Below are 230,000 nucleotides of genomic sequence, written 5' to 3'. Positions count from 1 at the left end.
ATTCACACACACATTCACACTAAGGCTGAAACGACGCGTCGACGTCATCGACGTCATCGGTTACGTAAATACGTCGACGCCGTTTTTGTGCGTCGACGCGTCGCATATTTACGTCACACTACCGTCATGGCGAAGCGCAAAGCAGACGATCAAAGCAGACGATGCAAGCGGTGCGAGCGAGGGGGAAAAAGCACGCCAAAAGTCGTCAAAAGTGTGGGAGTATTTCAATAAACGGCCTAATAATGTTGTTGTATGCACGCTGTGTCGAGCGGAAATGGCCTATCATAGCAGCACAACGGATATGAACGAACATTTGAAAAGAAAACCATCAACTAGTCAATCGTCCGCGTGAGTATACGTTGTCATCATTACACAAAAACATGAATGTGTCATTTGTATCTGCTAGGGGAGTAACGGTATGTGTTTTGTATTGAACCGTTTCGGTACGGGGCTTTCGGTTCGGTACAGTGGTGTACCGAATGAGTTTCTAAGCTAAAGCTAAAGTCTTAACAAGCTGCTTTGCTCCTTCTGCTTCTGTCTCAGCACGCAGCATTGTCCCACCCACACAACCATCTGATTGGTACACACAAAGCATTATCAGCCAATCAGCAGTGCGTATTCAGAGCGTTAGCAGCCAATCAGCAGTGCGTATTCAGAGCGCATGTAGTCAGCACTTCAGCGTCGAGCAGATAGGTGTTTAGCAGGTGAGCATCAGGCAGCGGACTCTCCCCAAATGATAATAAACACCTCCCAGTCAACTACTAGTAACATCACTATGAGCCCGTTGACCTTCTAGAAACTTCAACTGCAGCTCAGCTCACTCGCAGTCCTGGCTTGAGGTGAAGGCTAATTACCTCTCAGTTCCAGCCACATCGACCCCTTCTGAGCGCCTATTTTCAGCTGCTGGGAATATTGTAAACAAGAAAAGAAGCAGAGCATGTAGACATGCTAATCTTTCTTCATTACAACTGTTAGTCACTCACTGGAATGAGTAGAATTGGTTATTGTGTACTGTGTTGGACTGGATGTTTATTTTGCACATTTTAAAATCAATACTTAATGTTTACAGTGCTCCAGAATATTTAGATTGGCACTTTTTTGTATTGGATGTTTATCTTTATTGTTGCACATTTTAGCAAATAAGCAATACTTTCACTTTTGTTTAAATGTTTACACTGTTGTTACAGAATATTTAGTTTTGCACTTTTTTGTATTGGATGTTTATCTTTATTTTTGCACATTTTAAAGCAAAATAAGCAATACTTTTACTTTTGAAATGCTTATACTATTGCAGAATATTAAGATTTGCACTGGATGTTTACTTTTATATTTGCACATTAAAAAGCAAATAAACTACTTTTAATTTTGTTAAATGTTAAAAGTTTTAAATGTTTACATTGTTACAGAATATTTTGTCATGTTGTTGTCAATGTTGACTGAGTGGCCATACTTCTTTTTTTTGTAAATAAAAGCCATGCCTTTTGAAAAAAACTGGCCTACATTTATTTTTTCATCTTCATTTTGAATAAAAAAATAATCGGTAAAAGGAAAAATAATCTATAGATTAATCGAAAAAAATAATCTATAGATTAACCGATTAATCGAAAAAAATACTCTATAGATTAATCGATAGAACAATAATCGTTAGCTGCAGCCTTAATTCACACACTGATGGCGGGAGCTGCCATGCAAGGCGCTAACCAGCAGCCATCAGGAGCAAGGGTGAAGTGTCTTGCCCAAGGACACAACGGACGTGACTAGGATGGTAGAAGGTGGGGTTCGAACCCCAGTAACCAGCAACCCTCCGATTGCTGACACGGCCACTATACCAACTTCGCCACGCCGTCCTTAAATAAGCTTGTTTGTTTAAACAACTAGTTAAACTACGGAAGTGTAAATGCAGATGTAAATGGTGTACTATGTAAAGTTGTTTATGGCTGTCTTTATTACATTATCTTTTAATATACTGTACATCTGTACCTTGTTTGCTATATTATTGCAAATACTTTCAAAATGTGCACTCTATTCTTACTATACTGTCATGTTTTGAACAAATCAATTACTTGCAGTTTAGTAAAACATTTACAAAACATTCCTGTACGACATTCTGAATACAAAGTCGCATTTGTATTCAAATATTGGGGTATTTTCTTAGGCAAATTTTATCTATGAAAGCAACTAATAACATGTGATTAATCATGATTAAAGGGGCTGTTTGCAACTTGTTCACAGTAACATTTTTCAAAGCAAAAACTATAACACCATTGACGAGCTTGTGTTACAGTTTTTTATCGAGTACAACTGCGAGATAAGTTTGATAAGGAAGGTGAGAAATCCTGTTGAATACAAGAAAAAACTAAGTGCAAAATCTGAAGGTGGTGATTCCCCTTCCCTCTCTGCAACCATCACCACTTTTGCCAACAATAGTCTCCAATGAAGGTAAAAGTCACATTAAATGATCAATTTCATTCATCATGTCTACGTATTTTGCTGTAGATTGTTTTTTAGATGTAAAACTATAATTATTCTCTACAAAATGTGTTTTGTGTGCGTATTTTGAAGTGTTTGGATTGAGTAATTGGATTTAGATTTCTTAAGGGAAGAACTGCTTCGGTTTTCATACAATTCAGTTGTTTTTTTCCAAGACGGCGCCACTATAGTGGCTGCTGGTGGCAAGAGCTCTGTGCTCGTGTGTCATCCTTTTGTGTTCCTGGTGCTTCTCTCTTGTTTTCATGTGGGTTTTTTTGCATTTTGGTTCTGGACCCTTTGGGACTGTGTGACAGTCTGCGGCGCTTTTTTGTGAACTTCTGGATCTGCCTCCCGGGAGCCTTTTGGCCATGGAGACCAGCTGCTGGGTCTCTGCCACACCAGAGTCCGTTTGGAGAGACTGGAGGAGAGGAAATGCAGATGAAGAGAGAGGGCTGCGGAGCTGGCGCCGAGCGCCGGGACGGACAAGCTTCACAGTGTCTTGGCTGAATGAGCGTGTGTCGGACACCTCGGTCTCCTTGGACGCATCCTTGCTCATCCATGCAGACTGGACACTGGCCGAGAGTTAGTGGGCGGCCGAGGGTGGAGTCGGCTCTCTTGGTTGCTTTGTTGGGTCTGCTCCTGTCTCTGGCCATGCTTCCCCCACCCCAGCAGACGATGGCGTGGAACACCGCAGAGGCCAACACAGTGTATATGGGTGTTGAAATGATGGTTTTGTTTGGTTGCTTGTCTATGCATGGTGCAATCGTGTGCGCGCAATGTATATTATTGGTTAATTATTTTTTTGTTTTTTTACTTTTGTAGCAGTATGGTTGCATCAGCTCTGCTCTTTTAATATCTTTAATGTCCTTTGTGTTCTTTGATGTTTGATGCTACAGGGTTTTTTTTTCCTCGGCCTCAGTCTGGACCCCCTCTCCAGGGGACCAGGCTTAGACTGAATTTTTTTTTTTCTTCTTACCTGTTTCTCACCTTTTTTGTAAGGGGCGCCGGAAGTTGGCAGACCCGTCAGCGATCCTGTTCTGTCTCCCTGTAATGTTTGTCTGCTCTTGAATGGGATTGTGCTGAAAATATTAATTTCCCCTCGGGGATTATTAAAGTATTTCTGATTCTAATTCCAATTTTTGTCTGACCTTTTGAGACGGGTTACGAATGAAAACCGAGGTGCCACTGTATACAGTCTTTTAGTCTTTTTACAAAGTTTAGTTAATACATAAAAGTATCTATGTGCTACCTCGCACTTTTGGATTTTACAGTGTGTGGCTGTCTGTGTCAAAGGTTTGAACATCTGTTTTGAAGAGTTTTTGAACTAGTAGTAGTTTTCGACAAAAAACTAATTGCAGCAATTGCGAAGGATCACGTTTTCTTTTGAAAAATGGCCATCAAAGTTGGTACATTTTGAAAACAAATGCTCTTCACAATTGGGTTAAAATCATTTGAGTTCAAATTTATCTTTTTGCATTTTAGTGAAAATGAAAATGGGACGCACAGTGGAAATGTGTCCAAGGTTTACAAAGTATTTTGCTAGAAGCCAGCTGGGATAAGCCGCAGCTCACGGACTATTCTAATGGATGGAAGGAAGGATGTGTGTTGGTTAGTTTTAACCTCCATGTTAGGTCAACAGGGGACCTTAAATTCCCCAAATGAATGAATGTTTGCCCATATGTGCCCTGGAAAACAAATCACTGCTCTGCAATAAATATGAACACATACTGGGAAGAAGGAAAGCCAGCATCATCGGATGGATGAGGTGTGGCCTTGCCGCCCACCCCTAATGACAGAGCAGCCAGTGGTCGGATGTGCTATAATACAATACAACACACATGAAGACAGTAGAGTCTTTCACACAAGTCTGAAACACAATCTCCTTTCTTCAGTCAACGAGTGGAGAGTGGCGGCTCGCTGGGCCTCAGGGGCAAGGGTTTGGGCAGAGGTGAGGAGAGAGATGTTTTCGAGAGGGGAGAAGTAGGACGCATGGAGGGTGGGTGGATAGTTGGGTAATGAGTCACTGGAGCCTCCTTCAAAGCCTGCTCTGCAACCTCAACAACCCTTTCCTTAACACCCGAGCAGGGAGGTCCGCATGCAGGAATCTGGGCCTGGTTGGATGCATGGAAGCACTGATTGAGCAGTACACACACACACACACACACACACACACACACACACACACACACACACACACACACACACACACACACATACACACTGGAGCTAGGGGTCAAGTTCTTGCTGCAAAGGGTGAGGGAATATGGAGGACGCATGTACAGTAGCACTTGCCTGTGCTTTGTGTGCAATGCAATTTATTATCTTTACACACAGAGCTGGACTTTATGCTAGAACACTGGAATTGGAATTGGATCTGAAGAAATGTGCATGAAAAGTGACTTTGTATGATAATTGTACTAATGCTGGCATATAAACAATATTTATAATAAATACATTCACTGCAACGTTAAAAATAACAAGAACTTATCAAAGAGATTCCTATGTGCGAGCACTAAATAACTGTTATCTCAGCTAGGTACTGTAATGCTTGACTGTTTTATCAATACACACACACACACACACACACACACACACACTTTATGATAGTTTATTCTAAGATTAGGAGTTTCAATTCAGAGATTTTATTACAAGCTTTGCAATCTAGCGTCACATAACCCCTGTTAGGTATAGAGATAAATGTGTATCTTTTTATGCAACCAAACACAAATGGATTAGCAAAAATAATACAATTAAAAAATAAATACAATTAAAAAATACTTTAAACAAAAATAAAGTTTTGGTTGCAAATCATTTTGTTTCTGTAACCCAAAAAAAAGATTTACAATTACAAAAAAAAATTTGCAATCAAAATAAAGATAGAAAAAAATAATAAGTTTAAAAATGAAAAAGATGCATTTGCAACCCAAAAAAGATTTACAAACAAAAATAATGGATTTGCAACTTCCCAAAATTTTTTGCAACCAAAACGTTTTTTGATTGAAAACACTTTTTTTTTTGTTTCAAATCAATTTTTATTTCCAATTATTATTGTTTTAGTAATAATTTTATAATAATCATGGCGCTGATCAGAATGCTTATGACGATTTGTATGTGTGTGTTATTATAAAACAACAAAGACACAGCATTGGGGAGCTGCTAGTTGGTGAACCTTAGACCGATTGCTCAGGTTGACAAATGCATTAACAATTTAGTACAACACGGAAATGGGTGAAATTTTCTTACGGAGTTCCAGAACTAGCAGCTGCGGGAAAAGGGATGAAAGTACGGCTACTACGAAATAGAAAGGGATCGTAAGTCCTACCGAAGTTAAGAGGCAGTTCTTCATGACATAACCACATATTGTCACGTGGGGGTCGCATCAATTATATTATGTTTATAAACTCAGGAAATATGTCCCTGGACACATGAGGACTTTGAATATGACCAATGTATGATCCGGTAACGACTTGATATTGGATTGATACCCAAATTTGTGGTATCATCCAAAACTAACTGAAAGCATCCAAACAACAGAAAAATAAATGAGTATTACATTTTAACAGAAGTGTAGATAGAACATGTTAACAGAGAAAGTAAGCAGACTTTTACAGTAAATGAACAAGTAGATTAATAAATCATTTTCTACCATTTGTCCTTAATAATTTTGACAAAATAATAGAATGGAAAATGACACAATATGTTACTGCATACGTCAATAGTTAAATTAGGAGCTTTTGTTTGCTTAATTACTAATAAAAGACAAGTTGTCTTGTACGTTCACTATTTTATTTAAGGACAAACTTGCAATAAGACACATATGTTTAATGTACCCTAAGATTTGTTTTTTCAATAAAGCCAATACTGCCATTTTTTGTGGTCCCCTTAATTTAGAAACGTATCGAAAAGTACCGAAAAGTATGGAAATAATTTTGGTATCAGTACCGGTACCAAAATATTGGTATCGGGACACCACTAGTATGAATATTTGCAAAGTGTTGGCTTAAAAAAAACAAGATTCTGGCAGCAAACATGTCACATCTTTGCGTTGATGTCAGTAATGATCCTGTGTGTGTGTGTGTGTGTGTGTGCTATGGCTCTGTCGGATCATCGGCAGCTGTTTCCCGCCATTTGCGAGAAGAAAGAAGAAGAACGGCGCTAACACGACAAGACCGGATGCTGAGGGAACAGGAAGTGGATGATACCGTGTCGCATGTAAACAGGACGGCGACGAGATCAAACGTGTAACACTTGCGCAGATGTCTCATCTATCTTTAGTTAGCAATAAAAGCACATACATGCTCTACAGGTCAAAAGTCATCCAGGCCACCACCCAGTCCATAAACGTTTAGAGGGTGTGATAAAAATGATTGAAAACTCCCTCTTCTCTGTGTTTAAGTAGACTCACTTCCTTTTCAGTGATTAATTAGAGCTATTAATGGCGACATGAAGGAGTGATGAATGCGCCCGAGGCCAATGTTTTGTCTTGTTACATTTTCGGGACAACTCCATCAAACAAGTGGAAGGACTCCGCTGCCTTGACAACAAATAGAGATAATAGCTGTTGCTTGAATGCCAGCTGCATGGTAGTGATTTAGCAACAATCGGACTTGAAAACATGGGATCACGCCTCGCACTTTTAAGGTTAAGTGGCTCTTCCTGCCGTCTGCGTGAGTGCACCTGTCTGCTCAGGAGCCACACACAGTATCAGCGCTTCCCCTCCCACGAGTTGGGCGGCCACTGACAGGAAAAAGCACCGCTCTATTCCCGACAAACGAGTGCACACACCTCACAGATAAAGCAAATGCCAATGATTCATCGTTCCGATCACACCAGACCAATTCTCGCGAGTCGACTTTGACATAAAGTAGGAAGTTAATTTGGCATTGCTGTCTGTAATTAAAATAACTACAATTGCATAATATTAAAACAACTAGAAAATTCCCGCGGAAATGTTGATGGGCCTGCCATCTGTGCCCTGGCCAGGGGTCGCCGTGCTTTGAAAATGGTGCAGAGTGTCTGAATCTGTGAGTTTTAGGTGTAACTTTACAAAATGAGCTACCAAGCTAGCCTAAAACGTTAGCATGCTTACATAAAATTGCTAACATTTAGCATGTGTGCTAACATTCGTATGATAACAGTTAGCATGTTTCATATACCAAGTTATAGGCCTACTGAAACCCACTACTACCGACCACGCAGTCTGATAGTTTATATATCAATGATGAAATCTTAGCATTGCAACACATGCCAATACGGCCGGGTTAACTTATAAAGTGCAATTTCAAATTTCCCGCGAAACTTCCGGTTGAAAACGTCTATGTATGATGACGTTTGCGTCAGATAAATTGCTCCCAATTTTATAAGAAAGAAGTTGACACATTGTGAGAAAAAGACTGCTTATAGTAAAACTTTTTTTTTTGTTTGTTTGTAATTGGTTTTTAATCTTCATTATTTACTTCAAGTTATTACTGTATGTCTCATATATATATATATATATATATATATATATATATATATATATATATATATATATATATATATATATATATATATATATATATATTTATTTTATTTTTATTTTTTTTAAATTTATTTTTTTATTTGCTTTATTAATTTTGGCCAAAGGGGACGCATTTCAATTTCTTACACATACTTGTTATTACATATGTTGGCCAGAGGGGGAGCACTTTTAAAACTGACACAGTCAAATTGAAAAATTCCTCCTTTTTTGGACCACCCTAATTTAGATAGATTTCACCACCAGGGGTGCAAATGAGACATTCTCTTTTAGATGCAATGGTTTTCTGTATTGGGACCATGATTTATGTCCTAACTTGTTCACCGGTCCTCATATGGAAGGTACTTTTCCTTGTTGATGTCTCAAGAAGGGTAGAAATACAAGAACACACACACACACACACACACACACACACACTAAGCCTGAAGGAGCAGCACAGCCTCACTCCCCTCCCCTTGTCGTTTTTTGTGGAAGACAAGTCCCAACAAGTCCTTCGTCTCTCCGTGATTCAAAACAAGGTCTGGCGTTTTCGGGACGGGCCTGGGCTGGAACAGAGTAAACAAACCGCCTGACTCCAAAACAAACAAAGCACGCCTTGGTGCACACAGCCTCCCACTTAACCTGTGGGAGAGATCCAGCTGGTCAAGGGGAATAGTCCAGTGACCTTAGTCTAAAATGAAGCTGACAACAAAGACATTACATGAATCCTTTCGAGCAAAATGACTCAAATAACTAAAGGAAATAACAATGTTGAATTAGTTAACTCTAAGGAGTATTGGACCATTTTCTTCAAAAAGTAGGTGCTCGCCATTGCCGGGTATTGCCCTTTTACTTCGCCTCTGGCTGACACTGTAATTATTTTTTAGTCCCCTGCCTGACAAGCATCTAGCAGCTAATTGTGTGTCTATTGTGTGTCTCCATACAGTGTGGAGACACTCCCCTAAGGTAGAGTTGTACGGTATACCGGTACTGGTATAGTATCGCGATACTAATGAATCAAAAACTGTACTATACTCTTTTTGAAAAGTACCGGTTCCCAGGCATGACACGGTGTGTAGACAGAAATAGGACGCATTTTGGCCAAAAAAAACAAAGATAAAGGTGAAGTTATAACACTGAAACGCCCTCAGGAAGAGGTGCTTTAAGACATGGCTAGTCAGCTAGCGGCTAACGTCCATCCCCAGTTGGCAGTGTTTTAGCTACTTCTAAATCACTAATCCTCGCCTCCATAGCAACAAATAAAGTAAGTTTCTTACAAGTATCATCCCTGCAGGACGAGGAATAGCTAAACATGCGTCACTACACACCGTAGCTCACCGGCATCACAATGTAAACAAATGGAATGGGTGGATCTACACCTAACATCCATTGTAATGATACCAAGTACAGGAGCGTATGTAGTCGATACTTCTATAATTACATCAATATTTTTTATTGTCACACAATCTTTTTTCCTTTTTTTAAAATTCCTGTTATGTTCATAAACTCAGGAAATATGTCCCTGGACACATGAAGACTTTGAATATGACCAATGTATGATCCTGTAACTACTTGGTATCGGATCAATACTTAAATGTATGGTATCATCCAAAACTTATGTAAAGTATCCAAACAACAGAAGAATAAGGGATTATTACATTTTAACAGAAGTGTAGATAGAACATGTTGAAACAGAAAATAAGCAGATATTGACAGTAAATGAACAAGTGGATTAATAATACATTTTTACAGCTTGTCCCTCATAATTTTGACAAAATAGAATGAGAAATGACACAATATGTTACTGCATATGTCAGCAGACAAATTAGGAGCCTTTGTTTGCTTACTTACTACTAAAAGACAAGTTGTTTAGTATGTTCACTATTTTATTGAAGGACAAAATAGTTTTTCGATTGCTATAAGAAACATATGTTTAATTTACCGTAAGATTTTTTGTTAAAATAAAGCCAATAATGCAATTTTTTTGTGGTCCCTCTTATCTAGAAAAGTACCGAAAAGTATCAAAATAAATGTTGGTGCCGGTACCGGTACTAACATATTGGTATCGGGACAACCCTACCCTAAGGTAATAATAATCCCGTCCATTACAGCAAATAAACTGAATTTCTTAATAACTTAAGTATCATTAACAAGTGGAGGACGAAAGTTAAACATGTTACACACCGAGAGCAAACCCAGAGCAGCCATTCTACTGCATTAGTTAAGCTAACCGCTAAGTTAGCTTGAAAAGAAGTAAGTGCTTTGTAGACTTTAAGAAGTGTAGATGGTAACATGTTAAAGCTGAAAGTAAGCAGATGTTAACAGGAAATTAACAAGTATTTTACTGGAAGTAATAGAGTAACAGCTGTTGATGTATCAGCATTGCCAATCCATAAATTGTCAATAACAAGAGTAGTATTAGTATATGTTATTTAAGCGACATTTAAACAAGTGTGGGTGGCACTGGGAGCAGGTGGGTAAAGTGTCTCACCCCAGGACACAACGGCAGTGACTAGGAAGGCGGAAGTGAGGATCGAACCCAGAACCCACAAGTTACTGGCACGGCCGCTCTACCAACCGAGCCACGCCACCCGCTAATGTTAGTGGCCAAAATGAGGGGTTTGGGGCTTCCTTACCGTAATATTGATGTTTTTAGTTAATGTAGCAATGTGTATGCTTAATTTATGACAGAAATATGTCAATTATGAAATATAAAAAATACACAAGAGTGAGGCTGCAAAATTTAAAACGCGATGTGGGGAGGGAAGACTGTAAACCCAACCATGGACTTACTAGTGTTAAAGATGGAAACATTATATATTGTGGGGTTTTTTTTCTCCTTAAAGGACACCCCCTACTGATGAGAAATATAATTACACATTCAAGCCACTGTGAAAAATACAAAATGACAGCAGTAAATATGTACTCTTGGCAAGCTGACCAAGTGATGATAAGGTAGTTTTTAATTTAATTTAATTTTATTTATTTTTTAAATAAATGTATTTTTTATTTTATTGAACAATGTACATATTCTCAATGTACATAAAAACCAAGGCACTTTCAACTAGGGATGTCCGATAATGGCTTTTTTGCCGATATCCGATATTCCGCTATTGTCCAACTCTTAATTACCGATACCGATATCAACCGATGCTGATATATACAGTCGTGGAATTAACACATTATTATGCCTAATTTGGACAACCAGGTATGGTGAAGATAAGGTCCTTTTTAAAAAAAAAAAAAAATTAAAAAAATAAGATAAATAAATAAATAAAAAATTCTTGAATAAAAAAAGAAAGTAAAACAATATAAAAACAGTTACATAGAAACTAGTAATTAATGAAAATGAGTAAAATTAACTATTAAAGGTTAGTACTATTAGTGGACCAGCAGCACGCACAATCATGTGTGCTTACGGACTGTATCCCTTGCAGACTGTATTGATATATATTGATATGTAATGTAGGAACCAGAATATTAATAACAGAAGGAAACAACCCTTTTGTGTGAATGAGTGTAAATGGGGGAGGGAGGTGTTTTGGGTTGGTGCACTAATTGTAAGTGTATCTTGTGTGTTTTATGTTGATTTAATTAAAAAAAAAAAATTTAAAAAAATTTTAAAAAACGATACCGATAATAAAAAAAAAACTAGACCGATAATTTCCGATATTACATTTTAAAGCATTTATCGTCCGATAATATCGGCAGGCCAATATTATCGGACATCTCTACTTTCAACAAATCTCAACAATTTCAAACGTCCATCAGGTTGAGCAAATACTGTCTTTCGCAACACATGTAACGGAACTAAAGCAACGGCAAATATAATATACAAATAATAACAATAAATAATAATAAACATATAGGATAAGATTCAAAATTCAAACAGACAAAAAAAGGCTAATCCAAATCACTTTAAATTTCTGCAATAAAAAAATCAATTTAAAGGCTTTTGAAATTTGTAATCATTTTCCAAGATTTAATTAATCATTTGAAATTATTAAGCCCGTTAGAAAATGTAACTTTTACTTTCATAAATAGACATTTATGTAGACATTTAAAAAATATATTTTTATTAAATAATAATGTTGACAAACATTTCTATATTACCATCATTTTATAAATATGCCAAATAGTGATGCTAAGGTAGTTAAGCTAGCTAACTTTATTTGAAAATACAACTAGCTAGCTAACAAATACTTTAAAGTGTACAATTTAAGATAACTTACATTCCCAGTCGGCATTTCTTTTTTAAGCTTTCAGCCATGATGAAGGCCCAAAACACACACACACACACACACACACACACACACACACACACACACACACACACACACACACACACACACACACACACACACACACACACACACACACACACACACACACACACACACACACACACACACACACACACACACACACACACACACCAAGTATTTTGTTTTGGAGCATTACACTAAAAAAGTGTAATTTACTTCTTCAGTTGTCTGACAGTTGGCAACAGTTTGATAGGTGCATTACTGCCCCCTACAGGACGTGAGCGGAAAAGAACCAAACATAAATATACAGTGTGACTGTATGAGTTCTTCCATTGTTACTTAATTACACGGTTAAGTTGGAATCTCAAAACAATAGTTTTTTGGGTTTTTTAACTTGTACTGTTTACACTCAGCTTTAGTACATTATTGGACACTATTGGATCAAATATTTGGTTTCAATAATACGTTTAGGCCTGCTGAAGATCCAATTTCAATCATCAAGCGACTGGAGGTGATGATGATGATGACGCAATTGTGAGAAGGTTATTTATATATGCGGACTATTCACTTAATCACACTTCAAAGTGTCTCTAAGTAGATGAGGCCACATTTTTAAAACTGATAATTTGGGCACAATAAACTAATTGAGTGGGTTGACGTATACTCTACAAAGATGGTAATCAAACATGTAGTATTATTGTGTATCATAGTAGAACTGAATACCACATATTTACATGGAATGTCATTGTGGTATCTTCTTTACCTCCCTAAACATCAGCAGACAGGAAACACCCACACAATCTGATGGATTTCACATGCATGTAAGTTTTGATGGTTTACCAGAAAAGCAGATGTTGCATGCAGACGATAATCAAAGATGCAGATGTCTGTTATCGTCCATGCATATTTGGAGGGACATGTGTGTCTTTTTATGCAACCAAACAAAAAATGGAATTGCAACCTAAAAAAGGATTAACAAACAAAAAAAGATTTGCAAACAAAAAAAAGTTATGGTTGCAAATCATTTTTTAGTTACATTTTTTTGGGGTAATGACTTAACTTTAAGCTTGTGGGTGATGAACAATAATATGTTAGAGGCATGTTTATTGGTCAGTATCACCCACCCCTATTCTTTTGCCTGTTGTAACTTAAAAAAAAATGCAAACAAAAATATTTGCAACCTAAAAAAAACATTTGTAACCCAAAAAATATTTTAACCAAAAACATTTTTTACCAAAAAAAATGTATTTGCAACTGAAAATATATGTTTTAAACCCAAAAAAGATTTGCAACCAAAACTTCTTTTTTTTAAAACTAAATATTTAAAGTTTTTTTTTGTCTTTTATTCCTTAATTTTTGATTGTAAATCCTTTCTTTTTTTGTGTGTTGCAAATCCATTATTTTTGTGTTGCAATTTTTTTTTCTTTTGCAAACTCATTACTTTTGTTAGCAAAACTTGGAATGGGGTTGCAAATATGTTTTTTGTTTGAATATCCATAATGTTTTCTAAATAGTTGTCTTTTTTATTGTAAATCTATTAGTTTTGTTTCCAAACATTCTTTGGTTGCAACTCAGTAGTTTTGTTTGCAAATATATTATTTGGGTTGCAAAACCATTTTGTGTTTGGTTGCATAAAAAAAACAATTTCTCTCCATATATCTATATTAATAAAGTTTACAATAATACAACATTAATATATGTTAATTCAGAGACAGTGTGTCAGCACTGCAGTAGTACTGCAAAATCAAAGGATGCATATTTTTTCATTTGTAAAAATAGATAAAAACAATCCAATATGCTAAGAAGTAATTCATATGTCAAGCAAAACAGCCTGCATGTCAGTTTTTGGTTATTTTTACCCACTTAATCTTAAGTTAATTGTTTTTTTGTAAACATGCCTCTGGCCAATCATTAAAAAAAAGCTTTAGGCAGCAAATTGTCCTTAATTTAATATATATATATATATATATATATATATATATATATATATATATATATATATATATATATATATATATATATATATATATATATATATATATATATATATATATATATATATATATATATATATATATATATATACTTTTGTTGTTGTTTATCTATCATTTACAAAATAAATTCAGGTCAACTTTTTTGTATCTGTTTTGAAATATAATTGTAATCCAAAGCAAGCATGTAATGTTTGGACAGACAACAACACTCACATGAGCTCGAAGGGATTTCCACCTGCTAGACTTCCACTCAGAGGCCACAAGAAGGGAGGCTGCACTTAACACCTTAACACACTCATTTCACTTATGTGCTACACGTGCCTGAGCTGCTCAAAATATATTTGTTTACATCAACTTACCTAGTAAAGTCCTATTATACACGGCAATGGAACATTACGTCAGTGGTCCCCAACCACCGGGCCGCGGACCGGTACCGGGCCGCGGACTGATTGGTACCAGGCCGCACAAGAAATAAAAAAATAAAAAATAAAATAAATAAATATTTTTTTTATTAAATCAACATAAAAAACACAATATATCTCATTTATTTATCATTTATATACATTATATATCAATATAGAGCAATACAGTCTGCAGGGATACAGTCCGTAACCACACATGATTGTATTTCTTTATGGAAAAAAAAATAAATTAAAATAAAAATCCCCCCCCGGTCCGTGGGACAAATTTTCAAGCGTTGACCGGTCCGCAGCTACAAAAAGGTTGGGGACCACTGCATTACGTGACACACAAAACATCTTAAATAAGTATGTATGAATGCTGACAAGAGGTTGCCAAGATGCACACTAATAGGCAGAAATGACAATACTATGGCTGGGGGGGCGGGACTTCCGGGGAGAGATAGGGAAGTGATGTTGATTATAGAAAGTAAAGCGTTCGAGTATTGCCGGGAAAAGAGTAGAGACGCACATAGGGGTTTTTTGATTGATTGATTGAAACTTTTATTAGTAGATTGCACAGTGAAGTACATATTCCGAACAATTGACCTCTAAATAGTAACACCCGAATAAGTTTTTCAAGTTTAAGTCGGGGTCCACTTAAATTGATTCATGATACAGATATATACTATTTTCATAATACAGTCATCACACAAGATAATCGTCAGAGTATATACATTGAATTATTTACATTATTTACAATCCGGGGTGTGGGATATGGAGGGGGGGTAGGTTTGGTTGGTATCAACACTTCAGTCATCAACAATTGCATCATCAGAGAAATGGACATTGGAACAGTGTAGGTCTGACTTGGTAGGATATGTACAGCAAGTAGTGGACATAGAGAGAGAGATCAGAAAGCATAAGAAAAAGTGTCTCCATTTGATTATTTACAATCCAAAGAGGTATGATGAGGAAGGGAGGGTGTTAGTTTAGGGTTGAAGTTGCCTGGAGGTGTTCTTTTAGTGTGGTTTTGAAGGAGGATAGAGATGCCCTTTCTTTTACACCTGTTGGGAGTGCATTCCATATTGATGTGGCATAGAAAGAGAATGAGTTAAGACCTTTGTTAGATCGGAATCTGGGTTTAACGTGGTTAGTGGAGCTCCCCCTGGTGTTGTGGTTATGGCGGTCATTTACGTTAAGGAAGTAGTTTGACATGTACTTCGGTATCAGGGAGGTGTAGCGGATTTTATAGACTAGGCTCAGTGCAAGTTGTTTTACTCTGTCCTCCACCCTGAGCCAGCCCACTTTGGAGAAGTGGGTAGAAGTGAGGTGTGATCTGGGGTGGAGGTCTAGAAGTAACCTGACTAGCTTGTTCTGGGATGTTTGGAGTTTAGATTTGAGGGTTTTGGAGGTGCTAGGGTACCAGGAGGTGCATGCGTAATCGAAAAAGGGTTGAACGAGAGTTCCCGCCAGAATCTTCATGGTGCTTTTGTTGACCAGAGAGGAGATTCTATAGAGAAATCTTGTTCGTTCGTTGACCTTTTTGATTACCTTGGTTGCCATTTTATCACAGGAAAAATTAGCCTCTAGAATGGAACCTAGGTAGGTGACCTCATCTTTCCTGGTGATAACAATGTCACCCACTTTTATAGTGAAGTCATTGACTTTCTTAAGGTTGATTTGGGACCCAAATAGGATGGATGGTTGTTGTGTGGTTGTATCGCATTTTGTGCAATAAAGACAAGACAAACAAAGAAGTTGTATGAGCCTACATTCCTGGAATATTACAATACTATGGCAGGTTTTTACTACATGTTCTCAGAACATCACAACAATATAAATATACTGCATATTGCATTAATATAAGAGCCACTGTAATACAAAATGAGTAAGCAGTGTCAGCCACTTCCAACATGTTACTATAGTTACCGTCACACTGTAACAATCACACATGATCTAGTTATTAATAGATCCATCCTTTTTCATGCAATTAAATATTAACGTGTGTAGCTTTAGAGATTTCAGTTCCCAGATCCGTTTGAGCATGCGCTGAATATCATTAGCTCGCGTACCCTTGTTGACGGCATTTTTAAATCGCTGGTTTCCGAAAGTTATGATTTGAGTTTATTTCGAACATGCATACAATGACAACATGATACATCGATTTCCAGTTTATATCTACTGCTAACCTCAAATAACATGCATCCGTCTAAGGCGCTCGTTATTCACATTGGAAGCTGCCATTTTCATCCGAGCTTTGACTCCGGGTGGTTACAATGCCGTAACTATATAAGTGCAGCGTCCAGAAGAAGTGCACACAAAGTCCGACGCTCTTTTTAAACTTTTATTGAGCAACCTATGCTAACACAAAGGGCTGTGAATCTTTGGGTGTCCCACGATTCGATTCTATATCGATTCTTGGGTCACGATTCGATTCAAAATAATAAAAAAAATTCAATTCAACACGATTCTCGATTCATAAACGATTTTTTTCCCGATTCAAAACAATTCTCTATTCATTCAATACATAGGATTTCAGCAGGATCTACCCCAGTCTGCTGACATGCAAGCAGAGTAGTAGATTTTTGTAAAAAGTTTTTATAATTGTAAAGGACAATGTTTTATCAACTTATTGCAATAATGTAAATTTGTTTTAACTATTAAATGAACCAAAAATATGACTTATTTTATCTTTGTGAAAATATTGGACACAGTGTGTTGTCAAGCTTATGAGATGCGATGCAAGTGTAAGCCACTGTGACACTATTGTTCTTTTTATTTTTATAAATGTCTAATGATAATATCAATGAGGGATTTTTAATCAATGCTATGTTGAAATTGTAACTAATATTGATACTTTTGTTGATAATATTCATTTTTGTTTCACTACTTTTGGTTGTTCTGTGTCGTGTTTGTGTCTCCTCTCAATTGCTCTGTTTATTGCAGTTCTGAGTGTTGCTGGGTCGGGTTTGGTTTTGGATTTGGATTGCATTGTTATGGTATTGCTGTGTATTGTTTTGTTGGATTGATTAATTAAAGAAAAAAAAAAACATTTTTAAATAAATTAAAAAATAGATTTTTTGAAAACTGAGAATCGATTCTGAATCGCACAACGTGAGAATCGCGATTCTAATTCGAATCGATTTTTTTCCCACAACCCTACTAACACAGCTCAACTTATCTCGTTCCTTCCACATGCACGTCCATCCTCGCTCCTCAGTTCCGCAACAACGAAGGCTTCCTCCCTCTTCGCCAATCACCTTACAGGCGTGGTACGTTCACAAGAATGGGAATTCTGAATATCACTCACTCGGGAACACAACATCAACACCAGAAGGTCGTTACATAAGCTTGCATTTCGCGCTAATAATGTAAATGTTCTATTTTTTTGTAAATTACTTTCTCTATCCAAATAATTTGAATGCACATGTTTTATCTTTTTCCAATCGTATTTAAATCTAGAGTACGAATTGATTAACGTTGAAAAACTTATTCGGGTGTTACCATGTAGTGGTCAATTGTACGGAATATGTACTTTACTGTGCAATCTACTAATAAAAGTCTGGAAGTTGTCGTGTTTTGAGAAAGTGTGTCGCAAATAAGGCGCATGCGCAAACGGATCGGGCAGCTCAGTAAATCGAGCAGTGACATCCTCAACTCCAATCATTCGCTGCTCGAATGATTGATGTCCGTTTTATCCACAGAGGAACCGAGAGCCAACCAATAGGAGCGCAGGAAGGCGGGGCCTAAGCCAGAGCACATTTCCAATTCGCGCACTTCCGTATTTAAATTTAGCACTTTGTGCGCATAAGTGAGTTCCGTATTATGGAAGTTGATTGTTCCCGATACTGCATATTTTGACTAAGTCAGTGTACAGGATGCTCCAAATTTGCAAATTGAAACATGACAGCAAGAGGATTAGCACAACCTGGAATAGTTGTAAGACACAGAAAAACAATGTATTTTAATATTTTTGTTAAAAAAAAAGAAAGTATTATACAATTGGAATCAAATTTAAAATGCCTTCTTAATGGACAAGTGAGTGTTAGTGGACAAGACCAAGGAGCTGGTCATCGACTTCAAGAAGAGAATGACCCCTGTGGAGCCCATCAAAATCCAGGGCCGGGAGGTGGCAGTACAAGTACCTGTGAGTCCACTTGAACAGCAGACTGGACTGGAAGGACAACAGCAAAGCTGTATACAAGAAAGGCATGAGCAGACTCTTTTTCCTGAGTAAGTTTAGGTCCTCTAATGTGTGCAGCAAGCTGTTGGAGATCTTTTATCAGTCTGTTGTGGCCAGTGCCCTGTACTTTGCAGTGGTTTGTTGGGGGAGCAGCACCAGCAGAAGGGACTTAAACCGGATTGACAAACTGATCTGGAAAGCCGGCCAAACGATTGGCACGCAGTTGGAGGCATTTTGTGTCAGTGAAGGACAGGAGGACACTGGACAAACTGCTGGCCATCATGGACAATCCTGCCCACCCACTCCACCAGACAATTGAGGGACAGCGGAGCTCATACTCACAGGCCCCTTCAGCTTCATTCCCACAGTGTTCCATTCAAGAACCCATTCATTCCACACTCCATCCAGCTGTATAATCACTCACCATACAGCAATAGATGATATCTATTACTTGACACCTTCTATGTTAGCTACCTCTCTTATGTATATTTTCTGCTGGATCTACTCTCTATTTTATGCTGCCCTTTTTTTGCTGCAGCTGTTACATATACTGTAGTACTGTACATGGTAATTGTTATATATTGTATATATTATATAAAAATATATATATTATATACTGTATATATATGTAAATATTACATGTTATATTTTATATAGCTACTATGGTACATTTTTAGTCTACTTTATACCTGCATTATCCTTTCCATCCTTTGTAACTGAGCTACTGTGTGGAACAATTTCAAAAGTTAAAGTACTAATGATTGTCACACACACACTAGGTGTGGTGAGATTATCCTCTGCATTTGACCCATCACCCTCACCCCCTGGGAGGTGAGGGGAGCAGTGAGCAGCAGCGGTGGCCTCGCTTGGGAATCATTTTGGTGATTTAACCCAATTCCAGCCCTTGATGCTGAGTGCCAAGCGGGGAGGTAATGGGTCCCATTTTTATAGTCTTTGGTATGACTTGACTCTAACCACTAGGCCACTGAGCAGGTGTTCCACAATTTCCCTAGTGGATCAATAAAGTTTGTGTAAGTCCAAGTCTAAAATAGTAACCTGAAGGCTTTTAATTCAATACTGGACTGTCACTTTCCGCTCTCGATTTAGCATTTTTTACGCAACATTCAACATATTTTTTTAATGGAAAATAAGAGACAGAAGCAGTGTCCGGGTTAAAATGTTTTACTGTAGTGCTACAGTGTTTAACATGTGTGAATGAACAGTGGGCGTCATTGTGTTATTAGTTTTTGTTCAATATAACAAAAGCATGTGGCATATACAATCCCACACTATGGCATTTGAGTAGAAAAAACAACAACTTAATGAAAAGTACATAAATTCATTCAGAGTCGACGTTCATCTCTAAAATTTGCTCCCGTCGGGTAGATCAGTACTGGCACGGACTGAAATGTTATAAAAAATCGGGATAAACAAAATCAAAGTCATAGACATGGCTTTGTTTTTAGCACAACTCAAATGGCTTTCTGGCGCACAAACGTTACAAGGGAGTACGATTGTCGTCCCTCATGCTCTCTCTAGGCTCCCGAGATTAAGTTAGTCATCAAGAGGGTAAATCACACAATAAATACATTCTGAAATCTTAAAAAGAACATGGAACTGAAGACTAATATGTACATACGTCTTAAAGAAGCACAAATAAAATAGTTTACACATGTTTACATCTTTAAAGTCACTTGAACATGGCGTGGACAACAAACGGACGTTTACCAAACCTCATTCTCCATAATAGCCAGGAAAACGGCAAATGAAAATACCGGTACAAAAAACATCCATATTCATGACTTAAATTTCCCTAGAAAACTCTCCTTTTACTTCGATTGGCCGGTTTAAGGTATTTACATTTGTGAGTGGACATCTTGCTAGTGAACAAATCAAATCAGTGTTTTTACTTACACTTGACATATTCGGAGGTGGGGGGTGATTGGTAACTGTGACACTGATCCATCTGGATTGTAGCCATTTTAAACAGAATGAAGGCCACTTCTGGCAGAAATGACTTCCTGGACAAAAGTAATGTTTCAACATGCTACACTTCTGCCCCGTCCATTTGGCCACAGCAGGCACAGAAATAACAAGACACTCCGTATGGCTCTTTCTTGACCCCTCACCCCCCCTTAAGTCTTCCTTCCTACAGTATGTGTCACTAGAAACACACAGTGCTCTTTGTAAACAAAAACACATTGTTCTTTCGTATTATAAATACTGTTTTGGTCAAATGATTCTCATTGAAAAGACCAAACTGAAGTGGACATGAGAATACAGCAAATACAAAACACATAATTGCACTGTTGGAAGATGTTCCTTCTTGTGTTTGACATGATTTTTTTTTTTTCACTTATTTTTTTTTTTTGGCATCAGCATTAAGGCCCAACATGTGGAGTGGAGGTGTGGGAGACATTGTAGGGGTGATAGGGGCCTACTGTGGGTACGGACAACACACACACAGAGAAACAGTATTGCAGGGCAAGTGGATAAAAGACACTAAACGATGGTAAAATATCCTCTGTTGATTATTTTACAAATTCATTCTTCATTGTACAATTAATCCTCTTTTTGTCTTCCTCTTCCTCCCGTCCAAAGTGCATTGGTGCCGGTGCTCTTTCAGTCAGGCTACACTAGGGGGTGCCACTTATCTGACAGGCGTTGGCTGTGTTTATTGCTAAGATAGTTCATGCTAAGCCTCATATATGAAAAAAAATAATAAATTGGTTTTCACTCAACAACGCATCTGAGTTCTGAGCCCCCCTGCTGATTAGTTTGTGCTTGTGGGGGGGACCTGATGCCAGATCAGTGCTGGACAGAGACCTCGGGAGGTTCTCAGGTGAACACGTAATTAAGGACGAACTGTGAGAAGAGCACAATGAAGACAATCACGCAATGACGGCCGATCCACGACACGCCGTCGTCTGCTGCCCACTGCTGAGTGAGCTGACGACTCAGAGCCGACAGGTTCCTACAAAGACAAGGCAAAGTGTGCTTTGTGTTGACAGCAATGACCAATATCATTTAAAAACTAATAGTGAGGCTTTTATGTTACCTCTGAATGTCTTGCTGCGTCTTTTGTATGGAGGAGATGGAGGTCTGGAGGAGAGTCATGTCCTTGCTGCATCGTGCGCAATGTGTGGAGAACCCTAAGACCATGGCAGTTTGTGAAGTTAAACACCAAGTACAGTATCTTTCCTCACATAACTTTAATTATATGTAGATACATTTAAGCTGAGTGATCAATATGTCATTTTAAACATACACCACAATCTAGACAATTATTGTTACAATTGTCAAGTAATACCTCGATTTTCATACGCCCCAGTTTTAGGCGAACATTTTCACCAAAAATACACTATATTGCCAAAAGTATTTGGCCACCTGCCTTGACTCACATATGAACTTGAAGTGCCATCCCATTCCTAACCCATAGGGTTCAATGTGATGTCGGTCCACCTTTTGCAGCTATTACAGCTTCAACTCTTCTGGGAAGGCTGTCCACAAGGTTGCGAAGTGTGTTCATAGGAATATCCGACCATTCTTCCAAAAGTGCATTGGTGAGGTCACACACTTATGTTGGTCGAGAAGGCCTGGCTCTCAGTCTCCGTTCTAATTCATCCCAAAGGTGTTCTATCGGGTTCAGGTCAGGACTCTGTGCAGGCCAATCAAGTTAATCCACACCAGACTGTCATCCATGTCTTTATGGACCTTGCTTTGTGCACTGGTGCACAGTCATGTTGGAAGAGGAAGGGGCCCGCTCCAAACTGTTGCCACAAGGTTGGGAGCATGGAATTGTCCAAAATGTTTTGGTATCCTGAAGCATTCAAAGTTCCTTTCACTGGAACTAAGAGGCCAAGCCCAACTCCTGAAAAACAACCCCACACCATAATTCCTCCTCCACCAAATTTCACACTCGGCACAATGCAGTCCGAAATGTACCGTTCTCCTGGCAGACTCCAAACCCAGATTCGTCCATCAGAAATTTCACGACTGGATTTGTTGCACAGGTGGCATCCTATGACAGTTCCACGCTGGAAATCCCTGAGCTCCTGAGAGCGGCCCATTCTTTCACAAATGTTTGTAGAAACAGTCTCCATGCCTAAGTGCTTGATTTTATACACCTGTGGCCGGGCCAAGTGATTAGGACACCTGATTTTCATCATTTGGAGGGGTGGCCAAAGACTTTTGGCAATATAGTGCATGTCTCGCTATTCATATACTGCCTCGGTTTTAGTGACTCAGTCTCTGTCCTTTTTTATACTAAGTACGGCTGCAAAATAAGCCACAACAGAGCCAAATAAAGTTGTAGAATACAGTAATAATCCCATCAAAATAAACATGAGCCATAGATTACTGTTCCTGGAGTCCAACTAAAAGCACCACACTGCTACGGTAAATCTAGCAGCTTGCCAAAGAATCAAGGGTAGTAAGGCGCATACTGGCTGTCCACTGTAGTTTTGAAGCGAGCAAAGCAGTCTTGCGCATGCGTGTGGATGCCTCAGTTAAAGTAAACAGAGTTGTGTGAGCAAGCAGTTGTCTGTGCATTCTTGGATATAACCTCAGTGTCAACATTTTGATAAAGAAGTTGAGAAACACCATTGAATTTGAGAAATAAGTCACAGTGATGTTGGAATTTGTGGGTCTCTCGCAAAAATATTGCCCGGGTTTTCCTACACCGTCTTGGTTATCGTTCCGCTAAACATTGCGCTTAATAAACTAGCCCACATATTACGCATAACCGAGTGTCGCAACAAAGAATCCCATGTATTAGTGACGCTCTCTGCTTGCAAAATTAGTCGCAATAGGACCAAATAAAGCACTTTGATAAAGTGGAAAACACTATTCAAGTGAAGAAAGAGCTCTATGAACTATATGGTTCTTATCGGTCAATCCATCCATCCATTTTCTACCGCTTGTCCCGTGCGGGGGTGCACATGGGCGGAAGGCGGGGTACACCCTGGACAATTCGCCACCTCATCGCAGTCTTATCTGTCAACATTTGCAATTTAAAAATATGGGAAATACCCCGGAAAAATGTAGTAAAAAAAAAGGAGATTTTCATTTTTATCCCAAATTTCTGTTAATTTAATGAACAAAAACTAAATAATTAAGGCAAAGCCTGGAATCGAACCCATGTCTGTTACATCACAAGAGATGCCACTAAGCACTATGATATACTACCTTGGTAGTTTATGGAGTGAATACAGTAGTAGCTTTCCTTCTGAGAACCCCAAAACATTGTGAAACTGTAAATAAAAACAATTCTGGCCCTTCTTCACGGAGCTTGGAGTTGAGACATTTTTCAAGCTGGCTCAAATCATTTCTCCCTCGATGTTAACAGAACATATGAGGAAATGCTGCTACCTGCTCTTCTTCAGGTAAAGATAATAAGTCGACTGTTAGTCGAGATAGTTACACAAAGTTTGGCATTTTAGGCAAGGATGTTTTTTGTTTTTTCTGTCGTCTTCATATCCATCCAACTCTGTCGTGTTGTTGATTTGATTGAAAAACATAACATGAAACGCACCGTGCTCCTATTATGAGCCAACGCCCCGAACGTTGTTTAGCAGACGCAATCGCTGCAGTACCAGCGAACTGGTGCCATTTTTTTTTTTAAGGAGAACAAAATTCAGGCAAAAAACGAGAGAGAGAAGATGCTGAAAAAGAAGGAGGAAAAAAACGTGATTTCCAGGCAAAAATGGGAAGGTTGACAGGTATGCTTTATATGTACCGGTATTTTGCATTGTAGTCTGCATGCAAAAATGTAATTATTCTTTATAAAAAGAGTTAATGGTGTCTGTAACAGACTATTTGGATTTACATATGTTTTTATGGGGAAAATTGCTTCAGTTTATGTATGGTTGGTTCTTTGTTTGACCCTTTGGAGTGGATTACAAACAAAAACTGAGATGTGAACACGATGCCAAACACACCAAAGTATACTTTGATTTGTATTTTTTTGGTCAGGACCAAAGTACCAAACTACAATTGTGAACAGTCATGTGAAACATTTTGTTTGGGACTGATGTCCCAGACAACAATACTTGTATATCTACAGGAGGTTTTTACTGACAATCACATACACCAAAGCCTATCTCTCTCAAACTTTCACCTTACCGTTGTTTTGCACCGATGAATCCAACAGAATACGAACATATATTATTATTAGTTTGCTCCTTACCCTCGTTATCAGAAGACTCGTGTGTTGGTTCTGGAGTGGTGCTGCTGCTGCTTTCCGTGTTCTGGCTGCAGCTCGATGGCTGGCTGCTGGCCTTCCTATACAATCTATTGCCCTCAGTCTGGGAAGAGGAAGAAAACAGTTTGTGGTCACTTTTAATAAATGTTGCAAATAAATATATCATTTTAAGTACACTCACAAGCCATTTCATTACATTTAGGGCCTGATTAACTAAGATCCAAACACCACGCGCTTAGCAGCATGTGCAAGCTCTTCAATGGTGTGTGTAATTAGTGGGCGTGTTGTGGTTGATCTACTAAGACTGCGTGTGCAATTGTTAAGTGGTGAAGACTGCCTTATTTAAATGAGGATTTTGCATGTACTAATCGAGGCATCACCACGAAGACACACTCATTTACTGCACATTCAGGTAATCATGCTGTGTTTTCAAACAAACAGCAGACATCTACCACTTTTTATGGGCATTTTAGAAGTGCATCTACAATGAAACCACTTTTTATCTTTTCCTGCCGAAGGTGCACTCATTGGAAAGAGGCTGCACTTACTCTACTCAAGACGCAAAAAAATGTGTTATAATTATATAACAAATATTTTAATCATGTATATTCTGTCATTAAAAAATACTAATGACACCAAAATGCATCATTTGAATTTGTTTTAATAACCCCCTTTAGTATAGCAGCTATTAAATTATGCAATGATATTGCTGAATAGACACCAAGTCTAATAATTTTTAATTCTGACTGTACAACATTTTGACACACACACATAGGACGGAGGATTCTCATCTGTACAGCACAGGCACTGATCCTGCAGCCGTGTGTGGAATTGTCAATATGCACGCCCTTCTGACATGTGCTGAATCAAACGCAAAATAGTGCTAGCAAAACGGTGATGACTGTTGATAAATTACATTGCGCGTGCTAAATAATTATATTTGCATCTTTTCCTAGTATTGTAGGTGTTTTGATGATCTGCATATATTTTGCATATTAATGAAGACAGACGCAAAAAGAATTGTACGCCTTATTCTGATCACTTAACAGACACAATCCACTTGGTACACCTTTAGTAGATCAGCTTTGCGTGTGCTATCAGGTTTGCACGTGTTTTAGTAAACACAAGCCTTGAGTACATCAGGGCCTTACTACAGTTAGATCAACATTCAGCCTTCGCAAAGAAAACAATCCTCCACTTTACCATTGTATGAGAGTTGTTAATTAAAAGGAGACCTATGATGAATTTTGTCTTTTCTGACTTATAAATGTTGTTACAATGTTGGATACTCGTGTTATAACAATGCCATAGCATTAAATCATAAAGTTCATGCGTTTTGGCATGAGCTTGCACACAGTTTTGGATGCCTATGTTCACAGATTTGCAGTCTGGCTATGTCATGATGTCACAGCGAGGTGGACGTACTTATTGGGACATAAGATTCAGGCCATTAGGTACAGTATTTTCATCTAATCGAGGCATACGAATAATAAAAGAGACATGCAACATCCAGTGACATAAATGCTGGTAAAAGCAGCTTTTCAAAATCGGGTCTGAATCCATCTGAGTGTGTGCAGGTGTACCTAATGTTGTTACAGGGTAAATCGATATGTTTATTAAGTTTATTTTGACCGAATCTGGAAAAAAAAATAGCGACGACAACTTCGAGATATATATTTAAACAGTGTACATTTTCAAAAGATAAATGATGATACTTTAGAAGAGGGTGGGGCGTGGTTTCAATTGGGAAAGCATCCACAAACAAATATTTGTGCCGAAAGACTCAAAAGACAGTTTATAGATGTGACACCAAAAGCATATCCAATACATATTATCTAAACCAAAAAGAACTGTTTCAAATGTACAATCATCATAGGTCCTCTTTAACATGTTTGCCATTGTGATTGCAGTTTATAGTGATGTACAATTGCACCACTGAAATTATAGTTACCTATTGAACAAGAAAGCTTGGTAGTTATAATTAAGATGTTCATGTGGGTAACTGGCCTGTGTGACTAACCTTGTGTCGACTTGCCCAACTCTTCCTATAAGAAAGTCCATTGTGATGCCGTCTTTGTGTTTTTTCCTGCGTTTGGATCACACCGTTCCTCTCAAATTGAACCAGACAATGCTCAGGGTCCCACATCTGAGTGCTACACCAAACATGATGAGACTGGTCAGACAATAGCTCAGCCCTAGCCACGCATATGAACTCTAAAAAAGGTTTTATGAGATTTATAGTGTGTGGTCGTACTCTATGTACTTGTATGTCCACTCAGTGGTCTCTGGGTCCTGGTGGAAAAGCTGAGGGGTCCATGGTTTGTCTCCCCTTTCCTTGGCCTCTGTGCGCTGAGCTTCCTCCAACACAAACTTCTCCTGTGTGGCCCGCACCTGATCCCGGTCCACGATGGCACTGGTCACATGCTGCCACAGTCTGGCAAGAACACAACACCAGAAAAATTAATGATTAACCACTTTCTTTTGAACTAAATTGCCAAGTTCTACATCAATAGAATGAAAAAATAAATCATGTTATTTCTTTTTTTTTGGTCCCATTACAGACATGTGTATTACCTTTCAGACTCAAACTCTCCCTGCTGGTCAGAGTGGACCACTTTTCTCTTGAGGCGACGGATGCGGACATCGGGGCTGGGGTTCCACAATGTTGCCTGCTGTCCGGACCGCTTCTCATGAATGAACACCTCATTGTCCTGATTATAAAGGACAAATTAATTTTACCGACACAATAACCACATTTGATCAGATTTACTTAAATATATACATAGGGATGGGTACCGAAATTTGGCTCTGGTACTGATTTGGCACTACTATTAGTTAAAATATAAACAATACCCATCCCTAACCTCTACAAAACAAAGGCCAGAATCGGAGTATCTTTTGAAGTAAATATGTATTTATACTAGGGTTGTACATCTCTTTGTGATGGACGATTCAAATATGCATCTAGATAAGTGGGTTATGTTATGATTCAAAAACAGTATATTTTAAAAACAGAACGATTAAATAAGCTTTGATATAGTGCATGACCCATTCGATACGGTGTCTGAACAATTCGATTTTATGGCTAACATTAGTTGGACATTATTTTTTACAGCACAATAAAAAAAACATTCCTTCCTGTGCATACGCTCCACTTCAAGCTAAACGATTAAAAAAACGACAAAAAAAACCGAACATTTCGTAATAACAAAATATCGATGTAGTTACTGTCAACCATATACTGATACAAATCTGTCCACCCCCGTTTACATTGAAGCACTCCATGCATTTTTTTATCCTCCTGCGTTGTGGAGTGTAGCATGTTTAGCCATTTCTTGTCCTCTAGTCCTCCAGAGATAAAGCTACTTGTAAGAAACTTAGTTAATTTGCCGCCATGGAAGCAAAGATTAGTGATTTAGAAGCTGCACTGTGGAAGGACATTAGCTGCTTCTATTGCGGTTAGGATGTTTTTTTGTTTGTTTGTCGCTGTCAAACTTGAGGGGAGACAATGTGTCATCAACATGCATTACCACAATATGACGATTGCATTAAAATCTTTATCGTCAGCTAAATTCATATATAATTTATATCCTGCAACCCTGCTGGAGCGTACAATTATTATTAAGGCAAATGACGGATATTCAAAAGTAAAAGTCCTTACCCAATGTCCATCAAGTGTGGCAGCAAGCTCATCCGCCACAAAGATCTTGCCACTGATCTGATTCACAGAGCATGAGCCTCCCAGGAAAGGCTGCAGTAAACAACATCAAAATGTCAAACTGACTGTAAAAAAGGAACAGTGCATTTTGCTAATGTACCTTAAGTTTGAACTCCAGCTCTGTGTTACACTTTGTTTTCTCACACTCTATGGTAACCTTCCCACCCAGCTCTAGCGTCATAGTGCCATAAACGATTCCTATAGAAGACACACACGCAGCATAAGAACATCATTATTTTGCAGGAATTCTAGTTTATTATATTCCCGTACTGTAAGTGGCTGTGGTTACCTTTGCAGTGAGCATAGGGCATGGTGATGACATATTCCTCCTCTCTGCTCAGAAAAAGCAGTCTAGCTCTGCCATCCAGAATGGCAGAGAGAGAGTTGCCTACACCAGAGAGTAGAACATGACCATGAATGAAACGTGTACTATGACTATTTGCAGCAAAGACTAGATTTCAGTGTTCACATGGGTACCCAATCTTCCTCTTATGACAATAAAACTAAAACTAGTCAAACACAAAAGTTGTGTGTCTTGCATACAGTATTTCTATGATTCATCAATCTCTCTCATGCATCAAGACAAAACTGACTACCAAGTGTAGTATTCTGCTTACCGTAGAATTTGGACTTTGCCAGGATGCTTCCACTGATTGAAAAACCATCCTTCCTATTGCAGACATAAAAGGCAGAGATAGGTGGATGGTGGGACACCTGGAAGAAGAAAAGGAGAAACGTCAGACGAAAACTGAAACCAGGGTTTTGAGAATCCACCCGACACATTTTTACAGTTTGTTTCCCTAAATATTTGAGTCTTGCTCTCGAGATGTATGTGTTGCAGTCATGACTAAGGTTTTACCTGTTCAGCTATGTAGAAAGTACAGCTGCCATTTTCGGGATGAGGCCAGCAGCAGCGGAAAGTTTCTCCCAATATTGGGTTGTAAGGCTTCTTTAGACCCTGGACATTAAAAAAAAAAAAGCAGTGTGTCACACAAGCAAGTATATATATATATATATATATATATATATATATATATATATATATATATATATATATATATATATATATATATATATATATATATATATATATATATATATATATATATATATATATATATACACATATATATATATATATATATATACACATATATATATATATACATATATACATATATATATACATATATATATATATACATATACATATATATACATATACATATATATATACATATATATATATATACATATACATATATATATACATATATATATATATATATATATATACATATATATATATATATATATACATATATATTTTAAAGGTATATAATACTTAATTTCTTAAAATCAATTATGATAAATATTATCATGTTTTGAATAATTATTAGCATAAGCAGAAAGAAAGCCTTTAAATGTGTGTTCCACTATTTACATTTTTACAGAAGCAGGCATAATATACATAATATTGTAAATTCCGGACTATGAGCCGCTACTTTTTTCTTACACTTTGAACCCTGCGGCTTATAAGACCGGATCATTTATGGAATTTTCTTTGCTAACAGCCATAATAAAAATAGTCTAGTATAATGTGTTTTATTGTTTGTGCTATGGCGTCATCTTTTGGGCATGTTGGCTCACTGCAGGTGCTGCAGTGTCCTTCATTTAGTACTGTCAAATCGGAAGTAGAATGACATTCCGTCTTCTAGCCACCCAAAGCATTCCTCTCGTATCGATTTTTCATTCATTACTCCAAGCAACGTTTGTAAGTTTACAGTAAAACTAGAACTGTTTATACTTACTAAACTGTCCCATGTGTGATGTCTTTAGGAGTGTTTTCATGCATATTTGTATGTGCTATCGTAATGTAATGACACCCGCGTCATTAGCAAGAGCTAATATGCCAACGTTTACGAGTGTCAGTGTTAGTATTATTAACTTACAATGGCATTCTTTTTGTATTGTTTCAGTTCCACAAATTCCTCAGTAAACTCACCAATACATCACTGTGGAGTTATTGAGTCTGTTTAACTGATTGGAGAGCTAGATTCCGCAGCTAGTGGGTCCATGACGATTACTTCTGTTTAGTTTGATCAGACGTTTTACTGCCGTGTTACAGGCCCCGTTTGGAAATAATTGAGGTATGTATATAAACATTTACAGAATCTTTTTGTATAAATAATTTTACAACGGCTTGTAGTCTGTTGCGGCTAATATATTGAAACATTTTTTCCCCTAAACTTTAGTGAGTGCGGCTGATATCCCGGTGCGTTCTATAGTCCAGAAAATATGGTACATTAGAAGTAGACAAAACTACAGTGCTAATACATCATTTACTATTTGTTTCTTATTTCATTCAATTTAAAACGCCCATAACTGTGATCTAAGGTTGTGATGTTTTCCTAAGCCAGTGCACACGTCCATCCATTCATCCATCCATTCTCTACCGCTTTCAGGGTAACGGGGGGCTGGAGCCTATCCCAGCTGCACTCGGGCGAAAGGCAGGGTACAACCTGGACAAGTTGCCACCTCATCGCAGGGCCAACACAGACAGACAGACAATCCATTCACACATTAGGGTCAATTTAGTATCATTAATAATGCCTTTTGGAAGAAACATAATGTTTCTTACCTTGGGCTTTTTGTAAAAACCAGACAAATACCATCTGAGCACCTGCTTCATTCGACCATATGCACTGTCCTCCAGTGTAGCTCTGTGGAATGTAGTAAAAAGACATGTGGTGACGAAGAAATACATAACACCAAAAATCAGTGCAAAGTAATAGTAGAGTTGCTGACTGTGAAAGCAGATCAGCGTGATAGTAGTAGTCAGAGAGCTTATCCAGAAAGGAGCGAGGTTCCAGAATAAAGGTGGGCAGCACCACTTTTGAGAGGTCCATGCCTGGTCGTAGTTGCTTTAAAATACCCCAGATCAGACCCTTGTTCTCTTCTGAAACAGTCTCAACTTGTGATGCTTCCCCAGCCTAATGTGACACATGAAAACATACAGTCAGCTGCCAAGAGATGCGTCATAAGTCACAGCTGCAAGACGTTTTTTGCACTCATTGTAGAAGCACAACTGTAATTCAGACAACACACGATGGGGGCTCTACTCGTACAAAGGATCTCACCTCAGCCATCTCTTCCGTACCCTGTTCCACATAAACTGTCCCTTGTGGCATGGGAGGCATTGCCTCCTCTGATTGGTCCAAATCACTCTCCTCTGTTAACCTTCCTCCATTATCGTTTGCGGAGGCGTCCCAGTCATCATGACCGTCGCGCTCCGATTTATCTGAAAATCTGTCATGGTCCATATGGTTGTCCAGCAGCACTGACTCATTCAACCTTTAACAGAAGAGAAATCCACAAGAAGATGTAAGCTATATAAGCAGTAGCCGTTCTGTAATTCTGGGCGCCAAAGCAGGATTTAGCCTGGGTTAACAAATCAATGAATTACACAAATGTTTAAACCTCGGCCAAAGAATCCTAATATTGTTTATTTTTTTAGTAGTGTCACTGTAGCACTTTAATTCCCTTTCCTCCTAATGTTGTACTTAAATAATTAAGGTACTGCACAGAAGTAGATGGCATATATATTAAAATGCTATGTTACAACACAATACAATGAAGGTTGACGCAATGGTAATACACTCTTAAAGAAGGGCAGGGTTGTCAGTGGATATAAATGTACTCACTGTGTCGACACCCACTGTCAACCCAAGTCAGCTTTCAATACAGGGACACAAATGCAAATACGTCAAAGAAAAACAGTCTTCCACTATAGCACACTTTACTCTAGTTAAACAGGAAGAAACATTAAGCAATGATGTAATCACCATATTAAAGTGTGACATCAGGGTTCAAACAAAAAGGGAATTTGATTTTCAAAATACCCCAAAAAGACAGACCAGAGTAATCACATTTCAGAAGACCGTAAAATCACGAGATAATCAAATATTTAACTTTCTAGCAGCAGGCGCAATGTCTCTTACCTTTAAACCAAAATCGAAACATTGACAATCTCTTTCTATCCAAAGGAAACTAACTTGTTACCTCAGTAAATCCATACAAAGAGGGTCAAGTCTCCACCTAATTTGTAAATCAATAAGGGAAAAACTGTTTTCTTAACTGCCACACACTTAAACGTACTGTGTGCTGTTTGGAAACAACTGAATATTCTCCAATGTGGATAGTTCACATTCTTCCACTCTCTTCCTGCTTCTGTCAATCATGTGATCCTATTTTTAGTTGTGATTGGCTACAACAGGTAGAACTGATTTTATGCAGCTGCAGAGAAAGGCGTGGAGAAACTGGCTGCGGTGTTTACCGTACACAGGTGCTTTCCCAATAAAATATGAAAAAGCACAATTAAATAATTCAAAGTGCTATGTACACCTCCACAACATAATGTAATATCTCATAGCAGGGAAGTCTTTTAGCAACACCTGCTTTTTAGATCTAAAACAAGTCAACTACATTTGCTAATGCAGTTGTTATGTCATCATCTTGTAAAGAGAGCACACAGATCAATCACTGTTTCTATTAATTACAATTACACTCAGCTGGAAATATAATTTATGCATGCATGTACAGAGCACAGACCTTTTAAATGATATATCATATCAAATATATCATACAAATCAATACAATCAATTGGCATGTTAGTTAGGTGTGCAATTTGTAACAATAGAAATAGTTTTGTGTTTATGTTACACATGGAGGAATTTGAGTGACGGACCGGATGTTGACAGCTGCCGACCTATGTATGTGTCTGTGGTGTGTGAACAATAAAAAAAAAAAATTCAGTGATCAAGTGTAATGCTCAATCGTCCAGTTGTAGAGTTAAGAAACAGAACTAACTGAAACACATTTAAGGAAAGTGTCTATTAATGCCATGTCGCAAAAGCGCCACGATGAAGCGATGTCAGACGGCAGCTACGGACCTGTCAGCCGATTTTATCTTGCGTGAAAGCAACTTTATAAATTATTGTATTACTTCAAATGTTCACTTATATGAGTGGATTATCATTGGCCTTTGGATTAATGGATCACTATGAGGGAGGTTGATGAAGCGCGGTAGCGGCGGTCATGAGTTATGTGGCGTTCACTTGAAGCTGTATAACTTATTTGCATGCGTGACTTTGATGGACTCTTGAGGATGAATTGATGTGTTACAAACATTTGTGTGGTGTTGCTTTCTATTCGTAATTATTACAATCTGATTTGTTATGTTTATGCAGCAGCAGCTGAACCAAATGTGACAGCGTGTCATAATTACCAAGGTCAGTTGGATAAAAAAATATCAATAGCAGTACCGTTAGTCCAGAATCTTCATGGTCCAGGAAGACCAAACCAATTAGGAACCGGTACTAAAAAATACCGGTACTCAGTATTAGAGATGTCCGATAATGGCTTTTTTGCCGATATCCGATATTGTCCAACTCTTAATTACCGATTCCGATATCAACCGATATCGATATATACAGTTGTGGAATTAACACATTATTATGCCTAATTTTGTTGTGATGCCCTGCTGGATGCATTAAACAATGTAACTTTACCATTAATTGATTAACGTGGACCCCGACTTAAACAAGTTGAAAAACTTATTCGGGTGTTACCATTTAGAGGTCAATTGTACGGAATATGTACTGTACTGTGCAATCTACTAATACAAGTTTCGGGGGTGTATATTGTAGCGTCCCGGAAGAGTTAGTGCTGCAAGGGGTTCTGGGTATTTGTTCTGTTGTGTTTATGTTGTTTTACGGTGCGGATGTTCTCCCGAAATGTGTTTGTCATTCTTGTTTGGTGTGGGTTCACAGTGTGGCGCATATTTGTAACAGTGTCAGTGTGACCTGTATGGCTGTTGACCAAGTATGCCTTGCATTCACTTGTGTGTGTGAAAAGCCGTAGATATTATGTGACTGGGCCGGCACGCAGAGGCAGCGCCTTTAAGGTTTAGTGGTGCTCTGTACTTCTCCCTACGTCCGTGTACACAGCGGCGTTTTAAAAAGTCATACATTTTACTTTTTGAAACCGATACAGATTATTTCCGATATTACATTTTAAAGCATTTATCGGCCGATAATATCGGCAGTCCGATATTATCGGACATCCCTACTCAGTATACATCTATAGTGTTGACTCACTAAACATGCGTCTCGGCTCATATTACCAGCACGCCAGCATGCGCATGAAAGAAAATAAAGTACCGGTATTTTTCAAAGGCAGTATAGTACTTTTTTAAATTCATTAGTACCATGGTCCTTTGCTAGTACCTGTATAACATACAAACCTAATGGGTACTTAAATCTCAATGTACTCAATGGTACTTTAAAATCTGCGATGCACTGACACTGTAGTAAGTAAAACACGAAGTGGCAAGGGATCACTAACAATAAACTGAGATGGTATGTAGAGTATGCAGCTGTATGAGTGAGTGCAGTACTTACTGCAAAAGCTCGGACTCTGTGAGCGTGGTAGATTGCAAAAGATGTAAAAAGTGGGAAGACTCTGAAGTTGTGCTGAAATCTCCATCCTTTCCTGATTTGGCTGTTAGCTTGTAGAGACTGGAGCAACTGAGAGAAATCTCCAGGGCATCCATCCAACATCGACCTACAGAGGCAACCAGATTAAAGGAAGAGTTTGTACAATAAACTGTATATACAAAAAAACTAACAACTGTACTACATTGAGATAAAACTCTTACCATCAGACTCAGAAGTAGCTCTGATAATCAGGTAGTTGCTTGGTAAAGGCTGTGTGATGGATCCAACATTCTCTCCTTTAGGGCCCTAATCATATGAACAATAATAATGTAAAATGACAAACATCATCTACACGGATATTGTAAAAAGCAAATACAATAATGACGGAGAGCTAACACTAACATTCTTAATATTCATGGTATAGCATGGTTATGCTCCACCATTTTACACATATACTTAAGTAGTCCAGGAAGTCTTGTTTGTATTTTACAGTGATTCATACATACAGTACCTTAAGCTTTACATGGACTCATAAACAGAAACAAAGGGCATCGATCCAGCTTTCTAGCACAAACATTATACACAGCAATTAAGACGCCAAGACTACAAATATGTCTGACCTTAACAGCCCAAATGGACTTGTCCAGGGGATGGTAAAGCTTAAAGCAGAAGCCGTCCTTCTTAGAGGGCCTCTCGATGAGCTTGCAGGCACTCAGCAGGACGGTACCAACCCAGTGGTCTACTTTTGGGGTCTTATATATCAAGAGAACTCCAGGCTTCAAGACACACCAAAGTTTGGTCCAACTTTTTAAAGAGCCACGGATCTTAAGAGCAAAGAATTGGAAAGAGCAATTTCAATATCACTTAAAAATACAAATGTTGAACAGAGGTATTGTGGCCAACTCCTGGCATAGCAAAATCCAATGGATGTATGAATGCATTAATATAGTGAAACAGAACACATTTTTATCTAGTAAAGAACCAATGTTATCAAATTCAGATATAACTGCGAGTAGAGCACCATTTTTAGAAGGGTTGTTTTACTTTATATGTACTGTATTCCTAAATCACACCTGCAGCTGATTATTTATTGAATGGCTGTAGGTTAGATTGAAGCTTAGTAAGCCGGTTTTGCTAAACAAATATACTGTATTATATTTTTGTGCATCACTTTCGCCAACTTACCTTTAGCCAGTTGGACATAATGACAACGCTAGGGTCCTTCAGGGCGCTAAACAATTCTTTGGCTGCGCGTTTCTTTTCTTGCCGGTAATTTTGCTTTTGGACCTGAGAAGCAGGAAAATAATACATTACTTAATAAATGTACTGCGCAACAACAATTCACAAGTACAAACACTAGGTGGAAGCAGAGTACATTAAAAAGAAATAACTCATGCAGAGTGAGAAATACCAATGGATGTGTGTATGCACGAAATTGGTAGTCACTTAAGTACTCGAGGTGGATTTTGTATTACTCAAGACAGTGATACTTTTGACTAAGCTGACAGTTTTTATTGATGAATGGGTGATAAAACCTATGATGCAACACTTCCTTAATCCATACTAATCAAGAGTGTATAGGGAAAATAAGCTATATACCTTAAGAGACTCCTTTCGAGCAAGTTTTTCTGTCGGGGAGGGACAATCCTTCTCAAAACCATTAAACATCCTTGATTCAGACTGGAGCAGGGACACAAGAGATTAGCGTCAGGAGCAGAAACAAGAAAAGTTTATTTGCAACAGAAATATGTATTAATCACTCATGGTTCATTGAATTCGTTAATTCATTCATTTCAATTGAATTGAGACAGGTATGACACATTCTAATACATAGAGACAGGACAAATAGACATACGCAGGGGGGGCAAACACCAGGTAAATTCCAGGCTATAAAACCACCATTTTCCTATGCTTTAAACTCTGCAGTTCATAAAAAGATCCAGCTAATTTATGGATTTTTCTTCGCTAACGGCCATTATGTTTTGTATTCAACAAATAGTTTTCATAAAACACAATCAGAGACATTGAAAATGTGTGTTATTGTTTGTGCTCTGGCGCCATCTTTTGGACAAGTTTGCTCACTGCAGATGCTGCAGGGTGAACGTCTACAGCAGGGGTCCCCAAACTTTTTGACTCGGTTTTTTATTGGGTTGAAATAATTTGGCCGGGGTCCGGGCTGTGTGTGTGTGTTTGTGTGTGTATATATATATATATATATATATATATATATATATATATATATATATATATATATATATATATATATATATATATATATATATATATATATATATATATATATATATATATATATATATATATGTAAGAGTGAAACTCATGTGAATAATCACTGAATGGAGAACTGGGGGTGGGATTAAATAAATTATCTTCTTCCCACTCCCTTTCAGGCAAAACTGGGCAATCATGCATGACATACTATACATTACCTTTTGCACTATATTAATTTATATTATGTGTTGTCAACTTTGTACTTTTTTATGTCATTGCCTGAAATAAATAAATGAAAAAAAAAAAAAGAAAAATATATATATTTGATATATATATTAGATGTATATATATATATATATATATATTAGCACACTTTCCGCATGCGTGATGATGTCACGTTATCGATGAGAAAATGCATTTTTAGACAATATAATTTGCCTGAGCGGCTAGGAGACACTGTGAGTAGCAAGCGGTACAAAGTGGATGAGAAAAGACAGAAAAAAATATATATATTTTTTTTATACTTGGGACTTCCCGCGGGCCTGATTTTGGACGCTGGCCGTAGTTTGGGGACCCGTGGTCTACAGTATTTCCTTCTGTTTAGTGCTTTAAACCGGAGGTACAGGTGCCGTTCGGTCTTCTAGTCGTCCCTAACGTTTCTACTCGTATGGATTTTTAATTTATCACTATAAGCAACACTTGTAAGTTTTACGATATGACTAAAACTATTCATAACTATTAAACCGTCCCATGTGTGATGTCTGTCGGACTGTTTTCATGCATATTTGTACGCGCTATCGTAATGTAATCAAGCTAGTGTTGTTGGCATTAACCAACATGTTTACGAGTGTCTGTGTTAGTATTAACTTACAATGGCATTCTTTTTGTACTATTTCAGTTTCACAAATTCCCCAGTAAATTTGTGAAGTTATTGAGTCTGTTAAGCTGATTGGAGAGCTAAGTTCCGCAGCTAGTGGGTCCATGACCACTTGTTTGAAACAATTAAGGTATGTAAATAAACATTTACAAAATATTTCTGTGTAAAGACCTCATTTAACAATATATATATATATATACATATATATATATACACACACACACATATACAGTATATGTATATATATATATATATATATATTTGCGGCTTATAGTCTGGTGTGGCTAATATATGGGAAAAATATTGTTTTCTTCAAAAATGTTGTGGGTGCGGCTTATATACCACTGCGCTCTTTAGTCTGGAAAAAAACGGTAATTGCAATTGTTTCGCCTGAAGTGACCACATGACACTGATAAAAACAATTCCACAGCTTTTAGGGGACTCCACCACATTTGTGCTACATTTTTACACTCAAACAAATGGCCAGTTTGACACGTTAAAAAAAACATAATTCACTGAGAGAATTGCCCAATCAGGAATTGTGTTCTTACCTTGCTGCTTGGTGACTGGACAGGACTAAGTTCATTGGTCATCATGGAGAGATCCTGTCTGTCTGTCTCACTGCCTGGTGGAAACCCGCAACACACAGTCACACATAAACACATGACTTTAGGCAGCTGATGTACAATAAAAGAAAAAGGTCAAAAGTGACTAATGATCAGCAGCTTATTTCTGCTTATTATCATTTATCATTATTATCATTTGCCAAAATAAAGGCATGTCTGGTCTTGAATACTTTTTTCCAGCTGTGGTTTAATAAATGTTACTGTGAATGGACAATAAAGAATGTTTAAAAATAAATCTATAAAAAAACATATATATTCTAGTAAATAAACCCTTCATTTACACATGGCCACCTACCTGGACTGAGGTTGTAGAGGTTGTGGTCTCCAACAGATAAGTTCCTGGTGAGGGTACGAGGGTCAATTTTGGGTGGGGAAGTGGCATTTGGACACAGAGAATACCTCCGTTGGAATAAACTCTCCTCCTTCATCGTAACATTCAGCACACGCCCTCTGACAGACCACAGTGGAAAAGAGAAAGACAAAATCAGACATTCGATACAAGTAATAATAATTTTAATAATGGATTAGATTTGTATAGTGCTTTTCTAGAAACCCTGATGAATTTCCTGTTTTCACAGCAGTGACTTGGATGGCAGAAGCTGGATTCTGAGCCACGCTGCTATTTCGTAAGTAACCGCCGACTCATGTCGTTCCTCCCCTATTTTGAGTCTGTCTGGTCTCTTTGGTGCACTAATGAAGACATACTGGACAGTACAATAACTTGTCAAGGTCCCCGCGTGACATAGCAAATGGTAGCGACAAGCACTTCAGACTCCAATGAAGCACTCAGACTCCACATTTTCATTGACTCCATCTCAGAGATCACATCAAGTTCAACCCCATTAGCACTCTCCATATCCAGTGCCAAACAAATAGCATGTTATTCCACCATGGCTCCCCAATCTGCCTACGTCAACAGACTTGAGACCTTAGCATCACTACACATTGAGCAAAGGGATGCTGCTTTAAAGTGCCTCCACATCCACATGGATCCCATTAACTAATGGCCTGTGTATTCATGAGGGAAAATGTAACCAATTGGTGATTTTTGATTAAGGCAGACACAATGGAACCTCCATTTAACTCACTCAGACTCCTTCCTCTCAGCACGTTTAATCTCCCTTCTCCCCCCCCTGGTATTTTCCGACAATCATCTGAGAAAGCACAGACAAAATGGTACCCATTTATAGCATGTTTTAATAACTGCTGAAAGTCATGGCTTTTAGTATAAAGATCATTACACATTTTTAAAATTAAGGCTTTTTGTAAAACTGAGGAACACAAATGTAAATGGAGCATAACTGTTGCCAGCTGGGAATGTCGAGATAGTAGACCCCATACTAGGATCAATAATTTGAATTAATTTATGGCTCAGATCGGCTGTTCCGCCGTGTCCTTTTTTATGCTTTGCGGCTACACCTGACTGAATGTGACAGCGCTCGCGTGTCATAATTACGACGGTCAGCTGAATTAAAAAAAATAAAAAAGGTACCGAAAGCAGTATTATTAGTCCAGAATTTTACCAATTAGGAACCGGTACCTGAATATGCCAGTCCTCAATACACATCCCTACTTCATGTGCCCCAGTTTTTTGGGATACGAGTTGTCTCTTGGCTAATTGTTATGCTTTAGGTTGCGAGCAAATGTTCGGGTTACGAGCATCCCCACTGATAGTGCATGTAGCGAATGTCACAGTAAACCCTGAAAGATCTGACCAAACCATCAAGTGTCTTATATACTAGCATTAACTTATACCTAGATTATTAGGTATGTAACAGTATTGTAAATACCACGGTATTGCGGTTTGAAAATCCTCAGAATAAATCCGTGACGTGTAACGGTATCAAACGGAAAGTTGGTGAGTGTATTTTTTTTCTGGCACTTTTGTCGGTCTGAAAATAAACTGAATTTCCCCAAATCCTCTACGCAGTGTGGGTTCAACAAGGTGGGGAAGAAAAAGAGGAAGCATTTGGGAGAAGTGTGTTCGTAGGAGATAAGAGGAAATGTTTTTTTTGGACATTTCATCAAAATCGGTCCATAACTTTTTGAGTTATGTTGCAAAGAAACAATGGCAAAAACATAACCTCTCTGGCGTGCCGTGCCACCTCTGTCTGGAGCATTTCCAAACCGACATAGAGCTGGTCACCATGCACCACAGCGAAGGGAAAGTGCTCGGTGGGCTGCGGAAACTGCACACTGCGGCAAATACTAGTAATATGAGAAGCTACTTGATAAACCATCACCCGGAAAATATATTTGAACATAAGTTTGTGGGGGATTTACATTATGAAAAGTTAAATTGTTAGTTAACTTTTCGGACAATCAGCATTTTTCAAAGTAATAAAACATGTCTACTGCTTCTCAGAAAGTAAAACTTAAAAGACACTAAACTGTACATTATTGTTTTACACTTGTTGCTTTGGATGTTTACATTGTCATTGAAGACACTCAACTGTATGTTTTTTTGCTCGTAAGTCATTTGCTTGAAACAGTGTACGTTCCAGCACTATTATTTGCACTTAAAAATACATGTTAGTGTAGTAAAAATATGATTAGTATGTTTGAGCATTATGTTTGTTCAATTACAGTAACTGTGTTTATCCTGAACATTCCTGACACTTCATTTGACACATTATGGCATTTTTCCCAGCCTTTTTTTGGACAATACCCCAATAATATTGTACCGTGCCTTTAATACCGTAACAATTTCGTACCGTGAGATTTTGATATCAATACATCCCTACGAGATAAACGCAACTGTGTTTCTCCAATCACGGAATCCAAGAAAGTAAGTGTGAAGAACAGTGATTAAAAAAGCAGATAATGAATTAATTATTAAAAGAACTTAAAAACAAGGCTACGAGCATCACACGTTGCAATCTGCATCAGTCTGAAGCTGAATGAGTTGATAAAGACAGCCAAGGGCGGCAAAATATTTATTTTTAATGAAGGACATTTATCCATGAGAGTATGAAGAAGCTGTTGATGGTGTTTGACCGAGAAGCAACTCACAGGAGGTACCGTAGAGTCCACTATTTTATACTGTACATTGTTAATTGATTTCTTAAAAATACTGCAGTACATTCTATAGTTTTGTTTTTGATACAATATTAGGTATTTATAGATTATTTTTTTCATATTAAAAATCCTGCAACATGTTAAACATGGTGGTGTTTTTTGCGGGCTCAGCACATAATTGTATTTCAATTCATTGATTTGAGATACGAGTATTTTGGGTTACAGCTCAGTTTCAGAACCAATTAAACTCGTAAGCCGAGGTACTACATTTTGTGTAATTTCAATCAGAAGAGCATTTATGAAGTGACGTAGGACGGGAGAGCCTGACTCACACTTACCATTCTTATGGGGCTCAATGTCAAGGCTCTGTGTGGGACTGTCAGGTTTTTGCACACCAATTTAATTTAAGATGGACTTAAACTACAAATATTTGAGCATATAAAGAGACCTGGTGGTAAATCTTCATAAAAGGCATACAGACTGCTATTTGTACTGGCACTCACCATCTCCTTCCAACATGTACTACTCTACTCTTTCCTAGACTCATGCTTTAACTCTACCTTTAATTTTTTATCAAATGCAGTGAGGGAAATGGGATACCAAAAAGGTAGACTACTTCTTCAAACACTTAGGCTGTCTTTCTCCTTTTTAAGGAGGGCTATAAATAGCAATACTTTGCTGCAGTGCATGTGTAGCTGAGATCAGCTAACAATGAAAGCTGTTGTTGAAGATTTTAAACACAACAGCACACAGAACTGTCTTAGCTACACAGAAATTTGAACACACACAAATAGTGCAAGTCCTGAGGTGGGTCAATATATCGAGGTCAGGGGTCAGACATCACAGCTGCAGTGCACAATTTTTGTTCAAGGAAAAAACTCAACAGGCAGGCTAGACTAAGCATGAGTATCTTTGCATGCATTAATTTTGTGTTGTGGATGAAAGTCAGTTGTGCCTATATTGAGGACATGCTGGTGCTTTCCGCACGCGTTTGGAAACATTGTAAATATTTTTTGGAGGCCCATGTCCACACGGATGCCAACATTTTAAAATTGCATGTACAGTATACTTTTCTTCTTGTCCACACACAAACATATACTTTTGTACTTAAAAACACAAGCTTTTGAAACTCTCAAAAGGGAACTGTATTTTTGGGGGAATTTTGTTTTAACATTCACAATCCTTATGAGAGACAAGAACATGTGTGTGTTCTTGTCTCTCATAAACTTTTTTAATGCATTCCACAGTAACTTGTAAATAATGTCAGCTAACAATGCAGCTAATTGGAGCCATGATGTCATTAGTGTCTATTGTGCAGATAAACCCACTAAAAACATTTAAAAAGTGCCAACCATACCCCATTTACATTTTGGGACCTCAATATTAAAACCATGTATTAGCGATATTGTTATTTTAAGCGTTAACGTTCATTTTAGAGCCTGTGAGCTGGGGAAAGTTAAATCTAGATTATAAATCATGCCTCTCAACTGGATAGTAGATGGTTGTGGACATAAACCAAAACGTTGAACTACTTGGACAGCCAACTTAGACCCTGAGACAACAAAAAACACGAAAAGACGCTCGTATGCGCCCACCTTTTTTTGGAAACCCTTCGCAAGGATTATGATATCTTCTTCTAAATGGCAATATGCAGTATGAACATCATCAGTAGGCATCCCAGTGAAAGCAGACATTGTACAGTAAGTGTTTGTTTTATTATGTTTGTTGTCTCTCATGAAGTCAGCTATGACATTAGTAGTAGTTGTTGTTGAAGGAAAAAGCAAAGGTTGTGATCCATCCATCCATTTTCTACCGCTTGTCCCGTTCGGGGTTGTGGGGGGGGGGGGGGGGGGGGGGGGGGGGGGTGCTGCTGATGTGTTTGTGAAATTAATGCTGCGGCGTATGCTTAAAATGAGCAAAATACTTAAATATTACATGTTATTATGAATGTTCCTGTTACCAAATTACATATATACTTAAAGCGTGTATATAAAAAAAAACCTGATGAATGTGTTTGGATGTTTTTCCCTATAGGTGGAATCGAACGACTTCCCTCGGGTCCATTGTTCGCTGACTTTTGCCAGTGTTTATTTACGAGTTAAAATGCATAAAAAAAGAAAAATGTGTGTACCGTATTTTTCGGACTATAAGTCGCAGTTTTTTTCATAGTTGCGACTTATACTCAGGAGCGACTTATGTGTGAAATTATTAACACATTACCGTAAAATATAAAATAATATTATTTAGCTCATTCACGTAAGAGACTAGACGTATAAGATTTCATCGGATTTAGAGATTAGGAGTGACAGATTGTTTGGTAAACGTATAGCATAACATGTTCTATATGTTATAGTTATTTGAATGACTCTTACCATAATATGTCACGTTAACATACCAGGCATGTTCTCAGTTGGTTATTTATGCGTCATATAACGTACACTTATTCAGCCAGTTGTTCACTATTCTTTATTTATTTTAATTTGCCTTTCAAATGTCTATTCTTGGTGTTTTATCAAATAAATTTCCCCCAAAAATGTGACTTATACTCCAGTGCGACTTATATATGTTTTTTTTCCTTCTTTATTATGCATTTTCGGCCTGTGCGACTTATACTCCGGAGCGACTTATACTCCGAAAAATACGGTATGTATTGATTTTGAATGATAGTATTCCAAAATAAAATGCAGTTCCTTTTTATTTGTTTGTGTGTGGAAGAGTAAAACGAAACTTTTAGGTTGGTGTAATTAATAGGGAATTAACGATATGAAAATTCTATATCACATTTAGTGTAACCAAAATTATCATGGTTATCATTACTGCTGCAGTATTGTTGAAGATTTCCCTTCTTGAATTACTTATATTTAGATGATCATAGTCAAACAATAGACAGACTAAAATAGTCACATTTAAATGAAAAGTAATTGTTTCTTTGTATCACTTCAAATTTGTATTTGTTGAAATCTTGCTTTTCTAAATAAATGTTTACGTAAAGTGATACAAGTTTAGGTAATTTAATTTAAAAAACTTTGATCTACAGTCCGTAAGAAAATGATTTTTCATGCCATGTTTATTTAAAAGACAAAGAAGAGAGTGTGTGTAAGTTGATACTTATTTCTGCTCCTTTCCATTGATGAGTTAAAATGTTATGTTGTTTGTTTTGACATTGAATAAAATAAAATAAAAATGGAAAAAAAACGAAAATGGAAATGAGCGAAAGACAAAAGCTAATCATTCAAATAAAATCTCAAACTGCCCTTCTCAATACTGAAATAAAACATTTGCACGCAACTGTGCTTAACCTACTGCATGTAAACATGACCTCAAGTTCACAAGGAAAGGCTAACATCCACCTCCACTAGCAATGCCTGCTAAACTACAGCTCTGCTAATATTTACCAAATGATATGAGCACCTTGTGGAAAAGATAACAGCAAAAACAGCAGCGCCTGCCCAGTCAATACTACGCATTCCTGTGTCAAACATTAACCTTCAACTATGAATAGGACGGCAGGTAAAACAACCACAGGCAAAATGTCTGACCCAAAGTTACTCCACCAGGGTACATATAGTAGGAACAGATGTGTGTCTGTGTAAAGTTAATCAAAGTCGGTACCCTGTTGACATGTTCTAATGTGCATACGGTTTATATGTTTAATGACTTTTTTCATAAACTCTCTTTCAAGGCTGTTCTGCCTCTGTGCTTCAATGATAGAAACACATGTTTACATTTCTATCAATGCCATGAAATCCTGCATTTAAGTGGGTCTTTTCCAGGGCTGCAACAACTAATCGATTAAATCGATTACTAAAATAGTTGGCGATTAATTTAGTCATCGATTCGTTGGATCTATGCTATGCGCATGCGCAGAGGCTACCTTTTTATTTTTTTTATAAACGTTTATTTATAAACTGCAACATTTACAAACAGCTGAGAAACAATAATCTAAATAAGTATGGTGCCAGTATGCTGTTTTTTTTCAATAAAATACTGGAAAGGATAGAAATTTAGTTTGTCTCTTTTATCCGATTATTAATCGATTAATCAAAGTAATAATCAACAGATTAATCGATTATCAAATTAGTAGTTAGTTGCAGCCCTTGACTCTTTTCTAGCACATTTAACCAGAAAACACTGTTTTCCGATTGATACACAAAACAAAAACAAATACCATATTGGAGCAGAAGGGAACATGGTACCATGCTGGCTGCTGGCAGGACTGCTACAACTATTTCTAACATCAACACTATTTTCCTGTCCATTTCCACAGATTATGTCTGATAGCACAAGGTGTTGGGCACATCACGTCCGGTTAATGTGATGTCATGCAAATTCACTTTGTGATGACATATTCCTTCGATTATTGATTGCTTGCTCTGTGCTAAGACAGCACAGCATGTAGGTTCAATGTGCAAAATTGTATATCTTAGTTGTTTAGACAGCAATGTGTTGATACAAGTTACAATTTTGGAATGTATTTTTTTCATGAGAAAAGAGGTTAATGTCACTTGTATTCATGTTAGCAGTTGAGCTAGCAATAAATGAGCGGGTGTCACCCGTCCTTGAGTTTATCAAAGTGTTATCAATCACGGTTTTACGATGATTTTAATTCATAGCAGTAATACTAACTGTGGGGCTTTCTATTGTGGTTTATCAAGACGCTGTTTATCGTTACATCCCTACTAGGTTGTATTCCGTCACGTGACTTTAAAACGGAAATAACTCAAGTGGTGAGCCACCAAACCAATATGGCTACTATGCAGCAAACAAATTGTGAACTATCTGAGTAAGCAAGGGGCCTATATCTTATTAAAAGCAGACTTGAGTAAAAAAAAAATCAAACTAAGCAATGGAATCTATCACTGTATGTTATCAAAAAAAGATTTGTTGAGTGAGGATTATCCTTCGGTCGCATACCCAGACATGTCGATCTATCTGGTGCTCCAGACATCATTCTATACAAAAAAAAAACTTGGAAAAGCATGAAGGTCTACAGCTTCTCTTTTTGTGGCTAGGCCAAGGAAATGGATATCAAGATTCTCCCGGATAAATCATGCATTGTTTTTTCTCATGACTTGACTTAACGTCTACTGTCATGTTTGTTGCACGCACCGTTTACGAGTATGCATGTTTTGCCCCCGTCTTTATCGATATATATTTATATAACAGATGTCAAATTTTTTTTATTTTTTTTCATTCATTCAATGTCAAACAAAAACCAACAGATGTCAACATTGTGTGTGTGCTGAAAGCTTAATTTATGATCGCTACCTTTGGTAAAAGTTTCACTCTTATGTTTTGCTCACATTTGCTTTTTTTATTGAGACACGCAGAGTTGGTGCTTTACAAAACTACAAACTACAATAAGATACTAATAATATCAAGATAATACTTAAATGGGAAACACTAAATGTTAAAAGCATATCAAGCGAACCTTTAACAAAGTGATCATTGCAAACTTGTGTGTTCTTTCACTCGATCTGCTCCCTTTGACTGGAGTGTGTGCCACTTTTCTCGTCGTTTTTTGTAAAATCTTGCACTCTCAACTTTCTTGATTACTGTTGTTGACTCTCGAGGAACTCTGAAAAAACGTTAATCTTTTTCGCATTTTGAATGGTTCCAACAGCATAAAACAACGCAAGCATAGAGCATTTTTCCTTTGAGAGAGGCAAAATGCCGCCCAGAACGATATGACAACAGACACTCGCTGGCCCACCACTTCGATTCTCACATATTTATATGAGCCGGACGTGACGTCAGGTGAATACAACCATTTGGATATAATATAATTGGTAATGGATTTGCTTTGGTGTAAATTTAGCTCCACAATCACGTTGATAACCTACTTTCTGCGTATGTCTGCAAGCCTTTCGTTTGGAGAGGAGTTCTCTTTAGAATGCAATTGAAATTCTCCATGTGTCGTATTGTCAAAAATAATTTATCTTTTGAATATATACACTGTTAAAAACATGTTTTGAAGCAAAACATGATATCACTATAAAAATTTTTTTTAGACACAATCCAAAATAAACTTAACAGTATAAAGATTAACTGGTCACTTTAGGTACCAAGACCATTGTTACAACATTATAAGTCAGAAACGCTGCAAATAATCATGTGTGCCCTTTAATTATCATGACAAATATTTGTTGAAGATACATCTCATCACGTGAACAAGTCATAGTGACTGCCCGTCCAGCAACTCAAGCCGCAAGCTCTAAAGGTAGCAAGATGCAGAGATTTTATGAGTATTTCTATGTTATACTTTGTGAACCCCTCTGTTTATCTTTGTCAACACTCAACACAATGGAAATTAAAGATGCAAGGTGAGTGTTATTAGAACAGGAAATAATGTATTTGTAAAAGTTACTCTTATTGTAAATCTGAATAGAAGGCATTTACAAAGGTGGGCGGTACAACCTCTGAACGAGTCATACACACAGGAAGTAATGTAAAAAAGCCGACCAATCACATCTTTTACAGTCTGCATCCCGAAAGCACAAGATTATTTTGGAGGTACATGTCAAGTTACAAGTTAAGTTAAGCACTTGTATTTGTTTGTGTAGGTGAAATGTTCAAAAACAAGGCGCATAGCAGGGATGGCGGCCTGTGGCCATCCATAATCACCTTTGCACACCATGGCCCACAGTTGTGGACCCTCCGCCGACTTGCGGTGACGCTCAGCAGAGTTGGATTGCATTCCACTTTCGTCTGACTAAATCTCACTCCCATGCCAAATGCCTCACCTTTGGGTCCACTTTGAGGCAGTCTACTTTCTGTCAATCACTTAAAAGTGTAGTGTGGGAAATCAGCATGCAGCGATGCCCAACAGAACAGTATCGTCCATAGAGTTAAGTCCAACACGAATGCATGTGCTGCATTTTTAAGGACTTCCTAAAACGTTTTGCTCTCAGCCGCAATGTCTTTTTTGGATTTAAAGGGGACCTATATTGCGAAACCAACTTTTCTTACTCGATGGTACCTGCTTTTGTGTATCAAGGATCCCCGAAGGTCTCGAAAATTTGAAATTAAGCGGTGGAAGCATGGCTGAGATATTTGTAAAATAATCTTGCCTTCCTTCATACTACCTCCAAGCGAGCTGTTTGGAATTTGCTCCGTCCTATGACGTTTTCTGACCTGTAATGTCAGCGGATATCTCCACATATGGTACAAATGTACCCAAAGATCTTTGCACGAATCCGCCAATGTAGTCAAAGACTGTAGTCAATAAGCTCCTTTTTCTTCATCCTCCTGTTGTGGGGCAGACTGACTCGTACATGCACATGCATCCTCCGCTGTTGCCATTTCCAATACAAAGTAGCGTATAGTTCAAACTTACATCTCTTTATACTACATTTTATTTAGATAAGTATTTTATTCAAGACATAAGTTTTAAGTTTTCACTTTATTAATTTTAATGTTGGGGATTATTATTTATTTGCATGTAATGTGCAGTGTTACAATGTTTTGTTTACAGAACTATTTTGTTAAAGACAAAAGTATTGCTTACCAAAGATAGCTCTTAATTTAGTTATTTGAAAATTATTCCATAAAAAGCACAATTTATATCTGGTCCAAAAAAACCATTATGCAAATTAGAATTTTGCTAAGAGTAAGATGCAGTGTATGCAGTGTCATTTCAAGCTACTACTTTTTGATCAAATAAAATAAAACCTTTTTTTGAATTATCTCTGTCATTTGTATTCAATGGTTTCTTTAAAAAGTAGGGGGAATGACATTTTTTCTGAAAAAAATCAGCGATTTTATTTTTAGGCCATATGGCCCAGACCTAGAACTACCATTACATGTGTAGACACAAGGTAGTGTTTAAATTGTAGTAAAAAAAAAAAATCGAAAAAATCATAATATGACCTCTTTAATTGAAAGCCACACAACTGATAATCCTAGATACAGTCGCTGCTGGATAACATTTCTGGAGCGGAGTCTGGAATGGACTGTTTAAATCGGAGGCTAATATCGGACATTTTTTATCCATCCATCCATCCATCCATTTTCTACCGCTTGTCCCGTTTAATCCAAACCGATACATTTGATACAATGTTTTGGTTGATATCGGACCAATATCTGATATCAGATCAGGACACCACTAGTTAAAATTATATGAATAATGCTCATCGTTACTCCAAGTTCAAATATGTTTTCCCCACCCCAAGTAAGGATCACACCGGAGAAAATAACTTGAATGTGTCCAGACAGACTTTCCTTCAGATTGATATCAGTGGGTCTGTGGGCAAGCATTGTCTCAGCCAGAGTTGCTTTGCGGTCAGATCTAATCTTAAAACAGGGGTCTCCAAAACGGCGTTCAATAGCTACCTGTAGCTCACCAGAGGGTTCTAAACATGTGATGTGTTAAGCACAGCAAACTGATCATTTATGCTGGTCAAATGACCTAATATTTTGAATGACTCTTTTACCTGAAAAATGTGTACTTAGGGTTTCTACTCAGGTATCAGAAAATCTAATGTCTTAGAATTAAGCCCTCTAAATAAACATCCAATTCTGAATTGGTTTATCAATAGAAAATAAGCAGAACACATATTTCAAATTCTATCTCTTTAAAACATGCTGTAAAAATGCGTATCCTCTGAAAATATGCCTTATAATAAATAGCCACAAACTGGGGGATTATTATTTTTAATCAGGATACTGTTGAAAAATAGTTAAACGTTTTATTGAATAATTAATGAACATCATTCTAGGAATACAAATGATGCATGTGTTCTGAAATGGAAGACTGATTTAAACATTTTAGAAAGAGACATGTCATTTAATAATATTTTGAAAAATGCCAATAAGCCCTTTAGATGCATTAAAAATAGGCTGAGTCAATTAAACATCTTGAATAGATTGTATTTTACACCGTCACAGTTGTTTAAAATGGGTACAGTCGATAGTAAGTTATGTATAAAGTGTCAGGCAGCAGAAGGAACTCTTATTCATTTAATGTGGAAATGCCAGAAAATAAGAGTTGTGGTCTAAAGCGAGAATTGCCTAGTTTGTCCATCCTAGGCCACCATAGGTCACATGAGGTGTCTGCGTCACGAGTGTTGCTAATGTTAGCCAACACGTGTGTCGAACTGGAGACGACTGAAAAATAAAGGAGTTAAGCAAGCTGAGCTTCCTCATTAACATGACATGGTGTCAGAGTAAAGGACTACATTGCTACAGTGACAAAAGAATGGCAGAGCTGTTTGATTTAGCCGTCCAGCAGAGTGGAGGCAGCGCTTTTCACATGTTTTGGACCTTACAAGACCTCTTGTATCCAGTTGGAAAGCCAGAGCTGAGGAAAATAAACACACGGTCGTAGCAATGTATCACCAAAGCTTTCCAATTGGCCCGCTGTTCATCACCCAAATAGGCTTGATGAAACCATTGAAACTAGGGTTGATCATGTATGCAGTACTCCTGCCACCCCACACGGGGCAACAGCGAGACCTATGTGTCACAATGAAGCAGCAGTGGGGTGAGTAGAAGAAGACTACCCATTCAACCCTGGAAATAAAAATCTAAATAAATTGCAAAAATCTGACTTTTAACAACTGGACAAGAAAGTATGAATGTTCTGTCCTGAGGAAGCGCTCGAGTCATTGTTTTCTGGCGGACCTTTTAAGCGAAGGACACACTGATCGAGACAAGCAGCAGCAGAAATCCCAGCGTGTAAGATTCATCACAAAACTTTGTCAAACATTTGTAAGTAGATATTGTGCATGGAAATATTTAGTTTGTTTTGTATTGAAATTGCTGACTTCGTGATGTCTTTTGTATTTGTGTTTTTTTTTGTCTGGAAGTAACTCTGTGGAGCAAACCAACGCTAATTGTGATAAGTCACATACAGTGTGTGCAATGTTTGGTGTGTGAATGTCGTGTAATTTCTATATGTGTAAATATTTGTAGTTTATTGTGGCAATATATTGACACTAAACTTATTTTATTCACGTAAAATACACAGTGAACATTATTTATGTAAAATACACAATGGACATTTTACTTTTGTTATGTTTATTTAATGTTTGTTTTCAGTCTTACAAACCTAAATGAAGGAAGAAATGTAAAGAAATAAAAAGAAGGAAAATAGTTCAAAAGAAGGTACATTTATCCTCGACAAAAACTAGAGCTTTTTTTCTCCATACGGTTAACTAGCTGCACACGGTGGAAACGAGTAGCTAAGGCAGAATAATGGATTTATTGACAGGGCAGTGTGAAAGCCCTTGTGTTTACTTTGCAATTATGTAAACACAGTCTCAAAGAAACATAACCTGCAGAGGCACTTTCTGACGAAATATACACATTTCAATGTCCGGCCCCCGAGCACTTGGGCTCTTGAAACTGCAGCCCTTTTCATTATCTAGTTGAATAGCCCTGACGTATTGACTATCTCCCAGTCCTACAATAGTATGACAGTTTTTAATGTCTCTGGACATGGTATTTAAAGGGGAAAGGCACTTTTTGGGGAATTGTGTCTATCACTCACAATCCTTAACAGGACAAGAACACATAGGTTCTTTTTTTAATGCATTCTAAATTGTAAATAAATGTGATCAAAAGTCCACTTACTATGGAGCCTATGGGAATCACTCTATTCTGCCAACAAAGCCCTTACAAACATGTAAGTATATATGTAATGTAGTAGCGGTCACATTTATAATAACATTTAATAATCATGTACTTTGCACGCGGCGTGTTGATTTAAAAAATATATCACAACGTTCGATTTTTTTTCAGCAACATCATTGATTACCACTCACCGCAGACTTCATGAGATCCAACAAACATAATAAAACATCACTTACTGTGCAACGTCTGCTGTCATTAGGATGCCGACTGACAAAATCTTGTTATATTGCCGTTTAAATGAAGAATGACTCATAACCCGCGCAAAGGAAAGGGTGGTGGGAACAAGCGTCGTTTTGTGTCGTTCTCGCCATTTCTGGGTCTAAATTGGCTGTCAAAGTGTACCAACATGTCTCATTACATCCTTATCCTTCTACTATCCAGTTAAGAGGCATGATTTATGATCTACAATAAATTTCTACGAGCAGGGAAGCATGTTACCACTTGATGATGTAAACATAGGCACACACGCTAGTGATCACGATGCCGCTATAACTAGTTTGTCTGGGTTAGCGTTTATAACAACAATAATACTAATACCTGGTTAATATTTAAGTCACAAAATGTAAATGGAGTATTGTTGGCACTTTTTGGATGTTTTTTTTTTTTTTTTAATGGGTTTTATGGGCAGAATAGAGTAACTCCCATTGGCTCTGCTGTAAGTGGACTTATATTCAAATTTTTTTATGAGTTAGAATGCATTAACAAAAATACATCCGTCGTCATGTCTTTCATGCCGATTGTGAACGATAGGCAAAATTCCAAAAAAAGTGCAATTCCCCTTTAATGCTTTTTAATGCCATTTGATCCATTTATTTTTGCTAAAACCATTTAATGATTTTCAAAGCCCTGCAGAAACCCTGGTACTAATTTGCACATTAGTGTAAAATAGTAACTGGGAAATGGTTCTCAAAGTTCACCTAAAGCTGTTCAAAAAGTTACATCGTTCAACAACACACTTAAGATAACAATGGTTAGTGTTACTTCAACGTCATTGATGTAAAAGAACATACATGTGAAGTGTGCATTATGTTAGCATAAGCTATGAAAATAAATGTTACCAAAATGCGTGGCTCTCACACATTTTTATTTTGAAAAAGTAGATTTTACAAGAAAAAAGGTTAAATAATCCTCTCCTAAAACCTCCCACTGGTTACTTCGCATGTGTCAAAATCGAATAATACATTATTCTTAGAATCACACAAACACACGTGTAGGACAGGCTTCAAATGCCAGCATTGTGGTTGGCACAATACAAGGATTTGCTCAATCATCTCTGACAACAACTTGTCTCATTGGTCAACAGCAGCAGAGCAAAAAAGCATTGAGCAAGCAGAAACTCTGCGTACCAACCTTTAATCTTGTTGCTTACACAGTAACACAGGCAGCTTTTGCCATGCCGATCCATGAAATCTTCTAAAGAATCTGATGTATGGCCAAAATGTTTTTTGATTGATTGATTGAGACTTTTATTAGTAGGTTGCACAGTGAAGTACATATTCCGTACAATTGACCACTAAATGGTAACACCCGAATAAGTTTTTCAACTTGTTTAAGTCGGGGTCCACTTAAATTGATTCATGATACAGATATATACTATCATATATACTATCATCATAATACAGTCATCACACAAGATAATCACATTGAATTATTTACATTATTTACAATCAGGGGTGTGGAGGGAGGGGGGGGGTGGATATGGACATCAAGTAGTGGACATAGAGAGAGAGAGAGAGAGAGAGAGAGAGAGAGAGAGAGAGAGAGAGAGATCAGAAGGCATAAGAAAAAGAAAAAGTATCTGCATTTGATTGTTTACATTTGATTATTAGCAATCCGGGGAGGGTGTTAGTTTAGGGTTGTAGCTGCCTGGAGGTGAACTTTTATTGCGGTTTTGAAGGAGGATAGAGATGCCCTTTCTTTTATACCTGTTGGGAGCGCATTCCACATTGATGTGGCAGAGAAAGAGAATGAGTTAAGACCTTTGTTAGTTCGGAATCTGGGTTTAACGTGGTTAGTGGAGCACCCCCTGGTGTTGTGGTTATGGCGGTCATTTACGTTAAGGAAGTAGTTTGACATGTACTTCGGTATCAGGGAGGTGTAGCGGATTTTATAGACTAGGCTCAGTGCAAGTTGTTTAACTCTGTCCTCCACCTTGAGCCAGCCCACTTTAGAGAAGTGGGTAGGAGTGAGGTGGGAACTGGGGTGGAGGTCTAGAAGTAACCTGACTAGCTTGTTCTGAGATGTTTGGAGTTTAGATTTGAGGGTTTTGGAGGTGCTAGGGTACCAGGAGGTGCATGCGTAATCGAAAAAGGGTTGAACGAGAGTTCCCGCCAGAATCCTCAAGGTGCTTTTGTTGACCAGAGAGGAAATTCTGTAGAGAAATCTCGTTCGTTGGTTAACCTTTTTGATTACCTTGGTTGCCATTTTATCACAATGTAAGAAGCATCCGTCTGAAAGTCAATTTCTCTTTGCTAAGGATGCACCCTTGAGCCTAATTTGAGCTGGCATTGGCTCTGGCTACACAGGTCCTTGCAAAGAGTAAGCAGTATAAAAAACAATGGATGATAGCTGGGATGATACTTTGGTTAGTTTTGCTATAGGAAAACCCTGGAAGGCAAATCAATTGATGGTGACTGAAATATTTGATCCTACAAAGAGGACTATGATAATATTACAAAGGCAGATCATTTTGGTCACCATGTTAATTATATGAAATACTGTTTAGTTTCTAATGGCTAATGGGTTAGTTGGGTGGGCGGCCTTGCAAATATATGATAAAAGTCTACGCAACAGATAATTACAATTTACAAGGTAGAAAATGGCATTATGCAACATTCTCTGTGGGTGGGTTAAGGGGCTCCAGCAACTTCAGATTCCTCTGTCCCAAGGACTGTGTTTAATTGATGGCTGGGGTAAAATATACATAATACCACATATACCAAAATTACAATATTCAGGGTTTTTCTCAAGTTTACCATTGTGGGCCTACCTCCAAGGAGCCAAACAGCTTCATCATCAATCTGGTTGTAAACAACCTTAGATGAACTGCTCCTCTGGTTGTCAAAATTTAAATATTCAATATATGCTGTTAGTATCTTAGTAGTAATGGCCATAGTTCAAAATGAGCAGTGTGATGTAACAGAAGCCAGACATATGTGGCCCAAAAACGTGGTGTTAAGGGGGCTAAAGTCAGCTGTATGTCAGTCTACATTATTGCACTGGAGTAGGTTAATCTCATAAGAAAGTGTGAGAGCACAGCAACACTGAAAGCCAGCTGTTCTTAATAGGATGGCACAGATAAGTCCCTACATCCACCCACCACTCAATGCTTCTTAAGGCACCATGTTAACCCCAGTTGCCAATGACGACAACGTCAATGGATGGCCACATGACCTACATATAACCCAATAGGCTGCTGCAAAGAACAGTATGTGCATCAAAAATTCTACATCAATGTTTAATGGTAGAGTAGGCATGTAGGGTAGACATGCACAGGTATGTGTTTGTCCATTTTTTTTAAGGCCAGTGCATTTCAAACAGTTGTACAGCAAAATGTTCACATACATTGTTTCCATTTGGAAATGCAAATGATATATGATTAATGTTCTAGCTTAATCCTGTTTCCCCGCAGAGCATTAACATATCACTAGGGCTGTCTTCGACAAATAATTGTAATAGTTGAATCTAATTTGTTAGAATTTGCTAAGGATATAAACATTTCATATCATGGTTATTGTGACCAAACGTATTAATGTTATTATTATCACGGTGTTGTTGAATGTGCTCAAAAAGTACTTAAAAACACACTAGAATCTTAACCAAGTTTTAAATGTTTGAAATACCTAAAAAAATAGACACAATATACAGTGGGACCTTGATTAACAAACATAACTGGTTATTGAACAGGATAAATCGGAAAGTTCGTATAAGGAAGCACATTTCTCCATAAGAATCAATGTAAATATGAATAATGGGCTTTGAACACTTTGAACACAATACAAATGTGATTCAGTACTGTATATCACACAACCATATCAAGTAGGTAATGGATCTACTATCTCTTTATTTACCAACTTAAACATGTCCTGTATGCGGTGCTCTGCCAAGACGTGCACACACACACACACAGAAGTCCCTATGGTGCCATCACTAACGATCAGAAATAACAAAAATCCTTAACTTTAACAAAGGAAAATCCACTTTACATTAATTACCTTCACTATGACTAATGCCACCATGCATTAGATCTTCACCACAACACATACTGCCTTGAGAGAGCAGATTTGGCATCTGCAAAACTTGTAGGACAATTTAATTAGATAGAAAAGGGCTTTTGTATGTATCACAGCATTCCAGTTCAAAAGCTGATCAACACTGACTAACATTAGGGTTGAAAAATTAACAAAAAAGACAACGGTCCATCAAAATGATGAGCCCCTCCAGCGTGCCTCGCTAAAAATGAAGTACAAAAGTAATGTAGAAATTGGCGAGAAAGCAATTAAAGTGGATGTACTTTATTTACTGCGAGACAAGAGTAGTGTCTGGAAAAAATACATACAAAAAGAAAGCAAATTGTATTATTTGTGAGTGATAGAGCTTGTAATGCAATCTAGCAATTACCTGTGTGTCATATCCAGGGATGTGAGCACCCCCTGATTAAAAAAGAGGAAATTGAAATAAAAAGGAACATTTTTATCAGCACGAAGTACTGCCACGTAAACCCTATAAGAACGTTTTGAAAGTCAAGACAACATTACCCACAATTGGGTGCATTTCTACAATATATTTTACCTTTAGATTTATTCTCATCTACCAACCGCTTTTGGCTGTGTTTTTGACACGTATATATCCCATGTAATGTACCACAGAATTTTTAGTTTTTTTGAAGATAATTTACCAACATTATTATCGTTGAAAATGTAATGTCAAATTCTATAACATGCATGCAAAGAACTCAGAAAATGAGTACCTATGAATGAAAACAGTGAGTACCTACGGCTGAGGTTAGCGTTCAACAAATTTTGTTCGGATTGTGTTTTTATTAATATTTCATTTTAAAAAAAGCGGAAGTGATATTTTGACTCGAAAATTAATGTTTAAAAATGGCGATTTCTGCGTTTTTGCGGGAATTTCACATGCCTGCATATCATACTGTTCAGGATTATACAGTATTAGTATAGTTTTTTACATAATACAATCAATCCATCCATTTTCTATACGGCTTATCCTTACTAAGGTTGTGTGTTAGCTGGAGCCTCTTTCAATCGCAGGGAACATATAGACAAAACCATTCACACACGTTTATATCTATTGACAATTTAGAGTCTTTTCAACCATAACATGCATATTTTTGGAATGTGGGAAGAAGCCGGAGTACACGGAGAAAACCCAGGCGTGCACAGGGAGAACATGCAAACTCTACACAGAGATGTCCAAATTTCATCAAACTACAATGTGAGTGTGAATGTTGTCTATCTGTGTTGAAAATGGCTGGATGGATGAGTAGAATGTTTGGCCATCTGTACAGCATGTTTGAAATAAATTTAAACCATAACCAAATAAACAAGTGATTGATGCGGAAGTGTCACTGACCACTCTGTGTGCGCTGAAAGCTGCGTGTCCCTAGCTCACACACTAAGTCTTCCAACACAAAAGAAACAAGGTTTTAGTTGGAGGAACTGGTCAGTAAAATACAATGTTTTTTTCACCACCTTAAAACTTGACACAAACTGCACTGCGCGCTAGTAACTACGAGGGTCAGATAAATACTGAACAACTAATCAATTATTAAAGTGACAAACTTGCCATCCAAACAATACCCAGTTTCTTGGCAAGATCATTCAGCCATGGAAGCACATTCAATCAATTTATTAAGCAGAGATAACACAAACCAGTAAAAGATTTAAAAAAGCTGCTGTCAGAGCCGACAAACTCCCGCTGCTAGCCTGCTAAGCTAACAAAAACAGCTCAAGCTAACATGCCATTGACACTCAGACTGAGCGTGGACTCGACACAAAAAGTTGGTTCTCACCAGTTCCAGGTCCTGAATGGCTGTCAAAGTGTTATATCTTCAGGTGCGATGCTTGATTTGTGATCTCAATAAACTTACAGGGAGCAGGGAAATGAGGAAGCAGCTGATCAGTCGATGATGTAAACATCGGCACACAGGAAGTGATCACAGCGCCGCTATAAATAGTTTGTCTGCGTTAGCGTTTATAATAACATTATCACTAATACTTGGTTAATATTCAATTCACAAAATGTAAATGGAGTATTGTTGGCGCTTTTTGAATGGTTATTTATTTAATTTTATGGGCGGAACAGTGGAGCTCCCATTGGCTACGCTCTCAGCTGATTTTTATTTACGTTTATTTTATATTTAGAATGCATTAAAAAAATCCATCCGTCATCATGTCTTTCATAATGATTGTGAACGATAGGCAACATTTAAGACAAAAATAAGTGCAGTTCCCCTTTAACCCAGGGTACTATATTTCACATTTTGTTATTTTGTGTTTTTGTTAGCTGAAGAATTAAGCACAGCTAAATGTTTTTAAGAAGATTGGAGATTGTATTTGACTTTTATTATTTTCAAGGCTTTTTTGTTTTTCTTATCTCAAAGCAACTAAGTTGGGGTCCTTTTTTTTGCAAAACCTACTTTTCTTACTTGTTGGTACTTTTTTGTGTACTTGGGTTCCCAATCAGTCCCAAAAACTTAAAATCAAGGCATGGTCATTATATTATGTTACGTCAACAGATATATTTTCATATATGGTATAAGTTTACTCCAAGTGCTTTGCGCGAGCCTGCCATTGTAGTCTGACTATGTATTTAATAAGCTCCTTCTTTTTCTCCATCCTCTTGTTGAGGGGCAGACTGACTCGTACATGCATACGCATCCTTCACAGTTGCCATTTTTAATACAATCTGTCAGTAGACTCCATATGGAATCGCTAAAAACTACAACATGGATGAGAGGGAGAATACACAGTCGTATAATGTGGTCATCCATGTGGAACAAGGCACTTTGCTTTCCCTGCACAACAACAACTAAGCTGTTAGTTTCTGCTATGAATCAACAATAAAATGACGGTGGATTGAACCAAAAATCATATTTATTAAAACAATTTAACATCCATATATCCATCCATTTTCTGTTAGTTTATGTCCACAACCAGGTCTTCGTATTTATATTTAGGCATAGCTACTAAAACATAACACAAACAAACAAACTAATGCGATCTCTTGTCCTTTCTTTACGTTTAGTTCTGCTTTCAAACACTAACTATATAGACACTAATAAACTTAATTGTATTACAAACCCCAAAACCAGTGAATAAAAACAGAATACTATCTCTTGTCCTTCCTTTACGTTTAGTTCTACTTTCAAACACTAACTATATAGACACTAATAAACTTGTATTACAAAAATTGTATTACAAACCCCAAAACCAGTGAATAAAAACAGAATACAATGATTTGCAAATCCTTTTCAACCTACTGTATATTCAATTGAATAGACTTCAAAGACAAGATACTTAACGTTTGAACTAGAAAACTGTTATTTTTCGCAAATATTAGCTCATTTGGAATTTGATGCCTGCAACACCAGCAGGTGACCAATCTCTGAAGTTCTAAGAGCACACAATGGTCCATATGTCTCTAAAATGCCATGCAATACTTGTACACAAGCAGAACTGTTTTAAAGTACTGTATAATCTGTGCTCCAGGAAGTCAGTACAGTGACCTAAGCACTGGACTAATACGGTCATTTTTCTGGTTCTAGTCAGGACTCGAGCAGCAGCATTATGGGTGCACTGCAGTTGCTTTACAGCTCGTTTAGAGATCCCAGTGAGAAGGCTACTGCAGTAGTCTAACCTGCTGGAGTCAAAGTCATGGAATAAACTTCCTAAATCCGTTTTGGACAATATTCCTTTAATTTTGGCAATGTTTTTTTAAGGTGGTAGAAAGCTGCTGATATTATAGACTAAAGGTGGCTGTCAAAAGTTCAAGTCTGAGTCCATTATTACCCTTAGTTTCTAACCTGATCACTGGGAGAGGGTTTCAAGGTGACTAATAATAGTTTATCTTTTGTGGGCCACAGACAAAGATCTCAGTTGTGGCTGAGTTTAGCTGAAGAAAATGATTTTGCATTAACACACTGATCTGTTTGATGCATTGACAAAGTATATCAACAGGCTGACTGACGTTCACCTGCCGCCAGTGACACATAGATCTGAGCGTCATCTGCATAGTTGTAGTAGGACAGACTGAAACTGCGTATTAGCTGGTCTAGTGGCATCATGTACAAATTTGGATGAATTTAATTTATATTAGTATTAGCCAATAGAGAAGGCTCCAATATCAGTATGGTATAGGGCAGGGGTCACCAACGCGGTGCCCGCGGGCACCAGGTCGCCCGTAAGGACCAGATGAGTCGCCCGCGGGCCTGTTCTAAAAAAAAAAAAAAAAAAAAAAAAAAAATTGTTTTTTTTTTTTTTTTTTTAAATTAAATCTACATATAAAAAACACAAGATACACTTTCAATCAGTGCATCAACCCAAACAACCTCCCCCATGCACACTCATCCACACCCACTCACACAAAAGGGGTTATTTCTTTCTGCTACCAATATTCTGGTTCCCACAACATAGACAACACATCTGCAAGGGACACAGTCCCTGAAGCACATATGATTGTATAGGCTGCTGGTCCACTAACATTTTCATTAATTACTATTTTTTATGTAATTATTTTTATATTGTTTTACTTTCTTTTTTATCCAAGAAAATGTTTTTTATTTATTTATCTTATTTTATTTTATTTTTTTTAAAAAGGGCCTTATCTTCAACAGACCAGGTTGTCAATGAAATTAGATTTGTTTAAAGGTTTTTTTAAACCAGGCCCAAGTCCAGATAATGTCCAAGTTGGACTCAGCAACACACACCTTCATTCATGTACACAGAAAAAAATTAGGGAACACAACAGATTGCATATAATTTATAAACAAAATTACATTTTCAAAATAAGCATTTATGTACAGTCCAGATTATGTCCAGGTCACTCAAATTAGGGAACACAACAACAGATATCATATAATCTATAAACATAAATATACTTTCAAAATAAGCCTTTGAGGACTTCTCATATTTTTTTTAATGTTTTTTGGCATCATTATCGTTTTCAACCATGTAACTTTCTAAAGTTAGAAAATACTGAATAAATGTTTTAAAGAAAGTAATACTAAGTGAATATCTGTTTTTGTCCTTAAAAATAAACATTTTACCGAGTACTATAATTAAATTGACTAAATCATGATTGTCAATGAACTCTCCTAAAATAACAGAAACCACATTAAGCTTCATAAACAAACCAATCCTTAAACACATTTTTTCAACTTCCACCCAAAACAAAGACACAATATGACAATACCAAAACAAATGCAGGGTGGATTCAGGCTCCTGACAACAAAATCGGCAATCATCTGACTCTGTCATATTCCATAATTTTAACATTTTCCCTGTGGGTAAGAAGTTATAAATAATTTTAATTTGAAAATAATGATTTTGCACATCGATAGTGGTTTTATAGATTAGTTTGAATATGGCATCCCATGGCAACGGGCAGTCAAAAAAGTCCTCCCATTTTCCATTTGTGTTGTATGAGGCAGCCTTCAAAGATTTCTTTATTAAATAAAAATTATATATTTTTCTATTTATTTTAGTTCCTTTTTGCCAACTAGAATTTCTTATTAGAGGTTTACAAACTAATAATTTAGTAGTTCCATAATTAATTATTTGTTTCCATCTTTTCCCATATACTCCAGTTAGTTGATAAAATGAAAAGCTTGAGCAAGCATCACCATACATAGCTCTAAATTCATCATACTTCATAATTTTACCATTCTCATTGATAATATCATTGACAAAAATGATTCCTCTTTCAAACATATTTTTCCAAAAGAAAGGCTTTCCATCTATTACAATATTAGAGTTCATCCATATTAACTGCTGCAAAATATCGTCTCTTTTTTCTGGCACATAAAATTGAAAACACCACTATGAGTGGATTGTTTCCTTTATGAACCCCGCCATGTTTCCCAGCAGACTCTCTGGGAGGGGATCACTTGTAAAAAAGGATACAATTTCTTTTGATACAGTACATGTTTTTTGTCCAACAGGACATTTGTGTACCACTCAATGTTTAAATACATCTTTGGAACAATTGATGCTTTTAAAGACAGACACATAGCTTCAAGGTTGAGAAGTTTCAGGCCCCCATATTCATACTCTTTGTACAAAACCTTTCTTTTAATCTTTTCTGGTTTGCCGTTCCAGACAAAATCGAAGACCCTCCGCTCATAAATCTTAAAAAAGTTTTGTGATGAAGCTGGTAAGGACAAAAACAAATAAATAAATTGAGGAATAATTAACGAGTTGGCAATAGACATTTTACCATACAAGGTTAGGGATTTCCCTTTCCATAATTGCATAATTTTGTCCAGCTTTCTTAGTCGATTATCATAATTTACTGAGCCTAGATCTTCCAGATTTTCTGGGACAACAACACCAAGTATGTTAACTGGTCCATTTGTCCACAAAACAGGCACTTTGCATTCCATTCGAAAGGACGTTCCCTTTAGATTTCCGATCCTTAACATTTTACATTTATCATAATTAAGCTTAAGGCCAGATTGCTGTGAAAATATGTCCAAAAGATTAAGAAGGTTCCGCAAACAATGAGGAAAAATCTTATCTTTGTGAATCAGCCTTTTCTGACATGAACTTCATCAAGAACAAACACAGAACACGCCTCACTGATGCACATCTGCAAGACTCACTCAGAGTTGCAGTGTCAAGTTACACACCAGAGTACAACACACTAGTTAACAGCATGCAATGCCAGGCTTCCCACTAATTGACAAAGAAACAGATAACAGATTTGGTGTCCAGTTCAAAGTGTGACATGATTTAAAAATTTGAGAGTTTACTTTTGTATTTTACATGAGTTATTATTTGTACAAACATGGTGCAAAGTAATTCATGATTTGTTAAAAAATGTTAGTGGCTAGCTAGTTAAAATGGGATATTGTGATTTCACAAGACTGTCTTAGAAGTGATCATTTGAAAATGTTCAATTTGAAAAATGTGCACTTAGAGAAAATATAAAAATAAAGTGTTGCATATTGATATTTATCTGTTTCTATATATATTTATTGTGAGAAATTATTAAGATGATCAGTGTTTCCACAAACATAAATATCATTAATTATTAATAATAACAGAGTTAAAGGTAAATTGAGCAAATTGGCTACTTCTGGCAATTTATTTAAGTGTGTATCTAACTGGTAGCCCTTCGCATTAATCAGTACCCAAGAAGTAGCCCTTGGTTTCAAAAAGGTTGGTGACCCCTGGTATAGGGAGTGCATTTGTTGTATGCTGTACACTATTATTACATTATTTTATAAAATTATTGTAGTCAATTCTATTGATTTTCAAACAGTATTTCTTACCTAAAAGTTCATTTTTCTTTTTAAAAAGCATGTTACATGTTATAATTGTGACATTTTGGTGGGGCCAATCACAGATTAAATTGATTTAAATTAATTTCACTAGGTGGGGCTGATTTGAGCTACGAGTGTTTTGACTTACAAGCTCCATCCAAGCACCAATTTAGCTCATAAATTGAGGTACTAATGTACAATGGGGCGGTATAGCTCGGTTGGTAGAGTGGCCGTGCCAGCAACTTGAGGGTTCCAGGTTCGATCCCCGCTTCCGCCATCCTAGTCACTGCCGTTGTGTCCTTGGGCAAGACACTTTACCCACCTGCTCCCAGTGCCACCCACACTGGTTTGAATGTAACTTAGATATTGGATTTCACTATGTAAAAGCGCTTTGAGTCACTAGAGAAAAGCGCTATATAAATATATTTCACTTCACTACTACTTAATAATACAGTATTTTATGAAGTTGCTAGCTTTAAATAGCCTCATTAGTGTCACTATTTTGCCAAGAAACACTTGAAAAAGCTAGTTCTACTGTTGGAGGGAAGAAAACTCACTGGATAATTCTGTGGTATTCTGTGGGAGGGTATGTGGTATGATTCTATTCTGGGTCTTGCCAATAGTGAAGGTATATTTAGAGGATTTAAATGCAAACACTGCCATCCAGTCAAAACTTTATTTCGGATCATCCTTAAAATACTGTCGGACGGTCTTTGTTCTTTGAAACTGTGGCAATCCGTAATCATGGTAAACCTTTACCACTTTATACCCTGACCGAGCTGGCATGCCCTTTTATGAAGTCACCTTCTTCAGAGGGTCGAATGCCAGCATTGAAGCCAAAGTTCCAGTTTAGACTAGCAGGTGACATGACCACCTTTTTGAGAAGAACACACTTTTTGTCATGGACAAAGGAGGTAGCCTTTTAAACAAAATTGATCTATCATAAACATACCTAGCAATGGGTATTGAATTTGATACTTTTATAGGTACTGCCTGAATTGTGTCGATACTACCTAGTACTAAAACGTAAAATTAAAACTGTACCAATTTTCAATTAATTGGTTGCATGCGACGGCACGTCCGTGGCAGACTTGACACGGACTGAAGCACTTGGCGAACAAACGGGCGTAGTCATAGCAAGACTGCTTCTTGGTAATGTTGCAATTTTCTATTCCAACAAAGTAAGTGGACCCCGACTTAAAGGCCTACTGAAACCCACTACTACCGACCACGCAGTCTGATAGTTTATATATCAATGATGAAATCTTAACATTATAACACATGCCAATACGGCCGGGTTAACTTATAAAGTGACATTTTAAATTTGCCGCTAAACTTCCGGTTCGAAACGCCTCTGAGGATGACGTATGCGTGTGACGTAGCCCGGCGAACACGGGTATGCCTTCCACATTGAAGCCGATACGAAAAAGCTCTGTTTTCATTTCATAATTCCACAGTATTCTGGACATCTGTGTTCGTGAATCTGTTTCAATCATGTTCATTGCATTATGGAGAAGGAAGCCGAGCAAGCAAAGAAGAAAGTTGTCGGTGCGAAATGGACGTATTTTTCGAACGTAGTCAGCCACAACAGTACACAGCCGGCGCTTCTTTGTTTACATTCCCGAAAGATGCAGTCAAGATGGAAGAACTCGGATAACAGAGACTCTAACCAGGAGGACTTTTGATTTGGATACACAGACGCCTGTAGAGAACTGGGACAACACAGACTCTTACCAGGATTACTTTGATTTGGATGACAAAGACGCAGACGTGCTACTGTGAGTATGCAGCTTTGGCTTTTTTTTGCGTATGTACGTAACTTTTTTAAAATATATAAGCTTTATGAACCTTGGGTTAGGTGAACGGTCTTTTGGGCTGAGTGATTGTGTGTGTTGATCATGTGTTTGAATTGTATTGGCGTGTTCTATGGAGCTAGGAGCTAGCAGAGGAGCTAGGAGCTAGCATAACACGTACCGTACCGTACGTGCGCGTCACGTATGTAACTTTTTAAAAATATATAAGCTTTATGAACCTTGGGTTAGGTGAACGGTCTTTTGGGCTGAGTGATTGTGTGTGTTGATCGGGTGTTTGAATTGTATTGGCGTGTTCTATGGAGCTAGGAGCTAGCAGAGCAGCTAGGAGCTAGCATAACAAACACGCAGGTGTTATTATGCAGGATTAATTTGTGGCATATTAAATATAAGCCTGGTTGTGTTGTGGCTAATAGAGTATATATATGTCTTGTGTTTATTTACTGTTGTAGTCATTCCCAGCTGAATATCAGGTACCGTGAGTATGCAGCCTTGGCTGCTAAACATTCGATAACTTGACCGTATGTGCGCGTCACGTACGTAACTTTTTAAAAATATATAAGCTTTATGAACCTTGGGTTAGGTAAACGGTCTTTTGGGCTGAGTAATTGTGTGTGTTGATCAGGTGTTTGAATTGTATTGGCGTGTTCTATGGAGCTAGGAGCTAGCAGAGGAGCTAGGAGCTAGCATAACAAACACGCAGGTGTTTTTATGCAGGATTAATTTGTGGCATATTAAATATAAGCCTGGTTGTGTTGTGGCTAATAGAGTATATATATGTCTTGTGTTTATTTACTGTTGTAGTCATTCACAGCTGAATATCAGGTCACCCCCGGCTCTCACAGCATCTTCCCTATCTGAATAGCTTCAACTCCCCACTAGTCCTTCACTTGCACTTTACTCATCCACAAATCTTTCATCCTCGCTCAAATTAATGGGGAAATTGTCGCTTTCTCGGTCCGAATCTCTCTCACTTCATGCGGCCATCATTGTAAACAATAGGGAACTTTGCGTATATGTTCAACTGACTACGTCACGCTACTTCCGGTAGGTGCAAGCCTTTTTTTTATCAGATACCAAAAGTTGCAATCTTTATCGTCGTTGTTCTATACTAAATCCTTTCAGCAAAAATATGGCAATATCGCGAAATGATCAAGTATGACACATAGAATAGATCTGCTATCCCCGTTTAAATAAAAAAAATTCATTTCAGTAGGCCTTTAAACAAGTTGAAAAACTTATTCGGGTGTTATCATTTAGTGGTCAATTGTACGGAATATGTACTGTACTGTACAATCTACTAATAAAAGCTTCAATCAATCAATCAAGTGTGCTTGATAGAAAGCACTCAAAAGTGAGGGTCCACATGACATGCTAACTTGATGCTGATTTACTACATTGGATATGCCATATACATGTTACTGATTAGCATTAGCAATTTAAATACCTAATAAGTACAATCCCTACAGGCACATTTTATGGGGCTCAACAAAAGACAAGAGTGGCACATTCAACTTAATGCCAAAAAAACTACTTCCTGGCTATGACAATACACTTTGGACAAACTGAAATGAATGCATACTTGCAAATGAGACACAAAGTATTAACAAAATAAGATATTACAACTGGAGAGAACAGTTATAAGCTCGGTGTTAAATAAAATAAATTATATTTTATGATGAATCACACAAAAGCACATGAACACACAAAAGCACCAAATTCTCTGGTAAAATATAGGTTCAAACGTAAAAGGTACCCATTTCTGAATATAACAGGTTGTTATATTACTACCTGTCATTTCTTCAAACAAATCTAGAAAACATTATGTGAAAAAGTTGAGGTGGTGCATTTGATTAAAGTATTTGTACTGAAGCATTTTTTTCACTGTTACCAAGATGAGCATCTTTATTTAAAGCAGAAAAACAGCCATCTTACAGTTTTACTTGTTGGATGTGTGTCACTATTGTTGTGTGGAAAAACTAAGAACCAATCCTAAGCAGCAATAGCCAGGCTGACCTAATGCAAAGAGACTGGGGTGTAACTAAATTTGTAGATACCGCAGTGTTTTGATTTCAAAGCCTTCACAATAATACCGTGACGCCTGATGGTATCAAACAAAAACTTGGTGTGTCGTTTTTTTGGCGTCTTAGCGTTGGGCGGGTCTGAAAGTAAACTACATCTCCCAGACTCCTCTGTCCAGTGCGGGGCGCCAAGGTGGGGGCGTGGAACGCCGTTAGCAGGAAGTGAAGAGTGTTCTTCGTCGATAAAGGATTTTTATTTTTTTTTCCTGAAAATGTCATCAAAATCTATCCATAACTATATGAGTTATGATGCTAACAAACAGACAGACAGTGGCGAAAACATAACTTTCTTTCGCGGAGGTACGTTCTGCCAAGCAATACTTTCGTCTCGAGCATTTCCAACACAGAGCCAGCCAGTCACATCACACCGCACAGAGGTAATCATCGGAAAAAAAATGTCCAACCTGGGAAATATGAGGAAATCCATCTTTTTCCAACCGCTTGTTTCTCTCGGGTGGGCTGGAGCCTATCCAGCTACACTCGGGCAGAAGGCGGCATACAACCTGGAAAAGTCGTCTCCTCATAAACTGTATTATCTTGATATTAAGCCAGCAAAGCCAAACATCAATTTGTGAGGTATTTAAATTATTAAAAGTTAAATTGTTAGTTAACTTTTCTGAGAAAGAGCCTTTTGCAGACGAATATAAACATGTTCACTTTGGAAGATACTGCTTTTCAGAAAGTAAACATTGAAAGACACATAAGTAAACATTATTGTTTTACAAAGGATGTTTACATTTCACTTTAAAGTTTTTTAATATTTGCTTAAAACAGTCGACGTCCCTTCGCACTTGAAAATGTTTGTAGTATCAAATATGATTACAACATTTTAGCATTATGTTTGTGTTCAATTACAGTAAGTGTGGTTATCCTAAACATTCCTGCCACTTCATTTTACACACCATAACATTGTTAAGCCTTTTTTTATACATACTACAATAACTTCGTACTGTGGCATTAATACAGTGATAATATCGTACCGTGAGATTTGATAATGTTACATCCCTAAAACAGACTGTAAAGTGATGCCAGCCAAAATAAGCCCTTTACTTATTACTTATACACTAAAAAATACTGTGTTATTTTGATAATTTGATTTGATTTTGATCATTTATGAGTTGCTTTTGTGTTCGGTTAAATTTTGGAGTTATTTTTTATGAAGAGCAATCATTTTTTGGGTTATAAGGGTATTATTTTAACTAAATTTCTGGGTTTTTAAAATTATGAACCATTTCTGGGTTGTTTTTCAACAACTAATGCATTTTTGGTTAAATAACTACACGCAAAAGTTGGGTTGAAAAAAATGTACCCAAAATGTTGAGTTAAATAACTCAAATAAGGGGTTCTTCCTTTTCTGAACCAGCAGTTGGGTTAAAATTGGGTTATGTTTTAGCCCAACATTTTTTTAGTATGTACACTATATTTAGAGTAAAAAAACCCTCAGTAACACTTTACAATCCTGTGTGAAATGATTAGCGACACTGCTCTGGTTATGGGTGCATGTTATCACAATGATTTACACACCCAATCCTTGCCAATCAGTTGGGATGGTGCAACAGGGGCATGGGAAAATCCACATGCTCAACCATCGTTAGCCCAGGCAAACAGAAAAACCACCTATCATACTTTTTCACAAATATAAATGTCAGTGTATCATGTGCTTTGTTTCAATCTGTCAATGACTGCACAGTTGTGCTATTGTAATACTTATTGTTACTGAAGACAACATGTGAAAATTGGGATGCAGTGGAAGAAATCACACTTAAAGTGGTAAAGTAAAATTACCGTCCAATTATTAACAGTCTGTTAAAAAGCAAGTTTCAAGGAATTAGCGGTATATTTTTCTATAATACGCTTTCTGGTCTAATGGTCAATGGTAGGGCTGCACAATTAATGCAAATTTCATCGTGATCACGATTTTGGCCGCTACGATTAAATGAGAGTGACCGTCGGCGATGCTAACATTTAAAAAAAAAAGCTCCACTGCAAATCCATTCTAACACTTTTACAACCAACAGTCAGTCAACCGCCAGGGGACGACTGAAAGACGGTGGACTCGTGAGAGTGAGTAAGAGTGAATAAGAACAAAGGGTGACTGACAGTTGATTAGCTGGTTTTCCTTCCTACAGCTCCCGAAAATATTGGGAACAAATATAAATGCATTAATACATTGGTGCCCACCCCTCTCGTACGGTGACCTACAGGATGCCAAGAGATACAAATTTTAACCCCGGAACATTGCAGCACGTCTTCTTTCTCGAAGAAAAATAGTTTAAATAATTTTTGTTTCATCTGACCAAAATATGATGTCAGATGAAAACAAAATTGAGCTGTTTGGCCACAATGCTCAGCAATATTCCGTCAGTCTACCCCAGGGCAGCTGTGGCTATGAAAGTAGCTTACCACCACCAGGTGTGAATGAATGATGGGTTTTTAACATGTAAAGCGACTTTGGGTACTTAGAAAAGCGCTATATAAATCCAAGGTATTATTATTATTATAATATGTTTGGAGGAGAAAAGGTAAGGCCTTTAATCCCAGGAACACCATGCCTACCTTCAAGCATGGTGGTGGTAGTATTATGCTCTGGGCCTGTTTTGCTGCCAATGGAACTGGTGCTTTACAGAGAGTAAATGGGACAATGAAAAAGGACGATTACCTCCAAATTCTTCAGGACAACCTAAAATCATCAGCCCGTAGGTTGGGTCTTGGGCGCAGTTGGGTGTTCCAACAAGACAATGACCCCAAACACACGTCAAAATGGGTAATGGAATGGCTAAATCAGGCTAGAATTAAGGTTTTAGAATGCCCTTCCCAAAGTCCTGACTTAAACACCATTGATAACATATGGACAATGCTGAAGAAACAAGTCCATGTCAGAAAACCAACAAATTTAGCTGAACTGCACCAATTTTGTCAAGAGGAGTGGTCAAGAAATTCAACCAGAAGCTTGCCAGAAGCTTGTGGATGGCTACCAAAAGCGCCTTATTGCAGTGAAACTTGCCAAGGGACATGTAACCAAATATTAACATTGCTGTATGTATACTTTTGACCCAGCAGATTTGGTCACATTTTCAGTAGACCAATAATAAATTCATAAAAGAACCAAACTTCATGAATGTTTTTTGTGACCAACAAGTATGTGCTCCAATCACTCTATGACAAAAAAATAACAGTTGTAGAAATTATTGGAAACTCAAGACAGCCATGACATTATATTCTATACAAGTGTTTGTAAACTTTTGACCACAACTGTATATGTGCATGCTTTGGAGCCCCTGCCTCAAAAGAAAATAATGTTTGCCTTAGTGCCCTTCCAACTTGCCTCGGTGCCCTAAAATATGAGCCCTCCTTTAAGGCAACACTTGCCTTGACCTTAAAAAGTTCAAATTCGAGGCCTGGAAGTCAAGTGTCGGATTACAAGCAATAAACCAACAAACCTCACAACAGGTTGCAAGGCAAAGCTGCGTTGGTGTGCACATTTAAACAAATGATCAGGTTTGGCGACACGTTAAGCAATAAAACCACTTCCCTTATTTCCTCAAACGCCATTGTTTGCCCGCAACGTGAAGCAAATAATCCACCACCGGCACAAAGCCCCGACCAACAGCTACAAAAGCGAGGGTGCCCAAAGTACAGACTACCGTAACATCAACCGTGCACCGAAGGGTCCCCATATCCATCCACCTCTAAAAGACACGCATAAATAGGGGATGTAATAACGTTTTATTTGGCAAAGACATGTCCTATATACTGTGAGCAGTATACTGTTCCTTGTAAAATGTGCCTTTTGTGCATAATCTAATTTTTTCACTTGTTTGCACTTTATTACCACACTCTGCAATGACATATTTATTTTTAGTTAGTCCTTTGTCTTTCGTAAATGTTATATTAGAACGGATTAATTCTTTTTAATTTTGAAATGAAAGTTCAAATACTGTTTCTTTAAAATACAAAGTGCAATACAAATATGTTTTACATAGCATAGTAAATAATCATGATCAATAATCTTAATTGTAATATTGATAAATATAATCGTGATTATTATTTTAGCCATAATCGTGCAGCAGTAGTCAACAGCTACTGCATAATTTATACTACCAACATAAATACAGAGCCTGAGCAGTGCAATTATGCTGTCAAAAGATACTAAAATACAGTGTTCTAAAGATAGGTGGCTTAAAAGAAATGATACCTAGTCATTACAAGTTCTAGCCATATGTAAGACGAATAAGTCCTCCCTGCAAACCTAATCATCATATGACAACGTTGCAACTCTCTGTCAAATGCCTTTTTATAGCCAGTCATCCTTGTGCAAACCCAAATGTTTCCTGGTGGCAGAACACACAAAAATACCGTTAAGTCTTAGTTCTGTAAAAAATGTTCCACCAGCTTGCATTGCAACATTTACACAGTAAAAGCAGAGAGGATTGAAACAGCCCAAATGTACACTCTTAAACAACAAGATCAGAACAAACAAATGTGTTAGTAACTGATATGAATTGGAAGAGGTGTAGAATGAAATAATCTTTGTTTCTTCCTACTCCTTTTCGAACATGTTGTAAAGAGAAATTAACATATTTAACTATTATATGATGTGTCATATTGTATCTGTTTACAAGTTCAAAATAAATTCAACCATAACCATTAAACCATAGTGCTCAATTCTATCTAGTCAAAAGTAATCATGACCAAGTTACACATGAAAATACATCAGCAGAAATTTTACTAAATAATATCGCAACTTAATTCAACTGAGCGTATACATTATTGAGATATCAAATAATGCACCAGAATGGGAGAGATCAGCTTACCTTTCACCTGAATAGGAGCACACAACACATCTGAAAGCCTTTGTCGAAGCCGCCTGTCTCACCTGCAAAGATGCACAAATACAAAAAAGGCTTCGCTTAGACTCAAAAGTACTAGCAGCATTGACTTCAGTTCCTCTATTCCATACTCCTCCTGGTCACACCACCTCGCTAAGGAGGGTGGAGCCTCACCCCACCCACCTCGGACTAAGTCCTAAGGGAGGGTCTCTAGGTGTCTGTTTACCACACACGCATGCACGCACACACACACACACACACACACACACACACACACACACACACACACACACACACACACACACACACACACACACACACACACACACACACACACACACACACACACACACACACACACACACACACACACACACACACACACACACACACACACACACACACACACACACACACACACACACTAGTACTAAACTAATTATGTAAAGCTACAGATAAAATACAACTAAAAACAATTGCTGACTTATCCCATTCAAGACGGGTCACGGAGGGTAACGCTTCAACTTGAGACACCGACACCACTCTGTGCAACTTTAATTAACAGGAAGAGTATACAAATATGTTTTATATTTGTTTCTGCTTACCACAATAACTAGTAAGAACTCAATCAGGCAGCGGTAGAATGACCACTTTTCCCATTTAATCACACAAAGCGGCGGTGTAATTATAGAAAGGATGCCGCGTTCTGCAATCTTTTGACAAATATGCTGATATTGCTGCCTCCTTAGCAGCAGAACATTCTGTGCCACACGTTTTATTGCATCTCGTTCACAATGGCAAGCCCTACTAACATGCTGGCCTTGTACAGACTGTAAACGGAGCTGGAAATACAATTTTCGAAATTATGCATTTAAAGGTTACTTTTATTATCTATTCAATATTGTATTTTATCTTTTTTAATTAACAAATTTGAAGCGCAAAACAAATACCACATTATTATTGTTGTATGCATAGATTCCTATGCACAGGAAATCCCGTGAAGTGCATAAACGTAGTTTAACCTCTTTTAGCAGAAACATTCTGATTGTGTAATAAAAGGGTTGATCGAGTTTAAAAATGTTCCCTGAATAGACAAAATACACATTTGCAATGTACTCATATATTCAGTCTTAATTTAACAAAAACTGGTCTTGAGATTTGAAGCAACAAATATTTCTGCACTGATTTTGTATACACTGAATTTTAACAAACTGAATTTTTAAACACACAAATGTTTATTAAATGAAATTGAGGTAAACAAAGTTCAGACACATAATTGCTGTGTCAAAAATAAAGCTTTTGCAATAAAGACACAAATTAACCTCACTAAGAGAGATTCCAACAAAAGCTTGGGAAAAAAGCTTTTGGGACAAAGATAAAAGAGAATTGAGGGATAAAATAGAACAACATTAAAACAGTGTGCATGTGAAAAGCATTATGACAAAGCACACTGCTATATTTGCAACTTTGCATAACTATTGTCTTGTCCTATCCTCTCTTTTTTCACCAATGTATATTAAACAAAAGACAGGCGCAAAATCTATTTCAAAGCACAATTCTTGAATATTTGTTGAATAATTGTTGTCTCCTGATTATCCAAAATAATCAGTGAGAAAACTTGACAGCTTGGTTTCATTTTTGTAAATGCCTTTAGTGATCATTCACTTTGATCCCTACATGACATCAGAGTAAATAAATGTATTTGTACACTGTTTTTCAAATGAAATAAACACTGTTATTTCCAACATTTGAAATTTGATGTAGTACTGTATTAACATTACTATTTTCTACAGCTGTGATTACAAACAATGATCAGTAAAGCTCCAGTGTTGGTCATAACTCTGGTAACGAGCTCATCTAAGATGGACTGATGCAAAGTGGAAAAGTGTTCTGTGGTCTGACGAGTCCACATTTCAAATTGTTTTTGGAAACTGTGGACGTCCTGTCCTCCTGACCAAAGCGGAAAAAAACTATCCGGACTGTTATACGCGCAAAGTTCAAAAGCCAGCATCTGTGATGGTATGTAAGGGGGTGTATTAGTGCCCGAGGCATGGGTAACTTACACATCTGTGAAGGCACCATTAATGCTGAAAGGTACATACAGGTTTTGGAGCAACATATGTCGCCATCCAAGCAATGTCTTTTTCATGGACGCCCCTGCTTATTTTCAGCAAGACAATGCCAAGCCACATTCTGCACGTGTTATAACAGCATGGCTTTGTAGTAAAACAGTGCGGGTACTAGACTTGCCTGCCTCTAGTCCAGACTTGTCTCTCATTGAAAAAGTGTGGCGCATTATGAAGCCTAAAATACCACAACGGAGACCCCGGACTATTACCCCTAGTGCTATTACCTGACATGCAGCCCTGTATCATCAAATTTGCATGTTTTCTTCAGACAGTCGTCTTTATAAATTTCATTGGAATAGCACCAAACAAAAAGTTGCAGCAACATCACCGTGCCCAATGCAGAATCACAATTCATCACTGAATATGACTTTCATACAGCCAGTCATAGTCCACGATTGCTTTTCTTTAGCCCATTGGAACCTTGTTTTTTCTGTACAGATGTCCAGCCAAAAAAATAATAATTTTTTTTATTATTCCGCCGCAAAAGTTAGGCACGCCCTACATCCCAAAGTTTTCATCTGATCGGAACCGTTTTAGTATAAAAACGTTCGGCTCGACCAGGACTCGTGAGCTCCCTAAAAAAATGTAAAAATACACTACCGTTCAAAAGTTTGGGGTCACCCAAACAATTTTGTGGAATAGCCTTCATTTCTAAGAACAAGAATAGACTGTCGAGTTTCAGATGAAAGTTCTCTTTTTCTGGCCATTTTGAGCGTTTAATTGACCCCACAAATGTGATGCTCCAGAAACTCAATCTGCTCAAAGGAAGGTCAGTTTTGTAGCTTCTGTAACGAGCTAAACTGTTTTCAGATGTGTGAACATGATTGCACAAGGGTTTTCTAATCATCAATTAGCCTTCTGAGCCAATGAGCAAACACATTGTACCATTAGAACACTGGAGTGATAGTTGCTGGAAATGGGCCTCTATACACCTATGTAGATATTGCACCAAAAACCAGACATTTGCAGCTAGAATAGTCATTTACCACAATAGCAATGTATAGAGTGTGTTTCTTTAAAGTTAAGACTAGTTTAAAGTTATCTTCATTGAAAAGTACAGTGCTTTTCCTTCAAAAATAAGGACATTTCAATGTGACCCCAAACTTTTGAACGGTAGTGTATACATCCCAGATAATCCAGGACATTTTTCCATTTAAAATGAATGGATAATTTTTCAAACTTGCACAATTCCCACATTTCTCAACCGATTCGAACCGTTCCACCATCCACACACTCCACTCACCTTGGACAATCATACTACCATTTTCTAAGCTCAAAAGAATTCCAGGAATTCCCGGTTTTCCAAAGCCCTATTTTCACCTCTTCCTGAAAAGTTTTTACAGTCCACGTTTTTCAACCGTTTTTGACCATACCACCAAAAGATTCCTCTTAGTTGGGACAACAAAAGTCATATTTTTTCCTACAAAATGCTGGTTTTCCAAAAATTCCATAATACCAATTCAAATTCAAACTGTTACTACGTCAACATTTTTCAACCGTTTCGAAAGATTCTAACACCAACCCATTCAAATAATCTAGTATTATGGTATTATATATATTTCTAAAATGTCCAGTTTTCCCAAAATTCCCATTCAAATGGATGGACATATTCATAGTTCTACAATGCCCAAAATTCTCAGAATTTTGTGCCATTCTTTAGCCGAAATTTCAAATTGTAGTTTGTTTTGCTGTGCATAAACTGTTTAAGACATAATGCTTTAAGCTTTCCGCCTTGACCCTTTGATGTTTTCATTGGTCAGTATACTTGACTTTTACAAATGTTTCATTGTGTTTGTACTTCGGCCAGATTTTAGACATAGCTGACCATGAACAATCAATATATTTTGCAACATTGTGTGATGATCTACATTCTTAAAGAAGTTTGATAATCCTCTCCTTTGTTTTAATTGCATCTCTCGTGTTGGAGTCATGATTTATGTCAATCCACTTGATGAAAAAGCTCTCCAAGGTGTGAACACTCCTTTTTAACTGCAGACTAATGAACAGATTTAATCTGATGCAGGTGTAATCTTTAGAAATGAAGATTTTAGTCCACAACTTCTTTCTTCGGAATTGAGTGGTAACATAATGTTTTACTCTGCTTCATCTAAAAATTCAACTGTTACTAACTACCACAATGTATATTCTTGATTTAATTTATTGTGTCTAAAAGCCAAAAAGTTTCCATTTGAAATGACTATAGTTTTGTGTCATGTATGTTATCTACTTTTATTCAACACAATTTAAGAACTGCATGAACATCATCCAAGTCTGGTGATTCCATATGTTTTTTCCAGGGGTTATATAGTAGTGAAATTGTCTGTGCACAGTATGCCCAGAAAGCAGCAGCCAGCTGCCAAAGCGCAGCAATGACCCTCCAAACCGGGCTTAACAGACTGATGTCAAGCCATGACGTAATTGAGCCTCTCAGGAACATCGCTTTCATAATACAACAGTCTGTTAAAAAGTATGTCAAGAAAGTACAACAAATTAAGCCTGGCTAATATTTTTTAATGAGAGCAGATTCATTAAAATCAACAACTCATTATCAGTCATTGCCACATATTGCCATATATATGTAGGCTGTATCAGTCCTTAACCATAATAATCCATCAACTGGCTGTCCTATCAGTGTCTACTTACAACTGAGTAAATAAATAAATACAAATAAATGCAATTTATATACTGGTACTAAATCTATTTCCTAAGTCACGCGATTTTAATAAATCAACTTTTTCTTGCTACTTAAAGGCCTACTGAAATGAATTTTTTTTATTTAAACGGGGATAGCAGATCTATTCTATGTGTCATACTTGATCATTTCGCGATATTGCCATATTTTTGCTGAAAGGATTTAGTATAGAACAACGACGATAACGATTGCAACTTTTGGTATCTGATAAAAAAAAGGCTTGCACCTACCGGAAGTAGCGTGACGTAGTCAGTTGAACATATACGCAAAGTTCCCTATTGTTTACAATGATGGCCGCATGAAGTGAGAGAGATTCGGACCGAGAAAGCGACAATTTCCCCATTAATTTGAGCGAGGATGAAAGATTTGTGGATGAGTAAAGTGCAAGTGAAGGACTAGTGGGGAGTTGAAGCTATTCAGATAGGGAAGATGCTGTGAGAGCCGGGGGTGACCTGATATTCAGCTGGGAATGACTACAACAGTAAATAAACACAAGACATATATATACTCTATTAGCCACAACACAACCAGGCTTATATTTAATATGCCACAAATTAATCCTGCATAAAAACACCTGCGTGTTTGTTATGCTAGCTCCTAGCTCCTCTGCTAGCTCCTAGCTCCATAGAACACGCCAATACAATTCAAACACCTGATCAACACACACAATCACTCAGCCCAAAAGACCGTTTACCTAACCCAAGGTTCATAAAGCTTATATATTTTTAAAAAGTTACGTACGTGACGCGCACATACGGTCAAGTTATCGAATGTTTAGCAGCCAAGGCTGCATACTCACGGTACCTGATATTCAGCTGGGAATGACTACAACAGTAAATAAACACAAGACATATATATACTCTATTAGCCACAACACAACCAGGCTTATATTTAATATGCCACAAATTAATCCTGCATAATAACACCTGCGTGTTTGTTATGCTAGCTCCTAGCTCCTCTGCTAGCTCCTAGCTCCATAGAACACGCCAATACAATTCAAACACCTGATCAACACACAATCACTCAGCCCAAAAGACCGTTCACCTAACCCAAGGTTCATAAAGCTTATATATTTTTAAAAAGTTACGTACGTGACGCGCACGTACGGTACGGTACGTGTTATGCTAGCTCCTAGCTCCTCTGCTAGCTCCTAGCTCCATAGAACACGCCAATACAATTCAAACACATGATCAACACACACAATCACTCAGCCCAAAAGACCGTTCACCTAACCCAAGGTTCATAAAGCTTATATATTTTAAAAAAGTTACGTACATACGCAAAAAAAAGCCAAAGCTGCATACTCACAGTAGCACATCTGCGTCTTTGTCATCCAAATCAAAGTAATCCTGGTAAGAGTCTGTGTTGTCCCAGTTCTCTACAGGCGTCTGTGTATCCAAATCAAAAGTCCTCCTGGTTAGAGTCTCTGTTATCCGAGTTCTTCCATCTTGACTGCATCTTTCGGGAATGTAAACAAAGAAGCGCCGGCTGTGTACTGTTGTGGCTGACTACGTTCGAAAAATACGTCCATTTCGCACCGACAACTTTCTTCTTTGCTTGCTCGGCTTCCTTCTCTATAATGCAATGAACATGATTGAAACAGATTCACGAACACAGATGTCCAGAATACTGTGGAATTATGAAATGAAAACAGAGCTTTTTCGTATCGGCTTCAATGTGGAAGGCATACCCGTGTTCGCCGGGCTACGTCACACGCATACGTCATCCTCAGAGGCGTTTCGAACCGGAAGTTTAGCGGCAAATTTAAAATGTCACTTTATAAGTTAACCCGGCCGTATTGGCATGTGTTATAATGTTAAGATTTCATCATTGATATATAAACTATCAGACTGCGTGGTCGGTAGTAGTGGGTTTCAGTAGGCCTTTAAAATACATTGGACATATATTTTACTTCCCAAAATATTCAAACAATATGATTATTGTATGACGATGCTTTCCAACCCCCCAAAACCCAGAGAGGCACAAGCGGTAGAAAATGGATGAATGGATAGATTGATGGATGGATGGACAATAATGTGAGTAGACCTGGGCCGATATTCAATAAGTCTTTTAATCGAACGATAAATTAAAATGAACTCCATATTTTGGCCAGCCTCCATAAATCGCCATGTGCATACATTGTTATGGCTGAAAGAGAAGCCACTCTTTGCATCGGTTACAACAGCTGTGGCCGTTTTTACTAAATGCACATTAAAGGCCTACTGAAACCCACTACTACCGACCACGCAGTCTGATAGTTTATATATCAATGATGAAATCTTAACATTGCAACACATGCCAATACGGCCAGGTTAACTTATAAAGTGCATTTTTAAATCTCCCGCGAAACTTCCGAATGAAAACGTCTATGTATGATGACGTATGCGCGTGACGTCAATGGTTGAAACGGAAGTAGTTGGACACCATTGTATCCAATACAAAAAGCTCTGTTTTCATCGCAAAATTCCACAGTATTCTGGACATCTGTGTTGGTGAATATTTTGCAATTTGTTTAATGAACAATGAAGACTGCAAAGAAGAAAGCTGTAGGTGGGATCGGTGTATTAGCGGCTGGCTGCAGCAACACAACCAGGAGGACTTTGAGATGGATAGCAGACGCGCTATCCGACGCTAGCCGCTGACCGCATCAATGATCGGGTGAAGTCCTTCGTCGCTCCGTCGATCGCTAGAACGCAGGTGAGCACGGGTGTTGATGAGCAGATGAGGGCTGGCTGGCGTAGGTGGATAGCTAATGTTTTTAGCATAGCTCTGTGAGGTCCCGCAGCTAAGTTAGCTTCAATGGCGTCGTTAACAACAGCATTGTTAAGCTTCGCCAGGCTGGAAAGCATTAACCGTGTAGTTACAGGTCCATGGTTTAATAGTATTGTTGATTTTCTGTCTATCCTTCCAGTCAGGGGTTTATTTCTTTTGTTTCTATCTGCAGTTAAGCCCGATGCTATCACGTTAGCTCCGTAGCTAAAGTGCTTCGCCGATGTATTGTCGTGGAGATAAAAGTCACTGTGAATGTCCATTTCGCGTTCTCGACTCTCATTTTCAAGAGGATATAGTATCCGAGGTGGTTTAAAATACAAATCCGTGATCCACAATAGAAAAAGGAGAGAGTGTGGAATCCAGTGAACCCTTGTACCTAAGTTACGGTCATAGCGAAAAAAGATACGTCCTGCACTGCACTCTAGTCCTTCACTCTCACGTTCCTCATCCACGAATCTTTCATCCTCGCTCAAATTAATGGGGTAATCGTCGCTTTCTCGGTCCGAATCGCTCTCGCTGCTGGTGTAAACAATGGGGAAATGTGAGGAGCCCTTCAACCTGTGACGTCACGCTACTTCCGGTACAGGCAAGGCTTTTTTATCAGCGACCAAAACTTTATCGTCGATGTTCTCTACTAAATCCTTTCAGCAAAAATATGGCAATATCGCGAAATGATCAAGTATGACACATAGAATGGATCTGCTATCCCTGTTTAAATAAAAAAAATTCATTTCAGTAGGCCTTTAACAGTAATAATAATAACTTATGTAAAAACTCACAACGGTTAGTATTACAGTATTAAATCAAAATGATCAAAAACCGTGATTGATAACCATAGCGTTAGCTATCTAGCTAGCTTAAATGCTAACATGAAAACACAAGACATTAACGTCATACTCCCTTGAGAAAAGTCATACCCCAATGTAAACATATACACCGGTAATCACATTATTGTATAAACCACCAAGACACAGTATTCACATTGAACATAATAGATACTGTATATACTCCACAGTGTCCAGTTGAGACAGGTGGAGGTGTGTTAAACAGGAAGTGAACTCCCGTGACGTCACAAACCGGAAGTGAAACGAAGTGATCACCCAATTTGTATGTATTAAAAAAAACATTCTAAAACACAATGTGTTGGTTTCTTGTTTTTAATAGGATTAAATTGTGGCTATTGATGGTAAGAGTGGTCAGTTGCTCTTTCAAGGCACCAGTACCCGTGTAAGAAGTTTCATGTTGGAACTGGTCTAAAAAATACACCCAAGGCACCCTGCTGTCTAGAAACAAACCTTAAGGGTTATAAGGTTATTTGCACAGCCTAAGAACATTGTAAGAACATGTAACAATGTTACATGAGTAACACTAACAATTAGGTACTTTTTTTCAAATGTTCCCATTTGAAAAAAAACAATATCAAAATTCTAACAGTTTCTAACCAGAGTGAACACAACTTTAGAAGTAGCATTGTACATATTTTGAAGTTTAAAAATGCTGAATGACATCTTTATCATTTCAGTCCAACTGGTTTCTCATTAAAATGAGTAATTAGTAACTAACATCTCACAAGATATTTGGTTCACTGCGGTTAGTGAAATGTATAATTGTAACTAATTTTCGACAGAAGTGTCTGTCAAATGCTAATGTCACGGAATATCTCTGAAAAGATGACAAATTTGGTGAACAAAGATGATAAAAATCCCTAACTTATACTGTATGTTTACACAATCCAAAGCCTAAGTAGAGTAGAACGTCAACTCACAAGCTCAATTGGTTCTCTCACCAAAACACACCAAAATAAATGTCACCCATTGAATTTATCCAAATCAATTTAATTAGTAGCTCCCCCAAATTACCAAAATTTTAACATTCAACATGCATTTTTAAAAAGAAAATAAAACTTTTAGATAAGATACAGTATTCAGGGTTTTCCCCAGATTGCCAATATAGTTTTGGCAGTGGGGGTCTGACTATGCTAAAAAAAAATGTATAGATACATTTAAAAACAAATCTTTGTCCCTATTATAGTATTATTATAGGTGTATAGTCAATATATTGCTAGAGAGTAAGACCTGATGTTGTGGGATGGATTTTACAGGGTTAATTCTAAAGAAGTGAGGAGGCTTGTAACTCAAATTGTTGCTTGCAACTTAAAGCTTAAAAAAGTAGAGACAGCTTGTATCTCAAAATACTCGTTGCTGGAGTACTTCTAAGTTGAGGTACTTGTAGTAAAGTGCATGGCGTAGTTGCTGTGTTTTTCTTTGTGCAGACAGCACAGTCAACCCTAGACTAACACCCTCCCACCACCACATCCCACCTCCCCGGATTGTAAATAATCAAATGTAAATAATTAAATGTATATACTTGTTCTTATGCTTTCTGAGCTCTCTATGTTCACTGCTCGCTGTACATATCCTACGAAGTCAGACCGACACTGTTACAATGTCCATTTCTCAGATGATATAATTGTTGATGACTGAAGTGCTGATAGCAACCAAACCTAACCCCCCCCCCCCCCGCCCCAACCCCCTCCACATCCAACCCCCCAGATTGTAAATAATGTAAATAATTCAATGTATATACTCTGATGATTAACTTGTGTGATGACTGTATTATGCTGATAGTATATATTTGTACCATGAATTGATTAACGTGTACCCTGATTTAAACAAGTTGAAAAACTTATTCAGGTGTACTATTTAGTGGTCAATTGTACGGAATATGTACTGTACTGTGCAATCTACTAATAAAAGTTTCAATCAATCAGTCTACCAAGTCAAATTCCTTGTGTGTTACATTTACTTAGTCAATACACTTGATTCTGATACAGTATATCAGATGTGTTCCCTTGTATTTTTCATTATGCTCCTTTGAAAGTAAAGCACTGTTGAGTATATTCACACAATACACTATGTTAAATAATATATTGACTTCTCTGTGGAAAATGTGACATTTTGAAGGAGTGTTTCATGTTTTGGATGGACAGCTTACAGCTGTTAAATGGCTTTAAGCAAATACTTCACTAGCTAAGGGAGCAAAGGGAATCTTAGCACAATAGAGTTCGCTAAAAGTGTGTGACTCTGGGGACAGAGAGACACAAGGGGACAGAGAGCCACAAGATGGAATAGTATTAAGCTGTATATAGAGGATGGGGGGGGGGGGGCAGTTTAAGTCCTTAGGGAAGACCTCTGAGCACATAAACAACTTTTTAGGGGAACAGCTGCAGAGCAAAATGACTATTGAAAGTTACATTTTCAAGAGCGGGTGGTTTTATGGAGCTTTTTTCGGAGGGTGCACTAAAGTGTAATGTTCATATTTTGTAAAAGGTTCCAAGTTTTCTGGAAAAAAATAGTTTGTGCCAAAGGACTGTGTTCAGGCACTAATCCAGGTGTGACCATACACGTCTCACAAGACGAAACGATACGAGATACTGGGTTCAGGAGATTGACACAGGGGATTGTCAGTGAGATCATCCGGGCACTCATCACAACGGCAGTCATACTGGATAGGTGTCGTTTTCGCATGGCTAATAAGTCTTTATTACGCTATCGGCTAGGAATAGATTCTATTTTGGGAAAGTGGTAACGATTGACAATATAGATTCCTATGTCATGGAAAAAAGAAATCGAGGAACAAAATCCAACTCTGGGCATCAGCCACCTACAGATATTGCCAACTTCTGTACACTGCTGTTGGAATTTGAATTTTCCTGAAGGAATCAATAAAGTACTATCTATCTATCTTCTAGATCTTCCTGGCATAAATGATAATTAATTACACATTAGTGACCGCATGTACCGTAATTTTCGGAGTATAAGTCGCCCCGGAGAATAAGTCGCACCGGCCAAAAATGCACAATAAAGAAGGGAAAAACCATATATAAGTCGCACTGGAGTATAAGTCGCAAGAATTTGAAAGGCAACTTAAAATAAATAAAGAATAGTGAACAACAGGCTGAATAAGTGTATGTTATATGACGCATAAATAACCAACTGAGAACGTGCCTGGTATGTTAACGTAACATATTATGGTAAGAGTCATTCAAATAACTATAACATATAGAACATGCTATACATTTACCAAACAATCTGTCACTCCTAATCGCTAAATCCGATGAAATCTTATACGTCTAGTTTCTTACGTGAATGAGCTAAATAATATTATTTGATATTTTACGGTAATGTGTTAATAATTTCACACATAAATGGCTCCTGAGTATAAGTCACACCCCCGGCCAAACTATGAAAAAAACTGCAACGTATAGTCCAAAAAATACGGTACTGGTAGCTTGTAATAGAAATAGAAATATTAAAATAAATTCTGGTCCATTTTATACTATCAAGCATTGTATGCTGATACCTGCACAAACATCATAAATGCTGCAGTTGTGAGGTATGTACAGGAAGTGAAAGGAACAGTAACCCAGAAGCAGTGGTGCAGCATAAGGATACAATTGACAATAAAAGGAAAAAACACACAGGTTCTCTTAATTGGACAACAGTTATGGCGACGAGGATGCGACCAAAGTAACGAAGTTTGAAGAAGATACGAAAAAAGAAAAATTCTTGAAAATAATAAAAGAAAAGTCAAATATAATATCCAATTTCTTTAAAAAATAACTTTTGCTATGCTCAAATCATTCTTTAGCTATCAAAAACAAAAGAGAACAAAATGTGGAATAAAGTTCCCTGGTTTTAGAGGACATGTTTAAACATCAGCAACAACAACAAAATAATTGACCTTTAACAATGGTGTTTTTATAGGTAAACATTGTTGTAGGACATACAGCATATGGCCCCATTCCTGGGTGAATCTTGTGCGAGAGGAAGAGGGGGGTTAATAATTTTGCAGTGCAGTCTGCTGAAAATTATGAAAAGCGCCACTCTGCATTGCAACTGACGCTGTGGTCAAAGTTTGAATTGCCATATAACACATTTGAAGATATTTAACACTCTACTGGCATTTGGTGGCTAAAGTGGACAGTGCAGCCCCCCAATTCGTCACGTTTCATGTGTCAGGTGAACCTTGACGAATGGGGCCATTTGAATTCCCTTCCTACTGTACACACAAAGACTTTAGCCAGGAACACCAACCTGCCAACTGCTTCTGAAAATTACTTTAAAAAAGTAATTCATTCTAGTTACTCGTTACTTTACCAAAAAAAGTAATCTAATTACTAATGGAATTACTCTTTAATAAATGTGATTAATTACAAGGTAAAGTAAATAATGTATTCCCTAAAAAAACCCCGTCTAATATCTGGCATAATGCAGTTGAGATAAGTTTTATATATACGAGAGCAGTGTGTGCGTCTGTGTGTACCTTTAAAATACAGTGCCTGTTGCCCGGTGACGTGTGATGTCAGCGAGTTGACGCTCAGTCTGAGTCTCACGGGCATTTAATTAGCTTGAGCTGTTTTTGTTAGCTCAGCAGGCTAGCAGCGGCAGTTTATCGGCTCTGACGGCAGATCTTTTGAATCTTTCACTGGTTTGTGTCACCGCTGCTTGAGAAATAGATTGAATGTGCTTCCATTGCTGTACGGTCTTGCAAAAAAAACGGGGTATTGTTTGGATGGCACGTTAGTCCCTTTAATAATTGATTTGTTGTTCAATATTCCCTCCAACCTTTGTAGTTACTAGCGCACAGCACAGTTTGTGTCAAAATTTAAGGTAGTGAAAAAAACAGTCTTTTACGGCCAGTTCCTCCACCTAAGACTTTGTTTGTTCTGTGTTGGAAAACTGAGTTAGCAGAACTGCAGCCCCACTCTTCTCTGTGCATGGCGTCGGAAGGAGGGACACACAGAGTTTTCAGTGCGCACAGATTGATCAGTGACACTTACGTGTCAATTACTTGTCCATTTGGTTATGGTTATCGTTAAAGCGTATTTCAAACATGCTATACAGAAGTTAGTCGCGTCATCTTAGAAGCCGCACGGTTCAAAATATAGGAAAAAGGAGCGACTTATAGTCTGAAATCTACGGTAATCAATTCCGCTGGTAATAAAAGCATGCTAGTTTCGAAAAAGTCACCACTTCGAAGCTGGCTTCATGTAACAATTGCACACTATACATAGAGGTTGTTCCTGCTAGAGGAACATGTCTACATTAGAGGTGGGAATCTTTGGGCACCTCATGATTGAATTTCGATTAAGATTCAATTAAAAAACGATTACTGATGCATCTTTGATTTATGTTTATTGATGCAGTTTTACATTTCATTTCGTTTCACTAAATAAGCATTTATCACTTGCAACTTAAAAAAATGTTTTCATTTAGAACAAAAAACAGTTAAATTACTTACCAAATGTATTAAATTAATGAAAGTGTGTGCAAAACTTAACCATAAGTGCCCAATAATAAAGGAGCTGGTTGGATCTCTTGGCTTGCTGAAGTCAGCCAAATTTTAGAACCACCTGCATTACTTTGTTTACAATAAATAAATAGATTATCGATATTTGAAGTTTACCAATCTATTCTATAATTGTCCATGTCCGAATTGCTATGCATCTAAAAATCGATTATTTCTCCTACCTCCAGTTCACATGTTGGAAAATAATAACAAAATGCATTTAGACAGTGTGGACACCCCAGTTTGCGTAGGCTGTACTTGGCGGAATGCGTGGTTAGCATAGCTTGCTTTGACTCTGAGCGGCCAGCGAGCCACGGTACACCGGAGAGCATGAACAAGTCAGTTAATGTAGGCTGTACTCGGTCGTGCACCAGAGAGCGGCCCAGTTAGCGATTTTATAGGGAAATCTGAAAAAAATACCACTTTGGGTAGAAAAATAGAGGAAATCCGCTAAATAGCAGACATCTGGGATGCCTGTTAATGATGGCTGGGAAGTCAAAAGAACTATACCAAACACCGCCAACTTTCGTTGGAGCATTTAGCAGTGAACCCCTATCTGCCAGCTGTTTTAAACCTAAATGCCGATTTGTTTCGTGCGGTTAATTTGCATTACCACATCCAATCTAACGACCGTCTTCAAATTTGTTGTATGGTGTCACACGAAAAATGACTGGACAAGTAAACATTGTCACAATCAATGCAGGTGCACTTTCAAGTCCCTTATAACTTTGCATACATGAGCTTTTAACTGTCACGTTTTCCACAAATAAAAACTCAACTGAAAAATTATAAAATTTAAAATTAAGCAAGCATAATTGAATATTACTCTTTTGAGGAGCTTGCTGCGTCTTCTACATCGCTGATATTGCAGCTATCCAGTGTATATAAATAAGGATGTAACAGTATTATTAATACCATAGTATTTTGGTTTTAAAGTATTCTCAATAATACGGTGACATATGACAGTATCAAACGAAAACTTGGCGAGTGTAGTTTTTTGGGGTGTTTTATCGTTGGCCGGGTCTGTAAATAAACGATATCTCCCACAATCCTATGCGCAGCGTAGGAACGGAAAGGTAGAGGCGTGGAACGCCGTAAGCAGAGAGTGAAGTGTGTTTGTACTCGTCGTGGATAAAAGGAATTGGTATTTTTTGGGCATTAAATCTGTCCATAAATGGTTGAGTTGTGTTGCTAACAAACAGACAAACAAGCCCAAGCCAAAACGTAGAGGTAGGAAAGTCCCGCCACTTTTGTTTCGAGTGTTTCCAAGGCGACACAGAGCAAGTGGGTATTGTGGCACCGCACAGCGGGAAATCACGCAAAATAAATGTTTAACATGGGAAATACAAGTAACCTAAAAAGCTACTTAACACATCCTCCATCCATCTGTTTTTCTACCACTTGACTCTCTTGACTGTACTTTTTAAAAAGACGCTTAAACACGTAAACAATACAGGGGGCACCAACTAAAACCATCACCTATAAAGATATTTGAAGCCAGCGAAGCCAAACAACAGTTTGTCAAATTTTTACATTATTAAAAGTTAAATTGTTAGTTTACTCTTCTGAGTTTACGCTTCAGATTGTTATAAAAAATGACCACTGTAGAAGACACTGCTTCCCATAATGTAAAAGTTGAAAGACAACAAACATTATTGTTTTACACTTGTTATACTGGATGTTTATGTTGTTTCTTTAAAGACATTAACCAAGTTTTTCTTATATATATTTGCTTGAAACAGTAGATGTTCCTGCACAATTATTTGCACTTAAAAATATTTGTTTGTAGGAATAAATGTGATTAGAACATTTGAGCATTATGTTTGCCTTCAATTACAGTAAGTGTGTTTATCCTAAACATTCCCGCTACTTCATTTTACACACTAGGACATTTTTACCAAGCTTTTTTTATGACATTCACCACAATAATATTGTACCGAGGCCTTAATACTGTGAGAATATCGTACTGTGAGATTTCGTTACATCCCTCGTGTATATGTTATTAAAAAACATCCTAACTTACAAGTAGATGGAAATGAAAGTGCATTCTCTGAACCTATTGTCAAATTAATGTACTAAAAGCATATTGTGTGTTTTATGGTTGGAAAGCTCATGTCCATCGTCAACCTTTGTTTGTGTTTCAACAAATTGCAAGTAGTATGTGATGATATATTATTTGATAACGCCCCCTTCATGTCCCCAGCCACACCCCCATCGCCACATATACAGTATAGTGTCAATCTGGGGGAAACCCTGCTAATAGATATAAATCAAGACATAGGCTTTCACTGATACTGTATATTAGTGTTGTCTTAATACCAATATTTTGGTACCGGTACCAACATTTTTTCGATACTTTTCTAAATAAAGGGGACCACCATTTGTTTTATTATTGGCTGTATTTTAACAAAAACTCTTACGGTACATTAAACATATGTTTCTTATTGCAAGTTTGTCCTTAAATAAAATAGTGAGCATACAAGACAACTTGTCTTTTAGTGGTAAGTAAGCAAACAAAGGCTCCTAATTTAGCTGCTGACATATGCAGTGACATTGTGTTATTTTCCATTTGATTATTTTGTCAAAATTATTAAGGACAAGTGATAGAAAATTAATTATTAATCTACTTGTTAATTTACTGTTAATATCGGCTTACTATCTCTTTTAACATGTTCTATCTACATTTCTGTTAAAATGTAATAATCACTTATTCTTCTGTTGTTTGATACTTCACATTAGTTTTGGATGATACCACAAATTTGGTCGGACCGGTACTTTTCAGAGGTTAGGGTTAGATACGATTCATTAGTATTACGGTACTATACTAATACCGGTATACCGTACAACCTACTGTATATAGAAGTGGCTTTAGCTTTACCATAGTAGTTATGTCATATTTGGTTAGGACAAATCTACAGGTACAATTTGTCAAATCCACCTTTGTTTGATTCTGTCTTTCCCCCAGGTAATAATAAATATTTATGAGTAAGTTATCCGTTATCAGTATCGGTCCTGAAAACCAGGGAGTTATCGGTTTCGGCTAAAAAAAAAATGGCATGCATCCCTTAAAAAATACGATTTGATTTGAGTTCAAACGCAGCTCGGGGAGTAATTTGATGAGCGAAATTTACTTTTATTGGCCAAAATGTGTAGGGAGGTTGCTGCACAAAGTTGTGTGAATTGGCAGAATCGCAACATTGCAAATAGCTGGAGGATCTGATTGTCAATACAGTTAATCAAATGGTGTTTCGATGGCATCAGTAATTTGCTGTACTAACATAACTGTACGGTTCCAATGTATTTCTATGGTGTATGGAAATTGAGAAGGGCTAGGAGAGTGCGAACGACACAAGTACCAGCTGGTTTTGAAAAAGGGACAAGGGTCAGCTCAACAATGTCTGCTTCAACATGACATCTTCTATGTATTTCCCACTGCACAGCATGGGAGCCAGGACATCTGTTGTGTCTTGCTGCTCGGAGAAGCAGTGATTAAAACACAGCACAAATCACCCACGGAATGTGACTCAAAGTGCTCTTCGTATTCTCACCAGCCATCTTCCTCAACAGCATCACACTCTCTCCTCTTTTGCCATTCAAAGGCCAAGCAAAGCCAGAGCAGTAGTTGATAGGCTTAGGGAGCAACACCATTAAATATCACCGGCTGAGTAAGGTAGACCGGCACATGTCATGAGCAGACTTTGGTGTTAACAGATCAACACAGAGAAACGTCAATCATTATTAAAGCTATATTGGAGATCATTTAATGGACCATTTGTTTTGGTTATAGAGGATTATGTTTTCATGAAAAAATACATTAGATGTTCAGCATTTAAAGTGAGACAGACGCGAGCAGGGTGGATTTTATTGATCGGTTGACCTACTTTCTTTGGCCTGTCAGTATTACTAACATTCAAAATGACACACTAGTTTGCGGTGTGTCACAACGCGGTCATTCAATAACAGATCATTACACTGCTACATCTGGTCATTAAACCTTTATGGCTTTGATAACAAGCATGATAGGGTGAAGTAATCATTAAGTAGAGGTGGGTATTTTACGAAATGTCCTTGCTCAAATACAGGGAAAAGTAAGGGCCAATTCATCATTATTTGAAAAAGAATAAAAAATTCCGGTGATCTCCTGATTACCGCATAATGGTTAAGTACATTTCTGCAAAGTGGGAACAATATCTTATGATTTATATGAATATTGTGTGCATTAGGGTTGTACGGTATAACGGTATTAGTATAGTACCGCAATACTAATGAATCATATTCGGTACTATACCGCCTCTGAAAAGTACCGGTCCACCATCCCCCCGCACCCTCGTCGCCGTCACGTCGAGTCATTGCTGGTTTACGAGCAGACGAGCATGTTTGTCAGCGCACAATCACAGAGTACTTACAAGCAGACACAGTGTGTAGACATAAAAGGGAGAATGGACGCATTTTGGCTTAAAAACTAAAGATAAAGGTGAAACGCACTCAATAAGAGGTGCTTTAAGACATGGCTAGCTAGTTAGCGGCTAAAGTCCAGCCCCAGTCGGCAGTGTTTTAGCTACTTGTAAATCACTAATGGTGACAAATAAAGTATGTTTCTTACAAGTATCATCCCTGCAGGACGAGGAATAGCTAAATATGCTTCACTACACACCGTAGCTCACCGGCGTCAAAATGTAAACAAATGCCATTGGTGGATCTACACCTAACATCCACTGTAATGATAGCAAAGTACAGTAGCGTATCTAGTCGATACTAATATGATTACGTCGATATTTTTTGGCATCACAACATCCATCCATTTTCTACCGCTTGTCCCATTCGGGGTAGCGGGGGGGTGCTGGAGCCTATCTCAGCTGCATTCGGGCAGAAGGCGGGGTACACCCTGGACAAGTCGCCACCTCATCGCAGGGCATCACAACATCTTCTTTCGTTTTTTTAAAATGTATATTATGTTTGTAAACTCAGGAAATATGTCCCTGGACACATGAGGACTTTGAATATGACCAATGTATGATCCTGTAACTACTTGGTATCGGATTGATACCCAGATTTGTGGTATAATCCAAAACTAATGTAAAGCATCCAGAATAAGTGATTATTACATTTTAACAGAAGTATAGATAGAACATATTAAAAGCGAAAGTAAGCAAATATTAACAATAAATTAACAAGTAGATTAATAATTTATTTCTACCAATTGTCCTTAATAATTTTGACAAAATAATAGAATGGAAAATGACACAATATGTTACTGCATACGTCAGCAGACTGTTTAGGAGTCTTTGTTTGTTTACTTGATACTAAAAGACAAGTTGTCTAGTATGTTCACTATTTTATTTAAGGACAAACTTGCAATAAGAAACATATGTTTAATGTACCCTAAGATTTTTTGTTAAAATAAAGCCATAATGCAATTTTTTGTGGTCCCCTTTATTTAGAAAAGTATCGAAAATTACCGAAAAGTATCGAAATCATTTTGGTACCAGTACCAAAATATTGGTATCGGGACAACACTAGTATGCATTTAACGTCTTTATAAGCCTTCCACACAAAATGATAACCTCTTTGTACACTTTAAAACCTTGCCTCAACTGCTTCAAGGCATAATCAACAACCAGTTATATGTAAAGCTTTCGCATTTGTCTTAATACCGTATTTTCCGGATCATAGTCGCACCGGATTATAGGGTTGGGCGATATGGCAACATTTTTTTACCACGACTAATTTTTTCATATTATTTGATCTCAATTAAAATCAAAATGTATTTTCATTAAAGTCGGATTGTTATGTGCAGGATTATACAGAGTACTGTTGCATCCCTACTGTATATTACTGCAGTATCATGTAACAAACATTTCCGTCATGTTTGATCAAGGTAATACATGCTAACAGCTGACAACTGTTATTTTGTTCAAACATGACTGTGTTTACCAGAGGTTCAACAGTATTCTTTAATTATGTGTATACATCAGTGCTTCTCACCAGTACTTTGGCAAACAACAAGCGGTAAACCAGATTGTGCAGTTTTTTAAATCACCAATTATGTATCTTTTATTTCACTAAATAAGCGTTTATCACTTGCAAATTACACTTTTAACAGTGCATTTGTAACAAGAAACAGTTAAACTAATCCCCATCACATTTATTAAATTGATGGAAATGTGTGCAAAACTGGAACATAAGTGCCCTAAAATAAAGGAGCTGGTCGGACCTCTCAGTGTGGTGGCTCGCTGCAGTCAGCCAAATTGTACAACTGTCTGCATTACATTAGTTAGAATAAATAAATTGATTATCGATTATTGATGTTTACTAATCAATTTTATAATTGTCCATGTCCGAATTGCGATGCATCTAAAAGTGGATTATTTCCCCCACCTCTAGTTATAAGGTGCATTAAAGGTGGTCCACATAATATGTAAAGGTGATTCTTTGGTCAAAATGTTGCATAGATTATGTTTTACAGACCATTTTCAAGCCATTTTCAGACACTCTCTTCTTTTGTGGGTGGTCTTATTTACATGGCTCCACTTCGACAGCATCTTCTCCCCGTCATGTTTGTTGTACCGGTAGTTTTTAGCGCTTCCATAGCGAGTCTACTGGCAGATCTAAGTTAAAACTTTACGCTACTTTATATTAGAAATGGAAACAGCTGAGGATAAACGTCCCACAATAAGAGGATAGAGGAAAAGAAGGAGTTTATTGATTACAGTGTCGTCACAGACTACAATGGCAAACGAGCGCAAATTTTTGGGACTTATGCAGATCCCAAATGCAGAACAGCAGCAATCAATAGGTAAGAAACGTGGGTTTTGCATAATAGGTTGAAACAAAACACCAGATATTGTCTCCTAATAGGTGCCATTTTGGGTCCTTACACACACCTTACCCGTATTTACAGGTATGCACAGTACGTCTGACTACGGTAGCCGTAACGAGCCGACGTGCTTGTGTCATTTATTGAACAGGCGTCAGCATGCAATCCACACCTATGTATTTTTTATGTGTGGATGCCATCTACTAGTCACACTTATCATTACACGATGTACCAGATACAATTGTCAGTAAGCACAAACAGAATTAATCCATAATTTAGGCATACCTGGTTATAAGGCGCACTATTTTTAGTGCGCCTTGTAGTCAGAAAAATATGGTAATCAATTTTACCATTACTTTAGCCATAGGTTTTAGAACTAATGAAGCTAAATTAAGACTGTTGTTTGATCTACCGTAAATTCTGGACCATAAGCCGCTACTTATTTCCTACTACTTGAACTCTGTGGCTTATAAAACGGTGCAGCTAATTTATGGATGTTTCTTTGCTAACGGCCATGTTTTGAATTCAACAAATAGTTTTCAACAAACACTGAAAATGTGTGTAACTGTTTTTGCTATGGTGTCATCTTTTGGGAGCGTTCACTCACTGCAGGTGTTGCAGGGTGAACGTCAAAAGTATTTAGGCTTAGACAAACTTTATTGATCCACAAGGGAAATTGTTACACACAGTAGCTCAGTTACAAAGGATGGAAAGAAATGTCCTTCTGTTTAGAGCTATAAACCAGAAGTAGAAGTTATGTTCCATCTTCTAGTCATCCCTAGCGTTTCTACTCGTATGGATTCTTCATGAATCACTCCAAGCAACGTTTGTAAGTTTTACAATATTACTAAAACTATACATACTTACTAAACAGTCCCATGTGTAATGCCTGTAGGAGTGTTTTCACGCATATTTGTACGTGCTATTGTAATGTAATCAAGCAAGCGTCACTAGCATTAGCTAATATGCTAACATGTTTACGAGTGTCTGGGTTAGTATTATTAACTTACAATGGAATTCTGTATGTACTGTTTCAGTTTTGTAAATTCACCCAAACGTCATCGTGGAGTTTTTGAGTCTGTTTAGCTGATTGGAGAGCTAGTTTCCGCAGCTGGTGGTTTCATGACGATGACTTCTGTTTTGTTTGATCAGCCGTTTTACTGCCGTGTTACAGGCACCGTTTGGAAACAATTCCATCCATCTATTTTCTACCGCGTGTCCCTTTCGCGGTCACAGGATGGCTGGAGCAAATCCCAGCTGCTCTTGGGCGGAAGGCAGGGTACACCCTGGACAAGTCGCCACTTCATCGCAGGGCCAACACAGATAGACATTCACACTCATAATCACACATTAGGGCCAATTTAGGTATTTAAATTAACATTTACAAAATGGTTCTGTGTAACTAACTTATTTCCAAACGTATCTGTCTGCGGCTTTTAGTCTGGTGCGGCTAATATATGGAAAAACGTTTTTCTTCTAAAATTTAGTGGGAGCAACTTATATACCAGTGTGTCCTATAGTCCGGAAAATACGGTACTGTCTGTGTCCCTAAATCTGTTACATGCAACAACATTACACACAGTAGGAAGCGTGAACTCTTGAATGTAAACAAGGTGGGCAAATTGACACATATACCGACAGTAGTGTAGCATCAGGTCAATGTCACAGAGGTTAGATCAATATTGTTTACCTAAAAACGGTTGTAGTTCTTGTGATTGTTATTAACCAACACAGGAAATAAATCCCTGGCTAAAGGAGGGCTTTGACGGTAAAACACAAACAAACGATTTAAATCAGAGCCAATAGTACAGACTGGGCAAATTAAGGACATTGAGCTTTTAAATCTGGCCCGCCGGACATTCCCAAATATATTTTTTTTAGATCTTTAAGATCGAAACTATAGCTGCCATTATGATGTGCAGTGATGTTTTCATATTACCGTAAGTCTGAACTATACAAAGTAGTTCAATGGTTGGTATCTGCGCTTTTGCATTATATACTAGTTACCATGGTAATCTAAGTCACAGCAGCTCAGACAGGCACCAAGCAGTGTGGGTGGGGAGCATTTCCACAGATTGATCCCAGAGCGGCAAGCCTGAAATGCGGGATTCAGGGACAGACGCGGTAGGAGATTTTTACAGCAAAATTCTAAAGCTTAGTGCAGGGGTGGCCAACCAGTCAGAGACTAAGAGACACTTTTTTTTTTACTGCGTTACTGCAAAGAGCCACATCCTACACATGAACATCACCCCATCCCTTACACACACACACACACACACACACACACACACGCACACACGCACACACACGCACACACACAGAGACCTATGCTCAGCCAGATTTATTGTAAATGTCACACACCAACATGACTCCTACAGTACTAAGACCACAGGCCAGTTATTTTCAACAATTAACATGGTCTGCACTGTCTCACACACACAAACTCTCAGTTCAACCAAGTCTACATACAAAAACATAATATTATTTCTGTTACTATGCATGTTGCTTAGTGGGACTTCTGGCATTCCTTGTGACACTGAAGATTTGAAGCTTTGAAATGCGCTAATGACGCCTGACATATAAGGCAGAATGGCTTGCCATTACGTTCAATAAAAAAATATAAACTCTCCCACTCTGTTAAAAATGTCCTGTGTTCTTCTTCATATTTTCATTTTGCTGTGCTTTTTTCCCTGCCATTTTGAGAGCGAACTTGTCACAAATTGTTTACAACTGTGATCTCACGCACATGCACGTTTGACGTCACTCAAACCAACTTCGGCTTCTTCTTCTTATGTTAGACTGTCCATACGTCCTCTCTTCCCCGGACATGTCCTCTTTTGCGGGGCTGTCCGGGCGGGGTTTCTTAAATGCCTCAAATGTCCGGCATTTTGAGTTAGGGTTGCGTGTATTTTCAATGTACGTCCAGGGATAAGAACGGGTTAAAAACAAAACAAATTGTGGAGGCGAGCGCATGCAGCTGCATTCGTGAGGGAGGGGCAGAGACAGAGAGCGAGAGAGTCGAGAGACAGACAGGACACAAGAGAGAGATGTCGAGAGACAGACAGGACACAAGAGAGAGATGTCGAAACGTAAATGCAATTTCACGGATGATTTGCGGAAAAGGTATCCGTGTTTTCGTCCTGGCCGTGACACATGGGAAGCAGAATGCACTGTGTGCAGAGCAGGAAGGTATATATCTGTGGCAAATAAAGATCTACAAGCCCATATCGACACTACAAAGCACAAAACAACTGTGCAGGGCGACAGCTCGTCTGCTGTGTTTTGTTGAAATATAATTAACTTGTTTTGAGGCATTATTTACGTATACATTGTATACAAGAGGTTAAACTGTGAATGTTACAGAATATACTGTATTTTTCGGACTATAAGTCGCTCCGGAGTATAAGTCGAACCGGCGGAAAATGCATAATAAAGGGAAAAAACATATATAAGTCACACTGGTATAAGTCGCATTTTTGGGGGAAATGTATTTAATAAAACCCAACACCAAGAATAGACATTTGAAAGGCAATTTAAAATAAATAAAGAATAGTGAACAACAGGCTGAATAAGTGTACGTTATATGACGCATAAATAACCAACTGAGAATGTGCCTGGTATGTTAACGTAACATATTATGGTAAGAGTCATTCAAATAACTATAACATATAGAACATGCTATACGTTTACCAAACAATCTGTCACTCCTAATCGCTAAATCCGATGAAATCTTATACGTCTAGTCTCTTACTTGAATGAGCTAAATAATATTATTTGATATTTTACGGTAATGTGTTAATAATTTCACACATAAGTCGCTCCTGAGTATAAGTCGAACTATGAAAAAAACTGCGACTTATAGTCCGAAAAATACGGTAAGTGTGACTTATTTTGTTATACTGTCAAGCAGTGTTGGCGTTACCGCACTATGTGTGTCTTTTTACGCATTGAAATCAGAAAGGACGCGCAATTTCCAGATTTTCGGTTTGCTTGTTTTTTTAATTGTATCGATTATCGCTTTCCGCCAGTGTTTTCTTTTGTTTATATTTGGCCGGGTCAAATTTCCGTGCCTGTTTATTGCGTTTTTATTGGTCATAAATTTTGATTCGCCGAAAGTTTTATCAATGACAAGTACTGCCTCAGTTTGTACTCAGACAAGTTTACCACGAGGGGCTGTCAAAATAAAGACTTCATGGTAAACACTAAGGCACTAATAGAGTTGTTACACCTTTCCTGCTTCCGGCTCCCAGACCGTAGTCGAGGAGCGCAGGGGAGACGTTCCTCCAGGGCCGATGTACTTCGGGGGTAACACCCTTCACTTTACCCGGCAGGGGGTCTTTACAGCTACGGACTCGAGGGTGAATCACGAGGCCGGCGGTTTGTTGCAACTTTGTGACTTTATTGGTGTCTTGCACGCAGTCATCCACCAAGCTACTAGCACCTGCACCACTCACTGTTGCCGCTCCCTCACCTCTCTTGCCCACCCACTCACTGACGTCACTCACCTCACATGCTGTCATATCTTAAAGGGCCACACACACACATACGCTACTCTCATAACAGAGTTAAGAGCCGCATGAAACCAGCCAAAGAGCCGCATGAGGCTCGCGAGCCGCGGGTTGGCCAGGTCTGGCTTAGTGATGTATCAGATATATCAGATTGTAGGTGTTTGGTTTTTTTTACCCTTCGCGTTCATATTTTGCTGTGTTTGTTGCATTTTGCTTGATTGTAAAATATGTCGATGGAGAGGGGGTGATGACGTTCATATGTTGTCAATATTCAGTGTTTTATCTGTCATAGTTAATATTGTAAATCCCACATTCTTTATTTTCATGTACATTCTGGGTGTCTCATTCAGTAAAAAAAACGTTAAATTCCATTCCGTTTTTTAAGGCGGTCTGTCATAACGTTTTTAGCATTCAATCAGACATTATTGTGAGGTTTTGTATTAGTGTTCCTAAAAATCAGATATATCGCCAGACACATTTTTTTCTCTAAATTTGTAAAGTTGTTTGATACTTTACATTAGTTTTGGATGATACCACACATTTGGGTATCAATCCGATACCAAGTAGTTACAGGATCATACATTGGTCATATTCAAAGTCCTAATGTGTCCAGGGACGTATTTCCTGAGTTTATAAACATATCAATTTTTTAAAAACTAAAGAAGATTTTGTGATGCTAAAAAATATCGATGTAATCATAGTAGTATCGACTAGATACGTTTCTGTACTTGGTATCATCAAAGTGGATGTTAGGTGTAGATCTTTTCTGTCTACACACTGTGTCTGCTCGTAAGTACTCTGTGTGCGCGCTGCCGAAAACGCTCGTCTGCATGACATGACGTGACGATGGGTGGGGGACCGGTACTTTTCAGAGGCGGTATAGTACCGAATATGATCCATTAGTATCGCGGTACTTTACTAATACCGGTATACCGTACAACTCTAGTGTAAACATGAATGTTTTTTATCTATATGTGCCCTACGACTGACGGGTGACCAGTCCAGGGTGTGCGCCGCCATAATCGCTGGGAAAGGCTGTAGCTCACCCAGCCGTGATGCAAGCGAATTACAAAATATTGCCACATATTGCAGACAATATGTTGATGTCAATATGTCACAGTCAAGATTCTATACAGCCAACATCCCCTAAACCAGTGTTTTTCAACCTTTTTTGAGCCAAGTCACATTTTTTGCGTTGAAAAAATCCGGAGGCACACCACCAGCAGAAATCATTAAAAAAACGAAACTCATTTGACAGTAAAAAGTAGTTGTCGCAATTGTTGGATATGAATTTAAACCTTAACCAACCATGCATCACTATAGATCTTGTCTCAAAGTAGGTGTACTGTCACGAACTGTCACATCACGCCGTGACTTATTGAGTTTTTTGCTGTTTTCCTGTGTGTAGTGTTTTTAGTTCTCGTCTTGTGCTCCTATTTTGGTGGCTTTTTCTCTTTTTTTGGTATTTTCCTGTAGGAGTTTCATGTCTTCCTTTGAGCGATATTTCCCGCAGCTACTTTGTTTTCCCGCATCTACTTTGTTTCAGCCATCAAGAGTCGGGTTGATATCAGCACTTCAGTCATCAACAATTATATCAGCGGTTCTTAACCTTGTTGGAGGTACCGAACCCCACCAGTTTCATATGCGCATTGACAAAAAATTTTTTTTTTCAAATTCAAGACAAAGTTGTATGTTTTTTTACTGGTGCACAAAATGAACTGTGCATGAACATCACCTTGTTCAAAGAACAAATCCAACACAGTGCATGAACTCACAACAAATTACACACCCGCAAACCAGATGGAACATTGTTTGGGGGTATCCATAATACGCCGATAGGGAGAAGTTTTTATTTACACGATGAGTCGGGTGTGTCTTGACCTCCGCGGCGGAGGCTCCGCCGAACCCCTGAGGCCGACTCACCGAACCCCCAGTGTTGGATCGAACCCAGGTTAAGAACCACTGAATTATATCGTCTGAGAAATGGACATTGAAACAGTGTAGGTCTGACTTTGCAGGATATGTACAGCGAGCAGTGAACATAGTGAGCTCAGAAAGCATAAGAACAAGTATATACATTTGATTATTTACAATCCGGGGTGGTGGGATATGGTGGGGGGAGGGGGTTAGTCTAGGGTTGTAGCTGCCTGGAGGTGTTCTTTTAGTGCAGTTTTGAAGGAGGATAGAGATGCACTTTCTTTTACACCTGTTGGGAGTGCATTCCATATTCATGTGGCAATAGAAGGAGAATGAGTTAAGACCTTTGTTACCATTTAGTGGTCAATTCTACGGAATATGTACTGTGACTGTGTAAACCAGGGGTGCCCATTACGTCGATCGCGAGCTACCGGTCGATCATAGTGGGTGTGTCAGTCGATCGCCAGCCAAGCATTAAAAAAACACACCTAAAAATGAGCGATCATCAATCTTCACTATGACGTCACTTTCGTCACTTGATTGACATTCACGGCACCTGAGGGTCTTGTGAGATGACACTGATTGCAGCGAGATCATTATTAAGAAAAAATGACAGAGAAGAGGGTGAGAAACACTTTTTATTTCAATAGACTTTTGCGCCGTACCTGCTGTCAAAACCCTAAAGGCCGACTGCACAGTTCCTGTCTTCACAATAAAAGTGCTGCTTCAAGGATGAAGCAGCAGGAGCCTGCGCTAACAAAATAAGAGTCTCAGGAAGCCAGAGCGCACAAGAACTAGCAAGCTACGGAGTTTGCCATCAACGTATTTCTTGTAAACTGTATAAAAACGAGTATGGAAGCTGGACAAATAAGATGCCAAAAACCAACCACTGTCATGTGGTATTGGACAGAAAGGAGGACTTTATTTCTCCTCCATTTGAAAATGTGGACGTTATCAGCACGACTGTCTGATTCCAATCGATGCAAGTCATCAGAATCAGGTAATACACCAACTTATATTCTTGTCTTCATGAAAGAAAGGAATCTATATGTGTTAAACATGCTTGTATTATCATTAAACACCTTTAACTTGTTAACAAAAACGTCTCTTTTATGATTAAATCAATATAAATTATATATAAATTATATATATGTATGTATATATATATATATATATATATATATATATATATATATATATATATATATATATATATATATATATACATATGTCTTAATTAGATTATCCAAAAAAATAGTGCTCAATACCGTGGTAGAGCGCAATATATGTATGTGTGGAAAAAAAAAATCACAAGACTACTTCATCTCTACAGGCCTGTTTTATGAGGGGTTCCCTCAATCATCAGGAGATTTAAATAGAAGCATTCACATACCATGGTATATGTAGGACACAGAACGGGTGGGTACAGGCAGGCGTAGGGGCGTGGTGATTGGCTCATGTGTTACCTAGGAGGTGGTTTCTTCTGTGACGGCATGCTGATACAATTTCGCTGCGTTTGTTGAGGGATGACAGGTCTGGGCGGTATATAATAAACAGATTCTCTTTTAAGCATAGGTTGCATCTTTTATTACCACCTTACAACAGTGGTAATAAAAGATGCAACCTGTCCACCTTTTACCGTCCGAGTCGCGTCCGTTGTGTCCTTGGGCAAGACACTTCACCCTTGCTCCTGATGGGTGCTGGTTAGCGCCCTGCATGGCAGCTTCCGCCACCAGTGTGTGAATGGGTGAATGTGGAAATACTGTCAAAGCGCTTTGAGTACCTTGAAGGTAGAAAAGCGCTATACAAGTATAACTCATTTATCATTTATATATGAATGTGGTAGATCCCCTTGACTTGGTCAATTGAAAAGTAGTGTGGGCACCCCTGGTGTAAACTGTATAGTTTCATATAATGTATTCTCATCCTTTGCAATCTACTAATACAAGTTTCAATTAATTAATCAATCTCACGGTAGTGTGCCGCCGCACAGTGGTTGAAAAACACTGCCCTAAACAGAAAGGGCTTGACAACGCCTACACGTTACACTATTTTAATGTCTACCACCCACTCCTTGGTCTTTGGAATCCCTCGCCATGCCACGGCACTTTGAACAGTGGTGACGTCACGCTGCAGCCTGCAACACGGTGATGTGCATCATGTGAAAGGATGATGGTAAATACGTGCTATCTGGAGGAACTGCTACGTCACGTGTGCCCTTATATGGGTTAACGGTGCCCCTTCCTATCCACGTTGAGCCATCAAATAAATACGTGTTTTTAATAGCAGAGCGAACATAAATGGTGTTAAATGTTTAGGATAAAAGAAGGAGTGGGGGGCTAAGGTGGCGACAGTGTGTTTGGTGCGGCTAAGCTAGCTGCACATTAGCCCCCCACCCCTGCCCTGCCTCGCACAACGGACAAGAGTGGGCGAATTCCTTTGAAGGTTTTTACCGTTAAGTAGTTCAATGTAACGTAAATCAGGCGTAAAAAGAAGAAAAAAATAACAAAGCGCGCGGCTGCCACGCAACACTGTGACATTCACGTTTTATTGCAACAAATACAAGTAACGTTAGCTAAAAATAGCAAGTTGGCCAAAACAACTCACCGTGTGTGGGTCGGGTTCACGCGGTCGTGTCCAAGCTCCGTGCCGAGTTCGGCGTCATAGCCACAAGTATTGCTGGTTTGCGAGGAGTGTTGTTGGAGAAGTTGTTCCGTCTCAATATGGAGTAGCGGGGACGACTGTGCTGCTGCTGCTGCTGCTGCTGCTGCTGCTGCTGCTGCACTGACAGCCCTGGCGCCCCCTGCGGCCATAGGGAGAATGACAACAGTGGACAGCGTCGTCCCTCCCTCACATCCGGGTAATTATTCCGTTTATTTTGTTGTTTACAACCTTAAAAGATTAATTAAATGATTTTCTAAAATGTACATGAGTATTCAAAGCCTTTAGGTTTACATAGGAAAATGGGGATTAAAAAAAAAAAATTCAACCGCAAGTTTGTGGAATTTAAAAGTGTTTACATAATCAGAATCAGAAATACTTTATTAATCCCCGAGGGGAAATCCCATTCAAGATCAGACAAACATTACAGGGAGACAGAACAGGATCGCTGACGGGTCTGCCAACTATAACGTAAATGACCGCCAGTGGCCTAGTGGTTAGTGTCCGCCCTGAGATCGGTAGGTTGTGAGTTCAAACCCCGGCCGAGTCATACCAAAGACTATAAAAATGGGACCCATTTCCTCCCTGCTTGGCACTTAGCATCAAGGGTTGGAATTGGGGGTTAAATCACCAAAAATGATTCCCGGGCGCGGCACCGCTGCTGCCCACTGCTCCCCTCACCTCCCAGGGGGTGATCAAGGGGATGGGTCAAATGCAGAGGACAAATTTCACCACACCACCTAGTGTGTGTGTGACAATCATTGGTACTTTAACTTTAACTTAACCACAACACCAGGGGGAGCTCCACTAACCACGTTAAACCCAGATTCCGATCTAACAAGGGTCTTAAAGGCCTACTGAAATGAAATTGTTTTATCTAAACGGGCAATGTTCCCTCTAATTGTTCATGTGTGTGAGCAAACACAAAAACTCCCTGAGCATTCAGTGGAGCACATGTGAGCAACATCACACGTGGCAATACCAGCAGCACGCCTGTCTCAAACCAATCTTTTATTATAACACTCAAATGACAGGAGTCATTTTCATGAGATTGTTTAGTAATATTAGTGATTTGGCCCACTTGTAATGAAAATAAAAGAAATCTTGTTTTTCATAAGCTATGGATTAGTATTGTACAGTATGTCTGGGTGGGGGTCCTGCTTTGGAAATCATTTGTACCCCTTCAGAGATCACATTTAGTTGCCCTAAAACATCCTCATGTTGCACAATGAAATGTAAGCATAGGATGAAGTGTGCATTCCTGTAACTTTCTCTAGTAACAGCATTCCATGATTAATATCAATAAATTAACATTAATAATAAATGACAGTAGAATAAGCACACGTATGACTGAGGAGTCATAGTGTAACTTTGTGTGGTGTTTGAGTTGTCCGACTTTTTGTGTGGCCATAAACGCACCAGTGGCTTAGTGCTATGCGTGTTGGTGACAGATGACAAGTTGGTTTTGGCCTGGTTTGTACGGCAGAAAATGACTAGTTTTTCGAGATACAAGTGTTTTACTCATGTTTTGGTGTGGTTATGTCCGAATATAAACAGTTTTGCTCAATAAAGTGATTGATATAATTCCTGTCCCCGAAGCATCTCGATAGACGTTACAATAATCGAACGGTGTTGACGATCACCGTTAGGGCCGCTTGTTGTCACTGTCACTCAGAGTTGCATTGCAAAATTATACAGAATAAATGATGTGTTTATTTTGTTTAGAATTCAGATGGGATTTGATTTGGTGCGTGGCACATATTTGCTGTGCGCAGAGGACGCTTGAGCAGTGCGCAATTGCGCAGGCGCGCACCTTAGAGGGAACGTTGCTGACGGGTCTGCCAACTTCCGGCGCCCCTTAGAAAAAAGGTGAGATACAGGTAAACAATGGAGGGGTTGAGGAAAAAAAATCGGGAAAAAAATCGGTCTAAGCCTGGGTCCATGGAGAGGGGGTCCAGACTGAGGCCAAGGGAAAAAACAACTCATAGCCATAGCACACATCCCTCTTACATGTATGTGTGTAAGAGGGAAACATAAAAGAACACAAAGTACAATAAATACATTAAAAGAGCAGAGCTGATGCAACCAGCCATTTCTACATACAGCTATGAATAAAAAGTAAAAGAAACATATACACTGTGGTGGCCTCTGCGGTGTTCCACGCCATCGTCTGCTGGGGTGGAGGGAGCATGGCCAGAGACAGGAGCACCTTTTACGCTACTTATTAATACAGAATATCTCGATATCTCTTTTTTTTCCTTCTATTATCACGTCCGTTGTGTCCTTGAGCAAGACACTTCACCCTTGCTCCTGATGGGTCGTGGTAAGTGCCTTGCATGGCAGCTCCCTCCATCAGTGTGTGAAAGAGTGTGTGAATGGGTGAATGTGGAAATAGTGTCAAAGCGCTTTGAGTACCTTGAAGGTAGAAAAGCGCTATACAAGTATAACCCGAACCCTTTTATTATTTATCTCTACACATGGTTCTTACTATTTTACAACTTTTATTATGTTTATTTTCCAACGTTCTTCAGATGAGCCATCTGCCTCAGGGGTTATCGGTCGCGCTTGTGGGGGCGCGTTTGTGTCAGCGTCCTGGTGGCCATAGGCGCCGATCCTGTGGGTGCTTCGGGGCCCCACGTACAGAGATACCAAACACAAACACACACACAACATGCACGCATATGCAACTACATGGACCAATGATTGCATGGCTGAGTACAGAGGAGACATGTGAGTAAACACTATCACAGGAGCCATCTGCACCTGGAGGTCATCAGACCTTAACCACCAGCATAGGTGCCGATTTTACATGTGGACAACACCCACGTGGGATTGATGGCAACTTTCAATCTTTAAAATAATTTTTGAAAAATCAATCTTGTTGTAGTTAATTTTGTGGTGAGTTTGGTCCGTTTAAATAATAAAGCCACAAATCATATGGGATATTAACTTCGCTGAACGTCTATTTTTTAATACATACACACCGCGCAACCACTGGCTGACATAGATCGGCACCTATGCTGGTGGTTATAGTCTGATGACCTCCTGGTGCAGATGGCTCCTGTGATAGTGTTTACTCACATGTCTCCTCTGTACTCAGCCATGTAATCATTGGTCCATATAGTTGCATTTGTGTGTATGTTGTGTGTGTGTGTGTGTGTATGTGTGTTTGTGATTGGTATCTGTGTCTGTGCGTACCCATATGATAATAGGGGATATGGGTCACCGGGGTATTGTTTTTAACTTTGTAAAGCACTTTGCGTTGCATTTCTTTTATGTATGAAAAGTGCTCTATAAATAAAGCTTGATTTGATTTGATAAACAACCAGATCAGGAGTGTCTAAGCTTTTTTCCACCAAGGGCCACATACGATGTTTTGTATGCGAGGGCTATGTATATACATATGTATATGTATGTGTGTATATATAGTACAGGCCAAAAATTTGGACACACCTTCTCATTCAATGGGTTTTCTTTATTTTCATGACAATTTACATTGTAGATTGTCACTGAAGGCATCACAACTATGAATGAACACATGTGGAGTTATGTACTTAACAAAAAAAAGTGAAATAACTGAAATATGTTGTATATTCTAGTTTCTTCAAAATAGCCACCATTTGCCCATATTACTGCTTTACACACTCTTGGCATTCTCTCGATGAGCTTTAAGGGGTAGTCACCTGAAATGGTTTTCACTTCACAGGTGTGCTGGAAGCTCATCGAGAGAATACCAAGAGTGCGCAAAGCAGTAATCATGTATATATATATATATATATATATATATATATATATATATATATATATATATATATATATATATATATATATATATATATATATATATATATATGGCAAAGTTGTGTATGCATAATTTATTTTGTTTTTTATTTATTTATCTTGTGTTTGCAACTTGCTAGAACACAGCGCAAATGATTTTGCGCCCTCTACTGGCGAAGCTGTGCTAAAACACATTCAAAGAAAACAGCAAATACACATGAGACATAAACGAGTTCTACTGAATCCTATTTTGTTTCATTACCACATAAATAAAAAATGGGTGCCATACATATGGCAAACAAAGTTGTGTATGAATAAATAATTGTGTTTTTTATTTATTTATCTTATGTGTTTGCAACATGCTGGAAAACAGCATCAATGATGTTTCGCCCTCTAGCGGCGAAGCGTTGCTAAAACACATTGAAAGAAAACCGCAAATACACAGGAGACATAAACAAGCAAAAGTTCCACTGAATACTATTCTGTTTCATTACCACACAAATAAAAAATGGGTGCCATTTACAGGTTTGCATTGCACCAGTAAGCATCTTATTATTACACAGAGTACAAAAAATAAAACATAATAATTAAGACATTGTACACATGCTTGTGACTGTTTTCTGTATTTTCCTAAAAATGTAAGTGCTTCCAAACATCTTGAATTATTACAGCAAAATCACACTGGAATAATGTTTCAAAAGAATGTACCGGTCCCATGAAAAAAGATTTTGTTTAGCAAATAAAAACAATGGTAATCTCATATGTGAACAGGGATATTGGAAGATATACAGCAGGAAGTATCATTATTGTGCATAGAATTGTTAAATACATAAAAAAAATAGTATGACATTATACACAAATGATGAAAACAAATAATTGTACTTTTAAATGAATGCATCCAGTGCATTATTCACATTAGTGCATACCAATACAAACACATCTATTGCACAGCTCGAAGTAAATTTAGGAGCAAAGCCATTGAAAATAATTTATGGTTGTCACTTGGCTGCCATCTGCTGGTTCATTAAAGAGGTACAGGACCACCAGTTCAAATGATGACACTTTCCTTTTTAAACTTTTAAGTGTCAGTCATAATAATACCCATACAGTGTCCAATATACCTGAGAAATCATATACAGTATTAAGCCAGTAATAGTTACAGTGAACAGCTACATATTTCAAATATTTACTATTTGGTTAACAATCTAAAATGATTTAAGGTCTTTGGTATTTATTCTATCTCCAAATACAACTATGAAGAATGTGACGAATGGTGGGGTTTTTTTCTCCAGTATTTTCATATTTGAAGTAGAATACCTGAGTGCTGCTTCTGGCCTTTTTATGCATTGATGTATCATGTTTTATAAAAAACTTTTTTGGGTTCCACATTCTCATAGATGGAGAGCGCAGCTGTGTTTTGGTAGATTAGATCCACATTAGTTCCAGTTCTTGATCGAATTAGGTCCATTGCACACTGGTTTAAGAACACGTACTGATCCTGCACAGACATACAACACACACACGTTAGCCACACAACAAATACAAAACCCAAAACCAGTGAAGTTGGTATGTTGTGTAATTTGTAAATAACAACAGAATACAATGATTTGCAAATCCTTTTCAATTTATATTCAATTGAATAGACTGCAAAGATGAGATATTTAATGTTCAAACTGAGAAACTTAATTTTTTTTGGCAAATAATCATTAACTTAGAATTTAATGGCAGCAACACATTGCAAAAAAGTTGGCACAGGGGCATTTTTACCTCTGTGTTACATGGCCTTTCCTTTTAACAACACTCAGTAAACGTTTGGGAACTGAGGAGACCAATTTTTGAAGCTATTCAGGTGGAATTCTTTCCCATTCTTGCTTGATGTACAGCTTAAGTTGGTTAACAGTCCGGGGTCTACGTTGTGGTATTTTAGGCTTCATATTGCGCCACACATTTTCAATGGGAGACAGGTCTGGACTACAGGCAGGCCAGTCTAGTACCGGCACTTTTTTACTATGAAGCCACACTGTTGTAACACGTGGCTTGGCATTGTCTTGCTGAAATAAGCAGGGGCGTCCATAATAACGTTGCCTGGATGGCAACATATGTTGCTCCAAAACCTGTATGTACCTTTCAGCATTAATGGCGCCTTCACAGATGTATAAGTTACCCATGCCTTAGGCACTAATACACCCCCATACCATGAGATGCTGGCTTTTCAACTTTGCGCCTATAACAATCCGGATGGTTCTTTTCCTCTTTGTTCCGGAGGACACAACGTCCACAGTTTCCAAAAACAATTTGAAATGTGGACTCGTCAGTCCACAGAACACTTTGCATCAGTCCATCTTAGATGAGCTCGGGCCCAGCGAAGCCGGCGGCGTTTCTGGGTGTTGTTGATAAATGGCGTTCGCTTTGCATAGTAGAGTTTTAACTTACACTTACAGATGTAGCGACCAACTGTAGTTACTGACAGTGGTTTTCTGAAGTGTTCCTGAGCCCATGTGGTGATATCCTTTACACACTGATGTCGCTTTTTGATGCAGTACCGCCTGAGGGATTGAAGGTCCGTAATATCATCGCTTACGTGCAGTGATTTCTCCAGATTCTCTGAACCTTTTGATGATATTACGGACTGTAGATGGTGAAATCCCTAAATTCCTTGCAATAGCTCGTAGAGAAATGTTGTTCTTAAACTGTTGGACAATTTGCTCACGCATTTGTTCACAAAGTGGTGACCCTTGCCCCATCGTTGTTTGTGAATGACTGAGCATTTCATGGAAGCTGCTTTTATACCCAATCATGGCACCCACCTGTTCCCAATTAGCCTGTTCACCTGTGAGATGTTCCAAGTAAGTGTTTGATGAACATTCCTCAACTTTCTCAATCTTTTTTGCCACTTGTGCCAGCTTTTTTGAAACATGTTGCAGGCATCAAATTCCAAATGAGGTAATATTTGCAAAAATAAAGTTTTCCAGTTCGAACGTTAAATATCTTGTCTTTGCAGTCTATTTAATTGAATATAGGTTGAAAAGGATTTGCAAATCATTGTATTCTGTTTTTATTTCTGATTTACACAACATGCCAACTTCACTGGCTTTGTAGTTCTGCATAAGTGGAGCTGTGTTTGTACCTCCGTCTGCACCATGAGGGGGCGGTGCATGCGTAGATCATGGACATTGCCGTACACATCCACAACATTGTCGATTTCAATCTGGAAGATCAGACGATCGATGGCTATGAAGGTGCCTGTGCGGCCCACCCCAGCACTGAACAGAGAGAGACAAAGATACTGTAAATTCAACTTTTGGTAACCCCACTCAATCACAGAAGAAAAGTGGATGTAAGAATTGAGACACAGACAGACTTTTCTGTTGGTTCTGACAGACCTGCAGTGGACCACAGTGGGAGAGTTGGTGGAGTACTGGTCCATGTGCTCTCTGACCAGGTGTCTGAAGCTGATAAGGAGCTCAGTGGTTTCTGGTACTCCGTGATCAGGCCAAGCTGTGAAGTGAAACTGACGAACTGAACGAGTCTCTGCTGTTTTCACCTAAAGGACAGAAATACCCACTCAGGGACTACACAAGGACTTTGTTGACTTATAATTCCTCTGAGTCATAAGTGTCTAACATTCTGATTATTTATTTTGTGTTATAAAGTAAAAAAGTATTTCCTTTGTAATTTGTGTTTCTTTTGTTACAAGTTACTATAGTAACTTTTTGGAAATGACTTAAAATAGGACTGGAGCCTGCAGTGCCTCAGACTGGAAGTCTCTGCAGAGTGGTGAGGACGGCGGAAAAGATCATCAGGACTCCTCTTCCTCGTTTCCAGGAGATCGCAAAAAGTCGCTGCCTGACCAGGGCTCAGAAAATCTGTAGAGACTCCTCCCACCCCCACCAAGGACTGTTTTAACTACTGGACTCTAGAAAGAGGTTCCGCAGGCTCCGTAGCAGAACCTCCAAGTTCTGTAACAGCTTCTTCCCTCAGGCCATAAGACTCTTGAACGCATCAAAATAATTCCCTCAATTCCCACCAAAAACGGATTAACTCGCTGGAATATAAAGACATTATAACATACATCCATAAACGTTGATGCATATGCAAAAGTGTAATATATTTATCTGTACAGTAATTTATTTATTTATATCTGCACCTTATTACTCTTTTATCCTGCACTACAACAAGCTAATGCAACAACATTTTGTTCTTATCTGTACTGTAAAGTTCAAATTTGAATCACAATAAAAGGGAAGTCTAAATCAAAGTCTAAAATCAAGTTGTGGACTCAAACGTGTAAAGCAGATCACGTAGACAATAATCGTTTGATTAGTCACCAGATTGAAAAACTAATCACCGACTATTCATTAGTTGCAGCTCTAGCGCATTTGTTAAAACTTGGCTTTAGGGTTTTACAAAACTCCTTTAGTTGTGTGAAGGCTCTTACATTTTTTATGTCAAAGTCCCGAATGGTCCAGTCATCAAGTGGTATTTCAGAGGTTGTTGTAACTGAAATGTATTCAAAGTGTTTGCTTCCTGGATGCCAGTACTGCTCACATTTGATCTGGAGAGAGAAAACAATGTTGTAAAATACTTAATCAATCAACAACACATGAAGTTACTCAAGTTACATTATATTTCATATATATATATATATATATATATATATATATATATATATATATATATATATATATATATATATATATATATATATATATATATATATATGTATATATATATATATATATATATATATATATATATATATACTGTATATATAAGTCTGAAGTGTTTTAACTTGGTGAGTCGGCCTCAGGGTTTCGGCGGAGTCTCTGCCGCGGAGGTCAAGCACACCCGACTCATCGTGTAAATAAAAACTTATTATGGATACCCCCAAACATTGTTCCCTCTAATTTTCCATCTGATTCGCAGGTGTGTAATTTGTTGTGAGTTCATGCACTGAGTTGGTTTTGTTCTTTGAACAAGATGATGTTCATGCACGGTTCAATAACCTATATATATATATATATTTATATATATATATATATATATATATATATATATATATATATAGGTTATTAGCATAAGATTGGCAAAACAAGTTAAAACACTTGTTAAAACACCTATATATATATATATATATATATATAGGTTATTAGCGTAAGATTGGCAAAACAAGTTAAAACACTTCAGACTTTTGAATTCTTCTGGAGGCTACAATATATAATATTACTCAAGGTGTAGCGGCTATGATTGCGTCGTGGCGGTGAGCCATCGTCAGATACATTAAGGAGAAACCCTGGCGTGGACTAAATTGGCGGAGTTGTACTTAGCACTTTGGGTAAATTTATATCACATACAGATAATCCGCTGACGCCACCGGTGTGAAAAACGTCACAGGACAGAGCAATATCCAAACGGCTCGTATAGAGGAAGTAGGCCCTATAAAGGGGTCCTTGTATCCGTACTCACTCTTCCCTGTTCGTTACAGCGTGTCAGCATGACCAGGGTGTGCACATTCTTCTCCCAGATCATTCTCCAAAAATCTTTGACAGTGCTGGCCAAAGGCCCCTGAGCCGCGATAAACTCCTTCCTGGAGTTGTAACCCTGCCAAAGGAAACAACAGTCCAAGCACTAAACATCCACTCTGGTCAGACTTTCAACAGATTCTCAGGTAGTGTCCATATGAGTGAAATCAGAAGGACTTTCCGCAAAAAGTGTGGAATGATGAAGCCATGACTGAGGCGGAGAGAGTCAGTACGCACCGGCATGTAGTTAGCATTGATGTAGTCGTCATATGGACTGCCATGAATGATAGAGAGTTTCACACGAGAGGAATCATCTAGTGAGGAAATTATCAATGAGTTGTTTCATAACAGCAATACATGTCAAAAATGTTTTAGGATTCAGTATTGTAGCTGTGTTTACAAAAATAATGCTCAGTTTTGATGGAAACTCAATAAAAATACAAATATTGATATTATATTAATTTACTAACATATTGCCTTACATTCTTCTTTTCCATTGGCCCGTTTCACCTACAACGCAAAGTTAAGATGCAGGGTGGAGGACAGAGTAAAACAACTTGCACTGAGCCTAGTCTATAAAATCCGCTACACCTCCCTGATACCCCCACCCCCCCCCCCCACCCCCCGGATTGTAAATAATGTAAATCATTCAATGTGATTATCTTGTGTGATAACTGCATTATGATGATAGTATATATCTGATAGTATATATCTGTATCATGAATCAATTTAAGTGGACCCCGACTTAAACAAGTTGAAAAACTTATTCGGGTGTTACCATTTAGTGGTCAATTGTACGGAATATGTACCTCACTGTGCAACCTACTAATAAAAGTCTCAATCAATCAATCAATGTTTTGTTCAAATAGCTTAGCATATATTGATCTACTATTTAATTAGTTTCGGTATATTTAATGCAAAAAATGTATCAAAGTGGCCCCTGAATTCCTTACATATTTCTGTATGTGGCCCTACGTGAAAAAGATTATCAAATATTTTTTATGCTAAAAGTAGATGCTCTGCGCCCCTGTTAACTGGTGACCCTAAATGCACAGCAACTTGTGATACACTACCAATGCCATCATGTAGTTAATTGGTAATCCACCATAAGTACATTGATTACTGATCAAAACTGAGCAATATTTGTAAACACAGACATTTATTATCTTTGTGTTGGAGCTCAGTACATTTCACAGGTCTGCCTAATGTTATGGCTGGTGAGTGTACTTCTATTTATTGCAGTTTAAGTCCATGTATGCACAAGCAATGATGGTAGAACTGATTGTATTGGATGTATGGCAGAGTATAGAAAGAACAGTTGTTTTTGTTAGGAAGTAGCAGTTTATCTGGGTGACTCACAGGGAAGCACATTGTTGTAGCGATTCTTGGCCTTGTTCTCCTGTGTCTCAGCATTTGCTTTTGACTGGCACGTACCCACAAACCTTAGGTCCTTCAAAGTAAGCATAAACATACAATCTTATAATAGTGTTTCCAATACCTTCATTTATTTGTGTCGACCCAGCACATGTATTTATTTTTTAAATTTGGCGTTTTCACCCTCATGCATAAACATGTTATAATGGGAACTGTCGGTGTAGCTTGTCATTCCAACTATACATATTAGAAGACATTGTAAGTCTACTTCTTAACACACTTCATAAACACATACCACAGCTGACCTCATTGCGCAATATAACTCATCTTTAAGTGATGATCCCACAATTATTCTGAAACATTAATATATATTTATTTTTCCTATGTTTCTATTGTTAACATATTATTGGTGACATATTTAATTCCATATGCATTGACAATCAGATTTATTTTTCTAAAAAAACTTTGTGGATCAAAATTACACAGGAATATACAAACCTTAAATAAAATATATGTCTGTATATGTATGAAAATATAAACAAAACTAGTATAAACATTAGGACGAGGTAAAAATGTGAATGCAAAATTGCACTACCCTACCTGGTGTTTACATCTGAACTACTTTACAAATCCATAGCCGAACAATGAACCAGAAAAGTAAATCTAAATGTAGCTTTCCTTTGACTACGACTAATTTTCTAGTCCAGTTGGGTGGCGCGCACATGTCTTGGCATTAATATGTCTCTTATATCCTAATTGCTTCACTTAAAAGAGCCATTCAAAAGACTTGACTTGTTTGCGAATGTCACATCTCTTTAAAACAGTGGTTCTTAACCTGGGTTCGATCGAACCTCAGGGGTTCGGCGGATCCTTTGCCGCGGAGGTCAAGACACACCCGACTCATCGTGTAAATAAAAACTTATTATGGATACTCCCAAACATAGTTCCCTCTAATTTTCCATCTGATTCGCAGGTGTGTAATTTGTTGTGAGTTCATGCATTGTGTTGGTTTTGTTCTTTGAACAAGATGATGTTCATGCACGGTTCATTTTGAGGGCCAGTAAAAAAAATATATAACTTTGTCTTGAATTTGAGAAAAAAAAACATTTTATTTTTCACTAAAGAAGGTTTCGGTGAATGCGCGTATGAAACTGGTGGGGTTCGGTACCTCCGACAAGGTTAAGAACCACTGCTTTAAAATCATCGCACATTTACAGTACATGGAGCTAAGGAAACATCATTAATGTTTTTTTTTAAGTCGCACACACAAGTATCTTTTGCTGGACAAAATGAAACTGGTCGGGGAATATTTTCCACCTTAAAGCGGAGTGGAATGCATAGAGGGTCTCACTCTTTATTCACTTAGTTTCGTTTAAGAACAAAACACAATGAGTACACCCTGTGTTTTTATCTTTGCAAACAGTATATTATTTGGTTTCGATGGTGGAAAGAGGTGCCAGGATCGACCCGAAGCGAGAGTGGACAATTATGTGAGTATGTTCAAAATACACGGTTAGGTTAACATTTGGTTTCATCGGTCAACGCTCAAACAACTCCACCAGGGAGGGGCAGCAAGGAGGATAAAAGCATGTGAGCAATCGACAATCGAGAGAGAACACGCCAGACATTGTATGTCACGGTCTTCTCTCCAATGCTCGTACTGCTACTGTTTATACTTACTCCATTTGTAGAATAAATTGTTCATCTTCAATTCTGGTTATGCTTTATTCAGAACAGCCATTTGAACAAAAAAACCTGGGAGAACTTAGCCCTTCAAAAGGGGAGAGCTGAACAACACCTAAGTTTTGTTATTACATAAGGTTTAAAAAACACAAGATATTGCTGCATGTTTCTTATGACACAGCTCCGTTTTTTCCATCCATACACACTTGAGTTGTGCGTCATGAACTATTATGCAAATTCGACGATGACATCACTTACAACAGCATCCGCAAAACACTAGATTTGGTATGTATTTTATTGTCATTGTTTCCCGATATGAAACTGAAATGTGAATTTCAGCTCTAATTAAGGAATGCTTTACCTCAAACTCTTCAGCAAAGCCGCAGTTGGAGTCTGCTTTCTGCTTCCTGTAGTAAGCCTCGTAATCCTCTACGCTCACTGCTGCACTCCTGCTTATAAGGACAAGAGAATGAGTTACCTTGCAAATGAGCGTCTTCTTTTCCTAAACTTTGAAATACAAGGTTTATACTCACACTTTAGCTCTAAAAAAGAAGAAGAAAGCAATATTGACCTACACTTATATGCAAGACAAATATTTTTAAAATGTAAAAATTTTTACCTCATGGAATGAATCTGGATGTCTGATGTTTCTTTACTTGATAACCTACAGCATACAGACAATGAAATTAAACACATAAACTTGAGTCATCTTTAAAAATTCATGATGGTGACAAACCTTCTCCAGTATACAATGAAGCCAATTAGAACGATGAAGAGAACACAGAAAATTCCCAATGTTGCTCCGACAGCTATGCTGATGACGACTGTAACATTGAACAGAAAGGATTAGGGCAGAAAAAGCGATTGAATAAGAAGATTTCATATTGAACCTCCACGATACCTGGGTCCTGTGGGAGATTTATTTCAGAATAGAAATTAGTGATGGAAGCCTTTGACCCGGATGACCCTGCCTTCACTAGGTTGTCCTGGAGACTCAATCTAGTGAACAGTACAATGGCATACCTGCAAGATCATAGAGGCTGCTGTCATTTAGAGCATACACAAAATAACTTGCGTAATAATGCAACAAAATAATGACTGCACGTGTCAAGAGCTTGTTTTCTTTTGCAGTGTTTTCAGTCCCTCAGGATTTTGCTGGCTTTTTGGTGATTGTCTGAAATGCCTGATTTTGCGGCAGCTTCATCATAAAGTTGCGGCAAACGTTGCAAAGTTTAGAGGTTTATTTTTTGGAATAACATTGAATTAGTTTGATTTTATGAATTTATTATCAATGTTGTGAGTTTTCATTGTACTTTAACTTCAAAAACCACAAGATTTTCAACAAAAATTGGAAAACAACTACAGTATTAGACCTTTTTCCACCACAGAAACTTTTACGGGAACTTTAAAGTGGGTTATACTTGTGTAGCGCTTTTCTACCTTCAAAGTACTCAAAGCGCTTTGACACTATTTCCACATTCACCCATTCACACACTGATGACGGGAGCTGCCATGCAAGGCCATAACTATGACCCATGAGGAGCAAGGGTGAAGTGTCTTGCTCAAGGACACCACCGACGTGACTAGGATTGCAGAAGTTGGGGATCGAACCAAGAAGAACCCTCAAGTTGCTGGCACGGCTGCTCTACCAACCGAGCCACGCCGTCCCAATTACCGCTGGGAACACAAAAGATGTTCAAGGCAAACTTAGCTTAGCATAATAACAAAACTGTCGCGAGTAGCGAACAAGACTGCCAGGCCCCAAGGTGTGTCTAAGTCAGTGTTTACCCATCTTTACTGAGCCAAGGGACATATTTTACAATTGAAAAATATCACAGCTCAAAGAAAAGCAACAAGATGGAAAAAGAGCAAAGAGCCCAAAGAAGGTGAGAGAAGTTTTGCGATCATTTCAAACTGAAAAAGACAGACATTGTGATTATATGTTTGCACTGTCAAACAGAGCTTTCGTTACACAATCAATGGTGCCGCATTACCAGAAAGCACTTTTCATATTTAAGAAAAGTAAACAAGCAGAAACAAGCTAAAAGTATATTTTGGTAGCCAACGCCTATAGGTTTGTCTTGCATAACAAATGTTTTATTCAACCATATTAGTATCTACAGTTTGTATGTTTATATCATCTAGGCCACATTTGGCCACAAATCAAACATCACTCCTTAAAATAATACATTTTCAAATGTGTCTGTGTTATATATGTTGTTATTCAATTTACAGTATTATGCTGAATTAGTATTTTTATTTAATTTGGTTCTTTATGAGTTATATATAACATGGTTTTAGGCTAAACCTAGTTTTTAACATATATTATTTTTAAATATAAGTAATATCTAGCGATACCCATGAAGTAAAAGTGAAATTTCATTGCTATGTGCATTAATAAGAAAGGTAATTTGAAAAATATTTGTTTATTTAAATTATTTTCCCTAAAAGACACATTGAGTTTAGAAAGTGTCTTTTATTTGACTAATTGAACAAATGAATCGGTACCTAACTGGATTACTAAAATAGTGGATAGCTGCAGCCCTGGATGAATATCAAACAATCTCCTTTGCTCACAGGAGCGTTCGTAATCTGGCAGGTGCTTTCCGCTGCTGTCTTTACGCAGAGAGGCACAGCTACGGTGCTCCATCCATCCATCCATTTTCTACCGCTTATTCCCTTCGAGGTCGCGGGGGGCGCTGGAGCCTATCTCAGCTACAATCGGGCGGAAGGCGGGGTACACCCTGGACAAGTCGCCACCTCATCGCAGGGCCAACACAGATAGACAGACAACATTCACACACTAGGGCCAATTTAGTGTTGCCAATCAACCTATCCCCAGGTGCATGTCTTTGGAGGTGGGAGAAAGCCGGAGTACCCGGAGGGAATCCACGCAGTCACGGGGAGGACATGCAAACTCCACACAGAAAGATCCCGAGCCCGGGATCGAACTCACGACTACTCAGGACCTTCGTATTGTGAGGCAGACGCACTAACCCCTCTCCCACCGTGCTGCCCCTACGGTGCTCAGGAAGTGCAAATCAATATCACAAAGTGGCTGAGAGACTTGTAAAACTATTGGAAAATAAGAATGACTTTTACAAACATAATAACAGAGCTTCCTAGGGAAGGTTGGGCACATGGACTTTGTATACAAATAAAGGTAAAACCACATTGTTTTCAGTTTTATAAAAATAATGAAATAAAATATATCAAAAAATATTTGAGAAAAAAACATTTTCACCTTAAGTAAATTATTCTCTTATTTAATAATTCTTATTTAATTGTATTTAATGTTAATGAGCAACTTTGTATATAAATGGATTAGATCACAATAAAATAAAGAAAAAAAAATGGCAGTGCCCCTCCAGTTACTGCATTATTTGTAGTAAATATTCATTTTTGGCCAAATTTCGGCACAAATTATGATCTCTTACGGTACATTAAGTGCCACGGCACAGTGGTTGCGAGACACTGGTCTAAGGCAGTGATTAACCTGCACTGTGACATGTGTGTGCAAATGTCCACATGCCACATGTTTAGGTTAACCAATAAGTGCAGGTAATACTAATTACAGGTCCCTAGTGCCACAAACTGTTTGAGGAGAAGGAGGTGTGGGGGTGCTGAAAGTAGATGACACACCCGATAATGAATTGATACGCAGCATCTATTAGAATAGTACTAAGGGAGGGATTTTCTTACTGGTATCTTCCATTGCCATGAAGTGCACCATTGGTGTAGCCCTCCCATTCTGAACCATCTCCTATGTCTACAACAACATTGGTCTCTTGACTGCGTGACTGAACATTTCTCTCTTTTACTGTTGCAAGGTATGTTGAGGTATCTTTGTCTTCCCATTGTTGATATGTTTTCTCCAAGTACTGGGTCATATTAGATGTGTCAGCAGCTGAAATTACAGGGATAGGAAAGTAACAACACAAGTCGTTGTAGCTCATTAAGTGATAATGATATGCGCCTAAAATCTGACAATAAGAAGAAGATTTAACCAACCGTTTCCTATCTTGTCCGTTATTAGCACACCAAAATGAGTAATTGGTCCATGGGTGTCAAGCAGGAGGCTGGGGTTGATCTGAATGGTGAACCTGTTGTATACTTTGTCGGTCACATTCACTAGTGACTCGTAGTTTACTGGAATTGGTGGGTCTATCAAAACATGAGGAACTATATTATTTAGTTTTCCTTACATTTTGTTTTGAAAACTGATGCAGTCACTATACCTGTGATGCCAGTCTTGCAGTGGAGAAACACTGGAGTGGCCGGTTGTCCACAGCTCAGTGTCTCCATCATGAGCTGGTATGTTGTGTAGTGGCTGAGGTTGGAGATGGTCTGGCTACAGCTTTCATTACAGGTTCTGAAGTCAACTGTGTCGCTATTATTTACAGTGATGCGAAATCCATGAAACTGGCCCCTCGGCTTAGTCCAGGACAAGACAATTTCTGCATCTGTTTTATCTGGACCTTCACATGTTACATTTCTCAATGGACTTGCATCTAGAGCAGAAAGATAAACATACCATTGGTTAAGTACTAACAGTCAAGGTTATATAGAATTTAAAACCATGGAGTACAAAGGCAGACAGCAGCCATAAATCCAGCAGAGGGCACTGTCTTACAAGTCAGTTCACTCAATATTTTCTAGCACCATATGCTTTGACAATATGTGGTACCTCAAGTTTGTATGATTTGTTTTTTTCAGTTCAGTTCAGTTCAGTTTCAGTTTATTTCGAACATGCATACGATACAATGTAATGCATCACACAATTCCAGTTGTTTCATTACAGCACGTCCAAAAAGGAGTAGGAAGAAGCAGAGCTTATTTAATCCTAGCCCTTTTCATACCATAGCCATTTTATCCAATTTCCTTGTTCTCTTTAACAGAACAGTGAGCAAATAGATAATAAATAAATAAATAATAAACCATAGTAAGCATATAAATATTAAATACATAAATAATCTTTGGGTTCAAGATGTTCATCATAATTCTTGTTCTGTGTACTTTGTGAACACCTGTAGTTTGAACCGTCTCTTAAACTGAATCATATTGGTGCCTTGTTTGATTTCTTTAGTTAATCTGTTCCATAATTTAATTCCACATACTGATATACTAAAAGTTGTAAATGTTGTACCAGCATACAAATGTTTTAAATTAGATTTTCCTCTAGGGTTATATTTCTCCTCTTTTGTTGAGAAGAATTGTTGTACATTCTCGGGTAGCAGGTTATAGTTTGCTTTGTACATAATTTTAGCTGTTTGCAAATGCACTAAATCGTTGAATTTCAATAATTGTGATTTAATACATAAAGGGTTTGTATGTTCTACAAATGTATGTTTTAGTTTCACCAAAAATATGTCAGGGTTTTTATACACTCTGTTTTATTACAATTTAACACGTTAGTGACTCAGTCACTGCTTTATTTATTGAATACGACTACAAAATAAGCTACCATTAAGCCAAATAAAGTAAAGTATCATTCAGTAACAATCAAAGTCAACAAGAGCCTTACTAGCCTTTCCAGAGTGTCACTGACTATACCCACCACACGATAATTACGATATTTGGAGCGAAAGAATCAAGGGTAATACGGTGCTTACTGGCTGTCCAGAGTAGTTTGTTGAGAGTAAGCTGTCTCGTGCATGGAAGAGGTCCCACTGTATATGCATTGTAACTGTACCTGTGCAACTGGAAATCGATCTGGCGGCACCCTGAGTTCCATCCGAAGTCTCTGAGACAACTGTAAAGTTATAGCTGCTGCCAGGCTCCAGCTTTTCGATGGTATGCACCGTTTGGCCAGTTAAAACATTGCCACTGATAGGCTGATCTGAGCTTTTCCATGTCAAATAATAAAGATAGTCTTCCTTGTAATCATCAGGTTGAGTCCACTTGACGGTGATGTTTTCTTCCTCCTCGGATGTGTTGAGATACTTCACACTTAGAGGTTCTGTTGGCATTTGAGAGTTGGGGTTAAAGAGAGTGAAGTAACCCAGACACGTGCATTAATTAAAAACAATCTGCTTACTTGTGGTTACCAAATAGGCATGGACCTTTTCACTCCTAAAACCCAAGACACCCACTGTTGCTATGGAAATGTTGTAGGGTGTCCCAGAAAGCAGAGGCTCAAAAGTATGACTGGTGTTAGTCGTATTCATGTATTCATATTCCTCAGAAGGCGTGCTTGTCAGCTGGTAGTAGAACGATCCTTCAGTCATCAGGGCCGCTTCTGACCACCTTACTTCGATTGAGTGTGTTGTCTTTCTGAGGATCTCAATAGGCCCGGGTGGGTTTGGAACTTTGGGTTGATTGGGAATGCAGTGTGTCAGTTTAAAAAAGCAGAGTAACATATTTTCAAAATTGAGGAAGGCAAAGGTCACATCATTTATGGACATTGACTCAAGATAAAATATTACTACATGAGATTTGCTATTGTCTGGAATTAAAATGTTAAAAGTTCGCCTTTTCTTGATGCTTGGTTGACCAAGTGATGAAGTAAGAAAACTGAGGTGAGGTTGAATTTAAATTTTCAGAAGTTCCTGGAGGACCCTTTTTATTGCATCATGTCTTTGAATATGTATTAAGTATGTATTAAAAATGTATTGCAGTCCTCTCTCATCACATCGCACTTTCAATATTGCGGCTTTACTACATCGCAGATTTAAATATTTGGCCTAAATTAAGTGTTAAATTAAGTCAGTGCAGTATTTGTCTTATTTTATATTGTTATGTTGTGATGATCGATAAAGATATTCACCAAGCCGTTTTCGGGTTAACACTGCTAAGAACAACGCGGTAACTAATCTTGGCGCTACTGTACCTTCACCACGACAATCAAGGTGACCAACTTTTGGAAGAACAACTTTTTGATGCACTTCAGAGCACTTGCCTATTTTGAGCTATTGGCGTGCTCGATGTGGAAGTACAATCTTTAGCCATGTAAACACTAGGACAAAGTTGCCGTAAAGATTGGTAATTAATCTCCGATCAGCTAAAAAAGGCAAATTTCAGCCATAATTAGGATCGGCACGCCTCTAAATACAGTTATAATAAAATATTGGACACAAATCTTGTGTCTTAGGAGATATTTTTAGACAATATTACATTTTGCATGTTAGTTTATCGCTGTAAATTGGTTCAGGGCCTGACCAAAGTAGGAATTAGGGGTGGGCGATATGGCAAAAAAATTATTATGATTAATTTTTTTGTATCTTACGATCTCGATGAATATCACAAAAAGTTGGATTGTCCCGTGCAGGATTATAGCGAGTACTGTTGAATCCCTACTTTTTACTACTGCAGGATCTTGTAACAGACATTTCCACCATGTTTGCTCAAGGTCATATATGCTAACAGCTGACAACTGTCATTTTGTTCATATCTATATTTGAGGTACGCTACGATCCGTACCTCGGTTTTAAGGCCACAGTTTAACTTATTTTTCAGTACATTTTGTGTGAGTGAAGACAAGTTTTTTTCCTCTCAAAGTTGTTTTGTTATTTTGCTAGTCATCACAAACTTAATTCTGCACTAAACAAGGTGTCATTGGTGTATTGAATAATATAAAACTTTTATTTCAAGTTAACATTTACCAAACAACACTTTCAATTGGTAAATTATCATTTGTATTCTTGTATTACTTGTATACATCAGTGCTTCTCACCAGTGCTTTGGCAAACAAAAAGTGGTAACCCACATTGTGTAGTTTTTACAACTCAAATACTGTAGCATACAATGAATACAATTATAATAAAGTGCAGTTTGAATTTGAAGTACTGTAAATTCATGTATACCAACACATAAAACAAGCTTAATGATTATTTCAGGAAGAAAATGTTTTTTAACCACAAACTCAAAAATGATTTGAACAAAAGGTGTCTGCAGTGTTTTTCAGGGGGGGGTGGATTTATTTTTTTATTAATAAAGCAAGTGTTTTTCGGGAGGGAGCGTTGTGATTTATTGTGTTTTTATTTTTAGTTTCATTTATATTTGCTGTAAATGTGTCTTGTCGGCGGTTGTGTAGTTGATTGATAGAGTAATGGTATAGGGTATTGTTGTTGTTTGTGGTGGTGTAGAAATGGGGTGGTGGGGAATTGGGTAGGGATAGGCGGGGACTCGGGCAGCGGACGGTACCGGGCCGCGGCCGGTGGTTGGGGACCACTGCTCTAGACCAGGGGTCCCTAAACTAGTTGACCCGGCGGGCCGCATTGGGTTAAAAAACTTGGGGCCGGGGGGTCAAGCTGTATATATATATACATTCCGAGCGCGATTATGTCACGTTTTCGATAGGAAAATGCATTTTTAGACAATATGATTTGCCTGAGCGGCTTGGAGACACCGAGAGTAACGAGCAGTAAAAAATGGATTAGAAAAGAAAGATTTAAAAAAAACAAAAAAAAAAACATTTTTTACTTGTGTCCAGTGTCCAAAATCCGGCCCGCAGGCCGCAGTTTGGGAACCCCTGCTCTAGCCAGTCACCTATAGTATACACTCTTTCAATCCAATATAGTAGACATAATAATAATATTGTGGAAAAGAAGACATATACCATATTGACTTTAGGAGCTCCGGTCTCATTTAGTGGCCAATACCACCAGAGCATTAATATTTTTTAAATTTATTTTTATGCTTGTTTAGGCCTAAAATTTATTTAAAAAGTTGGGGAGAAAAAAATCTTCCATAGTGAAACCACAAACTTGAAGCGTGAGTTGGCAAGGGACGAATGTATACCAATATGTGTTACTGAATAAATTACATTGCAGTGTACTTACAAGTAGCATTGGTAACAAATTCTGATGTTGCATTGAATGGTCCACTATATGACATCACCATGGCACTGTACAGGCTCCCAGCAGACAGACCCTCAAACAGCAATGAGTTGTTGGTAGTTTGCACCAGCTGCGGTTGAGAAGCCATGGAGGAAGTGTTGAGGTAAACAGAGTAATTCTCTACATTACCAGGCGGGCTCATCCAGGACACCAAAACTGAAATATTGGAGCCAAGACTGGAGATACTGGGTTGTACCCTCTCAGGTTCTGTTACCACAAAGAGAAGAAAAAATACACTGAGTCCCAACATTCTGAAAAAGGAAAAGAAAATGTTAAGTCTTACTTGTGTACTGAGAGATGCGCTTTGCTCTCCCCTCTATGCCATCCCCTGCTTGGACAAAAACAGAGAAACTGCACTGTGTCCCCGGAGGGAGTTCTGAGATCAGTGCAAAATCCTCTTCCACCGTTTTGTTTTGGGAGCTACAGTCAGTAGTTTCAATCCGATATGTATACTCAGGCTTGTGCTCCTGCGGCTTCATCCATGTCAAACGTATGGCAGTTGAGTTTATGGTGTGAGCCTTCAATTCATTAATCTCAAAAGGTCCTGGAAACCAGACAGATATTTTCAATTAATATGTGCATTGTGGTCAGATAAACAACATTTGCTGACGTTTTTGGGTAATGAGACAGTTGGGGAGCTTATGAAAAGGGATCATTGGTAGTGTAGTGGTTCACAAAGCAGATGAATACCCTGCTTACAACTGCCACCCGTGCGTGCTGTGGCCCTTATATCATCAAACAGCTTCAGCTATGACTCTGAACTGGATTAGCGGTTTTAAAAAAATATATTTAAAAAGTTACGTATGACATTAAGTAAAGCATTTTCCACTACTTTAATCATTACTGTGCCGACCCAAAGGGTGGGAATTATAAATCAATTGAATGATTTCTGGTCAGTAATTATTTTGGCACTGATATGGTGTCTAACATTAATAAGACTAAGGGTGTTTCGATACATAGCTTTCACTTCTGTTACGATACCAATATTGTAGCCTTCAGTATTGGCCTGACATAATATCAGTACAAATCATACATACTTTTGTTATTTTGTAATGAGACTTTAGATGTAACGATTCACTGAAGGAACAGACAAAAAAGATGTATTCTATTCTATTTTATGATTTTGTAATGCTTCTAATTGCTTGATCAAGTGAAATTACTCAAACAGAAAACAATGTAAGGTATAAAAACTAACCTTATTACATATGGAAGTATTTTTGTAGCACAACTATTTGCAAATGTGTATCTCAATCTGTGCATCTGTAATCCGATTCACATGTTTGTGTACTAAATTGTGTGTCTGTATCTCAATATGCGCGTGTATGATCAGATCCATGCGTGCCTGTTTTAATTTGTGTGTCTGTATTTCCGTATATACTCCGGGCTCGGACCAGCAACAGATTGAAATACACGTTTGCAAATAATTTTGCTACAATCGTACTTCAATAACAAATCCTTACTGATTGAGAGTTGAGCCAAAAAGCCCTAGGCCAGGTCTATTGAACTAAAACATTTTGGGGGCTGTATTTCCTGAAAGCAAGTTTACACAACATACTATCGCACAGCCATACTAGTTGGCATCCATTACGTCAATCAATCAAAGATTACTTATATAGTCCTTAATCACAAATGTCTCAAAGGGCTGCACAAGCCACAACAACATCCTTAGCTCAAATCCACACACATGCCTTCTTCAGTTCAAACAAGGCATTCAGTGTTTATTAAAAACAAAATATGTCCTGCCATTTCAACTATTACTCTGCAATTGGTAAAGGTTGTTACCGAATAAGACCAGGCTACAGTACGTACGTGTGAACACAGACTTGATCCGTGGAGCAGCCAGGGTACCATCTGCTGTTTGTGCAGAGACAGCAAAAGTGTAGTTGTTGCCAGAGAGAAGGTCAGAGATATTCACAAATGTTCTGGAGACCACTTTAGACTGTGGATTGGACGATTCGTTGGAGTAATGCACCACATACGAGTAGTCCGACTTGTTTTCTGGCTGCTCCCACACCAGCACCACTGAGTCTGTGCTAATTTCTACTGCTCTCAGCGTGGTCACTGAATACGGTCCTGAGCAAATGTAAACAATGGAAAAAAGGAGAGTACTGAGTTTTACACAAAACATTTACAGTGAATCCTGACCGCCTCATTTCACTTACTTGTATAATTATTTGCTGTAACGGCTATGCTTTTATAGCCCAGGATTGCAATAGTTTCAACAGAAAGAGAGTACCGGGTTCCAGATTGAAGATTGGTCAGCAAAAACCAGTTGTTTGTGGTAGTTGAAAAGCCACTGACACTTGACACGCTGAAGTTGTGCTGATTTTGATCCATTTTATGTGGCAACATCCAGGTGAAGTTAATGGAATCGACAGTCTGCGACTGAACACTGATGGATCCAGGAGGGTTTGGAACTGATCCCAAAAAAAAACATTATTAGTTGCTATTGGACAGTAGCTAAGTGAGGTACGAACTATCTTCAACGAATGAGTAACTCACAAGTTGCATTGCAGACACTGGAACTGTTGCTCTCGAAAGGTCCACTTTTGCTTATCACCACCACACAGTAAAGCACTCCTGGCTTCAGGTCTGTAAATGTCGTGTTTAAAGTGGCGTTGCTCACAGATTTTGAGTGTCTGTTCAACTGGACAGTGTAGGAATCCACCTGCCCAACTGGAGCACTCCAGTACACAGACATATTTGTCGTTGTCCCTATCAAGAGGATGTCAGAAACTGGCGAAGGCCCTAGGAAAAGGAAGCATTAGTTGTTTTAATACTTAACAAGCAAAATATCATATTTTCTTATTGCAGCCAAGGTTGTCTTTTGTTACTGAACAGCAGAGAGTACAAATTATAGGAAATATGATAATTCTGGGGAGAACTTTATTTTTGCTTTTTTGATAACACATCCCCCGCCAAAATAATGATAAACAATAAAATATTTTCAGTTAGAATTAGCACTGTCAAACAATTAACATTTTCAAATAAAATTAATCACAGCGTTTCTGTGGAATCCATCCATTCATTTTCTACCGCTTGTCCCGTTCAGGGTCGATTCATTTCAATTAAATATAATTCATTTTTAATCTATATTAGTATAATATATATACACATAATTTGTTTACTAAACACTTTTAACATCATGTTCTGAACAAAAATTCCATCCACATTAATGTGGTCCAGCTACTTTAATACATGCTTGCCAACCCTCCCGTTTTTAGCGGGAGACTCCCGGTATTCAGCGCCTTTCCCGATAACCTCCCGGCAGAAATTTTCTCCCGACAAACTCCCGGTATTCAGCCGGAGCTGGAGGCCACGCCCCCTCCAGCTCAATGCGCACCTGAGTGGGGACAGCCTGTTCTCACGTCCGCTTTCCCACAATATAAACAGCTTGCCTGCCCAAAGACGTCATAACTGTAGAATGATCGAGGGCGAGTTCTTGGTTTCTTATGTGGGTTTATTGTTAGGCAGTTTCATTAACGTCTTCCCAATGCGGTAACAACACACAACAACAGCAGTCACGTTTAGTCTACCATAAAGCAGTTCGTCTGCCGTAAACAGCAATGTTGTGACACTCTTAAACAGGACAATACTGTCATCTACTGGATAGCCTCCAGAACACTGAAATTCAAGTATTTATTTTATTTATATGTATAATAAAATAAATATATATATATATATATATATATATATATATATATATATATATATATATATATATATATATATATATAGCTAGAATTCACTGAAAGTCAAGTATTTCATACATATATATATATATATACAATATATATATGAAATACTTGAGTTGGTGAATTCTAGCTTAAATATATTCCCCTCTTAGCCACGCCCCCGCCCCACCCCCGACCACGCCCCCCATCCCCCACCTCCCGGTATCGGAGGTCTCAAGGTTGGCAAGTATGCTTTAATATGGAAGTACTTTAGTAAAAAAAGAGAGGTCCTTCTTGCAGAGTGTGCATAATACTTTATGGGCCTGATCTACGACGATCCAAATAGCAAGTGCTAAACAGCGTGTACAAACTATGATCATTTTGTGTACTTTTAGTGGGCGTATTTTAAGTTGATCTACTAAGACTGTACAAACACAAACCTTTAGTAGATCAGGCCCAATGTCAATTGACTGTTTCGTTGTGTTTTTTGTGCTCAAATTTCCCATGGAGCTGGCCAATGTGCTGTTTGGCATTTTCCATATTGACTTGTTTGCTTTTGCAGCCTTTCACTATACTATAACTCACAAGGAAAAAACTGCGTTGCCAGTCAAAAATTTTGGGTCATTCAAACTACAAATGGGTAATTGTTCAAACATATTCTTTAAAATCAGATTAATAATGATGATGGATAAATCTGCATTTACTGGTTAATTTTAACAGCCCTCATTACAATATAATATATTGAACAAAAATATAAATGCAATACTTTTGTTTTTGCTCCCATTTTTTACGAGTCCAACTCAAAGATCTAAAACTTTTACTTCATACACAAAATACCTATTCCTCTCAAATATTGTTCACAAATCTGTCTGAATCTGTATTAGTGAGCATGTCTTGTTTGCCAAGATAATCCATCCCATCTCACAGGAGTGGCATGTCAAGATGCTGATTATACAGCATGATTATTGCACAGGTGTGCATTAGGCTGCCCACTATAAAAGGCCACTCTGATATGTCCAATTTTGCTTTATTGGGAGTCTGTGGGGGGGGGGGGGGGGGGGGGGGAGAAAAACAGTAAGTATCTGGTGTGACCGCCATTTACGCATTGCAACACATCTCCTTTGCATAGAATTGATCAGGTTGTTGATTGTGGCCTATGGAATGTTGTTTCACTCCTCTTCAATGGCTGTGCGTAGTTGCTGCTAGCAGGAACTGAAAGAGGCTGTCGTATACGCCGACCCACAGCATCCCAAACATGCTCAATGGGTGACATGTCTGGTGAAAATGCTGGCCATGCAAGAACTGGGATGTTTTCAGCTTCCAGGAATTGTGTACAGATCCTTGCAACATGGGGCCTGCATTGTCATACTGCAACATGAGGTGATGACAACATCGAATGTGAGCATTTTCCCACTCAAGTTGGTTACGACAACGATCTGCAGTCAGGTCGAGACCCCGATAAGGACAACAAGGATGCAGATGAGCTTTCCTGAGACGGTTTCTCACAACTTAAGCAGAAATTATTTGGGTTATGCAAACCAATTGTTGCAGCAGCTGTCCGGGTGGCTGGACTCAGACGATCATGGAGGTGCACCTGCTATGTGTGGAGGGTCTGGGCTGGTCTGGTTACACGTGGTCCGCGGTTGTGAGGCCGGTTGGATGTACTGACAAATTCTCCAAAAAAGCCTTTGGAGATGGCTTATGGTAGAGAAATGAACATTCACTTAATGGGCAACAGCTCTAGTGGACATTCTTGCAGTCAGCATGCCAACTGCACGCCCCCTCAAACTTGCGACATCCGTGGCATTGTGCTGTGTGATAAAACTGCACATTTGAGAGTGGCCTTTTATTGTGGGTAGCCTAAGGCACAGCTGTTCAATAATCATGCTGTTTAACTAGCATCTTGATATGCCATACCTGTGAGGTGGGATGGATTATCTTGGCAAAGAAGAAATGCTCACTAACACAGATTTAGACAGATTTGTGAACAACATTTGAGAGGAATAGGTATTTTGTGTATATAGTAAAAGTTTTTGATCTTTGACTTTACCTCATGAAAAATGGGAGCAAAAACAAAAGTGTTGTGTTTATATTTTTGTCCAGTGTATGTACACAAAGTATACAGTATTATTTTTCTATTGGATTACGGCCTCCGTCATTCAGTGGAGGGTATATTAATTATATTTATCGTCTGGCACCACCTGTTTTTTCTGACAGGTAAAAAGGAAATGTGGCATTTATTCAGTCAACTGACATTTGATTTTTAAAAAACATTTTTTTAGGAAAAAGGTTGTAGGATAAAAGTGCATGAATGAGTGAGGTCATACTTGTGTAGCTTGATATATATTCCCCTTGAGACTTCACCCCTTCAACAACGGTAAACACTTCAAAACTGTACGATGCTCCAGGGGTCAGGCCAGAAAAGGTATAGATTTCTGTTTTAGTTGAAACATTGTGAAGCACTTTGCCATCCTGTGACATTGTCACCAGGTAGGCGTAGGAGTCCTTATGGTCACTTTGCCTGAGCCACGTCAAGGTGATGGCTGTTGTGTTTACGTCCTTCACCCTTAGTGCAGTCACTGCTTTGGGAACTACAACAAACAACAATGAGGTAATCAATGATATCACAAATTGAAGATAATAAAAAAAATATTCATGCATCAGCACTTGTTTTTACTTGTGTAAGTGAACGTCTGCTCTGCTGTGGATTCACTTCCTGGTGGTGCTAATGTTGTGACACTGACGTTGTATCTCGTTCCTGGTTCCAGATCACTCACTATAGTGCTGTTAATATCATGGACTTGTAGTTTTTTCACAAGGGTTCCTGTAGCGTTGTAGATTTTAACAATGTACGTGTAATTTAATTCCTGCGAGTGTGACCATGCCACTTGTATTGCGGTTATGTTGAAAGGGCTGGCCACAAGGTTCAACACAGGGTAGGGCACTAGAAAAAAAGATGATACAATATTTAAATATTATATATATATTTTTTTAAATGTACATGATTACTAGTATTACACATTGGTCAAGTTGCTCACAGTGCAGGAATGTACACTCATTTATTCTTTCGGTACGAGACGAGGTACCCCTTTGTCACCCGTCAATCGCAGAGCACATATCAACAAACAAACATTCACACTCACATTCCCATCTATAGAGGGGTTTCGATTTTTTTACATTTCCCATAGTACATTGCCAATATCCATATTGAAGGGTGGAAGTTAGTGAAACACTAATTGTCTGCAACAATTTATCCCATAATATTTATAATGTCGACGACGTGTGCCATTTTCAACTGCCACAATCGAGGTGGAAGGAATAAAACTCGCTTGTATCGCATTCCTAAGCTTTTTCCTGGCAAAATGGCAGCGGCTGGAAAAAAAAGTTACTGGTGAAGACGAGCATAGATTGCTCAACCGAGATGTGGCGGGATGACGACGTTGTGCTTGTTTGGATCATTTCAGGTAAAACATTTTGTAAGTGAAGTGAAGGGAATTATATTTATGTAGCGCTTTTCTCTAGTGACTCTAAGTGCTTTATTTGAAACCCATTATCTAAGTGACATTTAAACCATTGTGTGTGGGAGGTGCAGGTGGGTAAAGTATCTTGACCCAAGGACACAACGGCAGTGACTCAGTAAAGTACAGTAAAAAATTAATCTAAAATAAATGCGAGCCCCACTTTACATTAACGTGATATGCTTGGTCGAATGACTTTGATAGTAGTTGTATTGATAAAAAATAGTACTCACTTCTCTGATCTGGACTGTAGCCTCTACATAAAACAAAAGTGGAGCTACATGAGAACAACAATCTCTCAATCTTGCCTTACAGTCACAGTGTGCTGAGATGACGATTGGTTATCCATGATTATCCAGCGTGACGAACTTAGGTGGGATCATTTCTGAGAGTCCATTTCTCTCGGCTGGCTTGAGGACACAATGTTGTCTGGGTTTAGACAGATAAACATAAACGCCACAAACCCATCTACAAACAACGTAGCTATTTTTACTCCTATAATTTTGAAAGTCTTTTAAAGTGTAAAATGGGCTAGGTTGAACAATTAGGTAGTTCACAAAGTCCGGGTATGAGACATCGGGGAAGATGTCGCGCATGGTCTCTGCTCCACTCAGACTTGTCGATCTTGTACGGATCCTTTCATCCAATTACGGCTGTTTGCTCTTTATAACGACAAAGTGACTTCTTATCTAATGTATTTCTCCATCGTATCACAGTCGGTGCAATGTTATTTTCCACTGAATGGTTCGGAAATATTACGTGTAGCTCTATCGTGAACGATGGCGCGCGACTTTCAAAATGGCTGACGCGATGCACTTTCGGGGTTAATTGAAATCCCTCTATTGGCAATTTAATCTAACATGCATATGTTTTGGGGAATGGAGGAAACACATAGGTAGAACATGCAAACTTCACACAGAAACGCTCAAACCCTCGATCTCCTGACTGAGAGGCCAACATGCTAACCGCTAGGCTAACATGCGGTCCAATATAACAGACAATCCAAGATTAAAAACTGTCAAGGGTAAGGAGTATGTCATCACTGCATCATAATCTATTATAGCAGCAGTATCATGACAGCAGTACTATTCACACACTATTCCATTGATAAAAAAAACACATTTACAAACTGTATATTCAATTATTATAACTCTTGATTTGATGCCAAATTTGTGACATACACTGTACAGCGATTATAGGGAACAACTAATACAAAATTTGATATTTGGAAATTGAAATTGAAAAATACAAACGTTGGATAATGTTGGATTTGACAATTAAAAATTGTGTACACGTTTTCTTTAAATGCTCAGATTTGTTACAAAAATTAGTACAGTATGGTAGAAACAAAATATTCTCAGAGAGAGAGCGAGGTGAATGGAATGCTGTCATTGTTAGAGGCTGCCATTTTTAGGACAATATTTGTGACAATAAAGTAAATATGCAGTGAATGGACAATTTAAAAATGATTTGCACTAAACTTACAGGTAGCAAACGAGCTCTGGTTGGATGGGTTGTTTTGGTTTCCAGCAACAGCAGTGACTGTGACGAGAAAAAGTCTTCCGGGATACAAACCACTAAATTGAGCTGTTTTGGACTGTGTTTCATTGCTAGAGAAATATGACAATTCTTCATTGGAGATGTTCACCACATATTTATCTGCTCTTCCATGTTGAGGCAAGGTCCACACAATGATAAGGTTGTCAGTTCCTGATGTAGATGTTATATGTCCAGGTTTCTCAGGCCCTAAACAATAAGACAGCCAAATGAGTATGATTTAAACAGTAGGCCATTCAGAGTATAGGACAGGACCAGTTGGTGAAACGACATGTATGAGTCATAATGCAAAACCATAAGTCAGTATAGTCAACATACACACAAAGCACAAAGGAGCATTTGGGCCACATCAAAAGAAAACACATAATGGTAGTACCATACCAAAGTTGAAAACATACTATTACAAGAATACATGTTTAATTTAATAAAAATGCATGCGAAAAAGTCATAGCTGTACATGAAAGTTAGAATATTACAATAAAAAGACCTGATTTTAATAAATAAATAGTACAGTATGAGCATTAATGTATACTGTAATTTCCGGACTATAAGCCACTACTTTTTTTCCATGCTTTGAACCATGTGCTTTATACAAGACTGCGGCTAATTTATGGATTTTTCCAGGTTCACAAGCTTCACATGCCGCAAATAAATTTAGCTCTATGATCAGACCAATGAAATTGCCCAATGGGTCATGGTGGACCAATGAAATTGTTCATATTAAATCAAACCGACAAATTTAGTGAGCTATTAAGCAAATTATGGAAACACCCCCATGATGGAGAACACACGACGAAAAGCACAGGATGCAGCCCTAAAGCCGAAAACGATCGACCCGACCATCGAAAAAGGAAACGGCAGCCATACTGGTCAGAAATCTACCACCACTAACGGGCTCCAAAAGGACGGACTGCCGCGCGAAAACCGTTGTATGTCGCGTTACACGCATTGTTTTGTTAAATTTGTAAATAAACACAAGTGCATGTTTAAATAGTTCATGTTTCAATGTGTAAAACTGCGGCCACAATATGTACTCAATAAAATGTGTCCAATTATTACGTCGGTTCGGCCTATATTCAGGTGTGCTCAATAGTCCGGAGATTACAGTACTTTAAAGTGCAGTTTTAAGGGATTGTACAAACAAATGTTTTTGTCTGTTTCTGTGAAAAAAAACTATGTGGACTAAATTGCCTGTTTTGTTGGGTTTGTTTAATCGTCTAACCAGAAGTGTTTTTCACAACTATTTATTGGGTTTATGGAAACCACTAGAGACAGTGGCCGCTTGTTCCAAACTATTGCGTTTAGGTACATGGGGGAATTTTAACTTTTACTCTGTAAAGGTACTTTTAGGGTTAGTGGTTAATGGCAAGAAAGACATAACTACAATACGTATGTACATAACACACGCACGTGATTTAGCTAATTAATGATAATAGCAATTTGGATAGTTAGTGTTAGCTGTCATTGAATGTATATTCTATCATAACAACAACACCACTGCAAATTGTTGCACACCCTCTATATGCGTACGTGTTGACAAGACAAGGTGAGTGACCCCAGTAGACACCAATCATTTTATTCGGGCCGGTAAAATTTTTTACTACACAAACTTAGTAATTGGGAAAATATAGACCATTTTAACAAATGTGTTCTGTTAAACCACTAATGGTAACATAAGCTATTTAATGGTGTTCTTCTTATATGTTTGGCTATGAAAAATGTAACTGTGAGCAAGTTGCAAACAGCCCCTTTAACTACACTTTATCCTCACATTTTATTGTACCATGTTGCCATACTTCCTAATTAAAACTCTTATAGGGACAACATGTTTTGAACTAGAAATCAGATGTTGATTGTGAGTGGGTGCTTAGAAATGCTTTATTTTTATCAGCAAAATTCTGCTATAGTAATGGCATTAAACCTCAGGGGACAAAAGCTGACTTTTTTTGTCTTCTCAGTAAATTCTTGCTGTATTTTGGCCATATTTTTTGTTGTTACTCCATTATAAATGATTTTTCCTATGAGAAATGTTTTTGTTAAATAAATAAATTATAACAATTTCAATATCCAATTATTTCACAGGTGTACAATACACTGGCAGTTATTCGGTGATACCCCAAAGGCAAACAGGACACACAAGTCAAAGGGCAAACATTAGTTTTCCTCATAACCTCTCAATTAACTTCAGCCCTAAACAAAAATACCAAACTTGTAATGTTTTAAAAAATATATATATTCTTAGGCCTTTTGATAAAAAAGGTTATCAGAAATTTGCTTAACAATTATTTCACCAATTTAAACCTGCAGATTTTCTGATCAAAGGCCTTTAAAGTGTCCAAATAAACACACAAACAAACAAAAAAACATTACATGTTTGCTATTTGTACTGAAGTTTATGAAAAATATAAGCAAAAATGTAAAAATGAATAAAAAATTCCAAAATGTGTTTATACCTTTCAAAAGCTTAAGGTATTTTATGTCTTGTTCAGCTTAGAAGAGTTTTAAAATATTTAATATTTCAAACTCATCTTTTTTTCCTCTTATTGTTTCTCTAAAAGTATGGCCATACTTACTTGTAAAGGTGCTAATTAAGGTCTCTTGTCCTGTGTTTGAATCGTTTCCTGCAACAGCACTGACTGTAATATTATAGTTGTTTCCAGGGATTAAATTGTTGATGGTAAAAGTGGTATTAAAGCTGTCTGCCTTTCCTTCTGATGTCCAATGCAGTTTATACCCGGAAGCGTTGCCCTCTGGTTTAGTCCACTTCAGAGATATGGATGATGTTGTGACATTAGTGATTTGGAGATCCCTAATTACAGCAGGCTCTACCAATGTTAATGCAGGAAGAGAATGATCAAAAAGTTGAGCACAACACTCAATAAAGCAGTCTTTGTCTTATTGTCTGTTCTGGCGTTTCTTACTTGTGACTGCAGTGAATCGGTAAGGATCTCCCTCTGTTTTATTGTCTCCAGCAATAGAAAATATTGTAATTGTGTATGCCTTGCCAGACACCAAGTCTGATAGCACGGCAAAGGTGTTCCTTGTCTCTCTCAAGGGCTGCTCTCCTCCATTGTGCCACTGCACCCTGTATGTCAACACTTCACCATCAGGTTGTTTCCAGGTTAGAGATATTGAAGAAGTGTTTGTGTCAACAGAGAGTTCACGAACACTGCCTGGTCCTACACAGGAAGACATAGATTTTAAACAATGAGAGGTACAGTGATCAAGAAAATTTTCTCAAACTTTTCTAAGGTGTATTCTGCAGAATTTTAACACATTTGACACATTTCAATTAGGCTTTTCTCAGAAACACCTGTTAGAGTACAGGTATGTGTCGCCATAATGATGTCCTCTGATAGAGGAAAGTGCTGGTCCTACTCCATCTATTGATATTATTGATCATCGAAACCTGTTTTATCGACTAAATGACTGGGTGGGAAACCCAGGGAAAGTTAAAGTTTAAAGTCCCAACAATAGTCACACACACACTAGGTGTGGTGAAATTATCCTCTGCATTTGACCCATCCCCATGTTCACCCCCTGCAAGGTGAGGGGAGCAGTGAGCAGCAGCGGTGGCTGCGCTCGGGAATTATTTTGGGGATTTAACCCCCAATTCCAACCCTTGATGCTGAGTGGGAGGCAATGAGTCCCATTTTTAAAGTCTTTGGTATGACTCAGCTGGGGTTTGAACTCACAACCTTCCAGTCTCAGGGCGTACAATCTACCCTTGATTGGTTATCATCGTATCTTGCAGGTAGGAGTTTTTTGGGAGTAAATGGTAAATGGGTTATAGTTGTACGCTAACCACTACCCATCAGGAGCAAGGGTGAAGTGTCTTGCTCAAGGACACAACGGACGTGACTAGGTTGGTAGAAGCTGGGGATCGAACCAGAAACCCTCAGGTTGCTGGCACGGCCACTCTCCCAACCGCGGCACGCCGTCAATGTTGAGGATGTGCATTAATTCGAAAAAAGAATGTAGGTGATGGCAAGCAGAAAATGTTTTGTTTATTTAAACTATTGGAATCATTAGTTGACAGTCTTGATTGCCAAGCAAGTACAACAAAACACAAACTTCACACAGGTTTGAGTTAGCTAAGATGCTAAACCAAGTGACGTTATCTGTTATTCTTTAAACTGTACTTACTTGTGTACTGAGACAGAGTTGCACCGACTCCTTTGGTCACTTCATCATCTGCCACTGCAGTTACAACTATATTGTACATAGTCCCAGCAGTTAGGTCAGTGATGTTTTTTGATGTTTTTTCTTCGTAGCCATCCTTGCCATGGCTCCAATGTACCATGAAGAAAGAGAAATTCCCTTCTGGTTTGGTCCAGCTCACATTTATAGATGATGTTGTCACATCGTTGACAGTGAGATTGGTGACTTCACGAGGCTCTGACCAAGTTGTGAGGAAGGTTAGAACTTTAATACTTATGGTTTACACAGAATTATTTGTGGTTGCAAATTTGAACCAGTCCAGTCCTCACAGCAATTTAGTAGGATTTTGTCCCAAAAAATATACTGTATACAGTGGTACCTAAGATTTGAAACACCCACATTCTGTATGATTCTTTTTTTGACAAAAGTTTTCCCCCCAATTTTGCCCCTGTTTTTGCATACTGTCTAAGTTATTGTGTAGCCAAACATTCTGCGCAAATGTGTCTGTTGGCCTTTCATTCCTAAGGGCTATTCACACATCGCCGGTTTAGGTGGTGTTTCACGAACCACCGTGAACCGTGTCCCAAGAGTGGCGTAAAGCCTTTCTCAACATGTTTTGAACCATGGCGCCAACACAAATTGGCTCGGGAGTACCCCGGATCTTCCTGTAACGTGGAGGAGTCCTCCATTCTCTACTACACATCAATCACAGTGCTACCGCATGAAAACGTTATGCCTTCGTCTTTAATTGTGCCGCGGCTGTGTTCAGATTGTGAATATCCGGGAGGTAAGGGTGACTGGCGGATTATGTTGGTGTTAAAAGGGAACTGCACTTTTAAAAAAAAATTGTATATCGTTCACAATCCCTATCTCAGACAAGAACACATATGCCTTTATTTTTTTCTGCATTCTAACTTGTAATATACGACAAGTACGAGGTGGCTAACAATGATGCTGATGGGAGTCATCTATTGCACCCATAAAGCCCTCTAAAAAACATCCAAAAAGCACCAACAATACTTCATTTACATGTTGTGACCTGAGTATTAATCAAGTATTAGCGATATTGTTATTATAAGCATTGACAAGGAACTACTTTTAGCGGCGCTGTGATCACAGGGAGGTAACTAGCTTATGCAGCTACAGACATACTGAGCCGGTGAGCTGCTGCATCGCCTCAGAGTAGGTAAAAGTTTATTCTAGATCAGTGGTTCTTAACCTGGGTTCGATCGAACCCTAGGGGTTTGGTGAGTCGGGCTTAGGGTTTCGGCGGAGGTCAAGACACACCCGACTCATCGTGTAAATAAAAACTTCTCCCTATCGGCGTATTACGGATACGGCAACAGCAGAAGTCACACTGATTTGCAGGTGTGTAATTTGTTGTGAGTTTATGCACTGTGTTGGTTTTGTTGTTTGAACAAGGTGATGTTCATGCACGGTTCATTTTGTGCACCAGTAAAAAACATGGTAACATTTTAATATGGGGAACATATTCACCATTAATTAGTTGCTTATTAACATGCAAATTAGTAACATATTTTCTCTTAACTAGTCATTATTAAGTACTTATTAATGCCTTATTCGGCATGGCCTTATTATAACCCTAACCCTCTATCCCTGGCCCTAACCCTATAACCCTAACCCTAACCAAATAACTCTAAATTAAGTCTTTGTTACTTAGAATATGTTCCCCTAGTTTCCAAAAAACTCTAAATTAAGTCTTTGTTACTTAGAATATGTTCCCCATACTAAAGTGTTACCAAAAACATATAACTTTGTCTTGAATTTGAAAAAAAACAACATTTTATTTTTCACTAAAGAAGGGTTCGGTGAATGCGCATCTGACACTGGTGGGGTTTGGTACCTCCAACAAGGTTAAGAACCACTGCTCTAGATTATAAATCATGCCTCTCACTTGTATACGTTTGTAGTAGAAAGTTGTGGCCATAAACCGAGGTTTATGACCACATATTAGGACCTGGTCAATTTTGACTTTCAAATTAGACCCATCAATTGCGAGCAAGACACGAAAAAGCGCACATTTGCGCTCACTTTTTTTTTATACCTGCGGGAATGTTAATAATTTTTCATCTAAACGGGAGTACATTAACATCCCATCAGTTACCATCCCAGTGAGAGTGGACATTGTACAGTAAGTGATTGTTTTATTATTGTTGTAGTTTGTATTGGAATGGAAGGCCAGCAGGGAAGCCAGAGGGAAAACTAAATGACACAATATGGCAACTTAACAGCATGTCATGTTTGTGAAGAACTTTTTGGAATGGGCTAATTTTACTGGAAATTGTTCAAATGTTTTAGGTATTCCTATATTACAGTGTTTATTTTTTATACAATTTCCTACTAAATACTTGTGAAATCATGTGTTGTGTGGTTTCCTCATTTCTGGTTTCCACACAAGCAGATTGACTCACTCATGGTGACTTGTTGACAGCAGTTGAAGCAGCCGATGAAGATTTGATAAACGGCTCCAGAAGTCAAGTTATAAACTGAACCATTTCCAGAGATGTTCCTATCGGTTCCCAGGGATGAATTGCAGCTTGGCTGTGAAGCATATGTGACTGTTGTTGTTGTTGTATATAAAGGTTGCTTCTCGTTGCTGTCACATGACCTATCTGCAAAATATAAGAGCAACAATTACACGGAAAAACAAACTCAGCAACAAAGTCATCATAATTTATTCAACTTTTTTTCATTTCATATAAACTTGTAATTATTTCTATATTACAAGTTGTGACTTTAATTACTACATTTACTTAATTTAGCATATCTTAAAAAATCTAAATCACGTTAATGTTGTGCAGGTCTTCTTTATCATATATATTGATTGTGGAGGAGTTGAGCTTTTTTTAGATGATGATAACCAAATGTGTGTACTCACTGTTACAGTATGCATGGGAGCCCTGCAAGGAGATGGGGTGGCAGTTAGTTTTAATGCAACAGCAGGTGTCAGCATTGAACCATCACCCAGAAGCCATATACTGTCACAGTGTCAGCAGAGTTAAACCTTTTTTGAAGGTGATCCTCCAGGTAACCATGGCGAAGGCCACAAGTGGGCTAAAGACAACATTGGTCACACATGAGACTAACAAGACTTGGATAGCCTATGCATTTCATATCTGTTTATTCAACTTCCTTTTATTTTAATATGTAGCCATGTATCTGGTTGAAATACTGATCGAACAGTATGCAGACCATTAAGAGTTGTTAGGTACCGCATATTCATTGCTTTGTTTATCTAATGTGCAACCTTTAAAAGGATGTTGTTAAATATCAACCTGGATGTTTTATTTCCTAGCATGTTCAAATCCATTTTGGCACCAATCCACACATTTTGCATGTTAAGAACAATCAGTATTACCATTCAGTCCATTGAGCATAATGGGTGTTTTTCATTACAGCCCTTAAGTTAACAATTATGTGATAAAGTCACTGATTGGATAACACAAACAAGGAAGTAGATGCTGCTGATGACCTTCGGTGATTTTTATGCTGAGGGATCAGCATAAAAAAATAGCATCAAATATATGGGTGTTTTTACAACTAGAGGCCAATCGCTAAATCACTGATTAGCCGAAGGCGGTGAGATTTTTCCCTTTCAGTTTGTTTACCGCAAGACCAAACATTCAAACACATGTCGTCAATGGTCAAAACTTCCCCAAAGTCCCAGTTGGTAACCAATTATTAACTCAGCTGAACAGTGGAAAACAGAGCGTCATAGTAGGTTCTAACCAGCATGAACCAGCAAATGTTCAGCATTACTGATTAGTGTGCAGGATGAACATATATGGAATATAATATAAGTTGGTGCACATGAGGTCACTGGCATATGCTCCAAGTTACAGATTGCATTCATTATTTGTAATCAGTCAAGTCAATGAGTACAATGTTTCTATTTAGTTTAGTTTAATATCACAAACTTTCAAAAAGAAAACATATTTTTGATGAAATTCTTATTCTATCCACAAATGAGAATAACAAGAGGTGATCCTCTTTTTTTTTTTGGCAGCATACCTAAAAAATATATGTGGAGTCCTTTTTGTGCCAAGTACTGTAACAGTCATTTATCTATCCTTAATACTGATTATACCTATAACAGACATGACTATGAGTAATTTACACTATGGATTTTACTGTAGGATAGTCCTCAGACTTAAAGATGATTGGTTCAAATGATGATGACAATGTTTTAGAATTTATATCCAATAAGAGATGTTATCTATTACAAACATCCTTTGAGCAAATACAACCTAGTATAGCACAATATCTTAGAATATTGCTGGCAAAGTGCCTACAATTTAAGGTGTGGTGGAATTATTATTATCAATCTGTTTGTCCATTATGTAAGCTATAAAATATCATAAAGTTCTATTCGCCTTTTGTTTTCTGTATCTGTTCATGACATTACATTTCAAAATAACTTTAATGCTCAGTACTGTGTAACTTATACTCACCCTTTCATTTATCACTGTCTACGATTTTAACCTCAAAATGTGTATTAGTTTATTTTGTTTCACTTACATAGTTGCTTGCAAATGTTGAGTTGCTTTAAAAAATTGACTTACTTTACATTTATATTAATGAAAGCCACAGATTTGTTTCACTTACATTAAAAAAAGACTTATTTGAATAATGTAACACAACCACCTCCCTCTCCCAAGGGAGCAGACTTTGCATTATTTTCTATTTTTATTCACAATATGTGACCTTGCCCTTCCTCCCAACCACGTGGGCCTCTATTATTTCTAAATATGACAGTGCCACCTGAGGGGGTCAAGGCTTTACAGTTTGTCAAGGCTCTGCTGACAGTTGTTTAATTTCTAACTTGTTAGATCCACTATGGACTGGACTCTCACAATATTATGCTCGATCCACTCGACGTCCATTGCACCGGTCGCCCAGGGGGTTTCTCATTGTCCCATTGGGTTGAGTTTTTCCTTGCCCTGATGTGGGATCTGAGCCGAGGATGTCGTTGTGGCTTGTGCAGCCCTTTGAGACACTCGTGATTTAGGGCTATATAAGTAAACATTGATTGATTGATTGATTGATTAATTTCTGTAAGACAAAATACAATGGACACCCTTGACACAATGTTTCAAATGACTATCCATTGAAAATAGTAGAAATAATGTTTCACAGTCTGCAACAAAAAATCTCTGTGGGGAGGCGTGGCCGGCAGACCGACAGCGAGGCAGGGCACGCTGGGGCCGACCCCGAGATGGCGGCGAGGAGGCGTGGCCGGCGGGCCAGGGGCGAGGCGGGCGCGCCGGGATCGACGCCGAGATAAATGTCAGGTGCGTGGATCGCCCACCTGGGCACAATTATATAATCTCCTCTCAGTGTATAAAAGGGCGGCAGCCATGAACAACGAGGCAGAGGGAGAAGAAGGACAGCAGCGCATGAGGAGCGGAATCGACCAAGCGGGAGACGCAGACGAGGGAGGCTGAAAAGCGAACCAAAGAGCGAGCAGAGAAGAGGAGCTGAAAAGCGACCTGCACTAAAGTTTATATGAAAAAAAAAAAAAAAGTGTCAACCCTGCTCGAAGTCATGTCAATCCTTGGTGGTCCATGGAACCCCGACAGTGAGGATCTGTCCCATTAGGCGCCCAAACTGGCTGGACCACCGGAGGAGGCGAGGACGATCCCCTGTGGGCTCTCGTGGGCGCGCCAGCGGCTCGAGGAGTCTCGCCAACAATTGCGGCTCCTGCAGGTGTTGGCGGACCAGGTGGGGGGGAGGCGGCGAAGTTGTTGAAGAAGAAGAAAAAGACAAAGAAGAAGAAAAAGACAAAGAAGAAGAAGACAGACAAGAAGAAGAAGACAGACAAGAAGAAGAACAAGAAGAAGACAGACAAGAAGAAGAAGACAGACAAGAAGAAGAAGGACAAGAAGAAGAAGGAAAAGACAAAGGAAAAGACGAAGAAAAAGACAAAGAAGAAGACAAAGACAAAGAAGAAGAAGATGAAGAGGAAGAAAAAGAGCAGGTGGAAAAGGAGAAGACCGGGGGCACAGGTGAACGTGGCCGTCTGCACTTCCCGCTCCCTCAAAAAGGGGGGGAGGGAGTAGGCTCAGCCGGTCGGAGTCCCGGCTTGCGTCTGGTGGTGGAGGACTGTGGGGAGGCGTGGCCGGCAGACCGACAGCGAGGCAGGGTACGCCGGGGGCCGACCCCGAGATGGCGGCGAGGAGGCATGGCCGGCGGGGAGGCGGGGCGCGCCGCGATCGACGCCGAGATAAATGTCAGGTGCGTGGATCGCCCACCTGGGCACAATTATATAATTTCCTCTCAGTGTATAAAAGGGCGGCAGCCGTGAACGACGAGGCAGATGGAGTTGGAGAGCCAGCGGTGAATGCAGCGCGGAAGAGAGCGAGAGGCAGACGAAGGCGACGCAGGAAGAGGAGCTGAAAAGCGATCCGACCTGCACTAAGGTTTATTTTTAAAAAATAAACAAAGTCACAACCCTGCTCGAAGTAATGTCTGTGCTTGGTGGTCCATGGAACCCGGTCGACAGTGGAAGTCTGTCACAATCTCTATTAACTGTACAAGCTGTATGTTAAGTAAAAGAGCGTAGAAGAAGTTACCAACTACAGTAGAAGACGTAAATGTCAACAGCCCTTGGACTGGCTGACCAGTGTCTGCAAAAGCCATTGCTTACACATTTACTTCTAACTTTGTTCATAAACATTAGAAGAATTGATGATAATATATTTTTTTGACAATTTGTTGCGGATTTCATTTAATAATGTGGAATGTGTTACTTTATCATTTTATTTATTTTCATGTTTTCTATTTTTTCAGCAAAGTGTACGCATATTTATTAAAATGTAAACAACACCCATCACTATTGAAAATACAACACAAGTCAACATAAACTGGGCGTTAAAAAAAATACTCCTTTGGATCTCAATTTTTGTATCGAGAAAAGTGACACTTTTTAGTAATAAGAAGAAAATGATCATGAGTAGGTCGACATACTATTGATGGGTCTTAAACTTAAGTGAGACGGACTTTAAAGGTACCTATTTAGATTTGTATTTTCTACATTTAAAACACTTCCTTGTGGTCTACATAACAAGTATGTTTTAAAGACCATCTTTAAGCCGCTTACTAACCGTCTCTTGGCATTGCGCCGTAGCAGAACAACAGGACAGGTGTAACAACAACATCATTATCTGTCACTCTTTAAACTCCTGTTGCAAATCTGAATGCTTATTATTTAAATGTTTACCTAAGTTTGAAACAAAGGCAGTAATCCTAATCGCCACATTTGGCGAGGCATGTTTTAAAGCAACACTTGAAGCACAGTGCTTCCTTGTTTAAATCGTCGCCTCTATAGATAGTTTTAAACCCCCAATATCTCCATATTGCGCTTCACGCACTCTCTTTATTAACCAGTAGAATTGTCGTTTTTTGCCATTCCTCCTCTCCAAGATGTTATTGCTTGTAAGCACAACATCATGCGCCTCGGCTCTGTAGTCACCGCCACACAGCGGACATTTAGATGAAAGAACGGTACCGGTACTTTTCAAAGGCAGTATAGTACCGATTTCAATCAATTAGTATTGCGGCACTTTATTTGTACCGGTATACCGAACAACCCTACCACCAACAATACTCTATTTACATTTCGTGACTTGAATATTAACCAAGTATTTGTGATATTGTTATTACAAGCGCTAATGCAGACAAACTATTTATAGCTGTGCCGTGATCAATTCCGGGTCTCTGTATGTTTACATCATCGAGTGGTCTGCTTCCTTCTTGCTTCCTACCTCCCTGTAATTTTATTCCAAATCATAAATCACGCATCTCACCTGGACATGAGACGTCTGAGTAGGTATCCCGACAAGTTGGTACACTTTGACAGCCATTTAGGATCTGAAACTGGCGAGGGTGACACGAAAAGGTGCTTGTTACCCCCGACCCTATTTCTTTGTGAGGATTATTAGGCATATTCTTCACCTAAATGGGAATATATAAACATCCCAGCAGTCAGCATCCTAACGACAGCAGACCTTGCACACAGTGAGTGATGTTTTATTATGTTTGTTGGCTCTCATAAAGTCTGCAGTGAGCAATATTCAGTGATGAAGAAAAAAAAAGCAATCGTTGTGATGCGTTATTTTAATTAATGTGCCGCGTATGCTTAAAATTATTAACATACGTAAATATTAAATGTTTTTATAAATGTTCCCGTGACTACATTACATATATACTTACATATTCTATATAAAACCTCAATGGAGGTCTTTGTATGTTTTTTTAAGGGCTTTATAGGTGGAATAGCACAGCTCCCATAGGCTCCATTATAAGCAAACTTTTGATCACATTTATTTAATATTTAGAATGCAAAAAAACATCCATTGTCATGTCTTTCATAATGATTGTGAACGATAGGCGAAATTCCCCCAAAAAGTGCAGTTCCCCTTTAAGTCATCCAGATTCTGTAAAAGTGAATAGACCATATGTCTATGTTTATTTTTCTGACGGTTCATATACTGTATGTCATATACGTTGACAAGCATACATAGTACGGAAGATTCTCTGACCAGCTTCTGTCTTTGAAGCATGAGCACCTCCTTTCTCACAGCCGTCTGCACAACTGGCAGTTTGCGCGTACTTTTCAGACATACTAAACAAAGACGCAAAATAGCGCCCGCAGAACAGTGATCAGTCTTCATAGATTACAATGCACGTGCTGAATGATTATATTTCATGACGACAAACATACTAAATGGATTGCACTCCTTATTCTGCACAGCTAAGAGGTGCAATCCTTTGCGCACACATTTAGTAGATCAGCGTTGTGTGCTATCAAGTTTGCACATGTTTAGTACCGTACATGCAAACCTTTAGTAGATCAGGCCGAAATAATCTTGTATTTCCGTGTATCTATTTTTGACACACTGATCTCAGGGGATAACTATGAACATGTCTTGATTCTGTGCCAAAGTTTTACTTATTTTCTTCTGCCAAAATAAACAAAACATTTTTCAAGCCATTAGACTAGAAAAATGACTCAGAGAGAATATATAAACCATACTCTAAGTCCCACGAGGGAAATAACATATTAGAAAGGGACATCTTTAAAATGTGGGACTTTTTTGATTGTACTAGATCTTAACTGGGATTCGGCCCGTGACCTTAAGGTCCCATGTACTCAGTCTGTGCCCTTTGACTGAGTCTGAGGAAGAGGAGGAGGAGGAAGTGGCTGCACTGACGGCTACATAAACATTACATCAACCCGCAAAGCAACTGGGTTCGCCTGCCACTCTGAAACTCACTCAGCCCATCTTTGCTGTGTGCCTCCTGATAACAACCAAGTTCCTTCCTCCGTAACAACACTGAGACCGCAACACAATCAAGGAATCACCTTCAACGTTGTCGCCCAGGGGCGGGCCTATGTTGACCTTACAGTAGTTACTTACAGTTTGATAACTTGGAACAAAGGCATCAAGAACAAAAATAGTGCTACACCCTTAAGGGAACCTATTATGCAAAGTCAACTTGTGTTACCTATTGGTACCTGTTTTTGCATTGTGGGGATCTGCTTAAATCCCCAAAATGTTAAATCAGACAATGCAAGCATTGTGGAAATATTTATAAAACAATCTTGCCTTCCTTCATACTTCTTCCAAACGAGCATTTTTATTTTTTTTTTTTAAGAATTTGCTCAATTTGTAATGTTTCTGTAATTGTGACATCAGCGGATATCGCCATACATGGTAAACTTTTACCCAAAGAGCTTTGCGTGTGTCCGAAATTTTAGTCACTGAGTTCCCTATTTTTCTCTATCCTCTTGGTGTGGGGCTCGTTCGTGCATCCTCCGCTGTTGCCATTTCTAATAACAAGTAAAATACAGTTGTAACTTATATCAGTGAGTAGACTCGATATGGAAGCGCTAGAAACTACAACATGGCTGACGAGGAGAAGACGCAGTCAAAGGAGAGCAGTCCCATTCAACTGGCAACCGGGCCACATCCGACCCGCCAAAGCTTTTCATTTGGCACTCCGAACATCATCCAAATAGGCTGGATGAAACCATTCAAACGAGGGTTGTTAATATATGCACAATTCCCGCCCCCCGCGGGGAAGACAGTGAAGCATATGTGTCACAATGAAGCAGCAGTGGGGTGAGTAGAAGAAGATTTTAAAAATGGCACTATCGACTCTGAAAAAAATCTAATACAATTGCGAAAATCTGACTGTTAACAGCAACTGAACAAAGTATGATTTTTTTTGCCCCGAGTCAGTGTTCGATTCATTGTTTTCTGTCGGACATTTTAAGCGGTGGACAAACTGTTCCAGACCAGCAGCAACAGTAGATATCCACACGTGTAAGCTTCATCACGAAACTTGGTCAGATCTTTGTAACTAGATATTGTGCAAAAAGATATTTAGTTTGTTTTGCACTGAAATTGCTGAATTTGTGATGTCTTTAGTATTCGTGGTCGTATCGTTATTTATCTGAGTAACTCTGGCGATCAAAGCTCGTTTAATACATTTAGCGCTAATTTTGACCATCAGAGGTCGGTAACGCTACACCTTAAGTTTAATTGTGTTGAGCCACAATCATGTATGCTGTGGATGTTTTTTTAATTTCTATGTGCGTAAACATCCGTAGTTTACTGTGTGAATGTATTAACACTAAACCTTCTATTTTATTTATGTCACATACACAATGGAAATTATTTATGTAAAATACACAATGGGCGTTACTATTTTATAATGTTTATTTTATGTTTATATCTTCAGTCTTCCAAACCTAAATAAAGGAAGAAGTGTATAGAAATAAAACTGAGGAAGGAAATTAATTCAAAAGAAGGAACATCAATCCTCAACGAAACTTCTGGAGCTTCTGTTTCTTTATGCTGTTAATCATCTGTCTATCTGCAAACGCTGGAAACGAGTAGCGAGGAAAGAAAAATTAATTTACTGACAGTGCAGTGTGAAAGCCGATGTGTTTTCTTTGCAATTAAGTGAACACCTTGTCAAAGGAATATAACCTGCGTAGGCACTTTCTGACAAAACTAACAAACTTTTTGGGCTTTTGAAATTGCGTCTCTTTTCATTATGTAGTTGAATAGACCCTGAAGTAGAGGCACGTAAATAAGACCGCCCACAAAAAGGCGCATCCTGAAGAGACGGTCAGAAAGGCTTGAAGGTGGTCTTGAAAACATAATCCATACAACATTTTGACCCAATACCAATCAGTATACATGTAATGTAGACCACAATGAAGTGTCTTAAATGTAGAATAAATATCATAATATAAATGAACACCTGCATACTAAACATGCAGGTGTTTTAACGTTGTACGTACTGAAAGACTGATTGACAGTCCTACTTCTTTCCTTTGTCCCAGTGTGGGACAATGAGCGCATTTATCACTGCAGCTGGCTGACAACTTGACTAAATGTCACATTTCACGAATTCGCTTTTAAAGGTCAGAGTCAATCTTGGCAAATAAAGTTTCTTTTGAGAAACACCCTCATTGTTTCTGTGCTAACACGACTTCCTGTATCCACCCAAGATAACAATCAGCATATAGAACTTTTAAGGTAAATATTTTGAAGTACTTCAAACCTCAGGCTCATTAAGGTCACATTAAAAAAAGAAAAGATCAAGAAACTGAATAACAAAGTAAAATGTGTTTCTCTTGAACATTCCAGGGCTGGTCATTTCTGTCACAATTGAATGAGTTCTACAATAATTATTATTGTCATACCATCCATCCATCCATTTTCTACCACTTGTCCCTCTCCTTGTTGTAAAATTGTATGACTGAATTAAATGAGCATATAAAGGATTAACTCCACAAGTGTGTTCTGCCTATTTTGGCGGGGGCTTTTTGTGTTTTTGGGGACACTAGCAAGGGAGTGTAATGGTGATGACAATGGCTAAATGCATTTAAATGTAAAGGAGAAAGTAGAAATTAACACTCCCTTCAGATGTTCTTCACCATGTCACGTGTCTGCACCCATCACCAGATTTCATGGTGAGAATACAATTTACAGTTACAGTACTTTCTTTTCTTACTTTTATGAGAGTTCGTGGTGTTAACATGTTACTCAAAAGATTGTATGAACTGGTAATAAAGGTTTTATTACTGTGACATTTTCCCCAAGGCAAACCAATCTCAAACTTCATCTAAGTTTGTGGAGCACCAGGTAAGACTCTATTACTATTTAAATATGGAAATAAAATGAGGACATGTGCATTTTTTGCACTTTTTACAACTTTTTGCAGCTGTGTAATTCAAAATCATACAAACGTGTTGCTAGTCTTTCATTACCTATTAATTATAAGAGCAACCTGCTGTTATAATTACACAAGCCTGCTCAGTAGCCTTGTGGTTAGTGTCCGCCCTGAGATTGGTAGGTCCTGAGTTCAAACCCTGGCCGAGTCATACCAAAAACTATAAAAATGGGACCCATTACCGCTCTGCTCTGCACTCAGCATCAAGGGTTGGAATCGGGGGTTAAATCACCAAAACGATTCCGGCTACCGCTGCTGCTCACTGCTCCCCTCACCTCCCAGGGGGTGGAACAAGGGGACTGGTCAAATGCAGAGGGTAATTTCACCACACCTACTGCGTGTGTGACTATCAGTGGTACTATAACTGCAGTGTTTCCCATAAACTGCCAAGATACCTGTGGCGGTGGGGGGCGTGGCTATGGGCATGGCTATGGGCGTGGTCACCATGACATCATCGAGTAATTTGCATAATTTACTACAATGATTTGATTTTCTCTAAAAAGGCTCAAAAAATGTATACTTACTAATTAATATAACAGTTTTGTTTTAAACGTCCATCCATCCATTTTACAATATAATTACAACACTTTATGTACATATTTATATACAGATTTGAACAATAAGTTATTCAATGAAATATATTTATTAATTGTGGTTCTTACAAAAAATATATCTTATAAAATATAAAAGCTAAAATGTCTCAAAGCTCTGCCCCTTTAATTAGTGCATACTAAATAATTTAACTTTAGCCTACTACTACAACCATATTATTTACCAGCAACATAAAGTGAAACAGAGGCAGAGGTGTCCTGCCACAGTCAGTAACAAATAAACAGAAAACAGTAGTGGTGGTGGATAGACACAGAGCTTCATCAAACATCTGATCCACTGAACAAAGAGCTCCAAAAATCTTGAACTTTAGACTGCCATCAGTTTTACTCCCTACACTTAACCATGTGTTTCCTACTGTCTGCAGACTTTGCACCCTTTGTTATATACACATGTTGTGTTTCTAATATAAATACATTTAATAAAGTCAAATACAAATAAGGCAACAAGAGAAGTATCCTACACTTCTCTTTTGTAAAGTAAATCTGAACAGCCGATATGGGCATCTACATCAACTATATGATTTGCCTGAGAAGCTGGAGAGGGCAAAAAAAAAAAAGTTTTTAAATTATTTTTTATTTTATTTGTGGCGGACGTAATTCTTTCGTGGCGGGCCACCACAAATAAATGAATGTGTGGGAAACCCTGAACTGTCATGATCCGTTACCCGGGTCATGGCATGATTTATGTTTGGTAGTTTTTCTGTTTTAGTCTGTTCCCTAGGTGCACCCTTTCCTTGTTTTCTGTTGGTTTCCATGGGCACTGATTCTCCTCACCTGTCTTAGTTTTGCAATTAGTGTTCCCACCAGGTGTTTTGGTTAATCACTCCCCTTTATAGTTTCCTGTCACCCAGCAGTAGTTGCTGGGTGACAGGAAACTATAAAGGGGAGTGATTAACCAAATGTTTGCGATAGGCAACATTTACGTTCCCCTGGTTTTTCTCCTCGCTGATTTTGTACACGCTAGCATTCCTCGTTTTTCACCCTTGGTGACATTTTGTGTTTTGTTTAGCTCCACGCTTGCTAGCGTCCTCAGTCTTGTATTTTTGTCCTGCCTTTTATTAATTAAAAATACTTTAATCTTACCTGCACGCTCCTCCTGCTTGTCTTCTGCCTTGGAAGGAATGCTACCAGCGCAGCCATACGACCACGACGTAACAATAACTTTAACTTTAACCTTACATTATGTAAATAAGCAGACCAATGCAAAATAATCACTGCAATTATCACATAACTCTAATAAATCAGCACAACAGATCTAAACAATTCAAAATGTCAGGAAAGTTAATCATGATTTGAAATGATTACAAAATTACACTCTTAGATAGCACCAAAGCGGCTCTGGGTAATATTTCATCATTAAACAGATTTCAGTATTAGACGTGGAACAAATATAATTGTCAAACTGTTCTTTGCCAGGTATAATTGTATCAATACACACCACAAGCTTTCCACCTTGTACCACGCCTAGGGTTGGGCACCTTTCATATTTGAACCAATGCGGTACCGATTCCGACTACCTGCATATTGATACTGTTAACAATTTTCAGTACTTTTGTGTATAGATAATTGCTAATTGTTTAACAACGAAATGTCATTTTTAGTATAACATTTCAAATGAGCTGCGGGACAAGCGATTGAAAATGGATGGATGGATGATGACTGTGCTGTTGAGTTGTTATATCTTGTTTTCCTATTACATTTATGAGTCTCATTTGCAAGTATTATACAGTAAACTTTGCATGCAGATGCAATTCTAAGATGTTAGATGGCAGTAATGTATAGGCTACAGTGTGTTGCCCAGCTTGGAAGTAGTCTTTGCCATGAAGCTGAATGTGCCAGTCTAGTATTATATTGAGCCTTATAAAGAGTTACACTGTAATTACTGTACTTATTACACACCTGCTGTTTGATTGTACCTTACATCTTAGTTGTAGTTTTCATCACCAAATATGGAGGCGTTGAAATAGCCATGTAAAATCGTCAATGCTAATAAGTAGCATATATATGGCAAAACCAATGTAAATTATCATCAAGCTAGCACATGTTGTAAAAGTGGTGCCTTACTTTATGTTTGAGTGTTTTTTATCAGGCATATTTGCTTTGTTGGCATAGAATATTTACACCCTGAGAGAGGCAGAGGCAGTTTCCCCGCCAAGTGTTTGAGCCCTGTTTAGTCTGCAACCGTATGTGACGTCACAGGCAACAAAGTATCACAATATGACACAGTTTGATCTTATGTGAATAAATTCACAAATTCCCATCCCTAAACACGCTTGCATCTGCCTCCTTCACACTGCTTAAGGATGGAACCAGGATCCACAGATTGTGAGACAAAAGCGCTAAAAAAACAAGCCAAGACCCTGAGCTGTCAGCTAGTTGTCTAGCATGACTGTTCTTGTGGCAAAGAGTGAGGTTTACACACTTACAGACACACAAGCTTGCATCCGTTGCAACTCTCTAGTTTTTTGGTTTGCTTTGACTTTTTTTCATTAGGAACAATTACATTAAGATGGTATAAATCATTTAGGATCTTTGTTACATTGTAACTTTAAAAGTTAACTGGATATGCCCACCTACACAGTATCTCCTTAGGTTAATCGAAAAATGTGTTGTTCTTTTGTTTTGGCAATGCAGTGTATAATGTCTGAAAGATTGTTACTAAACCATTAACTTGTACAACATGTAATTGTTACTAATAAATGAGATTTTAAAATATTTTCAACCTGACTGCCTCATTTGGCCGTGACCTGCTCAAAGGTCACGTGATAAAATGATCTGCTATCTGCTGACAATAAGGCCTTTGAGGTGCAGGGAGGAGCCTGAGTCTCATTTACATGGACTGGGGAACTGTGACTCTTTGTAATTCATCGTGTACTTACATGCACAGCCTTGAGTTGCAGCTCTGCTTATAAGCAACTATGTTAATTTAAAACTGGACTGTCCTCATCCTGTCTAAGGGGGTTTGTGAGTGGGTGGAGGCTGCAGCATTCCACACAGAAGGACTCGATTTGTGACTTTTGTACTCAAGACCCTTATGTGACGCAGTCTTTTAATTTAGATGCAGCTTGACAAACATTCTTTTATTAGAGTAGTGTGTTCTCTACGTCATCCTGTCATCATCTGTAAGCTAGGTGAATAGCATGGACAACATGAACAAAATATAGCTACGTACAGACCAATTCTATAGAAATTTACAAAACGTCCCATTTCCTTGTTCTAAGATGTTCCCCACTGATAGCAGCGTCACCACCTTTCATTTCTCGTGCAGTGAGTGTGGCCAACTAAGGGAGACGTACATTATCGTACAAATGGCTATGTACCATGAAGGCTCTGGAACATGATAAACTTATGCAAAGTGGTTTACTTGTCACTAGTGGCTGATGATGTTTGCACGCACTCTGTCTGAACAGAACCTTTTAAACTATGCTTTGATATTCTTTTTTCTTTTAATCTAACTGAATATGGCATATTAATTTTTCATGTTTGGCAAGATAGAGAAAAGATTAAAAGTAGAACATGTATTGTCAGTATGTAGGTGTCGGCCTACCCATCCAAAACAAATGAATCATAACATATTATGGTACATTTTTATATTGATGAACAAAGGCGCCTTCAAAGACTATGCTGCTTCAACACTCTCTAATCTAACAAATTACGACGCGACCGCCAATGTCGGCGGTTTTGCACAAAAAATGGTCTGACCTCTAGCAAGTAGAAGAACTTTGGCATGCAAGTCATTATTTCGGAAAAATGGCGTGAGCATGTCAAGGATGTCGTTATTGTGTTTGACTGAGCTGCTTTGCCCTCACATTGAAGGACAGATAACCCTGATGAGATTGCCTGTCAGTGATATTATTGTAGTAGCATTATTAGCCATGACGTATGTATTTTTTAAGGCTAAAAAATGTTATACAGACATTTAAAGACAAATCTGTGTTATTAGTCTTTAGTATGAACGAGGGCTGTCAAAGTTAACGCGATAATAACGTGTTAACTATACTCTCTAAATAAGCTCTTTAAAAGGTGAATACATTTTTTGTTTATATTTAAAAATATCAGACAAAATTACCTATATACACTCCTCCTTTCAAGATGCTTAAAAAATGTCTCAAAGTGTATAAGTATATTAAATATATGACGTTTATGGTTTAAGTTTATTTCGAACATGCATACAGTTACAACACGATAGATCAAAATTTCCAGTTTCTTTTCACATCATGTCCAAAAAAAAATAAGAAGAAGCAGAATTTATTTCAACATACCCCTTTTCCATTTTATAGCAGTTACTAACACATTTTATTCACTTCCTGTCCTCATTTTGTACACAATTTAACTCCATAAATAATAAAGTTCTCAAAAAATAAAAAAGTTAAAAAAGTTATGACTAAGATTATCTTGCTTTCAATAAGGTTTCAAAATATTTCTCTGAATTATTTTTCTTTGTACAATAATCCAGTTTTTTTAAAACTGGATTATATCAGTATTTTGTTTGACTTAAATACTTATACAAAATAGAAATAATCAGTTTCAGGGTGAAGCTGTCAAGATTATAAAAAGAATGTACAGGTAATTTACAATAGTGTGTAAAATTGTAAAACAAAAAGTGTAAAATTAGGTTTACCCCTGTGTAAGGAAGCTAAAAGAATATTACACTATTTAAGGTGCAAAAAGCAGTAATTGCAGTATAGACTACAGTGTTTTGCTTAGTCAGGAAGTAGTCTTTGCCCTATACTGTATTATAAATATTGTACTCACTCACTTGCTGTTTGATTGTAATGTGCATCTTACTTGTAGTTTTCATTAGAAAATGTTGAGGATTTTTTGATTGTTGAAATCACCATGTAAAATCACTAATGCTAATCAGGAACATATTAAGATTAAAGATTAAAGTACCAATGATTGTCACACACACACTAGATGTGGTGAAATTTGTCCTCTGCATTTGTCCCATCCCCTTGGGGAGCAGTGGGCAGCAGCGGCGCCGCGCCCGGGAATCATTTTGGTGATTTAACCCCCAACTCCAACCCTTTGTTGCTGAGTGCCAAGCAGGGAGGTTATGGGTCCCATTTTTATAGTCTTTGGTATGACTCGGTCTATAGTAAATCCAAATAAGCATTGAGCTAGCGCATTTTGAAAAGGAGTCTTACTGTACGTTGGAGTATTTTCTGTCTGGCAAATTTGCTTTGTTGGCATGGAAACCTAGAAAGAAACTAGAGACAATCTGACTGAGTCCACTCTTTGTACTACTTGAGTGCTTGTTTCCCTGCCAAGGGTTTCAGCTGGCTGAGTACACCCGGATGTACACGCCACGTGCAACAAAGGCATCGAAATATGGCACCCTTTGATTTTACGGTATCAAAATCTCACGGTACAATATCATCATGGTATTGGGGCCACGGTACGACATTATTAGACTTAGACTTAGACAAACTTTATTGATCCACAAGGAAAATTGTTCCACACAGTAGCTCAGTTTCAAAGGATGGAAAGGGTAAGGATGGAAAGGATAATGCAGGTATTAAGTAGACTAAAATGTACCATAGTAGCAATATAACATATATGTAATATTTACATATTATATATACAGTATATAATATATACTGATTTATTATTATCCATCCATCCATCCATTTTCTACCGCTTATTCCCTTTGGGGTCGCGGGGGGTGCTGGAGCCTATCTCAACTACAATCGGGCGGAAGGCGGGGTACACCCTGGACAAGTCGCCACCTCATCACAGGGCCAACACAGATAGACAGACAACATTCACACTCACATTCACACACTAGGGCCATTTTTTAGTGTTGCCAATCAACCTATTCCCAGGTGCATGTCTTTGGAAGTGGGAGGAAGCCGGAGTACCCGGAGGGAACCCACGCAGTCACGGGGAGAACATGCAAACTCCACACAGAAAGATCTTGAGCCTAGGATTGAACCCAAGACTACTCAGGACCTTCGTATTGTGAGGCAGACGCACTAACCCCTCTTCCACCGTGCTGCCCGATATATTATTTTATTATATTATATTTTTATAATTGGGATTTGTTATATATTGTATATATTATAAAAATATAAAATATGATATATTATTATATTATATTATATTTTTATAATATATATTTTATATAACAAATCCCAATTACCATGTACTCGCCTGAATGCAGCTGAGATAGGCTCCAGAAAGGGACAAGCGGTAGAAAATGAATGGATGGAATATTACAGTATATGTAACAGCTGCAGCAAAAAAGAAAAATAAAGAAAAAAGGGCAGCATAAAATAGAGAGCAGATCCAGCAGAAAATAGATATTATAAACAAAGAGAGGTAGCTAACAGAAGCGGTCAGGTAATAGACAGATATCATCTATTGCTGTATGTCGAGTGATTTTATAGCTGGATGGAGTGCGGAATGAAGGAGTTCTTGAATCGATTGTGGCATATGTAAAAAAAATATAAAAAAGACCTAAAAAGGCCATAGTTTGTAAAGGGAAGTGGCAGGAATATTTAGGACAAACACACTTACTGTAATTGAACACAAACATAATGATAAAATGTTATAATCATATCTAATAATACAAACATGTATTTTTAAGTGCAAATAATTGCGCAGGAGAATCCACTGTTTAAATCAAATATAAAAACAAAACTTAGTTGAGTGTCTTTAAAGTGACAATGTAAACATCCAGTGTAAAACAATATTGTTCACTTTAGTGTCTTTCAACTTTTACTTTCTGACAAGCAGTGTCCTCCACAGTAGACATGTTTATATCAGTCTGGAAAATGTTGTCTCTAAGAAAAGGTAACTAATACTTTAACTTCTACTAATGTATATACCTCACAAACGGATGTTTGGCTTTGCTGGCTTCAAATATCTTTTTGGGATGACGGTTTATGAGAGGGCGACTTGTCCAGGGTGTATCCTGCCTTCTGCCCGAGCACAGCTTGATAGGCTCTAGTCCCCGCCCCCATTTCGCGTTTTCGACTCTAATTTTCAAGAGGATATAGTATCCGAGGTGGTTTAAAATACAAATCCGTGATCCACAATAGAAAAAGGAGAGTGTGTGGAATCCAATGAGCCAGCTTGTACCTAAGTTACGGTCAGAGCGAAAAAAGATACACCCTGCACTGCCTCTCTAGTCCTTCACTCTAACGTTCCTCATCCACGACTCTTTCATCCTCGCTCAAATTAATGGGGTAATCTGATAATATATAGTTATGTAAAGTTAAGACAGAACACAACATGCAGTAAAGTGTGATGTTATTTTCTGACTGTGACAGAAGAAACACTACATGGGTAATATTACTATGCAAAGTAAACTACTGTTTGAGGAAGTAAAAAATTTCCCGTATTTCAGGCAGGACTTCCTCAATTGCACATGTGTTTCTGACTAAATGTGTCACTCTGTGGTTGTTAAAATGTTTCAGTATTAACTACTAATAACCAAGCTTTGAGGTTTCTGGTATTTCACTTTGGATAACTGTTATTTTTAGTGGAGTACGATATCAAGTGTCATAATCTTCATACCACACAGTATACTCTAATGTTTAAAGTGCTCCGAAAATACCATATTAAATTACCAATGATTAACCACATATTCAATTTTCTAACTACTCATCTTATTTAAAATATTGTAAACGGTTTCTGTGTTTTTTTGCAAAATAAAATTAACTTTTTTTGTGTTATACAAAGTTGAACAAAAGTGTACATCTTGCAAGTGTCCTGTGAACGTTCAATACAACTTCCTCATTTGCGAGTAAAAATATGTCACTACTTCTGCATTTGATGATTGCACAGAGTGTTGATTTATTTCAATCCATTTCTCAGGTAAAAACGGAATTTTTCACTCCGAACATGTATAAAACAGCCCCATTTGTGGTGCGTGCTTGTTTTTATTGGCCTACAGCACATTATAGAAATAAAATCAAACAATAAAACAACAGTGAAAATGGGAGAAAAAGAGCAAAAGGATGTAGTGAGATAAAGTGGATTCGTCCATAGGTTTTGTCTTTAAATATATATGAAAATACACGTATAAGGATGGTTATGTAGACATTCTTTGAACATTCAGTGTGTATCCTTTGGTGGAAAAAGTTGAACACCCCTGAACTATAGTCAGGCATGTGATTTGACCACAATGAAAAAGACTGAAAAAATTTCCAGGGGTCTGGGGGACGAAGGTCAGGTCCAGAGCGGTGCCCTGGTGGGGGGACAAGGGGGGCAACGCCCCCCGAAGCTCCTGGTTTTTCACCAATTTAAAATGCTAAAATTAACAAAGACAGCACCATTTGAAGAAAATATTTTAGTGTTTAAAGACATGAAAACATCATTAATAGAACATACATAACCCAATTATCCTAATGAATCACTGTATATGGTTCAGTCCCAACAGTATTTAGTCACAAATATTTACATCTTGTGTTCATTTCACATCCACAGGTGTCACATTGATCAGTGTTATTATCTACAGTTTATTTACAGTATTACCACATTACTTCAGTTCATGTAATGTAATGTAATGTAAACATTTCATTCTTTTCGCCAAAATAGGATATAAATTTATGAAAATAATTAAACATGTTTAGTATTGTTTACTCATATTTGAAAATAGGAAATAATAATAATGTGAGGACACTGACATATTGCATGAAACAAGTGTGAAAATATTTACCTTCAAGATTGTTACACCACTGACAATAGTTTCAAAAGACTACATAAGAACTTAATATTACAAAATAGTATTATATGCAAATTTATTTCAAATAAATTGTTAACTGGAATCAATAATGCGACTCTTGGAATTTCTGTAATTTCATAATATATTTTCACGTGGCTTTTTATTTATAGAAAAAACCATTTTTATTTCGCTAAGCAATAATTGGTTAATATTTAAAACAAACATGCGTATTTCGCAAGCAAATATTTTTTAGCTTACCTCATTATTAACAACCCTGTCTGCAACTGAAGTGGGTGGATCTTTCCTCTCGATGTCTACGGCAGTTGTCGATGTAAACAAAAGATGAAGTCCGTAAGGTTTGCTCACTTTCGGTTGACATCCAAAAGTACCAGCTAGTGAAAAGTTGGTTTTCCTTGCTTCAAGTTGTTTCATATGTTTTTGGCGTTTCGCATGTACTTCCAAAGCCTTGAAACCTCGTGATCCATAGTCAATATTATCATGACACCACATGCACAAAACCTTTCCGGGACGATCGATTTTCCGAATAAAATCACCGAACAAAGTCGTAACTTTCTTCTTCCCAACAGTATCAGTGATTTTCCTTTCCATCCAGTCCCATCGAAACTTATTTTTGACATGTTTATCAATTTCTTTTACTCGTAAAGCGTCCTTTCTCTCGAGAACCGACATCGTTTACATATGGAAAATGGCCGTAATAACCATTATGAATGATGACGTTATTAACGTCATCATTCATAACAGATGTCCTGATTGGTCACAAGGAACATATCGACCAATCAACTATGGCGTAATATAAACTACGTCTCGAATCTTGATTTAAGGTCGGAAAAAAAACGGAAAAACGGGAGATAAATATATTTTTTTTCCCGAGATTAAAAAAGACGGAATTCCGACTTTAGACGGAAAAATCACATGCCTGTATAGTTTATCAGCCACATTGTTGGAGTGCAGTGTTTTATGTACAGCAAGACTACATGTGTGGTGTCTAATGTGACACACTGGACACCACACTAATAGAACCATTGCAAAACAGGTTACAAATTATCTTAATTTGGCTGCTGATTTATATGGTAACATTTTGCGTCATTATTTTGTCAAAACTATCATTAGTCGACTTGCTAACTTACTGTTAAAAGCTGTTTACTTTACTTTGTAACATTGTTTTAGCAACAATTCTGTTAAAATGTAATAAGCACTTATTCTACTGTAGTTTGAATACTTTACATTAGTTTTGGGCGTTATTACAAATTTGAGTACTGATCCAATACCAAGTAGTTACAGGGACATACCAATGCTGAAACTTCAAAGTTTCAAGATCATTCAATGATTCGATTTTTGATCACAATTATAATCAGATATAACACAGAACGGTAATGTAACAATATCAATTAAACGTTTAAATATTTTCCTACAATTGGCTTTGATTGAAATCATTTCATTTTGCCCTTAAAGCCCTCCTGTGTCCAATGATTCATTTCCTGAGTTTGTAAACAATAACAGAAGCGACACCTTTTTTTGATAATACAAAATATTGATTTTATCACTGTAGTATCAACCTATACTAATACTATAGTTGGTATCGTTACTAAGGCTGAAACGACGCGTCGACGTAGTCGACGTCATCGGTTATGTAAATACGTCGACGCCGTTTTTGTGCGTCGACGCGTCGCATAATTACGTCACACTACCGTCATGGCGGAGCGCAAAGCAGACTGTGCGAGCGAGGGGAAAAACGCACGCCAAAAGTCGTCAAAAGTGTTGGAGTATTTCAATACACAGCCTAATAATGTTGTTGTATGCACACTGTGTCGAGCGGAAATGGCCTATCATAGCAGCACAACGGCTATGAACGAACATTTGAAAAGAAAACCATCAACCATCAACTAGTCAATCGTCCGCGTTAGCATACGTTGTCATCATTACACAAAAACATGAATGTGTCATTTGTATCTGCTAGGGGTGTAACGGTATGTGTTTTGTATTGAACCGTTTCGGTACGGGGCTTTCGGTTCGGTACGGGGGTGTACCGAACGAGTTTCTAAGCTAAAGCTAACTTTAGCTGCTAAAGTCTTAACAAGTTGCTTTGCTCCTCTGCCTCTGTCTCAGCACGCAGCATTGTCCCACCCATACAACCATCTGATTGGTACACACGCAGCATTGTCCCACCCACACAATCATCTGATTGGTACACACGAAGCATTATCAGCCAATCAGCAGTGCGTATTCATAGCGCATGTCGTCAGCGCTTCAGCGTCGAGCAGATAGGTGTTTAGCAGGTGAGCATCAGGTAGCGGACTCTCCCCAAATGATAATAAACACCTCCCAGTCAACTACTAGTAACATCACTATGAGCCCGTTGACCTACTAGAAACTTAAACTGCAGCTCAGCTCGCTCGCAGTCCTGGTTTGAGGTGAAAGCTAATTACCTCTCAGTTCCAGCCACATCGACCCCTTCTGAGCGCCTATTTTCAGCTGCTGGGAATATTGTAAACAAGAAAAGAAGCAAAGCAAGTAGACATGCTAACCTTTCTTCATTACAACTGTTAGTCACTCACTGGAATGAGTAGAATTGGTTATTGTGTACTGTGTTGGACTGGATGTTTATTTTGCACATTTTAAAAGCAATACTTAATGTTTACAGTGCTCCAGAATATTTAGATTGGCACTTTTTTGTATTGGATGTTTATCTTTATTTTTGCACATTGTAGCAAATAAGCAATACTTTCACTTTTGTTGAAATGTTTACACTGTTGTTACAGAATATTTCGTTTTGCACTTTTTTGTATTGGATGTTTATCTTTATTTTTGCACATTTTAAAGCAAAATAAGCAATACTTTTACTTTTGAAATGCTTATACTATTGCAGAATATCAAGATTTGCACTGGATGTTTACTTTTATATTTGCACATTAACAAGCAAATAAGCTACTTTTAATTTTGTTAAATGTTAAAAGTTTTAAATGTTTACATTGTTACAGAATATTTTGTCATGTTGTTGTCAATGTTGACTGAGTGGCCATACTTTTTTTTTTTGTAAATAAAAGCCATGCCTTTTGAAAAAACTGGCCTACTTTTATTTTTTCATCTTCATTTTAAATAAAATAAAATAAAAAATAATCGGTAAAAGGAAAAATAATCTATAGATGAATCGAAAAAAATAATCTATAGATTAACCGATTATCCGAAAAAATAATCTATAGATTAATCGATAGAAAAATAATCGTTAGCTGCAGCCTTAATCGTTACTGTCGATATTTGTATAGATCCGCCTACCTTTGTTTACATTCAAGAGCGTCTAGCTTGTTCGTAGTTAGCATGTCATCCTTAGGTGTGTCATGTAACATGTTTAGCTATTCCACGTCCTCCAGCGCTAATAAAACTTGAAACTTTTTTTATGGAGGTGAGGATAGCTGACTTAAAAGAGGCTTTGTACTGTGGAGAGATATTAGTTTGATTGATTGATTGAAACTTTTATTAGTAGATTGCAAAGGAAGAAAATACATTATATGAAACAGTACAGTTTACACAGTACAGTATATATTCCGTACAATTGACCACTAAATGGTAACACCCGAATACGTGAATACGTTTTTCAACTTGTTTAAGTCGGGGTCCACGTTAATCAATTCATGGTAGTGCATTGAGGATGCGTTTGTTTGCCAGTCATCAACATGCATTAACACGATATGACAATAGTATTAAAAGCTCTAACGTTGGTCAATATGATATATAATTTTTATCATCTATATTGCGCAACCCTATTTACAAAGACCGTTTCTATATTATAATACTGACTGTGGATGGGAACATTGAGAATTATTACATCACTGAGGTGATTAAAGGCTGTACGTCAAAAAGTGGCACACGTGTGTGAGCGCGAGTTGTGGCGTCATCACTAGGCTGAATGGGACACTGAGCACCATCTCAATCCATCTGGGACCTCTCTGTGTTGGTCACACACATGCCATTCTCAACCCCTATCACCTTTTCTCTCTCCAGAAAGACCAGTGTGGTAAGGACAGGTGGGCCTCTGCTCAGTCCACACACACACACACACACACACACACACACACACACACACACACACACACACACACACACACACGCACACACACGCACACACACACACACACACACACACACACACACGCACACACACACACACACACACACACACGCACACACGCACACACACACACAAGTACAGACAGCTGTTATGTAATAGTACATTCCTAAACACTGTCCACAGTAACTCGTACCACTGGTCTGAGCTCTCCCTAATTGAAAATCCACAAACCAGTATAGTTACTGTAACCCTCACCAGTCTCTTCATTTAGTACACCTGCTTAATTAACAATCGAAAAAGATGGTCACGCTCCTTCTGTCAAGATATGTAATATTATGGTCAAGGCTCACAGTAGTGTATAACTGTATGGCATTGACGTACAGTCAGGGAAGAACGATGAGACAGAAATTAATAATGACATAAAATAAATAATATTTGGCCATTGAACTGGGTTGTACATTTATTTTTATTTGTGTTTATGTTTCTGAAGTAGAAATCACTGAATTTGCACATTTCCTGAACAAATACAAGGCAGAGACAATCACAACCTGTGATTGTTCAGTACTTCATTAACTGTGTTGGATGGTGCACGCTAGGGTAGAACGCAGTGATGATATACCATATAAATGATACACATTTAACCAACAATAGAGCTTGTAATACTATCGTTGTATCATGTTAATGCATGTTGATGACGCATTCTAGCGGTGTCCCGCTTATTTGACAGCGATAAATGCATCTTAAACGCAATGTAGCCTTCTAGCTAGCAGTTAATGTCCCTCTAAAACGCAAAGCCACTTCAAAGTCAGCATTCCTCACATCCTTGGAGGCAAATAAACTGCTGTTCCTACAAGTATCATTACTGGAGGACGAGAGATAGCTAAACAGGCTACACAACACACTGTAAGAAGACATGCCAACCGCAAACTAGATCTCTTGAATATAAACAAAGGTGGCCAGATTGATACAAATATACACAGTGACGATACCAAGTATAGTATCAGTGTTTGGTCGATACTACAGTGGTTGGATCGATATTTTTTACTATCATAAAATCTTTTGTCATTTTTGTTATTGTTTACAAATTTAGAAAATAAGACCTACAGGAGTGCTTTAAGGGGAAAAACTAAAGGATTGAAATCAGATCCAATAATACGATAAAATTAAATATGTAATTGATATTGTTACACCGCCATCCTGTGTTTTTGTCTGATTATAATTGTCAACAGAAATTGAATCATTCAATAATTTTTAGAATTTGAAGTATCAGTCCCAGCATTGGTTGGACCAATAGTGTAACTACTACTTAGTATTGTATATATTTAGTTTTATATATTGTTATCGCAGGAGGCTGCAATATATATTGCGATATATATTTTAAGGCAAATCGCCAATCCGTGGCGCATGCATGGCCGTTTCTCTTTGTCAACGTGTCGCCAATATATTTTTTATACACCTGACATCATTAGTCTTCCGAATCGGACAATAAACTGTAGAGAATTGTCATACGGCAAGGCACACAGTACTAATTCCTCATCGTGAATGTGGAGTACGTGAGCTGGAAAGACATTTTTTCTATGTCTTTCTACAATGAGGAAACGCGCAGCAAAACAAATAAGAAGGACTTTTACAACAAAGTAACAGAGCTTTTCCTGGAGATGGACAGTCGTGCGTTGTTAATACGCTGCCTAAGTGTAACTGTGTTTTCTACTGTAACATCTTTATTTATGTGCTAGCCTCTTCTGACTCGCCACACGTAAATTAGAGAGCATAATAATTTGAAGTTTAAAAAAATAAGTCTGTGCTGTACAGCCTCATGAAATACAGTATGTTTTTAATATACTGTAATCCTTTCAGCTACATTGCATGATACAGCACAGTTCAATACCACTACAACCTCAATAATATATATATATATACTGTATATATATATATATATATATATATATATATATATATATATATATATATATATATATATATATATATATATATATATTTGTTGCCAATCAGCCTATCCCCAGGCGACTTGTCCAGGGTGTACCCCGCCTTCCGCCCAGATGCAGCTGAGTTAGGCTACAGCGCCCCCCGCGATCCCGAAGGGAATAAGCGGTAGAAGATGGATGGATGGATGGATGGATGGATGGATATATATTTGTTCTAAATTACTTGGCTCAATCAAAGCTCAGCATTAATGTATAATATAGTATAGCAATAGGCAATATGTCCTGAAATCTATAATGTGATATTTATTGCAGTCTCTTGCGAAAACACTAAATATCACAATATATTCCATTCAATTCAATTCAAACAACTTTATTAATCCCTCAAGGGGCAAGTCATTTTAAGCAGCAGGTTGCCATGGTTCATATAGCCTACATAACCCACAAGATAATTATCATAAATATTATTTTATATGTTGACGATAATTTAACCATTTCAAAGCAGTAACATATTGCGTCATTTCCTGTTGTATTATTTTCTCAAAACTATAATTAATCTACTGGCTAATTTACTTAGTAGTAGTAGTACCTAGTTGTTTTAGTTGTTTACTCTCAGTTGTAACATGGTTCTACCTACACTTCTGTTAAAATGTAATAAGCTCTTATTCTTCTGTTGTTTAGATACTTTACATCAGTTTATTTGGGTATCAATACTAAGTAGTTACAGGGGCAGTATTGGTCAAACCAATGCTGATATTGGTACTTACATTTTTAAAGATCATTAAATCATAAACACATTTCTTTACCACAACTATAATCAGACAAAAACACAGGAAAGCGGTGTAACAGTATTAACAAAATATACAAATTATTTTATTATTCTCTTTTTTTACATAAAATATTTAAAGTAAAATAAAATCAATAGTGCAAAATAACTGAACACAAGCAGAAACTACTATTGGCTCTATTTTGGTTTTTGCATTTAAAGCCCTCTTGTGACCGACAACACATTTTCTGTGTTTGTAAACAATAACAAAAACCATTGAGATTTTGTGATAATAAAAACATTGATCTAATCACTGTAGCAATAACCATACACTGATACTATACTTGGTATCGTTAATGTCCATATTAGCTAAGCAGTTAGCATGGCTTCTTGTATCTTCCTACAGTGTGTGGTGTAGCATCCAGCAGCAATACAATTATAAAAGGAAATTGCTGAACAGACGATATCTCTAATATTTTTTTATTTCTGGCCGTCCAAAATGTTTACACACACACGTAAGACGGGGGTTTCTCGTCTGTCCGTCGTCTGTCTTTGCAGCGCAAGCACTGATCCTGGAACTGTCAGTTTGCACGTCCTTCTGACACGTGCTAAATAAAACGCTAACTAGTGCTCGCAAAACGGTGATGAGTGTTGAAAAATCACATTGCGCGTGCCAAATAATTATATTTGCATCTTCTCCAAGTACTGTGGTCGTTTTGATGATCAGTAAATATTTTGCATATTAATAATAAATAATCAAAGACGTGTCTCGTCCATCTGCTCATTCAAATTTATGGATATTATTGTCTCTCCTGATTTACTAATCAACTTGCTAATATCCTCTTCTTAGCTGGTTACTCTCTGTTGGAACGTGGTTCCTATTATCCTTCTATTGAAGTGTACAAAGTATTTATACTTTACTTGTTTTAAATACTTTACATTCAAGCTAGCTTAGCGCCAGGGCTAGCATAGTTTGCTCCCTCTTCCTCCTTGTGTGTCCATGCCAACCCAGCTAACGCATAATGTTTAAAAAATGTTAGCGAATAGTTTTCCTATAGAACCAAACCTCGAACTAACATTTAGCGAACAATAGCATCAATGCCACATTTGAGAAGCGTCTGAATTACTTTTTTCAACATACGTAAATAAGTGCTATTTGGACATTCGTCCATCGATTCATGACTAGCCAATGTTTTAATCGTGATGCATCGGAGAGTCGATAAGTTTTTTCCACCTCTGATACTTATATAAACATAGTTTGTTTACCTGTTTTGTAAACGAGGATTAGTGATTTGCACTTTGGTGGGATGTTAGCCGCTAGCTTGCTAGCGAGGACGCTAAATTACGTTGACGTCATTCGCTTGTCGTCAAATTTGCGGGACACAGCTAGAATGTGTTATCACCATGCATCATCACAATATAACAATAGTATTAAAAGCTCTATTGTCGGCCAAATGTAGGTCATTTATATCATATGGATATCCATCCATCCATCCATCCATTTTCTACCGCTTGTCCCTTTCGGGGTCGCGGAGGGTGCTGGAGCCTATCTCAGCTGCATTCGGGCGGAAGGCGGGGTACACCCGGGACAAGTCGCCATCTCATCACAGGGCCAACACAGATAGACAGACAACATTCACACTCACATTCACACACTAGGGCCAATTTTACTGTTGCCAATCAACCTATCCCCAGGTGCATGTTTTTGGAGGTGGAAGGAAGCCGCAGTACCTGGAGGGAACCCACGCAGTCACAGAGAGAACATGCAAACTCCACACAGAAAGATCCCGAGCCCGGTATTGAACTCAGGACTACTCAGGACCTTCGTATTGTCAGGCACATGCACTAACCCCTGTTCCACCGTACTACCCTCGTATGATATATATATATATATATATATATATATATATATATATATATATATATATATATATATATATATATATATATATATATATATATATATATTACACAACCCTAGTATAATTTCTACAACCACAGTAGAAAACTTTAAAGGCCTACTGAAACCCACTACTACCGACCACGCAGTCTGATAGTTTATATATCAATGATGAAATCTTAACATTGCAACACATGCCAATACGGCCGGGTTAACTTATAAAGTGCAATTTTAAATTTCCCGCTAAACTTCCGGTTGGAAACGTCTATGTATGATAACGTATGCGTGTCACGACGGCAACGGAAGTATTCGTACCCAATGTGTCACCATACAAACTGCTCTGTTTTCATCGAACAATTCCACAGTATTCTGGACATCTGTGTTGGTGAATCTTTTGCAATTTGTTTAATGAACAATGGAGATTGCAAAGAAGGAAGTTGTAGGTGAGATCGGTGTATTAGCGGCTGGCTGTAGCAACACAACAAAGAGGACTTACTTGGATAGCAGACATCTGTGATCGGGTGAAGTCCTTCGTCGCGCCGTCGATCGCTGGAACGCAGGTGAGCACGGGTGTTTATGAGCAGATGAGGGCTGGCTGGCATAGGTGGAGCGCTAATGTTTTTATCATAGCTCTGTGAGGTCCGGTTGCTAAGCTAGCTTCAGCGTCGTTAGCAACAGCATTGTTAAGCTTTGCCAGGCTGAGAATTATTAACCGTGTAGTTACATGTCCATGGTTTAATAGTATTGTTGATCTTCTGTCTATCCTTCCAGTCAGGGATTTATTTATTTTGTTTCTATCTGCATTTGAGCCAGATGCTATCACGTTAGCTCAGTAGCTAAAGAGCTTCGCTGATGTATTGTCGTGGAGATAAAAGTCACTGTGAATGTCCATTTCGCGTTATCGAATCTCATTTTCAAGAGGATATAGTATCCGAGGTGGTTTAAAATACAAATCCGTGATCCACAATAGAAAAAGGAGAGTGTGTGGAATCCAATGAGACGGTGTACCTAAGTTACGGTCAGAGCGAAATACGATACACCCTGCACTGCCTCTCTAGTTCTTCACTCTAACGTTCCTCATCCACGAATCTTTCATCCTCGCTCAAATTAATGGGGTAATCGTCGCTTTCTCGGTCCGAATCTCTCTCGCTCCATTGTAAACAACGGGAAATTGTGAGGAATTCTTCCTCCTGTGACGTCACGCTACTTCCGGTATAGGCAAGGCTTTTTTTTATCAGCGACCAAAAGTTGCGAACTTTATCGTCGTTGTTCTATACTAAATCCTTTCAGCAAAAATATGTCAATATCGCGAAATGATCAAGTATGACACATAGAATGGATCTGCTATCCCCGTTTAAATAAAAAAAAATTCATTTCAGTAGGCCTTTAATCTTATTGTTCATTTTAAGTTAAATGTATCAAAACTGACCATAAATAGAACAGTTTTGCAGTTGTCCTATTTTAATTAGAGCTACTACTACCACCGTATCACAAATATACTAGCACAGAGGTGTGAAAGTCAAGGCCCGCGGGCCAGATCCGGCCCACGAATTAATTATCTATGGCCCTCGGGATGATATTTGATTAGTATTAGAACCGGCCCGCAGGCCACAGCCGCCTGCTGCTGTTTTGCACACACCAATACTCCATCAGTGTTGGCGCTAGGAATTTTCAAAATGGGGTTTCAGGTACCCCATCAAGTCATAAAAATGGGGTCCCACAGTACATTTTTGGGGTCCCACTTTTTTGTAACCGTTTTGAAAACAAATGATAAATGTGTGCATCATCTTGTTACGTCTCACATTCTATATTGTGTTTTGGAAAAAAATTGTTATTAACGCTACGTAATTCATTAAAAAAAACATTAAAAAACAAAAACAAATGTTTATGCATATGTACATTTATTCAGTTATACACATTCATTCACTTCTTTCCTTCATCAATCAATCAATCAATCAATCAATGTTTATTTATATAGCCCTAAATCACAAGTGTCTCAAAGGGCTGTACAAGCCACAACGACATCCTCGGTACAGAGCCCACATACGGGCAAGGAAAACTCACCCCAGTGGGACGTCAATGTGAATGACTATGAGAAACCTTGGAGAGAACCGCATATGTGGGTAAACCCCCCCCCCCCCCGGATCTAAACTTAACTGCTGCTGGTATTTTTTTTCTATATTTTTATTGTAATATTTTCAGAATGTGTTTGTTCTATTTTTGGCCAAAGTAAGACAAAGAAAACAATCTGAAGTTGTCTTTATTTTTTTTAGTTTTAACGCCAAGATGTTAATAAACCGGCCCGCGTGCGCACAGATTTTCCTCCATGTGGCCCCTGAGCTAAAATGACTTTTACACCCCTGTGCTAGCGTAAACTAGATGAAAATGCCTGGCGGTATACACGGTGCTCGTCTTCTTGTTAAATGCTGAATGACATCTTATAAAATTCCACAGGTGTACTTAAGAACAGTGTTATTATAATATCATTAACGTGATTTATTAAGCTCATCTTGTCATCTTTCAAACAGCCAAACATTGTTAGTGTAATAGATAGATAGATAGTACTTTATTGATAGTGCTGTTATTAAAAGGGGCCATTCATGTTATAACCACAAACATTAGCCACATATATATTATGTGTGTATATACATATGTGTAAATATATATTATCTATATATTTTATGTTATCATGTTTTTATACACATGAAATACACCGAGTGGATATAATACCTGAATACATTTAAGCACCACTGAGATGCTAATCTATGAGCACCTGCATGCAGCAACAGGTGCGCTCCCTGCTCCCTTTCCTCACTCCAAAGTGGTTTATTAAAAATGTTTATAGTGTGACACTGTGCGAGCAATGACATACAGAAATGAAAAAAAGGTTACCTTGGCGACAGCAGTGAAGTAAAGAAGAAAAGCGACGAAGCGGAGCAGCGACGACTTCTTCATGACGATGGCCGCGGTAACGAGTTAGCCTTTTGCTAGCGTGTCATGCTAAATGTTTGCTACTAAAGAAGAAGAAAAAACACTTCTTTATGTTCGGCGAATAAAGGAGGGCAAAGTGCGACGGGGGAAGCCTTGGTTCTCTTTGGAAACAAGAAGGAGCGCGTCATTCGGGGAAAGTTTGGTCAAGTTTTTTTTTTTTTTTTTTTTTTTTTTTACACTCCTCCTCCTCCTCCTCCTCCTCCTCCTACTCCTCCTCATCATCATCACCAAGTTGGTGAGTGAGGACTGAAAGTCATCCCGCATTCCTCCCATAACTTGACCACAAAGGGTGAAGGAATGCATCGTCCCATCACAGGGCACAAAGCTGAGCGGCCAAGGCAAATATTTGCAAGAAAATAATTATTTTTAGTTAGTGATGCAGTTTACAGTGCACACAAGTCATGCGTGGTGTGTTGTGACGCACATTACTTCTTCTTGTTACTTCTTTTTTTTAATAATATGTATTTATTCATTTGATAGGGGAATCATAATACAGGTATTGAAAAAACAGGCACCCCCCCAAAAAAAATACATGAAAAATAATAATAACAAAATTACAAAAAATAATAATAAAAGTAAAATAATAGACTGAAACTATAACTAAGTAACTAAATGCAGTTTCATTGCATCACATAATAGAATTACCAGCAACTCTATAGTTCAGGGATGTCCAAAGTTTTTCCACTGAGGGCCACACACGGAAAAAATAAAGCATGCGGTGGCCATTTTGATATTTTTCATTTTCAAACCATAACAAAATAAATTGATATTTGTATTTTTTTTTTTACTTTTAGGGCGGCAATAAAGGGTCTAAGTCATTAAAATGTTAAAAACAAGTCAAATTATTATTATTTTTTTTAATTTAACGCTTATAGTAAATCTCTACAGTATATCAACTTCAGGTTGATATAAAGTTAAAAAAAACAAAAAGGTTTTATGCCTTTTCTGTCAAAGACAACTTTGTTTTTTTATTATAAAACTGAATTATGCAGTATTTCCCCCACTGCCCAAAACATTCAGAAACCAATGTTTGATGTGAAGTAATTAGAGCCTTAAAAAGATCAATAATGCAGGACACCATTGATTGTAATTTCCTTAATATTTTTGAGTAATCGCAGTGAAAAGATAAATAAAATCCCATTAAATATTTTTGGGATCCAAAGGTGCCCCACTCATAAAGTGATACATTTGTATTCTTTTTTTTTTTTACTTTCAACACTTAAGCTACGAGATCAACTTCAGATAAATCTGTCGATTTTAGGTTTGAACTATTATTTTGTTTGTTTTATGCTCTTTTGTCAAAGAAAACATTGATGTTTTTGTATGGCAACCACACAAAATATGCAATATTTTCCACATAAAACATTTTAAAGTGAAATATTAGAAATAATTGGAGCCTTGAATAGGTCAATAATTCATTACAACATTGATTTTTTTTTTTTTTTTGAGCAATGGCAAAAAAAGAAAAATAAAGATAGACAAAAGAAAAAAAACAGCCTGCATGGCAGCTTTGCAACTTTTTCTAGTTTGAATTCACCTCATTCCACTTTTTTAAATGTTTTTTTTTAATTTTTGAAATAGCATTTCCAGAATGTGTGGCGGGCCGGTAAACAATTAGCTGCGGGCCGCAAATGGCCCCCGAGCCGCACTTTGGACACCCCTGCTATAGTTAAAGTTAAAGTACCAATGAGTGTCACACACACACTAGGTGTGGTGAAATTATTCTCTGCATTTGACCCAGCACCCCTGATCACCCCCTGGGAGGTGAGGGGAGCAGTGGGCAGCAGCGGTGGCTGCGCCCGGGAATCATTTTTGGTGATTTAACCCCCAATTCCAACCCTTGATGCTGAGTGTCAAGCAGGGAGGTAATGGGTCCCATTTTTATAGTCTTTGGTATGACTCGGCCGCGGTTTGAACTCACAACCTACCGATCTCAGGGCGGACACTCTAACCCAGTGCTTCTTAACCTGGGTTTGATCGAACCCTAGGAGTTCGGTGAGTCGGCCTCAGGGGTTCGGCGGAGGTCAAGACGCACCCGACTCATCGTGTAAATAAAAACTTCTCCCTATCGGCGTATTATGGATACGGCAACAGCAGAAGTCACACTGATTTGCAGGTGTGTAATTTGTTGTGATTTTATGCACTGTGTTGGTTTTGTTGTTTGAACAAGGTGATGTTCATGCACGTTTAAATTTGTACACCAGTAATAAAACATGGTAACACTTTAGTATGGGGAACATATTCACCATTAATTAGTTGCTTATTAACATGTAAATTAGTAACATATTGGCTCTTAACTAGTCATTATTAAGTACTTATTAATGGCCTTATTATAACCCAAACCCTCAAACCCTGGCCCTAACCCTCTTACCCTAAACCTAACCCTAACCAAATAACTCTAAACTAAGTCTTTGTTACTTAGAGTAAGTTCCCCTAATGTCCAAAAAACTCTAAATTAAGTCTTTGTTACTTAGAATATGTTCCCCATACTAAAGTGTTACCAAAAACATATAACTTTGTCTTGAATTTGAAAACATTTTTTTTTAAATTTTTCACTAAAGAAGGGTTCGGTGAATGCGCATATGTGGGGTTCAGTACCTCCAGCAAGGTTAAGAACCACTGCTCTAACCACTAGGCCACTGAGCAGTTTTGATTGTCATTGCTCCTTTGAAAGAGTGGCTATTAAGGGGAAAACAAATAAAACACACATTTACTATTCATATGTCCAATATTTACTGGAGATGACTGTACATGATGCATGATGATGATGATGAAATGAGTTTATTTCGGTCATATAATCAACCATTCCGTGTGATCAATTTATCAGCACAGATGATACATATTAACAATCATACACATACGCACACAAAAAGAAAAAAAATGACCGAAAAAGGAATAGGCTGAAGCCAAGGCTTATATTTGCCTGTCCTATACATTCACTGAAAATTAGATTGCCTGGAACATCAACGTTCAAATAATCAATGGGATGAAAGTAATCGTTGCTATATTTTATAATTTTCCATTATTTCACCTTTCAAGGCTTTCTTAAACCTTAACAAAGAACTACATGTTGTCTTCTTGTTCCACCATTTAAGTCCTAAAAACTGGGGATAGGTAGATTGGCAACACTAAATTGGCCCTAGTGTGTGAATGTGAGTGTGAATGTTGTCTGTCTGTTTATCTGTTTTGGCCCTGTGATGAGGTGGCGACTTGTCCAGGGTTTACCCCGCCTTCCGCCCCTGGGCAGCTGAGATAGGCTCCAGCACCCCCTGCGACCACGAAAGGGACAAGCAGTAGAAAATGGATGGATGGAATAATAATAATGGATTAGATTTATATAGCGCTTTTCTAGACTCAAAGCGCTTCGCAGTGAAGTGAGAACCATTCACACCTGGTGGTGGTAAAGTACTTTAATAGCCACAGCTGCCCTGGGGTAGACTGACGGAAGCGTGCCTGCCAGTTTGCGCCTACGGCCCCTCCGACCACCACCTGTCATTCATCATTCATTCACCAGTGTGAGCGGCACCGGGAGCAAGGGTGAAGTGTCCTGCCCAAGGACACAACGGCAGCGATTTGGATGTCTAGAGGCGGGGAGAAAACCTGCAACCCTCAGGTTTCTGGCACGGCCGCTCTACCCACTACGCCATGCAACCCCGTAAAAACACCCCCCCCCCCGTCCTACATTTCAGTCACAGTGGGTAGCGATGTACTGCCCGTTACGTACGGCGGGGGAAGGAGACGACACAGCGACAGGGATAAGTTCAACAGGTTTATTGAACCTAATGAGGTGTTGGAGTGTGTATTCTACTACTAGTGTGTGGTGTAAGACGGTGTGAAGAATTAACAATGTAAATGTTACCAGAGGGTGTTGTTCGTGCGTGTTGGATGAATTGTCCACAAGTCCAGAGGGGCAAGGCAAGAAGGAAGTCCGTGAGCAAGCGAGAGGTCGGGGGCTGGAGAGAGGCGTTGAGGTCCGTGTCCGAGCGAGGGACGAGGATCGAGGGAAGCGGTCCAAAGTCCGGAGGGAATTCCAAGGAAACGAGGCGCACAGCTCGATATCTGGAGATGGAGGGAATACTGCGGGGAACACAGAGGACATGCAAGACAGGTACAGGTATGAGGAGGAAAGCCAGAGACGGGATACTTACTACGAAGAGTGAACTACGTTCTGGCACTGGATCTTCGGGTCCGCTGGTCTTTATGTCGTCTGCCCTCATCAGATCCAGGTGCGCTGATTGTCGATTGCCTGCAGCCATACAGGCGCGTGGCCGCAATGCGGTAAGAGCGAGCAGGGGCGTGTCCCGGGGCGCTCCTGGCGGAGCTGCCGGCGGCACTTGCTGCAGATGGCATGAGGGATTGCGCATGCGCCGTGACACTGTCTTCCTCTTCACCACAAGCAGATAGAGAATCATACGAACTGACTAAAAGGAAAAAAAGTAACAACAAAAATAAAAATAACAAATATGCAGAGAAGTGTCACTGAATAAAAACAACAACAACAAAAAAAAAAGAGTTGAGGTAAGTGGAAAAGTTCATTGTCAACAGTGAGTGTCACATTTATCCTATAGTGTCTTTAATTTAGCTATGTGACTAATCATACAGCCCCAGGTCAAGTCAAATTGTTTTGGTGTACCCCTCAGATTATATTTAATTTTCTCTAAATCTAAGAAAAACATGAGGTCCTTAAACCATAGGGAGGCCTTGGAGGCAAACTGTGATATCCGCTCCAATAAAATCCTTCCACGAGCTATTAATGATGCAAAGGCGATACTCTCCCTAAAAGTCTGCTTAATTTTTTGATAGTTTGGCGGAATTCCAAAAATAGTCAATTCTGGAGTCAACAAGGAGTCAACTTAAAATTTAGTGCATCTGCAAGATGTTTCAAAATATTAATCCAGTAGGCTTTCAGACAGGGACAGGACCACAACATGTGTGCACATTACTTCTAGATGGCAGAAGAGGTTATACCGGGGGTCAGCAACCCACGGCTCTTTAGAGTCGCTCTAGTGGCTCCCTGGACCTTCAGAGATGTGTGAAAATGGAAAATGATGAAGAAAACTTTGTTTTAATATATTTTCTGTAGGGGAAAAAACATGACACAAACCTTCCTAATTGTTAGAAATCCCACTGTTTATGTTATACATGCTTCCCTGATGAGAGTATTTGGCAAGCACCGTTTTGTCCTACTAATTTCAGCAGTCCTTGAACTCATTGTAGTTTCTTTACATCAGTGACTTTCAAACTTTTTTGAGCCAAGGCACATTTTTTTCATTGAAAAATCATAAAAAAGAAAAACTCAGTAGCCGATATTGACAATTAAAAGTCGTTCTCGCAATTGTTGGATATAAATTTAAACCATAACCAAGCATGCGTCACTATAGCTTTTGTCTCAAAGTAGGTGTGCTGTCACGACCTGTCACATCATGACGTGACTTATTTTGAGTTTTTTTTGGTGTTTTCCTGTGTAAAGTGTTTTAGTCCTTGTCTTGCGCTCCTATTTTGGTGTTTTTCCTGTTTTGTTGGTATTTTCCTGTTGCAGTTTCATTTCTTCCCTGAGCGCTATTCTCCGCACCTGCTTTGTTTTCGCAATCGAGACTATCTAAGTTGTGCGGACGCTATCCTTCTTTGTTGGGGACATTGTTGATTGTCATGTCATGTACGGATGTTCTTTGTGGACGCCGTCTCTGCTCCACACTCTGTAAGTCTTTGCTGTTGTCCAGCATTTTGTGTTTTGTTTACTTTGCAGCCAGTTCAGTTTTAGTTTCGTTTTGCATAACCATGCCTAAGCTTCAATGCCTTTTCTTAGCGGCTTTCGCCTTTTTTTTAAATTTTTGGTTTAAGCATTACACACCTTTGTACCTGCACACTGCCTCCCGCTGTCGTCTGCAGGTTGTGATCATGACAAACCATCTTCCTCTCACACGACAAAGCAATTTGCTACCTGCGCTGTACAGACACTCAACAACAGCACATTAATTGCGAATTATAATTACTGGTGTGCAAAAAATATTTTTAGCCCAATTAGGTGAAATTACGTAATCTCCCATGGCACACCAGACTGTATTTCATGGCATTCTAGTGTGCTGCGGCACAGTGGTTGAAAAAGTCTGGTTTACATGTACAACTTTCTCCAATGCCGCCATACAAAGAGGTGTTTTATGCCACTACTACTTTGTCTCATTTATTTATTTATTTCCTCTGCATTTGACCCATTCCCATGTTCACCCTCTGGGAAGTAAAGGGAGCAGTGAGCAGCAGCGGTGGCCGAGCTCAGGAATCATTTTGGTGATTTAACCCCCAATTCCAACCCTTGTTGCTGAGTGCTAAGCAGGGAGGCAATGGGTCCCATTTTTATAATATGGTATGACTCGGCCAGGGTTTGAACTCATGACCTTCCAGTCTCAGGGCGGACACTCTAACCACAAGGCCACTGAGCAAGAGACAGCACGGTGGAACAGGGGTTTGTGCATGTGCCTCACAATACGAAGTTCAGTTCTGAGTTCAATCCCGGACTCAGGATCTTTCTGTGTGGAGTTTGCATGTTCTCCCCGTGACTGCGTGGTTTCCCTCCGGGTGCCAAAAACATGCACCTGGGGATAGGTTGATTGGCAACACTAAATTGGCCCTAGTGTGTGAATGTGAGTGTTAATGTTGTCTGTCTTTATGTGTTGGCCCTGCGATGAGCTGGCGACTTGTCCAGGGTGTACCCCGCCTTCCACCCGAATGCAGCTGAGATAGGCTCCAGCACCCCCCGTGACCCCAAGAGGAACAAGCGGTAGAAAATGGAGGGATGGAACATGTCTGAAAAGGAGTAGCAAGAAGCAAAACTTATTTAATACTACCCTAATACCAGAGGTGTGGACTCGAGTCACATGACTTGGACTCGAGTCAGACTCGAGTCATGAATTTGATGACTTTGGACTCGACTTGACAAAATGTAAAGAGACTTGCAACTCGACTTAGACTTTAACATCAATGACTTGCGACTTCACTTGGACTTGAGCCTTTTGACTTGACATGACTTGCTACTTTCCCCAAAACCCAAAGATTAAAAAGTTATTTTACGCCGCTCCGTATTTTTCATTTTCTTCGTCTGTGTCTATCAGCGTGTTGTTCCTGTCAGCTGGTGTGCTCTCAGTACAACAGCCAATCAAATTAGATCTACGTTGTTTTCATCACACAGCTCTCATCCAATCAAATTGCAGGACAACCACCGAACAAGAGTTGTCAAACAATGCGGCAGTGAGAAACAATTATGCCAAAGTTAATTTCGTTCGGGTATTAAAACTATGACTTGGTCAACAAAAAACGAATTGCCGTATGCAAATCACGCAGTTCGAATATTACAGACGGAGACGCAACAACTTCCAACTTCGTTCGACATTTGAAGTTGCACAAAGGGTAAGTTTTGAATGTAAGATAACGTTTATTGGCTAAGTAACGTAACTTTTATTTGCTGTGTAGTTAAATCAGTGAGGCTGTAAACTCACTGCTAACGTTATAACCTTAGACATCTTATAAGGGTACGCAGCATCGAGCGCTACTGCCTACAGGCACAGACGAGACGCGGGGCCACCATCTTGGAGTGGTGATCACTCAGCGCAATTCATTTGGCAGGAGCAATGAACTGTCAGCGCATTTAATTCAGCTTACATCACTTAATACCACTGATTTTCACGCGCTTTTTTGTCATACGTGTAGCTATGATAAAGGAAACATGTTTTGGCGTATTTTATTATTCATAGTTTGCTTAACAGTAATATAATATTCTTATACGCTATAAGTGACCAGACGTCCGAGATCAAAACTGGGAATATAATCCCAGAGAAAGGGGAAAAAAACGGTCAGCTATTTTTAAATTGAAGAAACAATATGATTAGGTTATGTATACATGCGTATATCCTACATAAACAATGTATGAATACATTATATATATATATATATATATATATATATATATATATATATATATATATATATATATATATATATATATATATATATATATATATATATATATATATATATATATATCTTATAGACCGTATCTCGCTGCAGCAGCAGAGAGTCTGTCTTGGCACTTTGTATTGATATTTTGTATTACATTCTTCCCTTAAATGATCATGTTTACAATCATTGTTTTATATGTATTTTTTATGTATGTCGCTTTGGATAAAAGCGTCTGCCAAAGACTTCAACATAAACATATATAAACACCTGAAAGTCTTCATCAGCTAAAACCACCAATCTGTTTCACTGGATTCAGAATAAAACCAAATTCTGTCTTACCCAACAATGTTAGTATTTGAATATTGTTACTTGAAGACTTATTCCTGGTTACAATTATACTGTTAAGAAAGTATTGTCTTATATTTTGCCTAAAATGAGAATGCATCATAATCAGTGGCGGCTGGTGAATTTTGTTTTAGGTGGGGCTGAAAGTTTGTAAACCAAACCCCTGTAGGGCAGTCATCCTCCCCCAGAAGATTTCTTTGTGATTTTCACATACAAATATTGAAGATCTTTGCTCCTTCTCAACTATGTGGTAATATTATTTTCATAAAATACAACCAATAGTACATTAATGTTAAATCTTACTTGTGAAAAGTAATCCCCCGATTCCTATTTTCAACAGTCCGCTCATTTGAGTAGGAAAACGCTGAACACCATCTTTATTTTCTACCTGTCAACTGTCACTACTTCAAGATGGCGGCCAAATTGCTCGCGTCACAGCAACCAATGCTGCGTCTACTTATAAGATGTCTATGGTTATAACGTCATTGCAAACACGGCAATCTGTTGCGTCCACTGCAGTTCGCTACCTTATTCATACTTTTTGCCAAGTGATTTTTTTAAGCAGGGTTGCATGAGGTACCTAACACATAACGTTACGTTAGTCAATGTATCACACACAGTAACGTAACGTTAAAATGTATACTATATTAACAATATGTGTACATATTGCATAGGGCCCTGACATCTAAAAAGTACAACTCTGTTCATTGTTTTGTTCATGTTTTTGTTATGTTTTTCATGTGTACGCACACATAAACACACATACAGTACGAGATGAGATCAATGAGATAAGGTAAGAACAGGATAGAAACTGCTGTGGAACTAGTTACAATGCAATATGCCATGGAAATACAATGTTAACACTTTTGTGCAAATAAGTACAGTTGCACTTGTTTTTTCAAATGTGTTTATTCTGTAAAAGAATGAGTTAAATGTTTAAAATTACTGGATAATAGTGCTATTATGAAGTGCAATGTCAGCACTTTTTTTCCCCTGCAATTTCAAATGCACTTGTTTTAATAAATAAATACAGCGTTTTAAAAGCATACACAATCTGTGTAAATATATTAGTCTGTGGTTAAAAGGACTTGAAAGGACTCGAAATTCAAAATGCAGGACTTGGGACTTGACTTGAGACTTTCCAGTCTTGACTTTGGACTTGACTCGGGACTTGCCTGTCTTGACTCGGGACTTGACTCGAGACTTGAGGGCAAAGACTTGAGACCTACTTGTGACTTGCAAAGCAATGACTTGGTCCCACCTCTGCCTAATACTACCCCTTTTCTGTTTCATTGCAATTTCAAAAACATTTGTTCACTTCCTGTGCTCAGTTTGTAACAGAAACAATAAAATAAATAAATAAGTATTCATTAAAGTTCTCATGAATTAGTTGCTTGTAAGTTGTGATACACATAACAATTTTGCAAGTGTATTAAAAAAATACAATAACATAAAAAAGCACATGTACATAAGTATTCACAGCCTTTGCTCAATCCTTTGTTGATGCATCTTTGGCAGCATTTACAGCCTCAAGTCTTTTTGAATACGATGCCACAAGCTTGGCACACCTATCTTTGGGCAGTTTCACCCATTCCTCTTTGCAGCACCTCTCAAGCTCCATCAGGTTGGATGGGAAGTGTTGGTTTTCATCCAGGATGTCTCTTGTGACATTGTATTCAAAAAGACTTGAGGCTGTAATTGCTGCCAAAGACGCATCAACAAAGTATTGAGCAAAGGATGTGAATACTTTTGTACAATTGAATTTTTGTTTTGCATTTTATACATTTGCAAAATTAAAAACAACAACTTTTCACATTGTCATTTTGGGGTATTGTGTGAATAATTTTGAGGGCAAAAATTAATGTATTCTATTTTAGAATAAGGCTATAAAGTGAAGCGCTGTGAATACTTTCCAGATGCACTGTATGTATTGTATATTAACAGTGGATTACAGTTTAGATCTGGAAACATTGTGTCCCATAGAAAAGAAATCATCTGTTCTAGGGTCAAGCTGTGGTCACAAAAAAACTTATTTGTAAAGATATGTTTTTAGATATATCGTAACTGCTACACAAGTGTAAATACAAGTCAACTTGTATACTATACATATCCTCCACTTGATAGCCGTAAAAAGACAGTACCCTTGACTGACCCAAAACCGCATCAAACAGCGTAAAAACAAAAACACTGGGGCCCCTTTTGCTAGATGTCAGCAACATGGCGGCCTTGAATGAATCTTTGAATTTTTGAGCTGCTCATGTTAAGTTTATTTATAGACTTTTTCTTTATCAGCTTTCTGCAAGAACACAGTGCAGGAAACCGCTACATACACACACACACACACGTACACACATAGATAGATTATCTCGCCAATGAGAGTACACTCCTCATATTTCAGCAGCACATTTTATTCCAGCATATCTCCACAGACAACACTAAAGAAGTAAAACATACTTTAGGAGGACAGCTTGGAAAAGTAAATAACTGACAAGATATTTGTCTATTGCCTCCAGTCAAGCATAGTGGTTTTAGAATCATTGTTTGGGGGCTGCATGAGTGCTGTCGACGCTAGTAAGCTGTGGTTCATTGAAGGAAACGATAGTTCCGACATGTAATGTGAACTGTGTTGGTAAAATTACTTTAAAAAAGTAATTAGTTGTAGTTATTAGTTACTTTCCCAAAAATGTTATTAAATGAATGGAACAGAATTACCCCATAAAGGGCCACTCTAATGGTGACAACATTGGCACTTATATTATAGCTCTAGACCTAAAAATGATGTCAACAGGTAAAATTCCCCCACAAAAAGACACAGTAGGGATTTTAGGCTCGTTTTTGTGAAACAAGTTTCAGCACATTTTGGTACACCCACTTTTAGCTCCAAAATGTGGGCAAGATCAGCCTGCCCATCAGCTTAATGACGTCACTTACAGAAGACTGGATATATTGCATATTATGCGTTGTGGTAACATCTTCATCCCAAATCATGGTATTTTCTTGCACAATTTGAATAAATTAGCAAAATACTGACCAGGGGAGAAAGACTGAGTCAGAAACTGAGGGAAAATATTCTGTAGATTACATGTTGTACCGTCTTTTCCGGACTATAAGGCGCACTTAAAGGTCTACTGAAACCCACTACTACCGACCACGCAGTCTGATAGTTTATATATCAATGATGAAATCTTAACATTGCAACACATGCCCATACGGCCGGGTTAACTTATAAAGTGCAATTTTAAATTTCCCGCTAAACTTCCGGTTGGAAACGTCTATGTATGATGACGTATGCGCGTGACGTCACGACGGCAACGGAAGTATTCGTACCCAATGTGTCACCATACAAACTGCTCTGTTTTCATCGAACAATTCCACAGTATTCTGGACATCCTTGTTGGTGAATCTTTTGCAATTTGTTTAATGAACAATGGAGATTGCAAAGAAGAAAGTTGTAGGTGGGATCGATGTATTAGCAGCTGGCTGTAGCAACACAACAAAGAGGACTTACTTGGATAGCAGACATCTGTGATCGGGTGAAGTCCTTCGTCGCGCCGTCGATCGCTGGAACGCAGGTGAGCACGGGTGTTGATGAGCAGATGAGGGCTGGCTGGCGTAGGTGGAGCGCTAATGTTTTTATCATAGCTCTGTGAGGTCCGGTTGCTAAGTTGCTAAGTTAGCTTCAGCGTCATTAGCAAAAGCATTGTTAAGCTTTGCCAGGCTGAGAATTATTAACCGTGTAGTTACATGTCCATGGTTTAATAGTATTGTTGATCTTCTGTCTATCCTTCCAGTCAGGGATTTATTTATTTTGTTTCTATCTGCATTTGAGCCAGATGCTATCACGTTAGCTCAGTAGCTAAAGAGCTTCGCTGATGTATTGTCGTGGAGATAAAAGTCACTGTGAATGTCCATTTCGCGTTCTCGACTCTCATTTTCAAGAGGATATAGTATCCGAGGTGGTTTAAAATACAAATCCGTGATCCACAATAGAAAAAGGAGAGTGTGTGGAATCCAATGAGACCTTGTACCTAAGTTACGGTCAGAGCAAAAAAAGTTACACCCTGCATTGCCTTTCTAGTTCTTCACTCTAACGTTCCTCATCCACAAATCTTTCATCCTCGCTCAAACTAATGGGGTAATCGTCGCTTTCTCGGTCCGAATCTCTCTCGTTCCATTGTAAACAACGGGGAATTGTGAGGAATTCTTCCTCCTGTCACGTCACGCTACTTCCGTTATAGGCAAGGCTTTTTTTTATCAGCGACCAAAAGTTGCGAACTTTATCGTCGTTGTTCTATACTAAATCCTTTCAGCAAAAATATGGCAATATCGCAAAATGATCAAGTATGACACATAGAATGGATCCGCTATCCCCGTTTAAATAAAAAAAATTCATTTCAGTAGGCCTTTAAAATCTTTTCTTTCCCCCTCAAAACTCGACGGTGTGCCTTATAAACCGGTGCGCCTAATGTAGGGAATCATTCTGGTTTTGCTGACTGACCTCGAAGAAATTTTATTTGGTACATGATGTAATGATAAGTGTGACCAGTCGATGGCAGTTAAACATAAGAGATACGTGCACTGCAAAAAGTCAGTGTTCACAAACAAGAAAAAAAAATACAAAAATTAGGGGTATTTTATTTGAACTAAGCAAAATTATCTGCCAATAGAACAAGAAAATTCGGTTTATCAAGACTTTCCAAAACAAGTAAAATTAGCTAACCTCAATGAACCCAAAAATACATTAAAATAAGTATATTCTCACTAATAACAAGTGCACTTTTCTTGGTAGAAAAAAAATGAGACCTCTTTGCTCAATATGTTGAAAAATATTCTTAAACTAAGTAAATGTTTGTGCCATTATCTTGACATAATGATATGCGCTTGGCATCATGATTTTTTTTTTCATGCTTGAAGTAAGAAATTATTACATTAAAAAAGTAGTTTTATACTTGTGAGTGTTGATGACACAGCTTTGCAACAGTTGATATTCTAGTTTCAAGCATGTTTTACTCAATATAGGTCATAAAATCTCAGCAACAAGCTGTAATATCTTACTGAGATCATTTAGTGCCAAAACCCTTAAAACAAGTAAAACAAGTAAAACACTCTAACATAAAATCTGCTTAGTGAGAAGAATTATCTTATCAGACAGAAAATAAGCAAATATTACCCTTATTTGAGATATTTAATCTTACTTAGATATCAGTTTTTGCAGTGTGTAGACTGCACTATGATGGCAATATGACTCAAGTAAACAACACCAACATTTTATATGTTCCATTGAAAATATGGAACATTACACGCGGCACTCAAAAATATATCAAAATGTTTTAGTACGACTTTGGTAAGCTATGAAGCCACACCGCATGATGTGCTTTAACATATGTGTATTATTATGGTGTGTGTATAAGGTAAGACATATTATCTGGCGTTTTGTTTTGCAATATTATGCAAAAGCAACTTTTCTTACCTTCTGTTTCCTGCTGATCTGTATTTGGGAAATGCATGAATCCTGAAAAATTGTGCGCCTCCGCCTTTGTAGTCCGTGACGACGCCGTAGTCGATGAGCTTCTTCTTTTTCTCTATCTTCTTGTTATGGGACATTCATCCTCCGCTGTTGCCATTTTTAATATAAAGTAGTGTAAAGTTTTTACTTATATCTGTCAGTGAACTCGCCATTGAAAGCGCTAAAACATACCGGTATAGTGAGTTTACATTATTCACCCAAGGAACTTTAGTTATTAGAGAGTTCCGGTCGGACGTTTTTTCACGGGACACATTTCCTGTGTTGTTGTTTCCGGATAAGGAGATGCTGCTCCGTTATTGATTTAAATAAAGTCTGAATGTCATTAAAACAGTTAGCTCCATCTTTTGACACTTCTTCCACTCGCGTCCTTGCACGCTACACTGCTAGAACAAAGATGACGGGGAGAAGACGCTGCTGAAGGTGAGCCACGTAAAAAAGGCCACCCACAAAACGGTGCATTCGGAAGCGACTGTCAGAAAGCGGCTTGAAGATGATCTGTAAAACATAATCTATGCAACATTTTTACCAAAGAACCACCATTACATGTTATGTAGACCACAAGGAAGTGTTTTACATTTAGTAAAAAAATAGAATAATTTGACTCCTTTAATGCACCCTATAATCCGGTGCGCCTTATATATGAAAAAATATAAAAATAGACCATTCATCAGCAGTGCACCTTATAGTCCGGTGCGCCCTAAGGTCCGGAAAATACAGTACATGTTTTTGCCACTTTTTGCTGCTGTGGTGTCACCGGGAGTTTGCGGCTCCTTCTTGGAACTATTATGGAACTTAATAGTATTCATATTGTAAACATGAAAGTGTACGTACACTTTATGCTCGCAGCAGGGGCTCCGACGCAGACATCAGCGCTCAAAAAGCAGAGAAAAAGAGAAAAAGATAAGAGGTAAGCCACTAGTATTGTTAAGTTAACGTTAAAGTACCAATGATTGACACATTCTATTTTACATCCTCTTCTACTGATGTTTTATTGGTGGAATTGTATCTTGAGTTAAGTTGATTTGTGCTTTAGAAAATGCTGAAAGAACATAGCTTGATAGATACTTTTTTCGTCTTTAAGAGAAATTCACATTCCAGAAGGGTTACAAGTAACACACAGGGACATGAAAGGTTTAATAAAATAATTTTAAAAAATATTCAAAATGTCCTAATAGCCTTAAGAAAATACACATGGCAGGAAGACATGGGAGAAAGGAAAGAAAACACAGACGTTGGTGATTCTTTGCTCATAATGTTAACCATATCAGTTTTGAAGTAATCATTAACCAGGGCGACAAAAACTTGTAAATAATTGATCAAAATAATAGTTTTACATTCCTTTATCCACACTGTCTATGTGGGGAAATAGGCTCCAGTTTTGTAGATGGCATCACACCAAGAGGGGCGGCATATTGAGTCTGGCGACGGAAAGGGGGCTTTCCAAGTACGGTTAGTTATATCTACCCATGACTCACAAACTAACTGGTATCATGGGATACGACTGACAGATTCCTTTTCAGGAGCTTAAAATACTTAAAGAAAACTTGCTATGGAAATTTCGGTCATCTGGACTATTTGGGTCCTTTAATAAATGTAATGGTTGTAGTAGTATCTGGTGACTGTTAAGTGACTTGTGACGTCAGCTTGCAAGAATGGAGTTTGGTGTGTTAGCACATCTTCTGCTGAGTGGAGTGACTAGCTTGACTTGTAAAAAAAGTAATGGCGATATTCCAAACAGTGACATTCTGAAGCATAACATGGTCATCGGTCTCCTCAGCCCATGGCAGTTTTCCAACGTGATAATGAGCCCCAACAGATTTAATCTTATGCATTTTATCATCCTTCTTTTAGAAGTTGCTGGTGGGGCGGGGCAGTCTTCCTATCCGGCTGCGGGGAGTCTCTGGGCCCCTCGGGTAGGGGCATGCTGTCTTTCTACCTGCGTGGGGTGCGGTCTCTCGCTGAAATGGGGGCTGATTGTCTCCTGCTTCTCTCGTGCCTTGTCCTCGGGTTGGCGCGTCTGTTTACGGCCTGATGTTGGCCTGCCAGGCAGCGCAGTGGGCCCAGTTTTGGGGGTCCTGTCGCTGGCTCAGGCTTTCTGGGTGGCTGGGGCAGTACTTTGGCTGCCGCACATACTGGGAAAGAAAAATACTGTACATACAAACATACATAAATACATACACACGCTCATACATACATACGTACAAAGTAACAAACATACATACAGATGTATATTCATACATACATATGCACATACATAGGTACATACGCACATACATAGGTACAGACACACATACATAGGTACAGACGCACGCACATACATACAAACAAACATACATACAGACGTATATTCATACATACATACGCACATACATAGGTACAGACGCACGCACATACATACATACATACACGCACACACACACAAACGGTACATACATCCACATGCTACACTGACTGTACAAACATACACTACCGTTCAAAAGTTTGGGGTCACATTAAAATGTCCTTATTTTTGAAGTAAAAGCACTGTACTTTTCAATGAAGATAACTTTAAACTAGTCTTAACTTTAAAGAAATACACTCTATACATTGTTAATGTGGTAAATGACTATTCTAGCTGCAAATGTCTGGTTTTTGGTGCAATATCTACATAGGTGTATAGAGGCCCATTTCCAGCAACTATCACTCCAGTGTTCTAATGGTACAATGTGTTTGCTCATTGTCTCAGAAGGCTAATTGATGATTAGAAAACCCTTGTGCAATCATGTTCACACATCTGAAAACAGTTTAGCTCGTTACAGAAGCTACAAAACTGACCTTCTTTGAGCAGATTGAGTTTCTGGAGCATCACATTTGTGGGGTCAATTAAACGCTCAAAAATGGCCAGAAAAATAGAACTTTCATCTGAAACTCGACAGTCTATTCTTGTTCTTAGAAATGAAGGCTATTCCACAAAATTGTTTGGGTGACCCCAAACTTTTGAATGGTAGTGTATATACTGTACATACTGTACATACACATACAATAAACAGTACATACATACACTCATACATACAATCTCGCCTCATAAAACATATACAAGCCCCAGGGGAAACCGGATTGGAACACGGCACACTACTAAAGATTTTTACCATAACAATGTAAAAGGTTAATATAGTCTGCACTCCCCCATCCGCTTTCTTTTGTAATTCAAGTAATTATTACATTTATGTATTATTATTATTATAGAGGTTTATTTGAAATAGGGACAGATACAAAAACATAGACATCTGAAACAGTTATCCGATGCATGCATCACAGTGTTTGTAGCCAAAGCTAATTTACAACACTTGTTGCATTTGGACTGATTGTAATGTTTATAATAGAAGTAATTTTTATCATTCTTTATCAATATTGTTATTTCTGTTGGTATTTGTATTGCTCCATTTATAGTGCAACTATGTTAATTGCCATTTCCGTGTTATTACTATCTACCTCACTAACTGGCTCTTCTTTTTATTTTTTGATATCATATTTGTATTTATCGTATTTGCTGTTGTAGTTCAGTTGTTTTTGTTGTTGTTGTCTCCCTCTGTCTTATCCCGTGTCCCTGCAACTTACCTTTCCATCCCCTCCTGCTCCGGTCCGGCTGTGCCAAACACCAAATGTATCCATTTAATAAAGTAAAATATAAATAAGGCAACAAAAGAAGTATCCCAAACTTCCCTTTTGCAAAGTAAATATGTACAGCAGATATGGGCATATACATCAATGATATGATTTTCCTGAGTGGCTGCACAGGACATGTTTAAAAAAAAATAGAAAGAAGAAGCTTAAACCCATTAAAACAATGAAATAATGTTGTTCCCCCTTTTGGTGGTCACAGATGCAGTTAGAACTTTGTGAGGGGGTTAATTAGTAATGCACTGCTGCAGAGTTCCTCAAACGGAAATAAAGTATATGCAGGTGACCGCAACAACATATTCACACTTCTTGATTTTAGGCTGCAGTTTGACATGTAAACCAACCAAGTTTACAAATGGCCTTGAAGTTAGCAAATAGTAAATGACTTGCACCTCCTGTGTTGACGCTCTGCACCGCATGCAGATTCTGAAGCAACATTCACAGTCCGAAACTGGCTGCCCAGAAGTACCATAGTAACTTTTATTTAAAGGGGCACTTTGATGTCAACAACGCCTATTTCATAAGTTCTAAACCTAAAAACGATTTCTACAGGTAAAATGTTCCCATATAGACACGGTAGTGATTTCAAGATTGTTTTGTAACGAGTTTCAGCACATTTTGGAGCACCCTTTTTACCTCCATCAGTCCATCAGCAGACTGATGCAGTCTGCTGACGTCACCTGTAAAAGACTAGAGTCAGTTACATATTGCGTAGTCGCCTCTTTGTTTTGGAGTTTGCATGTTGGATACTTTAAATTGTCAAACAGTAGGTGTCAACGTTGGCCCAAATTGTTATTTGTCAATAGTCACAGCACACTAACTATTAGGGATGTGCCGATTGATCGGCCACCAATTAGTATTGACCGATTTTCGGATAATTGGCATTAAAAGGCATTAATCGGCAATGGCCGTCACATACTTTTTTTTTCTTACAAAAATCAAACTATGCTTATCAGTGATCGATCAATCGGCACATCCTTTCTTACAAACACTGATCCCCTCAGGCTGACACTGTTTGTATTTTTAGTCCCCCTGCTGACAAACAGCTAGCAGGTAATTGTGTGTCTCCATACGCAGTGTGAAGGATCATCTCCATAACAGAAAATTGTATTTTAAGTGTCATTATCAAGTATCATCACTGAAGGACGAGGTTATACCGAGAGCGAGCCAGAAGCAGGCATGCTAATAGCTAGCTTTGAAGGCGCCCTGTTAGACAAAACAGATTTTTCTTACCTGTAAGTACCTGTTTTTGTGTATTCGATATCCCCATAAGTCCCGAAAGTATGAAATCCAGCCAGGTAGGCGTGGGCCACACCAGAGTCCATTTGGAGAGACTGGAGGAGATGCAGATGAAGAGACAGGGCTGCCGAGCTGGCGCTGAGCGCCAGGACAGACAAGCTTCACAGTGTCTTGGCTGAATGAGCAGGTATCGGACACCTCGGCCTCCTTAGACGTATCCTCGCTCATACATGCAGACTGGACACTGGCCGAGAGTTGGTGGGCGGCCGAGGGTGGCGTCGGCTCTCTTGGTTGCTTTATTGGGTCTGCTCCTGTCTCTGGCCATGCTCCCCCCACCCCAGCAGACGATGGCGTGGAACAACGCACAGTGTATATGTTTTATAATTTTCTTGTTGTTGCTTTACTTTTGTGACTGTGTGTAGAAGTGGCTGGTTGCATCAGTTCTGCTCTTTTATTGTATTTCATGTCCTTTGTGTTCTTTGATGTTTCCCTCTTACACACATGTTTATGTGTGCTATGGCGAGGTTGTCTTTTTTTCTTTTGGCCTCTGTCTGGACACCCTCTCCAGGGGCCCAGGCTTAGACTGAATTTTTTTTCCTCCCCCCCGCCACGGACCAGTGTTTACCTGTTTCTCACCTTTTTTGTAAGGGCCGCCGGAAGTTAGCAACCCTGTCAGCGATCCTGTTCTGTCTCCCTGTAATGTCTGCTCTTGAATGGGATTGTGCTGAAAATCTTAATTTCCCCTCGGGCAGGGGCGCCGCTAGGGATTTTGGGCCCCATGAAAAGAATCTTTACAGGGCCCCCTGTATTATAATTTCATCATCATTAGGGGCCTCTCTGGGCCCCCCTCCATCATGGGCCCCTAGAATCCGTCTCCTTTACCCCCCCTTTTCGGCGCCCCTGCCCTCTGGGATTATTAAAGTATTTCTGATTCTGATTCGGATTCTGATTATAAAACAATCTTGCCTTCTCCCAAACTTGCTCCAAACGAGCTGTTTGGAATTTGAGACCTTAGTGACGTACTTTGCCTTAGTTACTTCAGCGTCAAATTCGTAGTCAATAAGTTACTTATTTATCTTCTATTCTCTTGTTGTGGGCAGACTGACTCATACATGTACATGCATGCTAAAATCCTCCGCTGCTGCCATTTCTATTACAAAGTAGCGTATAGATCCAACTTACATCTGTCAGTAGACTCGACATAGAAGCGCTAAAAACTACAACATGTCTGTTGGGGGCTGAGACACAGTCGAACGGTGCTTGGCCTGGAGGAGGACTTGGGCACGTAAATAAGACCACCCACAAAACGGCACATTCTGAAGAGATAGTTAGAAAGGGACTTGAAGATGATCTGTAAAACAAAATCAATGCAAAGTTTTGACCTAAGAACCATCATTACATGTCATGTAGGCCACAAGTAAGCATTAAGCAAACAACTGGGACTTATTACCTCCCTGCTTGGCACTCAGCATAAAGGGTTGGAATTGGGGGTTAAATCACCAAAATGATTCCCGAGCGCGGCCACCGCTGCTGCTCACTGCTCCCCTCACCTCCCAGGGGGTGGAACAAGGGAATGGGTCAAATGCAGAGAGTAATAGCACCACACCTAGTGTGTGTGTGTGACTATCAGTGGTACTTTAACTTTAACACCAATAAATAAGTACTTAGTACAGTTTAAGAAGTGTAATGGAAGCCTGTTATAGCAGAAAGTAAGCAGCCATTAACAGGAAAATAACAACTAGATTAATTAGAGATAGAGAGAGGATATTTTAACAGCAACTGTTGGTGTGTCAGCATTGTCACAATCACTTCACGACACTAAAAAGGGCGGATCGATCCATAAGTCGGTGGTGTAAATAACAAATGTAGTATCAGTATATGATCGATACTTGATTGATATTTGTATTTAAAAAAAAAAAATTGTTGTTTTTGGTAACGTTTGAAATGTCAGGAAACAATTCACAGGATCATTTAGAGGGCAAAAATTAAAGGGTTTTAAGATGGTATTAGATAGCAGTTTTAGATTTTTGACTTTGTTTTGATTAAATGTAATAAAAGAAAAAGAGAAACTAGTTAAAACTATTGTGTTGTTATTGTTTGACTCTCAATAGCACTCACCATAAATAAGTTGAAAAATGTAGAGTGAATACATTAGATCTGGAATGTATCGGCCGATCTCAATCATAGATAATTGGTATTGGAACTGGCAGCATAAAAATGCAAACATCCCTAATAATTATGTTTAAGAAAGACATGTTGCTTTTTTAATATCCTGTTTTTAGCGTAAGCATTCCAATAGTTAGTCCAAAAACAGCAAAAATGTCCTGTCTCCCAACCTTTCTTAATCCAAGCTCTGGAAATGCAACCAGACTTATTCTGGTGTATTAATGTCAACAGGTAGATAAAAAAAGTTAGAATTCTAAAGACCTGCACAAAGAGACAATAATGACCTCATTGGAGTTCAAACATTAGTTTGATAAAGTAAACGTTTTCCCTTCTTCAAAGATGATATAAGCAGGAAATAAACCAAAGCGTTTAACGTTCCAAATCAAATAAAGAAGACAATGGAAGAATGCGCTAATGCGTGCTTGTATGTATTGGCTGTCAGCCACAAACTCATAATGGATGTCTTATCAAAGATAATGAGGTGTTCCTGTGAATATTGTGTATACAAACCCCAGCCTCGGGGTGGTAAGAACATGGGAAGAAAGTGTTCCTTCGGTCTTAATCATCCCATGTGTTAAGGTGGTGAAACAATGTAGGAGGATGCCTTTGAAGCACTAAATAAACACCACCTTTTCTCATGCACCTCTGTGCTGGATGTTGGAGATATCATCTTTTGCAAATGTAACTGTCCTGAACTCGCATGGTGGTTGTGACCCCAAGATGCGGAAACAGGAGACGACGTGCAGGTAAAAAGTGTCTTTAATTACCAATACTTAGGACTGATGCAACAAGTAAGTGCACAGAAAGCATATGGGGAAAGCTATGCAGTAACAAAGCACTGGCATGACAATGAAACATGAAAACAGCAATGATCCATTCCTGTTCAATGGACAAGGCTGGCATAAATAGGAATACCTCTGATTGGCAACCAGGGACAGGTGCGGGACTCAGCGTTCAGTGGCCGACAGGGGTAAGTTCCGCAAACCACAAACTCGGAAGAGGAACATAAGTAAGGTCCGCAAACCACAAACTCGGAAGAGGAACATAACAAGAGCGCTAGACAGGAACTAAAACACACCACAATACAACATAGGGTCAGGCCTGACGTCATAGGTCCTGACAGTAAATCTGACAAAATAAATAGTCAAAAATCAAATGTCTACTGGTTCTCAGGAACGTACAACATATGGCTACTGTATTTTCCAGACTTTATTCTCAAAACTCGACAGTGCGCCTTATAACCCGCCTAATGTAAGAAATAAGTTTGGTTGAGCTTACCGAAGCTCGAAGCTATTCTATTTTATACATGGTGTAATGATAAGTGTGACAAGTAGATGGCAGTCAAACATAAGTGATAAGTGTAGGCTGCACTATGATGGCAATATGTCTCAAGTAAAAAACACCAACCTTTTAAATGTTCCATTGAAAATATAGAACATTATCAAAATGTTTTAGTACGACTTTGGTAAGCTATGAAGCCGCATGGATTGTACTGTGCTTCAACATACGAGTACTATTACGGTGTGTGTATAAGGTAAGACATGTCTGGCGTTTTGTTTCGCAATATTATGCAAAAGCAACTTTTTTTACCTTCTGGTACCTGCTGATCTGTATTTGGGATCTGCATAAATCCTGAAAAATTGCGCGCTCTTTATTGTAATTGCTTTTTATTTTGAGCGCGATAAGGAGACTATGCAGGCGGATGAGCGATTGGAATCAAAGCCAAGCTGCAGGTCTGTAACTATACACGAAGGTTAAACTTCTACAAGGTCATTATCGCTCAAGTGCTAAATCCTATGGGGTGCCGAAAGTAAAAGTTCAGTCACACTTTTCTAGCAGATATACTTTATCAGATTTAGCTCATTTTCAGCACATTTAAGTTTAAATTAAATGTTGACTCTAAATATTATATCTCAATGTTAAATCTAAACCTAAATGTTCAATCTAAATCTAAATGTGAACGCTAAATGGTAAATCTAAACCTAAATGTTCAATCTAAATCTAAATGTGAGCGCTAAATGGTAAATATAAACCTAAATGTTCAATCTAAACTTAAAACAGTTCATATGTGACACAATCATGAAGTAAGAGCGCAGCGAAATAAAAGACACATACAAACAGATATAGTTGTACTCCAACAAACCAAATAGTCCGAGGTAAGAATCAATTCCATTTATTGTCAAATGCGGCAGTGCAGCGTCGACGTGTTTGAGTGTCTAATCGTCTCAACACGCCATGCACACTCACACGTTTGGAGCTAACTTTTTTTTCAAATGAACTTTATTGGCATTATTTGTCATTATGCATCCGTCATGTTTTCTTCTTCCGCAGTAAGAAAGGTGTAGGAGTGTCTGCACTGACAGGCAGAGATGTGGGCGTGGCTTTGCAGCTCAGAGGCGTCGGATTGGTGGAATATTGACTTATAAACATTCGTATTTACAATTTGGCGAGAGATTTAGCGCTCACATTCAGATTTAGATGAAAGACTTAGGTTTATATTTTATATTTAGGTTTAGATTTAACATTTAGTGCTCACATTTAGATTTAAGGTATATAATTTGTGCAGCTGAGATAGGCTCCAGCAACCCCAGCAACCCCCGCGACTTCGGACGGGACAAGTGGTAGGAAATGGATGGATGGAATTAACATTTTGCTATGATCCGTAGCCCAGATCATAGTTTATTTACGTTTTTGATTCACGTGTGGTTTAAGTTCTGTGTCAGCACCCCTGTTTTGTGTTTCTCAGTTGTCATGGGTGCCGATTAGTGTCACCTGCCCCTGATTAGTGTTCGGGACGCTCACCTGTTCCTGGGCACTAATCAAAGAGCTATTTAATCCTGCCTGTTGCCTTACTCAGTCTGCTGCTTTTGTTTGCTTCTATGCAATGAGTTACGACATCTACATATTCTATTCCTGAGCTAAGCTCCGCCTTGTTCATGTGCTTAGCTTGTCCTGTTGGCTACTTTGTTAGCTTCTCGTGCTGTAGGCACGCTTGTTTTGTTTATTTAGAATTTTGTATGTTTCACGAAGAATAAATCATTCTTCTTACCTGTAAGCTGCTTCCTGTCGCTCCGCCGCTTCCTGGAACGACGACCTCCGGCATCAACATGCCACGGCATCGTTACACATTTAGGTTTATATTTAACATTTACGTTTAGATATAGCATTTAGGTTTAGAGCAAAAAATTTTCCCTCACATTTAGATTTAGAATTATATTTCAGAATTAGGTATAGATTAAACATTTAGGTTTAGATTTAACATTTAGCGCTCACATTTATAACTTAGTGCAGTGATCCCCAACCTTTTTTGCACCACGGACTGGTTTAATGTAGGCATTATTTTCAGGGAGCGGCTTTCTACTTGTGCCAGATAAATACAGCAAACATTTTCAGGTTCAAACACTGATGACATCTATATTAAACAACACAAGAAGCAAGGAATTAAACAGAGACATAATTAAATGTGGCTCAATTGAGGAGAAACGTCTGGGCTGTACTCTTGTACAGTCTCCACCACGCTCTGACGAAAGATTGTACGCCTCCTCTTGGACTTTTCCTGATTACCTTGCAACAGATGTTTCTAAGGGATGGGGGTCGTAAACAGCCATTGCCTTTGGTTACAAAACAGTTCAAAGAAAAGTTCGTAAAACAGTTCAAAGAAAAGGTGCCTGGAGCTTGGGCAGGTCCTGCTTTCTCTTCACTTTGTAGTTCTCGGGTCAAGACAAAATCTTTCTGTGGATTACAATACATGAAAGAAACAGAACACCTTCCTGTTTCTTCCCATCCTACACAGTGGAGTTTTACAAGCCTTCTTCTTGGTGGGATCAAAGACAGCTTTTGTCTTCTCGCCGGGAACTCATGGCTACACAAAGTTTTGTGATAACTTAGATACAATTATTCTGACAAAAATAAGTGCATGAATTATACAACTCACTATAATGCTGAATTAGTGGGAGCCCTGGACTTGTTACTTTGCAATGAGATGCAGATGGAAATCAGCCTTTGGCTACAATCTGTCACATTTTATATGTTCATTAATGTGCATTGTATCATGTCACAAAGTTATAAAAAATATAACAAATGGAAAATTCCTATGAGGAGTTTTATTGTACGTCTATAAACAAGCTTATTGGTGTGTTTCGTGGGACAGGCGAAAGTAAGTCGGAGAAAATGCAGTCGTTAATAAATTATTTAATGTTTCTCTGCGGAAAATGTGTCACGGACCGGTGGTGGGGGACCACTGATTTAGTGCACACATTTAGATTTAGATTTAACATTAAGGTTTAGATTTAACATTTAGGTTTATATTTAACATATAGATTTATATTTAAGATTTAGGTTTAGATTCAACATTTAGGTTTACATTTAACATGTATATTTATATTTAACATATAGATTTATATTTAAGATTTAGGTTTATATTTAACATATAGATTTATATTTATAACATATGGATTTATATTTAAGATATAGGTTTGATTTAACATTTTTATATAACATGTAGCGTTAACATTTAATTTGAACTTAAATGCAAAGACAATCTGAGAAGTGAGTTAAATCTAATAAATGTATTTGCTAGAAAAGTGTGACAGAACTTTTACATTAGGCACCCCATAAAATCCTGGTCATATCCATGTGTATATTGTCAGTACAATGCGTTTCCATTAGAGATGTCCGATAATGGCTTTTTTGCCGATATCCGATATTCTGATATTGTCCAACTCTTAATTACCGATTCCGATATCAACCAATACCGATATATACAGTCGTGGAATTAACACATTATTATGCCTCATTTTGTTGTGATGCCCCGCTGGATGCATTAAACAATGTAACAAGGTTTTCCAAAATAAATCAACTCAAGTTATGGAAAAAAATGGCAACATGGCACTGCCATATTTATTATTGAAGTCACAAAGTGCATTATTTTTTTTTAACATGCCTCAAAACAGCAGCTTGGAATTTGGGACATGATCTCCCTGAGAGAGCATGAGGAGGTTGAGGTTGGCGAGTGGGGTTTGGGGGGTAGAGGGTAGCAGGGGTGTATATTGTAGCGTCCCGGAAGAGTTAGTGCTGCAAGGGGTTCTGGGTATTTGTTCTGTTGTGTTTATGTTGTATTACGGTTCGCATGTTCTCCCGAAATGTGTTTGTCATTCTTGTTTGGTGTGGGTTCACAGTGTGGCGCATATTTGTAACAGTGTTAAAGTTGTTTAAACGGACACCCTCAGTGTGACCTGTATGGCTGTTGACCAAGAATGCCTTGCATTTACTTGTGTGTGTGAAAAGCCGTAGATAATATGTGACTGGGCCGGCACGCAAAGGCAGTGCCTTTAAGGTTTATTGGCGCTCTGTACTTCTCCCTACATTCGTGTACACGTTCGTGTAATTTTACTTTTTGAAACCCATCCATCCATTTCCTACCGCTTGTCCCTTTTTTGGGGTCGCGGGGGATGCTGGAGCCTATCTCAGCTGCATTCGGGCGGAAGGCGGGGTACACCCTGGACAAGTCACCACCTCATCGCAGCTTTTTGAAACCGATACCGATAATTTCCGATATTACATTTATTTTTTTTAATTTTATTTTATTAAATACATTTTTTAATTTATTTTTTATTCATTTATTTTTCATATTTACACTTATCGGTCGATAATATCGGCAGCCCGATATTATTGGACATCTCTAGTTTCCATTCTATATCATGTTAACATTTTGTAAACAATGGAGGCTCATTGCTCCGATTCAAATGATGTCACGTCCGACTCATTGAATACGCGTGGTGGTCAAGCCAGCATCTCTTAATGGGTACTAGGCGCCATTTAGCCTTCCTCAAAGAAACATGCCCTTTGCTCGTGTTGTTTTTGGCTGTACGAACCATTTGAATCTCGAAAAGGATAAATGTTTTTTTCAGAGTTCCTCGAGAGGTTATCAAGAATGCCGGAAGAGTGCAAGATTTTTTGAAAAAAAGATGACAAAAGTACCACACACTCCAGTAGAAGGGAGCAGAGACAAAACATGCACAAGTTTCCAGTGACCACTCTGTTAAAGGTTTGTTTTATAGCTTCTACCATCCTAGTCACCCTTGCTCCTGATGGGTCGTGGTTAGCGCCTTGCATGGCAGCTCCTGCCATCAGTGTGTGAATGTGTGTGTGAATGGGTGAATGTGGAAATAGTGTCAAAGCGCTTTGAGTACCTTGAAGGTAGAAAAGCGCTATACAAGTATAACCCATTTACCATTTACAATATACTTTTAAAGTTTAGTTTTTCCGATTTAAGTATTATCTTGCTATCAGTTGTATTTCTTAAGACACCATTTTTGCTGCGAGTGTTCCGTAAAGCACCAACTAAGCAAGTCTAAATAAAAGAAATCAAATGTGAGCAAGACCTAAAAGAGTTTTAAGCTTTTACCAAAGGCAATGATGATAAATGAAGCTTTCAGCACATACACAGTGTTGACATTTATAGTTACATTTTGAAATAGATGGGGAAAAACATGCATACTTGTAGACGGCACATGCAACAGCAAGAGCAGGCAACAAACATGGCAGTGGACACGACGTTAAATCATGAAATGCAACCTTACCCGAGCAAAAACAATGTATAACTATCCAGGAGAGTCTTGATACCACAATGTCTTTGACCCAGATACACACAAAGAAGTTGTAGACTTTCATGCTTTTTTTGGTTTTCATCTGTTTTGTCGTGAAGAATGGCGTCTGGAGCACACGATAGTTCAATATGTTTGGGAACTGCACTGACGAATAATCCTGTTTAGCTTTTTTCCAAAATAAACGGCAACATACAGGGAGGGCGGAATAATATATGTTGATCTATGTGGGGAATTAGCGACCCCCTGTGTGACTGCCAGGGCAGCGGAAGGGGGTTCCGCCCAGTGCGCCTTTGACGTAGAACCGCCACTGTTTTCTTATGTCATTTCCAACCAAAACATGCCCATTTAGCAAATATAAAATTACAAAACATTAAAAAAAGGTATGAAGAATTTTGTGCTGTACAGAAATGTGATTTTGGTAGGAAATGTTTGGTGTGATTATTAAATGTTATTACAAGTGTTACACAGGTCACTACAAGGTGCACTTTGAGATGTGTTATTCAAATGCAAAGTGCTATACAAATAAAATATATTATTATTACGAGAAAGTGTACCTTTTAAACTTGCATTGGACTAAACTCAACAACATTTGAGTCATCGCATACCTTATCCGAGCAAGACACTCTGCTCCCCCATCTCTCCATCTGCATAAACTGTGTTGCAATTGTTGGTTTATGCCAAGCAAATTGGCATAATTGCCCTGATAGAGGAACATGTGTGTTTACATTTTCCCTGTCAGTGCGTGTTGTTTGGACTTAAACGTCAGTGTAAACAAGGCTAATGTTTGAAATGATGTTGTCTCCATGGATGGATGGCTACTATCAGAGGAGGGTTGGAAAGCTGCAGGAAGGGCGCAGTGGTGACTATTTTCTGCTTCTCAAATAAGAAATTACTTTTATGTCACAGGATTTCACACACACGTTGTCACGACACGACCAAATGAAATGTTCCACTTTCAATTCACACTAGTAACACTGCCCACTAGCCCACTCTGAATGGGCATGTGGAATAAACGCAACACACACTCACACACACACACACACACACACACACACACACACACACACACACACACACACACACACACACACACACACACACACACACACACACACACACACACACACACACACACGTGCACACACCCACGCATACATAAGTACACACACACACACACGCACACACACACACACACACACACACACACACACACACACACACGCACATTCTTGTATTTGTTACCTTCTTGAGACCTCTGAAAAATTCCGACCTGTTTAAGACCACCCTTCCTAGATATATAAAGATTTGTATTTACAACATTAATAATATATACAAACTATGCAAATATAAAAAAGCTTGCTGTGAAAAATGTGTTGGAATTTCACAAGAAAAAGGTCACAATTTCACAAGTAAAACTTAGAATGTGAGTCAAAATGTCACAAGAAAAACTGAACATTTGTGCAATATCATGATAAAAGTTTGAATTTTACTCAATAACAGTCGCAATTCTACAAGAAAAGCTTAACATTTTGGCAATTTTATGAAAAGAGTCGTAATTTTACTCGACAAAAGTCACAATTTTATGAGAAAACTTTAAAATTTTGGCAATATTATAGTAATAATCGTAATTTTACTTGACAAAATTTCATTATTTTACAAGAACAACAAAAAAATTGGCAATATTGTGATAAAAGTCAGAATGTTGTACGACAAATGTCACCATTTTGCATAAAAAAGTAATAATTTTACATAAAAAAATAATCTTAAGAGAAAATACTGCAATATTACAGAAACAGAAAGAATATGACTTTGTTCCCAATTTTATTATAAACAAGTCGACACATCGTGAGAAAAAGACTGCTTTTAGTTATTTTATTTTTTTTGTAATTGTTTTTTAATCTTTCTTATTTACTTCAAGTTATTACAGTATGTCTCTATATACATATTTATTTAATTTTTTGTATTAATTTTGGCCAAAGGGGGCCAATTTCAATTTGTTACACAAACTTGTTATTGCATATTCTGGCCAGAGGGGGAGCACCTCAAATTTTTACACACACTTGTTATTTCATATGTTGACAGTCAATTTTTTTTGGGACCACCCTAATTTTGACAGATTTCATCACCAGGGGAGCAAATGAGACATTCTCTATTAGATGCAATGGTTTTCCTTATTGGGACCATGATTTCGGTCCTCATATGGAAGGTACTTTGCCTTGTGGATGTCTCAAGAAGGATAAAAATACAAGAACACACACACACACACACACACACACACACACACACACACACACACACACACACACACACACACACACACACACACACACACACACACACACACACACACACACACACACACACACACACTCACACACACACACACACACACACACACTTGTCAGAGTGTCATCATCCCGGGCAAAGTCTTCACACATAAATTCCAAACCATTCACACCCAGACTATGATTGCCACTATCAATTGTCCCATTTACTCTCTTCATGTGCCCACTCTTTGTTCTATTCCCAGGAAACACGTTTCTTCACTTCAACTATCACAAAATAGTTTGACAGTGTACAGTACTATGACAAATAATTTTATGACGAATGATACTGTAATTAGTGCTGTCAAAAGATCAATTTCTTTGTCTGAATAATCACACTTTTGAATTGTGAATAATCATGATACATCACAGAAAAAAGCCCTGATATAAGTGTACAATTTTATCAAAATTAAGGAATACATAATTGGACACTGGATGGCTTCAATGGCAAAAATCCAAATAATTTGAATGGGAGCCGATTGTAATGTTTGCTTTTGTTGACTTATTTTGCACTATTGACTTGATTTTGCTGCAACAGTTTTATTCAATGATATCAATGCAAGGCTTCATTCATGGTGATCCCCACAGTAAACACTAGATGTCTCTATTTGTAACCCAGTGGTGTGTTTTAACATACAGACAATACTGTATGTACACTGGTATTATAATTTGATCATGGCAACACTTCATTTTTAATGGCATTCATGTGCATCAAGGTGAGAGACAATAAAGTTAATGGAACAGCTTCGTGTTTTTGAACTCTACTCACAGAAGGGGAATCCAAACTTTTTCCATTGCATGTAGAAAAATCGATGGGCGTGGGAGGTGACTTTGATATCCTTTTATTCATAAATCAATCCGATGTTGGTCATGATATGCTAAAATAATAAATAAGGACACTTATGTACACTTAAGGCTGCCTCTCTAAACAGAATTGTATTTTGACAAACTTTTTTTTGTGTTAAACATTTTTTTTAAGACAACTTGAATATATTTTAACACAATTTTTTTAGATTAAAAAAATATAATTAATTGTAAAGCAATTGTGTCATTTTTTTGTGCAAAAAAAAAAAATCACATTTAACATACTTGAAACAACATTTGCATATCTTTTTTTTGTATATTGTCATTCATTCATTTTGCATGCGTTTATTCAAAACGGGGCCCCCTCGTCCAGGGAAAACAGTGAATTCTATTGATATTGTCACGGCGCATGCGCAATCCCTTATGTCATCTGCCGGCAGCTCCGCTAGAAGCACGCCGGGACACGCCCCTGCTCGGTCTTCCCACATCGCAGCCACGTGCCTGCACGGCTGCAAGCAATCTGCAATCTGCGCACCTGGGTCTGATGAGGGCAGACAGCATAAAGACCAGCGTACCCGAAGACGCAGTCCACTCTCCGTAGAAAGCATCCCGACTCTGGCTTCCCTCCGCGTACTTGCTCTCTCTGGGCTTTCCCCTGTGTCCGTGTCTTATGTTCTCTGTGTACCCCGCAGTGTTCCCCCTGTTTCCCGTGATCGAGCTGTGTGCCTCGACTTCCCACCGGATTCTGGACTGCCTCCCTCGATCCTCGACCCCTGCTTGGACACGGACCTCGTCGCCTCTCTCCAGCCCCTAACCTCTCGCTTGCCCACGGACTGTCTTCTCACCTTGCCCCTTTTGGTCTGACGAAGGATTCATCCAACACGCACATACAACAAACTCTGGTAACATTTACATTGTTAATTCTACACATCGTCTCGCACCATTCACATATAGTAGCATACACACCCCAACTCATCATCATCATCAGTTTCAATAAACCTATTGAACTGATCCCTGCCGTTGTGTCGTCTCCTTCCCCCGCCGTACGTAACAGATAAATTTGTACCTTTACTGGATTATGGTGCCCTTCTTTTTATGAATATGTCTGATCATTTATTTTTATTTTTATTTTTATTTTCATCCGGCCTTCGTCTACCACTATGCATTACGCTGTATGACTGGCCATGGAAATGGTGTTCATCATTATGTTCCATTCAGTCTGAGTATGTTACCAGGTGGTCTCATTGCTTGACTTTCACTTTATAGTGTTTGCTTATGCTCCTTCGGTACTATTTGGTACTATACCGCCTCTGAAAAGTACTCGTCGTCATGTTGTGACATTGCTGGTTTAACGAGCAGACGAGCATGTTCGGCAGCGCACAATCACGCAGTACTTACAAGCAGACACAGTGTGTAGACAGAAAAGGGAGAACGGACACATTTTGGCTTAAAAACTAACGATAAAGGTGAAGTTATAACACTGAAATGCCCTCAGGAAGAGATGCTTTAAAACATGGCTCGCTAGGTAGCGGCTAAAGTCCTGCCCCAGTCGGCAGTGTTTTAGCTACTTCTAAATCACTAATCCTCGCCTCCATGGCGACAAATAAAGTGAATGAATGAATGAATGAATGAATGATCTTTATTGTCATTGTGCATGTACAGGTACAGGTCCAACAAAATTTAGGTTGCTTCCCTGAGGTGCTTTACATTTTAAAAAAAAAAGAAGAAACCACAAAATATACAGAAACAACACAATTTACACAATATGCAATATACAATATGGCCTAAGACCACTCTAAGAGGCAATGTAAAAAAATAGGAGACAATAAAAAGTATAAAGTGACTAGTAAACTGACTAGAGAGGAGTAATTCTGGTTCCCAGTGTGCTGAGGGGGTGGGAGTCAGTATTTCCTACCTCCTATGCTGTGCAGGCTTTTTATTGTGGATTAAACATGTAAATAAATATGATAAATATTGTCCAGTTGGCGTGTAATCGCTGATTGCTCAGTCCCGGATCGTGATTGACCGGTGGCTTCCTCATGTTGTACGTGAGGGAGTTTTTATTTATTTATTAATTTTTTTACATTCCAGCTGCGTTTAGTGCAGTTATGGCCCGGGGGTAGAAACTGTTCTTGAGTCTATTTGTGCGGGTTCGCATGGTTCTGAAACGTCTGCCGGAAGGCAGCCGATCGAAGTGGCTGTTGCCGGGGTGGGATGGGTCCTTGAGTATGTTGGCTGCCTTCTTCAGGCAGCGGGAGTTGTACAGTTCTGCCAGGGAAGGGAGGGGGCACCCGATGATTTTTTGGGCCGAGTTGACGACCCTCTGGAGAGCTGTCCTCTCTGCTGCTGTGCAGCTGCAGAACCATACGCAGATGCAGTATGTGAGGATGCTCTCCACAGAACAGCGGTAGAAGGACACCAGTAGATCCTGTCTCAGGTGGAGATTCCTGAGTACTCTCAAGAAGTAGAGCCTCTGCTGTGCCCTCTTGACGATGGCCGTGGTGTTGGTCCTCCAGGACAGGTCCTCCTCCAGGTAAACTCCCAGGAAGCGTAGGGATGAGACTCTTTCCACACAGCCCCCGTCGATGTACAGGGGCTGTATGGTAGTTTTTCTCATCCTGCTGTCCAAGATCACTTCCTGGGTCTTGAGCTGGTTCAGCTTCAGGTTGTTCACCCTGCTCAACACTGCCAGCTGCTCCACCTCGTCCCGGTATGCCGTCTCGTCGACCCCAGAGATGCAGCCCACCACCGTTGTGTCATTGGCAAACTTTATGATGTGATTGCCGGGGTGGGTGGCTGTGAAGTCGTGGGTGTAGAGTGAGTAAAGCAGGGGGCTCAGCACGCAACCCTGAGGTGAGCCGGTGCTGAGGCTGAGGGCTGTGGAGGTGTGGGTACCCATCCTCACCCTCTGATGGCGGTCAGTCAGGAAGTCTTTAATCCAGAGACAGGTGGGGTTGGATATTCCAAGGTCTGCTAGCTTGGTCACCAGTCTGTCAGGTAACATGGTATTAAATGCAGAGCTGAAGTCTACAAAGAGCAGCCGTACATAGCCCCCCCCCCTCCCTCCATGTGGGACATGGCGGAGTGGAGAGCCGTAGCGATGGCGTCCTCCGTAGACCTGTTGGCTCGGTAGGCAAACTGATGGGGGTCCAATGCGGGCGGTAGGGATGAGAGGATGTGGGTTCGGACCAGTTTCTCGAAACACTTCATTGTGATGGAAGTGAGTGCCACTGGCCGGTAGTCGTTCAGACAGCTGACAGTGTTTTTTTGGGGGGGGGCCGGGATGATGGTGGAGGTTTTCAGGCAGGATGGGACGGTGGCCTGGGACAGGGACCGGTTGAAGATATCGGTGAGGACACCAGCCAGCTGATCAGCGCAGTCTCTCAGCACCCGTCCGGAGACGCCATCCGGTCCCGCAGCCTTCCTCGGGTTCACGGCTTTCAGTGTGCGTCTGACCTCGTGCTCCGTCACTGAAAGGGTGAGGCTGCTGTGGTCTGCCGAGTGAGGTGTGACTGCTGATTGAGGTGTGGTTGTTGGGTGAGGTGTTGCTACTGAGTGAGGTGTGACTGCTTCCGATGGTGTTACCTCAAAGCGGGCGTAGAAGGAGTTCAGCTCCTCTGCCAGCCGGGGGTCTCCCCTGCCGGCCGGGAGGTTGCTGGGCCTGTTGTTGGTCATGTGCTGGACCCCCTGCCATACCCTCCTGGAGTTGTTGCTTTGGAAGCAGTCCTCAATCTTCGTTTTGTAGTCCTCCTTAGCCTCCCTGATACCACGCTTCAGGCTGGCTCTGGCAGTGCTGTAGAGCTCCCCGTCGCCAGATCTGAACGCGGTGTCCCTCTCCCTCAGCAGCCTCTGCATCTCTCTCGTCATCCATGGCTTTGTGTTGGAATAGACTCGGACGCGCTTATCCACAGTAACAGAGTCTGTGCAGTGTTTTATGTAGCCCAGTACTCCTGATGTGTATTTCTTACAAGTATCATCCCTGCAGGACGAGGAATAGCTAAACATGGGTCACTACACATCGTAGCTCACCGGCGTCAAAATGTAAACAAACGCCATTGGTGGATCTACACCTAACATCCACTGTAATGATACCAGGTGCAGGAGCGCATTTTGTCGATACTACAATGATTACGTCAATATTTTTTGGCATCACATCTTCTTTAATTTTTTTAAATTCATATTATGTTTATAACTCAGAAAATATGTCACTGGACACATGAGGACTTTGAATATGACCAATGTATGATTCTGTAACGACTTAGTATCGGATTGATACCCAAATTTGTGGTATCATCCAAAACTAATGTAAAGTATCAAACAACAGAAGAATAAGTGATTATTACATTTTAACAGAAGTGTAGACAGAACATGTTAAAAGAGAAAGTAAGCAGATATTAACAGTAAATGAACAAGTAGATTAAAGACCTACTGAAATGAATTTTTTTTATTTAAACGGGGATAGCAGATCTATTCTATGTGTCATACTTGATCATTTCGCGATATTGCCATATTTTTGCTGAAAGGATTTAGTATAGAACAACGACGATAAAGATCGCAACTTTTGGTATCTGATAAAAAAAGGCTTGCCCCTACCGGAAGTAGCGTGACGTAGTCAGTTGAACATATACGCAAAGTTCCCTATTGTTTACAATGATGGCCGCATGAAGTGAGAGAGATTCGGACCGAGAAAGCGACAATTTCCCCATTAATTTGAGCGAGGATGAAAGATTTGTGGATGAGTAAAGTGCAAGTGAAGGACTAGTGGGGAGTGGAAGCTATTCAGATAGGGAAGATGCTGTGAGAGCCGGGGGTGACCTGATATTCAGCTGGGAATGACTACAACAGTAAATAAACACAAGACATATATATACTCTATTAGCCACAACACAACCAGGCTTATATTTAATATGCCACAAATTAATCCCGCATAAAAACACCTAGGTGTTTGTAATGCTAGCTCCTAGCTACTAGCTACTAGCTACTATCTCGAGCTAGTTATAGCTCGAGCGGGTAATATGGACGGGATCCCGTATATATAACGAGCCAATACAATTCAAACACCTGCACAACACCCACACTCACTCAGCCCAAAGAACCGTTCACCTAACCCAAGGTTCATAAAGCTTATATATTTAACCAAAGTTACGTACATGACACGCACGTACGGGCAAGCAATCAAATGTTTGGAAGCGCGCGGGTGCATGGGACCTGATATTCAGCTGGGAATGACTACAACAGTAAATAAACACAAGACATATATATACTCTATTAGCCACAACACAACCAGGCTTATATTTAATATGCCACAAATTAATCCCGCATAACAAACACCTAGGTGTTATGCTAGCTCCTAGCTCCTAGCTACTAGCTACTAGCTCGAGCTAGTTATAGCAAGCGATCAAATGTTTGGAAGCGTACTCACGGTATCGCGTCTGCGTCTGTTAACGAAGTCAAAGTCCTCCTGGTAAGAGTCTCTGTTGTCCGAGTTCTTCGATCTTGACTGCATCTTTCGGGAATGTAAACAATGAAACACCGACTGTGTTGTGTTGCTGACTTCCCTCGCAAAATACTCCGCTTTGCACCGACTTTCTTCTTTGCTTGCTGAGCTTCTTTCTCCATAATGCAATGAACAAATTGCAACAGATTCACCAACACAGATGTCCAGAATACATCCAGAATGAGATGAAAACAGCTATTTCGTATTGGCTTCAATGTGGAAGCCATACCTGTGTTCTACTGGCTACGTCACGCGCATACATCATCCTCAGAGGCGTTTTGAACCGGAAGTTCCCCGGGAAATTTAAAATTGCACTTTATAAGTTAACCCGGCCGTATTGGCATGTGTTGCAATGTTAAGATTTCATCATTGATATATAAACTATCAGACTGCGTGGTCGGTAGTAGTGGGTTTCAGTAGGCCTTTAATAATTCATTTTCTACCACTTGTCCTTAATAATTTTGACCAAATAATAGAATGGAAAATGACACAATATGTTACTGCATACGTCAGCAGACTGTTTAGGAGCCTTTGTTTGCTTACTAACTAATAAAAGACAAGTTGTCTTGTATGTTCACTATTCTATTTAAGGACAAACTTGCAATAAGAAACATATGTTTCATGTACCCTAAGGTTTTTTGGTTACACTTTAGTATGGGGAACATATTATGTTAATAAGTAACTAATTAATGGTGAATATGTTCCCCATAATAAAGTTTTAACTTGGTAACACTATTTGGACACTTGGGGAACATATAAGGGTTAGGGTTAGGGTTGGGGTTGGGGTTAGGGTTAGGGTTACTAATAAGCAATAATTCTGAGGTTATTGAGAGAAGACTCTTAGTTAATGGCTTACTGGTTGTATAATAAGAATAAGGCATTAATAAGTACTTAATAATGACTAATTAAGAGCCAATATGTTACTAATTTGCATGTTAATAAGCAACTAATTAATGGTGCATATGTTCCCCATACCAAAGTGTTACCGATTTTGTTAAAATAAAGCCAATAACGCAATTTTTTGTGGTCCCCTTTATTTAGAAAAGTATCGAAAAGTATCGAAATAATTTTGGTACCGGTACCAAAATATTGGTATCGGGACAAAACTACGAAGCAGGTTATGTGGAAGATGTATCTCCTTCCATTATGATGAATGCACTTCCCCTCTCTCACACTCTCTCTCCCCTGCCAACTCGCTCGCTCACTTCTCCTCGCTCTGTTGCCAAGGCGACCGCACAGCCTCTTGCTGCATACACCTAGATGAAGCGGCCGCCTATGGATCCCGCTCTCCTCCAGGATACAAACAAAAGGGAAGCCGTCCGACTTCGCCTGTCTTTCCCAGACGCAAACACCCACCAACACGTCGGTCCCTTTCAGTCCGTGCCGACCCCTCGCTCCTCTTCCTCTTCGTCGCATGTGAGCACGCTCCATCTTTAGCGGGAGCGGTAGAGGGATCGGTGTTTGGCGACTGCTCTTCGGCTCAAGGGGGGAGAAGAGTGCCAGATGGCCGTTTGAAGACAGGCTCAGTCAGGTAAGTGGACTTATCCCAACCAGACTTAAGGCTTGGGATGAGTGTTCCGGCCCTCCCTCTCCTCCCCCCGTGTGGTTGTGCGACATGAGGTGAATACCAACAGCACAATGACACACTGTGATTTCCTGAGGCGGCTCTGCTCTCCTCCATGATGTAGCCTCCGCATAAACAACAGGTTGGCTTCTTATCAGTCTTGGATTCTCTCATTCATATATCTATGTGTGTGTGTGTGTGTGAGTGGGTGGGTGTATGTGTGTGTGCGTGTGTGTGTGTGTGTGTGTGTGTACTACCATCGAGATGCAACAGTCCACCTCCATGGCTGATTCATTAGGAATCCATCCAGCCCTGCTCTGTGTGGTTGCTCCATCTCGCCGTAGCCGCGTCTGTGATATGAATGGTCTTTTGTCTCCGTATGAATGACTTATCCCTGCGTCGAAAGCCGTGTCACCTACGTCGTCACCGCCGATCCAGATTTAGCGCCATCGGAATAAGCGTCAATTTGCAATGCAGCATCTCTGAATTATTCATCAGCTCCGACCGAATTGTTTACATGTGACGCGGGTGAGGTTTCTCCTTGAATGAACAACGAAGGCAATTGATTATCTTTCAACTTTAAGGTCAGCCATGTTTGCATTGATGATGTCCGCCTCATCGGGAAGAGGTCAACCAGACAGTCCATGACTCAATCTCATGTTTCCGTTCCATCATCACTTTCAGCGAGGGCTTCCTCTTAGCCGATCTCTGCTATATAAGCACTTCAGCAGCACACTTGATAGTCAGGTTTGAGTCAGCGTGAAACAGGAAACACTGCCGTACCTGGATATTTTTTTTTACTGTTTTTTTATTTCTGAAACCATAGACATGGTCACGGTGGAATAGTGGTTAGCCCAGGGATGTCAAACATACGGGAACAGGTTTTATCCAGCCCGCGAGATGAGTTTTCCAAGTATAAATATGAGCTTAATATTTTGGATGAAAGAAACTGTTGTTCTAAATGTGTCCAATGAATGTCACAATAGCAATTCTTTGTATCCCCTGGGTGAGAGCGCACATGACTTCGGAGGAGGCGTGTTAAGACAGCGACAACACTTCCATGTTTGGACACTACGTACTCCATCCATCCATCCATCCATCTTCTTCCGCTTATCCAAAGTCGGGTCGCGGGGGGCAGCAGCCTAAGCAGAGAATCCCAGACTTCCCTCTCCCCAGCCCCTTCGTCCAGCTCCTCACGGGGGATCCCGAGGCGTTCCCAGGCCAGCCGGGAGACATAGTCTTCTCAACGTGTCCTGGGTCTTCCCCGTGGCTTCCTACCGGTCGGACGTGCCCGAAACACCTCTCGAGGGAGGCGTTCGGGTGGCATCCTGACCAGATGCCCGAACCACTTCATCTGGCTCCTCTCGATGTGGAGGAGCGGGGGCTTTACTTCAAACTCCTCCCGGATGACAGAGCTTCTCACCCTATCTCTAAGGGAGAGCCCCGCCACCCGGCGGGGGAAACTCATTTCGGCCGCTTGTACCCGTGATCTTGTCCTTTCGGTCATAACCCAAAGCTCATGACCATAGGTGAGGATGATAAATTGACGACCGGTAAATTCCTTTTTCACCACAACGGATCGATACAGCGTCCGCATTACTGAAGACGCCGCACCGATCCGCCTGTCAATCTCACGATCCACTCTTCCCTCACTCGTGAACAAGACTCCAAGGTACTTGAACTACTCCACTTGGGGCAAGATCACCTCCCCAACCCGGAAATGGCACTCCACCTTTTTCCGGGCGAGAACCATGGACTCGGACCCGGAGGTGCTGATTCCCATCCCATTCGCTTCACACTCGGCTGCGAACTGATCCAGTGAGAGCTGAAGATCCTGGCCAGATGAAGCCATCAGGACCACATCATCTGCAAACTGCAGAGACCTAATCCTGCAGCCACCAAACCAGATCCCCTAAACTCCCTGACTGCGCCTAGAAATTCTGTCCCTAAAAGTTATGAACAGAATCGGTGAAAAGGGCAGCCTTGGCGCAGTCCAACCCTCACTGGAAACGGGTCCAACTTACTGCCGGAAATGCGGACCAAGCTCTGACACTGATCATACAGGGAGCAGACCGCCACAATCAGACAGTCCGACACCACATACTCTCTGAGCACTTCCCACAGTACTTATGCTGCTTATTAGGGATAGTAATTATAAAACATGTGGATTGTTACGTTCATGCGTTGATTGTCGAAAATGTTGTTACTAATGCAATCTGTGACATTTCTACCCAGATAAATGCTTTTGATAATCGGTACACTTTGTGTTGTACTTATAACTGGGGACACATTATCTCGACGCACATTAATATGCTGAAATAAAAAGTATCCTCTTCTAACTTCATGTTTGATTATCAAAATGAGTCCAAAATCACAAGTTTTGTTGTAAATGAGGCTACATATGTACAGAACAAAACCACATGATGTTAGTACATCAGTTAAGGAAAATGAGTAAATTACATCAATAACATCCTGTAATTTGATTTCTGTATAATTAATTGTATCTTCTGATAGATAAAAAAAATGTACACCAATGAGAGCATTTTAAAACTGTGCCAGACTCAATTCCACCTATTTGACTGATGATCCTTACCACGTCATTTATTTTTACGACAAATGAAGATAGAATACTATCATCTAAGTATAAAAAAAACATTATGAGTTGTACATTTTGATAATATACTTGGTCTTTTTTTAAACAAAGAAAGCAATTTGATGTTGTTTTTATTTTTAGGTTATCATGCCATGATTTTACCAGTCCGGCCCAGTTGGGAATAGATTTTCCTCCATGTGACCCCTGAGCTAAAATGAGTTTGACACCTCTGGGTTAGCCTGTCTGCCTCAAAGTCAGGAAATCGAATCTCCGTTGAAATATCTTTGCGTGGAGTGTGTGTTCTCCTCAGTCATGTGCTAAGGCTTCCTCCTGCTTCCCCAAAACATGCATGCTTGGCTTATTGGACTCTCTTTATCAGGGCTATTTAACTGGCGGCCCGGGAGCCAAATCCGGGTTGTGTTTAAAACTTGGGAGACAAACATTTTTGCAGCATATTTCCTAAAAACACAAAAGTGCAACATCTTTGCATTGACTTTTTAAACTTACAATCAACCATAGATGACTGGGGTCCAAACTTGTTATTTTACATAACTGAGGCGTTCCTCAAGGCACCTCTTTAAGTCTTCTTCTTTTTATCGGTCCCAAATGTTTTCGTAATGTTATGTATGGAACAAAGGTTTTGCCGTAGCTTGTTTACTTCAGATGCAGTCAGTAGTCATTTGTTCAACTTCTTTAGTTATACTAGTGGTGTTCCTCAAGGTTCTATTTTAGGTCCTCTCTTTTTCATCGTTTGGACTATTCAACTGGTGGCCCGTGAGTTCAGTTGAAACAAAATGTAAGAGGCTCACATTTTTGCAGAAGGTCCTTAAAAACAGTGTTACTTAATCAATTATCTATTGTGGGGGATGCTGGTTCTCCGGAATATAAAAAATAAAAGACCAATTGTGAAAGGAGAAGTTGGATCCCGCGGTCCTTAGCTTTCTGGAAATGTGGCCACCAAAACAATTTACCGTATTTTCCGGACCATAAGGTGCACCGGATTATAAGGCGCACTACCGATGAATGGTCTATTTTTGATCTTTTTTCATATATTAGGCACACCGGATTATAGGGCGCATTAAAGGAGTCATATTATTATAATTTTTTTTCTAAATGGAAAACACTTCATTGTGGTCTACATAACATGTAATGGTGGTTCTTTGGTGAAAATGTTGCATTGATTAATGTTTTACAGATCATCTTCAAGCCGCTTTCTGACAGTCGCTTCCGGATACGCCGTTTTGTGGGCGGTCTTATTGACGGCAGGGTCTTCTCAATAAACATATTTATTGTACTGGTGCAGCGTGCAAGGACGGGAGTGGAATAAGTGTCAAAAGATGGAGCTAACTGTTTTAATGACATTCAGACTTTCCTTAAATCAATAACGGAGCAGCATCCCCTCATCCAGACACAACAACACAGGAACTTTAATAACTAAAGTTACTTGGGTGAATAATGTAAACTCACTACACCTGTAGGTTTTAGCGCTTTCATGGCGAGTTTACTGACAGATATAAGTAAGAGCTTTACACTACTTTATGTTAGAAATGGCAACAGCGGAGGATGAATGTCACATAAAAAGAAGATAAGAGAAAAAAAAAGAAGCTCATTGACTACGGTGTCGGCGCGAACGCGCGCAATTTTTCTGGACTTATACAGATCCCAAATACAGATCAGCAGGTACCAGAAGGTAAGAAAAGTTGCTTTTGATTAATATTGCGAAACAAAATGCCAAATGTCTTACCTTATACACACACCATAATAATACTTGTATGTTTAACGCGCCAACAATCCTTCAAGCGGTGCGGCTTCATAGTTTACCAAAGTCGTACTAAAACATGTTAGATTTTTGAGCGCCGTGTGTGATGTTCTTTATTTTCAGTGGAACATATACAATCTTGATGTTGTTTACTTGAGAAATATTGCCATCATAGTGCAGCCTACACTTATCTCTTATGTTTGACTGCCATCTACTGGTCACACTTATCATTACACTATGTACCAAATAAAATTGCTTCGAGGTGGGTAAGCTCAATCAAAACGTATTCCTTACATTAGGCACACCGGGTTACAAGGCACACTGTCGAGTTTTGAGGAAAAAAAAACATTTTAAGTGCGCCTTATAATCTGGAAAATACGGTAGTTGAATACATTGTCCATAGGTGTGAATTTGAATGGTTGTTTTCCTACATCCTGCTTAGAACCAGTGTCCTAAGCACTGGATATTTGTTTTTGTCCAGTTCCCTTTGTCTGAGTTACAATTGCTTCTGTGCAAAGCACAAATGTCCACTGCAGAGGATGTTGGCACTCCAGAAGAGATATATACCTTTTGATAGGCTGGGTGTGCCCCACCTCTTGCCCAAAGTCAGCTGGGATAGACTCCAGCTCACCTGTGGCCATAGTGATGACATATAAAATAAATGGATGGGTAAGATGCTTCATATTGGTGCTGAATAAATGCAGACTGAGCCCCCTGCAACAAGAGCTTAAAGGTGACCTTAACGCGCCAACAGTAGTCCTCGGGTCCAACACAGCTCGCTATTCACAACAGCAACACAACACTTCTTCATTATCCATCCAATCATGACCAGGGTGAGCAAGGTGCGTTCACAAAGCATGGAATTCAACAATACAATACAAGACAGTCCTTATTTGCCCATTCTCTGTTTTCTGTATTGTTGTTGGTTTTTCTGTGATGATTAAGACCATTTGTTTTTGTTTATCATATTGTTTTTTTTTATATTATTGAACTATTTGAATTAACATTCTGTTCCACTTGCATGCCACAATATTCCATTAAAAAGACATTCTAACATCATTTGTTTGTTTATTTTTATTCATTTGAATGCACTGTTTAAGCACCAGCACAGTTTTAAAGCAGGGGTGTCAAAGTCTGGCCCGCGGGAATTAATTAACTCATCTATTATCAATGGCCCCCGGGATTATATTTGATTAGTATTAAAACCGGCCCGCAGGCCACAGCCGCCTGCTGCTGTTTTGCACGCACCAATACTCCATCAGTGTTGGCGCTAGGAACTTTCAAAATGGGGTCCCAAGGACCCCATCAAGTCATAAAAATGGGGTCCCACAGTAAATTTTTGGGGTCTCACTTTTTGGTAACTGTTTTTGAAAACAAATTATAAATGTACGCATTATCCTGTTATATCTCACATTCTATATTGTGTTTTGGAAAAAGGTTGTCATAAACGTTACTTAATTCATTAAAAAAGTATACAAAAGAAAACACATTTTTATGCATATGTAAATTTATTCAGTTATAAACATTCATTCACTTTCTTCTTTCCTTCATGGATCTAAACTTTACCGCTGCCAGTATATTTTTATTGGAATATTTTCCGAATGTGTTTGTTCTATTTTTGGCCAAAGTAAGACAAAGAAAACAATCTGAAGTTGTCTTTATTTTTTAGTTTTATTGCCATGATTTTAATAGTCCGGCCCGCGTGTGCACAGATGAGCTAAAATGAGTTTGACACCCCTGGTTTAAAGGGTTGTAGCTTGGCACCAGTACCTTACCTTGTAAGCAATAATGATCCTTATTTGGGCTCACAGCTTATTTTTTCATGGGTCTGTAACACGATCTGAAAATAAACCTAAAAAAACAACAAACCTTTAAATTAGTAGTAAATGGAAAAAACAATGACACATAATGTAGTCAGAAAAAGTAAAAATATTGACAATAATAAGTGAGCTTGCATCATATTAATGGTCACCTTACAAGACCCTTCTTGATTGCTGTGTGTGTCAATTAAGTGTAAGGCAATTAATCCACACTTCAATAGAAAAAAGCTTGTATTTTAATTATGTTGGTTTGATTAATCATGTAATGAGAGTAACAAATAAACATTTATCAAATCCAGACCACATGGGGGACCCGCAACTTTAACTATGTGGACAATTAAGCGCATATAAGAGCGATGGTCTGTGTTTCCGTTATCTGTGTGACAATACAGGGTTTTTTTTATATATATCTTAACGCATACATGCTAAAACTGCAATTTGATGATGTACATTTATTAAAAGAATGGAAGTTATGGCAAACAGATTTGTTTATTCCAACTATTTTCTCAAAATACACTGTAAAGCGTGTTGTATCCGATTACTTGAATAATTGAATAAACTATCTGAAGGAAACATCTTAGTGAGTATGGAAAACTGGCATCTGTTTTTTAATGCTATGTGATCCACTGGTTTAGACAGCCAGCTCTGAAAAATTGTTCGGAAAATTGTAAAATTCAAAGTACGCCCAAACATTTACCTGCAGCGAAAACACAGCTGACCGTATTTATTTGTTTTTCATGCATAAACATCATTGACATCTAAGGATATATCGCTTGCTAATTTTAGCAGCGTACTGGACAAAACATTGACAAAGAGAGATTGCTTAAAAAAACGTATTGCAAAGAATGGATTATTGAAAATATTGGATCAATTCAAAATAATAATCTAATAATCACAATTCAGATGTGAATCGATTTTCTTCAGCACAGAAGGGTTAGTGCATCTGCCTCACAATACGAAGGTCCTGAGTAGTCCTGGGTTCAATCCCGGGCTCGGGATCTTTCTGTGTGGAGTTTGCATGTTCTCCCTGTGACTGCGTGGGTTCCCTCCGGGTACTCCGGCTTCCTCCCACCTCCAAAGACATGCATCTGGGGATAGGTTGATTGGCAACACTAAATTGGCCCTAGTGTGTGAATGTGAGTGTGAATGTTGTCTGTCTATCTGTGTTGCCCTGCGATGAGGTGGCGACTTGTCCAGGGTGTACCCCGCCTTCCACCCGATTGTAGCTGGGATAGGCTCCAGAGCCCCCCGCGACCCCGAAGGGAATAAGCGGTAGAAAATGGATGGATGGATGGACGGACCCCTACTAATAACGCTAGCAATTATTCCATTTGTCACTGTTAACACAAAGCTGACGTTGATTTTGTCTTTTAACTAGTGCTGTCAAGTAAGTCATTCTATTAATCAGATTAGGAACACTTTTAAATCATGATTAATCGTAATCAATTAAAGTAAATCACCATAATGTAAATTTACTTTTAAAAAAAAGACTACCGTATTTTCCGGACTATAAGGCGCACTTAAAATCTTTTTTTTCTTCTCAAAACTCGACAGTGCGCCTTATAACCCGGTGTGCCTAATGTAAGGAATAAGTTTGGTTGAGCTTACCCACCTCGAAGCAATTTTATGTGGTACATGGTGTAATGATAAGTGTGACCAGTAGATGGCAGTCAAACATAAGAGATAAGTGTAGGCTGCACCGTTTGATGTGCTTCAACATACGAGTATTATTATGGTGTGTGTATAAGGTAAGACCTATTATCTGGCGATTTGTTTTGCAATATTATGCAAAAGCAACGTTTCTTACCTTCTGGTACCTGCTGATCTGTATTTGGGATCTGCATAAATCCTGAAAAATTGCGCGCCTCCACCTTTGTAGTCCGTGATGACTCCGTAGTCGATAAGCTTCTTCTTTTTCACTATTTTCTTGTTATGTGACATTCATCCTCCGCTGTTGCCATTTCTAATATGAAGTAGTGTAAAGTTCTTACTTATATCTGTCAGTAAATTTGCCATGAAAGCGCTAAAACATGCCGGTGTAGTGAGTTTACATTATTCACCCAAGGACTTTAGTTATTAGAGTTCCGGTTGGACGGTTTTTCACGGGACACATTTCCTGTGTTGTTGTTTCCGGATAAGGAGATGCTGCTCCGTTATTGATTTAAGTAAAATCTGAGTGTCATTAAAGCAGTTAGCTCAATCTTTTGACACTTCTTCCACTCCCGTCCTTGCACGCTACACCGCTACAACAAAGATGACGGCGAGAAGACGCTGCCGAAGGTGAGCCACGTAAATAAGACCGCCCACAAAACGGCGCATCCGGAAGCGACTGTCAGAAAGCGGCTTGAAGATGATCTGTAAAACATCATCTATGCAACATTTTGACCAAAGAACCACCATTACATGTTATGTAGACCACAAGGAAGTGTTTTACATTTAGGAAAAAATAATAATAATATGACTCCTTTAATGCACCCTATAATCGAAAAAAGCCTTATATATATATATGAAAAGAGATAAAAAATAGACCAATCATCTGCAGTGCGCCTTATAATCCAGTGCGCCCTATGGTCTGGAAAATACGGTAATATTTGTACACAAATGCAATTTTGTTGTCAGAATGTAATCCAGCAACATTTTCTAATGTTATAAAGTTTGAATTGAATGTACTTCATTTATTTGCTTAAAAGTTGGTAACAGTTTAAGCTTAAACCCCATTAGGTTTATTTTAAATAAAAATTTGTCAAAGAGCACAACAGTTGGAGTCTTCTCATTGAACTGATAACCGACCGTATACTGTAGCAACCCTCTGCCTTTCAGTTAACCATCCGCAGTTAAAGTAAGAGGATGTGCGGTCAAATAAATTGGCTGACCAATCTGCGTTGAGTAATGCGGTACATTTTTGTGACTAAACTCGTTAAATTTCACAGCCCTACTTTTGAAATACATATTGCAATGTCTTTCAAAGCTTTTTTATTACCGTAATTTCCGGACTATAAGCCGCTACTTTTTCCCCTCGTTCTGGTCCCTGCGGCTTATACAACGGTGCGGCTTTTCTACGGCTTACGGTAACCAGGGGCGCGCACTACCGAGGATGCGCGGGACCGAGGCAGACATCTGGCGCCAGGTAACGAGAGCAAAACAAAGAGTAGGAGAGCGTCAGCGACAGTTTGCGCGAAGGAAGTGTTCATGCAAACACCCTCAATATGGAAAACAAACGGAGAAGTGCATATGATGCTGCTTTTAAGTTAAAGGCAATCGATCTGGATGTGATGTGAAAGTTTGATTGAATGATTGAAAAATGTATTGTTAATAAATGGGACGCTTTGCGTTCCCAAACAGTCATCTCTGTCCCGACAATCCCCTCCGTGGTAGCAGGAACCCCTATATACTACGGTAATTACACATCAAAACGCCTGCGGCTTATAGTCGGGTGCGGCTTATATATGGAGCAATCTGTATTTTCCCCTAAATTTAGCTGGTGCGGCTTATAGTCAGGTGCACCTTATAATCCGGAAATTACGGTACTTATAAAATACCAAAATGGGCCCTCATCCTTTAATCTTACATTGTGCACCCATATTGTAAGCAGTTATTCTGCTAGGCCAGGTGTCGGCAACCCAAAATGTTGAAAGAGCCGTATTGGACCAAAAATACAACAAAAAAAATTCTGTCTGGAGTCGCAAAAAATTAAAAGCCTTATATACGTTTTATAATGAAGGCAACACATTATGTAAGTGTCTATATTAGCTTACTAGAAATGTTGTATTTTAATTTTTATTCTACGCATTTTTGCATCATTGGAAATCATTAGTAAAATGGAGGCTTCTCACAGGATGAGATAACTTCTGGAAATTACTGGCTCAGAATAGCCAAAGGTATAGACGTGTGTGTCCAAGTTTAAGGAAACGGCAGGCTGTCTTCTTCTAACGGATTTGTTACAATCTTTGCAAGCTGGGTAACATTTGCTGTGGTCTGGAACAACATGGCGCACAAACAACTATGAGAAATGCAGCCAATATTACATACAGATAATGTGTCATGAGACATGCAAATATAAATTAAATAGACAGAGGACATAAGGAAATTAAATGAGGTCAAATATACCTACAAACTAGGCATAATGATGCAATATGTACATACAGATGGCCTAAATAGCATGTTAGCATCGATTAGCTTGCAGTCACGGATTGACCAATTTTACCTGATAAGCACCCCAGCAAATCAATAATATCAACAAAGCTCACTTGTGTGCATTCACGCACAGCATAAAATGTTTGGTGGACAGAATGAGACAAAGAAGCAGTGGCATAAAACACGTCTTTCTGTGGCAGCATCGGAGAAAGTTGTACATGTAAACAAACTACAATGAGTTCAAAGATCGCTGAAATTAGTAGGATTAGTAGTGCTTGCCAAATACTCTCATCAGTGAAGCATGTTTAATGTAAACAGTGGGATTTCTAACAATTCGGAAGGTTTGTGTCATGTTTGTTCTCCTACAGAAAATATATTAAAATAAAAAATATATTTTTTTCTTCATCTTTTTCCATTTTCACACATCTCTGAAAGAGGTCCAGGGAGCCACTAGGCATATCGTACATTTGAGTAATGTGTTCCTGATGCTCACATAACACTTTACTGAAGAAGCACATTATCTTGCACACTTTCCCCCCTAAAGTCCTATTATTTAGACAGAAACTACTAACTGTTAACTCAATCTTGAATCCAAATGTCTGTGTATTTAGTCCCAAAATTATTACTAAGACACATTTTGGTCCATATAAGCATCCTTCAAAGTAGAGAAAAAACAGAGACAATAACAATGTATGTAACCCTGTTTTGTCATATAAAACACCACTGGGTTTTTTTTTTATATGGTTGGTACTAACAAACAATGCATCGTATTAAAAATAGTCCATCAGTCAGCACAGGGTGACATGCTGTTATGCCTCCATTATTTTCCAGACAGAGGATCACCAGGAACATCCATTAAAACATGAACCATCTGTCACCCAAAGAGAGGAATAATGGCAGTAATTCCCTGTGTTTCTGAAAAGTCAGCATATAAACAAGAGTACTGCTAACTGCACGACTCTGTTCACACTCAATTGGACGTAGTGTGCTTTGAAGAGACACATGATCAATAGAAACATTACGCATTGGATCCATATGAAGGAGGTGGGTGGGGTTTGTTGGCACCCAAATATAGAGGACTCTCAATAAAGCTGAATCAGTTCTCTCTCGGGAGTCAGCTCCGCTCAAGATCTCAGTACTTTGAACATGGCGATAAGGCCAGCAAAATTATTAACGCATTAAGATATTGGCATCCCTTCATAGTACGCAGATTCAAACTGATTCAGGCGTAACTACTTATGACCTCAAGATAAATAATATACCGGTATTTAAATATTTGTATACATTTCTAAACTCTTCTGCTCAATGTTCTACCCCTGAGCTGGATGACTTTTTAAATAATCAGTTCATCAGTCAATATGCCATGTTTTGGCATAAGCTTGCACCTTTATCAGTGAATATGTACAATTAATCATTTAAATCTGGACCCCTCCCACGAACGCTTCACCAAGCGTAGATTTCTCTCCTCTTAATAAAAGACAAAGCTCGCACTTTGTGCACCTCGTATCATCCTATTAGCCTATTAATTGTGGATTTTAAAGGCCTACTGAAATTAATTTTTTTTATTTAAACGGGGATAGCAGATCTATTCTATGTGTCATACTTGATCATTTCGCGATATTGCCATATTTTTGCTGAAAGGATTTAGTAGAGAACAACGACGATAAAGAACGCAACTTTTGGTATCTGACAAAAAAAAGCCTTGCCCCTACCGGAAGTAGCGTGACGTAGTCAGTTGAACATTTCCGCAAAGTTCCCTATTGTTTACAGTGATGGCGGCCAGAATTGAGAGCGATTCGGACCGAGAAAGCGACGATTTCCCCATTAATTTGAGCGAGGATGAAAGATTTGTGGATGAGGAAAGTGCAAGCGAAGGACTAGTGGGGAGTGGAAGCGATTCAAATAGGGAAGATGCTGTGAGAGCCGGGGGTGACCTGATATTCAGCTGGGAATGACTACAACAGTAAATAAACACAAGACATATATATACTCTATTAGCCACAACACAACCAGGCTTATATTTAATATGCCACAAATTAATCCCGCATAAAAACACCTAGGTGTTTGTTATGCTATCTCCTAGCTCCTAGCTACTAGCTCCCGTCCATATAACCCGCCAATACAATTCAAACACCTGCACAACACACACAATCACTCAGCCCAAAGGACCGTTCACCTAACCCAAGGTTCATAAAGCTTATATGTTTAACCAAAGTTACGTATGTGACACGCACGTACGGGCAAGCGAAAAAATGTTTGGAAGCGCAGCTGCGTACTCACGGTACCGCGTCTGCGTCTGTGTATCCAAATCAAAGTAATCCTGGTAAGAGTCTGTGTTGTCCCAGTTCTCTACAGGCGTCTGTGTATCGAAGTCAAAGTCCTCCTGGTAAGAGTCTCTGTTGTCCGAGTTCTTCGATCTTGACTGCATCTTTCGGGAATGTATACAATGAAACACCGGCTGTGTTGTGTTGCTGACTTCCCTCGCAAAATACTCCACTTCTCACCGACAACTTTCTTCTTTGCTTGCTCAGCTTCTTTCTCCATAATGCCGGGGACGGCGTGGCGAAGTTGGGAGAGTGGCCGAGCCAGCAATCTGAGGGTTACTGGTTCAATCCCCACCTTCTACCATCCTAGTCACGTCCGTTGTGTCCTTGGGCAAGACACTTCACCCTTGCTCCTGATGGGTCCTGGTTAGCGCCTTGCATGGCAGCTCCCGCCATCAGTGTGTGAATGTGTGTGTGAATGGGTGAATTTGGAAATACTGTCAAAGCGCTTTGGGCTCCTTAAAAAGGGGTAGAAAAGCGCTATACAAGTACAACCATTTACCATTTAATGCAATGAACAAATTGCAACAGATTCACCAACACAGATGTCCAGAATACTGTGGAATAATGAGATGAAAACAGAGCTAATTTGTATTGGCTTCAATGGGTTATCCATACCTCTGTTTCACTGGCTACGTCACGCGCATACGTCATCATCCAAAGGAGTTTTCAACCGGAAGTTTAGCGGGAAATTCAAAATTGCACTTTCTAAGTTAACCCGGCCGTATTGGCATGTGTTTCAATGTTAAGATTTCATCATTGATATATAAACTATCAGACTGCGTGGTCGGTAGTAGTGGGTTTCAGTAGGCCTTTAATTTACTGCCTAAACTGCTAGCTTTACGTCTTGACACTATTTATCCTTCTATTCTTAATGCATATCAAACCAGGTTCATTCCGAATAGGCACCCCTTTTCCAATCTTCGACGTCTTTTCAATGTATTTTACAATGTGCCTGCTTCCTACACCCAAAAGGCACTGATATCACTGGATGCAGAAAGGGGTTTTGACAAGGTGGAGTGGAACTATCTATTCTATTTCCTGGAGAAATACAGCTTCTGTAATAGTTGTATTTTGTGGGTCAAGCTTCTCTATTCATCCCCGGTGGCCTCAACCAGGACAAATAATAATCCCAATACTTTTTTCTCTATCGTTCTACGCGGCAGGGCTGTCCTCTCAGCCCATTGCTTTTTGTTCTTGCCATTGAGCCTCTGTCAATAGCACTTCATGCCAATCCGCTTACTACAGTTACAGTATATGTAGGCACAGTGTGCAAGTGGAAGTCTCTCTCTTACGCAGATAACCTTCTCTTATAGGTCTTGGACCTCCCCGTACCAGTCCCGAGTACTCTTCAAGCTTTTAGTCATGTGTCTGGTTACAAATTGAACTTGGGTACAAGTAAAATATTTCCTATAACCTCTGCTGCTAAGAAACATCCTTTGCACAATTTTCTCTTTAAAATTGCCTTGCAAAGTTTCTCATACTTGGGTATCCAGGTTACGCAAACGCTTGCAGAGCTTTATAAAGCCAACTCTCTTCCAATGTTGTCCAAAATCCAGGGAGACTTTGAATGCTGGTCTTTACTTAGTTTATCTTTGGTGGCCCATGTCAACTCTATTAGAAATAAATGTACTTATGTGATTTTCCTGTCTGTTCCAAGGCATACCACTTTTTCTCCATCAGTCCTTTTTTTAGTAAATTACATAGTCAGATTATAGACTTCATTTAGAATAAAATGACTCAAACAAATCGTCGGCAGAATTAGCACTACCGAACTTTAGATTTTATTACCAGGCCACAAACATTCTTAAATATTAGCTGCAATTTGAAGCATTTGATCCTCCCTGGCTGTGGTTGGTTATGGAGGCAAAATCAACTAAACTGTTTTCTCTTAGAGATCTGGCTCACTCTCTCGTTCACTCATCTCCTTTTTTTTAAAATGAAAAATCGAATCATAAAAGCCTCATTCAGGATTTGGGTTCAGTTTAAGCGCTATTTTGGTTTACAGACTATTTCTAGTCTTGCACCCATCACTGCTAATCATGCTTTCCCTCCCTCTCTGATACATAGTGCCTTTATAAGGTGGTCAAGTCTGGGGATCAAGAACATTAATGATTTATACATTGACAACATTTTTGACTATTTTCAGCAACTTTCTAATATATTTCCACTCCCTAAGCAACATTTCTTTAGAAATCTACAGATCCGCAGTTTTGTTCGCAACACTTTCCCTAGGTTCCCGGACAGTTTTAGATGTGTTTTTCTTTTGCGCCCTGACTCTTTGACTTCAATTAAGTAACTTTGGGAGGGGAATTTGAGTATGAGTCTGTCTGAGGATAGTTGGACAGAGGTCTTGAGTAGAGTTCATATGTATTCCATTTGTGCCAGACAGCTTTATTCAATGCAAACTAATCCATTGCACTTATTATACCAAGGTCCGATTAGCGACGATAAACGATGGCATATCGATGTGATGTGATCGGTGTAAACAGGCGGCAGCTAATTTAATACATATGTTTTGACTGTGCCCATCCCTAAACAGCTATTGGACAAACACTTTTTTTGTCTGTGGTCACTGGCATAAGAATTGAATCGAATCCTCTAATCAGACTTTCTTGGGTAGCACCTCAGCCATACAGATGGTATGTATTTTCTTAAACTGGAGAAGATTTGGCTGACATTGAATAGTTGTTCTGCAAAGTTTCAAGAATTGTGGTGTGGTTCTCTGAGATATTTGGAGGAAAATGATCTCAAAATGAACCCTGATTGGGTCACAATTGAAATGTGGGTGGTTGATGAGTCTTTAGTGTGCTTGTGCGTCGCTATATCTCTCTAAAGCCATTCAGGAATGCAGCTGTCTGTGGTTTTATGTTGACTTCTGTCTGTATTTTCTTACTTTATTTATTATAATTTTTTGTTTTACTTGTTGTGGGAAAAACAGCACATTTGATATATGTTTGACAACTTTTTTCAATGATATGTCTGAAAACAAATGAACAAATGTTTAAAAAAAAAAGAAAAAAAAGAGTGTCAGGCTTTGGGGAGGGGTGCATGTTTATAGCAATCCTTTAACTTCAGTAGATGATCATCTACGTGGTCGTCGTGCTCTGCAGGTGTTTGTTGTTCTACTTCGATGGACTGAAATACATCATGGTTACAATTATACGTTGTTTCTACAAAGACATTTTTCAGCGGTGAGTCAACATGTCCTTTGTAATAGCTTTAGTTCGGTTTAGCAGCCTCCATTCAAAACGCCTAAAAAGATAATTGCTAATTTAGCCTTGCTTTGAATTCTGTCTTTGTGACAGATTTACAGCCGTATTTTAAAAACATTTATATTGTAGCCATCTTGGACTTGCATTTACTGTGATAGAAAATATAAAACACTTTCCTTTCTTTTTTAACTTTTATTTGGAATATATTATTGAACAAATTGGAATAAAGTCAATTTTAGTTGTCGATGTAGGTTTTTTTTGTTTCTTGTTAATACATGACTATTTATTGTTAATTAATATAATTCAAACAACTTGTACATTACTTAATTTATACTTAATAATAATAAAAGTTTATACCGTAATTGTATTTCTTAATATTTATTACTAAATGTACTTGAACTGCATTTTTGTTGGTTATGTTTTTTATGCACACAAAACCATAGACCATTCTGCTTCTGGTCGCCAAGAGCAATACAGTAAGGTCTCATTTATCGCTTTTAATTGGTTCTGGGCCTCTATTTTTAATCATGAATTCTATATTTTAATTGATAGAGCCTAAAAAAAACATGTTTACAACTTTCTAAATATGTTTTCTTTTTAAATTAAGAGAGCCCTCTAGACATGAAAGAACACCCATAGTCACCTTTTCAAACTTAGAAGTGCAATGTGGCGTATTAAGGTCTGACTGTATTACAGTACTCACTAGGCTGCAGTCAGTCTTACACAAGTAAGACCGAAATGGGGCAAGAAACAACATCTTGTTTAAGGCCACTAAACGCATATGACCCTCCAGAAGAGTAAGGGTTCAAATCTCTTTTGGAGCATCATGGTGTGAGTTTGTATGTTCTCCCAATACTAATGTGGGTTTACTCCAGGTCCTTCTTCTCACGATCCCCCCCCAAAACATGCATGTGTTAGACCAAACTCGTTTTCAATGAGGGCCACATCACAGTTATTGCTGCCATCAGAGGGCCGCTTGTAACAGTGAATAATGTATGAATTTGCCCCTGGATTTCATTATTAATTATATCAATTGTTTTAAGTAGACTGTCGATTTTACAGTAAAAACTTTACATTCATAGTTTTACGGAAAAAGCTGGTAGCTGAGTTGCCAGAAATTTTGTGTTAAATTTACATTTATATTGTTGATGGAAAAAATGTTGGCAACTTAGCTGCCAGTTTTTCTACAGTAAAAACAAATGTACCGTCTTTCCATTTACAGTAATACACCGCTAAAAACAACAACCGTAGATTTCACAGTCAAAAATTGACAGCTCAGTCAACAGAATTTTAACGCAAAAAAACAGTAGTAGTTTTTTATTTTTTATTTACAGTAATATGCTGTAAAGAACAACGTAAAATGTGTTGTAATTTATATTAATTTGATGGTTAGTTCGCTGTAAAGTTAAGTATTTTTATTAATTTTCGACAAAAACATGTTAGGAAAGTATGATAATATACTGTAATATTTGTTGCCATAAGGGAAACTATTAAAGTTTAAAGGCCTACTGAAATGAAATGTTCTTATTTAAACGGGGATAGAAGATCCATTCTATGTGTCATACTTGATCATTTCGCGATATTGCCATATTTTTGCTGAAAGGATTTAGTATAGAACAACGACGATAAAGGTCGCAACTTTTGGTCGCTGATAAAAAAAAGCCTTGCCTATACCGGAAGTTGCGTGACGTCACCGGAGGAAGGACTCCTCACATTTTCCCATTGTTTACAATGCAGCGAGAGAGATTCGGACCGAGAAAGCGACGATTACCCCATTCATTTGAGCTAGGATGAAAGATTTGTGGATGAGGAAAGTGAGAGTGAAGGACTACAGTGCAGTGGAGGACGTATCTTTTTTCGCTCTGACCGTAACTTAGGTACAAGGCTTCATTGGATTCCACACTCTCCTTTTTCTATTGTGGATCACGGATTTGTATTTTAAACCATCTCGGATACTATATCCTCTTGAAAATGAGAGTCGAGAACGCGGAAATGGACATTCACAGTGACTTTTATCTCTTTCACGTTAGCTCTTTAGCTACTGAGCTAACGTGATAGCATCGGGCTCAAATGCAGATAGAAACAAAATAAATAAATCCCTGACTGGAAGGATCGACAGAAGATCAACAATACTATCAAACCATGGACATGTAACTGCACGGTTAATAATTCTCAGCCTGGCAAAGCTTAACAATACTGTTGCTAACGACGCCATTGAAGCTAACTTAGCAACGGGACCTCACAGAGCTATGATAAAAACATTAGCGCTCCACCTACGCCAGCCAGCCCTCATCTGCTCATCAACACCCGTGCTCACCTGCGTTCCAGCGATCGACGGAAGGACGAAAGACTTCACCCGATCATCCGTGCGGTCGGCGGCTAGCGTCGGCTAGCGCGTCTGCTATCCAAGTCAAAAACCTCCTGGTTGTGTTGCTACAGTCAGCCGCTAATACACCAATCCCACCTAAAACTTTCTTCTTTGCAGTCTTCATTGTTCATTAAACAAATTGCAAAAGATTCACCAACACAGATGTCCAGAATACTGTGGAATTTTGAGATGAAAACAGAGCTTTTTTGTATTGGATTCAATGGGGTACCAATACTTCCGTTTCAACGATTGACGTCACGCGCATACGTCATCATATATAGACGTTTTCAACCGGAAGTTTAGCGGGAAATTTAAAATTGCACTGTATAAGTTAACCCGGCCGTATTGGCATGTGTTGCAATGTTAAGATTTCATCATTGATATATAAACTATCAGACTGCGTGGTCGGTAGTAGTGGGGTTCAGTAGGCATTTAAGTACTTTATTCACACATATCATTTCCAGGTGTTTGCGGGCCAGATTAAATGATGTAATATTTATATTTCCTTCATGTGTTTTGTGTACATTTTAAGTGACTTTGGTGCTCATTAAGTTGTGATTTAGGTATAAGTCAACTTACTTCGCCGTCCTGAGAACGGAACTCATGCATAGACCAAGGACCCCTGAATAGGAGTATAGTACAGTCAGAGTGTTTTGAGATAAAAGCTGTCATTTTTTAAGTTGCAAACAAAACAATTAGTTGGCGTAGCAAATGTCACAGTGAACTCTGTGAGTTAAGGCAGCGTTTTTCAACCTTTTTTGAAGCAAGGCACATTTTTTTCATTAAAAAATCCGGAGGCACACCACCAGCAGAAAACGTTAAAAAATGAAACTCCACCAGGTGGTCGTGCCTTATTTTGAGTTTGTTGGTGTTTTCCTGTGTGTAGTGCTTTAGTTCTTGTCTTGCGCTGTTATTTTGGTGGCCCTTCCTGTTTTGTTGGTGTTTTCCTGTAGCAGTTTCATGTCTTCCTTCGAGCGCTATTCCGCGCACCTGCTTTGTCTTAGCAATCAAGGCTATTTACGTTGTTGCTATCCTTTCTGTGTGTGGACATTGTTGATTTTCATGTCATGTACGGATGTACTTTGTGGACGCCGTAAGTTTTTGCTGTCGTCCAGCATTCTGTTTCTGTTTACTTTGTAGCCAGTTCAGTTTTACTTTCGCTTTGCATAGCCATTGCCTTTTCCCTTCCCTTTTGTTCATTTTTGGTTTAAGCATTACATACCTTTTTACCTGCACAATGCCTCCCGCTGTGGTCTGCATATTGGGATCACAACACACCATCCTCGTCTCACCCGACACATTCTGACTTTTACAAAGCAATTAACTACCTGCTGCCACCTACTGACACGGAGTGGTATGTGGTTACCCTGCCGAGTTTTACACAGCACAGACACCAAGCAACGGCACATTATTTGCAGATTATAATTATTGATTTGCAAAAAATATTTTTGGGACCAATTAGGTAATGTTGCATAGTTTCCCACAGCACACCAGACAATATCTCACGGCACACTTGTGTGCCGCGGCACAGTGGTTGAAAAACACTGAGTTAAGGTACTGTATATTTCCTTAGGTCACCTTTGCCTATGGTTAAAAAACCATTATTTATTTATATTTTTTCCTATTATAATAATGACATAAAGAAATTAGTTGACTATTCAATAAGAAAACAAAAGAGAAAAGCAGAGACATTTACCTTGAAGACTGAAAACAAAGAAAAATAAATTGTTTGCCAAACTTAGATGTTGCTTCTCTTCTGCCAGAGCCTGTGTGCACACAGTACAATATTTGAGTTACCACGGTTACCAAAAGCCTCACTACATCATTGCTTCAGAATGCTTCGCCTGCCATTTGTCGGCATGTACCTGCACGTCAACTCACCTGTCCGTCTGCATCTTGCAACATCTCACACGTCCTCCCACACGCCACAATCCCTGGGCCTTTGCTCGCTTTGTATGTGCGTGTACATTGTATGCATGCACACGTCGTCATGGCTACGGGCTGCACAGACAGGCGTCATCACTTCAAAAGCACCTGAAAGGGACTGCAGCTTCCCTGTGTACTGGGCATCACCTGCGCGCGCGCGCGCACACACACACACACACACACACACACACACACACACACACACACACACACACACACACACACACACACACACACACACACACACACACATTCTTGTATTTGTTGCCTTCTTGGGACCTCGGAAAAATGTCTACCTTTTTAGGACCACCGCTTCTAAACATATAAAGATGTGTATTTACAACATTAATTATATATGCATACTCTGCAAATATATAAAAGCTTTTTGTCAAAAATGAGTTGGAATTTCACAAGAAAAAGGTCACAATTTCACAAGAAAAACTTTGAATTTTGGTCTTATAATAAAAGTCGTAGTTTTACAAGAAAAACTGAACATTTGTGCAATATTATGATAAAAGTTGAAATTTTACTCAGTAACAGTTGCCATTTTACAAGAAAAGCTTAAAATGTCTGCAATTTTATGAAAATCGTCGTAATTTTACTCGACAAAAGTCACAATTTTATAAGAAAACTTTAACATTTTGGCAATATTATAATAATAATCTGAATTTCACTTGGCAAAAGTCATAATTTTATTCACAAAATGTCACTTTTTTAATGTAAATATTTTAAATTGAAATTTTTGTAATTGATTTTTAATCTTCATTATTTACTTCAAGTTATTACAGTATGTCTCTAAATACATATTTATTTTTTTTAATACATTTTGGCCAAAGGGGGCGGATTTCAATTTCTTACACACACATGTTAATACATATGATGGCCAGAGGGGGAGCACTTAACATTTTTTACACACACTTGTTATTTCATATGTTGCCCAGAGGGTGAGCACTTTTAAAACCGACACACAGTCAATTTGAAAAATCCCTCCTTTTTGGGACCACCCTAATTTTGATAGATTTCACCACCAGGGGTGCAAATGAGACATTCTCTATTAGATGCAATGGTTTTCCGTATTGGGACCATGACTTATGTCCTATCTTGTTCACCCGTCCTCATATGGAAGGTACTTTTCCTTGTTGATGTCTCAAGAAGGGTAGAAATACAAGAATTAGTACACATACACATACACACACACACACACACACACACACACACACACACACACACACACACACACACACACACACACTCACACACACACACACACACACACACACACACACACACACACACACACACACACACACACACACACACACACACACACACATACATTCGTGTATTTGTTACCTTCTTGAGACCTCTGAAAAATGCCTACCTCTTTAGAACCACCCCTTCTAGATATATAAGGATTTGTATTTACGACATTAATAATATATACATACTGTGCAAATATAAAACAGCTTGTTGTGAAAAATGAGATGGAATTTCACAAGAAAAAGGTCACAATTTCACAAGAAAAACTTTGAATTTTGGCAGTATTATAATAAAAGTCGTAATTTTACTCAACGCAAGTCAAAGTTTTACAAGAAAAACTGAACATTTGTGCAATATTATGACAAAAGTGGGAGTTTTACTCAATAACAGTCGCAATTTTACAAGAAAAGCTTAAAATGTTGGCAATGTTATGAAAAGAGTCGTAATTTTACCCGACAAAAGTCACAATTTAATAAGAAAACTTTAACATTTTGGCAATATTATAATAATAATCGGAATTTTACTTGGCAAAATTTTGACAAGTCATAGTTTAATTAAAAAAATGTCACTATTTTACTGTAAATATTTTAAGTTGTAATTATTGTAATTGTTTTTTAATCTTTATTATTTAATTCAAGCTAGTACAGTATGTCTCTCTCTCTCTCTCTCTCTCTCTCTCTCTCTCTCTCTCTCTCTCTCTCTCTCTCTCTCTCTCTCTCTCTATATATATATATATATATATATATATATATATATATATATATATATATATATATATATATATATATATATATATATTTGTTTGTTTTTTTTAATTAATTTTGCCCAAAGGAGGCGCATTTCAATTCCAGAGGGGGAGCACTTTAAATTTTTACACACACTTGGGGGACGGC

General features: G+C 38.6%; 3 protein-coding genes and 1 long non-coding RNA gene across 7 annotated transcripts in view; 1 reads left to right on the top strand and 3 right to left on the bottom strand.

Annotated features, from left to right (window-relative positions):
* Positions 1–12,256, bottom strand: part of LOC133641821 (uncharacterized) — a 24,543-nt gene extending 12,287 nt beyond the window's left edge. The window contains exon 1 of the long non-coding RNA XR_009824341.1: positions 12,199–12,256. This is a non-coding gene — a long non-coding RNA (uncharacterized LOC133641821). The remainder of the gene's footprint in view (positions 1–12,198) is intronic.
* Positions 12,257–19,975: 7,719 nt separating this feature from the next.
* osbpl5 (oxysterol binding protein-like 5) lies at positions 19,976–102,786 on the bottom strand. 2 transcript variants are annotated; one of them, XM_062036026.1, is made up of 24 exons: positions 102,626–102,786; positions 72,818–72,879; positions 39,358–39,408; positions 39,254–39,297; positions 38,884–38,957; positions 36,826–36,906; positions 36,412–36,513; positions 35,847–36,050; positions 35,448–35,532; positions 35,191–35,353; positions 31,870–32,083; positions 31,538–31,722; positions 31,371–31,452; positions 29,589–29,687; positions 29,347–29,443; positions 29,019–29,117; positions 28,830–28,927; positions 28,673–28,762; positions 27,586–27,722; positions 27,266–27,445; positions 27,032–27,164; positions 24,997–25,114; positions 21,868–21,961; positions 19,976–21,783 (listed from the first exon to the last, which is right to left on the bottom strand). In XM_062036026.1, the coding sequence occupies exons 3-24, from the start codon at positions 39,384–39,386 to the stop codon at positions 21,648–21,650; spliced, it is 2,544 nt and encodes an 847-aa protein (XP_061892010.1). In that variant the 5' UTR covers positions 39,387–39,408; positions 72,818–72,879; positions 102,626–102,786; the 3' UTR covers positions 19,976–21,647. The 2 variants fall into 2 exon arrangements, with proteins under 2 accessions (XP_061892010.1, XP_061892009.1); XM_062036025.1 differs by having other exon boundaries at positions 39,254–39,408.
* A 3,750-nt stretch (positions 102,787–106,536) lies between these two features.
* LOC133642011 (receptor-type tyrosine-protein phosphatase eta) lies at positions 106,537–170,167 on the bottom strand. 2 transcript variants are annotated; one of them, XM_062036212.1, is made up of 30 exons: positions 169,926–170,167; positions 139,685–139,706; positions 139,218–139,418; positions 136,771–137,022; positions 135,546–135,803; positions 135,198–135,449; positions 132,553–132,813; positions 130,227–130,493; positions 129,877–130,140; positions 126,378–126,623; positions 126,038–126,292; positions 125,685–125,948; positions 124,159–124,419; positions 123,819–124,082; positions 121,076–121,345; positions 120,731–120,997; positions 119,277–119,549; positions 119,050–119,202; positions 118,741–118,945; positions 115,940–116,061; positions 115,775–115,862; positions 115,658–115,702; positions 115,400–115,490; positions 113,341–113,431; positions 112,219–112,295; positions 111,926–112,060; positions 110,898–111,014; positions 109,843–110,003; positions 109,587–109,722; positions 106,537–107,957 (listed from the first exon to the last, which is right to left on the bottom strand). In XM_062036212.1, the coding sequence occupies exons 1-30, from the start codon at positions 169,986–169,988 to the stop codon at positions 107,814–107,816; spliced, it is 5,505 nt and encodes a 1,834-aa protein (XP_061892196.1). In that variant the 5' UTR covers positions 169,989–170,167; the 3' UTR covers positions 106,537–107,813. The 2 variants fall into 2 exon arrangements, with proteins under 2 accessions (XP_061892196.1, XP_061892197.1); XM_062036213.1 differs by having other exon boundaries at positions 115,400–115,487.
* A 37,204-nt stretch (positions 170,168–207,371) lies between these two features.
* The window catches only part of LOC133641513 (tyrosine-protein phosphatase non-receptor type 5-like), a 48,454-nt gene continuing 25,825 nt past the window's right edge, over positions 207,372–230,000 (top strand). The window contains exon 1 of one of the 2 annotated variants that reach the window (XM_062035294.1): positions 207,372–207,675. The gene's annotated coding sequence lies outside the window, so the exon portion shown is untranslated. Of the gene's footprint in view, positions 207,676–207,806; positions 207,851–230,000 lie in introns of those variants that run through there. The other variant, XM_062035295.1, reaches the window with a different exon arrangement.

This window comes from Entelurus aequoreus, linkage group LG24, assembly GCF_033978785.1.
Source record: "Entelurus aequoreus isolate RoL-2023_Sb linkage group LG24, RoL_Eaeq_v1.1, whole genome shotgun sequence".
Taxonomy (NCBI): domain Eukaryota; kingdom Metazoa; phylum Chordata; class Actinopteri; order Syngnathiformes; family Syngnathidae; genus Entelurus; species Entelurus aequoreus.
Note: the sequence above shows the minus strand (reverse complement) of the source record. Positions and strands in the feature narration are given on the sequence as shown.

What these genes read in the sequence shown, in the direction of transcription:
- osbpl5 (XM_062036025.1), bottom strand. Translation starts at nt 39,386, where the DNA reads ATGAAGGAGGAGAGTTTATTCCAACGGAGGTATTCTCTGTGTCCAAAT. An exon ending in GTTTTTACAAAAAGCCCAAG is followed by an intron (nt 29,688 to 31,370) that starts GTAAGAAACATT and finishes TTTAATGTCCAG; the next exon opens with GGTCTAAAGAAGCCTTACAA. An exon ending in AGCTGGAGTTCAAACTTAAG is followed by an intron (nt 28,763 to 28,829) that starts GTACATTAGCAA and finishes TGTTTACTGCAG; the next exon opens with CCTTTCCTGGGAGGCTCATG.
- LOC133642011 (XM_062036212.1), bottom strand. Translation starts at nt 169,988, where the DNA reads ATGAAGAAGTCGTCGCTGCTCCGCTTCGTCGCTTTTCTTCTTTACTTC. An exon ending in TACAGCAAATAATTATACAA is followed by an intron (nt 125,949 to 126,037) that starts GTAAGTGAAATG and finishes ACATTTGCTCAG; the next exon opens with GACCGTATTCAGTGACCACG. An exon ending in CTACAACAATGTGCTTCCCT is followed by an intron (nt 112,296 to 113,340) that starts GTGAGTCACCCA and finishes TTTCCTCACTAG; the next exon opens with ATGATTCCTCTCGTGTGAAA.